The sequence below is a fragment of the Falco peregrinus genome, chromosome 7 (genome assembly GCF_023634155.1).
Source record: "Falco peregrinus isolate bFalPer1 chromosome 7, bFalPer1.pri, whole genome shotgun sequence".
NCBI lineage: Eukaryota > Metazoa > Chordata > Aves > Falconiformes > Falconidae > Falco > Falco peregrinus.
In genome coordinates, this window is record NC_073727.1 from 8,845,662 (window position 1) to 9,062,673 (window position 217,012).

General features: G+C 40.1%; 4 protein-coding genes across 27 annotated transcripts; 1 reads left to right on the forward strand and 3 right to left on the reverse strand.

Annotated features, from left to right (window-relative positions):
- Positions 1-6,212: 6,212 nt before the first annotated feature.
- On the reverse strand, positions 6,213-63,903 carry MTR (5-methyltetrahydrofolate-homocysteine methyltransferase). 15 transcript variants are annotated; one of them, XR_008748175.1, is made up of 36 exons: positions 63,388-63,519; positions 57,387-57,601; positions 54,745-54,834; positions 53,863-53,932; positions 52,660-52,752; positions 52,465-52,571; positions 51,120-51,179; positions 48,772-48,866; positions 44,774-44,874; positions 44,361-44,422; positions 43,460-43,527; positions 42,300-42,376; positions 41,060-41,172; positions 39,483-39,623; positions 38,659-38,844; positions 37,924-38,103; positions 36,797-36,913; positions 36,550-36,690; positions 33,919-34,008; positions 33,134-33,286; positions 32,424-32,531; positions 28,691-28,791; positions 27,320-27,387; positions 26,345-26,465; positions 23,324-23,405; positions 22,449-22,547; positions 21,147-21,222; positions 19,817-19,972; positions 18,922-19,118; positions 16,201-16,401; positions 14,776-14,968; positions 13,915-14,027; positions 12,934-13,782; positions 11,475-11,517; positions 8,128-8,321; positions 6,213-7,397 (listed from the first exon to the last, which is right to left on the reverse strand). XR_008748175.1 is itself a non-coding variant. In XM_055811086.1 (33 exons), the coding sequence occupies exons 1-33, from the start codon at positions 63,422-63,424 to the stop codon at positions 13,696-13,698; spliced, it is 3,798 nt and encodes a 1,265-aa protein (XP_055667061.1). In that variant the 5' UTR covers positions 63,425-63,519; the 3' UTR covers positions 12,424-13,695. The 15 variants fall into 15 exon arrangements, 2 of the variants coding, with proteins under 2 accessions (XP_055667061.1, XP_055667062.1); XR_008748179.1 differs by lacking the exon at positions 63,388-63,519 and adding an exon at positions 63,655-63,903 and having other exon boundaries at positions 6,213-8,321; XR_008748177.1 differs by lacking the exon at positions 63,388-63,519 and adding an exon at positions 63,655-63,691 and having other exon boundaries at positions 6,213-8,321; positions 57,387-57,598.
- Positions 63,904-70,307: 6,404 nt separating this feature from the next.
- ACTN2 (actinin alpha 2) lies at positions 70,308-140,107 on the reverse strand. 7 transcript variants are annotated; one of them, XM_005239136.4, is made up of 22 exons: positions 139,695-140,107; positions 115,112-115,226; positions 113,741-113,860; positions 107,549-107,635; positions 106,376-106,463; positions 104,190-104,268; positions 100,664-100,745; positions 98,444-98,529; positions 95,675-95,767; positions 94,416-94,646; positions 93,113-93,260; positions 91,384-91,534; positions 85,511-85,619; positions 84,538-84,678; positions 83,963-84,145; positions 82,686-82,820; positions 82,017-82,196; positions 81,509-81,655; positions 75,266-75,343; positions 74,060-74,125; positions 73,006-73,164; positions 70,308-71,654 (listed from the first exon to the last, which is right to left on the reverse strand). In XM_005239136.4, exons 1-22 carry the CDS (start codon positions 139,827-139,829, stop codon positions 71,496-71,498), a joined length of 2,772 nt encoding a protein of 923 aa, XP_005239193.2. In that variant the 5' UTR covers positions 139,830-140,107; the 3' UTR covers positions 70,308-71,495. The 7 variants fall into 7 exon arrangements, with proteins under 7 accessions (XP_005239193.2, XP_027644954.1, XP_005239196.2 ...); XM_027789153.2 differs by lacking the exons at positions 75,266-75,343; positions 104,190-104,268 and adding an exon at positions 102,456-102,534; XM_005239139.3 differs by lacking the exons at positions 74,060-74,125; positions 104,190-104,268 and adding an exon at positions 102,456-102,534.
- A 16,460-nt stretch (positions 140,108-156,567) lies between these two features.
- Positions 156,568-195,183, forward strand: HEATR1 (HEAT repeat containing 1). Of its 2 annotated transcripts, XM_055810263.1 has the most exons (45): positions 156,568-156,661; positions 156,847-157,025; positions 158,900-159,116; positions 159,997-160,138; positions 160,659-160,760; positions 161,644-161,784; positions 162,349-162,560; positions 163,781-163,914; positions 164,703-164,811; positions 165,150-165,260; positions 165,713-165,830; positions 167,052-167,159; positions 167,566-167,661; positions 168,663-168,751; positions 169,052-169,263; positions 169,541-169,662; positions 170,190-170,387; positions 171,999-172,182; positions 172,455-172,603; positions 174,650-174,842; positions 175,366-175,538; positions 175,898-176,065; positions 176,890-177,132; positions 177,874-178,005; positions 178,432-178,538; positions 179,592-179,735; positions 180,498-180,616; positions 180,885-181,006; positions 182,481-182,609; positions 183,924-184,154; positions 184,867-184,993; positions 186,093-186,259; positions 186,900-186,946; positions 187,772-187,895; positions 188,755-188,895; positions 189,112-189,401; positions 190,158-190,308; positions 190,822-190,980; positions 191,594-191,728; positions 191,986-192,090; positions 192,184-192,352; positions 193,060-193,214; positions 193,594-193,752; positions 194,425-194,533; positions 194,960-195,183. In XM_055810263.1, exons 2-45 carry the CDS (start codon positions 156,884-156,886, stop codon positions 195,046-195,048), a joined length of 6,474 nt encoding a protein of 2,157 aa, XP_055666238.1. In that variant the 5' UTR covers positions 156,568-156,661; positions 156,847-156,883; the 3' UTR covers positions 195,049-195,183. The 2 variants fall into 2 exon arrangements, with proteins under 2 accessions (XP_055666238.1, XP_055666239.1); XM_055810264.1 differs by lacking the exons at positions 156,568-156,661; positions 156,847-157,025; positions 158,900-159,116; ... (2 more) ...; positions 161,644-161,784; positions 162,349-162,560 and adding an exon at positions 162,676-162,987.
- A 917-nt stretch (positions 195,184-196,100) lies between these two features.
- LGALS8 (galectin 8) lies at positions 196,101-209,347 on the reverse strand. Of its 3 annotated transcripts, XM_055810271.1 has the most exons (11): positions 209,246-209,329; positions 208,833-208,985; positions 207,137-207,276; positions 205,179-205,267; positions 203,721-203,931; positions 202,987-203,103; positions 201,215-201,271; positions 201,109-201,135; positions 199,735-199,823; positions 197,743-197,908; positions 196,101-197,307 (listed from the first exon to the last, which is right to left on the reverse strand). In XM_055810271.1, the coding sequence occupies exons 3-11, from the start codon at positions 207,176-207,178 to the stop codon at positions 197,158-197,160; spliced, it is 948 nt and encodes a 315-aa protein (XP_055666246.1). In that variant the 5' UTR covers positions 207,179-207,276; positions 208,833-208,985; positions 209,246-209,329; the 3' UTR covers positions 196,101-197,157. The 3 variants fall into 3 exon arrangements, with proteins under 3 accessions (XP_055666246.1, XP_055666245.1, XP_027644924.2); XM_055810270.1 differs by lacking the exon at positions 208,833-208,985 and having other exon boundaries at positions 209,246-209,347; XM_027789123.2 differs by lacking the exons at positions 201,215-201,271; positions 208,833-208,985; positions 209,246-209,329.
- Between the last annotated feature and the right edge of the window lie 7,665 nt (positions 209,348-217,012).

Genomic DNA, 217,012 nt, shown 5'->3' on the forward strand with positions numbered 1-217,012 from the left:
GCTACGGAGCAGTGTGCTGAGTACGGGAAGGATGTAGCTGTCCTCACTGAAATATGGCTGCTGTTAACATTTCTACTTTTCTGTAGTCTCCCATGACTGCATCTAGGCAGGAATTCATTTTAGATCTTACCAAGAAGTCTTTTTTCCCCCAAAAAAAAGATTTTGCAAAACTCTCAAGACTTTTCTTTCTTCATTTACTCCTTCAAACAGTTCAGCAATTCTGAAGCCTTTAGTTTTCAGCGCTTAGAAGCAGTGGACTGTGACAAAGCTTTGAGAGCCTAAAAAAACCCTTGTTTGCACAGTACTTGCTGTTATACTTTACATCTCTCACCGGTATTTTTACTATGCTTTTAAATCTACTGCAATGCCATAACTTGAAATACAGCCCTCAGATGTCAGTGGCTCAATACTGAATAAACAAACTCAAGCAACAAGAATCAGTTTAAGTCAACTCCCCTTTCAGTCCGAGAAAACTGTACATCTGAACTGTGCACTTTTCAGCCAGATCTCAATACTACGCCTTTCAAGCAAGCATTTCTGAATAGTTTAAACATCATCAGCAAACCAGGAATATGAACACTCTCAGGGTAAGTCAGGTGTACTGTCAGGAGCATTATACCTTCTAGCTTAAAAGCTGACTGCTTCTCTTGCCCCCTCTCCCACATTCACAACCTGAATTACTGTGGACTCGGGGCTGCCATTCAGCAAACTACGTGAGCTATGCTTTAACGTGTATTTAAGCCAACGCTTGCTCCTACAAAATAAAAGCAGTCCTCGCCCCTTGCCCACCTTTCTCTTTGTATGTCTCCTGGACACTGTTCACGCACAGGAAGCCGCTGGATAGTACAACAAGACGGGGTTACTCTTCAGCGGCTCCGGCTTCCCAGGCAGGGTTAGTTTTGCAGCCGCATTGGTTGGCTGAGGCACCTCCCTGCAGCCACAGGCACCGGTGCCAGCAGGATGAGCGCTGAGGCCAGGGCCAGGGCCCGGCAGCGACAGCACCAGCTTCCAGGCACGAACAGCACCAGCAGGTCACTGGCAGGCTTCCACTTTGAACCGCCCGCTGTGCGGTAGCGCGGTCTAAACAGGCAATTGGCAAGCCTCGCAGCACCTCGTCCAAGAGCAGCTCCCTCCTTAACGTCATCATGCATTCTGCACTAAACGCATCTCATTTCAAGCGGGTAAGGACAAAGAAAAGAAAAATTCTGGAGCCAAGGGTGCAGAGACGCCTCAAGAGTTGTGCGTCCGGCGAACAGACTGTACCGACAACATTCCGGTGCTTTCAAGAGCATTACCACAATGCAGTGAAAATCAGAAAAATGGGATTAGTAGTAGTCAAACGAGTATAAATCTGAACGTGACCTGATCCAGCTCAACACCATGCTGGGTATCAGAAATGACTCAAGGCATCTTGAAACTCCTAGGAGTTTGTCTTCATCACTGAACAACAAAAATGTGGGGCAATCTTTCACATGATTCCACTAGAAAACATGGTGTGGCAGTAGGCATTTATGCGCCCAATTTTAAGAAACACAGAAAATACAAGTGATTTTAAACTGTGCAGAGAACCTTCTAAACTATTATGATAATGGCATACATGGACATCACAATATGCAATCTCAAAAAAAGAAGGTTTGAAAACAAAACCCTCAAATCCCATTTTTCAAAATAATTACTAAAATAATCTAAAGGTAAAGGGGTGCCGATAACACTGTTGAGAGGATGTCTGGGGAAGCATGTTAGAAAGATGCCTCTTTTCACAGTCTGCCTTACAGGTATCTCAAAATCTTTATGCCTAGTCAGCTAGAAGATTCCAACTTTTTATCCAGCTCCCACTTGCACGGTATGTGCATTTATTTGTCTGCTCACCCTCCGATGCTAAGCAGTTTCTCAAACGTGTACCTGACAATGTAGCACATCCCATAAATCTGCAGTGCTTTTTGCAACATCAAGGATGGCAAAGGAAACAACAGAGTTGCTGCCAGTGGAAACCAAATCTTTTTGGTTGATGGGTAAGGAATCCTCAGTAAGGACCTTGATAGTTAAGTCTTGACAAAATTATGCTGTTTGTCCCCTGTGACTGACAACTCCTGTTAATTATCTATTCCCTGTTTGGCACTTGGATCCTTTATATAATCAGATGTGGTAAGACTTAAGTTCACACTCCAGCAAAAAAGTAAATCCTCCTAATTAACATTTCTGTTGCAGGAGAGGCTGGTATTCTCTATTTCACGAGCAACAAAGAATTCAATCTCCTACAAAGTGTGTGAAGACTTACAAACTGTGCTTAGCTATACTCTAAAGGCATAGGATATAGAAGCTGTACACTCTCAAGCTGAATATAGAATCCTTACCCTTTCTAAAGAATATTCATGCTGATCAACACAAGCATTGGTAATTAACTACGCTGTGCTCCTCTAGCCATCCTCTGTGGAGCATCAGGCTGTGCCTGTAGAACAGCACACCTGCTAAATACATATTTATGGAGCAAAATCCAATCTGTGCACACACAGTACTTACCTCATCTGCTCACATAAGTACTGTCCAGTTATCTTTCTGAAAGCAGGAAGTTTTTTATGCTTGTACATCACTTTTGCATCGAGAAGTTACTTCTTAAAATTATCGTGCCTTTGGAAACATAACGTGCTCAGCTACGCTGTGTCCAGTAATCAAACATCCACTGTTCACGCGTTCTAGAATTAAAACAAAGTATGTAGCAGATTCCAAATTTTGGACCACTAGGAATGTCTCTAATAAAACACGGCCTACAGTACAGTATATCTGGCCTCTGCTGAGTAACGGGGTACCTGTGTTAAGCAATGTTTCGTGCCACTGTGAAAAGGCAGTGCTTATATTCTGTTGGCAGAGTGTATTTTAAAGGAGGCCAACTGCCTTCAAAGATGGGTCGGGTCTGCATTACAAGTTGGAGGTTCAGCCAATGTTCAAGTTTTGATTAAACTATCAAAAGATTACAGAGACTACATTATCTATGAGTATTTTATTAATGAGTCATATTAATTGGTTTTAACGGGAATACAAATTGCAGGCTGGCAAAACATACCTGAGGCGCTGTGCCACATGGCTATCCAGCTGCTGACTCCAGAATCCTGCAAGCAGCGGTGCCTCTCCACGCTGTGCTACGCTAGCTGCTTTTGCGGGCAGAACTTTCACGATTGTTGCAGCAGCTCTGTGGCAGCAGCAGGTCAGGAATCCCAAGAATCAAGAATCAAACCCACGCGGGCCATTAGAACAAAGCAATCTGCTTTTTGTGCTGGCAATTTTGTGCAGCAGCTTCAGAGCAAGTCAAAAGGGGGGTCAGATGGGAACTGGATTTCACCGATCTCCAGCCGTCAGGCGGGATAAGTCTACGTTGTAGTCCAAGCGCAGCCTGGGCTCCCCTCCCGTTCTTGGGCACACAGGCACCTGAAGCTGAGCGGGCCAGAAGCCCCGCGCATCCTGCAGGCAAGGCTGACCCCGCTCCCGCCGCCGCAGGACCGCGTGGCAAACGCTCACCAGCCCGGTGCCAGCAGCCCGGCCTTCAGGTGGCTCCGCGGTACGGCCCCGCGGGCACGGCGCACGCTGCCGCTGCCAGCCTCTCCTTCAGCAGCTGCCACGGGCTCGTACCTACCACTTGACCTGCACCTAACGTCACGCTGGTGAAAGGGCCGAGCTGCTGGGGTGTGGGTGCTGCAAACAGCGGCACCACCGCCGGCAACAGGCCTGCGCCCTCACGTCCCACTGCCCGTCCGCGACGTCCGCGCGGCTCCGCAGCACTGCTGGGAGAAGCCACCGCGCAAGCCATTCGCCACCGGCCTCCCTCCAGCCCTGATGGAGTAGCACTACTCAACACCAGGCAGGCAGGCTGCCAGCGAAGTCTTGTGGCTTTTTTTGTTGCTGGTTGGTTGGTTGGGGTTTTTTTAAATTAGTTGGAAACAGATGCACCGAGGTGCGAAGAGGCCGACTCCTGTTCATACCTCTGCCAGCAGAGCTGTTCCAAAGAATGTTTATCAATATGGTGAGCAGTCCTTTATATATTTAAAAAACTGGCTTATCATTACCGGTAGCAGACTAGAAATAATTTCTTGAAAATATTCCCCAGCAAAGACAACTGTTACAGTTTTATGTGTATTACACAGCTGCAGGTGAGGACTGTAACTGTTCATGGAAATACTAACTGGACTCAACTATTACAAACTAGCCTGGAAATTAATATCTAAAGTTATGGTTGGTTGCTGTTGGTTTTTTGTAGTATAGGGGGGGTGGGTGTATTTTTGTTTTTGTTATTTTTTTTTTAATGCAAGACTCACAACCCTTTAAACATGTAGAAGTAGAGACCCTGATGATTGCAATCTTCCAAAACATAAAATTAAATTTAAAAAAAGAAAAAAAAAAAAGAATTCTCCACCACACTATGCCAAAACTGGACCCAGAAAGCCGCCATTGTGGCTCTAAGAATTCAGCCTCTGAAAGCTGGAAAGGTAGTTGCCTGTCATGAACCCAGTGGCAGAGTACTGTTCCTTATCCAAAACATCTCCCTACTGACGTGGCTGTTTCCAGGGGACTGACAGAAGCAGATCATGCCTGGTGGACCAGTAAGGCGTACTGGGGAGAACTAGCAGATGACCAAAACGAGCATACTCAAATGAAGTGCCTGGAAGTTCAATACCAGTTTTGGCCAAATCTCACTTTTTATAATGTGGGCCTTTCATCCCTCGAAGAGCAACCTGTGGCCAGGTACCTGCTATCCTTCAGTCACAGCTGAGACAGCATCCTGAAAAGCTGCACACCTCTTCCCAAACTGCAGGAGTTACCGGCAGTGCTGCCTGCGGCTACCACAGGGCACGTGCCTTTCGATTTTGCTTATACCAAAGGTGGGGCAGGGGGGTAGTGAAAATTCTCAGCTCATACCAGCCAAGCAAACCTCGAGCACGGGCACGCTGCTTGCCACCAAGGCGAGGGAGCGAGGCCAAACACGCTGAGCAGGCAGCGTTCCCCTAGCAGCTGTAATTGCAATATTTACATAGAAACATTAAGTAACGGCTTTTGCCCAATACACATCAATGCAATAGGCATAGACTTTACAGCAAGGAAAAAAATCCTCCATCACAGATATTAAAAAGCTTGTGATGGTTGTGACGGATATATGAAGAGCTTCCTTTTCTGCCTCAAAGGGATTAGCCATACTAATCCAGTACCCACAAACCATCCTCTGGAAAACTTATTTCAGAGACAAAAACAAAACCACGTGTTTCTTCTTAGGCAAACTGTTCTGGCTTTTCAGACTTACTAATGTGAAGAGCTACATTTAAATTTAGCAGCAGTCTCATGTTTGATTTCTTCCAGTCCTATAATCATAATTAGCTTTGTAGTGATTAAAGTAATTCCTACCTGGGAAAGGGACAGAAAAACGGTCCAAGCTTTTTTAGCAAACAGCAAATAGACTGTTACAGGCTTTGGAATATTTAATTCCTTTGGAAAAAAAACACCACCTGTAATCCAGATGAACCAAGAAACATTTGCGTCCTTTTACATCCTTCACAGGCTTACTTGGACTCCTTCATTTTGCAGAGCCCTCAGCTCCTCAGCCAGGTGAGAGGAGGATACCAGCTCTGTGGGCAGATGGCTTAGAAAGACTCCCACAAACAATAAAGCTGAGTGCAGAGCACAGCCTCTTCACAACCAGTGAAATTTCCAACAGAAGATATCAAAATAATAAGTCTGACTACCAAGCTACTTGGCAAATAAGTGTGAGTGGAGGAGAACTGTAACAGTCTGGAAGCTACGTAAAAACTCCAGTGGCCAGAACAGAATCAGCAGCAGCCAAAAAAAAAAAATAAAAAAAAAAATGAATGAACCTGCCAGTTCCAAAGTAGTATACAGCCATTAAAAGTACCGTGAGAAAATGAAAAAAAAAACAAAAAAAAAAACCAAACCCTGTCAGTTTACTTATAACCAAGGCATATTTTACTGACAGATCAAGAGATCGCATGGCAAGATATTTTACGTAACCAAGAATTTCACACCATTACAGCCCTCATTTGAGTTACAAAAGCAAGAGATTTTTCTATACTTCATGCTGACATTTCTGGAAAGAAACCGTAACACAATTCTCAAATTTGTTCGGATCGATTAGCAACAGCCACACCGCAGCAGCTGCCTTGCCATTGCTGAGCACCGTGTGCACAACCAGCATGAAAGATGTGACAGTACTTGTAGAATTACATAACATGAAACACATATTTAAGGAGGAAGTTTAACTAAAAGGCAGCTCTTCTTTAAAAAAGGGCCAAATGGAACTCCAACAGTCTATAGAAAGTCAGCACAATGTATAGTCACATGACTGTCACGGACTGTAAGTCTCGAAATCTCATTAAACAGTATTTGTTTTAAAAACACAAGAGGCTTGAAACCATGAAAATATTTTCAGAGCATTTGCCAATCCTCATCAACCTTTACACCTTCCATCCTTCAGTCTGCAAAACAGAATCAATACCCACGCTGCTGGTTCTGCTCAGCGACCTCCCACAAACGTCCCCGAGATGGATGGTTACAATGGATCACCTGGACCCACCGCTGGAAAGTTCATCTGTTCCTGGCTCGATAGGCTAGCGCTTGCCATCAGGTGTTTCAGAATGAGAGCAAAAATCACTTTCACAGCCCCAGCCATCTATTTCAACAAAGCTGAGACACCAAGGGAGGTTTAACAGCACATTTTGTTAGCCCTCAACCGGTTTTGTCAGGACAACGCTGAATTTTCTTCCCAGATTATTGCATCAGGACTGATCAAAGTTGTGTTTCAGGTAAGTACAGACTTTAACAGCAGCTGGATCAGACACTGGAGCACCTGCTAAAGGCTGTTCCAGCTCGCTTTAGCTCCCAAGCAATGAATATGACAGCAGACACATATGCTAATCAAGATTTAAGAACAAAAAGTACCATAGAAACTCCTTTCCCTCCTCACTCCCTCTTCCAGCATACTTGGAGCTGTGAGGAAATGCAGGCTATTTGATTCAGTTGAGTGGTAAAAAAAAAAAATAATAAATTCATCAGTACCTGGAGACTTTTTGAGGAAAAACAAGTATTCTATAGTTCAAGAACTTGAAATGTTCATGTACAGTGTGATGCTTTAGACTTTTGAAAAAATAATCCTGGAAATGCACATCAAAATCTTCAACAAAATCCGTGGCAAACACTTCTTGCGGAATACCCAGGAATTTGGATGCAGCAGCAAGATTCAGTTGTGGGAGAAACTGACACAAAAGGAGAAGGCAAAGCATGTAGTATATTGCCTAAAATTCCATGAAGTGCTGCCGATCCAACATCTGAAAGTCTAAATCTTCACTGAGCATTAGGTGACTGCTGACTCCTGTTTTACAGCATCCTCACCTAATGTTTATCTGAAGAGACAAGATGATATCAGTAAGTACTTGTACGCTTTTACATCATATTAAGTTTTGAATCTCTTGCGTTGCTGCTTCTTACCGTATGTATTACGACAACTGAATCAAAACTTTTATTCCTTTACCTGCCCTGAGATGCGAGGAACAATATTTGGAAGAAAGTAAAATAATTAAAGTGTTTACATTTATTTCCTAAATAAAGAGTATAAACATGGTCATGTTTTTGTAAGTAGCAAACTTCCCGACTAACGAGATTGGTCTGTAAACCCTTGACCACACCCGTGTAAACCTGTTGGGTCAGGTGTTGATTAAATAAAATCTGATCTTATGGGCCTTAGAGAAACCACGTATTTCTTCATTCGGTAACAGCATTCTGAAGCAAGCCATCTATCTGGTTACAGATATGAAAGCCAAAAATATAACAGCAGATAGTTACTGCGAAGTCATTCATTATAAATGCCTGATTAAGCGAAGAAGACGTTGCCCAGTATTTAGCAAAGCATGAGACCTCACGAGTAGCGATTTCCTGAAATAAAAGCAGCTTAGTACAGACAAGATTGAGACAGCAGTTGAAAATGCATCCTGATCAACGACAGGAGCTGGAGTACACGTTGTACCAATGCATCTCTAAAGAACACTTTGCTAAATAGGTCTTTCGGCTGTACAGTGCAGCTTCTTATCTCTTACTTCCTGCACCACTGCTGCCCTAATCTACAAAGATACGTACGTATTTGTTCTCACAAGGTCACAACAGGAACAGAAGTGTGGACGGAGTCCACCAACCACAGAGAACTGACACGTTTTCAGACCTCCCTTTTGCACACCACGTCTGAACCTCAACTTAGATTTCCAAATGCTGGCCAGATTAAAAGGAATGAGGTTGTCCACTTCCTGGGAAGAGGCTATTTGGCAAGAATCTTGCTGAAATTAAACAAAAACCAAAATAAGATTTATTTTTTAATTAAAAAAAAAATCAAACATCACGCAGCACTCACAGGCCATGAGAGAACTCCGAGTTGTATCTCCACACCTGTACTGTGGAGCAGAAAGAAGGGAAAAAAGTACAGACCAAGTATATGAAAGAATAAGAGCAAAACATCCAATGGAAACTGCACTCCCACAAACAGAAAAAAAAAAAAAAGATCTTTTAAACACCTTGACTGAGGAAAAACCCCATCCATTACATCTGTGCAGCAAGTGGTATTTTACTGACTTGACTGAAGCAATTCTCAGGTCAAAATAACACTAATGTCTATGTGCAGACACAGAGCTGATGCAGAATTTGAACATCTTTGAAAGCCCTGGAAAAAGCAGGATGTTTTATTTCCATGTATCACGGTATTCTGCCAGAGTCAGGGAACACCGGTGTCAACTGAAAATTCTGTCAAAAACTTTCATCTAAGTAATGATTCCAACTCCGAAGGAGTGTTTTTTTCCCTTTTTTTCAACATCTTGTTACTTACTCCTAGTACAAGTCCACAACCTAACTATTATTTCCTCCTCCTTCCCTCACTCATAAACATGTAAATACAACTCATTAATCCCAAGTGCACATTAGATTAATGAAAGCTCCTTAAAAATTGTTCTCAAGTTGTATTTCTTATACTCTGATGGTATACATCAAGTAGAGACTACAGCTTTTATTTTCATTTACTGCAAGATTAAGAATACCTGTTTTTTTAAGACATACGTTTGCCATAACTCTTACTTAATCTTCCAGCTCCTTCTAAAGAACCGTCTGTTCTTCTGAAATTAAGTTACCCTCTGTGAGTTCCACACCACTTTAGCTTCTTTGGTTACATGTAGTAATTTCTCCAAGTAGTACAACAAGCTTACCAGTCTCCTAGCTAAATAATTTTATCACCTATTTCTAGACAGCAGTGGTAAATCCTTTTAAATCAAATGGTTAGCGTTTCAAACATAACCTGAGTTTGTAGTCAAGATAAATTTTTCATCATAAAATAATTAAGTCACCAAGTACCGAAAGAATTTTAAAAGCATTTGTTGTAAAAGCAAGGCACAGATAAATTCTCTACCTCTTAGCAATTCATACCATTAAAACACTTTGGTTGAAAATGACATTAGTTTTATATAGTTTCATTGTTACCAGCTTATTATTATTAGTGGATTTAAAATACTACACTGACAAAGGACGCAATTAATACACATTTTGGTTTTGCTGTCTGGATGAAAACAATCACGTAACTAAAGATGCAGTTAAGACACAGGGAATCGTTTAACCCATCTTGTGGCCTTCTCGGTAGCCGTTAGGAATGACTAACGCACGTAGGATAAGGCTCCTATAGGCACAGCTATCAGCACCAGTTATTACTATTGTCCAACGCACGCCAGGCAAAAATTCCTCTTCCTGGAACAGCTAACTGGTTCAGACTTTAAAAGAAACTTATTTAAAAACGTTTACAATTCCATTTTGGCAGAACCTGCCGAACCCTGACATGCAGCTGAGGGGGACTACTGGAGAGGGAATGAGGAAGAGAAGCCCGATTCAACAGGGAGAGGGGGTAGAAGAGGCCATGAGCCAAAAACGAAGATGGGGCAAGCCCGATTTTCCACAGTCCCTCCACTTATTTCACGCTCTTTCTGTGGGAAGGGAACGGCAGAGACCACCCTGGTGTGAGAACACTCCCCGTTAGCCTGGTCAGGAGCTGCAGGCACAGGCCACACCGTGCTAGGGCAGCAGGGAGGCAGGACACAGGGCTGTGCAACCTCTGCCATCGCGGCAGTTCCAGGCCAGCCAGGATAACCACCAGCTCGCTTTTGCCATCCTGGCTGAAGCCGAATCACAAACCCAAACCGCCAAGTTTGGTACTCTCCGCCGAGTTCCGCTTCACACAGCTGCTTCTACCAGGCATGCGGCATGGCCAGAAACCCCAGGGTATTCAGCCATGGCGGCATTAACCGCCCAAACACACACGCAGACTTACTGCGTCGGTTTTTCGGTTCTGCCTTTAGCTGGACGGTAAGCAAGTGGTGTTTGAAAGCATGATAAATACGTTTCTGTACTGTTCACAGTGTACTGGCACCTACAGAAGCCTGACAATCAAATGAGATGACTTTGCAGAGGGGCTGAACAGGCTCTGCCACGACAAGGCCGTGATAATCGAGGGCACAGGAATCATTTCTCCAGTGACCGAGAACACGTGCTGCTGTCCCTGTATGGAACCACCTCCTGAGCTAATTAATGAAGCTGTTTCTTTCCTTGCTCTTCAAAGTCTTAAGACACTGAACCTACTTTTTCATGGCGTGCTTAGGTAAATCAGCCAAAGACTTCGGAGCGCATTTCATGAAACCCCGTCACAGTTAACCAGTAAACCAGCCCCCTTCCAAAAAGCAAGGCCCTCAAAGGACCCTCACTATTCCCCTCAGTTTCTGGACATCAGTTGTGTTTCAAGAAGCAGAAATTAACTGAAAGGGTGTACCGAGGTTCACATTGGTGAACAAAAAAGCAGAAGATTCTCAAAAAAATGCTCAAAAACTTGCATAAAAAAATAAATGTGAGGGTTGGGTTGGTTTTGGTGTTGGGTTTTTTTGGTTTGGTTTTTTTTTTTGTGGGTTTTTGTTTGGTTGGTTGGTTGGGTTTTTTCGGGGTGGTTTGGTTTTTTTTTTTTTTTTTGAGGACTGACCTATGGTAGCACCCTCACCCCCAAAATAAACTGCACTACAATCTTCCCATGAGTATCAGCAGCACTGAAACATTCCTTATAATGAAGGGACAGGTTTAGGGATAGTAGTCACTCCTGACACTCATAAATTAAGATATATGCCTCAAAACTTTATCTCTGGCCTGCTGGCCTGACTTACAAAAAAGAAAAAAAAAATCAGTATCCAAAGTAAATTATTCACAAGAATTAAAACCAAATTGTTTACAAAGCATTCTTAATTTTTCATCATCTCTTAACATCTTGTAACTTTGTTAGAAAAGCACTGCAAAAAATCTTTTACGCATTCTGTATTTGTCAGTCCCTCCTAGGCAGTATCCATTGCATTACTTCAAAGAGGTAGATTCTTACCATGGTTTTTCAAAGTAGTTTCATGGAAGTAAAATAATCTTACCTGCTAGAACCGAGACCCTTTTCCTTCACAATTCCCCTTTGTGCTGGAGGGAATAATGAAGATTTGTCTTACTCAAAGTGTCAGTTGACAATTCCAAGCAACAAACATTGAAAGAAATTGTCCTTGGTAAAAACACCTGCATCGTAACAATGAGAACTTCTTCCAAACACATTCTCACAATGACAAGTTTTGCAAGCAAAGATGAAATTTTTTTCTCAGTGTATGATGCCATGTATGAAGGGATCAAGTAATCGCACACCATTTTAAACCCTTTGCTTGTACACAAGGTAGCACCACCACTGTCACACAGCAGCGCACCTACTGCTCTGTCAGTCTGATTCTGCCACAGCTCTACTCACTGAACTGCGTGCTGATTTCAGGAAAATAAATAAATGAACCAGGCTGTACAAGTCAAACTTTGACCTCATTCACACATCAAATTTTCAGACTAATAAGGCACTCTGCTTCTAAATATAAGAATATGGAAGAGTGCTGGAGAGAAGATATTCAAAGCATTAAATTGATTTGCAAAAGTGCAAGTACCAAACAGAAAGCAAAAAGGATTTCAATTTTTTACAGGCTACACATTCCAGGAACAAATTTTCAACTGTATTTTTGGCAGCCTCAAAGAGTGTTCTAGTGAGGAACCGTTCTAGCAACAAGAATCAGCTGATCAACAAGGACATGTCTCAAGTCCCTTGATATGGATGGGGAGGAGGACGGGGGGAGAGATCCATTTAGAAATTATTTTTGTAAGTCATTAAAGGATGAGACATTCTAAAACATTCAGTGAAGAACACACTTACTCAGCTGCTTTAAAAACCCCACAGCAGCCTTTATAATTTCAGATTCATGGTACAATGGGCATATTAATTTTGACATTATCTTTTCAGACTATTGCACACATTTTATTGTTGCCATTTAAAGGATTCTAATAGGGTAACACCACTGACAGCTTAACCTTTATTAAACTGTTGATACAAGATGATTCTTTAAGCATAAAGTCAGATGAAGACATTGCAAAAATTATACAGCTATTAATAGATTACAGATAAACTATTTAAAAGAACATTCTCTTTACAGTATTGGTCTTTTATTTACAATTAGAGACCAGAAAAATGAGGGGGTTTCTGTCACAATATTTTACTAAATTAGCATTTAAATAATACCTGAGGCACTTTTCAGAGATTATTAAAAGCTATGAACAATTAGCTCACTCAGAGTTAAAACTGAAGAGTAAGACCACGGTATTAACTGTTAACTTATGACAGTATTGGTGCTATTTGCCTTTAAAATCCAGGTACCTGGAAGCTTTAAAAGTTTGTAAAACACTGAAGACAGCTCCAAGCTTTCTGTCTATAGTAACAATAACCCTTCTCTCATATTTTTCACACACAAAAGACTGTTTAAATAGGAATTAAGCTTCACAACGTAACGGTAAGGTAGGAAATGCCATTACCCTTTATGCAGAGTAGAAACAGACTGTGGCTCACTGGAAGGAAGAGGAAGCAGGAGGTGGACAACTCCATGGGCTCAGTCATTCCATTCCATCTTCTGCCAACAATACAGCATCTCCGATACTGTTCCAACCCATTGTATTATTTTGATAGTTCTAACTACAATCATAATCACAAAGTAATTTAAAATCCCGCTACTATTCAGAGAGAACAACGTATGTTGCTATCGCATGACCTAAATGCAGAGCAGACAGATTTTAAGAAAGATCTGTTGCACTTCAGTTGTTCTTGATCACTCAGTAGAAAACTTTCACTGACTTTAGAGAAAAACCACATCGTATCTCTGCACCTAGACTTGCCAAAAAACCATGAGAATAACAGAAGTCAAATTCTGTCCTATGTATACCCATAGCCAACAGGATAGATATTCTTGCCCCTGATTTCAAAGCCTTCCTGAGGACAGGAGAGGTCTGCAGCTTCCACATCTCACCCTACATCTATAGCTGATCAGCTAGGTTATTTATGCAAGAAATAAAAATAAATAAAATAATATTGCTATGACTAAGAGATCTGCAATGCATTCACAGTCTCAAGCCAAAAGCACAGGGCAGATCTGAAATATTAAGCTCCTTGATCAAAAATCAAAACCAATCAAAGAAGCTATTGGAATGGATAGAAGAAAGCTGTTTTCAGTGGGAAGGATTTTCTTGTTCCTGCTGGCAAACAGACCATCAGAAGAAAATGTTTGCCCACAAGTGTCACATTTATTCAGTATCATATCCCAATATGGGTCCCAGCCATTTCTCCACCTCTGCCACAGACAAATTTTTTCTCAGCGCATAATCTTCAACCTGAAAAAGGACCACAAGACATGATAAAGATTTGGAAACTCCAGCTTTTACTGTTTATGAAACTTTTTGGAACATCTGCTCACAAGGTGCTTTTGACACTGTAACGCTACCACAACGGACAGTGCAAGTTACCTGATCTTTACATATCTTGCCAACAGCAAAATATTTGGATTTGGGACTGGAAAAATAGAGACCAGAAACTGCAGAAGCAGGTATCATTGCTAGTGATTCAGTTAAACCAATTCCTGGAAAACAGAATGAGAATTTTCTTATTCTCTGAAATAATAATAAGCATAAATTCAGAACCTTTTTTTGCTGGGCAGGTTCAAGCAAACTCAAAACCCAGGCAGGCTTCAGATGAACTAACCATTTTCCACTTAGTTGACTACTGAAAGAATACACATAGCTTTAAATAGATTACAGATTTCCATTACAGTATTACTGTAGAGTAACTATACAGTTTGAAGGAAAAAACCTATGACATTTTGGCAAATGAAATGGGTAAGTAGAGGTTCTGAAACACAGAAAGGTATTTTTGGAATTGTGGATGTAGCAGTGAAATGTCTGACAAGTAAAATATCAGAGGAAAATAAATGGAATGTATTCCTTTAAGAGTTACCATCTCAAGGTTTCTATGGACCAGAAAATACACTGCTGAATTGGCTTTCTTCCTGTTTATATCTGGAATGTCTTCTTGCAACCATAAGGATGCTAGAATTTTTCTCTGTGCAGCAGAGCCCTGTTTGCATGCAATCTCCTAATTATGGATACAACTCCGTCACCAAAAGCACTCATAGTATTTTGTAAATTCTTCCTCGAATGAGGCAAAATAAAAAAGGCAGTGAAAAGGGGAAGACAGCAATTCCAGAACTGCTTCGGTTCACATTTTTTTTATGTAGCTCTGCACCCACCCAATTCACTGTTTTGTTGGCATTTCAATCTTTCATTCACATAAAAACAGTTTAAGAATCTTACTAAAGCAGACAGAGGTACCTGTTGCTTCCTCAATGTTTGCAAGTTTCCACATGGTGCGTTTTTCTGTATGGTCAGGCTGGCTTGGATATCCCGGGGCAGGGCGAATTCCCTCATACTTAATTCTGCGTAGGTCAGAGAGATCTAGCTGCTCAGTACTACAGTAAGCCCAGAACTCCCTTCGAACCCTTTCATGTAGCTCCTCAGCAAATGCCTGGGAACAGAATGCAAAGATCTGTTTGTTTGGTTTTTTTTTTAATTTGTGTAGACGGATGCAATAGCTATTGATAAAGACAAACAATGATACGAGACTTTCTCCCCATTCCCATTTTAATTTTTGAGGGATTCTCTCATAGGTGAGAAATTTGATAGTGTCAAAATTCACATACAATACTTATTTTGCTAATCAAAGTATTTTCGTTTTTTCTCTTACTGGTAGACAGTGGCTTTTTTGTTGTCTTGTTTTAAAATCCTGCATACTCACAGCAGTAAAGATGTGGACAAGTAACGGGAAAAGATGAAGTTCGTTAGCCTATGGTAGTGATACATCATTATAGCGCCAAAGACTTGAGTGCCTGGGTATTTCCTCCAGGTCTACCTATGGCAGGCCACATCATTCCTGCATCCATGCTGGCATCAGATATACGCGCCACTGCTCTTTCTAGTATAGGACCTTCCCTCTAGCTGAAAGTGGGCAACAGATTTTCTTAACTGTTCTTACAGCACTATTCTGCCAGCAATGGTTGCCTTCAGGAGAAATTTCCACTTCAGTAATATCTTTAGCTGGTCTCTAATAATAATCCCTCAAGCTCTTATAGCTTGAAATACACAGCTAGAGCTAACCCCATCTGCCTTGCGCCGACGCTGCTGTAAGTTTTAACATGGTTACTTAAGTGCAAGCACGGAGGAAAGCAGATGGAGATAGAAGGGCAGGAGGGAAGAGATGGCATTTTCTAAACAACTTCAGTTAGAGCTTGAAGAGCACATCTGTCTAAGTTTAAGGCACGTTAAGTCAAAAGACTGGTACCCTGGATACATCTGCATGGTCACCGTTGAAAGCAGAAGGCACGTCTGCAGTTCAAGAATATAACTGGTGGGTCACACCTGGCTCCAAACACATTTTCATGTAGAGAAAACAAGATTTAAAGGTAATTCTTCTTGAACAGTCTTGTTTTAAAATCTACTAAATTCTACCAGTCATCGAAACCCTCAAAAATTGCTCAAAGATGCTTTTGCAGCTGGAAGATATGGACAGCAGAGTCCCCTCTGGCTCAAAGAGGACTCTCAAGACAGTTTCAGTAGAACCAGTTCACTATCACATTTAATGCAGAGCACACATCACCAGCAACGGCCTAAGTTTATGCTACAACTTGAAAGAGGAACCTGTCAAGCAAATCTAGCACAGTCAGAAAATTTGCAAGGAGACACATGATAAAAACCTCATACCTCTGCCAACCGATCACCAAGAGCCTTTACCATTATGACGTCGTATTCATCATCCTGTTTCCTAAATTCATTGCATAACTCATCTACACCAAAACAGGCCACAGCAAATAGGCCTAAGTAGTCACAAATGCCAGAATCCAGTGGTGCTATGAAGTCAGAGAGGCAGTAATATGGATCTGTGCAGGCAGAGTCCTTCTCAGCCTAAGGTAACAAAAACAATGCAATAAATCAGAACATTTTAAAACTCTATTATTAGTGTGCTATTAACCTAAATGCCATATTTTTAAGACTAAAGGGCTTAAGCGTTTCTGACAAACACCTATTATCAAACTGCAATAGCTTTCTTGTACTTGAATTAGAAGAAAAACACCTCTCTTACTCCGAGTGTTTAGATGAGTGAAGAACAAAATGTCAAAGAAGAGATGCTGTGCTGAACACATATACAGAGATATTTTGCTTCTATTTACAGCTAGTAAGCTATAACGACTTATTCTGCAGACAAATATTACAAAATAAGGAACACTCTTGTGCCAACCACTAGCTAAGAGGAGGAATTTTTCATCTCTGGCACTTACAGATTCTAAATTTGTAAGCAAAACTAATGGTTGGCAGTTCACATCCCAGTTATGCAAACTGCAGAATTCTTCAGCACCTCCCATTTTAGAATGGCTGTGAGAGTTTATAAGCGCTCTTAAGTTTCTTAACCTACAGACCATGTGCTCAGTAATCCAGACAAAACACTGCCCCAGGATGTAGGTTTACATTAGCCACACACAAATACAAAAGAACCACGTATCTATCACCACTGAAAAGTTGAATCCTAAGCAAAGTTCAAGTGGGTTTATGCAAACAGGAAATATACCGCTCACTGGGTCCCTTTTCAAAATGCAAAGAAGGGAATAGAAAGAGGTAACTGAATGCTGGCCATAGCACCTAACAAGAAGTTTTACAGTTGAGGATCTTATCAGAATATTCATTGTAGGAACATGACTGCTATTTAAAAAGTGGCACAGCTCCTATAAAGCTACCCAACTTGCAGAGAGATAAAAGTTACTTCGCGGCTATCACTTAGCTGAAGATTCCTCTCCAAGTTTCCTTACTCTATGACAATATGTTAACAATGCTTTCCACCCACTCCCAACTGCAGTTTAAAAACAAATGAGTAACACACCTCCATCCCCAAAAACCACAATAAAATGGTCCACTGTTTCTCTAGTTTCTATAACCTACTAGATTACAGAAAGTGCCATAAAGCTGAAGAAATAGCCTTTTTCCATACAGGTGAAACCTATGTCAATTTTAAGATTCTTTTGTAATGATTATAGTTAAGGAAAACGCTAAATGCATCTCCAACTTTTAGATTTACATCACATCCTTAATAGTGCCAATTTCATGGAGAGAACTCCTGTGTACTGAAAGGAACATTTTATATAAGAAACAGTAGACAATTATTCTCTTCTACTTTGCTCTGGTGAAGCCTCTGCTGAAATATTATGTACACCAGATCGAAAGAGATGCAGCTGAAATACGTGGAGTCCAGAAGAACAGTACCCACAACAGCACAGAGTTTCATGGCTTTAACCTTTGAGAAAAGCCTGAACAAATTTGGACTATACAAGATAAAGGAAAACAACAGTATTCCAATAGTAAAAACCACTACAAGACAACACCAACTGAGACATTCTCTTTGGGAGAACCCTGGGAAAAGGCCAGGAAAAAGAAACTGTAGTAAACTTGATGTATACAGGATATCAAAATGTTTGACTAGGTTGTAAAGGCCCTGGAACAGCCCTGCCTGAAGGCTTGTGAGAACAGTTTATATAAACGTCTGCCACAGATTGTCAAGACACACTAGGATCCACCTTCACGCAAAAGATAATCTGTTCCAGGAAACCTGAACAGATAAACTTGAAGCCATGTATTCCTTAGTACAGTTCTGCAATACTGGCACAGGACTGTCCTTATAGAATACTGTACTTCAGAAATTTAGGTAGTTGTTAAATTTGTTTCTGCCATGTTTGATGGCTCTGAATATGTCTACTATGAAGAAGCCAAGCCAGAAGGTAAGGAAGGAGGAGAGGCGGAGTATCTTGCAAATATTCCATCTGTCAAAATAAATACAAATCTAGTTAAGTATGATTCAAGCATGAATACTTCATGATTCTCTCAATCAGAATTAGCAGCCAACTAACCAGTTCTAAACTGCCTCTTCATACGGAGAATTCTACATCAAAATTAAGACTAACAAAACCACTTATCTCCATTGTGCTTTATTTTCCAGGTGTAAGTGTGTTTAACCTTTAACACACCCAAGCAGAACTTCTCATCTAAGGCAGAATCCAGGGATATTAGAGAAGTAAGGTTCATTAGGTTCTAGTTTAGCTCATGGGATCCATGTGATTTTATACAGCACAGTGCTTTAGGACATCTTAAATATCAAACTGAAGACAAAAATGCATGTCATTTCTGAAGATGTCAAATCTATAAAGCATTTTGTACAACTACTACAATGCAGAATACTACAAATACTACAATACAAATACCTGTGTCATCACTAACAAGATCTTGTTATTACTGGAAAAAATGGAAGGACAACTGCAAGATAGATTGCAACAACCATTTTCTGCACAGATTTTCATAGGGCACTTCTGTTACATCCTTGCAATCCAGGGGGAGAAAAAAAATATAAATCACTATTTAACAAATGTTCTGTCACCGTACCTGTTGCCTCAAACCATAAAATTTTGCTATTGGTTCCGAAGATCCTACTGCCTCTTCTACAGCATATATATGGATATCATCTTGAACACTTCGAGCTGGCCAGAACCCAACCACACCTCTGGCTTGTAATTTCTTTTGATTAATCAACATTTGCAGCAGATTTTGAGCATCATTATAAACTCTCTTTGCTTCTTCACCTATCAAAAAAACGCAACAAACCTTTAGAAAAGGCATGTTTTCACAACTGCCTAAATGGGCTTAAGAATTGCTGAAGATTAGTTAATTTTCCACATAATTCTCTGATGACTGCAACAATCTGTCAGCTACAGCAAACAGACAGACAGCAGTGTGATTATGTCTATACAGCTGTAACAACATGTATCTTTGGTGGAAGAAAAGGTTTCAGCCAGCACCATTCTAGTAGAGGCAGAAGATGCAGAACAAAATGAGCAACTGAGAACAAGTGTAAGAACATTACGACCGTGCAGCAGACCCAGACCATTGATTTCAGCTTCACCCTTGCATTTTAATCGTGTCTTTCAAGGCCTACTGTAGTTTTAAAAGGAGACAGTGCCCTCTTGCCATCTTCACCCACAATGGGGACATAGGTATATTAACTGCTTCTGCTGCCATTTTCTGTCATTGAAATACCTCCCTGTGTTTTGGCAGGTGAATTCTAAAAAAGATGATTGGGCATTTCCCCCCCACTTACTTTGCAGCCTCACATGCCAACACTTCATTCACTAAGCGTTACTTTAAACATATTATTTCAGTGACACTAGGTTTTCATGTATTTTCACTATTCGTATGTATTTTAAAACATTCAGAATCTTAATGCAGCATGGCAGGTCTGTTAGGATTATTTACATGAAGTACATGCAATTTTACTACTCACCTACAGTTTTATCACTAAAGACTTTTGGGAAACTCCGGTTGGGATACTTTCCCCTAAGTTGCCAGACATCAAAGAAAGGCTTCCAGTCAATGTATTCAACCAGCCTCTTCAGGTCATAATCTTCAAAGACTTTTGTGCCAATGAATTTTGGTTTAACTGTAGGAATCAGAAGTACAATCTGACATGATGAAAATAATTTAATATTGCTCTTATATGTGCAGCATAACTGATGCTCACCAGCCTCCACCACTGCAAATGACATCTTCGAAAGTAACTGTCCTACAAATCTCACTGTCATATCATTCCCCAAGTCATACCATACTCTACAGTTAAATGTGATAAAAAAAAGGCATATAAAATTGAAATTTGTTCTTTCATATAAATCACCACTTATTAGCTGTTGGCCTTCCAAACTTATTTCATTGGCTAACATACTGGCCAAAACAGAAGACTAAAAAAACCTGCTCAACTTATCAACACCTAACATATTTTACAGGCATATACCTTTCGTATTTACAAATCCTGCTTCCTATACACGGACATATTACATGTTATAGTAATGTAGAATAATTCCGTGAAATAATATATAATTTTAAGAACTTTTGCAACCACCACACACTTGTTCAGATGCATGTGCACAAGTTAAAAAGCAGGATGGATCTATACCATGATGTATCTACAAGCTTTGCACTTTTTCTGTCTGTGCTGTTCAGCACTTTATAACACCTATATTAAGATGAGCTACTGAAAATTAGCATCTTGTTGAGTCTTGTAAATGAAATGACAGAAAGCAGTGAAGTGTTAATGTCACCGCAGGATGCAACTTCTTGTGGAATGCTGTTTATACTTCTCGTCTCTAATTTTCTTTTTTTTAAATCAAAACAAACTGGTACAGAAGCTGATGGGGGAAGTGTAGGAAAAAGCATTAGGAGGAATTTGGTGCACATGCCATGTCACAACTTGTGTTCCCTAAATATGGTATAGTAAGCTTTGCAATATAACGAGCCAGTCTGACATTATTTTGCAAAGGCGGCATGAGGCTTATCCTTGATTATACGGCGTTACAACTAACTCACTGCTTTAGTATCTTTTTTCCAAATTTTTTTTAAACTATTAATTTATTATTTAAATATGTGAAACAAAGCTGAAACAGGACACTCAATTTTATGCAAAAAAAAAAAAAAATCTCCGCTGAGACAGACACCAATTTACGCAAGTTGTTACGCTACTATATCCTGAAGTTTAATAAAGCATATTCTAATTAAAAAATATATAAAATAAATACATATAAAATAAAGGCACAGCAACAACAAACAACATTTAAACTGACCTGGTTTATGGCCTGATAACCAGTCATTATGGAAACCTTTTCTTCTAGCTTGCTGTAGAGACAAGTATCTTCTTTCCTGTATGGACATAAAGGTGAATTTCACAGTGCCAGCCATCTTTCAGGCAGATAAACTCTTAACTGCTGACTTGGTGGTAAAGTTTTACTCAGAATAGTCCCTGGCACAAATCTGACAACAGAAAATTTCAGTTCCAACAACTCCCAGTTCACAAGTGTAAAGTAAGATTACATCACAGCCATACCATTATTTTTTCCCTGGATACTTCTAACAAAACTGGCCAACAATATCTCTAGCTCCTCTGAACTACATCAGAAGTTCCTTTATTACTTCAAAATATGTGAAAATACAGGTACAGCAAGGTATTATGCTACCGACTGCAAAAAGCTTAGAATTGCAGTTACAGCACCACCAGTGACTGCAGCATGCCTCTGGGCAAATTACTGGCTCTTCTGAAAGGCACAGGAAACCTATAGCTATTATTTCAGTAAGGCCCATGAATTCACTGGTGACCTCTGCTTAAGGAGAGTGCTGCACTCGCTGATCTCAGCTTAATGGACTGCTGCTCTGTGCAAAGACAGTCTTAAACTTGGTCAAGCCAAATGTCCTCAGGAGGCCTTTATCTTTCTTTATCAAGAGCCCAGGTAAAAGCCAGATGACTTTCAGCTTGCTTCTATGTTTATTTCCAAAGGTGGCCTCAGAGGAGTCATATGCTATTTGTTTCCTATTGTTAGTTTGCACAGTCCATCTCCACATTTCATTGCTTCCTTCTCTTCAATTTCCTTAAATGGTAGCCTCAACTCTCTACTTTGACACTGCTCAGATCTCTAACCTAAACAATATGAACACATCAGGAAAGCACGGTGGTGTAAAATACTCAGAGTGTTACTTAGTACCAGCAAAAGCAACCAGGGCCATTTTAATAACCCCAGGACAGCTCCCCATTTCCAGCTACCTCTCCAGAAAAGCACTGGTCTCCTGTAGGCTGGTTAAGTTGACATGACTGCCAGCTCCAAGGAGATGTCCTAGATAACCACTGATGGCCCATTGAGGACAATGAAGAATTTGCCAAGCATGTGTTGGACTCCTGCAGAATTTCCCCTTATAGCTTATTAAATCCAATTTCATAAGCACTTCTGGAAGCTTACTGTAAATTCTACTGCATGTTTTAAATCTGAACAAATATACCCAAAGGTCTTCATAAGGAGCTGAAAGTGAGAGTTAGTAATGAGGCAAGTACCAGGCACTTCAAACAAGAAAAGAAGCTAAATCTATCACATTTGTACCTTGAGAGACTCATAGTGTTCTTGTCTAATTTCTTCATATTCCTCTAATATTTCTTCAAAGAAATCATCCTTTACACTCTCATCTAAAAGCTGGGAGCACTGAAAAAAAGAGAAAGCACTAAATACATACTGTAACAATCTATAGGAAGGACAAAGTATGAACTTCAGACTAAGCCATCTGTCTTTCCAGACTTGCTTCCAATTACACTTGACAACACTGAACTAAGCCTTACCACTAATCTACAAACCAGATGTAAAACATATTTAAGAATACAATTATTACTGAGAGCACTGCCCTACTACACAAGTAATATTAGCAGAGAGAAGTGTGGCTCTGGAAAGACCTGAGGAGAATACTCCAAGACTTTAGAGACTGAATGGCCATAGAAACAACACACAGCTTGGCCTACTTCCATCTAGCAGATACTTGCCAGCTAAGACTACCCATTTGTCTGATAAAAAGAGCATCCATCCTGGAAAACTCCAGTCACACATTTTCTAGTACTAATGCTGCCGTATCACTAACTTCAGAAATAGATCCAGAACAGAGAGAACAGCACTTCACATCTAACCCCATCACTCTCCACTAAAAAACATCTCAAAACCAGTCAAAGACTCAGTGAATCATGTCACCCTTGCTAGAGAAACAGGCCTTTAAATAAAAGTATCCAGCAACAACAATTGACACAAGTCAGATGAGATAACCACGTGGCAGCAAAAAATAACTGAAGCAATAGTAGTTTATAAACTAGCCTCTGTTGTGCCTCCTCAGTTTTCTGCCATAACATTAAGCCTCAGAGGAAAGGATGAGAGGCACTACAGAAAAACAGGGCACGTATTCCTGCATGGATGAGAAACTATAATTTAGAACTTACAACCACAACACTCTTTGATGCATCCAGGACATGAATTACAGGTGCGCTGTATCGTGGGGCAATTTTAACAGCTGTGTGTGTTCTTCAATAAAAAAGAAAAACAGTGAACATTTCACAAATGAAACAACAAACCCCCCCCCCCAAAAAACAGACAAAACCCCCAGCAAAATCAATCTTGACTTAACGCATAGGCCAGAACTTCAAAAGAAGAAAAGTTATTCATCCATCTGCTATGCATGGATGATTGAACAGATTTTAATAAGTACATAAATACTTTCTTCAAAAGAGTATCAGAACGCTTCATAAATAATGTGCCAATCCACATTCCCCCACTGTCTTACCAGCTGACTGAAAATCAGTAACTCATTAGTTTGAGCCTCAGAAAATTTCAGTGAGAATGTTCCAAACTAAGCCTACCAAGAACTAACATTTTTTTTTTTTTAATCTTTTTTGCTCGTCTTACATTTTTCCCTCCCACATGCTAGTTTCTGGGTCTATGGATTAGCACTAACATATTTCAAGGTTCATTATTCCATTTCTGTGATGCTCTACTTCAAAGCCAAAGAACCAAGCCCTCTACTCACCTGAAGAAGGAGTTCTGCCAGTGATCAATAAGTATTACAAACTTGCACCTGCTTGGCCAGTCAAGTAATTCACACAAAAAAACCTCCCAGTTCATCCAATTATTTAGCATTTATTCATATTCCACTCCTTACTGAAATACTTCAGTGTATCATGAGGAATCACCTCTATATTATAGTACTTTGTTGATCAAATTAAAATTTGGAGTCCTAAACTGAGGCCTAAGCTACGTAATGCAGCTGACTACCCCTGTTGCTCAGAGTCCTGGCAAACAGCAAGCAAGTGCAGGAGCAAAGGCCTTGCAGGCCAAAGCTGAGTTTGCTTTCTTAAATGCTAACATCAAACACTGTTTTTTAAATTAATTTAAATGAGAGCCCAGGAAGCAATCTTCTACAGCAAAGATAAGAACTCCTTCTTCAGGTTCCGTCCAATATTTAAAGCACTTGGACATGGAGGTTACAGATGACCGTGCAAACACAGCTGTGTAACCAACTGTCCAGGATCATCCTGATTTGCTTCTAGGCAATACACTTCTGATCTTGGCAGCTCTTATTTTTTAGAGAAAAAGCACTGTATCTTCTATTTTGATATGAACAGACAAAAAAACAAACAGGGCATGGTCCCACAACTGCACTATCAACTAGTACATACTAATTTTTGTACGGTTTAAAAATAAAAAATACCACAACAAAACTGTCACCGTTATTTCTCAGCATCTGAATTTATCAAAGCTGTATAGTAAGAATTCGATCATCATAATTGCTTTAAGTTATGAAGAAACTCCATTATGTAGATTCTGTAAACAAAATCCAGCCTCTCTCTGTTTGAAACCAACCTCACCTTTCCACCCTTCCAAGTACTTATGGCCCCCTTATTCCAAATAAAAATGTCTACTTGTTACAGAGAAAAAACGCAGATGGTTCTTCATTAGTAACCTCTGACACGTACACAGCCTCTGAGAATGCACACGCAAGGTTAAACTTAAGACTGCAGAAGTAAAATTAAATACGTATTACCAAGCCAGTCTTCTATAAAGAATACCTTTACTTGACACATATTTTATAGAAACTGTATGTGCCTGGGCATATGCATAAGTATATATTTATATACAGTTCATGTGAATATGATTACTATTTATGTATACAAAAATATACATCAATTCTTCAATAATTTCCATATCCAAGGATAAAACTAGTGCCGCCTTTCTGTTGACTACATTTATCTCTGTGAATAAATTCTACAAAACTGTTCGATGCTGGTTATTTGACCTCAATTACTAGGCCACAACACCCTGTGCACAAACACTAAAAAGATCTAAAGAAAGGGCTCTCTTAAGGCCTCCACTTTGAGAATAAAGTCTTTTTTTTTTTTTCCCCTGTTTTTAAAAATTACTTTTTAAGGAAAAACCCTCCATGTTTGTTCTCAGTACCAAAGCCATAGAAAAAGAGACTCATGTGGAGAAGAAGAAAAAGGATACAGTTAACCTTGCATTACATCTACAGGACCAATAGACAGGTAGTGATCCTACTCACTGTGTCCAATTATGGGATCGTTTGCTAAGGCCCAAAATACAGCATGCAATGGTTCTGCTACAGTATGTGCTGCCCTGATAAAGCAAGCAACACTGCTAACAGCTTCCAGTTGTGCAAGAAATGACCTCTGCAGTCTTCTGAGCTGTCACCTACTCGAGTATACTGTACATAAACCAGTTAGCAAAGCATAACCTAAGGCCATTAAACATGCCCAAAATACATCTGTGGTAATGTTAATACTAGGTGTCATTCAGCTGTCAACACTGGTCTCCAGGACATCATAGCAGCTGTACTATTTCATTTGAGCATATCTGAGAGAAAAAGATCTCAACAGAAAAGCTCAGTCTATCAAAAGCAACATGGTAACTACTTGAAGGCAAGCAGCCAGAATTTATCCCCTATCAGCCTCCTTGAACAGGACTAGGGGGCTCAACCCAGTCAGCACAGTGCTGAACAACGTTCCAGGAAAATGCATTAACTTTCTTAAAGAAAACAGTCCCCTGATGTCAACGCAACCATTTCTGGTCTTGAAATCCTGCATTTTCAAAATGCTTTGTTGAATCAAAACAGGGCACAATCCCTTAGAAGAACAGTATTCTTATGCATATGCGCGTGAACTTTCAGAAGGAAATATAGTACTTCCACATAATATATACACTTGCAAAATAAATAAACATTTCATTTTTGTGAGTGTTAAGTCCATTAGCTGTTGTGTCCCAACTATTTTTTGCCTTTATATTCTATGACTTCAGATGCAAAATATAACATTCAGTCTTAAGTAAATACATACTAGCACGTACGTTGGGGGAGATGGGAAAGGGAGAGAAATAGCTATGAATTTTCTTTTTTCCCCTAGTTAACACTATTTTCATACATGTTCCCCATCTTCCCAGCTGAGGTATCTTACTTAGAAGTAGTTGCTCCTCCAATCAGCAACGGAATCTTTATTGCCAATCTCTCCATTTCCTTGGCGACAAAAATCATTTCATCCAAAGAAGGGGTGATGAGACCAGACAGACCAATTATATCTATTGCAAATTTACAAACACACATAGTCAAAAGGTTTAGCAAATCCACTCTAGAAAAACACAGAAATTATTACAGAAATGTTTATTTCATACATCAAATAGCTTCATGCATCAAGTAGAAAACAGTGAGATAAAAAGTAAAGGTAGTCGCTAGTCTAGAAGCAAGGTTTGACCTAATAAGAAAGTGAAAGCGTTCCAAGAATTAAAGTGATTCCAAATCTCCAGTTTAAGATATTTCTCAGTCTTCGCAGCTGCTGAACACCTACTGCTCTTGTTTCAGCAACAAATATACACTATTTCTGATTAGCAAGGTTCAAACCACAGAAGTTCAGCACTGAGGTGGGAAATAAAACAAAATAGTCTCTGCTCTTAGATACAGCAAATGCTTTCAAACTTTGCCACCTATGTTCCACACAATTCATCTTCTCCAAGATGCAACAGATTTTTTCAAAGCAACTGTAGCTTGTTTCAGAAAGCTCATTATTTATTAGAACAACTCATTCCTGATTTCATACTCGCTGATCTGGCAGGCTGAATGCCAAGTTCTTTTACTGATTTAAGATCAACATGAAGTTATTTAACCTTTTCAGGTTTCCACGTATCCATCTGTAAAATAAATACTAAAACATCTCTCTTGGAGTTGTCCTTTTGATACAGGTTTTCAGTTCCTCGGGCCAAGTTTCAGGGAAGTGCCAAATACTAAATAATTACTATTGTTAATGGAAAAGTTCTGATTTATTTGAAGACAGTCTGACCAAATCATACACAGCACAGGAATATAATAAGTAGCAATAAAAAATGCGAGTGGGGTTTAAAATCAAACAATTCGGGAGTACTAATGAATCTCTCTATACCTGCTTTGTTCTCAATAGCAGCTCTCAGGATCTTGTCACATGGAGTCATGACTCCTAAATCAATAACTCTGTAAAGAGAAGTGAGATGACACAAGATCCTTTTAAAAACACAGAAAATTTCTCATAAAGGGCAAATAAACTTGCTCTTAGCGTAAATTAATGACCTAAAATTTAAGTTAAAATTGAGATTCTAGCTTGTTTCTATTAAGACCCCTGTAGGGAATTTTAATTTAGGAAATACCTCTGGGTCTGGCAAAATTTTCAATGTAGCAGAGTTTCAGATGATACAGTACGTAAGAAAATTCAAGTGTAAGATGCTTTCTATTTTTTTAATTTTTTTGTGGTTGTACTGAGTCTGGCTAAGATGGAGATAAGAAGCATTGTATTCCTATTAACCCTAGCCATTGGCAAGGTTTTTATTTGTTTCACATAAGCCACCCCAACCTGCTAGCTTCATTTAGCCTCACTCATACTCATGGTGACAGAAAACACTACAGCTCAAGAAAGCCTGAAACCAATAGTCAGAATTTCAAGATATAATGAAACAGAATGTACTGCATATACACAGCACTGCTACTGGTTTCAGTCCTTTGTGTTTTAAAATAGAGATAATTTTGGCTCTTTTTAGAGCAAATTACAGCCCCAAGCCAAAAACAAAACTAAAGGAATGAACAGAGTTCCAAAGCAGATTCAGCTTTGAACAACATTTGACATTTGACAAAGAGCTCTGACAGAAACATCATCATTCCTTCCAACACTGTTGCCAACCCTGCCATGTACACAGACCTTGCAAGAGCTGACTTCTCGTGAAGTTCTATCTTTCGAAGCTCAGAAACAGGATGAGAATCTCATGTCTGTCTTAATGAAACATACACCTGCACGTTTCTAAAACTTCAGTTAAACAGCCTAAAAAAACCACACTAAAAGGTTCGTTTGAATCTTACAAGACTTCCTTCTCCCCAACACAACCCACAACGCACACATCATCTTGCCTGCTGCGATTGTCATAGGTTTTTTCAAACATTATACTTATACATTTTAGACATTATACTTAGTGTATTTAACTAATATAAAACAAATACAAAAATGGATGTTCTCATCTACATTTCAGCCGATGTTAAACTGTATCCACCTCAGACAGTGATTTATTAGAAAAAAAGTATTAAAGGAGGAGGCTACACTCCTCTTGCCTCCTCAATAGTAGCAGCTGGTGTGATTTGTGTTTTCAACCACACCTTGGGAACAGAAAACAGTTCCCAAGAAATGCCCACCTCTTATCACCACAGTTGCAGCTAGCCTAATAAATAATTAATATTAATTAGTCAGCTTTACACAGTTGTGTTCCCAGCTACCTAATGTTAGTCTGTTCACCTGAAGTTGTTGCAGCCTAGAACGACTCCCACAATGTTCTTGCCAATATCATGGACATCTCCTTTCACAGTTGCCAGTACTATTGTACCACGATAAGGATCCTGAAAGTCAACCAACACAAAAGTTAAATTACTCAGAAGCCTCGGTATGTTTGCACAGATCATTCAACAATGCAACTCTAATCCACAACTGGGACTTCTCTTGTAGTACAAGTAATTGCAAAGCATAGTAGAGGTAATATAGTCAATATTAAAAACTATTTTGAAAGATCCAGGTAATAAAAACTTGCACATTAATTGTTCTTGCAAATTGCCTCCATGTTAATCAAAAATCTGTGTTAAAAAAAACAAAATAGCAGATAAAAAATTCCAGATCTGGACAGCATTTTGTACAGTGCAATAACTGAACTCCTAAGGTATCTCTGCTCCAAATATAAACCTCACCAACATAGAGTTTAAACAGATTAAATGTTTAGAACAAAAGGGTACGAACACTCACAATAACATGCCTGTTTGTGTGTCAAGAACAATCTTTCAATGCAATGCTAAGAAGAATAAGTGGAATTAGCAAAAGCAGAAGACTCATTTTTTTATGCAATATAAATAGCAAGGGAGGCATTTCAGTGCAGTGATGAGGCTACTTCAGACTACCCAAGCTGAACAAACAGGCTGGAAAAATGATCTCCTTGAAGAAGGAAAGCTGCACTGTCACAAACTGGTCCTAGCCTAGATGGCATTCAGCACTGATAAAGGGGGCATACCAGCAGGGCAGCACTGGAACTTCCTATAACAAATCTCCACCGGGACACAGGCTCTTGTGCTACCTTTTTAGTTGCATAATCAGTGTTGTCATTTGGAGCAGCTCCAGGCTCTCACAGTGCCACGCTGAGCTGGTGCAGGATCAGATGCCAGCAGCAGACTACTTAAATGGCATAGAATTTAAATAAAGTGGAAACCTTAGCATACTCCATGTGAAACTACAGAATATTTTTCTGGACGGTATCTCATCTCCTTTGCAGATGGCAGAACTGGAGGATTAGAGCCTTCTATGAAGCACATTGTATTTCTGCACAGTATCAAGTAGCTCTCTACTTCATGAGCCTACATTGCCTTTGTAGTTACTATTTACTGGGGGGGGGGAAAAAAACTTTGTATATTACCAAGAGTGATACTAGCATTTCCCATGGTCCTGACACATCTGTTGAATAAAATTGCTGGATCCCCACCAATGCTGATGTTTACTAAAACCTATTATCACCCACTGCTCCTGTTTTACAGATGACTGGGGAACAGAAAAGGCAAAATGGAGGACTTTAAGTCAGCCACTTCAGTAAATCAGTAAAAAAAACTGCAGCTGAAAACATACTGCTGGAACGTAAGAAAAAACTGGAGAAAGAACAAAAAGTGCTGCCCACGCATATCATACCCAATAACTACTGATGATTTAACCAGTGATTGGTATTCAAGAAAAAAAATTGCATTTGCACATGAGAAGGGAAATGTGTGCTAGGCAGCAAGCAACATGGGCCACAGCACACACCATTTTAAATCAACCCTATTTAGGGCGCACTGTGATTTCAATTGTCTGGAGCAAAGAGGTCCTCAAGTTCTGGGCACACATCCAAAGGGCTGCTTTTTAAAAATCTTGATAGAGATCCACAGCCACAGCTATTTATCCTCAAATGTAACTATCGATGCCTTGCATTTCCTGGCAGTCTAAGGCTAAAACTGTCCTGGAGGTTACAGTAGCCTGGGTAACATCAGACAGATCAGACACCAGAGTCTGCAAATCATTTTCCTTCAAGTCAACATTTAATTTCAGAGATGATGCAGCTGTGTTTTCCTCTCTCACCAATTCTCTATAGAGTGACATTATTTCGAAGAGGAAGGCGCTACCATCCCTTCTTGCCCAGCAGAAGGTAGAGGAAGCAGGACAGAAGCCTGACTTTTTTCCTCCTCCTCTCCTCAGCCACACAGAATATCTCAGTCTCTCTAGAGTGCTTGCTATATTTTTAAAGAACCTCTCAAATTCTACTACACTTTTTAGCCAGAGATTTAAGTGCCAGGGGGTTCACAGTGGATCCTAATCAAGTGCTTATGGAAGCAATGGAGTAATGATTTTGACAGACTTCAAATAGCATCAGAACAAACCAGAAGGTGCCAAATACCAGCATTGTCATCTGAATTAAAATAAAAAAGAACAGCATGAGCAGGAGAGAGATGACACATAGAAAGGTGACTCATGGCAGCCAGAGAACAGATCCGCTTGAGATACTGGAGATAATACACCTTCACATCCAGGAAGAGCAGGGAGAGGAGACTAGGCACTCTCCTTCTTCCATTAAGATAAGGTTTGACTATCCAGTCATTTTTCTTTCTAAATATTTGCTATATTGCATTACATTTACGTTGGACAATCACACAACACATCCCCAGCAAATGGCAAGATACAGTATAAGAAGATTTCAAGGGAAGAATTAGGAACCATTCAAATATCCACAGAAAGGAAACCAAATGAAATACACAAATATCACAGTTTAGCAAAATTCTGCTTTTTTACCTTTTGTGTGTGTGTGTTAAATACCAGATTCTGATAATAGCTATTGTCTCTGACAACTCATGAAGACAAGGTAAGGTTCCACAGGACTGAAGAAAAGTAAATGTACATAAAACTTAATAGTCAGACAAGACAAGAGAAGAATAAAAATATCTAACAACCAAAACTGTAAGTACCTATCACATTATAAATATAGCAGGAAACAGCAGACATGAGTAATCAAAAGAGGATTTTGTCCTATTAATTTGAATTCCCTTTTCTACTGAATAGAATCCTGCCAGTGTGGAAAAAACAAGGGACATCCTGTACCCTCATTTTCCAATGCTCTTCCTATCTCATATGCCGTTAACCAAATTTGGAAGAAATTACTTCAAATATATGCACAGGTAGCTAATAAAACTATCCTCAGGCACTATCAACTGTTAGCTGTGAAAGAGGAAATGCTATAAAGGAAAGGCCCACAAGGACCTAAAAAATATTTTCAATTATATGTATTTTACATATTACATAAAAAGTAGTCTTCAGAAACTGGTGGAAAAACACACGTATGAAAAGACAACTATATTCAGATCCTTCTTTCACAGACCCTTGTCTCCTGCAGCTTGGTCATGGCTACACATGCAATGAGCATCCTATTCTACCATAACAAGAGGTCTTGAAGTCACAATTTATGAACAAAAAGGATGGAAGAATTTCGTTTGCTTGGCTAGGAGATTGATCACGGCTAGGGGGAAGGAAAGAGCTGAATAAACAGACAAATGGCAACAGGCTTTGAACATGCAAAAGGGAGTTCCAGAGTTCACTGAGGGCAGAATTAGTAGGGGAAAAAAAAAAGTAAAAATTGCCCTGAAGTTAGAAGTACCATAAATAAGTAACACTAGAATGAAATGCCTACAAAAACACAAGAAATAAGTAACACCGGTATAAAGGGCCGACAAAGGCTGATGGCATCCATCAGGAAACTTGTGACAACAGCTCAGGCACATACCAATCAGAGTTCCACAAAACCTGCACTGTATGAATTTCAGACCTACTTCAAATTATGCCAAGATTGTCAGTTTCCATGTGACTGCATCAACTCTCCAGCATGAAAGCTGAGTGTCATTAGCAAAAAATAGTTTTAATACTTATCATGGCATGCCGTGAAAGAGTTACAGCACAAAGAACTGTGTCTTGCCTTTTCCTCTATGCTGCCTTGTTGGGCTCTTCTTTCCTCTCTTTCTTTTTCCATATAGGGAATAAGATGACCCACTGCTTTCTTCATAACTCGAGCAGACTTTATAACCTGCATAAATGAAGGGGGATAGGGGTTTAGGGGGAAGGTAATAATCAACAAAAATCAGATATAGGAATAGCCTCAGATTTCCCTAGGCTTTCTTTTATACCCATTCAAACAATAAGCAAGACTTCATTTTCAAACCCAGGTCCCAGGTTTGCAGCGCGTTCTGTGGCAGCAGGCTGCTGGCCCGACGGGACCAAGGGTCTGCACGGGACACTTGCTCTCACAGTGCAGCCTCTCAGACCGCTCACACTAGAACTGCAAGTCACAAACAGGCCCAGACTTGGAAAGTACTAAATACAGCAATTTTCATTTGGATCTTTTCTCTCCTTTGCTCTTTTTCATAGGCCCAAACTTAAAACTGCTTTTCAAATAAAGCAAAAACACCCAGAAGAAAGGAATAAAAGATGTAAAAAAGATGTAAAAATACATAAAGAAAAGTCAAGTTCCAAAGGAAAGGAAAAATAGGGCTGCTTCTTAGCAGCACCTGAATTTTCATGATTAATGTGCTATATTTGAATAAACAGCCAGCATAGAATGTCTTGGCTACATTTTATAACGCTAGTTTTTTCAAAATAGGAAAATATATTAAATAATTTTCTCATTACCTGAGGCAGAAACATCTTTCCAGCACCAAAAAGATCACCAACGATTTTCATGCCATTCATCAAAGGCCCTTCAATTACATTTAGAGGTCTAGGATATTTTTTCTGATTTAATCTTGCTTCTTCTGTATCTGCAGTGACATACTTCTCAATGCCCTGGGAAAAAAAAAAAAAAAAAAAAAAAAAAAAAGAGAGAAACTTATCTTGCTAGAAATACAGTTTTTATTTAGTTGCCTTCTCCCCACAAAAAAAAAAAAAAAAAAAAAAAAAAAATCACAATGAAAGTACAAACAGGCACTTTAAATACCGCTAGTCTTTAAGGATACCTCAAACGTGTATTTAAAATAGGTAGCCTTTGCTTCTTTGGAAGCAAAACACTCTATTCTTAGGCATATAAAGCTACTCAAAGCAAGAGTCCACAGTATTAACAGGTTTGGTTTTCTTAATGACATCATAAGAAAATACAAACATTCAAAGATTGCTTCCTCAGCACAAATGCCACTCAGTGTGGCACTGTTAAAGGAACAAAAAAAACTACCCTACAAATTAAAAGCAGTATGTTTCTACCAACATAACAGAATAATATTAAGGGTCAAAGACTTCAACTTGCGAAGTTTAAAGACAAATCACTCTTTTCTTGAAGTTAATATATTATTCATTACTAATCAGTAGCTTTTAAAAGAACAGTGGTTGAAGAATTTTTAAAGCCAAAAGTTTTGCTTGAAGTCTAAGCTGAGATCATGCCTCTGAAAGCTGACAAGTAGGACAAGTTTTCTGCACAGACGCACCTTTATGAGAGCATATTCCAGCCTTTCCTCCACAGCGCTTTTCCGCCACTCATCAGTCTGTATGACTTTTCTTCCTCCCTGGGCATTTTTCTGAAAAGGAGACACAACCATAAGAGCCTGCAAGCATAAAAAGTACAACTGTGGACTTCACTTTTATAAAAGTGAGGATAATTTCAAATATGGAGCCATAAAATAATTTTAGATTATTCAAAACATTTTTCATATACATGCAAATCATATTGCAAATGCATACGATGTACCACAGACGCTTATGGCCTACATCTCAAAGAGTATATACCTCAACGAAGATCTAAACAAAACAGGTGGGGGGGTGGGGGAGGTGGAGGAAAAAGAGAGAGTTTAATAATTTTCACTCCCTTAAAAACTTTAAAATTCTTAATCTTAAGGGGTTTACTTCTGGGAAAATAATTTAAATTGATTCCTGGCCCACACACTACACTTCATTTTAAAAAATCTAATTAATTTGGCACTAATTCAGTTTCTGCTGGAATAGGTTATGTTATTCCATATCACAGATGTGCCTTCCATCAGACAGGCTACAGAACTACTGTTCTCGCGCACACAGACTGTCCCAAACCCCTGCGTATTCTCTTTGCCTCACACTCTGCTTTGCTACAAATGCAAAGGCCAAAAGGGTTTCCCAGTGCAAGAAAGCTGGTAAGGCCCCAGCCCAGGAAAGCTCACGGAAGAGCAGCCTTTCCATTACTTCAATGACCACACTTTAGGCAAGTCATTTCTTTTCCTCCCTCAGTCATTTGACATAACCTGACATCTTTCAGTCTTTATGAACCTCTTGTACTTTTGAGTGCTCATCAGCAAATTTTTAAAGATAGAGCCATGGGAAAAGCCACAGAAACAAGATTTCGCACGTGGGAAAAGAAACTAGAGCAAGTTTTCATCCATGTTTATACAGATGTTGGCTAACTTCTGTTATTCGATGAAAAGGTACCAAGTGCTCCATAACCTCTGGCCAGACACTTTAGGAAGGGAACCATTCCAACCTAAAAATAACCCACGAAGCTGTTACGGTGGGCATGCAGGGACCACAGTGGCAAACACTACATGCAGATATTTAAAACCAGGATGACTATACTGCATGCTGAGGATGAAAAAGCCTGCCATTTGAAGCACAACTCCCATTACCAGAAATGGATGAAGTTTCAGGTCGAGAATGTCTGCAGCTACATACTTTAAGGAAAATGTTTTTTAATCTCAAACTTCAAATGAAGACTGATCTCCTAAATCTGCAAGGATTAAGTTCCTCATTTTTCCCCACAGGTCTAGCATTCAAGCAACTGGCAAGATACATCACTATTACCTGTAGGAACTAGGAGGAAACTTCACTGGTTCTGTATTAGAGGTGCAATACTTGAAATGGGACACAGAACATAAAACTACCAACATGAAAAGAGAAATTCCAACAACAGGTTCTCAAAAACTTCTAGACCTAGAAAAAGTCACCATCTACTTCAATTTCTACTTTTCATGCTCCATTTAAATTCACACATTGCTTTCACAGAAACACTGCTTAAGCAATCCCTTTCTAATTCTCTTTCTTGTTTTTTTCTTTATGCAACCCTGAACACCCTAATGGTACAACTATGCTTATGCAGACAAGATCACTCCCAGCTGAATTGTTTAGATCCTAAAGAGCAACATCTAAACCAGCCTAAGCACAAGGGATAGGGACAGTCTTCCCGTAGTGGTTTTCAACATGTTGCCATTGTTCTTAAAAAGCACACACTATCGTAGGGCAAACTACAAACGAAATGAAGCTGTGGACAGAAATAATACCTCCAGCAGCTACAAAATGGGCATGCCAACCTCCCTGTATGTTAAATCTCAAGCCACCTAACACAGAAAGATTTTTGCTGTATTCTGTTCAAAGAGGATTTCTCCAGTCATCTTACGGCTAATAATCTGGAAAACTTCAGGTCTGTAATCTTTGTCTTTTATCACCACTGTCATTAGAGCATCTCAAAACCACTAAATAGCCGGTCCTCGTTCTTGAAATGAGTTACATGAACTGGAAGTCTGTGGTACAGCCAGGAACCGCAGGCAACTATTTCACCTTTTAAATACACTCCAAGCAAACCATTACCACTGCAGAGACAGGCTCCTACATTGGTCTCCTACAATGCACTTGTCAATTAAGCTCCAGCACCAAGATTTGCTTCAGTTGCGGACTGGCCGTTTCTAGTTTTTGTTTGTTTATGAAGAGGTTTTGTTTTGTTTTTTTGTTTGGGGGGGGAGTTTGGTTGGGATTTTTTGCTTCTTACTGTTTTTTGGTGTGGTTTTGTAGGGGGGTTTGTTATTTTTTTTCTTTTTAAAAGAATGCCTATGCAGCTTGGTCTCCTAAAGCACTAGGAAGATCTCTGGTTCAGGATCTTTCAAGGCACCTCTGAAACTGGAGAAGCTCAATCTATCACAGAGTTCACATTTTATTCTGTATCAATAGCTGAACCACTTGTAGTATCATTAGTAACTTCTAACACCTGAAGTTAGATTGACACATGCAGTTTATAAGCTGTTCTACCTATCATCAGCAGGGAGGTATTAAAGTTCAGATGCTAAGCTAACTCCTATTCAAAGTTTAAAACTGGAAGTTACTTGAGCATAATGTAGAAGTTTCTCTGTCGCATCAGGATCTTTGTTCCAAATTAGATTCTCACACAGCTGTAGCAATTCCTTGTGGATATCATCATACACTGGTAGATTCCCAGCATTCACAATTCCCATGTCCATACCATACTGAAAAAAAACCAAAAAACATACAGAATCGCCCAGGCAGGGCTGTCAGACACAGCACTGCACATCTGCCAAGCACAAACATATGGAAGCCAAAAGCACATCGTACCTTAATCGCATGGTAAAGGAACACCCCATGCATTGCTTCTCGAATGACATCCATCCCTCGAAAGGAGAAAGACAGATTGGAAAGACCTCCACTTATCCTGGCTCCTGGCAGTGTTTCCTATAGGAATTGAATTGCACATAGATTTTTAGAAAAGTGCTTTCCAAAAAGGAAACCTAAGCAAAGCATTCAGTCCTTAAAACCGTCGGCCCCTAAGCTGCAGTGCATTGGTTATATGCACTTTCCTCTCTTCCCTGTTCCAGATCTTTCTGGTTACTCAAATTCATAACAAGTAATTCAAATCTCTATAGAAAAAAGATACAAGTGAAAGGAAAAATCCAGCCTCGTTATGTGTAAGCCACTACCATGGTTTCCACAGTCATAGGTGCTGTTCTAAACATATCAGTCCTCCCACAGCAGCACTCCAGATTTTCCCCAAGCAGACCTACTTATAGCTCTTCCATCCCCCACTCCTCTGGAAACAGAAGCAGCCAACCCGCCTGCTTGCAAGTCTCAGGAGCAGACTGTAGCTGAGCAGCTAGCCTCAAGGGTGCAGCCTCCCTTCCAGAAGCTCTCTGGTGACAAAATAACCCAGGGGGTGTTCAAGCCCCAGACTGCTACTCACAGAGCATCTCCAAACCAACCAAGTTGCCTTCTGAAACACAACAGTGCAGCTTCCTTGGCTGTGTTCAGGTGATGCTCTTCACTGCTGTGCTTCCTTACACACATTTTGGCTAAATAAGAAGTCAGATTACTGCACAAATCCCTTCCACAGAAATGTAAATTTTACTAATTTTAAAAGGCAGTTTTCACATACCTTCAAAGAGGTCCTTTTAGCTAGAACACGAATGTGATCGTTATCTCATTTAATTATTATAGTACATTTACAGTAGAGAAAATGGATTGAAATATATGTGTAGAACTATTTCAGGTTTTTCTACTGGAAATACAGTAATATTAGGGAGTGGCTGCACTTCAGAGAAATAGTACCCTTGCTAACTGAAAATGCATATCATTTTGCAGCAGTTTGTTGTTGTTTGGGGGCTGGAGGTGTTCTTCTGTCTTGTGGTGGTTTAGGTTTTTAAGTAATCTCACAACATACTTCAAATTAAAATAAGCTTACAACTCACTTTTATGGTTTTAGTAGCATTGATAAAATTAATGGCATACAGGTTATGTTCTTCCATTCCGGTTCCTATGGTTAAAATATTAGGGTCGAATATTATATCATTTGGATTGAAGTGCACTTTTTCCACAAGGAGGTGATAAGCTCTGGAACAGACTGCAATCTTGGTTTCTGTTTCTGTTGCCTAGTGGAGAAAAAGAATTCTGACAGGAAGCTTACAAACAACATAAAAAATTAACTCCCCAGAAATCAGAACATCACGAATATTGGCAAAGGATTACCTATACGATTTTTGTATTAAAAGTATCACCGCACCTGTACCTGCAGGTTTGACTCAACTTATTAAAAACAATTCTGTTCCCCAACATTTCATCATCCAATGTGAAGTTAAATATGTGGGTTTTGACATAACTAAATTAATTCCTAGAGATTGCGCTCTCATGCAAAACTCAGCTTTTGATCTAAAAAAAAATCTATGAAGGAAGGAAGAGTTCAGCACGTCTGAATAGCATGAGACACGCTCTTGTGCTAGCAAAGCTACACTTAGAGCAGTATTTGTATTCCTCAAACATGGGATCAGCATAGGAAATGCTTATATATCAGGGTCAAAACTATTGCTAAGACTACAGACCTCTTTGCATCACCTGTGTCAATGAAACCAAACAACTTTGTCTTGTGCGAGAGTACGAAAGCCTCGCACTCCAGAGGCAAAATAGCTCTCCTTTAAAGAAACACTCACCTGTCCTGTTTCATCAAAAGCCATGACAACCACAGCTGCTCCATACAACTTAATTTTCCTTGCTTTCTCCAAAAAGTCTTCCTCGCCTTCCTTCAGACTGATGCTGTTTACAATGCACTTCCCTTGGCAACATTTCAAGCCTGCTTCAATCACTGAAAAATTTGAGGAGTCAATGCATAATGGCACCTGTAAATAACAGACAAGTCAGTCGGAGGAATACATGCAAGTTATGAATTAGAGTTCCACATGCTGTCTGCCCATTTGGACATGAAAACGCACACAACATTAATCAGCATTTACAAATAAAAAAAGTTTCCAGATGGTATTTGTAGAGTCACTTTAAATGCAAAACTCAGAGCAAATTTAACTCCAGAGCTTCTACAGCAACACCACCACATACCACATAGAGACCTCTACTTCCCCCCTTATCGTCTTGTGTTTCTGAATTAGCTACTCACTTTTAGAGAATGTAAACTGCAGAAGTATCTTTTAAAACCATCCTATATCCATAGCATTCTAAGTTTTATGGAAAGCAATACCATTGTGCACTATCAGTATACAGATTATGGCTCTCAACTGCTGCAAAAGGTACCTGCATTCAGCTTTTCTAACCAATGAAAAGGACTAGCATATATTTAGCTAAAATCAGGTAAAGAATGTTAAAAACTCTGTTTCCCCCAAAGGCCTTTCCTATTACAGTACCTCTTCCTCTTGTGGGACACCTATACTGTTTACTAAATAAATCAATATCAAAGTTTTCTGAAAGGCAATTTCCATCTCAATAAAATGTTCTTGATTGTGCTTTGGAGTGACTCAATTACAACCTTTGCAATATCAGGTTCTGAAGAAATCAAGTTACAAAATCTGGTCATTGCAGCAAGCCCATCCAGCATCCCATCATCCATATTAATGTCAAGAACCTGGGCCCCCATCTCAACCTGCGATTTGGCTACATTCAGGGCTTCCTAAAGAACAAAGCCAAAAACACAAAAGTACAATCAGTAGATAAAAGCACAGTCATTCTCAGGATAACATTTCACTTCTCTAAAATAAGCATGCAGCCAAAAACTTAAAAATGTATAAGGCATCCCATAAAAGATAAGGAAATGGTCTTGTGATGTACAACATAGAAAAACTGTTAGTACGGCACAACTGATAACTAATTTGTTCACAAAAATATGACGCCAGAGACCTAATGTGCTGGTAGTGCATGGTAAAAAGGACTTCTGACTGTACAAAATTACAGGAAATGTCTCCATGATGGTATGGAATAAGTCTTGCATCACAAGCTCTGCTGTTTTCTAACACAGAGTACTTAATTTCTGGAGGTTGTTTGACATTTTTTTCCAGCTGCAGAATAATCATCAAGCACTAAGAAGAAAATACTAGAGCTTTCTCTCTGGCCTGCGTAATTATCTGAACACCCATGTCTGTTTGCTTTCATTTTTTGTCACTCTGCAGACACAACATAAAAAAGAAAGATGTTTTTAGTTGCTCACAGTCCCTAATAAACTGTGTTTAAAGCTGTCTTTATTTAATAGGTCTAACCTGCATCATGACTTCTAAGGGCTTAAGAGTCAGACTTCCTAAAAAAAAAACACAAACAAAAAACAAACCGCCAAAAAAAAAAACCAAAACCCAAAACCACAACCATAAGGCTTTAATTTTGATTGCATCAACTGTAACAGCAGAGCGTATTCTGGGGCGGAGTCTCAGCTCTCAAGAAACATCACTTTACTTATTGTGTGAACGTTAAAGTAGCAATTTACACCAGTATAGCATGAGTCCTCCAGCCTTTTCATTTCTGTCCTACAGCTGTTTCAGGAAACCAATTAACCTTCTAAGCACCTTCTTCTATATCAACTGTCATGTAGCATGATGGAGCCAGTGATCAAAGTATTTAAAGAATAGATGCAACCATAATGCTGACCAGGATTGGAGCAGGAAGGAAAAGAGGGAGGGTTGCACAGTGCTACAATCTATCCCAAGTCAGATGTACCCCACATGTTGGAGGGGAGGATTACTCCCACTTTCCTTCCTCCATCCTCTGTAAATCCACCCCTAGATACAGCAGAGACTAGGCCACTTTCCAAACGGTCATCAGCTGTGTCATTTAATTCAAAATGGAAATTCACATTTCCTGTAACACTTGTCAAAAACAAACAAACAAAAAAACCAAAACAAAAAAGAGCCCTTGTAAAACCCTTCTCACAAATTTATCAGGAGCTGGTCAGCACAGAAACAAAGGACAGTAAGAAAGTAAATTCTCCTCGTTTTCTTACTCTTGTAACTGATGTGGAATACTGCTTTGTGCCAGCAAAACAAGCAACTATTAACACAGTTCAATACAGCAATGAAAAATATGAGCATCAGCTATAAAGATTATTGTTAAAATGTATACTTCATAGTTGCCTGCCATGATGAGTTTAGCAAACTTCCGTGATCCCGCAACGTTGCAGCGTTCGCCAATATTAACGAAGTTGGTGTATGGCCCAATCCTGAATGGCTCCAGACCTTGTAAAAACAGGAAAGAAAAAACTTCGTAAGACAGATAAAATCACTTTTCTTAACTATGAAATAGAGGTGGATCTCTCTTTAAGAATAGTGATTTCTCAGCACATCAGGATGTACCCAAATCTAATAAGTAACTAGCAAAGAAATGCAATGAAACAACTTCCAGCACATATGCCAAAGGTTTCTATCCTTCCTCAATGACAGTCAATAATTTACCTGACCCACAAAAAATCCAATGAATCTGTCCAATATAAAACAACGTGAAGCTACAATTCTTTGGGCATCTGCGTGTATGCACATACACGCCTTCTCTCAACTTCCAACTATGTTATCACATGACTCTACCACCACCACAGAAGTCATCTACTGAACTGACTGACAAACAGGGACAGCTCTTAACCACATACCCAAGTTGACAGAAACAAGCCAAGTGGAACCCTCGGGTAGCAGGCAACTCGGAGGCAAACAAACTTTACAGCAGTCCAGAATAAGCTAATGCATGAAGCTACAGGCCAACCACAATTTATTTAATTTATGCTAAATTGATCTGACTTCTAGATTACAGTACCAGAACAAAAAGAAGGTGCTGTTTTACCTGGATACGTGGCCCACAGGCTAAAGAGAAGGCCTGGCTGAGGAACACACAGATCTAGACTTTGCTAAAACAAAAGACATTTTAGACCTGGATGTATGGCTGGAACATTGTCCTAGCACAACTGGAACAACGTCTGAGGCAACACAGGGCAGCTCTCTCACAAGAGGTGAACAAGGATCTCGTTCCAGCTCTGCCATCAACCGTAATCAAATCAAATACCTGACCTTTACATGTTTGACCCTCCCCTGATGCCAAGTGAGGATAAAGATACTCACTAACCATTACAAAGTGTCTGAGACTTGCAGAGTAAAATATGCTGGCTTCCTTATGTTATACAAGATTGTAACAAAATGTTCCATTAATCCTTTGGCAAAGCAGTAAGATTTAGGTCTGGTTACACATCCATAAGATTGCTGGATTCAAGAAGAATCAGAAACTTGTAGTGCCACTCTGATCAGCAGAAAAGAGCAAATAAATTTATAAAGGAAGGTTGCATGAGTTATAAAGCTTAAACTGTTACACTCTGTTTTACCTGACAGCAGCATGTATCCTTGAGAGGGAGAAGGTGGAACGCGAGGCTTACAGAATTTCACAGCTTTGGCAATTTTCCTGAGTTACAGAAAGAAGAAAGTGAAGAGTAACGTTTTTGATTAAAATTAAACCACTCCAGACAAGACTCGAACAGAATACACCAGACATATAACTCCATCTCTCATTTAGCCTTGTAGCAGACAAGGCTAATTAGCTAATTTCACTTTGTGTGGCCAAAGGCAAAAACGTACTCCCAGAAGACCCTGCCATAGCTATTTGCAGGGAACGTACAAAGCTGAAGATATACCAAATACAGAACATGAGATACTAGGCCAATGGGATACTTGATGGACATCAGAACCACTCCTCAAACTACACTGACTCTTACCGTATTCACGATTTGCTGACCTGAACAACTGCTGATAATTACAGTAAAAAAATCCAATAAGAGACAAACATTGTTCTGGGCTGAGACACACTTCTCAGATGCCAGAATAACTCATGGTGATCACATTCACTTTCTCTTCACTCCAGTCAGGAGTGACACACGGTGTCTTCTACATGTTCACCTACTACCATTCCTTACCCATTTGTATCAGGGTAAAAATTAATCACAAGGGCCCCTTCCCTTTCAAGTCCAGGTGAAAAAAGGAGGTTTTCCCACTGACCTGCTTCCAGTCAGAAAGATATGAAATCTTCCCTCTGACTGGCCAGGGCTAGCACCAGCTGTACAGCATTCCCAGACCTGTTCAGACATTCACCACCACCACCACGTGTACACACCTTCCTTCCTTCTACCAGCAAAAGAAACCTTAAATTTCACTTTGTGGCTAGGAGTGTGAGAAAGAAAAAGAATGTACAGCATAAGGGAGCAGAGATGGGAACTCTATTCTATCCAATGATAAAGAGGGAAGAGTAATTCCAAAACACTTTCAGATGACAAACCAGCAGAAGTAAAATCTTTGAACCATGCCTCTACTCATTCTTCACAATACACAGAGCTATGAAAGCCAGATTATTTCTCCTCCACATATTGCTGCTGTTAGCATTCAAGTGATCCATCTTTTCAAGGAACTCCAAGACAAGCTATAGAATACTGCTCCACAGAAGCAGCACTGAATTTATCTCCTAGTGCACATAAAGTTGTAGCTCATGAGGTACCTGATATGTGCTGGTGTAGTACCACAGCAACCTCCAACTATGTTGACCAAACCATCCAAAGCAAAATTCTGTAAAAGGGAGAGAAAGATAATTTCATTTCAAGTTAATAAAGGTATCTTTTTTATTTATATCTATATTTTTAGATATGCATTTTTATATAGTTTTTTTCTCCATATGTTAAGCAATTCAGGGGGATCACAAGAAAAAAAGATTAAACTAAAAAAACAATCAGTACTATTTTACTATTTCTTCTCTTTAGGATTTGTTTTGAGATGTGGATACCCAAGTCTAACCAGCAACTTCAACACCTAATTTTAGGAAACTACAGTTGAAACTGGCCTGTTTTATACCAAAGCCCCAGATGAAAACTTGGATGAGTATCAAAGACTAGCCATATTGTATTATAAAAGGGAATTAACATGCAGCAGATGCTGCATTCTCGCTGATGCACTGCAGCTCCAGCCACGCAGTTCCATCTTGCACAGATCAAGTGCCATGTGGAAGGAAACCCTGCACTGGGACATCACCATCAGCGGTTCCTATACACACAACTCTAAAATCCTGCCAAGTTCACAAAAACTGCTCAGCTTTTCGAACAAGTCCCAAAAGTAGGAACACAAGAGTGCAAATGAATAACATCCACAGATCAAGCTGCAGGAAAGCTTAGTGTAGGACATGAAAGTAAGAAAGGTTTTCAGAGTTTCCCAAGCAGTTTTTCCTAACCTGTTATCTCAAATAACTATCATCCCACAAATTGTCTATAAACAATCCAAATGACATATAGAGCCATCTGAGGAAAAATAAAAACCTACACAATGTTGTAAAAAACACACATCAAATACAAGGAAAGAATTCTTGCCTACTAGTATGTCAGATGTGACACATGAGAAATATTTCATACCTTTAGATGCTGGGCAGTCACTTCTGGAGTTTCATCATAACCACCAAAGGTATTGGGAAGACCTTGAAACGTATTTTTTCTAGTATTACAATTTGTTTAAAGCCCACAAGTACAAAATTAAATTCCATAAAAGATATATTTGAAGTAGTTACACTTGTATGAGGACTAAAATGCCTCATTACCCTTGCAACCCTTACTCAATAGACTGTTAATTATGCCGGAGAGCATTCTGGGTTCACTGTCACAGAACTAACAATAGTTACTTTCAGCAGTTTAAAACATTCTTAATCTCTTTTTAATAGTAAAAACAATAATGTTTTCAGGCTAATTCAACTCTATTATTGCTAATGAGATGGAACAGTTGAGTTACGTTTCATCTGCCTGCAAGCACAGGAACATGCACACCAACACACCTGCATTGGGGTAACAGATGATGTAGGCTGTTGTACACTGTCCAACTGTTTCAATGAATGGTCGCATTTCAACTGCCCCTAAGGCACAATTTAAGCCGATACTGGAAAATAAATTTTCAAAAATTATTTTGAGATAAAAACACCGTTTACATCCAAAACGGACAAATGTTAGTGCTGGCAACTGTGAATTCCCACAATCATCTACAACAAAAGCAACGTGATTTCCAATTTCTTTAACCATCATCATCAATACAACGAGACCCTGCAAAAGGAGAACCCTCTGGTGGAAGAAAAGCACAACAGGGAGGGGGCTGGACTGAACTGAACTAGGAATAGTAAATCAAGATTTCATTTCAAAGTCCAGGAGGGAAGTGGCAGCATTTTGACAGCAACTGGCAGCAACACGACAGCTCTGTATTTTCTAGGTGAAAGAGAGAACAAGTGGAATGAGAATGACAGACTGGAAAGGAGCTTTCTGCTACAGGAAGTATGGAAAAAGTTGAAAAGGCAAGACCTGCTTCAAGCCACTAACCCAGCATTTTCTTTTCAAATTATGCATAAATTATGTCAGCCTTGGAAGAACCCAAATGCCTCCCCACGATGCCTCATGGAAGCCCTAATAAGCTTGGGCCACTGAATCTGCTACATCTTAGTAACAAGACAGCACTGCAGCAGAAGTATTTTTGCAGGAATAAGCTTCTCAAACAGTTTTACCAGTATACAAGGCACAATCGAGTTTTCCTTCATTTAATGACAGATACATAAACGTGACTTCCACTGACAATGTCTACATTAAAAGGGAATTTTGTCTTTCAGAATGTAAGAGATCTTTTACCTATGTTTCCTGATCTCTCTGCACCATTCTAGAAACCATCTTACAAGAACTGCAAAACTCAAAAGGTGCTCACAGTGCTGCTGGAAGAGGAAGATGTAAAAAAGCTAACTCCTTCCCTGGAGTAACAGTCTCGGAGAAGATGCAAGCTAATCCACTGACACAGGCACAGGCAGCAGCCACAACTCCCAACTCAGTGAGCCACAGAAGCTGCCTCAGAGGTAGCTAAGTTAATAAAGTGCACGTATGCTCACTTAGTTTCCCAGAGGTCAAAAGCAATAAAGCCCTGCACAGGACTGAGAGCACAAAATGGTTTTTTACTTTTCTCCTGTTTCCAAGGAGTAGGCAGGGGCTTGGCAACTGCACAAGCAGTAGCAGCAAATGCTGCAGCCAGATTCACTTACTGAACAGAATGACAAATCCTTGAGATCTGAGGGGCTCACAGCAACATCCAGCACCAGGGCCTCGAATATTGCACAGTCACGTACCAAGACCAAAAAACAGACAAACCCCTTCTCCCAGTCGGGGGTGGGGTGGGGGTGGTGGAGGAGGTGTGGGCATATATGTTTATTTTTTCAAACAGCCAGCTCTACCTTTGAGGTGCTTTTTCTAGTGCACCTCATACAGGCCCTTCTATTTAAAGAGAAAAAAATTTAAAAGCACCCTTTTATTCTTATTTGCCTGTTCAGTGTTTACATACATTTAAATCCTTCATACAGATCCCCTGGATACAAACAGAATGCAGAGAGTATACATCACTCAGAGAGTATACATCACTAATTACAGCAATGATGTTGTGGAATTTATTTCAAAATGGGGCTCATCCCTCAGGATTTTCAAAGCAAAGCAAGGTAAGGATACTTAACAAGACTGTCTTTATCAAATACAGATGAATGCAATGCATTTCCTGCTGTTCAGTCATTCGATTTACAAGCTGCCAGTTTGCACTCCCCACATCCTCTTTTTAAGCTCTCTCCTACATTAAGCAGCTCCATCTCTCCCTTCCACATTTAATATCAGTCTGTCTCTGGTTCTCGGTACAAACTCACCTACCACTCTACCTCGTCTTACCAGAGAGATACTGTAAAAGCAGCCAACACACTCAGCAAACACTTCTTGATATTCTCACTTGACTTACTAGGTACTGGCCTTGCAGATTGCCTGAATGATTACCCACTACGGGGGCTGCTGACAAATACATCTACAAGCACACCACCATCCAAGCACTACCTGTTTCAAAACCTCCCAGCCAAACTAAGCACAGACATGCGCATTCATGCCAGTATCATTTCCCCACAGCACATGAAAGAAAACTTTTGAGAAAAGCAGAACATTAACCATGCCTTAAAAGCCAGCAGCCTTGAACCAGATCACTGGTACGCAATCACTGCTACCCTAGTATAATAACCTTCACACCCTCATCTTAAATATCACCTCCCTCCTTTGCTCATTTCTTTGCAGCTGTCACACATCAGTTCCTGTGAAAAGCCAAGGCTGCAGGGTGCCCCTGGGACCAGAACAAACATCCCTAAACTTGGCGTTATTTCTTCTTAATGGTACCACAGTAGAAACAATCACAGGATTCAAAATAACATGAAGGGAACTCATGCCACATCTAAGCACCCTTCATAGCAAACCGCTTGTCACACATCATTCAGCACTTACTAAGCACAGTTCACAAGTTTCTCAGCTACTAGCTGTATCAGCTGGACAAAAAGCACACACTTTTTAGGGGGGGGGCTCCAAACCAAACTGACTTAAGGACAACACATCACCTTAAACAGGACATACAAAACCCAAATGGAAACATGAACACATACAATGTGATCTCTAGGATACTGCTATTAACCAGCCTCTTCACAACCCTAAAGCCACTCTGTACCAACTTGGCAACAGAAACAACATTAAATGCAATCTGCTCCCACAACTAAAACCCTTCTACCACAGTGCTGCAGAGTAGCCTTCACACAAATGAGAAACAGGGCTTTAATCAGACTCATAAGAGAGCTTTTATGAAAAATGGTTTAATAAGTTCTTGGTTTCTGCTCCAGTGACCTCTCCTCTTCAGAGGTGAGAGAATTATGAGCAAAATTATCTGAGACAGACTCATGCCAAATATGGATCACTAGGCTGTGATGCTGAGAGGAGTCATCAACCACCACCCTGTTCCAAGAGGCTCCATATGTTACTTCTGGAGCACCGTCTGGTCTGGGAAAGTGGAGCCTCAAGGGCAGTCAGGAAAGCTGTGAATGCAGTCTTCTGCTTTTGTATTACGGGGATGACAGATTGCGCATTTTAGCTGGAATTTTGTTGTAAAAACAAACAATGGCTCATCACAATGTGCATGGTGTGCACTAATAACAGTGAATTACATGGTTTAGTTACAATATTCTAGGACAAAAACATCAATTTCTGGTGTAAATTTTTATGTGACGAACCAACGTGAAAGAAGAAATGGTAAAGAGAAGGCAAAGAGAAGGCAAGGAAGAGACAGAATAGGGGAAGTGGGAACAGTTTTCAAACTAACACGCAAAACCTTGCACAATGACCAAAATCTGCTATATTATGCATTTTCACAGATCTTAATCTCACACTTATTTAGTATTTTCTGCCTGAACAGAAAAGTATGCGAGTAAATGGAGGCATCAGGAGCTTATAAAACAATCACAGCCTGGAGAAAAACACTCAGGGAACGTATATATTTTTGTAAGAGTTCACACACACAGTTCAGTAAAAAGAACACAGGAATGAAATCTGATTTACTCTTTCAAGCCACCCTGAAACATCCTGAGCTGGCACTGCTTCCCTCTAAGAAAGGGATGTAAGATCTGTTCATACCAGGAATTAGCTCCTTGCACAATCTGGGACAGTAGGAGATGGCAAACTACAGCTTCAGAATCATTATTTTTTAATGCTTTGATCTACTTGTGATTTCAGCGGCTGTTGCAACACAAAACTCCAGATTATTTAAAGCAATGTTTTAAAAATACAGCATTCTTTGGAAACAATTTCTGCTAAGGGAACGACAGCAGAACACATTAGCAATACACATGATTAAATATTATCACAGTTAGTATAGCTTCCACTTAGCTGGAAGCAAGGTGTTAAAACAGAAAAGAATCACAATCTACAGATAATTTATTAAGAGAAAGATATATGTCCTTACCAAAGTGGCTTACTGTGGGAAACACTAATGACAAATGCCTCTCCTGTCTGGCCTGAGAGGGTACGCCCACTCTTATCCACAATGGTTCCAGAAACCTAAATATCAATTGAATACAGAGAAAGGAGAAGAATTAAATTCACAATAAAAACAAGAATTTAAATGGCTGAACTGCTAAAAGTCAAAACAGGAGGACCTATGCTCCACTCAAACTGATAAAGTACAACCTTAACAAAAATTAAACCTTTTCCTCCCTGCAGACATTTAAATACCCAGCTAGGGGAAAGGCAAACCTTTGACTAGTCTTACTGGTCTTCCTTCTCTCTCTCTCTCCCCCCACCTCAGAGAGAGAAACTGGAAAAGGAAAAAAAAAAAAAAAAAAAAAAAAAAGGAATAGCAAAAACTACCATGAACCATTCAGCAGCAAGGTAGCATTAGTACCATGGTATCATTCTGTTAATGGCCCCTGAACCAACCTGCCATAGTCATCTGTTTGGGCAGCTATCGGCAGTCACAGCTCCTCTCCTCTCCTCATCCTCCCTGCCTCCCCCTTCATGTTATTTCAGGTCTCAGGACTGCTATTAGGTTGTTTGGTGGCGAGGTGAGAGGGGGGCAGATGGCCTTAAAAACAAGTTACTCATTTTGCCGCAAGGGAACATCAGATGTTGCAACTTCATAGTGGAGACAGAAGTCTTAACCATATATAATCATACCTCTGTACCTATATGTGTGTGTGTATATCTACATAGAGATGTGCAAACAATAAAGTCCTGACCCCAACAACAACTACAAAGTTGAGAATTCAGGAGGCATTTGAATAAGCCAGGAGAGCCTTCTCAAGTCTACAAATCTTTTTTTCCAGAAGATGCATTGAGTTTAGAAGGCTTCATGCAAAGGTAAATCCATTATGTACCCCAAAACATGCTTTAATAGTGATGCTACTTTCCTTCAAACTACTCGGTCAAGGGAGGTGACCAGCAGAATCCTAGAAGGAGCTGTGTGAAGGGTTGTACTTCTCAAAATAACTGAGCTGAAAAAGGAGCAGAGGATGAGGCAACCAAGCTCACTGACCACTCTGTTCAGCACAACGAAGACACAAAAGTGAACTCTATGTAATGAGAAAACTCTCAGTGCTGACCTGAATGATAAAAAAAGCAGAAACTCATTGCTGATCAAGTACAAAGCTGCGAACACAGGAAAAATTCTACATAATGACACCTCCAAACTAGTCTTTACTGCTCAAGAAACTAATCTGAGCTACAAAAGAAAGTTTTATGAATGCAATTTCAAAGCTCACCACCAGTAAACTAGTAAATCAGGAACAACAAAGAAAGAAATGGACAAAGCAGAGAACATCACTAGACTATCATACGAATCCCTGGTGTCTGCACTTTGACTGCTGTATCCTATTCTAATTCCCGTCTGACTTGAGGAAGTGGAAAACAAAAAAGTGACAAGAATAATAAATTAATGGTATGGAGCAGCTAAACAGACAAGGACTCTTTAGGACAAAAAAAAGATGACTAAAGGAGGCTCTTACAAAGGACTATAAATGCCATGACTATGCAGCAAGGGGAACATGGAACAGCTGCTCACTGTCACTTTCAGAAGATAAATGGCAAGACACAAAAGTTATCGGGTTGAACATCCAAAAGCAAGCAAACTTTCAAACAGCCATTCATAAGCTGCAAACATTACTGACATATTATTTTGTGGATGCCTGGGTCCCATACAGGTTTGAACAGAGGTTCAAGGAAGGAGTAAATACATTTAATAAAAGGGTACGAACAGATGCAAACTGCGAATCAGAAAGCCTGAGCCACAAACTGCAGAAAGCTAGAGGAATACATCAGAACTTTCAAACAAGCTGATTTTTTTCCATATTCCTTGCTATGCATTCATGACTACCTGCTGTCAGAAAAAGACATGTCAGAGAAAGAATATGGAGTTACACAGACCTTTCTGACTTCAAATGGCCACTCATATGCTACTTGAAAATATGGCAGTATTTGCTTAATTTCATCCTTGAAGCACTGGGTTCATAATACCCTTAAGACAGCAAGCCTGAAAAAAAATCATCATCAAACCTTTTCCTGTAGAAACGCACAAAACAAATATGCACTGGAATGAAGTCATTCCTTAGTTTTCAGATTGATAAGCTCAACAGAGCTACCCAAGGCTGTCATAAAGCTCTTCACATCAGTTTTTCCTTTCCCAATTATGTCAAAAAGGTATATTTCCAAGACACTTACTTCCTTCATTTCAAAACACTTCAATCAACCACCATCTCAGCCAGTTCACAAATCATGCTTAAGTACATGTAAAATATTAAATAGGTAATATATACTTACAAATATGGGTCGGGAAGCATATTCTTTTTCAAACAATGTCTGGAGTGCAAAAAGAGCTGCCTGTGGAAGAATAAGTTGCAAAATATTAATGGACATTTCAGGACTTCTTCAGTTTGTTGCCTTTTTTGGTTTGTGTGCATTTGCTTTTTGGTTTTTTAAATATTTTTAATGGCTATTTATGCAACTTGCTACCTCATATGCCTGCGAGAACCCACTATACTCAAGAGGTTTTACCCTTGCCCCTAACATCTTCCAAATGTTCCAAAACACATTTTGGTAACAAGTAGAAAGGAAGTACCATGGGATAACCAAATAAGACCAAGACTAGTCTGAAATCCAAATCACATTGGTGTGTACTTCTCCCTCACATCTCCAGCACAATCCCCCACCACCAAACACGGTTGTATGTACTATTCTCAGTACATACACATTTGCTGCCCTTGAACCTGTTTAGACATGCAGTTTGCAAAGGATTCTAACAGCCTCTAATTTTAACAGTAAGGACTGCAGTGACCCCTTAGAAGGTTCTGAAAATTTCCCATCTCTTTAGGGTAAGAAAGTTGCATGAGAACATGAGCTCAGCACCTATGTTTAACCTACAGGATCCTAGCCAAACCTCCATGATGACTGGTCAATCTACAAAGGGCAACTCATGCCACTGTACACGTTAATCAGCCTATGGCAAAAGCTTAACAAAAAGCTGTGTGCATACCCAGCCAGACCTTCCCACGTAAAATTGCAAGACAGTTTTAAGTGCCTTAACAACTCCACCACCTGCACTAAGCAGTTATTAGATAAAGAAGGAGGTGTCAAAATCATGTAAACTACGGCTATTTCAACATTTTATTCCTCCTCTTTCACCCTTCTAATCCTCTACTCCCAACTGTTCTTTTTTAAAGCTGATGGCAGTGTCAGAGTTCCTAAAAAAACAACATTTTAACAGAACTGTCTCACAAGCCTTCCCATGCCCACAATCGGATACACTGGACAATCCCACTCCAGTGTGCCTCTCTTTAGGCAGACATGTTATGCTGAAAAATACAAACATCAGATGCATTTGGACATGTTTTGCAACACTGCAGAGCTTCTGGGAACAGAAGGACAGCCGGCACAGTCAGAAAGATGCTAAGGGCACATATTAAAAGGCAAAGGAAAAGCGCTGGAAAAGGCTGATTAAAAAAAACATCTCCTTACATTCTACCTCTTTGCTATCAACTGAAGAGTCTTTTCATGTATTTAGTAAGCAGCAGCTGATAGTTCTTACAAGTACTATGTTGAATTTCCTTAGACAGTACACCAAATACTTACAATACTAACATGGGTTTTTTTTCCCCAGGAGTCTTACCTTGGCATTGGCTGTATCAAATACAGTTTCCACTAACAAGATATCAACTCCTCCATCCAAAAGTCCTTTGGCTTGTTCCTTATACGCTTCAACCAGTTCATCAAAAGCTGTAAAACAGCAATGATGTTAATTTCACCTGGCAGTATTTCTTTCAAGACCATCACCTAAGTTAAATAACTTGATGGTTATAATTACTTATGTTCCTGTAATCTGGTCTCTCCACAGATGGTGACACAGAGAGTGTCCTGTTTGTTGGACCCATGGCTCCAGCAACATATCTCCTAATTCCTAAACAAGACACAGAAAAACAAAAAAAAAGAAAAAAATTACCTCTGGTTTTACAATGGCAGCCAAGTTAATATATAAATCCTCCATGAACACCAAGGAATGCACATAAAGAACTATAAAACACTAAACTCCTGTCTCAAGTCAAAAGTTTGATCAGCACAGTATTATCCAGCACAGCTGACTTTTTTGGTTTAATCCTATCCAATGAGACATTCAGTGTATCCACACAAGACAGAACAACATCTATGAAAAAGGCAATTGGCTCAACTGTTTTTTCTTCTAAGTATCATTTGTTTCTGACACAGGAAGCTTCATTCAATTATCTTAAATGGGCAGCATAGAACTATCCTGGCATTTTTCACTAGATAACCTGATTTAAATATTCTGGTATGTGTTCATAAAAAAAAAAAACTCACTTTTTTTAAAGTGTATTTCAAATCTTATATATTTTTATTGCGGACTATGAATCCCATCAGTGAGGTGTTATTGGGACAGCAGCAGCAGCACTGTTAGCTTGAAACACAGTTTGACGGCAGAATACAAAAGGAAATTACCTGTCTTTGAAAGACAGCATTGTCTACAGCAGTGTAAATGAGCTATAACCCTCTCACATAAAGTCCAGAAGGTAAAAGGCTGCACATTTGCAGATGGTCACATGCTAAACACACTCCAGTTGCTGCTGAGTGAAGTCAAACCACAAGACTTATAATACTAGGAGTAACTGGTAATCCACATTTGCCTAGAATCAGCTATCCTAATTCTGTACTACAAAGATTGTGCCATACAAACCTAAGTAACTTACAACAGTTCCTGCTGAAACTGTCTTCTCTAACACACATGTGGAAGATGTGTACCACCTGCAGCCTAAAACAGGCAGGCCCTGGACTGCAATCCTGCAGAACACACCCCAGATCCTGCAATCATGCTGAAATTAGTGTGATAGGAATACAGATGTGAAACTGATACTGTACCTAAAATGAAGCGCGTGCACATCTGCAAGTTAAGTCCCTGTGATGTAAATCATCAAGCTATCCTCTAGTTACAACATTTCAAAGATCGCAGCAAGTCAAACCCGCAAATGAATAAGAAATTAAAATTAACATTGCTTACCTGTCTGAGCAGTGACATCATCTGCTGCTTTTCTGGCCACACATGCAGAGGCTCTGTTTAACCGATACGCCTAGAACAATTACAGAAAATTACTGAATAACCTTTAGTTCAGTACAGCATAACTCATCCTCAAAGAAACACAACCCTTCCATTCAGTGCCTCGCAGTACACTCTGAAGGCTCCCTAAGCCATACAAGCATTATTACAAAACTCCAAAAGGAACAGCTCTATACATGTCAGCAACAGTTATATAGCAGGTCTCATCCCACGTACGCCCCAGCCTACAGCTACTATATCATAAAACTTCATTCTTTAAGGTACTAATTAAATCCTGCTGAAGTCAACAAAAGCTAAAGAACAAGACTTTCAGGACAAAACTAACCAACTTTTAAATTCACTTTTTATTCAAGTAGTGTATTTTCAAGTATTTTTTTCACATATTTCTCAAATTCTCTGAATAACAAATAAACCAGAATTGGTATGACATATCCAAGCTTGAAAGGACTTCTACATACACCGGCACAAACAACACACAAATAACATCCAGGAAAAAAGCAGTTCCACTGTGACATTTGGCAAGTTAGAAGGACTGAAGCAAAATATACCTGTGCACAGAACTGAGACATTCTGTGAATGCTCAACCAAAACCCAGAACAAATTATTACTGCCTGTGCCTTCATCAACAAGAGGCACAGTGACTGTCACACACAGCAAGCACAAGTCCACAGCGTGGAAATGTGCCACAACCCCATCACGTGGCTCAAAAGGCAGCATGCAGTCAATAAACACAGTACCAAAGGACTCCGGGACTAAGCTAATCTTGGCTGCTAAGACAAAAATCTTGATTAATATTTTAAAGTGTAGATAGTTTAGCATTCTTACCAAATGCTCAAGGCCATAGTCAGCTTGTGCAACTCTGGTGCTGCTGAAAGTGTTAGTTTCAATGATGTCAGCACCTGACAGCAAGTACTCCTGCAAGACGTGAAAGAAAAAAAACAAACAACAGCAAGACCTCCAAGACAGAGATATGGAACAAAAGCAATCCAAATACTTTGTTTCATTCAGTTGACAAAAAGTCACAAATCATCGCCTAATTCAAAGCAGATGCAACTCTGAAGGCCTTACTCAAAGGCACAGGGCCAAAGCAATAGAAGTGTTCCATGTAACCAGTTTTCAGAGTTTCATATTCAGCCACACTTTCTACCAACAGGTGACATTTATATGTAGGCCACTCGGTCCAGCATTTGGAGCACATTCTAGATTTCTCCACAGGGACATGGTTGGACATAGTCCAATTGCCATCAGCAAGTGAGGGCTGCTGTGGGCAGACTCAGAAAAGGTACCAGTTAAACAAAAGCAGAGGTTAGAAAAAACAAACATTCTGAGTGGATCTGTACAGCATAAGAACATACTGGGACAGAATACAAGATTAGGAGAATTATATTTTGCGCAGATCACATTTAAAGTTTAACTAATAGCCCAGAGTCTGAAAACAGCTAAGTCTTCTGCTCCATTTTGGTTGTCTAATGCCCACTGAAGTAAGCTCAAATCAATGCAAGCTGAAATATTTTTGTGGATTCCAGACTGCATTTTTATAACCTCTATCAGTAGCCCTCTTCCCTCCTTAACTCCTCTTTTTGATCAGGTTAACCCTTAGATGACCCCTGTATATACAAGGAAAATAAGACATTTGATGTGCTAATAAGTGAAATATACTGATGTGGCCATCAAACAAATCGCTCAGATTTTCCTGTAAGAAGCAGATGAGCTCAGCAGGTTCAACAGGGCAAATAAAGCCTTGATCCAAATGACAGCAGAAAGGAATTAAATTTGCTTTAAAACATCCTTTGCCACAAACTAATATGCTTTCTCTCAGCGCCTCCTGGATACATATAGAAATACCTACAAATAGCTATAAGAAAATACACAAATTCTTACATGTACACTCATAACCAAGTAATTAAGTTTCCAAAAATCATCTAAAGAAACACGTTAAATGCGTACAGTTTCGTACTAGCTTTTGTTTATTTCAGACCTGTCATTGTAGCAAAAGCTCTTCAACTTTACTGTCTACCATCACAGAAGTAAATAACACGCTCAAAGCGGGAAGATCATTTTTGCCTTTGAAAATACATCACCTCTTACCACTGAATCTGACTTTGCCAGGCAAGGTACAGCTAACATTTACTTTTCAAGTTACTGATATCTGTGAGGTCTGACTCACTGGGCCATTGAAAAAAAAAAAAAAAAACCCCACACACCACCACCCAACCATACATATACTGGGATTTCAGTTACTTAGTAGAAATATTTTCATCTATTATTTCAAGTTCTGCCCAATTCTCAGAAGAAATGACCACTGGTAGCTATAAAATATGAAGCCACCACCAATGGCTCAGAAAGCACCAGACCCAAAAGCTGTTGCAGGCACAGGGACCACCACAGACTTGTTCTTTTCTTACACTTTTCCTAGAGCACTCACAACTGGCCGTTGGAGCAGTGACAGCAGGGTACTTGGTTTGATGCAATGCATTCATTCTCTCATCGCTATTGGTCTGTTAAATTTGCAAAATTCAACTGTTAAACCAGCTTACCCAATTAAAACCACAAGCTACTATCAATTCCAAGGTTCATGACCACTACAGATCAGTTGACAGGCTAGGGACTAAACTCAATCTACAAGTATTTCTTAAAATTTTTATAGGTCAAAGACTCTGACTCTTTTCAACTCGTCCATTGCTCTTAAAAGCCAAAGAACAACAGTTAGAATGTAAATATAAAAATACAGATTACATATCAAATTTAACAAACATAAGCCAAGTATAATTCTAATAAATAAAATGCAGAACATTTTAATAAATATTGGAAAAAACCAGAACAAACGTGAGATTTCAACTGGTTGCAATGCTATTCAAATGTTACAATTATTACAGTAAGACCTACACCTACATACACCTGCAACTCAAAAAAGGCAAGACTTAGGAAGTTAGTTTTTGAAGTCTAATTGAAGAGGAAAATAATAAAATCTATTTGTAAATTCCTAATGATTGACCCCAGACTGTTTTATTCTCTGGACCACACATCAATATTCTAGGGGAAAAGCAAGAATATGGAAGCACATACATTCATTAACTATGGAGAGGCCTGCTTCAGGCTGCCCCACTTAACCGCTCTTTAATACACAGTTACAGAAATATGCATCTAGAATTCAAGTTATATCCTACTTAGATGCATTTCAAGTGCTGGTTGAGGCAGAGAAACTGAAAGAAAAATGAAATAAATCATAATCTACAATAACAGAAATGCGTCAGGGATTAAGTCAAAAAAGGATTTAAAAACAACACTGCCTGGGTAACATCAAGAACCAAGACGTGAATGCTGTGCTCACACAACCAGAACAGTCAAATCTGCTCATTCTTTTTTGCATGGTTACCTAGCACTAGCCTGTGGCATGGAAAAGGGGAGCACAGAGGCCAAATTCTCCTTCCTTCTCTTGTCAGGAGACAGAAATCAGAACCACCTACCTTGTGTATGTCACAGATTATATCAGGTTGAGTTATACTGAGAAGGTCATTATTGCCTTTCAAAGGCCTGGAATGATCTTTAAACTCATGCCCTCGGAAATCCTCTTCTGAAAGGGCACGTTGCTGGATCATGGTACCCATGCCTCCATCCAAAATCATTATCCGCTCCTGCAGAACAGATTCAATTTCATCTTCCACACTTTTCTGGGGATCTGCTGTAAGAAAATAATTCCAATATTTAAGCAGCTTTGAAATTCCCTATTGATACACCTGTGCAACCTGAGCTCTTCCCGTTTAAGAAACATAAAATAACTAATCCTTTACTGAAATCAAACAGTAACTGGTTTACTTCAGCTACAGCTCCAGTCACCCGATATCAGGTTAACAGCTGCATCTATCTAAATAGAAATAGACTCGATTGGTCCTTTATCTAAGTACAGTCAGCTGCTGGGAAAAAAAAAACATCAAAAGTTCACAAGGGCATACATCAAATTCTCTATGCAAACTAGTCCCCAACACTGAAAAGCGTGGCAATTTCCACCACAGCAACATTTGAACAGCAATGCAAAGCTACCTCCTGGCACCAGACACCATACTGGAAGCGGTACACAAGCTCAAACAAGAAACTAGTGAGCTTCATTCAAAAAGAAAAAAGATTATTTTTTTAATTGCTACTTTAATTACCTATACCATAATGACAGAGAAAGAGAAATAAACTGAGCAAGCAAAAGCAGTTCAACTGAGTCACAAATTCACCTCTTTCTAGTATAACAGTAGTAAATAACAAATTTGCACTTCTCCTAGTGAGCAAACACCAAGATACACCACCAGAAAATCACCAGGTTTTACTTTCTTTTGCACAAACACAGCAAGATCTTCTGCTCTGCAACAATTCCAGAAGAAAACAAATCAGGCAAATGAGGTGCTAATTTGAAGATAGTGGACAGAGTAAATCTAACAATGACTGAAACGGAAAAATGTAGAAATCTCAGAGCTATCATTTGGAATAAAGATGCAGTATTGTAATGCTTTAAGATCCAAAAGGAAGCCCATCCCAAACACCCAAGTCAAAACTATAATCTGAGACACTGAAAAAAAACCCAAAAAAACCACTCACAAAAGCCTACTTTTCCTCTTCAGAATGTACACAGAATCATCGCAGAACAAAGACACACTTATAAACATATAGGAAACAGCCTCTTTACCAAAAACCCAATTTACAAGAGTGGGGACCTCACTTATCTTTCACAACCATGGAGATGAAACAATGTGTTATTCTTCACATCTCTCATTCGTTCATCTTGGGCTTACTCACTTTTGAGTAAACACCTGTTTTGCATCTTGGTTATGCACTATCCTCAAAACAGTTGTAAAAACAAATTCTAAGCACAAGAACATCCTTACATCTCATTACAGCTTACACACAGCAGTACCTGCTAACTGATTTGACTTTTTTCCTTCTGCATTCTTACAATGCAACTTCTATTTTGACATCAGTACTGCTAAAAAAAGAGTATGCTGGAAAGAATGTGAGGCAAAGAGTAAGTATTACAAGATTACAATTATACCAATACTCCAGGAAAATGGCTCTAAATCAGACGTAGTCTCAGCAAGAAGAGAATCCAAACAAAATCTGCTCTATAACAAGCATGAAGCATTTGAAGGGAGATTAAAAAAAAAAAAAAAAAAAGCAAGTCACCCTCCTTTCAGGTTGAAAGTTGGCAGGCTCAGCAGGTTCTTATACAAGAGCTTAAGCCTACTCACACCGAACCATCAAATTATTCATGAAAATAAAATCAGTCCTTGAGCTAAAGGCTTTCAGAAGCAAGACCCAAAAAACTGTATCTGAAAGTACGTCTGCAATGCAGACTCCCATGAAGCATAACTCGTGCTCTGCAAGAACTACAACCCAAGGAGACATGCAAATTAGAGCTTGCTTTTGCTTTAATATAGCCTCCCTAAATCGACCCCCCCGACCCAAGAGCTGCACCCCAGACAGCTGAACCTGGCCATCAGAGTCCTCCCAGAACCAGTCCTCCTTTCTGCAGGCCCCTTTTACCTACATGCTTCCCATCTTCTCACACACACTGCGAAGCAAAGATCTATAGTTTGGTTTTAAACCCTGAACCTCACACAGCCTGTTTCACTTTCTCTACAGCTTGCCTTGCTGAACCAGATGCTACCTCACTGCATGGTTTTCTGCTCATAGGAGCACAGATTTCCTCGGCTCCCAGCTCTGCAAGAGCTTTATTCTGAAGAACCTTTCAAAACCTGTGCTTTTTTAGCAGCATCTCAAAAAGCTGCAGGAAATAAGGTGGGAATCATGAAGGTAGCCATCAATGCCAGAGGTACACAGACTCTATGTTTTACAAATGAGTGGCATAATGGCTCCAAGCTCACCAAAACCCAATTTACCTGTCCTTGCTATGGATAACACTTGACTCCTTCCATTACAAGCCTGCACTTCTTGAAGCTGTGTTCTGGCACACTGATGATGCAATTTTCAAGTTGGAAACAAAGTCTGCAAGCAGGTCCAAAAAGACCACAGATATCAGCAAGGATTGATTCATGAAACTGTGCTAGAAAGTGCTGAACTCTGCCCTTTGAAGAAAAGCAGGGAGGAGGCTCAGAGTCAGCTGTGCTAAATAAGTACCATCATCTTAATTCAGCATTCAACTCACATAATCCTCCTCTCCACCACAGACAGGGAGCACAAGTTTGTTACAGAATAAATGAAAAAATGTTTGGAGAAGTTCCTAGCAGGGAAAAATCAGGTCAGTCTTGTGGTTTTTTGTTTGGGTTTGGGGTTTTTTTGTTTGTTTGTTTGTTTACAGACCCTGTTCCTACCTCTGCTCAGCCAGAAGTTGATTAAAAATTTGTTTCATAAGGATCGCTGGTGAGCTTTGGGAAATGGATTCCCTCTGCCATTCAAAAGTATCCAGGAGAAAAACCGCCTATAGTACCTAGCTGTAACAGAAACAGTAGCAAGCCAGCAGTGGTAACAAGACCAAGAACCAATTACCTTGGTTTTACACACTACTGAAAGTGAAAATACAAAGCACGTTGCCACAGAACGTTCTAGGGCTTGAACTACTTTAGCAGACCATACCAAGACAGAACAGAAGAGACCCAAGAGCACTGGCTTAAAAGTCAGTGGGATACAGAACACATAATAAAACTACCCTAATACCCTGCTTCACTTCCCCAAACACTCCAGCTTAAGATCACGTGAACAAGGGAATTACTAGTCTGGAAAGGAGAAATGGTATTAGCTGCAACAACTTTTACCCCTTGTAGATGTTTCCAAGTAAGTTTGTGTAACACACAAGGTGTCCCTCTGGTACAGTTGTTGTCTCCTACAGTCATTCTACTGCTAACAATTATAAACTTTGCCCAGATGTAACCTTCCATTTTCATAATGTGACAGCTCAGAGGATAAGGCAAGATGATGTTCTTTCATCTCCCTATCCCAACCCAACCAGCATACAGACCATGTGGGCAGAATTGAAGGGATAAATGCATGTTCTCCACACGAAACCAGACTTCAAAGCTTGCAAATTGCTTAAAAGCACATTTTTCTGATGCCTGTAATGTATCTCAAAAGGTGTTTTTTTATTATTTATGCACTTCTATGAAAGATTTATTCTTAGTATAAAATAAGTCTGGTATACAAGTACTTAGAAGGGACTAAAGGATTATAAGTTGCTTCCAAAGCTTTTGATAAAGGATCAACCCAGCTGCGACAGTATTATAGTATTTTCATCATGGTAATGTGAAAGAACACAAATTGAAGGAGATACAGGCACTTACAGTACCCCCTATTTCCGAAGCTGACCACATCCTGTCCTGACAGGCAGCAGGGCTGCTGCACATCCTAATTCAGCAAGCCAGCATTGTCCTGCACCAACTCCAAGCAAAAGTTTCTTCAGCATTCAAAAAATTACTGCGCAGCACACAGCAATTACAATTGTAGCCAGAAAGGATGCTCCTATCCCATGCCACAGACAGCTCATGACAACCTTAGCGTTACTTCTGTTTAATTAATTGCATCTTCTTCAACCGGATGCCCTCTGGCAACATGAAGAGTTTCATGAACTGCAGCAACAGATGGTGGACAGATCCTCTACAACAGCGGGCAGCAGCACCCTATTGCTAGGTTATTTTTTACCCTGCCTATTCAAAGAGAGAAGCATTGGATCTTACCACTTCACCTTGAGTACCTATGTGCACCTTGCTGACATTTTCCATGTCAGAACTTGTCTTAAGAACCATTCAGGTCTTGCATAACAGACACTTGTGTAGTCAATGCACTTATAAAGCTAGCTTGAAAGGCAAATGACAACCACAAAAGGCACTGAAGTCTCAGAATAACAGAGAAGTCCTGTTAGTTACGCCCACTGTCTCTAAACATGCAAATCCCAGGCTCAAAAGGCTTCCCGTGTCACAACCACAGCTGTCCATCTCCCAACATTAAACTGTTCCCAACAGATTATTAGATATTCATCACAGGCAGGAACCACCGGCAAACACACCAGCCTCCAGACCAGCACGGTCTCACTTTGTGGCATGCCCTGCCACTGAAAGACTAAGGAGAAGCACTTCACTCAGCTTCCCAACAGCCTGCTCCTGAATGCAAGTCCTTTGCATCACTGCCCCATGCACACACCACCATTTATTGCCTTCTGCCTGTTCAACAAGGCTCCAAACACGCCCCTGGCATGCAATTTTTGCTTTCATCTAAGCAAAACTTTTCTCCAACTGCCACCACTTCTCAAGCTGCTGCTGGAACACCCTCCCATATATCCCATTTCAGTCAAACCCGGTGGGTTCTGCAGCAGCAAGACAGTCACCAGCCACAGCTTGACCACAAATGGCACAGGAGAAAGGGCAGGGCAAGTCAATGTCATCTTTGCCAGAGGAACCTGAAAAAAACCTCAGACCACAGAAGCTGATTATAGAGTTGGCGCCGCACACAGCTGTGCAGCAAGGACGACTGCAGGCCTGTTTAACAAGCCAAGCGATGCAAGCCCAGGCTGAAGCACAGCCTCAGCAGCTAGCATTGCCCGAGGAATATTAAAAAGGAAAGTGCTTGGGATCTCTGCAGGTAGCGGCACCACTAAAAGCAGACGTTGACAAAAACCCCTTTTTAAACGACGATTCCAACCGGCAGCTATTTTTACACCTCCTCCCCTCCCAAGGGCTTCTGTGTAACCTGTAACATGGCACCTACTGGCTTGCGGCCGCGGAGCAGCTGGGGCGCACCGGTCGCTACCACCAAGCTGCAGCCTCTCAAGCGTTTATTTAATTTATTTTTCTGGCACTGACCCCTCTGGGTCAGATGGGCTAGTGCGGGTGTCCCACCGCCCTCCGCACCCCTTCTAGCTTGAGCGAAGCCCGGGTCTGCTGCAACATCGGCACCGCTACCGGCGCCGCCACGGTTCCACCGGCGCCGAGCCGCCAGCCGCGGCTTTTACAAAAGCTACAACGCTGCGAGTAACTAACGCGCCCCGGCAGCACCGCCTCAGGGGGCGACCGCCCGCCTCAGGGGGGGAGAGAGACCGCCCGCCTCAGGGGGGGAGAGAGACCGCCCGCCTCAGGGGGGGGAGACCGCCCGCCTCAGGGGGAGACCGCCCAGGTGCGGCGGCACCAGGTGAGGGGAGGGCGAGCCCGCCGCTTGACATAGCAGGGCCACAGCGCCCGCCGGCCAGCCCCCTCACACGGCGCCACGCAGCCGCCGCTGGCGGGAGCGGGGAAGGGGAAAGCGGCTCTGTCCCTCCCGGCCCGGTCCGGCCCGTCGCCGCCGGGGGCCGCAGGTGGGACCGGCCCCGCTCGCTGCCACGGCGGCGGCACGTGGCGGGCGCCGAGCGCCGGGCCCCGGTGGGGACACGCGCACACATGTCCCCCCGGCACCCGGTGCGCGCGCACACGCATCCCCACACACACGCACCGCCGCCGCCGCCGCCGCCACCCCCCCCCCCCCCGCAGCGCACGCAGCCGTTACCCAGCGGGTGGGCGCCCGCCGGCCCCGTGGGCGCCATGCTGCCGAGCCGTCCCCGCCCCGCGCCGCGCCGTTGGTGCCGGCGGGGGCAGCGGGCGGCGGTCGGGGGGAGCGGGGGGCGTGTATCCCCCGCCGCCTGTCACACACAGGCGCTGGCTCGGGGCTGCCCCCTCCCAGCCGGCTCCTGGGGCCCGCTGCGGGGCCGCCCGGCCGCTGCGCGGGAGACCCTGGCGCTGGGTCGGCAGCCGCCGTGAGAGGCCGAGCGCTCACCGTGCTCCTGCGGCGGTGCCATGCTCTTCCCCTGGCAGCCTGGGGACGGCAGCTCTTGGCGGCTGCATGAGGAGAGCAGAGCCCGCCGAGCTGCCGCCCCTACCGCTGAGTGCCCGTGGCTGGCGTTGCCCCACGTCGTGACTGGGAGGCGGTTTGGCCACCGGGCAGGGCGAGAGGGGAATGAGTCTGTGAAAAGCCGACAACGCTTGCATTTGCGGTTGAGACAACTTGGTGCTGAGAGGGAGCAGATGTAAATCAGCCTTACAAAGACTGGAAATCAGATTTGCCAGTCTTGTATGGATGGATGTGACAGGCGTGTAAGCCTGAAAACACATTTATATTATAGGAATCAAGCAAATGAAGGCACAGTTTGGCAGTCAAACAAAACGAGTAAAGCGTGCCTTATTTTGACACAAGAATTCCACTTCTGATGACACAAATCCTTTCAAGTTCTTACCTGAGGTCTAAAAACGTTAAAAGACATACCCACCGGTTACAGCTGCAGAGGAGCCCCGCTGCGTGCAGCGAATGCTGGCCTGCCCTGGGTCGGAACAGCTGAGGGGAATAACCTGCGCTCATCTGCAGTGCTACCAATTCAGCTGCCACTAATAAATATGGACAGCATTGTCATTTAAACTTAGTTCAGTGTTGAAAATACAAAAAAAAGAAGTAAGTCTGTAAAATGCGTTATTGACCAGCTTTTCCTGTGCGCCGTGGGTGGTTCGATAACAAGCAAGCAAAGCCAGTGCTGCAGGGGAAGAGGCAGAGGCCGCTGGTTCTGTGCCAACAGAAATGAACTGAGTTTGTTTTCCTCCTTCTGGCACCTGAGCCTCAGCCCCGTGCAGCAACGGTAAAGCCTTTTGTCGGCGAAGAGTATGGGTTACTACATTTACGGTGCTTAATAACAGCTTGTGCATTTTCGCTGGAAAATTTTTAGGGGACTCAAAATGAGTTAAAAGCCATTAGCGCAGATGATTCCTGGAGGCTAAACGTTCACTCTTGAATTTTCTTTTGAGGCACAAAAACAGTTGGTTACAAACCCTTTGAGCCCAATGCGATCTAGGAACCTTTATAATCAACTGTCACTTTGGTCAATGGTGACGCAAGTACATATAAAAACGTAGCTTTATGTTTAAATGATGTATATGGCTAATTCAACTTCAGAAGGAATACAGGCACCCTACAAATCAGCAGACAGTAGCCCAACTTCACTTGTAAGGGGCTATGCTGAAGTGTTGAGTGCCAGGAGGTGTCGCTGCAGAGCAGACCGTGTCCCTCAGCAAACCGCTGCAGCGGTCAGCCCAAGCTCCCACTGCAAAAACATGTCCCAAAATTCCGGTGTAACGTGCGATGGTCTGGAAACCCAGGAACTCTGAAAGCTAAATAACAGAAGTGGAATACACTAAACAGAAGCAAAAGTTAGGTACTCCCAGAGTGTGCTTAATTTTATACCTTTTATACATAATTTGCATATATTATAATGATGGGCAACGCTTTGAGAACTGTTCATTAAGAGATGTTAGGGGTATATTTCTGTGCTTGACTTTTGAACAACTTACAACCTTTTTGTCATGCCATATAACACTATGAAAATTTTCTCTGGCAGCAATTTGGGTTAAAAAGCTCACTCTCTCCGCAGTTGTTTTGTGGCAACAGATCTTTGTACCATAGCTCAGCACGTCCTTGCGTGTGCTAGTGCAGTTGTTTGTGTAACTGCGTCTAAGTAGGTCAGTGAGAAAGGAAAAAAAAAAAAAAAAGAAAAAAAGAGCTGAAAATGTGAAGGTTCTTTTCAGGATCATTTCACGTATTCCCATTTATACTGCAATTTCACAACCCATCTGAGCCCGTTTGACTGTGAGGTGCTGTGAAAAGTCAGCCCCAAATTCTACCCTGTGCCATCCTCGTATTTTGATGCCTTTCCTGGTGCAGGTGCTAACCTTTGAACACAGTTCTTCCTTAAAGGTCAATTTTCAGTGTGAACAGGTCTCTGATCCAGTTTGTCTGCAGCTGAACTGTCTCCAGAGCTGACACAGGAGCAGCAGCAAGACGAGGGCAGTAGCCACCCAGCTGCAGACTCTGTTTAATCTATTTAAGAAACTGGAGTTGTACAGGCTGCATGAACACAACTGAGGCAAGACACGCTTCAGAGGGTGAAGGGGAGTGGATGATCAAACCAGATCATCCAGCAAAGGAGTATCAACACAGAAGTTCAGCCTTATTTATGTTTTTCAATGTTAGAGGATCTCAGGTCCCTTTTCTTGGTTTAGTTTCAATGATGACAGTACTGTGCCATGCTGAATCCCAGTGGCATGTGCCAGTCCTGAGGCTGCCACACACCTGCAGTAACCAAGATTTTTTAACTGTTTCTTTGAGAAGCTCTAATACACGGTGTATTTGCAGGAAACCTTCACGGACTTGCAGTGACCATGCCCTTAAGCTTGAAAAGTGGTGTGTTGTGGGTTTTTTTGTCTTATTCTTACTTTACTAAATTAAGCTGTCAAAATACTGTTCACTTTCAAACATTTAGAGTAACACCAAGAGTAGCTTGGAGTTGCTGGAGCAATGGAGTAGAGGATGGGAGGACACAAAGGTGCCATTATTCCCATGTCTGAGAAACCTGACCTTAATACTGCTGGGAATTAGTCCTACTTAAATATCAGTTGCAAAACATAGTATCGGTCATGCAAGTATTGATCATCATGGTGAGAATCCTTGTTTCTGGAGGTGGTTGTAAGTGGTGCTTCAGTGAAGCTAGCATCTTCCTAATTGCAACAGGATTAAACTATAAATCCAAATTGATACCCATAGCAAAAAAAAAAAAATAATCTTGAAGTCAGATTGAGTTTTGCTATTTCAAGTATATTTGAAGGTATTTTTCAAACTGCTGCTTTCCCCAGCTCCTCCCACACCCAGCTAAACTCTCACAGATCTTTCAAAACCAGGTAGTGTTTGAAGCAAACAAAGCCATCTTCATATTTTGATTTTTTTTTTCCAGTGAACCAGTGCCAAGGGTCTGGTTCACCAGTTCACCACGTCACTTGCCCACCCATGTAGTCCAATGGTATACTCACCTTATGCATGTATAAGATCAAACACATTGATCTAGCACACTCTTTTACCTTTTGGGTATGTGTTTTAGATACCTCCATAATATTAATTACAAAAACATGCCTTTCATTCCCATATTATCTGCCTTTATTCCTAAGGATGCAGTTCCAAATGGGCTACTCACATAATAATCCTTATTTAAACAAGAACAGTGGGATTATTCATGTTACTAAAGGACAGTCCTATTTCAGAGGATTATATCCAAGTGAAGCATTCACAGCGAAAACTGCAAAACAGATTAATCTGATTTCAGAGCACAGCTCTTGGCACTCTGTAAGATTACCTACCACTTGTGCTATTCTGCTACAGCTGGATTATTGCCCCATTTCGGATGACTAAATTACATTACTTGGGGTTTTTACTTTCAGAATTTCCTCTGTGCTTAAGAATTACATTTTTTTATTTAATAACTAATTTTCTAGCCCCATAACTTAGAGGGTGAATTTTTGTGATCCAAATATAAATTATTTGTTCCATTTAAGTCAAATTATTCTCTTAACATTTCTATTCTGGGATCAAAATATTATCAGAAACCAAAAGAAAGCTGATTCTTTCAAGATCAATTGTAAGCCCACTCCAAATGCCAAAATAGCCTATTAAACATATGCGGCTTAGAGGAATATCAACAGATTTACTCTACTTACCATAGAACGATTTCGGACTTTAAAAAAAGCCTGAAATATCCATCATAGTGAAAATAAACACAGTAAAGCGAACAGGATATAACCTTTTGCATCTCTTTAGACAATTTGTGTCGATCAAAACGTGTATAAATGCCTAGAAGGGCTGAAATGCAGGCATGAAGAGGACTGGGAATTCAACAGCGGGTGTAGTATTACAGCTTATCAGTACTGCTGCACAAGGCAAAGTGTCACCTGTTTTCAGTTTATTACAGGCTTCATATGAGTATGAAATTTTACAGCATTTTTAAAATCTTCAGTATGCATCTTTCAGGCATCAACATCAAATTCATAGAAGAGAGAGGAAGAACCACTGCAGGCTTACCAGCTGCCCTGTGACAGCTTGGGAACTGGTGGGAAAAGGGCCAGGTCACATGCAGCTAAATGTGTGCACCAAGGAAAACCTGCTCAACATTGAGCTTAGAGAGTTAGGAAACATTTTGCTGTGGATGTGCGTGAGATAATCAGCTTCTTTCTCTCCGTTAACACAGCCGAGTGAAGTCTGAGCTGCCACTGCCCCTGCCCAGGGCAGTATGGCATCTGCTCTGGATCAGTCCGGACTTGATTATGGAAACAGGTTTCTTGAAGGTACTTCCTGCTCTCCTACTTGCTGGCAGAGCTTCTTGCCTGTGTTGCCAGATGTCCACAAGCTGAGGGGCTAGAGCAAGCCATTTATAAAGTTCTCCATTCAATAGACAGTGCCTCGAAAAATCAGTCGAAGCTGCAGGGCTCACCCCATGCAGGAGAACTGGAAGGTCCTGGTGACAGAGTAGGCACAAAAGCGACGGCAACGCAGGCAGGAGCAGGAACCTCACTGGCAAGGAGGCAGACCTGCAGTACCCAAACAAGAGCAGCAGGTCCGGTAATGCTGCCAAGTTCAGTTCACAGTCCAGTGATGAAAATACAAGCCACTAGGAGCAGCTGTGATCCATGCCTTTTGTGGCCAGTAGGTAAGAAAAGAAGTGCTAGGTGTGAAGCAAGGAGGTATGAAGGTAGCACGGAGCTGGCAACAATTTTCTGCCTGCATCAGCACCTTTCTGAAGATCACTGACTGAAAATGATTACTAGAAAATCGAGATTATCTCGGCAGGAAGATTTTCAAAGAACTGTTGTATCCGTGTAAACTCGTGGAAGACATCTGCACTACAGTCATTAAAGCAACTTAAAACCTTACTGACTTTTTTAAATTTTAATTTATTCTATAACCTTCATTCACATGGCCATCAAAATAATGCTGTACCTTGACCCGTTGACCCTTGATTTGGCCCCTGTGATCGGTACTTTCATCGCCTTGCGCTCCGTTACCATGCTTTTTTTAAGTAAAGTTAATTTGCTGCTATAATTGCATAGACATAAAACGTCACTGCATTGTTCACTGCACTGTGAACAGAGCAGTTCTACAGAAAACCACAAATGCCACCTACTAAAAATGGAGCCTTCGAGGAAAAGGAAATTTCTCTGTTAAACCCATTGCTCTGGAACTTGACCACAGAATATTTTAAAGAACCTTGAATTTTACCCTCTTCAGGGTAAAATAACATAGCTTACTTATTCAATCTGGTTACCCTAAAAATAGTTGATGCTGGGAGAAATAACTTTATGATACACCCTTTTGTTATGTGAAAGACGTATTATTAAAACTAATAAATACAGTATAACATTTTTAGGCAAGTACAGATGGGGCAGTTAATCCCTGCAGCAATCTGCCACTGGTTTTGTTCATTCTACAGAAATTAGAAACCTGATATGGGAATGAAAAAATTACTTCTAAAAGTCTTTTTCTCTTGCTGCTGATACTGTTATCTCTCACACGTTTTAATCAACAGAACATTTAGCTAAAGGAGTAGTTTATGAGTCTCTTCCATACTATAAAAAATGGAAGACTATCACAGTATAGAAATCAGCAGGTAGAGAACATGAATGACACCTGACAGAGGTGTCAGATATATGCTGTCTCTGTGCCAATTTTTAGCATAATCCTGACTGTAGCACTGAGATTTTGCTTTTGTGCCACGTTTGGAAGCTCAATGTTTTATTCTAGTTGCATTAAACTGTGACAATGAGAGATACAGAGATTTATTTTTTAATAAGATTCAGCCTGCCCAGCAGTCATTTAGCTGGAAATGCCGTTGCTGTAAGGCAGAGCTTCCCGACTTTGTACGAGCACTGTCATCACAAAAAGAGATGGCACTGCACCGTGGCAGTAGCAGCAGTGGCAGTAGCAGCTTCTGGCTGTGTGCAAGGCTGCACAGGCACTGTAGGAGATGTGATTTTAGCCCTAGGATTTCTCTGAAGTTCTCTACTGGCCTTTGTACACAAGGTGGAGGAGGAAGAGGTATTTGGTCATTGCCTATCTCCTCTCTGGGATTGTTTGGAAATTGCTCCCACCACATGCACTTTACCTGCAGGAGACCTGCTTTAGGATTGAAATCACACACAGATTTTTAATGTTTCCCATTCGTAGATTTCAAAGCAAAGGCCAGTGAAAGCATCATTGCATACTTAGCAGCTCCTTTTTTGCACATGAAGAAAAAAAGAGATACAGAAAAGCTAAGGCGAATATCTTCAAAAGCATTAGTGCCTAAGTCTCACTGAAATCAAAGCTACAGCTCTAGCAACCTATGGACATTTGTGCTCAGGTGACTAAATGGAAACTGTCCCACTCATTCTGAGCTCCATCTCACTTCATGAAGCCATACCTGTCCTTTCAGCATGTAGCGACTGTTGTTCATGCAAACACAGTGTATAGAAATCCATGACATACTTTTTTTAACTTTTGGCAGACTGAAACCTCCTTTAATGTTCAGAAATGTTTCCCGTTCTTAGATGGAACCACCAGATGACTGCCAATGACAGAGCCTCATAAGGTTTTGAAAAGCAGACTTTATTTAATAGGCACATCATTGCTTTAATAGCACTGGGCTGCACAGCTCACTTCACCATTTGTAAATGGTTTTGTTTGATTACATTGCATTTCCACAGCGTCAGTAGGATTCAAGTAAAAAAGTGACTGCTTTTACTTCTCTATCATTTCTCAAGATGGAAAAAAACCCCACCCAAAACAGTAAATGACGAGCGCACAGGAGCATAATACAGACAGAACTGCCTGCGATCCAGAAGTCAAGACATACTGAAATTTGAGCACTGAACAGTTAAAGCTGGAAGACAACCACACTACCTTTGCTCAGACAGGATGTTGCATTATGCAGGACAGAGATGAATGTTGCCCACTAACACAAGACACTGGCTTTCTTATACTAAGAAACAAAGACTGTCCAGCACAGACAAGAATGAGGGTTTCAAAACAAAACAGCTCACATGAAATTAGCTTCCTTATTATTTCTGATTATAAAAGTTGTACTCCCTCAGCTGTAAAAGTTAAAGGCCTAAAAGTACTGCTTACAGAAATCTAAACCCGCAATTTAATCAGCTTTTCAGCTTCTCCCCCCTATATTACAACTCTTTGTGATAAGACAAAGCCATCTTTAAGAGACAAAAGCATAGCATTCTGAATTATTTTCATAATTAAGTAGTTTACTTGGTTGGTATATTTCTTCCGTTAAAAACTGCATTTTAATATTTTATTCCACTGGTAGAAGTGTACAAAATCAGAAATCATTAGAGGAAAATAATATTGCTCTATGAAAGAAAAAAGCAGGACTTCTAACAAAGTTTTATGAACATCGTAGAAGAAGCGCATGTGGCATTGAAACATTTTGAAAATAGAGAAATATTTTGTGAGTTTCAATGTTCTTAGGTTTTACGTTCTATTTCCTGAATGGATATTTCCAAATCTAATATCTTGTGATTTTTTTTTAGTATCTTCTCTAGTGTTCTATAGGACAGACAACCTAAAACCAACAATGCAGAAATCTAGCGTGCTGCACACTATAATATACACTAGTTACTTCCGCTACTAGCACTTTACACTGATGGTACCTACTGTATTTGTAAAACTCATTTTTAAATCAGCTTGTCAAAGCTTTCGAGAAGCAATCTGGGCAGTAAAGTGGGTATTTTTAGTGTCTACCATGAATACGGCCAATTACAGAATCAGAGGTCGCTTTCTCCATACAGTGCTGATGAAAAAGAGGTGTAATCCAGAGCCCCGGGAACAGAACCTGGGCCGGTGTACGGAGGCATTCTCTTGATGCAGTACTGAGCCTGCTCAGGAGGCAGCTCGCGACGTAATTCATCTGCCAGGATGTAAGGCTGGGAGAGGGGAAAGGATTGACAAATTCAGTATGTACTCTTCAAAGACACAAAATAAGTTTATTTTCTGTAGCTGTGCCTAATAAACTTGTACATCCTGCCTGTTTTTCTAAGACCATTTTTTTTCCCTGGTAAATTCCATCCCTGATGTTGAGCTGAAGGGGATAATTCCACCAACAAACTGATTAGGGCAAAATCCAGTCTCAGGATATGTGGCAGCGCGTGTTAGCTACCGAGCACTGTACCGGCTGCTGCCGATACAGCTCATCCATGGATAGTTCAGTCAGCATCTCTAGTGCACTGCTGCCCCTTCTGCAGTGGCGGGACAGACACATTTTCAGTTACACCCTGTTAGTTTCAAGGTCCTAATACAGTTGTAATGAAAGATGCATTATTGCTCTGAATGGTTTGCATTTATGATATGAAGGATAGCCTCTGTTAACAGACTTGCCATTATTTAAAATAGCAAAGTAATGAAAACCATTTTTTCCTGAGACCCTGGCTTCCATGTTCCACATTAATTCCTACTGAAAACATGTCTGGAATTCAAAATGTGGTCCACAGTAACTGAGATCACAAAATCCATGCAAACAGCCGTAACAAGACTATCAATAGAGCAAGCCTGGGCAAATAGACGTGCACTGCTGTGATCCCTCCTGTCTCTGTAGCACAGGACTGATTTCCTGGCAGCACCGTGTGTGGCCCTGACTACTCCAGAAGCTCTTGTGTTGCCATTATCCTCCCTTGCATCTTCATTCACCACTCCTTCACCAGTGGATCTGGCTGTGGGGAGGAAAGTATGCCAAATTCAGGAGCTTCCTCCACAAACCCAGTAACTACAGGAGGCCTTCGCCTCCTGCTCCTCCTAGGATAGGGGTACACCACATTGCACACATCACCCTGTTGAATGAGCTGTCAGATCACAACATGGCTCATAATTAGGTGAAGTCTTGTGCAAGTCACCCAGGCTATGGTCCAGAGGGCCAAACTCTGCGTTCAAACATCCAGACAACAGCATGAAAGGCAGAACGAGTTTCCCTCTAATCCAGGCTGTTGTGTGGAAATAAACTGATGTACAATATATCCATTATACAGACAAACTGTCTAAGTCATGCTGAAGACGTCTAATTTTATGTCGGCTCTTTGTGACAGGAGGCCAAGCCTTGAATTCTGCACCCATTTCAGCTAAGAGTCTTGGTTCCAAACAAGAAAAAGCAAGTGCGTTCTCTGAAGTCTGAGAAACTGAAAACAAAGCTTCGCTATTACTGAAAGGCTTGTACAAGCCTTTCAGCCAAGAAGGGCTAAATAGGAGAGCTACTGAGTCCTTACAGCCAGCAGCAGGATGACTGACCTTATCTGAAGCCAGGATTCTGAAGGAAGCTATCACTTGCTCAGCTGTGTCTGTGTCTGCCGTTTCTCTGGTCATGAAGTCAATGAAGGACTGGAAAGTGACGGTTCCTTGCCCATTGGGATCAACCAGAGACATGATTCGGGCAAACTCAGCTTCACCCTTTCACAGAATCCAAAACAAAAAAAAAATGGTCACCGTAATATCAGTTGCCAACAGCCTGTATCTCATAAATCAGTAGGTACCAGTGCTTACAAAGTCTTTAAAGCATCTTCCTGATTTAGGAAAGTAAATGTCAGTCAATGAAATCTGGGATCTGAAATGCCCACCCCTCTTTTCTAAAAAGGACTCAATGCTTTTGAAAAATATATTCTTTGTCCTAAGTACATAGTGTGTACCTTTCAGTTAACTTTCTGCAACTTCTCCCCCCTTCCACCTTCCCTCAATGCCTGTTTAACTTGTTTTAACACTCCATTTTCCACCCCATCCTAAAACCGTTGTCATTTAGGTACCGCACAGGGAGGTGAAACAATAGCCCAAGAAGCAGTGTGCTTGCAGAGCCACTGAAGTAAGTAGTAAGGGAAACGATTCTGAAATGCCAAATACAGGACAGTTCAACTAAGACTAATGATTTTTTCCACTAAAAAGGGAGAATTTGGGGGAAAATGTTTAGAACAAATAAGTGAAGGAAAGAAACTGCAACCACCAAAGCTAGTTTATGAGAATCAAACAGCATCAAATTCATTCTTCCTCATGCAGATAAAAAAGGAGAAAGAAAAAATGATTTAGTAACTGTTAATTTCAACTTTTAACATTTTCTTAATTCAAAGAGCAATGCAGTAGACCATAGAATATGGTTTTCAGGTGTCTAGTTTTACTGTTAACTTCCTTTTTAACCATTCAAAAATAGAGAAAAAGCAAAGAAACAAGAAACTAGTATCTCTAGTGCAAATTGTATCATTAGTATTCTGTCAGTTTAAATAAGCTTTAGTATTGCTGTGGTTAATATTACAATCTGTGAGCAGAATCAGTTGCCATTGTTTCTTAAAATTCATACCAAATCATAACCCATTGAAATTAAGCAAGCTCTGAAATCATCGTGGTCCATCAATCCGTTCTTCCTCTATTGACCAAAATAACATAAGGAATATAGAAGGGAAGGTTTGAAGAATCCAGGGTCGTTTCCAGAGCGATGACAAGTTTAGACCATTGGCATATTGGATCCAGGGTATGAACAGTATCCATTGATATTGCCCAAGCAGGTTACCAGAATCACCATCAGTTTTAAAGAAGGAAGAAGTAACTAACATATTACCACACAGGGAACAGACATTTTCACCACAAAAAGTAACATCAGCAAAGGTCAGGGGATAGATAAGGGAGGAGGTGAACGGGACAAGAATACAGAGAAGACAAAGAGAAAGGCAAGGAGAAAAGTTTGTTACTAAACCAGTCAAACTCAGGAGATGCTCCAGCTGCCTCCTTGATATGAAGTGTCTTTGAAAGGTTCTGCATAGAATGCTGTAGTGACTAGGAGTATGGTTAAAAACATTCTGAAAATAGTGTATCACTGACTATTTCAAATACTCCACTCCAGGGCTAAGGTAGGTATGTTATCAGAGCCGTCTGCTGACATATGGGAAGTAAGTACAGGGATTTTCCTTCTGACTGCAGGCTACCGAGACTTGGACTACAGCAGAGGTGTGTGTGCTGTCTTAAAGGATGAGACTTGCAAGACTTAGGAGGAGGTCAACTGAAGACCTTTTATAAAAGGAGGCTGCTCATTTTCCAGTCCATAACATATCTGTGGCATTCCTGACTCAAAGCTGAGCAAACATTAAATGGCATGATAGTAAGAAGGTAAATATTTTTTTCCTCTCCGTTGTGATATAATGTAGCAGTTTGGAGAGTATTGTGTCTTCCTAAATCAGAAGATAGCAGTAAAGAGCTCGTACTAAATCTGAGGAAAGGAAAATTAGCAAAAGTCAGAGTGCCAGAAGCATAGGAGCTCTCGATAGTTATCTAGCACAGTCCAAATTAAATATCTCAAATAAGTAAAAGAAACAACCTGAAGAATCTTTGAAAAATTCATAGAAAAATATGGCTCCTAGTGATGCTGACAGTCCATCTAATTCAGTTGTCTTCCCCAAAGCAGAATATTTTCAAAGCATTATGACCAATACATCGGAGTTTAAACCCACAGCCTCTTTGGCTATTATTATATTGGCCTATTTGAAAACAGAAAAATATCAGTTTCGTCTACCTGCAGGTCATTTCCAACCTGTCCTAGACTGATGAGGCAGGCTTTAAATTCATCAGAATGTAGATTGTCAGATTCATCCTATCATCCCATCACAGGTCATGCATTTGGGAAGGTGAAAGAAAAAAAAAAAATCACAGATCAGGTTAGTTGGTTAGTAAAGAATATTCTGCTCATGTAGTAATAACCATGTTTTCACAGAAGTTCATGGAAACATAATGTCAACATACTGCAATGAATCACCTAAAAAGTGTTTTTCCAGTTTCATGCTGTAGGTTTTTTCCTAGTGGAAAAGGGTCCTTACTTCAACTACAGAGTTAAACTGTGCTTCCTCTACAGGTGCTTTTTAAACGTTTTTGATGATAAGGCAGTTTTGATTCTATCGATCTGCCATTTGCTTCCTTCATTTTCTATTGTCATACAGTGTATGTGAGAGGCAGTAGAAAGATCACTGAACCTGGGCAAAACATTTTTCCCCCACTCAACTACTGTTATTTCACTCTTGATTTGATGATATTACTTAACAACTGAACATGCATATCTCAAAAGAGAGTAGAAGTACAACATAAATTTATAACTGACCTAACTTGCTTCCCATTATCTGTCTCCTTCAACAACCTACACAGTAAGGTTTTGCTTTGAAAACTGACTTTAAAAAGAATCCATTGAATTCCAGGTTAAATGGCTCTTAGTAACACCACATCAAACAGGATCATTGTTTTGAAGCAATACTTTTTTCCATTTTGCAGGTCAAGAAATTCACACTAATTTCTTAGCAGCCAACTGGCCTGTCTTTCTCTTCCTGTTCATACAAAATGTGTCTACCAGAGCTGTGCTTCAGATTGAGTTAACATGAACACAATTAAAGAGATGTTCTAAGATGAAAAAATATTACCCTTATTGATTTTACAGGCTGACAGTTTGGAGAAGACCCAGGGGTTTCCATCTGCTACGTATTTGCCTGCTAGATTAATCATTTATTTTTTAAATGTCTATATAGTTATGCATAACTAAAAGTACTGGAGGTTTAACAAATGCACTGGGTTTACTTAATATACTAATAGGATAAAGTGGTGCTTTATTAAGTTAATAATGCCAAGCATTTTTGACATATCATGCTGTTATATTGACTCCCTCTGCATCAACCTCCACCAGCTCCATAAAGGAAAGATGAAAAATAACAGTGGGAAGTCAATGACAAGAGATAAAGTAAAGCTGCAAATCTGGAGCAGCATTTAGTTAAAAGCCATAATCACAGCAAAGCTTTTTTCCTTTAATATTTCCATTTTATGGGATAATTCCTGCTATAAAGCATTCAAAATGGTTTATTTTATCATTCTGAAAATGTTAATGTGGGCTGGCTTGAAACTCTCGTCCTAGAGACAGGCTGTGGCTGGGCACACCAGGAATGAAGTCAGCTCGTTCTACCTTATTTCTAAAGCCAAAAATATTACTGTGAAGCTGCAAACAAAATGGTACAAAAATGGGAGCTAAGAGCCAAATTCTGTCCCTCCACTTCCTCTACCAGTTGTGGGCAGAGCACTATCAGCTACTTGACTACACCAGAGGTGGGTGTGCACTATGTGCAGGAGCTCCCTAACCAGACACACACGGCAGCAGCAGTGGTGCAACAGATAGAGAAGGGCAGACAAGAGCGAGAGAGGCCAGCACTTCTACCGAGAAACCAGTTTCTTTAGGAGAGGAGTGCAATGGTTGTGCTGGAGCTCACAACCATCATCTGGTTAAGCGGGACTCCCCAGTAAGGGTCATTCACATTCTCACAGCAAATTTTTTTAATCTGCATCATATATGGCCTAAAAAGGCGTCTTTGCCTTTGCAGTATATCAGAGTTTCACGGGATGCAATGGTATTTTGCAATCAATGCATAGATCGAGCCCATGCAAGGGCTTTCTCTTTGGGAAATGTTTCTTTGTATTTATTTTTATTGTTTGCAGACCAACATTAAGCACTGAAATTAGTTTTTTAAAGCATATAAATAACTTTGCATTGTTCATCTTTTCCTACCAATACAAAATAAAACACTGAAATCCCCCTTCATGTTTCATTATTAGTCCCCAGAAATCTTTTCCTTCTCTTTTGTGATTTACATGTGGCCTTATAAAACAAGTGAGCTTCTGAGTTGCAGTAATCCATTCTTGAATAGGTCCTTCAGTTTCCTGAATGCGAATTGACCTGCATAAGACTGATCATGTGGTTCCTTTAATAGGGAATTGTTTTTCTGTTAGTAAAATATAGGGTGGCATGATGCTATCGTTCTACATGCACAGCTCCTACTTAAAATCTATAGTCTGCACAAAAATCAATACCAGAATATATTAACATCCATTAGGATATTAGATGCAGAGCAGCCGCATATATTTTATCACATACTTTGCAATCTTAGTTAGGACTTAGTAAATATACTAAATCTGAAAAAGGATTCCCTACATAAAAAGGCTCAAAACCAGTGACTAACAACATATCTGTGTTGGTGTCCCAGTTTGCCTGCATACCATAATTCAGCTATGCACCATTTTGAACACTTCTAAACTCCTTCTGTGATTCAGACATTGTGTCCCACTTTCACCTTTTTTTCCTCTATGCAGTCACATTAAGAAAGGAAGGAAAACCAGCGTTGCTGAAGAATTATATTTAAACCTACAGCTAGACTGTGCCTTCAGGCAAAGCCTCCAGCAAGTAGTAGTGGGTAAGCAGCAGCATCCTCAGGAATAACCTCTGGGTACCAGTGTGTGTACATGCCTGTTGGAAACACAAGAGCCTAGAGGGCTGCCCCCTTGACCCAAGGGAGATGGCATATTTACCACTTGCCTTTAACAAGGACGACTTGTAATACTTTCTGTGCTAGCATGTCTTTGCTGGTGGATGCACTGAAAGAAACACAACTCTTTCTGTCCTTGTAATTCTTACATGGATGATGCCCACTTACTCACTGCAGTTGGAGAAAACGAGGCATGTAGCCCCCCCCCCCAAAAAAAAAAATCCTTGTAAAATACCAAATAGTTCTCTTTCAGATATTCGAGATGTAGAAGCCATTTATAACAATTCACCCAATAATTTAACTCCTTTCAAAGGACTAACAACTGCAGAATTAAGCCCTATAATGGATTATGAACTGTAAGATTTTCAATTTTTTATATATTCTTCCTGGGGAGAAAGATGGGGGTTCCTTCCTCTGATTTAAAAGTGAAGCAAGTTGTTTCTAGAAGCACTCTATAAAAAGTTGTTAGGTTTATGTGTACCAAAGAAGATTTTTTAAAATGGGGAAGGGAGCTACTCTGCATATTAGCACTTTGCCAACATCCTCAACACACATTACTAGTCAAACATTAAGATAAGTCTTAAACTGGAGAAATGCCACAGAAGTCAGAGCTGTAGCATGCATAAATGAATCAGTTGTGCTTAGGTATTTAAAGCCTACTTGTCAGGGACAGTATTAATTTTGGGGATCTTTTCCGGCTATACATCATTGTGAATAGCAGTCCAATTCTTTTAAACTATGACAGGCATTCAGAACTGCTGCTAAGCGCAACAAAATTATTATATGTGGCAACATTATATATATGGGTAATTCTGTCTGACGTAGAGAAGCATTTTTCATATTAGTGCTTACATTCAGATGATCCAGTTTCATTTTCATTTCTGTTTAAGGTAATCAAGGCCATGAAAGAATCCATTACTGCCTTCTCTATCTAAATTCCAAATTTAGAGTCCTTGTTATTCTGTGCACTCTGAAGTAACTCTGAAGCACCCCAGGTTTCCTTCATTCACCAATACTAAATATTCAAGTGTGCAAGGACATAAGAAGGATATAAAAATGAAAAAAAAAAGAAGCCTGCCTCTCTCAAACATGTTTGTTCAACATCTCCTTCTAGCCTGTGTAGATTGAGTTGCATCTTCCCACTAAATTACAGTGTAATTTAATCAGTATAACCTTCTCTTTCATCAGTGTTTCTAAGACCTTTCCCCTGCAGAAAGCCTGGCTTGATGGCTGAGTGGGTTTAGATCTTAACTTCTTCCTTTCTTTAACTTGCATTATGCTACTAAGAACATAATTGTTGCATGGTGTCGGTGCAAAAGTCCTCCACAGACCTATTTCCTATGTCTGATGCTAGGGGAAGGAGTATACTCTAAGAGGGCATCTGCAAAATGGTTCTTCCCTTAACATGATCCTTCCAGGCTTCTTCAAAGCCTTTGGATTACATCTGTCATGGAGGAAGGCAAGGTCTGCAGCTAAAGCAGCCCAGGCCCAGGTTGTTGAGGCCATAGAAGCTGGTAACGTACCTGTCTCCTTCCGCTTCTGACCCAGCCACTCAGGCTCCCTGCCACAGAAGCCAGGGCAGAAGGGACACTGCCTGAAGCAAGGAGACAGCCAAGGACAGGCAAGGATCTAGGAGCTGGGAAGCACTTCCGTGTTGTGCATCATTGTCACAGCCCAGCTCCAACCTGCCTGCAGCTGCCTGAAACGACCGCCCTCTTCCAGGCCGTACAGCCTTTCCTAAAGCCTTGCTCTATTGTATCCTTTGGCATCTCCTAAGTTTTACTGTATCTGCAAAGTCTAAAGGTCTGTAACAATAGGGCCGGTTGATGTTGCTGCCACTTGGTTGATTTAGCTTCTCCGTGCAAGAATTTCTGAGGCACCAAGAGGTGGCCGTGGTATCTCCTCAGCCACTGAACCAGCCTTGCCATGAGCATGGCAGAGAAACTCAGCTATGAGCTACAAAGATACAGGGACACTAGAAATGGCCAGGTAGTGTAAGTTATACTAGGATTCAGTCACCTTGCTTCCTTGTCTTTAGGGAGCTGTCAAATCTTTGTGCAAAATGCGTGGTTTCCCTTAATAGGGTCTCTCAAATATTGGTGTGTAATTTATCCAAGCCTGAACTCTGTCTGTTCTTAATAGCTCTAATTGCTCAGTTATCTGCTTCAGTGCCTCGAGAAAGGAATTTAGTATGCTACTTTCTTCCACCCCAGGAAATTTATCTCTGCTTCTGTGATGTTACCTTATGCTTCCTTAGAAAATACAGAAAGGAATTATGCTGCACTACAATCACATTAAGATATTCCACAAAATCTGTTCCCAGTTCCTGTGTAGCTAACATTTCCCATGTTTGTGTGCTACTTCAGAAAGCAGAGGTTTGGCAATTCTGCTTTTCTTTCTAACCAATTAAAGACATTCTAAAAAATATTTAGCAAAATATGACTGTCAGCATCCAATGCGCATCAACCACCAATCCAGGTATGGGTAACCATTTTGAGTAGAGCTGGACAAAGAGGATGTCAGTGAACAGAAAGAGGCATTTTGCTATAGCCTGAAATGATGTGAGGGAGCCGATTCATGTGATAACAGAGTGTAGGTCGGGGGGTTAAGGACAGTCCTCTAACTACAGGAATCTGTACTGGGGAAAAGACAACAGCCTGGTGCTGCATTATGGTAATCTTTTTCCAGCATTTGAAATGTGAACTTGGTTTTGAAGGTAGGTTCATGTGAGCACAGAGCCAGCAGAGTTAACTCATGTACAGATTTTTCTCCAGCTGGGAACGTCAGATCCCTGTCTGCATGTGTTTTGCTGTTGTGTCTATTAACAGCTGCCTTTTTAACCCTCTGTCCATGAATACTGTGTAACTCACAGGACTGAGTTAAATTTCTTCACAATAGTGGTTTTATTCCTACTTTTTTCCTCATCCATGATTAGGTAACTGAAAAAACCAGCCTCTTATTTCCCATATACAGCCAGAAAAATAAAGGATTTTCCTTGACAGCTATCAGTGCCTCAATTATATTCCCTACAAATCTACTTCTAGGAGGATATGTTGGGATTCAAAGTAAAATAAACTTTAATCTAGATTACAGCTAAATTTAATGAGATGGAAGCTGCTGGCAAGTACACAGAACATGCTGGACTGCCTTAAAATAAAGGGGCACATTATTTTCCAAAACACACGGATTTATCCAGTTCTGCCTATTATTTGAACAAATGCTCAACCATATTAGCAGAACTGTAATTCTGCATTACATTTGAAGAGTAAAAATGAACCTTTAACATATCTGTACAACGGTATAATTTCATAAGGCTGTAAATTCTTTGTTAACTGATCTTTTGCTGTTTTAAAAAGAGCCCATTGCTACTGCATTTGCAGTTTTTTAAAAGGCTCACGTTTGGAATGAAAAGCAACTTGTTGGGAACAATAAATATTGCTAGTTGAGAAAAAGCAGGAGTACTGTACCCTGTCAAAATGATTGAATGATGCTCTGAAGTCATTCATTTGTTCCTGGGTGATACCCTTGGCATCTCTTGTCAGGATCTGAGTCTCAACCTCATTGATAGTTCGAGCAATGGTGGTAAGTAGGAGCTCCCATCCAACACGGATGTGCTATGAGAGAGAAAATACTGATTTATTAAAGAATCAAACATATTCTTCTTAGAGTATAAAAAGTACAGTAAGCAAAAAATGAGCTCTAAATATTTATGCGATACCTTTTTCCATACCGCTAACTCTATATTATGACCAAATATCATTAAAAATAAAAATGGCCTTCAGGAAAATATGTAACTGGTTTCTAAATGGATACTTCCTCACTAAAAGTAAAAAGTGAAAATAAAACAAGTCTTATGAGATTATCAGAAAGTCTGGCAAATTCCATCCTCTGTTGCAGGCTCTTCAGATCAGGGGAGGAGGTTATATGGCAGAAGAGGACGGAATAATCTAAGAGCTACAAGGAGTAAATGGCTACCTCCATAGTATAGTTGGTGTGCTTGTTGTCAAACACCAGGGCTTCTTGTATAAGCTGATGATCTCCTTCCAGTTTGTCAATGTTGTGCTTATAGTTAATGATATTGTGCTCATATTGCTTCAGCTGATTCATCTGGTCCTCCAAAGGCCCTGTCATTTCAATAGAGCTGCGGGCAATTTCCTGTCAACAGAAACAAAGACACACACCCCGCCCCACAAAATTTAAGCTTCAGATTTGCTAATTTGACCAACTTTCATATAAATATGTAATATTTTCATACTAAGAAGCAACAGCAATGAAACCTTCATACAGTGGAGACAAGAAATTTCACTGTTGAAAACACATTTCGAAAGAAATGGGGCACGTTTATTTCTGGAATTAGTATTAAGATCACAGTGATCCTGGTATCTTTCCTTTACAGAAAGCAGAAGCTAAACAGCAATTGTTTAGTGAGTGATTTTTCAAAGCTACATCTCCCGCTCACCATCAATGTACCACTTGTACAAGCTTCCACAGTTTTAAACATAATCTTAACAAGTGCTAAATACTTCAGGATCAAAAAACTGGTGAACTATCATGGAGACTGCTGTTGTCTTGTATATAAAGCAGAAATAAAAAAATCATAAACCACTTTGTTTGTCAGCTTCTGCATGAGGGTCTGACACTCACCTCCATCTTGGTCTGGATCCATGGCCCAATGACATTGGCCTGAGCAGCAAACTGGCGACGCAGGCGCTCGTTGGCATGCTGGCGGGCTAGTTCCTCCTGCAAGGATTGATCCCTCTGAGGCACCAGCTGCTTCACCTGTTACAGTGGGAAAGCACTAAGTGTGAGCAGGCACAACTGAATACTTTAAAAACAAATGGAACTAATAAGTCCACAGTTACTCATTTTTCTTATTGGTCTGAAGGCTGATATCAGAAGGGCAAGCCAGAAACACGACCACTGTTTTAATTACTAATTCTGTGCTAACATAAGAAATTGCTAACAAGGTCTTGGGCAGCCTGACCAGAGAAACTGATAAGGAGAAAGAAGAAATTCTCACCTCTGGCTGGATTCAAGTTCACGACAATTATTTAACCTTGAACTGATATTAGAGCAGTTACTTTGTTTTTCTTTTGAAACAGCTGGTTTTTCAATCTCTAAGTAATTGTTCTAAGAACAGTCAGTGCAAAACATTTTATTCGAGCACAGCTATTATGATAGGATAACATGAGACATATCCTGTCCATCAGGTATATCTGAAGGCCTCTAATACATTGCAAATGCTTTTTTTGGCTTATACGTCTGGATTGCCTTGGGAGATTCTGAATTTAGGCCTTATTACTTGGTTTTTACAACCCATTGAGGGTGTGTTCTTGTCCACGGAAGTTTAGGTATTTGGTAAATTCATACATTCTACACAATCATTTCCCTTCAGCATATTATCTGTCTTGGTCACTAACAAAATAAAGTTTGTGCGATAGCTCTAGGAGCCTCCCTTTAATCCCTCCTCAGTAATTTTTTAAGGTAATTGCCAATTTCAGTCTAATTGGACAGGACACTAATGATCCTAAAGGTGCTCATTTTTTACATTTGTGAAAAGTAGAAGCTGTGTAGAAGAGATGCATGAACTTCAGTTTATACTGAGAGAAAGAATAAAATAATTTTCTCTTCTTTTAACAGGACCCCCTGGCCCATCTGCTGGCCAGCCACCAGCTTGCACTAGCCCCAACACCTGCTTCTCTTGCCCCCCTAGAAAGGACATAGGTAATATTGAGCGATGGGAGCAAGGGATATTCTGAAGCAAGCCTAGCAAACGTAAGGGAGAGCATAAGGTACTGTAGAAAGTTCATTCTGGCATCTGATATTCTAGAGTAATCTCCAGATTTATTATAAAGTTCTCTGAATATTCTTAGTATTCCTACACTAGAATACTATGTTATTTATGAATTTAGCATGCTTACCTTTTCCCACTTGCTACGAATCTCTTCCACAGTAACAGTACTGTAAGGATTGCTTGCGCTTATTCTCATGCTGTAACTCTGAATAACTTTTTCAACTTCGTTCTGGATTGACAGGATGGCCTGTCTTTCACCATCTGCCTCTGGCAAAGTAGCTTTAAACTGATCATGTGCAGAGATTAAACTCTAAAATCAGAAACAGAGAGGAAAAGCATGAAAACTTTAATGTTTCTTCCAACATCTGGAAGATCTGCTGTAAATAAGCACAGCTCTTCTCTCACCCTCTCAAACACCCTGTTTACATATATCTGTAGATACAGGAAATCATACGTGTAGATACATTCATGAAACAGCCCTCATTCACTTTATCAGGACCATCGCTTCTTCCATGATCTCTGGAATATGCTTTCATATCAATGAAGAGCCCTATTTATAATAGAGCAGACATTGCCTAACACAAAGAAAATGTCAGACAGGTAAGGTTTCTTTTTCTTACAGATGTTTTACTCACCAGGAAGGAAAAGCTTCCTTTCTTATTTTCCCTATGACTGTAAGTCAAAACATAGACAACCACTTACCTGAATTTCCTCTATGCTGTGGACAATAAACATGTCCTGTAGGTCTTCCATAGCGCCTTCCATCCAGTTGTTGAAAGGAGCAGCTCTTTTGGCAAACTCCAGGTGAAGCTGATCAATTGTTTCAAGCAATTTCTCCGTCCTCTGTACAGGTTGGGAAAGGTACAGTCCTTTGTTACTAGGGCAAGACCTAACTCCGCACACATACCCTGCCATGCACAAAGTCATGCCTGATCTTTACAAAAGCAATTGATTGTATTGTCAACTGATCTCACCACCTGCTTTAAGGATTCTGACTCAAGGCCATAGGACTCATTGCAGTAAAGATACTCTTCTATCCAACATGTTGAAAGGGGTGTGTGCCTTTGAAGGCTAATAGGTGAAATTACTTTTTCACTACTGATATTTTAAGTATTTTTGTTACTGTAATCTATCTGCAAATCAAAATCTGCTAATCTTACTTTAGTCATTTCTTGTAAATACAAAAAGGAGGAGTTAGGCATATGTTTTCCACCTTGTCATATGTGTGTGACTTCTTTTTTTCTTAAGGAACAAGGGTTTGGGAAGTATCTCACTGCGTTGGAATACTCACTACCAAAAAATTAACCCAGTGCTAGCCATTATCCTGTAGCACACTTGATTAAACTCAGACAAGTATGAAAAGGTAAACACCTAAGGGCTTTTGTTATCCTTGCTGAACATCAAATTCCCAAAAAGTGGGGCTATAAACAGCATGCCATTTGTTGCTGCTTTAGGACTGTCCTTGGCAGCTGAGTACTGTCAAGTCTGCTCTGAGCAATTCAATCTGTTTGCAGATAAAACCACACCGAAATGAAATGGAGATCTGAGGAAAGGGGTTATTGCTGTTCAGATTCCAAAGTGGGTGCTCGACTGCACTGTTTCCAGATCTGAAACAAATGGTTCGTTCCCCGCTCCCTGCCTCAGCTGAGCTGCTGATCAGTGTTATATGCTTTACCTCCAGTGCCTCTCTCCTTTTCTGAGTAAGTGTTCCCAGGCTGTCCCATTGGTCACATATCTTTTGGCATCTATCATTGACACTTGCAGCATCATGGTAGTCCAGTTCACTAAGAGTGAAGATAAAAATCTGTGTGACTGTCTGAAAGACAGGAGCAGTTGCATTGTCTACACTCTTCCACTGGCCCTCAGTAATTCCGCTCTCCCCCCCCCCCACCCCCCTCTTTTTTTTTGCCCCCAGTATTTCTCCTCCAGGTAAGCAAGTGTTGCAGTATAGACATGTGTAATCTAGACATTCAGCATTTCAAGAAGCACAGCGCTGGAACAGGATCGACCTCCTCTGTTGTGAGAAAAATCAAGTACCCACTTGTAACGTGCAGGTATTTAAGACAATTAAGGTATCTAACCATCTTTGTCTCAGCTATGCCTGTGGCACAAGCAATTTGATTTCCCGAAGACCAGAACGCTTTGGTCTGGGGCTTTATCAAGTTTCTGAAGATTGTTACAGTTTTAAATTAATTGGCCTGAAATACACATTTCCTTTTAAATAATGCAATGATCCTTTCCAGCCTCATACACTTTGAAATTATTTAACTGAGAAACAGACCTCAGGTTGCACTCAAAACATGATCTCTCTCTCACAGGCCTGGCAATACTAATAGGGGCTGCTCAGATCTGGGGCACAGAGAACAGTTTTCATCTTCCTCTCCAGCAACCCATCACAGAGCTCCACCCTAGAACTGGCTGGTTCAGGGAACAGGATTCTCCAGGCCCACGTATGCCACCAGCATGAATCGGTTCACCCACAAAGGGTGCAGCAGCTAGCACTGCTTTTGCACCTGCTTAGTAGTCTTATATTACCTTGACCGAAAGGAACTTACTATTCTGCCTAAGACTGGAATAACTTTTCAAGGCTCTATCCTGAGATTCTGAACTGAGCCTGTCTCAAATAGAATTTTTGATCTCGATGGCAGACAATCTCCTTGCCTCTCCTGCAGCCATCGTGACCATAGTAAAATACATGTGTTTGGCACTTTGGAAGTTCACTTCTACTGATTAATCATCACCCACTGAACTTAGCTCTTTGCTGCTCCTTGAGGACACTTTGCCCAGTACTGAACATTGCTGAGACTATTATGTGACAGTATGGCGACATGAAGCTAAGATTTACTTTAAGGCTTGAACAAGACATTAAATGCAGATCAAATTTGTTCCCTTCTTTTGAGCATTTTTCTCTAGGCAGTTGGAGAGAGGCATGTACAAATCACTCTGCCAGTAACTTAGAGATTCACAGAGGACAAGATGAGAACAGAGGTAGCCTTCCTCTAGGAAGCCACACACTAGGCCAGGGGCAGCATTCATGCTTCCTCCTCTAAGTCCAGTCAGAGCAATCTGGTTCAGCATAAAGCTGAGATGTTTAGAAGAGGCTTCAAGTGTGCTGCAATCAAGCAACTGTTGAAAGTGAAGGATAATAAACCAAGTAACAATAAAATGCTATAACAATTTTAAAATATAATAGAAACAACTCAAAACTGTAAAAGTAGAACTGTAATACATAAAGAGAAAGCTGCCAACAAGTCATACTATACAAGGGCTCCATAACTTGAAAACACGCTTCCTTCCTTTGGAGCGAGCCTTTTTGTTAGTCTTCAAGGGATGCAACAAAGCATGGTGTTTTGGGTGAAACAGGCTGAGATATATTTTACTGCCATGGCTGGAAGTTGTTTTTTTTCATTATAGCATATTGAGATTATTGGATAACGTTCCTGTGTGACCTGTGAGTTCACTAAGTGGATGAGATATGAAGATTTGTATTGTGGTCTCTTTTCACATACCAAATCTAATATACCAGAATATGGACAGGGTATTTTTTCAGATACTCCAGGTCACATCCCTGAAAGTACTGCAAATTTTATTTTTGTTTCAACGGATCACTTATATCCCCTTTTGTCAATTAGAATAAGGGCAGGTGCCCTTCCATGAAAGTGAGGGACTGATTGTACTAGCTCTGGTCAAAGTCCCGGAAGGTAATGTGCAACGTTCCTCCACCAGCTCTGCCAGGGAGGTTCAGTCATTCCCCATAATATCTCTGCTATCCTATTTCTTCCAAGGGATATGTGCTGTGGACAAATAGGTAGGAGAATAATATTACCAAAACAACTTTTAAAAAGGGCACTCCTGTGTGGGTCAAAAATCCCAAGTTAGATTACCACTTGGCATCAAACAGTGTAGCTCCACTGCCTCTCCACGCCTGTTGTAGTTTACTTCAAGTGACTGTATTGTATGTGTCAAAGAACGTTTTTCTGCTTAAAGCAGGAGTAGAGGAAGGAGTAACTCATAGGAGATTATTTACTTGAAATAAAACACAGGTTTACATTCTTTGTCCTATTAATTTTTTGTATCTCTCTCAACACTGAAGCTGTGAAGAGACTAGATTTCACATTTTGTAAGAAGAAATTTTGCTTATCGTGTATACACAAAGTACTGCTGCATGTGTATTACAGAGCTAAGAGAACAATCATTTCTATTTGGTTATTTGAAATCTGCAGCCTTTGGAATTTAAAAATCATTAAACCATTCCTATTGATCTTAGAAGTAATTCAATCTTATCTGTAAAGAATTACAAATTTAGTCAGATTTTGTCCTGATCCTGAGAAGCACTTAAGTATAAGCTCACTTTAGGAATAGTGATAGTGTCACAAAAATAACCTGCTGAGCAACATGCTTTAGCACTGCTTCAGAACCAGGCTCATGTTAATCATGCACGTAAGCACAATTTGAGCCCAGGTTTCCAGAAGCAAAAAGACTCTCCAGTGTTACAGAGAGCGGTCTTCTTGGCTGAAAACAAGATGCTATACTGGAAGTGATGGATATGCAAGAAACTACATTCAAAAAAAATTATCTTGGTGATTGAAAACATTGAAATGAGCACACAAGATCATAAATGAATATGACATTTCATAGTACAGCTCACTCAAATTCTGTTTAGCATTTGCTATGTCATAAATGGCAAATCCCTTTTTAGAAATGCCTGACTTTTTCCAGCTTTGTATATAGCCCCATCCAAGCCTTGGCATGCCTCATTGCTGAGGAATTGTCTAAGTCTACACAGGCTGGAACACAACAATCTTATAGCAGCATCCTGGCTGGAATCACCTGCGTGCACACACACACTCAAATCCTTTTATCTGAACAGCACCAACCCACAGGCTTGTAGCAACTGTACCCTTAAGCACACAGTGAGTGGACTGAGCTGCTGTAACACAAAATCCCAGAACAGGCAGGAAAATAACTAGTAGAGTTCAAGGTCACACAGCAATTGTTCTTTGAAACAGCAACACTAGGCAGCCAAGAGATTGACTAAAACAAAACATGGAGGTGTACCGACTTGGAATTTAGACACAGATGATTATGATTTCTGTAAAGGCCTGATCCAGTAAGGAAAGAAAACAAGAAAAAAACCCCCCACGTTGACTTCAATAGGTTTTGTATCAGGTGCCAATGCACATTTCTTAGCATTCAAACATTAGTCAATCCTTTAAAAATATGAATGGAGAAAGAAATTAGCGTTTTTCTCTAGAATTTCATTGTTTGAGGAATTATGTATAAATAATTAAAATCAATATTTAAATAGAAGCTGCTTATTTGCTTGCAGGTAATAATAAAACCTGGCCTTTATGACCTTTCATTCAGTGTTCTCCAAGGGCACCAAGCCTAACTGAGCTGCTGAATCTCAGTGAAAAATCAGGCACCGATAGCCCCATTGTGTGGAGAGGCAGTGAAGTCAAAGGTGCTGAAAACCTATTGCTTTTAGAGATGCACCTTTGCAGCCCAGGCCACAAATAACTTGTTTAACTTCACACAGCAAATTACTGAAACATCTGAGAAGAGACAATCCTAAAATAGACAGGATACAGCGTTCACTGGCCTCACTGGAGGTAAAGGACACAGGGTTCAAAACGCTGGTAAGCAGATGCTGTGCTATGTATACGACATTCCCAAAATTTCTCATCGCTTGTAAAGCTGAAGCTGAATTAACAATGATTACATGTTTCAGAAACTTTCTTTAGTATAGAGAGGAACAAATAACTTCACAACAGAGATCAAGGCATACCAGAAGGTATTTCATAAGCTCACGTACTCAGTGATATCTCCATTCTCTGTGTTTTTCGGATTTTTTTCACACTAACCAAACCCCAGTACTTACTCTGTCCACTGTGCTTTACTTTTCCTCCTTTAAATAAATTTGAAAAATAAGGTTTTTCTTCTAAATTCTTATTATATTATAATTATTAAATGAATATGATTTATAATTAAATTATAAATTGTATAATTGAATTATACAATTACTGTAAGTGCTGCTGCTATCAGGTATGAACTACATTTTTAGACAACTCTCTGAATTTTCAATTGTTAATGGATGTGGAGCTGTTTATGAGTCATGGTCCTTCACCAAATGAAAAGAAGGCACGGTTTTAACACTTGATTTTTGAGTAGTAACTGGTTTGCCTATTCAAGAAAGTAAGAAACCGAAGCTTGGAGAGCTGAAGCCAAGGGCAGGAATCTGAGAATTTTGATCTTGGCTCCTGTTTTGATGACTACCACACATTTGTTCCTGTTGGCTTTACAGATTTATAGTGTGGGTAAGCAATGAATTGAAGTATGTGCCAAATCGCTCAGATCAGTAGCACCACTGTTTTACAGTACAAAACCACTGCAATTTAACTGCATAAGATTATAAACTCAAACGTGCTTAGCTTGGTGTACACACCGAGACAACTTTACCAGAATAGGGACATCAGTACGTAACACTAGTCCTGTCAGCAGGGGCAGAGCTTTGCTGACAAAACTGTGCTTCACATAGGTGAATTAACAACCTTCCCGCAAACAAAAGCCAGCTCCACCGATACAGACAGAGTTTAGCCAGAGTAACCGTATCAACAGTCAGGACTTCTGCCGCCATTAAGGGTGTCTTGTCAGTCAGGGACCTTGACTTTTTGCATCCCTGACCTATGCAGCTGATGTCGACAATACAGATGTAGCCTAAAGGTGTTGTAGAATTGTTCTCAGCTTTGGTTGGGTTTTCTCTGGGTGTAGGGTGCTAAGTGACCAAGTGATGGTTCTGTGGCTAAGCTGATGGAACTGTGGGTTAAACTCCCGCTCTCCTATAGGACAGCTTGCATGCTTGATTGCTTGTGTGACCCTGAGCATGCCATTTAGTTTCCATATGCCCCACTGCCCTTCCTGTAAAATGCAGACAATATTTTTTTTTTATTAGCAAATATTATATATTATATATATTAGCAAATATATATAAAATAGCAAATATTAGATGAAGAGTTTGTGAAAATAAGTATACTATAGACAACTAAATCTTCAGAAAAGTCAGTCCACTGCCCACTACTACAGAGATAATTTAGGGATGTGAAGCTTTTTGAAAAGATCAATATGTTTGTGGGAAAATACTTGATTTTAAAGTGAAGATGCTTGATCTGTAAATTGTGTAAGTGAATTTTCTAAGTTCAACAACTCATAGCCAGTACCTATCAGCAGACCATATGAACTGAGAAATAAACACCTCCAGGATTCCCATCAACACACAATGGACTCATCAGTAGAGCTAATGCTGAAAGATTACTGTCAAGTCGATTTTAAAATGTGAGTTTTCAAATAATTTTGGTCAGTTCAATATCCATATTTGGTTGGGGGTAAGGGGGAGATGAGGGAAAGGTCTCAGTGACCAGCTCAGATAATATACTTATGAAGCTATCTCTGGAATGCTTACGTTGGTACCTATGACACTATCAAATTCATTGGAAAGAGTTTATCGCAAAGTTAAATGTCAGCAGCTGCAAGCCTTTAAATGGAACATACTTCAGCTCCTGGGCAATGGCAGCGATCTGTTCCACCCTGTCCTGGTGAGCAGCCAAATCGCTCTCAAAAGCTTCATGTTTCCTTAACATGGCGCGGACTTCTGTCAGAGAAGCAGATTCATAGTCCTTCTGAAGTAAGATCTGCTCTTTGCCTGAAAGAGGAAATTAAAATAGTCATTTTTTACTCATTTATTGGTTAGAACAACTGCAAATTTAATCAACATTTTGAACTGAGGCACGGTGGTGAAAATCGCATGTATGAGATGAAGTCCTGCCTGCATTGAAATCAGTAGCAAATTGTCAGCAAAACAGTATTAATTAGAAATTTATATTTTTAAAGACCTCTCAGTAATTCCTTGATTTTTGCATAGGCTGTTCATACTGGTCTAAAATAGCAAGTATTGCATTGCTTGAGAAACTGGCATAAAAATGGTATAATGGTAAAAAATAGGGCTGTAAGCTATTGTGATAAGTCTGTCATAGAGTAGACATGAAACCAGAAATTGCACTGCTATGCTCAGCTTCACTCTTACTAATGATCTGTTATTCTTTTTCATGTTCTGCCTTCAATTCATTATTCATTTCAGCACTTAAAAAAAAAAAAAAAACAACAAAAACCTGAGTTGGGTGGCTGCCTTTTGTATCACACACTGCATTTTAAGTGGAAAATGCCAACCTATTTACAAAAAGGTAGAAAAGCAAAGAGGAAATCAGAACCCGAAATATTACTCCTCAGTAGCTCCTGCGTTGGGACAACTGAACGTACACAGACAGCCCCTACCACTGCAGCTCACCACATAGCATTATACAGCTCTGTGAATTCTAGAGCCAGAAGGGACCATTGTTCCACTTGCTACCAGCTTATGTGAAGTTTTTCCCTGCATAATAGCCATAACATGTCACCATGAGTAGTTTATATTCGGAAAATAGGCTCTCAGGGGCTGATAAACACTGTAGTTTCACTTCCAGTACCTGCTTGGCAGCCATCTACAGCCTTGTATGCTTCCAGCAACTGTGTTACGGGATGGATTCTGGTTTACTTTCACAGTATGAAAAGATTCTAGCTGGAAAAAGCCAGGAGCATGGCAGAAACAAGAAGACTATTGTCAGGGCAAACAATAGGGTGATAGGGCAGATTCGTGTTTAACGGTCCCCAACAAAACTGCATGCCAGTTTATGGTCCTATAGCTGTTACAACTACTTGTAAAGTTAGGCTGCCATTACAAAACAGAACTGTAAATGGGGAGTAATCCAGGGTATGGAGCAAAGAAGAAATGAGTCCGTTATCACGGCATTTATGTGGACTATTCAAAACCTCATGATGACCAAATGATAATCAACTCAGAATAACTCTTAATAATTTCATACTTAACCAGTGGTGTCACTGCTCCTGGTTGAATTGCTGGTGTACAAATATATAGGAATCTATTAGCAGTAATGACCTCTATTCAAACACTGAATATTCCCATGAAGTTTGACTCACTACCTCAAGAGTATGATATTTACAGTTACATTTAATTAGCAACATGCCTACAAGTTATAGTAACATTGCCTATATTAGCAACATTGCCTATAGTCAACAGAACCTGCAATTTTATGTGTCATTATTTTAGGTTTGTAAAACTGTCCAAACTACTTCTGAGCGAGCTTATGGCTGGCAAATATCCAGCACTGACAATTCAACTTTAAACATTAAAACATGAAAAATGTTAAAAGCCATCTCTGCTCACCATATGCCCACTGCTCATGAGTGGAAGCCTTCTGCCTAAATTTCTCAGCCAAGTGTTCAAGCCTCTCCAGTCTTCGAATTTCATTCAGCAGCCACTCTTCATAGCCTTTCTCAGCTTGTTCAAGTCTCTGCCAAGCGCCGGCAATATCCTGTGAAGAGAATACATAGGAGAGAGCAATGAAACTATAATCTCCTTTTATTCAAATTTGCAGATTTCTGATTCATTCGGAATTTTGCTCCAAAAAGAAGTTTTTATGCTCCAATTTTGTAAAATCACAGAATCACAGAAAATGTCGGACAGCTCAGGAAGTCTTGTAGCCCAGACTTCTGCTTCCAATAGCACGCCCTGTTCAGGTGGGTTCATAAAGGAACCCTTACACAAATGGCTTCCAAGCATAGCTACACATTCAGTGTCTTCACAATATATTGCTTTTACCTCCCATTTTATAATGTGCGTGTTCTTTTATGACATACCTATCTGTTATCAGAATAAAAGTGCTTTGCTCTCAGAAGTTGACAATAGCAAAATAATAAGTATCAAGAGGATTCGGTGCATGTTTTATCTGGAATACAAATGAATTTCACTTGCTGTGGTGCACAAAGTTTTGTGAGCTTCCTCAGAAGCTCAAAGGCATCATTAGGAAAATGAAGTAACAGGGCCCTTATCTTCTGCGTGTGAGGAGCAGACAATAGCTCTTTTCAGACAGGGCAATCATCTGTTTATCAAATCCGGGCAACCAAAATACAATGACAGAACAGAGTTCAGAAACAGGTTTGCTATATTTCACAGGAAATATTTTGACCCACAGTTAACTCACAATACTTATCAGCAGGTAAGAATTCTTGGTACTGACTATTCTTATCTTCACAGACACAAGAAAAAGGAAAATTTAATTTGAAAAAGTAGAAAAAGCAAAAACACATATTGAGCAATATCTGTTTCTGCAAATCTGATGACCAAAATGTCAGAGAAACCACTGTGAGTTTTGCTTAAATAAATAACAATTAGCCTCACTGACAAAGAAGTATTGATAATGCTCCCAAAGGAAGCTCTGTATCATCTGTATTGTCTGCAAACAATTTGCTCTTGGGGAAAGCCTTCAAGGAGGCAGGAGCATGCTTAAGAGAAAGCAAGATTCTAGAATGAAAGAGAATGTGTAAAAACAGTGGTTTGGTATTGACAGAGTGCAACAAACAGAAGTTTCTGAGGATGACTTCAAATGACGTTTCAATCTTTCACATTAACACTTTTGTGAGAACATTGATAAAACGGAGAACAGAATATTGATGTCTCCTTTACTTACTGAAACCATTTTGCCCTCTGATGGCATGAAAGCTGGTCGATTGCTGATTCTCAGTTTTGTCTGCAGGGTGTTGAAATTGATCTCCAGTTGACATTTCTCTTGGACTTTAGGAGGTTTGTGTTTGCGGCGGTAGTCCCGGAAATCCTCTAACTTCTTCTGCATAGCCTGCATTGTTTTTTCTGGGGTCCTGTTTTCCAGCCAAGGAATCGTCCGGCGAATCCATTCTAAAAGCTTTCAAACCAATGCAAACAATTGCAATAAAGGCAATGAAAAAGCAACCAAAAAAAAAAGATCATATTGAATGCACAAACCCTAATTAAGTTTGCTCCATTTTAATATTACTGACTTCAGCTGGTATCAGTACCTTAATGGCAAGTAAGCACAAGATTTTCAAAGCTGAACAGTATTTTTTCAACTAATTTGCCCAGATATTCTAGGCATTTCTAGAAATACCCTGATTTTCAGGAAGATGAGCACACCTGTAAGGTGTCTCTAGCTAATTACTAAAAACCTGAGTTACCCCAAAATCACTTGCCACTTTCAAAAGTATTGGTCTTGATGTCTCAAGCAGTCATAGTTATGAGATCAGGACACATACCAGCCAAGTCACTCGGGTCATGTAAAAACCTTCACTCAGAAGTCTGTCACTGCCAACGTAGCACTGTCTTTGTGTCTATTATCTCAGTATGTTTTTGCAGCTTATGTGTTAAAGACAAGGCGGCTTTCACTTGTGCACTACACATCGGGAGTCCTGACAACAAATTTCCCATTGACCAGGAAAAGACAGGAGGAGCGCAATGTGCCCCCCTCTTCATTCATTTGCTGCCTGTGTTCACAGGTGCACTGCAAACACCCTGGCAGACCCTGTCCAGGTCTGCTTTGCCGTACACAAAGCAGCCAACAGGCTTGCCTGGAGTGACAGGATCCTGTATGCTCCACATTTGGTCAAGGATGGCTGTGTTTGGAGATTACAGAGACAGCAAGCTTGGTCTTGAGGCAGACCAGTGACAGTCCTCAAAACAACGTTTCTGGCACATTAACGAGACTTGGTGACTTGCTGGAGGTCACACGGGAAGTCTGTGGCAAAGGAGTCACCTGAACCTTGAGCTCTTGGGCAATTCGGCTTTCTACCCTGCGACTGTGAGATTTACCCTCCTAGTGTCTTCACTTTGCTGTCTTGCAGAGAGTCCATGACTCTTTCAGATTTCAGCATCTCATGAACATAACTGTCACCACAATACAGATGCAGCTGTCTTTACCTCACTTGCTAGTCTCTCATACTCTTCCATCAACCTCTCATTTTCTTGATTCACAGCAAGCACCTTACAGATCCGGTTAGCTGCAGTCTCAGCCTGTAAAACACAGCAAATAAACAGGACATATTCGTAAACACATTCTGAGACAGGTACAGGCTTGGAGAAAGAGAATGTGTCTGCTGCAAATACAAATCACGTTGTTTTATAATTGTTGATTTGTGCTCCTAGGTTACTTATATATTTACCCTCCTTCTGCAGTCACGGATTCCAATGGCCTGAATAAGGCACAGATCAGCACAGAAGTCACCTTGTTGCAGTGAAGCTTTATTTTACAAAGGGGAATTTCACACTGCCATTGTAGTTTTCCAATAAAACTTTGGTTTTCAAAGACATCTTAGGCCATTCTTAAAGTTAACCTACTAGATTATTTTTTTTAATCACACCAAAAAAGTATTAGATTTGTTAGCCACACTGGAAATACACTGCATGTGATGCAGGAGTCCCAAACCACTCTGTATCTACACATCATATGCATATATACCCTTGAGAATACATGCAACTCAACCACTGACAGCAAATCTTTTCATGCCTCCAGCCAAATTTCTTTGTGAAGGCACTTTATAGCTCTACCGTATTTAAAATTTACATTAGTAGTCTGACGTCACAGATCTTTACTTTCATACAAATGTGAGTCTGGAGTATACCCAATCACGTAAATATCTGTGTAGACTTCTATGTTATAGAGTATTTGGAATCCCCCTTTTGCATGAATAGCCAAACCTTCATACCCAAAAGCAAGAGGGTGCAACAGCACAGCTGTGCGGTGACACAGCGGAGGGGGCCTACCAGACAGGAAGGGAAATAAAATCCTGAGGATGGAGAACTATCAACTACTTTAAGGGTTCTTTATTATTTTTTTTCATGTGAGTTGGCATTTGTAGGCTAGAAATGTATGAAGCAGAACAGTGGAAAATGACATGCTTGTAAGTGAGAATCCCATCCTGTATGACAGATTTGCTGCTGATGTTCTTGCCTTTTATACTAGTACTTTGATCCACAAATAATGCTGTTTGCTTCAGCAGGAACTGGGCACAAATAATGTGTTGGATGTCTTCTGTGCCTTTCTGCATTTTTCGGCATCTTTGCCAATCCAGCCCTAAATTACTACTCAGCATAAGTCTAAAATAGTCTCCATCTCCAAAAGTCAAACTTTCTTTTATGCAGAAAATGCATAAGATGTTGATGTAGCAACAAGCAATAACTGCACTTCACAGTATATTCAAATAGTTTTTCTGAAATAATCTTTACAAACACCAAATAAAGACCCAAAATTAGAAACAGGAATGTCCATTGGAGTTCAAGTTGCTACACAACATTTAACTAAAACAGGTTCAAGTGTTGGTTAAAAATGAGTATTAGTGCTCAAGTAATATTTGCAATTGTTAATTAAAACCACAAAGTACTAAATCAGTTTTTTTTAATAAACTAGTGGAAATGTGAAACAACCAATCAAAAACACAGCAACCTGAAGGGACAGTTGATTTATACCTGCTCTGCTCCAGCAAAAGCATGGTAGAAGCAGGACACATATGTCATGATAGCTCTCTCATCAGGTTTGGGAGTGTTCACAATATCTACAAGAGGCGGGGAAAAATTAAAAGAAAAAAACAAAACAAAACAAAAAGAGTCGAGGAGTAGCAAACAGGATGAATAAATAAAAGCACAACGTAATGTCATTCTGATTGTTCTCTTGTCCATAGTCCTGTAGTCTAGAAACTCTACAAAGCTGTAATAAATTTAGTGTTAGATTGATGGGTGCTGACAGAAAAAAACGTAAGCTAGAAATTCAACATAAGCTCTTATAAAAAGGTGGAATTTTTTTAATAAGCTTGATTCTGCAATATTGTCACAGGGGGAGCAACCTTAATTTTACTAGGACTATCTGCTTAAAAACTGGCACACATATGTTTGGTGACTTAGAATGTTTTTTTGACTAAGACACAGGAAAGTCAGACTGCATTTTGATCTGGGGAGATGTTCTCTGGAAGTTGCATGTGGGTTAGTTATAACTTTAGCATTATATATCAGTATTCTTTATATTACTAATACCTGAAGTATGTCCAGCTCTGAACTGCTTTTTACATTTTTCCTTCTTTTCATTAGGACATGATTCCAGAGTTCTTCTGAGATGTCTGTGTGTGTTTCTGTGTCTGTTTTGCATAGCAGCAACATTTTATGTTGCTGTTTGTACTTACCATTAAGCATTTAACATTTTAAAAACAATCCTGAAAGCACAAGAGAAGGGTTTATTTTCTGAGCGTCTGATATGATGACTTTGACATCTGTAGCAGGAATAATATCCAGCAGGGAGAAAAGAGATGGCAGTCTCCTGATGAAATTGGTTTTTCACTATGAGCTTATTTTCATCTTGCATTTTTAAAGGTGCTTCAAACAAATGCACACAAGTTCAATTAAAGAGAATAATGTCCTCTATCCCATTCAGTAACCAGCTGTCAAAAACCTACTGGATATTATTAGTAAATATACAGAATGATGAGACAGGAAGGTTTGTTTCTATGGAACAAATGGATAGACTACTACTGGCTCTACCGAGACAGTGGCTCACAGAGAAAATCAAGCAACAGAAAATGAGCTCAGCTCTAAGATGCTGTCCTAGTAACTAGTGAGGAAAAGATCAGAAGAGGAAAAACTGCTGAAAGAAACAAGACAGAAGGTGAAGGATGAGATCTGATCCTTCTTCTACAGTCTCACCTTCTGAGCACCAGCAAATGCATGGTAGTAACAGGAAACATAAGTCATAATGGCTCTTTCATCAGGTCTGGCAGTGTTTACTACATCTGTGTAGAGAGAAGAGGGTTAACTGCTCAGCAAATCTCACAAGGTACTTCCATCAGGTTATACTGATGATGCCACCTCAGTGTTGTAAGGTTTCAAAATAAATACACCATTATTCAGGTTGCACCTGTTTACTGGTACCAGTGCAAAGCTACCTAAGCTTTAGGAAGCTTTCCAGTAAATGCAAAGTATGTAATTCTCCCTGAAATGGCAAAACACATGAAGGCTGAGACTGTACAGAAGGGTATTGCAGCTTCTGGTTTGTGGAAACTTTGTAGCAGATGGCATGGCTGGCAGATCTTCTGGGTTCAGCTTCACTGTCGCTCCAAAGCAAATTCATCTAAATCACTAGAATCAACCCAGAGTTAAACACAGCCACTGACAGTCTCGCAAAGCAGGCATGCTTACAGTGTATGGGCATACAGGGTCCCCGTGACTGACAGGGTATTGACATACATTGGAAACCTGTAGAACTCCTGCAGTCCAGAAATACATTTTGTGCTAAGAAAAGCTTGGGTAGTAACAGTTTTGCAATCCTCGTGCCAGTCTGTCTTTTTGTTAATAGCACAAATCACAGGAGAGTTTGGCTTGGCTGGCTGATAGCTTTGTCTCTATTACAGCAGGAAAGAGTGAAAATATAAAGGAGGTGCAATCAAGGTATGGGTACATTGGTAAAAATGGACCTTTTCAAAACTTAACAGAGAAAGGCAGAAAAAGGTGGTTTCACACCAATTAGGGCTGAGTGATGAATGATGCTACTGCAAGCTACAAGGTTCCTGCCAATCTATGGAGCAGGAAGATAGCGGTGTGAAAAGACCCAGGAATGAGGTGACAACTTCTAACATTAACAGTGAGATTTCTAAGTTCAGGACCAACGTATTTACTGATTTTACATCTACTTCACACAGCTGTGGACAAAACTTTGCAAAGTTTCCACAGAGAACACAGTGGAAATCAAGAGAGTAAACAGTGATGATCAATACTTGGAAGGCATTAGAAGAAGCACGATTTCATTTACCCCTCCCCCGCCAAGAAGGAGAATGGTAAGATAAGGGCTAGAATGTGCAGAAAATGCAGTGAGGCAAAAAAAAAAAATATTCTTACATTGTATGTGAATAGAAAAAAATTAGGAAAGGAGAGTGATAGTAGGAGCTGTTCAATGGTAAGGAGGTAGAACTTCTGTTTGCTGCTTGCAGAGAATTTCAGAGCAAAATAACTAAGCGGTACATGAAAGGGGAATTACAATTCAAAAGGCAAAACCAATTTCTTTTTGAAGCATGAAGGTGAAACCAAGTAACCTCTTCAAGGAAGAGGTTACAACCTGGATTTTCCAAATCATCCCGTATTGACCTAACTTTCCTACCAAAGGCTTCAAGAGGAGCAGACACGGTCAGTTTCAGTGTTCTGGGTGATTCCCATCTTAGCACCACTCTACTGACATGCCACCAGAGCAGAGTCTGCATACTTGCAGAAGAATGCTTTAAACTAGTGTAGGCAAATTCCAGTATTTTGGCACCATTTTTTGTCTGGAGTACAAGAGTCTGGTTATTGAGAAGAAATTCAGGAACTTTAACAAATATTTTGTTGTTATTTGTCAACAAAAGAAACCAAACATGAAGCTACTTGTTAAAACTACCACTGCAAATGTTTACAAATGACAAAAACCAAGGCTTCTCTCAACCTCACTTTCTTTCATAGGAGGCATGTTGTTAGTATATTTTGAAAGTTCTGTACTTCTATTTCTATTTCTGCCCCTCTCACTTAAACATTTTAAGAAAGTGAATAAGCTTCCAGCTGCTAACAGTTGTTTTTTCCCTTTACTAGACTCAGATTTTAATTTCTTAAATGCAAGGATTATCTTTTGATCCTGCATTTCACCTCAATTATCACAGTGGGGCCATGTGCTGAGCTTACATTCCAAAGTAGTATAATAAATACAAACAATAACAAACAAGGAATGAAGTGAGTGAAACTATTCAATACAAGGGGAGCAAGAAGGAAGACATTCGAAAACAAAGCAGGTTGCTCCATTATGATTCATGTGAATGGAATGTTGAAAATTTGCTAGATACAAAACAAAAGAAGTTTGTGTCCTGCTTATGAGTGACACAAACTTCAGTAAGATGTAACTCTCACCTTCTGCATCCAGCATCTTAGGGATATCCAAATGTTTTTCAGCAATTTCCATGGCAAGGTTGATATTTCCTATGGGGTCATCCTGCATTAAACAAGAAAGTATGAGTCAAAGACAGAAGTTTTTCCTTGAAGCAAGACTACAGCAGGTATACTACAACTTACTGTTTTCCCAAACTGTAAACTGGACCCACAACTGTTCAAAACACAGTCTAGGTATATGAACTTTTGGTCTATCTACTGCTATATGTACATTACATGTTGCTATACTTATACATTAATAAGCTATTATGTACCACTAGGAGTGCTGCAAATATATTCTGGAGGGGAACATAGATAGTGTATACTCACAGTTCTGAGCTAATTCTGAATGAAGTACAGCAGTAATACATACAGCCAAGGCCACTGGCCCAGCAGGCTATACTAAACTGTTCATCACAAAGTTAGTCCTGCACGTTTTATACCTACTATACATTATATTACAATGATATAAATTCTATTGAGTTCCCTGTTGGTCAGGTGCGTGCATAAGAAGAAGCAAGCACAGACAGAAGAACAGTTCCCCAGAAGGAGCAAAACTTCCCAGTTTTGGCTTGGACAGACAAAACTGTAAAGCCTCTATAAAATTAATTTTAGAGCTGTGGAAATTCCAGAACTTCATCTGGTTTGAGATTTTGATTTTGGTTTTTTGAAGGAAAGAGAAAGGAAGCAGTGAGCACAGTTCAGATAAACAGCATACATGTGACGTCTTACGCTACAGATAGCTATTACGGACAATGCAGGAGTGTGTCACATTAGGGCTGCTCTTAAGAGCAGCCTTCTGTATCAGCGTGGAGAGAAACCCCCCTCTGTGAAATGGCAGTTCATGCCATTAATGCCGTCATTATTTTCACGTATTCATAAACTGCTAAATGATCATAGCCACTCTGAACAATGCCAATAGCTACAGAGATAGGCTGGGAAAACAGGACACAGAAGAGCAAAGTTAGAGATGCTGGAGAGCACTGAAAAAATGTTAACAGGCATTCTGGATGGAATTTCCAGGGCTTCCATGTGAATACAAGCATCTCCTATTAAGTGATCTAGTCTCAAGCACACTTCTTTTGTTACTTTGAAATGAACTTAGTAAGATTACTTACTATGGAATTACAACAATTATTTGAGTTTCACAGAAATCTGTTCCTCATCCACATATATATGCCAGGTATCATGAATAGTAGTGCCATGACAGATCTTTCTATAAACATATCATACTAGATAGCCTTTCCTTTAAAAGCTGCATGACCAATAAAATGAGTTATGAAGAACAGTTTACATTTTTAAACATTTTTAAATATTTTGAGTATAACAGAATACAAAGTCCCCAATCATAAGTTCTCACTCTATCATCATTTAGCAGTTTTGTGCAGCATTGACATTAAGAGAAACTTAAAATGTGGACAATATTTAAACCCCATGAACATATTTTTGCTATTACACAAGACACTGTGTGTAATACATTTACTGAATGTGTATACAAAAACTCTTACTGGAATTAAATGGGACAAAAATACACTAAATCTAAGCGAGACCTATTGACTAGGTTAAAACACTTCGCTTAGGGATGAGTGATGAGCACCTCCTATTTGGTGTGCTTGATACTAAGTCCATGACTAATTAGTGCTCCACTGGCAAAGGATTTATTTAAAATCACAGCAACTTCTGAATAATTGGAGTTCTCCATCACTCATGCTTTAAAAAAAACAAACCTAGAAGCCACAGTAACTAAAAATCTCTGCTACAGCTAGAGAAATACCTCATCTAACTTGTCATAGTCAAGAAGATCAGGCCTGTGTCTATGGATAAGGGCGTTGAAAGCAAGGCCATCCTTCCAGCTACAAGTTCACACAAAGCACGTTGGTGAGAAGAGGAAAAGACAGCATGCAGGAGATAAGAAGCCAAGAAACAAGACACCAAGACAGCTGTTAATGTAACCAAAATGAGCAGTCAATCAAACACAGCCAGGTCAGAAAAGCAAGATCTATTTTAGTTTTTTTCTGCATGTGCTTTACGTGCCACAGCTCAGCCTGTTTGAAACCTGACCTGTTCTTATTTTGGAAACCTCTAAGAGGGAAATAGTAGTGCTGAGGCAGATCTGCTTATGTTCTGTTCCCTTTCCTTAGCACTCACATATAGCATGGTCAGACTGTGAAGTTCTTTAGTACTATGCACCACTTTTCAAAGCACAAACTCGATCAAAGTAACTTCTGTTTGTGCCATGCTTAAGCACATGTACACAGAGACAGGTAGCTTAGTCATTCCACGAATGTGTTTATCCTTAGGAAAGACTGTATATAGAATTAGAGAACGCGTTGGCATTGATGGGTAATATTTTGCCCTTTGTTTCAGACCTGCAGTTGTCTTAACAACTGCCTAAATTAAAATCCTATGTGTTTACGAGTAAGTCAATTTAATTTTTATCACTGCATACCTTGGGGACCCCAGCATAAATTTAACATATATGTAAAGCAGACTAAGCTTTCAAATACTTTCATTTCATTCATTTATTTTTTCCCTCATCAAAGACTTTCTGATAACAGTTGATTCCATTACTAAAATCAATTTGGAATGGAAGGGCATGGAATGGAAAATACAGTCCATGATTTACCAGTCTCTCTCATCAACGAAAAGTTGCACTCATCAAATTAATACCGTGATTAAGTTTTCTGTTTCACTGGTGTTTACGTGAGACCTCAAGATGCATTCATTGCATAGAGCAGGAAATGGTATGTATGTATAGAGCGCTAACATGAAACAACATTCTACTTTCTTTCCAGGTTTTATTCTTCAGTAATGATATCCTGAAATTTTGACATTATTACTTGCTCCTCATTCCTCACTTTCAAACCAAAGTGGCTGGCATCCTTTAGAAAACGTGCATTTTGCCAAGAGTAGCACACTGTAATAAAATAGTTTCGTAATCCCCATGAGGTACTATCCAAGGAAGTCAGGGTACCAGTTTTGTTTCCACTTGTCTGGAGGTATAGGTAGAAGTATAATCTAAGAATTGGTGAATATTTTCTATGTAAGACTAGTAACTTATTGCATACTCCCGGTTACCACGGGCAGTGTTTGTTCTAAGGAATCTTAGGATTAATCATCACATTGTTTACTGCTCAGCAAACTATGGTCATTTAGACCAAATACAAAACAGGATGGTCTGTACAATACTGTCAGTGGTGAATGGAGAATTCCGATGTATCTGATTTAATATCCATATTGGGCAGTGTAAAAGACTTCATCAACTGCCTGGCAGCTGAGAACTAGATTATTCGCAATTAATTGCCGAAGTTGTTGTAATGGGAAGGAGAAAGGACACAGGACAGTCATGAGGTCCTTTCCTCCATATCACTTTTTTTTGGAGGGAGCTTAGAAAGCCAGTCAGAATTAGTATGCACTCCTCAGCTTGTCTTTTAGAAAACATGCTAAGCAAACCAGAAGTGAGCCAAATCATTGCAGGACAGCATGCTGTACCACCCAGACTGATGACCTTATTTAGCTTGGAGTAGTCAATAAGATCAGGTCGGTGTCTGTGGATAAGTGCACATAATCCAAGGCCATCTTTCCAGCTTTACAACAAAAAATAGAAGGGAAAAAAAATAGTTAATAAAGTCATGGTATTTTACAGTTTGATCCTTGCTCAAGGCTTACAATGAAGCAGGAAATCTCTTGTCAAATTCTGACACTTGCGTTCTGCCAGCTCTCATCTCTCTGAGCTTTCCCATTACTGTGCTCTTCTCCCTGTAGTTCGTATCTTTACTCTAGAGTCCACACACACTTCAGGACTTCATAATACTTTCTAGGCAGTGTACATGACATGCAGCAGTCCCTGATTTCAGTTGCTTAATTTGTGCAGAATGTTACAGGGTAGCTCAGAGTACACATTCATCAATGAAAGTGCATAATCTCCTATTACACTTACAGTATGATTGCGAAAAAATAAAAGAGAGAGCAAACCTGCAATTACTTGAATTTGCTGAAGGAATTGGCTTTTCTGTGTCAGTTATTTGAGACAGTCTTAATGGCACAACCATGTTGTGCTTACAGAAGTAAGAAGTCATAAATCAGCTTGGTTTATTTAAACCACTTCACACATATGACAGTTTTGATCTGAGTTTGCACTTCTGTGTCACTTCAGGCCCACTACCTTTCAAGGCAAGATCAGCCAATGAACGGAGCTACAAATAACATCTATTTGGAACGACGATGAGAGGTTCCTTTCCGCCAGAAGCAATTATTCTGAAATATACTTTTGTAAACACTTTATGCAATCACTGGGATTGTGGGTCTGAGGTCTTATTCTGTGCAGTGGTTGTGTGATACTAAGCATGCTAATTCTGTTACAATCCCTTTCACTGAGATGCCTGGGTAGTCCTTCAAATAACAGAATTATCGCTAATAAAAATGTAATATAATTAAGGAGAATATACATACATTGGCATATAAAATTGGCATATAAAACTGGCATATAAAATTGGCATATAAAATCATCTAGAACATAAAACTGAATCAAAATGAGCACCAACATAAAAAAAGCGTTTTTTTCCAAAAGGTATGGGCTAAAATGGTCTGGAGAGCCTACTGTAAAGTAGTACTGTAAGAGCCGATCAACTCAAACATTAATCAAGGTACTTCCATTCAAGATGTTTCCCCACACCATGTATCAGACCAGCATATGTATGTGTACACACTAAGATTCTGATACTGTAATTTACAGTATACCATGCATTCATATCAAGGTCTACTGAAATATATCTCTATATATACAAGGAAAATAACACGTTACAAATTTCAGAACTCTTAAAGACAATAGGGGGACTAAATCAAACAAATGGTTTTTATCTGTGAATGCATGTTGAACCATATCTTCTCTATCACCACATGTGCTTTAGGTGCTGCACATTAAGAAGGAATTCAAAACACCAAAACACTGTAATACAGAGCTCCTGGTGTAAGTACTCCAAGGATTTCAGGGAAGGCGAGATCACATGGTTAGAAAGTGCAAATGGCAAGTCATGTGGGTTTATGAGGTGGGTCACCAACAGAGCTACAGGAACTAGCCCACTCAAATCCCCAAAAAACCAGGCAGCCTGTGTATGGCCTGGAACTCCCGTTCTAACCTTTAATGAAAACACAGCACCGCAAGGCTGGAGCTTCACTAAATTTTCCGACTTACATAATGATCCCAATTCTGAAAACAAACGTGTTTAAAGTGCTGCTGTTATGTACCGAGTGTGGTTTTGGCTCCCTATTTATAGCTATGTCACAAAATAATAACACCTGATTCACCATAATGAGATCTTTGCATGCTCAAAACATGGGTAATTTTGCCAGGAACAGTCTATAGCTCAGCCGCTCTCATTCGAACAGTCATTTGCCAAGGGACTGTGCTGCACTACTAGGTATTCCTATATACCAAGGACCTCTAATAATGTAATATGGTCATTTTGTATCAAGTAGGGATTATTTTTTTTAAATGGTAACTATGGAAGTCATGGTAAATAATGCAAAACGCTAATGAAAATAAGACTCTGAGGACAGAGCATGAGAATTTGAAAAAAGTCTAGTTAACAGTGAAGAGTTAAATTCACATGAAGATGTACCTACACAACTGTGGGAAAAATTTGACCTAAAATATTTTAGACTGCTTCTATCCTTGAAATAATGTAAGTTTACCTAAGATGGAAGTTCTGAATGTTCACATTTCTGTAAGGAGCAGTTTTCCTTTGACACCACAGCAGCAGCCCTTCTTTGGCAGAGGTCTCTGTAAAAGACAGAAGGCATTAAAAAAAGGAAAAATCTAAAAAGTGCTCAAGTAATTTATTTCTTGTCATCTTAAATGCTGTTCAGCTACCCAAACCTGGCTGGCATAAACATTTCATCCTAAAATATATTCATACAAATGAACTAATGGGGCTCCATTAGGACATGGAGGTCAGCTCGCCTGAAACAACTCAGACTGGAATCTCTGCCTGCACAGTAATTCTGGGATAATTAGAAGTTTAAGAAATTATACTGGTTGGACAGCAGAATGTACATTTGGGGAAAACCACCTGATACAAATATATTAGAACTAGACATAAAAGATTGTGTTGGTGCCTACATGAAATACGCTTGCAGTATCAGTCCATTTGCTTATGGGGAGGTGTAAGTGCTGAAGAAATACCCTCATTATCTGAACCCTATGAGCATCCGAATGCGTAAATAAAGGACAGAAAAGATCAAATATACCGTTAGGTCCACATTTAAACACAAATTATGGGCAGGACAGCATGCAGAGCTTGAATTGACTCCACTTTTGTTGAAAACTGAGATCTGTTTCTATGATTCTAGACTTTTCACAGCACAGATTTGATTTAAAGAGTACTGTAACTACAACGCACTTTTTGGAGCTGGTTACCAAGTGAAAGATAACAAGAAAAAAAATGAAGTAGTGGGGGAAAAAGAAGTGACAGAAAGAAGAGGGATATAATCAGATAATATTTGCAAAGAATGTGGGAAAAGGACAGGATTAAAAAAGTATGTTGGAACAAGGACCAAAGTACAGGGCACGGCACAGTTTCAGGCTACCGAATCTCAGAAACACAGGCATGTTTCTATCGCTATAACTGAGAGACACTCCCAGAACTTCTGCATTTAGAAAGCTGGCTCGATGTCTCTGTCAGGGTAAGAAGAGGTATTACTTTTTCCCTCCAGAAATTGATTTTGTCACCAGGTAGGGAACTTGTAGTATCATTTTCTGTGAAAAAATACTTATTTTTAAAACACTCATCTCACTTGTGCACAACTCCTATAAAAATGTCCTTAAAAAAATTTCCTAATTATTTAACATAGTTGCATTACTATTACCTTCCACTGAAATATCCTGAATAGCAAAGCGAAGGATGATAGTCCAGATCATACCCAGTGTCATCTTCACATTGCCGTCAACAATTTCTAAGGTGAAAAGAGAGACAGTAGTAGTATTTATAATGTGCTTTCCATTTTCTCTTATTTTAATCATATATTTCTACAAATAATATATTGTTAATACATTCATACATTTATTATATTTCTACTGTAATTCTTTATCTACACAGAGTTCACCTGGGTTCATTTTTCAACAAACTCATGCTTGTGCTACCCTGGCAGTAGGAGTGAAGATTACTGAGGTTAAGGTCACTTCAGCCCTTCCACGCCAAAAGGCTTCTCTCCAGGCAGTTGTAACTGTCTCAAATCTTTACCTTTTAGGCTGATTTTTTTGGACAGAGCCTGAGGGGAAATACTTTAAAGTTTGAACAATATCAGCCTTACTGTTTTCAAATACAAAGGAACTGGAAAAAAATATGGTCTTACCCTACACTTTAAGAAACTACAGGATATTAACAGTGTTATTTTTTAATAAAATGGTACTCAGAAATTCCTCTATACTATTTAGACCTTTTTGACAATTTTACCTGTAGCGCCAGCACAGACTAGATATGTAGAACAGCTCAAGAGACACAGCACCTCCCGAGACTAAGCCACGTAGCCTGCTGCCAAGCAGTTCTCAAACGTGGCCGTGAGGCTGTAAAGTTTTACAGCTCTGATGCCTACGCACAGTTATGCATCTTTAATATAAAATGGGACTTTTTTTCCCTCTGGGGTTTCAATTTGTTTCGGCTGCTTGAGTCTACCTACAGCACAGGGTGGTAGGAAGGTGCTTTCCCGGCTCACACATACATGGGAGTCCCTTCCACAAGCCAAGTCAGAATCCAGTGCTCCTACACTGTAATACGAACAGTGATACCACTTAAACTTCTGGACAGCAAAAAAAAGTATTGCGAGACCACTTAAGGGTGGTGATAATGTTGAAAATTGTGACGAGAGACTCAGAGGAACATAGCAAGTCTGTAAGGAGGGTCCAGCGCTTGAAGGGGAGGAGGTGGGACAATGAGAGAGGGCCACTGCAGACTGCTTTTCCAGTGGCCTCACACCAAAGGAGCAGTGGAGCAGGGAAGGCACCAGCTGCTCCCCTACTTGAAAGTCACCTCCAGCCTTCCTCAAAAAGTGGAGCAGCTGTGGCTGCCCGGGGGCCCACTGGTGTGCTGGGGTGGAGCAGGAGGAACTTGCAGCAGAAGGAATTTCCTTCATTTAACATCAAGTGCCAGAAGAGGTGCCAACAGAAAACACAGTCACTCTGCTGCTTAGAGGTTGCCAGAATCCAGGGGCAACTTTTACGGAACAAAGCAGCTGCTAGCTCCAAGACTTGAGATACATGTTAAATTGTAGTAGTATGTGACACAAGCTGTCATTTGAACCTATGGAATTAACAAATGTGATAGAGGAGATGTCACCCATCACTAGTCCACACTTCCTTTGCTAGTGCAATAATCCAAGTTCATATATGAATGACTATTTTTCTGCTTTCCCCTTTGGGTTCTACACCAATTTTCCAGAATTCTTACCTCACTTTGCCTGCCTTCCATGAATTATTACTATCTTATTGGCCTTGAAAGACTTCAAGTCTCTTCAAATCTCAAAAGTAAACTCTTTCAGCCAAAAAAGAACAAATGGCAATTAAGGCATGTAGCTACCTTCTCCTCTGTCAAGTATTTCACTGTATTTTGATCAGATGTCTGATATGTACATACGGTAAAGAAGAATTTCTTCAAATGCAAATTAAATGAATTTAAATACTCAGGAGGCATTGCTGATTGTCAGGCAATCAATTCCTGGATTTGCATAATCACTACATCGTTATTTTGATTTACATATCTGTAAGTACATACAGACAGAATGAAAGAGCAAGAGAGGGAATTTTCTGTGTTGTGCCTCAGGAGAGTTTTTAAGCTATTTGCCAGCTTTGGTTTCTGATTATCTACTGCTAGCATAAAATACAAAAAAAAAAAGACATATATAAAAGACAAGAAAAAAATATATAAACAGAAGGAAAACAAAGCTGTTAAATGTTGAAAGGTATCAGTGATGAAAAAACTACTGATTCATTCCTATCATTTTCCTCTACAGGACAATAGAAGACTTCATTATTTTCTTCACACTGCCTGTTTGCTCTGGGAGGAATATAGTTCCTACACCTATAGTTCCTACATATGCAAAGCTACAGCTCTCTGGGGAAAAAAAGTCTTGCTGACCTATGAGAACAGGAAAGGAGAGATGGGAAAGGGAAGGGGAAAAAATAAAAACTGCCTAGGGGAAAAGCTAAGCAAAACAGCGTGGCAAGTTCTCAAACGTTTTAGTTTCTTTTTTTTTATTCTGCTTTGGATTTTTTTATTTATTCTAACCTTCTTGTAGCAGATTCATAGATCATTTGGTCTTTAATATTTCTTCCCCTCCCCAGAAAAGCAATACAGAAGTGTTTCCTATTAACAGGATAGTTATCTTCTGTGGTTTTCTGTACCTCGGCTCATTTCATTAGGGATGCAATTACCTTGCAAATGGAGTTATTGCACTTATTTAAAACTTAAGGGAAAGCTTCTAACTCCTGGACTGTGAATGGCTCATAAGGACTACTTTCACAGCTTTTGCTTTACCTTCGTGATTCTCTAGTCTCATTTCATCACCAATGGAGAGAAAGACTCTTCTACAAGACAGATCAGAGTAGGTAAATTTGGTTTTGGCTCAGCATCGCAGCTAAAGGTGATCACCTCTCTCTTCCAGCTCCACAGACAGCCCAAGGAAGTCATCCTCAGAACAATAATGATGGCTTTAAAGAATATCCCTGGCCCCTTAAAAGTATTAAATTGAACTTTGTGCTGATGTCTCACAGGAATCACAGTTTAATCTTTGTTTTGAGGCCCCATTTAAAATGCCAGTTGGTCCCCTCGGGCCTACATGCTCTTCACCACTCAGCATGTCAGCTAATAAAACATGATCCTCAGCAGACTTCAATACAAAACTTTCATGCTTTGGAAATTAAAAAGTATTCCAAGCATCCATGTAACTCAGAGAATGACAAAACAGATGGGTGCAGACAAGCCCATACGCCCCATGCTCACATACAGGGGCAGTGAGTTAAGGGGTTAAGGACTTTGAAAACAATACAAGCTTAAGGAGCCTGTGCTCTGCCTCCTTGCTGGCATTCATTCCATCTTCATGCTATGACTGCCCAGTCAACAACGCTGAAAAATGCAACAAAAGAAATAAAAGAGGTGAAGTGTGGTTTAAAAGCAGATCAGATTACTGATCCAGTCTCCAGCATAGCTACAGAAACAGTTGTCAGCCCAAGTGATAGGGTAGGGCTGTGAAGTGTGGGAGCAAGTATGCAGGACGAGGGGGACACCACGGCTCTTTAAACACGTCCTGGTGCCAGAGGTCCCACACTGTGAAATGATACCCAGTCAGATGTGATGTTGCATTGCTACATCAGCACGGCACTGTGCCTTAGATAACAAATTTAGCAGACGGGATGTGGTAAACTTAACAGGGCACTAAGCACGTCTGGGCCAGAGCTGCCTTTGTGTTCAGCCTGTTTAGAGTAGGAGTGGAAGGCACACAAATCTATCTGCTCCTGCCCACATGTGTGTAATCTAATGTGTGCTAGTAGCCATAGCTGACATACTGCAATGTCTTACAATGACAGGCTCCTCTCTGCATCTAAGCTACGACTGTAGCAGTGGATTTCTCTCCTGTGCTTCCATCCAAGAATTTAAAACTTTATTTTTAATGCTAATGAATGAATTTTTGCTTTTAAGTCCTCCATTTGACAGATCAAGAATTCCAGAAACAGCAATAAAACCCTGCAGCACAGCCAAGAACATCACCTTAATCTGGCTTACTAACTATGGCCTGCTGTTACATGCAGGAAGAAATACTGAGTTCATGGACAGACATCACCTTGCAACAACTGGCTGAGAAGCTGGAAGAGGTCCCTTCCTCTTGATTCAGCCTCCCTCCCAGAGGGAATTACCTATTATCACAGAACATCTAAACTCCTGCAAGTTGCTGCCAAGGAGAACAGCAGGGTTAGTTGAAATGGTTTTAGAGCTATCCCAGGTGCTTTGCCTTCAGGTGATACAGAAAGTGCTCAAGCACTGCTCCAGTCTGAGCACCCTGGCAGGAACCAGTGCAATAAGCAGGGCAAAATGAGGGAGATGGGAATGCAGAGAGCTGGCCAGCTCCTTTCAGGGGCAGGTATGAGCTGATGAATGGTGGTTTAAATACTCCAGCCTTGCTTGAAGAACCTGGGTGTGCAAACATTAGTGCATTGTGCAAACTGTGATCACAGAGAATGACCCCCCCATCTCACAAGACATGCCTTTTGCTACACTCTTATTTTCACCGGGAGGCCTCAGAGTCCCAGCATGACATGACAGAAACTACCATTCATTTGCTCCACACTCTGTACTCTCAGTATTTCTGCACCACCTATCATACAGGCTTCTGTATTCTTAATTTTCATTGCCACACATAAATTGTCTCTTCAGTACCCTCTGCTGTCTGCTCAATGCCATGATGCTCTCAGAATAACCTTAACTGCAGAGGTTTAAGGTAGCGGCATATTTTTCCAGCCCGCTTCATTTAATTGAGCAAAGGGCCCAGCTGCCCCTGACTGCCCGTACAACTGACAGGGGGAACTAGGCACCTCTGAAATACAGTGGAGCTCTTTTGAGATCTGAAGTAGCTTTAGGAATTGCCCGTTTCTCCACACTGATGGTATAGTCCCCCCAAAAGGTCTCTGTTACATGCCTAAAGATAGATGGTGTGGATTTGGACTCAGATGGCCCACCCAGTTCAGTCTCAAATGAATAAAAGGTGAGTTAAAACAAATGCTCTGCCCAGAGAACACTCAATTCTTGGGATTTTGGAGTGCTAGATCTAGAAATCAAATACATTTGGTGAATTATACTTGAGGAACCAAGCAGGTTAGGTCAAACTTATGGAATCAATGAATGCTGATAGATCTCTCCATTATTTCTACAGATGCCCCTACCCCACCTAATGCATTTTCCTGGTCCAGCCCAATTACAGTAAGCTCCCTGAGGTTAAGGTTTGGAAGCCAGAATAAGGATATATATAAGCCTGGGGAAATCAGAAAACAGGAAGAGAAGGCTCATAAACCCATCTAAAAAGTCCTAGCAGTGTGAGTAGAATATAGCTAGTGCTTCTCACCATAATATTGAGGTTACAGCCAGAGTTTTGCTATAAGGACATGTTAAAGGCTGCCCCCAGCATGGACAGCACATCACTGAGGCTATGAAATCAAAAGTAGTTGGGTATCATGCTAGCCACATCGCTCCTTTGCGTAGTAACAGCTGTGCAAAGCCTTATGCAAATATGTCCATGGAGCATCTAGTTCTAGACAGACCTTTGTCCTTCTTAAAAAATTGAATCTCACAGGAGGCACAGGTTCACTTGCAGTGAGAGCCTGCCTTCTTTTGCCCAGTTTACATCAGCATTTAGCTAGCCAACTGCGTGTGCGTATTTAACTAACCAAACAGCAGAACAATAACAAAGTTATTGCTTTAGTAAATAACATCCCACCCCACTTTCTTCATATGTTCAGTCTCTCCTGAGCTACCGTAATTTCTTTTGATCACTCCCTTAACTCTACATCTGAATTTTAGAAACACAGCTGCCATCCACAGCCAGTCTCATAATAAAATAGGAATAGATCCCAGCCACCTGGCAGTGATGTCAGCCTTTGTCTTGTCTGAATAACATCTCCTGAAGATAAAAAAAAGATCCCAGACTGGATAAAGCACACCCTAGAATCCAACCTGATTTCTAAAGGACTTATTTTTAATAATGTATAGGAAAAACATAACACTGAAGGAAGAAGTCATTATCTGAACACCCACTGAAACACAGACAATTCAATTTAACCTTGGAGATAAACTAATCTTACAGCCCATTTATACCCCAATCCCTCCCCACATGCCCACCAATTTCCACCTCCCATGTTTTCACAGATATAGGTCAGCAATCTATATTGAGGGATTTTTGAGGCACCCATATATAGAGAACAGCCTGTGTTACTTGGCCAAGGGTCTCTGGCAGACGTTTTTGCAGTGTGAATGCCTAGGATCTAAGTAAGGTTCATTGTCAAGCTCTGTCACATACCTTCTGCACCAATTGACACAAGTTTCACTCCTTTGCTGGCAATATAATCCAGAGCTTTGTTGACATTCGCAATTTTATGGAAGCGCATCTTCCCTCTGTCTGGTTTCGGTAGTCTTTCTCCTGCAGAATAATAAATTTAACATGGTTATTGTTACCTATGCCTGTGATAGAACTCAAGAGTGAATGTGCCCTGAACACTGTCTAAAAGTTAGCAGTTATTTTAACAAGGATTTTTCTGAAAGAATGTCAAATAGCTTTGAACAAAACACTGAAGAGAAAATACAAAAATTGAAACATCTGACTTAGATCTTCCTGATACAGCAGTAAAACCAGATTAAAATTTTTATGTTTGCCCTAAACGTCTGGAAGATATGTAGAGTGCTTCCTCCTGCTCAACTTCTGGTTCATTGCTGCTGTCTGTGGTACAGTAGCTGAATGTTAAGAAGGCAGGATGTTCCCAGAGCTCATCACCCTTACCTGCCTGACTGTAAGAGGCTGGACTCTATCCAGCAGATTAGCCCGAGCATCCTTCCACACCTGACCAAGAACAATGGCTTTCCACAACCTCATCCAGTACAGCAGAGCAGCAGATTTCAGAGCATAGGCTGATGTGTTTGAATGAATTTATCTTTTCAATTGATCACAATAATTTCTGAAAATATGACTCTCCATTTCATGAAGAGTGATCATTTGAAGACCTTCTTTCCCCACTGAGATTTCCAGCAAAAATTTAAATTGTCTTAAAAATCGTCTTGCCCTTTTTCACCTTTATTGTGTGTCTGTAACTTGAGCTATTCCCTTCTAATTCAGGGGCATTCTAAGTATACCTTGGCAACTGCGCCTCTGAATAACACGTAAAACAGGTGACATAATGAGTTTACATCAGTTAGTCAAAAAGAGTTCTTGGATCTTCCACTTTTCTGAAAAATAAGAAATATTTCTTGTGACTAAATATTGATCTAGTTTTGCTTTAGGCACTCACTTTTGAAAGCATTGCTTGCTCCAATAAAGCAATTTTAAAAAACCCAAACTTTTAGTATAAAAGTGGAGTAGAATTAATTTGTAAACTAAGTGTAAAGCCTTTTTAATTGTTAGGGATTAAGACAGGTCCTCAATGTATTTGGTTTGTCCAACAACACTGTGATGCCAGTGATCCATTGATACCACTGTGGTATCCGGGAACACAAGCACAAAACAGAAGATTTTGGAGCTTTTTTTCCCTCTCTTTTGTTTTACAGTGTGTTTTATCTCTCACTTTTCAGCTTACTTAGAGTTTGTATTCTCTGTTTTGAATTGTTAACAATTTTTGTTCTTTTAAGTGTGTTTCATTTAGTGTGCTGTAAATAAAGAGCAAACTTTATTTTAGCCAACCTGAGATAACTTCCAAGAGGAGCATCAGTTTGAGGCCGTTCCTGAAGTCCTCCTCAATGTTCTCAATCTGTGTGCCTGCTTTCCTCAGGTGGGAATTGCACCAGGCTGTAAACGTCTGTAATAGTAATTTTTAAAAAAAGAACACTTATCAACAAAGCATTTTCCAAAACAACTGCTAAGCCATCTAAGTAAACACTGCATCTGAGATTTTCACTACTGCCTTAGAAATTTGGATGTCCAACTCCCATTAATTTTATACATGTTGCTGAGTTCAATATTCTTATCCCAGGTGTTCGTGAAGATGCAAAGCATTGCTTGATTAGAAGCAATATTTTGCTAGACTCTGCTCATAAATGCATCCCAAAAAAAGATCTAAACATAAAGGTAAAATTTGCCTAATAGTTATTACTATATTTAACATTTTATGAGTACATAATTTTATGTTGGGACTCACCTGTTAGACATTCTTCCTGAAAAAATTGACACGATGTAAAGGAAGCTGTGTGACAGTAAATGTAGGCAATATCAAGCAAAAACTTCTACTACTGGAATTCATGCCATGATAAACAGTTCTTACACAGATTATCTATGCCAGGGACAAGGAACATGCATTTCTCACAGGCAGGAGGTTGTGAGAACACTCTTTAGGATGAAGTAACTGAAGAGACTTCACACAGCAAGGATACTAGCAAAATGGCATCTGCTCCTACTTGTAACTACAGTGAGAAACAACACCTTTTGAAAACATGGACAATTACAATGGATTTTGAAAGTTTACAATAATTCAAGTGCAGAGGTTTCACACTCAGCCCCTGCAGACATGGCCTGCCTTACCAAGGGTGTTATTTTTAAACTGTATTGTATAATTTCCAGAAAACTACCACAACTTCATGAAACACACAAATGCAGGTACTTAAGTTTGGAGGACAAAAATAGTCACAAAAGCAACCATGAGATTTCTCTCTCCATGGAGAACAACCAAGTCTGCTTTTACTTGCAGACATAAAAAGCAGAACTATGTTGATCTACAGAGGTCACACACACATTACCTTTTGTATGAATGAAATCAAAACACCAGCTACTATAAAATTTAGTAGTGAAAATTAGTTTGTTTTCAAATATTCATTACTTCTCAGCCTTCTGACAAATTCTCCTTGCCTTTCAGTGTCTGTTACGATATATAAAGCAAGTTTGTATTTACTAAGTATTTCAGCAGGTATAACTCTAGGTATAACAAGCCCATACATTTTGGTAAGTTAGATTTCACCTACCTAAAAATGTCACATATCTAGAATTCTTCTTTTGCTATTTCAAATTAACATAGTTGTAAAAACATCTGAAGTAAATAATTTAAAAAATAAAATATACCCTAAATCCCCATTGTTAATATGATATTTCCTTTGGGCTTTTTTTTTTTTTTCTTGCCTGTTTTTTCAGACTATTTGATTTTGGATCTCTCAGAAACAGAATAAGAAAGGCTAGTAGATGAAGGTGAAAACTTTCCCTGGACTGAATCTTGTAAACTCTATACAGAGTTCATACCTTAAGAGCATATAGATTGAATTTTCAAAAATGGTTTATTCTCAAAAATACAACTTTCTGTTAATGAATTACATTTTGATTGTTGTTGTGTTTGACTGAATTTATGGGAAGAATTTATGTGCAGCTTGCTGGGCTCTTTTCTCAGAGCTCCTGCCGTGACAAGGAACAGTTTGCTAAAATTTAGTGTTTCCTCCTACCCAATTGAAAGGAAGAAGGAGGAAGTGCGATGGGTATGGGGGAGCTGTACAGTGAATTCCCTAATTCTAGATATCCAGGGAAAGGGGGAGAGAGAAGATAGAATTCAAAGTGGTTCTGGGCAGGGTCCTGTTGACCTGCAGAGGATGAGTTGCAGGCAGAGGCAGAAGTAAGTCATCCTGTGTGCAGATGGAGGTAAGTCTGGCTGCAGCTGAAGCATCTCTGCAAATACATCTATTTTAATAAAGGGATGTTAGCTTGAAAAGCACTCAGGAAGATGAATCATTCCTGATTTTAAGGTAACTAGCTTTACTGAGCTCATGGGAGACCTGAAACAAGAGTGTATCGAGCATCATAACATAGATACTAGGCACCTCTGCCCTCAGGGCTCAACATGATGGAGTCTTAGGATGGTATTTGGTTTGGATCATTATAGGGTTAGGATCTAGTTTATAAGGCTAATTTGTCTGCCTCAAGCAGTATCTGTTTTAGTGACAAGTATCTAAAAAGGCTTAGCACCACATTAAGTCATTTGCAAATACTAAAAATTCTAACAAGCATCCTTGGAAGGAGCAATATTATGGTAATACAGGGAAAAAAACAGCTGAAAGCACTCAAGGATAAATATGCAATAAATATGAGAAAGCTGAACCACTAAATGAACAAGCCTTTCATGAATTAAGGTAAGTGATGGACATGTGCTTATCTGCAGATGTTATTGCAGATTGTAGAATTGTTCCAAGCATACCATGCTCAAGTCAGGGAGGAATTTGGAGAAAAACCTCAGCCATTTCCATCTCTTCTTTTAAACATTTATGGTGAACGTTTTGACCTTGTACTACTCCAATAAATGAGTTTTCCCCATTTTTTCATGTAATTAAGAGTTCAATGGCAACAACCCCACCAGTTGAGTAGTTTTAAAATACGAATCTGATTCCTACTGTGAAGAAAGCTATTTCTCAATTAGTTTCTTAAGAAGAAACGGAACCTGTAATTTCTTAGCTCATATATGCGTATATAAATATATATATATAAAAGCAAATTAGAATTTTGTCTACCTCTAATCTCACTGTGGTCCTCTACTTCGCCTCTACAACAGCTGATTCATCTTACCAGATGCCACTGATGCAAAGCATAAGTTTTATCCAAAGATCTCAGTGTTTTCAAATAATTTAAATAGTTTCGCTTGAATACAGACATTTTCACAGAACTGAATTTGCTGAGACACAAACTGTCTTCTCAGTCTTGTTCATTTTATGAAGACACTAAGCAGCCAACATTGCTATGATATAAACAAGGAAAAGATGCTACAACTGCTGAGTCAAGCTGTTTTCAATAAATAGTTTGATGACAGTCATTCCTTTCATGGACTTCTTTTTATATCTGTAGGTTATATAAGATTCTTCCCAGTAGAACTGGAGTTTGTCATTGACATTGTAGCATTCTGAAGGATAAACTTGGAGTTACCTGCAAAGCCTCCATTCAGGAGATAACATGTTCTGCCGAAGCACTCCACTGTGTGTAGATTCTTTGTTTACACTATCTATATCTAGATAATTTAGATTCTCTTCTATATGTAGAATAAGATATTTAGATCTTTTATCTAAACTGCAGTTTCTCAGAGCTTTCAGTTTTACCAGTGCACCAGGTCATGAAATGGTGCTATCCCCTCGTGGAAGTTGTCTTGCGTCATGGAACGTGTTGAGCAGACTCTCGGCATATGGCTTCATAGCTTGGTGCCTCCCAAACAGGCTTAATTTCCTAGGACTAAACATGGTTATAGGAATGCTACTTAAGGAAGTGTTTATCATGTTTCAGAGATGCAATCCATAAGTGACTGTATTAAAGCTTTTGCAAAACTTAACTTGCAAATTTTAAGTTTCCACAATCCATATTTTATTTAACCCTCATCCTTCTACTCTTATTGTGATACCACTTGTTCTCACTACTTTGGCTTTAACAGTTCTATTCATAGTTATTAAGAAACAATTCAAAGCACGTTTAAGTCCTGGAGATCAAGATACAGCCAGCATATAGTACCCTGCAAATTTGTAATCCACTGGGATTTAAAAGCTATTAAATGACTTAGACAAAGCAAATTCCTTTTTCTGCTGAGCTGTACTGTACATTTCAGAGTATCAGATTGCCCACAGAAACAAGGCAGGACTGAAGGCACCAAGCTGAATACTTGGGGATATAAACAAGTGCCTAGAAAGCAAGACATTTCTTTTTAGCATTTTTTTACAATAGGTGGCTCTGCAAATTTAATAAATAAATAAATAACATTTCTCCTTTCCAGTGTTGTTACTACAAAAGAAACTTTGCTGACATTCTTAGATGAGAGACCACAGAAGAGGGGATGCAGGGCAGGAAGCCAAACAGTTTGCAGTCTCACAGGTCAGTGTTCTCTTAATGCACTGTTAATTGCCTCCTGCTGTCACAGGTCTATTCTGGAAAAGCTAACTCCAGAAAAGGGAGCACAGCTGATGTTCTGTGCCCACTTAGCCTTACTGTGAAGACTGCTAATAGCATATTCTCTGTAATTTGGATTGATAGATCTGTGAGGACAAAGTGTGTACCTGGGGGAAAACAAAGCCTTACCTGGTAATTTATTCAGGTCACTTAATTTTGCAAGCCCTTGATAAGTGGAATTGCAACCAAGGGGCAGAAAAAAGAAAACCAATTATCAATCAACTGAAGTTAATGCTGAAAAATAAGAGTATGCCTGCTCTGTGCAAGTATTTTTACACATCCGCAATGAAGGACATGCTTGGATGCAAAAAGTGGTATCTCTGAGAGCTCAGTTTTTCCCAAACTCCTGAGAAAGCTCACATGTTCTTGTTATGGAAGTGTAATGATAAATTGCTTTTGATAGTGTTTCAAAGCCAGAAAACAAGATGCTATAATAACAAGCTTCATACATGTATATGATAATGGGGATACAGAGAACTGGGAAAGCACCAGGTACCATCCTCTCCAATACCGTTATTCATCAGTGGGTCACAAGACTTGTTCCACCTGCTGAAGATACAGGGTAAATTTCTAGCTTGGCACCCACAGTGAGTCCAAAATGTACATCAGCAAAACAGCAGCATAACTCACATGGGGACAGGTACAGGAGAGCTACTCCACAAGTTCAGGAAGATTTATTTATTTGTGCTCAGACTTGAAATTGGGAAGTGGGTCAAGCCCAATAAAGGACTGGAGACTCATATTCTATTTAGTATGTATTTCTCACAACAAAAGTTGACACTGCCTTTCACTGTCTCCAACTCAAATCAACTTCTGTCAACTATATTTACAAGTTTTAAAAAACAATACTGATTTCAAAAGGCATGTGACTGCTTGTCTGTACCCCTACCAGAAAGGCTACTGGGCCACATGAATCATTTGGGTTTTGAGTTTCTAGCCTTTCTGTAACATATACATAAGACAATATAGATAAAATCCGATTTTAACCTATGAGTTACAAAACATATTGCATGAATAGAAAATTTAGTATTTCCTGTGTCTATTAAGTAAAGCAGAATCACAACTCATTTTAACTGGACCTTAAATTCTAATACCCAAGCAGGAGAACATACCTGAAGAAAATTAACTTCAAGTATAAACAATCAATACATTTATTTACATACATATGTTATCCTTAATTATCTCAGTCTGATAGAGTTGTTTGTTAAAACTCTGCTTTATAGTGCTTCTTCTAAAGTATTTTTCCTCTCTGCTTGTGCTAGCTGAGGGTCTTCATTACTTCAAGGCTAAATGGGATGCAGTGATTCACTCTGTAGTTATACAGGACATTACTGGGCTCTGAGCACATGGCAAGGGTGTTACAGAAGGAGCTCTGCCAGAACATTCTCACTAGGCCAGACCGAGGCTTCCTCTTGAAGAATTTCCCATCTGTCAGTTATCCAAATTTTAAAATATAAGTTGTGAACCTGCAACGTGATCTCCTAGCTCCTGTGTCCACACAGTGTTCTGCCTGCAGAATCAGGGCTTTTCTCTGGGCTGGGGATACAGTCTGCGTTGACCCTCATTCTCTTAACTATTTAATTCTGCTCCCAAAAGAAGGGACATGAAGGTGAAACACAAAAGAAAATTGCTCAGACTTTATAAACTAGCTTGATGTGAACCAATGACTACACATGACATCTTTCAGATGCTCCTAGAACATCTAGATCAGCTGCGCTTTTAGTATATTAGATGCATGAGTATAGTTTTAGGAATTAAAAATAAATCAAATCTTACATCTTACTTGTTGGTTTGAATTATTATTACTTTCCCCTTGCTCTTATTTCCCCTTGCAGTAGAAGCCTAAATGAATTGGTACACGTTAGTAAAATAACTAGAGTATCTCTAACAGGAGCGGTGGATCACCAGTGCAGCTTGATTATGCCAGATCCCTTGGTAGGCAAAGTGGGATTTTAACACTAAACACACAAGAGCACAGCAACAGCTCAAATGAAGCACAGAGAAAGTATAGTGACGGATGCCATGAAGGCTAAGGTTGGGGAAATGTTGAGTATGTTCCAAAAGGCCATTAAAAGGAAACCCGCAAATCACAGGCAGTATGTCAAGTCAAATTCCTGGGAACAACAGAAAGGATAGCATAGAATCGTCTCACAAAGGAGGTTAGAAGCTCCATCACAAGGTCCCCAAATCCAAAGTTGGGGAGAGCCCTCCCTGCTCCAGCACATCCATCTATATAGCTCAACAGATGGTGTCAAAGATGATATGCTAGCGTACTGCTCTAGTAGCTAAGGGAACTTCACCCCAGTTCCTTAATGTTACCATTCACAGGAGACATTGTCAAAGGGGTGCGTTCACCACCCAGAACATTGCACATCTTGCTAGCATTCTGCATTTCGCTTGCATGGAAGAGCCTGGGGAGACCTCAGTCCTTACAGAGCAGGTGGCCTAATCCCATGTGAGTCTAAGGTTTCCTGTAAAACATGCAACTCCCTCCCAGCACTGAATGATTGCATGTCTGTTTTACAGGATTCACTATTAACAACAACAACTAAAAAAACAAAAACAAAAACCCACCAACAAATCAGAGCCTGTAACTATCGCTTCAAGAATAATTTGGCAAGGCTGAACCCCAAGAAATGTCCGGAAAATGTTTGAGCCTTTTGTTACAAAGTGAATGACATTAGCTCTTTCTTTCTGAGGAGAAACCAGAGAAAGGTTATGTCTTCCCATTCATCTAAAATGGAAGAAAAAATCAGGAGGCAGCAAGATGTATGGGAAATTCAGCATGGCTCACTTCCATGGCTCCTCTTCTCAGCCTTTTTTTTTCTTAAGGGAAGAACACGAAGGAAAGGAAGGAAGATAAGATGTTTCACAAGGTCTTTGGAGGGGCTAACACAATTCAAATATTTCAAGGTCTATTAGGAGCAGGCCGATAATATCTTTATTGGATCACCTGATATAGTTGGAAAAGAGAAGTTTTCAGGCATCTAAGCCCATCTATACATGTGAGCGAGAAGCATCAGTCTTAAGCACGAAAATATAGGTAAGTCTTCACACTGCTCAGGACTCTGATGGACCTTTGGTATGATGCTACAACAGCTCTGTTCCCTGAAGGAAGCTCCTTCCTTTTTTATTACTGTTCATTACCCATTTATGAAAGTTTTACAGCAGCAAGCATCTGTATGATCCACATACGTGACTTCTCAAAATACATGCAGTCCCATAGGATTGTCTGCTTATGTATTTTTATCAGTTTAAAATAATTCTGCCTATTTTAAACTTGTTTTCAATCTGAAACATTGATATTTTAGAAAAACATGCAATGTTTAAAATTCCATTTGAGACTAAAAAGTGTACAGGATCTGTAGGACAAATCTACTCTCCTTTTCTGGATTTTCAAGAATCACTCAAACAAGAGAACCCTGCTCAGAAAAATAACACAGAAATAAAAGAGAATGAAATTAAAATCTTTAGTAAAAGAATGGGCATGGGTTTACCTTGTATTATAAAAACTCAAGATATCTTTACCCATTTCTACAATACAACTACAACCTATTCAGTTTGTTAGGGTGAAGATTCTAGAAAGACAAAGGAACTGTCAGGAAAAAAGCCCATCACCCTACTGTCTACTTCTGGTGTGTTCTTTTAATTCTGAATATGTTTTAACACATTCCTATCACTAAGCAGACCAGAGTGGTCTGTGGTAAATTTACATGTGGTAAATTTAATAATAAATTTATTTTTAAAAGAGAAACACACTCTTACGGGTGATAAAAGGTTTGGCATATTTTATTTATGCAGAAGTGGGAAACTTCCCTAGGCAAGTAGCATCAAGCTGCGCAGAATCCAATCTTATATTTAAAAATTTAAACTTCCAAGGACAAGCAAGCAAAAACTTGTGTTATACTGCCTTTCTAAGCCTGCATTTAGGTACATGCATGTCCACCTCTCATGATTTTGCCTGTCTAAACTCTAGCCATTCGTCCTAATTCCACTAGCTAAACTAGAGTATTTTAAAGGTCCCCCCACCAGGACTCTGCAGAAACAGATCTCTTTTATGTCACATAACTAAGCTGGTTGCAACAGCAGAGAGCTATTCATCCAAGAGCAAAACTAAACACAAAACCCTATGAAAAAAATTTGAAAAAAAAAAGCGTTTAGCATGTCAGAGAGTTTATTCTACTAATGGTGAGTAATGGCTCACTATTAAGTCCAAAGACTTATGAAGTATACTTCTGTAGGAATCTGGCCTCAAGTGTTTCCTATACTACACTTTATTTACTCATTTAGATGGCAGAATAAAGTCTATGCTTATAACATTTGAAAATGACAGCAAAATGATGGGCCTGTATGCATGTTTCATGACAGAGCTACAGTTCAAACAAATCTTGATGAATGAGTGAAATGACTTGAAGAAGGCTGGATGCAGGTTAGCAAGAAGTCTGAAGTACTGCCCCACTCCAGAAATAAATAATGGCAAAAACATAGGATGGAGAACTACTGGCAAGGCAGTAGTACTGAAGAAGAGAATCTGGGAATAACAGTGGATCACAACCTAACCTGATTTTAAAATGTTGCGCTGTTATAAAAGGCAAATACAGTACTGGACTGTCTAAGCAGAAGAATGGTGTATCAGTATCTGAAGTATTTCTTCCAGTCTCCTTAGTGCTAGAAAGGGATTAGCTGTAATATTGTCCCCTCTTTTGGGCACAAAATTCAGGAATAATATAGACCAGTTAGAGAGAATCCATGAAACAGCCATGAAAAGAACAAAATTCTAGAAAATTTCATCTATGAAAAATATAGAACCATTGGACAGGTTTAATCATGAGAAGTCTGAAAAGAAAGTAATAATTGTCTCAACCATTTAAGAAGTCACAACAGAGAGAAGAATAAATCAGTTCTCTGTGCTCACTGAAGACAGAGCTTAAGGTAGATAGTCATGAGCTTGAACAGTGAGGGAGATTTAGATTGATTTGTAACTTTAGAAGCAGTGAAGTATTGGAAGAGATTGGCTGGGTCAATGTGCAATCCTTCTTCTTGGACATCATCAAACACAAGTTAGATAAATGTGTCAAGAACGCCATGAGCATATTTGCTTCTGCATGAATGTAGGGGAATGGACTAAGTGCTTTCCCAGGTTCTTCCAGTCACACTTTCTATGATGTTCATGGAAGACTCCCGTCCTCAATGACATCTACACTGCAGTCTTGCAAAGGGAGAATAAGCAAGAAAACTCTTTTTCCTTCCAGATTCTGTGTCCAAGAAGCTCTAAAACTTTGGTAAATATGTTAGCCAAAGAGTACAAAATAAGAAGTCATTCAGCAGAAACAACTCCTTTTTAGGAATCCAAGCACTTGGCATGCAGCAGATAGCTGTAAATTTTGTTTCTGTCAGTGTGTTCTTTCTGCAACCATCTCCATTTCCCCCTCCTGCTTTCATGACTCCCTAATTTCCCTTAGCAAAAAGAAATTTAATATTGAAGGAAAGGATATTGGAGAAAAAGAAAGCAGAAGGGTGAAGACAGAATAATAAAGAAACAAAGTTGAAGAAATGTAATGGGATTGAGGGAAAGAAGATTCAAGTCAATAGAAGAGTGTTCACAGAAAGTTAAACATAAACAAAATTAAATAGATAGTGGATTCTATGATCTGTTCTATGAATACATACACTTCCTGAGGTCTGTATTATGACCCTGGAGAAGAGATCATGACACTTGTGTCTTCTCCCCAACTTTGTGACAGCCTTTAAGTCATTTAAGACAGGAATTTAAAAAATGCTTTTATTGTCCTAAATGTTGAGCATTTTGTGACCCATGATTCCTCTTACAGGACTATAAACCTTTAACAACGATGGGAGTAGATATTAGCCACAGCTGAGTACTTTTAAGTGTCACACCTCTGCATTCAAGGATAATGAGAATAATAAACCCTCCATATCCCACAGCACTATTGTGGGGGGAAATTCACCATTGCTTTTGTGGTGCTCAAACACTACCCTGAAAAAAAACCCAATAAAGAAGTATTAGCAAGAAAGATTTGAAAATTGACAAAACCATGAATATCTTTCAAATAATAACTGTAAAACTAATACAATCGAGAACCTACTGTGAACAGCTGGAAAGCAACACATAACAGCTACCAACATCTTCAGCATCTGTTCTCAGTCATCCAAAGTTAATTCTATGTTTAAAAATCAAAGCTAGCTGTTTAGCATAAACTAGTTACCTACTACTGTAAATCTAGTTGGATGCTGGTTACCCTTCCCTCCTTAAACTCAGTGAATTATGTGCCAGCCACTTCAGTCCGGAGAAAGAAGTCACTCAGGGAACTATTAAGAATAGCAATGACTGTGAATAACCCCACAGATGCAACCTGAGAAAGCATTTTCACATACAGAAATTGTTACAGCTTTCACCTCTAGGATGAAAAGTCACTGTCCCTACGTCTCACTAATAAGGTCAGTTTTGGGCACCTCCAATGAAGCTGCCATTTCTGGTGGTTTAAGTGATGGGGACATCTGTCCCCCTGGGAGCTAAACTGAGAGTACAACTCACCTCATAGACATTACCAAACAGCCTGCGTTAGCAACCTTGTCACTTATTCACCTGGCCTGGGTTCAAAACATTGACCTAAAAGTGAAAGGTTCCCCCCAGCCACGCATTCCCAACCAATAAATTAAAAGTCCATCTTCAGTACAAGGTTATCTTTCATCATGAGCTGGGGGGTAGGAGCTGTTAGAATATTCCACTCAGAAGGCTTCGCAAAACTGAGACTTTTAATTAATATTGTCACCACCTTGCTAAGCAGTGACAAAGGTCAGGGTTTTGCAAGTCAGCTTTCTCTTGGACATGAATGACTATTTTTGCAATATAGTTTGTTCATTCACATCATATGCATGAATCCTTGAAAAAAAGGTTGTCACAAACAGCGTCCAGGCAATACTCTGAGAACCTTTTGTCCAAATGCCAATGTCCAGCAGCCCTGAATAATTAATTCTAGATAGCTGGAGTAATGGGGAGCAATCCCTTGCTGGTTGCAGTGATCTTACCTCTTCATCTTCTTCCATCCTACTTCAATAACAATATGCCTGACATCATTTACAGATATACACTACCTTTCTGATGACGCTTTTCCTTTTATGTAAAACAACAGGTATGTTAATACCTTGTCATAACAGAATTAATACCTCTGAATTTTTATTGAATGCATTATGCAATGCATTAAAATGCTCAAGGTACAAAAATAGCACTACAGAATGGTAAATAAATGATATAATCTGTGAATAAACATAAAGTTCACAAACTACTAACAAATTTCTGAGTTATAATAACTCCCATATTAAATTGCTTTCTCTAACAAGAGTGAAAAGACAGACAGTGAATAGACTCAACATCTGAGTCCTTGCTCTTCCACCACTTTTTGTACAACTCCTTTCAAAGAGTAAAACCTCTTAACGCATCTTTACCTCACAGTAGAGGTGAGATGTAAATACGCCCTGTGGACTGAGAGTTCAAAATGCAGGTTCACAAGGGCTCTGTTCATCTCTCAGATTGAGTGACTGCAGTATGTTACAGTCTCGGGTATGTTTTGCAAAATTAAAATACTGTAGCAAGTGAAAGAACTTCTATTTCACATGCCTCCAAAAACAATTATAGGTGAAAAAGTATCTGTGGATCAAGCATATTCAGAACACAGTTCTTAAATGGGAGTAAAGTTTTAAAAACAAAAACAAATGGAAAAAAAGGGCTAAAGGAATAATAGAAATGCAAAGTTTTGAATCATCTTTTTTTGGCCAATGGCTTTTGTTTTCCTTTCTTTTCAGATATTGTTCTCGTATTTCCCTTGAAGGAAGAGCTCATGGACAGGTCGATCTCTTTCAATAGGCCATATTGTTTCTAGCATTCAATAATTTAACAATGAACAGTTCATGATAGATTTTTTTTCTTTTAACGTGCAACACTTCCAATTTTGCCCTTCAAAATGTCTCCTACTGAAATCTGCAGAAACACAGAACCATCGCCCCCAAGGACCTGTGCCTTTTTGATAGAGACACAGCACTCCCCCGCAGCATGACTGGGAGTGTGCAGGATCCACTCCGAACCTCTGAGGACTGCCAGCTATGTGCATGGCACAACAGTATTCTCCTCTAATAGAGTAACCTAACTTTAGAGCATGCTAACCAAATCTTCTCTGTTCCAATACACTGCACTTTGCAGAGCTTGAATTTACACTATAAAAAACAAGTAATTCTGACATTGCAGCCTAAAGTGGTATGGCTATAGCAACTAGTATCTCACACAGCATTCCTGATTCCTTTACACCACAGAACTTTACAGTGCATACCTACTAATAAATCAGTTCACACCCAGTTGGCAGAGCATTAAAATAGATTTGCCATGACACTGCACAAAGTTGAGTGCAGCAAAGAAACATACGTTTTTATAAAAGCTTTAATGGACTCCATCAGTCATGCAATAAAGACTGCATCTTTGCATTTATATAGAAATACATATTTATATCTCAAAGTGCTGTCCAAAAGATACCTCTCCCCAGCCTATCAGGTAGGACACTAGGGACCTAAGCAGAGAGGCTTAAGCATGAAGTGTATAGGTTCTGTTAGAAACTCCAGTGTACTGATGCATGTTCCCAAACATATCTCTTCCATGCATCCTCTCTTTCTTCCTCTCTCTAAGTTTTTAGATACAGATCTTGGGTGACCAAAATTAAGACAACTCCTGATACTTTGGAAGCCATATTCAATTAATGGAACAGTGAGCTATTGGCATTCTGGTGCTCTCTGGATCACTTTTGAGCAGAGTGATATTTGGGAGGTCTCAGTGTAAACAATAGTATAGACAAAGAGCCATATTTAAGGCACATTTTTTTGATCTAACTACTGAATAACAGAAGCACAAGGAAAAGAGTATTTAGTATGTTATGGGACCAAAAGATCCAACGAAAAGTTGAACTGTTATAGTGAAAAGAAATTCACTCTTTCCTACATGACTCAGAAGGAGTTCATTCTGAAACACCACCTCCCATGCTCAGCATTTCTATCAACAAACTAGAAGGCATCTTCAGAAACGGATTCACAGTAAAAATGCCAACAGGTCTGGAGGGAACAGTTTCAGCAATGGTTTGAGACCAGCCATTTTCCTGGTTTTTCTCTCCCTCTATATTCTTTTCCTACTGGCCACTTCTTCGTTATTATGGAACAAAAGTATAATATCTGTTATATTTGCTTCTTCCTGTGGAGAGTTAAAAATGAAGTACAGGTAATGCAAAAAAGGGTCTTGAATACCGTGGTGGATCTGCAAGGGACAGATCTGCAAGTGTGCTTTAAAGGTGAAGTCTGTGCCCTTTATACTGCCCGGGGCTTTCTCTCAAGTATGTTAAACAAAGAACACGAATTGCCACTACCCTATGAGTGCCAAACAAACCTTCTTATCAAAAGATCTCATCTCCCATTCTCCTTTCCAGTCTTGGGTCCTTCTCCCACCAGCTGTACCCTACAGTGCTTCTCCTGGTTTCCCAAGAGCTTCTGAACTACCACAGATAGTGCTGGCTAACATTTTTTTGTTTCAGCAGATGCATATTTAAATGACCAAATACTATTTAGGATGAGATGAAAGAAGCATTGACACATTGTAGTATGGAAGGAACTAAAGGTATGCCCTCTGGAAATAGAAGGATTAATTAAAGTAGGCTAATCCAGGATTTAGTTGACTGGATTTCTAAATGTCTTTCCCTCGCTTTCTCTGTTGATTTTCTTCACCATGCTATCTTTATCCAGTAATTATATACTACATTGCCAGGTGAGTAAGTAAATCCATTTTAAATTGGTCAATACAGTCAATCAGAGCGGAATAAAAGTATGTTCCTATCCAATTTATCAACGTTCTTTAAAACACTTCCCTAATGAGGAAAGCATGTCTCCTGGCTGAGAAAGCTAAACCAGATTCTGAGAGGTTGGGTTTTTTTTTCAGTTCCACACATACATCTTTAAGTCCCTGATACCAATAAATGATGGGAAAAGTATGTCAATAGTCAGGCTCCAAGATATTACACAGTAAATGTTGTCTATGTGGAACAGTTGAAGATCACCGAATTCAGTTTCATTTATAATCTGAACTAAGTTTTCAGTTGAAAGTCTTATGAGAAGAAAAAAGATTATTAAAAAAAAAAAGAAAAAAAAGAAAAAAAAGAAAACCCTCATGCATTAATTCCCAATTATGGCATATTAGCCAGGTTCCTCAATGCAATATTTCTCACTATACAAAGCATATCATCTGTCTGTGCTAATTTCTTTACTATTTTCAATGTTGATTTAAAAAAATATTCAATTGTGATTTCATGTTAGTTTTAAGAATCTGTTTTTTAAACAATTTGGTAACTGCTGCTGTTAAAGATACTACTTAAACATATTGGGTTGATTAAGCTCTAATGTGTTTTTTTTATGAAGCATTAGCTATAGAGTAACATTTTCTAATTTAAAGTATCCCGTAAGCCAGCAGACTTTCAGAAAAATTCCAGAGGTCCTAAATAATTTTTTAAAATGACAGTCAGCTTCCTAAAATAGTGAGCTTTTCTTTAAAACAGAACAAAAAGCAAAACATTACTTGGGATCTTTGGATGGCCTGATTATATATGAATATGAAATTTAACTAAGTAACCTGTTCTCAAGCACTTAACTAAGAATAGATGGGTAAATAACAATGATGGCTGTAACTGCTGAAAGCATAAACACCTGTGGTTTAGACAGTACAGTGTCTGTGATAAGCAAACTGCTTTGTCAATTAAACACACAGTTCTTTTTTTATAGCATATCTGTTCTGAACAGGAGCCATGCTGGGATTTGGGCTAAATCAAGGAAATTAAGGTCAGAGACAAAAAGGAAATGAAGCAAACTTCAGGCTCATGTATGGTGTTTTGTCTTTTAATATTAATGCCAGATGGATGATAAGTACATTATACATAATATGTACATGCACAGATATAGCTGCTTGTGTGGCTGCACTGCAAACTGCATTACTGAAATGACTTGGGATTAAGAAGTGGTAAGAGCAGGGAGGGTTGCTTCAAATTTCATCAGTTACCTGGTATATAGCAGAAGATACTGTACCAACAAATGAAGGGGACTGGAAGTCTATGGATAGAAGAGTCGAAGGTGGTCAGCTGCTCTGCCAAAGAAAACGTACAGTGGAACTACACTCCAGAGCCCAGCTGGAGATGAACTTGGACTACGGAGGTCTGCCATAGCCTAAAGAAACTCCTCTAGATGAAATAATACCCCAGAGCTACACACTCTCTTTCTTTTCTTTTTTTTTTCGTTTTTTTTTTTTTTTAATTTGTATTTAGTGCAGCTGGGTACCAGATTTCTTCCTACTGAAGAGTGCGATGTCTTAAGTCTTGCAAGCAGTGAAAAAGCTACACTGGTGCCAAGATTAAATATAAAACAGAGTTTAAAAAAATATATCACTTAATACTAGATGGTTAAGCCTTTCTGTGAGTGCCAAAATAGCAGGCTGATTTTCGGAGGTGCAAAATAGACAGAAGTTCCTCCTGACGTCAGTGGAAATGCCTGGGTGTTCAACACCTATAAAAAATATGAGTGTTTCCTTAGATGCTTAAGGAATAATCACAGATGCTAATTTTAGACTAGGGTAGTCACTTTCCGCAGACTCCTGCTATGGTAGCAGGAGTGAGAAGGCTTTTCTAGGGGGCAGTTCAGAGCAGAAGCCATTTGCTCTAAATTAGGTTCTTCTAGTTATGAAAGTAATGTGCAGCTGGACGGATTTTGCTTACAGGTGTTTGAAGAGAAATAAGAACAAGCACCAGATTTCAAGTTGAGGAGATTCTGACAGTTAAGAGCAGTTGGAAGGAAGCATTTGAAGTAAATGGAAAATTTTATTCATATCAAGTACAGTAAACACTTAGCACTTTCATCTGTAAAGCCAGAACATAGGTATTACAACCACTGTTTTGGAGATGAAGACATGGACAAAGTGACACGTCCTTGTAACTCAAAAACAGGGAAAACTGGGATCAGACTTAGAAGCAGCAGTGCCCATTCTTGCACTTAGGACATAAATTCAGGACTAATTTTCTCACCTGTGTGCACACACAGAAATTTAAGGTCCAAATATAGAAACTAACTAAACATTAGCCAGACAACTGTCAGCTTCTGCTTCACCCTGGACAGGCCTTCTGACAGCTGAAGTGTATTTCTACAAGCTACCATTTCTAGTGGGACACTTTCCTAAAAGCGGAACACTCCATTTCAAAGATTTCTACCTCTACCTCTGCAGATGTTCTGTTCCTGCAGAGCAGGAACACCTGCCCTGTAATCCTTCTTGATCTGTATTGAAGAGTAACTTGTACTGCCGGCAGGAAGAGCTACTACAGAATATGTAAAGAAACAGTCAGAGGGTGGTCGTAACATTGTGTTTGCTGGTTAAATGATGTGGAAAGAGCTAACTTTTATCTTTAAATACATGACCAGTTTTATCAGGTAGAAAAAGAGCATTGTATAGCACCTGTATAGTTATGATCAGCTTTTTATATCAAGTCTCTCACCATGAGGCATATTTAAAACCAATAAATCCAGTGGTACTATGAGAACAAATGTCACACATCCTTATCACAGCATTTCATGAAATTATGTTCTTCAAACACTGAAGACTTGAAAATCACTCCAAACTACTAGGTATGAAATGTAATTTAGGAGGAAATGGAATGCTTGATGTGAATACATTCTGCTTCTGGTATCAGCTGAGAGTAAAGAATATATATCCATGAAAGACATATTCAGAGTCAGCAACTTTTCATTGCTCACAGTAAAGGAATACCACATCAGTTACACATTGTTTATCCCAACAATTAGGGCTCAGAAGAAATTATGCTTGGCAGTAAAGCCATCCAAAACAACTCAACTTTGCCAACGGTGTAAGCACTTTTATATTTGTTTGCTTGCATGGATATAAAATAACATGCAGGAGGAATGTCTTTTGACTTGGGACAAAGCTAAGCAGCACAAATTCCCATCTAGTTCTATTTCACTGACATGCTTCTTCCTGAACCATGTCCACCTACATTCCAGGTACAAATACAATGCATCCTTCTATAAGCAGGCTCTGCAGTACAACTTCTAAAATACTACCAATATCTATATAGTATTCACCATTCACAACTAAAGAAAATCCTAATGCTCAGTCTCACTGAAATTAATTCAGTAGAATTGTACAGTGCAAAACAGAAATTAGCACCTAAACTAAACATCATTAAATGGATCAGAATTTATGCAGCGGTGATTAAATTTATGTTAGGCATTTGGTATCCAAATTTTCCATTATAATGATGAAACTCCTTTTGTCTTACTTGTAAGAGGATGGAAGGGCTTTGTTGGAAGATTTTGAACTGTGTTACCCCATTGGCAAGAAGTGGTCATAATTCAGTTTACAGAGCTGTCTTATTTTGATTTGGAAATTGGTGATGTAATCATGATATTTTTTTACTGGGATTCATTAGTTTATGGGATATACCTCAACCCTGCTTTTGCTTGCACTGGGCTACAAATTGTGTGAGTGTGAATTCCCTATTTACTGCAGTCTCAGGGCTGAGGACCCTCAGTGCTCTTTCAAGTAGAAAACTTTGATGCCTCTCTCTTCAGCTCTCCAGTGACCCATCACAGATCCATGGCAAGATGCAGACCTCCCACCCCCAACAGATTATAGCAATGTCCACTGCTTAACACACAGCTTTTCTCTAGCTCTTAAGCACCTTGGTTACAGCTTATGGAAACCCACTTAGATCCATACTTTCTTCCAATCCTTATTGTCTTACTAATTGGATCAGCAGACATTTTACTATATGAATTTCAGGGGAGGCTGTGGTGTGTATCTGTGAACACAGGTAGGAGGTAGCCTTAGCTTCCCATTATGAAATGATTCACATAATTTCTTTTCATAGCTATACAGTTCCATTGCTGGCAGATATTTGGAGGTGAGTGGCAATTAAGAGCTGAATTAGGACTGCAGGAATTATCCATTTGACAACACTACCAAAAGCACACAGAGCCTGGAATGGGTCAACATTGAAAGGGCTGTTTGAGTTTAAATAGAAAATATAATATTGAGTAATGTATTGATTTCTCGCACTTGATATTGATAAATAAAACCTTCCCATTTGAAAAAACTACCTCCATAAACATTTCTAGTTAAGTGATTTTCATAATAGCTTTCTGTGAATTTTCCTTCATACACCAGCACCACAGTATTCAGTGCTCTCTTTAGCTGCACACCTTACTGACAGCTTCCAAGACAGAATATGAAGCACACTAAGAAAATATGGTTGTTCCACTGTCCTTTCAGCATGCTCCTCTCAAGCACCATTCCACACAAGCAACATCAGCAAGAAGAATTTAACGTGTTACTATTTTAACAAGCACTAATCTCCAAGAGGCCAATTGTACAGAACAAGCCATAAACACATCCCATATTCCTACACAGAGTGTCTCTACCATCATGGCATCTCTAGGATGAGAGAAACTGCAACTCCATGTCCGTTGCATCAGTGTCTAATATTTAGGGCAGTTATGGTATACACTGAAATATCAAGACATGCTGTGGCAGAAAATAATGAAGTCTGTCCATTGAATACCAAGTTCTGGGTCAGACCCTATATGGGACCATCTACCACTGGGGAGGTCACTTAAAGAGCACCCAGGATTTAAAAGGAAATGAGATGTTTTATGTTTGAGTTTTAATACTAGAGGTTTTGGCATCCACTGTTTGAAAATTCTTGATGCATCTGGAGGAGAAGCATTTGGCCTTGGAGTGCTGAAACTTCATGCTACCACAGGCACACTGCATCTATAGTGGCATATATAATTTGGCAACACATTCTTCTATAGAAGACAGTCACAGTATTGGCTGAATACTAGGAAAAAAAAAGTCTAAAAAGGTGAAATTGTTTTTTGAACTATTGGTAGCAATAGAAAATCCTTATTTCAGCCTACAGAGTTCCCAAGACACTTATGTCATCCTAATTCTGTGCATGAAAGGTAGAGGCAGAGAACTGCAGTGTAGGATTCAGTATAGCAAAATATTTTTCCACTGATTAACATTCTGATTTCAAATCAGAAGGATGTTCTTCCTAACAAATCAAATCCCTTCCTGAAATTAGTCCTAAAGCTACTCAAGCCAGTACACCCATCCTTACAAGAAATATCCAACTGTTAATGGGTAAATACTAGGAATAAGTAACGAGAAGGCTGATACTTTCTTAGAAAGGGGTGTACCTTCTGCATCTATGACACCCCCTACATTCACTGCTGGCTCTCATCCAGACCCTGTTCATATTGCTTAGTTGCAGAGGGGAATCTCTGTGCCTTCTCAACAATCCCACTAGTATTCCACGTGGGTAATAAGTGTCACCTCATTAAAAACTCTCAAGAGATGGATGGTATCTCTACGCACTATGGGAGCTTACTTAACTCCAAGGCTGATTATTCAAGGAAATAATTTTGCACAGTCTAAAAAAAAAAAACACCCAAGCACTGCTGCCAACCCCGCACCAGCCCCCCCCCCCCAAAAAAAACAACACCAAAAAAACAAAACCCCAAACACAAAACACCACCCAACTTTGATTATTTCCATATAATCTCAGTAAGAGTGAGACATAGGCTGGAATGCCCTGTCCACACTGTAGATATTGCTATATTCTCCATCACAATGATTTCAATCCAGAGCCTGTAAATCCATGAGGAGTGGTTTTACAGTACTGAATTTTGCTGGCGGCTCCCAGACCCTCCTGCCAGTGTTCTTGTGCCTTACATCTCTTTTTCATTCATTCAGGCTTGATTATTTCTCTCCTCCTCTTCCTGGTTGAAGAATGAAGCTGTTTCCTTCTACTACTTCATCCATCTTCTCACTCACTCACTGTTTCCAGGAAGAGATTTCTGATATCGATTCCATCAACAGAAGACCATAGAAACTTCAGAGTGAATTCGGGACACTGACTGTAACTTTATTTATAGACACTGAAGTCAGACAGCACACAAGGTCAATTTCTCTTTTAGGCTGCAATGAACCTCTCAAATCTGCTGAACATAATGAAGGTGCAGCAACACTTGAAAAAGAAGAATGTTGCCCACAATTTGTAGTCCTGGTAGCTTCTTCCAAACAATTTGCCATACACGTGACTTTCAAATGATTTTTTTTTTTATTTGCAAGGATAATAGGAGTTGTATTACCAGCCAAAGGAGGCAATGCAGGTCAGCCTTATAGGTCAGACTGAAAGTGCAATCTGGTATGTACTTCTGAAGACTGGAAAGACACGGCTTCTTTCCTAAAGAACCTTTTCCAAAGTCCTCACTAATGCACAGCATTCAGTGTCATCAAGAAGATTTGCATTCACAAAGAGTGCAATATCAAGATAAAGAAATATTCAGAGTCTTCTTTTTTATTTTACACCAGTGTAAAAAAACATCAAAATGGTCAGAAATTGCATTGACACTTAAATTAAAACCCTTCTGCACTAACAAAGTGCTCGTATCAGGGCCATGCAGCAATCTAGAATAAGACCATTTGTCTACAATAATATCAGTAAGGCAAGGAGCATGTTTCCAGTTCTTTCCTTACGTCTATTAGTGCAACAGTGTCAGATATATCCGAATAACTGAAGAAGACCCATATGAAATATGTGGAGCCAGTTTAGTGCTTTACAGTACAATACAACTGTCCTGAAGAAGGGATAACACCTGTTTCACAACCTTCAGATGGTTATACTGAAGGCTTAAGACTTCCTTGAAAAACTAACAAACCACATTTCACGTCAAAGTTTAAAAAAGCACACTCCTATAATAAATTATTTATAGAAAAAAATACAAATTATAAAGAGCACCATTTAACACACAGCTCACTGAGTGATATTGGCAGTTCAAATGCACTGCAAACAATACGTTTGCATTTTGAGCTAGCGTCATTGTGCTTTGTTTCCTAAGCTGCAGGGACACTTCATTTTTCTACTTTCTTCTTATTTATATTGAGATACAGGCTAGTGAAAACTAAAAGATTTTTTATGTTTGTTGAACTTCTTTTTTGGAACTTAAAAAATAAATTTATCATGGAGAAAAGAGAAATCAGGTTTTAAGTCTTCCACTATGAACGAGAATGATTTTTACGTCCAGCAGGGTAGGGACTGAAAGACAGCTAATCACTAGCCTGATGTACCATAAAACCAACCACTTCTATCAGTTGTTACAAGTATCGCTGCTATCCTCTTCTGAGGCGAGCTGACCTTGCCCAAGATTACAAAGCAGAGTGAAGAAGAGAATCCCACCCCTCTGGCCAGACTTTTTGATTTCCAATACTTTTATATTTCAGTGTATATATTATACTTCAGTGTAGTACTGAAGAAACCAGGGACCACTTTCATAGATCTTTCAACTGCTGTTTAAGCACACGTGGCCAGTGGAAGTGTACTGAGGAAATGAGCAGATTTCAGAAGTTTCCGATCTACATGTTTCAAAACACAGCAAGGCTGTGGTTCTCTAATTATTTCCTACTGAAGACAGCATGTCCATGCAAAATACAATTTTTTTTACTATTTAGTCTTTTTTTTAAAGTTGCTGCCTGAAATTTCCAACCATATGATCCTTTTTAAGTTTTTACCAGTAGTGTCTAATGCAGCAAATGATAAAATTGTTGTGTTTTCTTGACTTGACACAGGACAAACGTTATCCCAAGTAAAACATTTAAATTGTTGCTCACATTCAGAGAGACAGAGCTAAGCTACAACTCAGCTTCCTTTCCTGTAGTGTGCTTCATTTTTATTCTGACACCTGCAACCACCAAGGAGCCTGGATTACAGCAGACCATAATACTCTATGAACCATGGTTATAATTAGGCGTCACATCCATTGTAATCCTATGGACGTCATCATGTGCTACCAGCATCTGTTGACAGATCTCATACCAGGCATATCACTGAAATGGCAAGTCTGGAGAGCACAGCCCACAATAGAAACAATGGCATTTATTTTTGGTTTGTTCCAAGACTGTCTAATACAAAATATATGCTGCCAACTGCCAGGGCTCCACTGAGATCACTTTTCAATATCATATTGCCAGTTAGAACAAAGATCTGTGCCCGTGTATCTGCAATCTTCTCCTAATAATTAAGGAAATAAAGAAAGCACTTTCTGCAACTCTCTTAGCAACAATTAAAGAAAGATAGAAGCCTTGACATTTTATGAAGTTTATCAGGCCCTTTATCATGACAGTACTTATTTTTCACGTAATAAAAAGCTCTCACTCTTTTCCAAGACAAGGAATGAGGATGCCCTCTCCTAAATTTGATTTAATTGCGGTATCAGTTTAATATTAAAGCTAAGCCCTGGGAATTGGCAACATAAAGTAGCAAAGCTACAATCTCTCTACTCTACATAAGTAAAGCAGAGTCTGCTTTGACTTCTCAGTGTGGAAGCCTGACTTTCTGCTGAAGGGCCGTCTGTTTGGAGGAATGGAAACAAAAAATTTGCTATGGGGTCTTATACTGACTACTCACCACTCTTCTGTTTAAAGTCAAGACATTTACTGTAAACGTAAGAAAGCCTACAGAACTCAAACTCCATTTTTTATCATTTATCTGCACTGTAAGAAAACTGCATCAGAGTGCTGACTACCTAGTAACCTGTCCATTATTTCTTTATTTTAAAAACAGAATTCTCTGAAATGCTGGACGATTGAATCCTAACCAGATGTAACCACGACCTGTTATGGCTGAGCAGTTTCAAATCACTAAAGCACTTAAGCACCAAGATAATTTCCATTCTCAGTGTAAGACATAATAGTTCACCATCTAAAGAGTGTCACATTAAAACAAATGTCAGTGTTGATGTGTACAGCTTAATAATTGGTTAGGAGTTGCAGGAGCTGGCAGATCAAGAAAAATGAACTTCTAACTTAGCCCAGAACTGCTCCCCCGATACTCATACAGCAGGATCCTGTACAAGCTGATCCAGGATCAACAGGTGTGCATGTACAAAAATGAATAATACCAGCTAAAGCTCACAGAAGAAGGTAGGCTACAAGTAAAAACTGAGAGGAAAATATCGGTTCTACTCATTTTAATAGAAAAGCAAACCCATTGGCCCCAACAATTCAATAGCTCTTACTTTTATAGCTATACTTTTATAGTATAGCTTTTATAGAAGCTGTGACTGTAACAGTGGGCCAGGCTGTCATCAGATATAAATTGGCAACTTCAGTTTTTGAAGTGAGCTGTTCATCTACAGCAAAAAGCATATTCAACTTCATTGCCTAGAGCACTGTTTCTCCCTCTCTCCCTCCCCTCCTCCCTTTTTCTTTTCATTCTTGTAACCAGCAGATAACCTTTTAATCCCAGATCTGTCAGCTGTGACTTCAACATCACCTTTTACATTAGGAAGTAACAAATCCTTTACAATGTTTCATCTCTCTTTTCCATATGCTGCTTAAAACTCAGTTTTAAGTTAGAAATTAGAAATCGCAAATATTACTGAAGTACCAAACCATTGATAAGACTGCTGATGGGATTATAATTTCTGCCTATGTTCAGAAAAAGAGTATGGGCAGTACTTGATGGTTTTCTTACACCTAAAAGGCACAAACCATTTCCTCTACAATGGTATATTCCAAGGAATTTGCAGATGCATTTTTTCCCAGACAGCAAACTGGCATGTGGGAACTTAATCATGAATTATAGTTTTCCAGATCTAGCCTGGATACATTTCTAGGCAGTATTTTCCTTGTCAGATCATTCACTCAGAATGAAGAGTAAATTCTCATAAGAGCTGACTCACAAGATCACAATTTCAAAAGTGATTTCTCAGTCTGCTCTCAGAAATATTGCACACTTTTTTGCACACCAGTTTTGAAGCATCTCATTCATCTCCCTGTTTAGAATTGCAATTTATTGTTTTTGAAAAGCAATCAGGTACAACATTCATTCAGGAACCACTTATCTGAAAAAAAGACCCAGGATGTGAAGTTAAAAATTAGTGAAATACTAATATATAAATCTAGAGGTACTGACAGGGTATTTCCAGTGCAATATAAAAAGAAACTCCTGATGCTCATAAGTTAGTTTCGCCTTACACAGGTTTCACTTAAGAGTCCAAAAAGTCAATGCTTTATCCTCAACATATGGCATAGCTAATATATATTATATAATGTGATGTATAATTGTAACATAATGTAAAAAAATGTTAAGTATATTCTCTTAAGAAATTAGAACCTCTTACTGCACAGCCCTGGCAATTCCAGATACAGTGTGGCAGTAAGAGAAGACATCGTTCCACACAGAAGCACAGACACACATTATTTCCAGACCTTTCTTTGCTGTTTCTCCCATGCTGGGTCCAGGAGCAGGTCCCTGTCCCATTCTTCTTCTTGGGTCATGTACTCATCCTCTTCATAGTTGTAGGTGTACTGCATGTTTGTTTCTATCTGGTTCATGCTATTCATGCTACCCGCAGATCAGCTTTAGCTGCTGTGGCTTCTACTATGTTTTAAGTTTAGTTTATGTGCTGGTGGGTTGTAGGTAGCAGTATCTTTTTACTTTCTTTGGTTGTTGTTTTTTTTCTTTTCCCAAGGTGACACGGAGTGATAAGTCTTGCTGAGAGCAGAGGTTGAAACTGTCAGATAGGTGCTGACCTGTGGTGACCTTCCTTCCCTCTCTCTCTCCTGCCCTCCTTCCCTCTCTCTCCCTACTGCTGCTGCTGCTGTAGGTCCCAGCGGCTGACCCTGCGGAGAAGCCCAGCGCGGCTCATTGCTGCGGCTTATTATCCCCGCCGGGCTGTCACGTGGCGCTGCGGCGGCCCCAGCCCCGCTTCCCCCGCGGCCCCTGCCCCGCTGCCGCCGCCCTTAGCCCCGCTGCCAGAGGCGCCAGCCCCCGCTGCCCCCAGCCCCGCTGCCGCTGCCCCCAGCCCCGCTGCCCCCAGCCCCAGCCCCGCTGCCCCCCAGCCCCGCGGCCGGCGGCCCCTGCCCCGCGGCCCCAGCCCCATGGCCAGGCACCCTCCGCCGGCCGGGGCAGCGGCGGGGCGGACCCGGGGCGCTGCACCCGCCGCTCCCGCACAGGGCAGCGGGGCTGCCTGCGGCGGTAAGGCTGACCCCGGGAATACACCTCCCGTAAGCTCTCTGGGCAAAAAGTCGGCTGCTCGTCTGTCTGTCTCTTCTTCCAATTTGATAAAATACCTGTCTTTTTTTCTTTTTTTTTTTTCTCCCTACTGACATATATTTCTACTTCTCAAGACCCATCTATGATTACTAATGCAGTGTGACACTGTTTATCATTAGTCTGAAGTCTGCGTGGACCCTTGAGTCACTCCACATTTCCCTTTTTGGATTAAAGATCACAAGAGCCAGTGCAGACAAGGATGCCCAAGAAATGAAACAAGTTCCAGTGGAGATCAGGTCTGGAGTTAAACCAGAAAGCACAACTTAGAAAAGCAACATACACCTTTTTCATCCAGGAAACACAGTACATAGAATCATAGAATGGGTTGGGTTGGAAGAGACCTTAAAGATCAGAAGTCTGTGGAACCAATAACTTCTTATATGTGTGACAGGAACCATTCACCCATGCTTCCACAGGGTAAAAGCTGAAAAGATAGCACTGAGCTCAAGCATCCTGGCAAGCACGTCCCGTATCTCCCCTGTCATATCATTTCAGTTGCCCTAGCGACAATGTTTCTTCTGGGAATCGGCAAGTTTAGTACGTTGTTCATGTAGCCTGTCATTAATGCCTGCACCTATCACCAGCCAAGGTCATCTTCTCTAGCAGTGTCCACACTGGATGCAATTTGAACCTTACTTAGATGAAGAAAATGCTCACCAAAGCTGAGCTTTTGGAAGCCATAAAAGACAAATACATAAGGGAGAAATCTGTTCACTAAAGGCAGCCATAGGTTTCTATGCCAATGTGAATGAATAACCAGAATAATTAACAGTTAGACAGCATAAGTCCTCCACTGTATTGCTAACTAAAGCTCTGCTTTCTGCCAAGTCACCTTCTACCCCGGAAGTCCATGCAATTTAGAAGAACATGCATACATGTACAGCTAATACCTACCCATCAGCTCAAAAAAACTTTGTAAATGCAACACTAATGTTGCAAATGGAATTTAGAAGAGGACTGCCAACATGTTCCACGCAGTCAAAGCAACCTGAACTTTCAAAGGTGATGTTCATACTGTAAGATGAACAGTATGAAAATCAAATTCCAAATCTAAGCAGCAAAGTCAGAAGGCAAAAGCACGTGCTTTTCACCTGCTCATTGCAAATATTCTCAAGGCTGCTACATTTCCATCTATATAATGAAGCAAACATTGATGAATGCTATGCCTAGACTTTTTTGTTCACGTGCAGATGAGCATTCTCTTAGGATACTCATACACACTTTCAATTACAAAACAAAATATTTCATGTATGTACACATTGTGTGTATGCTGGTGTAATTTGTGTGGTTTATTTTTATGGCTGGGTAGTCACCCGTGATTTGTGATACATGTCCAATTTCAATCACCCAAATGACTAATCAAGCTTTTGAAATCAGTAAAACCATTTCTTCTTATTCACGACCCACAGCACAGGAGAAGTTTCCAGAGGAAAAGGAGGAAGAAGTCAGAAAAATCCCAGAAGTATACACATAAAGCTTTGATGCTCCTGCGCAAAGAGCTTTCCTGCACTGACAAGACCCAAGACCTTTTACGCACTACCTCATTAGAGGTGAACCATTGCAACCAGCTTCACACCTTTCCTCCACACTGTCTTGTCTGGGGATCTCCATGGATGCAGTCAGAGGGTACCGCACGCTCCCAGCTGCACGGTACAGGTGAGCCTCACCAGTACTGGTGGCTTCATACAGGGATGTACTAGTTAAAAGCCACATTTTAGTTGTTGGCCCTCATCCTATAACACAGGCCAGAATGCCTGTGTCATGAAATAAAAACCTGAGGTATTATGATGACAAAGAAATCCGATCACCGATCACACTGTAGATTAGGACTGGTGTCAGATTTCTGGAAATCCAAGGGAAATCTACCCAGATTTTCTAGAATTCTGAAAGAAGGTTATTTTTTCATAAAATAACTGGATTTGCTCAAAACTTAGCTAGCCACTGCTGCAAAGGTACTGTTCATTTTTTCATGTTTACTTCGTACATAGGTAAACTTAGTACTTTCATAACAAAACAAACAAAACAAAAATCTCATAATTGTTCCAAGGAACCAATAGCTAGAAAGATGGTATCTCTCAGCTAGTTTGAGACATTAAAAAAATTCAAGTTAATTCCAAACAGGAATAAACCCACATTTTTCTATAAGGGGCAAGTCCTTCAAAACACACCTTGGGTCGGTTTTGTTAGCCCATTTTGGATGAATAATTTTTTTCCGAATGAAAAAGCTGATTTTTTCATTCTGAAAGTGTCAAAATAGGGGGCTTCAACTTCATTAGTGTGCATTTTGAGAGAGTTGGGCTTTTTACCTATGAAACAGGAAGCTAAATGGAATATCCTTGTTTTAAAAAAACTGCCTATCTTGATGGACTCTGACCTGTTCTAGATTCTCTAAATAACTGCTTACTGCCCCTTAATCAGGCAGCAGAGGAGATATTTATAGATGGAGCTTTAGGAGGAGTATCTGGTATTTTGTTTACTACTTTAATTTAATTTTATAAACAAACTGTGTGGATGGAAGTGAGAAGCATATGAATGGAGGTCTGTAGTGGAAAGAGCCAAAATGGAACTCTGACACCAAACTTGAAGTGGAAGGGGAGGCACTTCTTCCAGCTCACCTAGAGAAAGGAAAGCTATGCCCAGCAAAGTAGTATGAATAAAGTAGTGTGCTTCAATCAGCTTATTCCTTCATCAGAGGCAGGTAGGACTATCCCCACTAAAGCTGGCACAGTCCTAGAGCCACATTGTGTGCCTAAGGAGAAAGAAAATCAAATCAAAACAGAAATAAGCCAGCTGAACAGGAAAGAAAGGACAGAAGTCCCAAGTTAAGAAAGAGGAAGAAACACAGTGAACCACATAGATACAGAATTTTAAGCTGACATGGCAAGATACCCAAAAGCCAGCAGGTACATTTAGGGCAGAAATGACACAGATTGCTTGTAATGTGGTAAGATTAAAAAAAATACTCATGGTTGCCAAACAGATTAGAAGAAATAAGGTGGCACAGGGAGATCAGAAATGGAGATGGCAGAGCTGAACTGCTTTTATCTTTTATTTGGCAAAAGGTGTGCAGTTGTCATTCACACTAACATAAATGCTAGTAAGGGTGTACCCAGGAGAATGCCTTTACCCCAGGAGAAAACTGTGGCAACAAAATATTATTTCCCATGCACGAGGAGCACAAAGAAGGCCAGAACTTTCCTAACAGGAGCAGCAGGTCTGCGAGTGAACTCAAGTCAGTATTTCTTACCACAGTTCCAACTTATGAAGGATCTTTGAATCTAATACCACCTAAGTGAAAGCCTCCTGGCAGACTTTGCATTAGGCTCCTTGAGAATCAAAGGGCTTTTCTAACTAAAGGAAGCACAGTTTTCACCTTCTGTGTCAACCTTTTTTTTAATGAAATGGAAATTGTTTCACACAGTTTATATTTAACATCCATTGGCTCCCCAAAAGCCATCATATCATTCTCTGAAGAACTCACTCCTCTGTATTTTCACTGTTCACCAGACTTTCAATCCCTTCAACCTGATGTTTATTCTTCCCTCACATAATCTTAAAATGAGAATAAAACACCAACTTTTTAATAAAACTTTAAAAATGCTGAACACTGCAACAATGATTCCCCAGATCATTCTTTTATTTGAACCTACTGTGATTTAGAATAAGAAATTAGTCAGATTTCTCTGTGTACTTAATCACCTGTGAAACAATCAACCAATGTGAAAATGTTCACCGTTAGTTTTCTGCTATACAAAATTCTGTGTAAGACCAAAATAGTCACATATGCCAAAACTGTCTCAGAAAGGCCACAGGAAGATGAAGAACCTTTATGAGAGCTCAATAAGTCAGTAAGTCTTTAAGCAATTATCTTTTCAGGGGCAGAGCCTGTTTCTTTGTGAAAAAAGAAGAGTACGAAGGTTTCTCAAGAAAGAAGTTGAAGAAAGATAAAAGAAACTACATTCAGAGTGATCATTCTCTTGTGTAAACTGTTAACAGAATCTTAGATGAGGGATCAAAAAGCCCTTTGATTTTCAAAGCATGTTATAGCTGTTGCTTAAAATGCACTTCTGCTTGTAGCAAATATCAACTAGTTTAAAGCTTAACTAACAAAAAATTGTATTATTTAAAGAAGATATTGACAATTTAGATTGGGCCAATATGTTGGATTCTGTAAAAATCACACAAAAATTTCCTGAACAAAGTTAAGCTGAAAGGTGGGGTGTGTTATGAAATGCATTTATTTTTTTAACTAGAGTTGGAGATAAGTAACACCTTTTTTTTTTCAATACAATAAACATATCCCATGTTATTTGATGTAAGAAACACACTATTTCATAAGTTGAGAAAAAAACTGAGGAATTAAATCCAATAAGTAGAGATCATGTGAAAAAATATTACACTCGCTTCATATTCCTGAAATGAACACATAAAGAAGGAAGGCCTAAAAAGAGCAGAGAAGAGAGCATACATCTGGGAACCAAAATTCTGATTTTATCTAAGCATATTAGTTAGCCCTCCCACATCTAGCACCAAGAGGCTCAAACTTTGGTTCTGAAAAATGCCCACGCTACTCATGTGTGGTGATACTAACCGGAAGCTAAGTATATGTTATAATTATTGTTAATTTAAGTATATTATTTCAAATGTCAGGTTTGGAAATAAAAATGGAGAAAGAGCTGCAAAAATGCATTGCTGGCTTCATAGTAACAACTGACGTTGTCAGCAGATCCCGAAGCGTTTCATCGGCTATATATAGCAACAACTTACTCTGTCCCTGAAATTCAGCCATGGATGAAGTGTAGCAAGAAACATTTATAGGCCAGACAAATACTACCAAAGCATAGCTTGGGCTTCAGGAGTATGGAGAAAATGCTGACTGCACTGAGATCACTGGCTTTTGCCAACCTTTTGTGTGGAAGGAAAATCACGGGGCTGAGACATCGGGTGATCCATACCAGCTTAAGATGCCCTATGTGACCTTGAGCAAGTCAATTCAGATAAAATTTTCCCAAAAAGCTAAGTGTCGGCACATTAGACTACTCTCACTGAGCAAAAAAGAAACAAGCTGCTTGTGATACACTCTCAGCAATGCTTCCTTTGGCCCTTCATGTCCACCTAGAACACAAATTCTCTGGAACAGAGGCTTTTTCTGTCTAAAAGCCCTGAGGAGCCTACAGAAAAATTACGTGTGCTTTACCTACCATACACCCTTCACCTGCATGTTTGTCTCTCGGGTCTGTGTGCAGCCTGCATCCAAAAATGCCTAGCACTATTCAAGTACGTCAGGCTTGCTCAGGCATTCAGGGTCCCTTACACTCTGGAGGGGGTGCCCCTACTGCTTGCAGGGCCACACTTGGAGCCTTGGAGCCTATACAGCAGATGCTCCTGGTTTCCAGAAAAGCTTCAAGGCAGGTATTAGTAAGAACCATTCAACATCTGGTCCCTGCCACAGTATCACCAGGCAGTACTGCGATACATAATAACAATCACAAACTGCAATGTGAGTGCTGAAAGATGTAACGTAGCAGAGGGCAAACCCTCTACTGAAGGCGACTGCCAGGCAGCACTACAAAAGCACAAGCACTACACTACTTTCATGAATGAGAAGAGCCCTCAGACCTCGCATTCTGACACATTCCTATTAAATATTTCAGAAGAAACCATGACACCTGAACTCCCTTATCCCTTGAGCTAGCCTCTCGAGGGTGTCTTTTTTGCTTAATGGTTCCTGTCTGGGTAGATGCAACTCCCATTAGATCATGAACTAAACAGTACCAGAAGCTTCAATAGATGCTTTGCACAGATTAAAAATGTAACATCAAAGGAAAAACTGGGAAATGCCTATGGTAATTTATATACAACACTGCAGTCAGTCTGTTAACACACTGAAGTTGTAGAACGATATACAGACAGTTACAATGTAATACACACAGTAACAGGTGGGGAACCTACAAATAGTGCTGGCATAAGATTGGAAAAAATGGTGAGACAGATCCAGGATTATAAAAATGGTTCAGTGATGAGAATGCAAGGGGCAGGACTAGGGGTATAGCATGGCCTGTTACAAACCTTCTGAAGAAACCTTCACACCATCATGTGTTCCCAGAATCCTGGCTGTGTTCCTGTTTTATGTTGGCTTAGCCTTACTGCACAAAGATACTAAGCAAGGAAGAAATTGTGCAGCTAGGGCAATGTGAAAGCCTGCAACTGACTATAGAATTTGTACTTCATGAACATAACCAGTTAAAAAAACCCCTCAGTGAGCCAGCCTGTGACCCATAGCTGATTTACCTGAGACTATTTTTCTAGAAAAGCACAACATTGTTCAGCAATAGTTTTGGTTACACTGAGAAAAGAGAACAGAGGCGTGTGCAGGTGAGATAAGGAATGCATAGACAACATGCCTTTATTTATCTAGAAACAAACATCATCAACTAAGTCAGAGTTTCCAGACAATAATTATCTAAGAGGCACAGATGAGACCTGTCAGGTTTTAAATCACTGAGGTATGAGGTAGAGATTACGGGCACAGGATATGGGCACTGGATATCAGACGCTGCATTTGTACAGATTGACTGAATGACCTTAGACAAGTTGCAGTTTCAATGCCCTCATTTCTCTTTCCAGATACACCAATGTAATTTCACTAACATCAATTAAATTAAAGTTACACACTCCAGAAGGCAACCTGGTTGAACAAATTGCCAGTCTCAAACTGAATACTAGCTACTTACTATTCATTCCACAGGAGCGATACAAAGATTAGTAAAAAGGAAAAATTCATCACTGTACAAGGGAGCATGAGGTACAACCTGAATTACTGCCAAACAGGGATAACATGTTCTTTTTGCAACATGTACAGTGCAAGTTTTCCTTTTTCAGCACTGTTGTCCTTACATACTGCCCAACAAAGCTTTACTCTGACACAGCTGTATTAAGAATCAGTAGTGAGAAAACGAGCAATGTTCCTGCCATGCCTGACACAAAAGCAGCAAGGCCTGAATTTTCCAGTTCCTGTTCTGAAGTCAATTGTTCCCTGTCCAACTATGATCTGTCTCACTAACTTTGGCCATATTCTCATCTCAGGTAACAGTTTTGTACAACATACTTTCCAGTATGAGACTGGTTGCTCTTGAGATCTACCAGCAATAACCTACTCGTGGTGAAGGCCCTTGAATATTCTCAGTCCCTTTAAATGCGGACAAATCCTTTGTTTCCTAATTGGCTCACCTCTCTCCCTTCATAAATCCAGTTTAGCATAAGCAAAGCAGGAGGGGAGAGTATTTGCATGTTTCTCCACTTTGAAACCAGTTTGTCTATAGGATAAATGCAGTGGAGTTGTACTAATGGGCAGACTAGATTTCTGTTGTGTCCTATAGTTGAATCTGGAATAGCTGTAATCTTCCAGAATTTCATAACTGAATCAAATTCAAGGTGTTTTTTTTTCAAGCCAGATGCTGTTCTAGGTATTTTTCCAGTTCATATGGACAATAGTCAGCAACTAGGACAAAGGTAAACCTACTTATATGCTGGTAAGGCTCCACATGTATTTATAGCAAACTTCAGAATTCATTTTTCAGTTGAGATAGTCTGAACACATCTTCCCCTGGAGTCTTTTCCTATGATAAAAGCATTCATCAGAAAGCTTACTTTTCAGTTCAAGTGGATGGATTCAAATGTATCTTGGACTTCTCTAGAGGTGACTACTCAGTTAAAAATGCACTTCTAGAACACTAGAACACCACTGTGGCCCATGGCTCAGCAATCCCTCTTATATCTCCTTCATAGGTAACCCTGGCACAGAGATGATCCATGGAAAATTAGACTGATTAGGCCCTAAATTTGTAGGGCCTGATTTTTCACTCTTGAAATACCAGTGGTGGAAGTCAGGAGGGTCATAAACTGCACTTTCAATTGCAGGAATGTTTAGAACAATGCATGATGGAAATACCAGACAAATATAGGATTCTGTTGGGCTTATATATTCAAACCACCAGGCCTATTCAGTGAGCAAAAAGACAGTATGCGAATGTACTCTGTAAAGTACTTTAGGGAAAAGACAAATTCCATAGTACCAGCATTCATTATCTTAAAACTATCCACTGGAAGGGGAAATGGAACTACGGGCAGTTTAGAGCATGCGGCTCAGTTTTCTTTCTGTAGACCAGAAATAAAACTAATGCTGTAAATATAAGGAAGTATATGAAAATCAAATACCCAATAGATTTTGAATACTTGAAGACAACTACAAATACTGTGATGACCAGAAATGAAAATCATAAATTATGTATTTGCGAATGTGCTTTAATCGAGTGCAACAGACCTTCACTGAATGAAAAAAAGAAATCATAATGCTGTAGAGCACTGCTTACGCAATACACTGAACAAAGCAGGATTTCTGGAGAAAAAGTAGTTTGTGACCCTGCAACTAAAATCTGCATTGTGATACATACAAAGCAGCTGAATTTTAAGATTGCTTGGAAAACTTAACTCTGGCGCAGTCTACCATTAATTGACTTGTGATCTTGATGTTCTTTTAAGATATGTGCTCTACAACTAACCATAAATACATTATGAATTATGCAATTATAAATGAGTTCTGAATTAGAAGACAGTTCATACAAAATGTTAAGGAAAGAACTAAAGGTTTCCAGTGCAGATTAACAGTTACATAACCACCACAGCTTCTGCTCAAGAAAGAACATCGTATTTTGCATCTCAGATCTGTCTGTTGTATTTCACACAAAAGAGTCTTGAAATGTGTTACAGTGACACAGACAGACTAGGCACATTTTAAAGATTAAGTAAGTCATACATTTTTAAAAATGTTTTGTTCCCCCTTCACCACACTGTTAAGAATTAGCAGGTATTGCAAACCAATGGGAGCCTACCACAAGTAAAGTGAGAAAGATTTTGAAGCGTAACCTCTCCTGTGCAGTATCTGAGAGCATTGCAGCAGGAACTGCTTCATCTCTGGCCACCAGGCTTATTTCAAAGTGTATTAGCATCACTGGCAGAATCACCAGATCCTTAGCACCACACACTCCCTTCACTACTTGTTCAGGCCAAGCTGCCTTCCTACCCACTACACTAAGTGCCTGTCAAGCCTTCTGCAGAAATAGCACCCTCCTCTGAGTGTGGCTGAGGAATTGCCTCTGATATCACTGGTCCTCTAAATCTCTCTCAAGTAGTTTCTCTGCAGAGAACTCTCTGAAGTTACTGGCATACACAATACATGCAGAATGACAGAGAGTAAGAAATACAGTGGATAAAACACTGACAATATACTTTTGTCAGTAAGAGTTATTAGCTGTTAACAAGAACATTTCCAGTTGTCAAGACTATTTTATGAAAGGCAGCACAGCACCTTATCATCTCGAGACAGCAGGGCCACTATTTTAACTCTGAAAATATGGCACCTCTAGTAAATCACCAAATCTGGAGATCTAGGTTTATCATTAAAACTCAGTTGCATGCCCTCATCATCTAAATCAAACACACTATTTCTTCTAATAACAGGTTTTTTCCCCAAGAATTCCCAAGATATATAAAAGCATGAACAGTTTCCAATGCACAATGAAAGCAAGTACAAAAGCCAAACATTTTCTAAAATGCACTGAAATGTAGAGAAAGGTTTGGTGGATTTTTGTAATTGCAGCTACTTCGTATAATTCAGTATCACAGAACTGCACTTTCTGACTTTCTAATACTTTCCAAATATTATAGTATTAATATCTCTCACATATATATTTATATGCATATGTACATACACTAAAAAATGCTCAGACGTTCCCAGTGTTCCCAGTGCCTCTGTGCCAGGCATTACATGAATGCGTAACTCATTCCTACACAAAAATATGTAAAATAAATAAATTTTAGAAAGTGGATGAATAAAAATATGTAACCAAATATAATTGCACAGCAAAACCAGCAGATATATATGCTCCTCTCTGCTACTGAATGTGGATCATACTGTTTTCAGGCATTGTCATATGAAGTTGTGAGCTAATTCAAGTTCAAACCATGTGTTCAGCAGGCCTGCGGACTGGCAGTGACTAGGGCAAATGAAGAAATGAAAGCAGCACTGGCTTCAATAGGCAGCCTGGGAAAAGGCTGAAGTTTGTATTTAGTGCATCAAGATAGGAATGACACTACTTCTCCTTCAGGGAAGGAGCTGTGATTAATCTCAGCATTTAAAACAAACAAACAAACAAAAAAAAAAAAGGCGAATGGCTGGCTGACAAGCAAATAGAGGTTTGAACAGCTGCAGATCAGGAATGGGTAGTTGCACCATAAGAGATCTACTCCTGTTCCAATGCTGTCAGTTGCTTGAATAACAGGCAGTTGAGGGAGGCAATAGTGAGAGTGTACTGCAGTAAAAAAAACATGTTCCATATTGATCACTTCCGCCTTCTCCCCATCCTTCAGTTTATTGTCTCTTTTACTGTTTACAGCCCTGCTATGAAAGACAGGACATGTCTAGTGCCCAGTACACAACACTCTCCTTGTTGCTTATTACATGCAAGTCCCTAACGGCCACATTGCCACACTCTGATTATCAAGTTCTCCCAATGCATTAAACAATGTGACTCACAACTACCACACAGTAGATCCATGACACCTACTCTCTCAGACTGTCTGGCACAGGTATCTTTTCATAATAATAAACATCTAACCTATACACACATGAATATCATATTTCCCAATCTAATAAATATCAAATCATGACAAAGGATTATCACAATCACAGAAATCATGACAGACTTTTTCAGTGTATTTTCCTATTTTTCATTGCAACAATTGTGCAGTCCTTAAAATCCAACTTTCTAGCTGACTTTTTACACAATAAACAAACAAAAAAAATCACAATTCATCAAGTAGCTCAGCACTGAAAGGACTGCTTTTTCCTTCCGTTTTTCACCATATCCATTTGTCTTTCTTACTCTCCCTGATGCTTTTGGGGCAAACTAGACCTTCCTCAAATGGATACAAATGGAATTATAAGGAGGACTATTCCCTACCCTTTTCAAGCCAGTGCTTTCTCTGCATGTGCCTAGCTGAAGCCGATTTGTTTATCTGGGGGTTATTTCTCCTTATCTAGAATATATAAAAGTCTCCTTTACAAGAATTTTGATTCAAAAGTCCTCAATTTATATTACCGTATCAGAAAGCCTTTAATACAGTAGAAGTCCAAAAATAGCTTCCCACCACCCCATCCAGAGGGTTCCTATTTATTATTAGATCTGGAATGCAGCTACACATGAGAATTTATGGCTGAGGGAAGCTGCAACAGATTTCCCAAGAGAAGACAGGGAAACACGATACTGCCTGCCACAGTGGTCAGGGAGTCGATGATGTGCTTGATACACTGCCTAGCAAGGAAGCTTATTCCAGCCCTTCAGTTCAACTGAAGAATTGTTCTCCCTTCAGTCCTGTTCCAGTAATGAGAACTGCAATTCTGCATAACCCCAACCACCATCAAATTATGCTTGATTGTCTCTGCCCTCAGTTACATCAGCTGTGCACTCATACAACTTCACTGACCCCATCAGAATTACTCTGGAGTTTCACTAATGTAAGCATAAAAAGATCAAGCCCTTAGGGAAGGAAAGGTACACAAGGAAAACAAATCTTAACTCTCTCATTTTACATATTTGTGTTGCTACATGATACAATGTCTCAAATCTCTTTGCTTCTAACAAAAGCTTAGCCAAGGGAATAATGGCCTCAAGGCCTTATCCATGTATACACTGCAGAAATGTACTGTCTCATCATTTCACAATGTCCTGAGGTGAAGGGTGACTGCTGCATTGTCACTGGGAGCAGAAAGAACTGAAAACAGAGAAAAATACATTACTGCAGCCTTAAAGTACACAATAAAGCACTGTTCTTCCTGATAATTACAGTAACTCTATAAATTCAGACACTACAGATGTATTTTTATAAATTATACACTTCCAATAGGGAGAAGATATGTACACAAATTAAGAACAAGACACAGATTAGCTCGGAGCAGCAGATTTAACTGCACAGCTTCCAAAAGTACAAAACTTTGGCATGCCTCCTACAACCAACAGCAAAACGAAACACACCCCTTGACAATAAGATTACCTTGGTTTACAAGATGTTCAAGCCACTGCTCCAGAACACAGCTCAGTTTACAGGTCAGTTAGTATACATATACCCACATTAAACACACGTAACTGTTAACACCTACTTTTGCTTCAAAAGTTAAGAGAACTTGATACACTCTAAGGAAGTTACAGTCTTCTTTGCATATCCTAGAAAGTTTTTAATATTACTTCATTACGGTGCAATCATCATATTTTAGATGTCAGGCATTGTCACGTTCCCTATTAGAAATGGCAATGGGAAAATATCAGGGAGCATACCAAGATTACTAGCAAGTGACGGTTAAGCACATGGAAGGTTGATCTCTTCCAACTCCTTCAGAACTGTTTTAGCAATCCAAAATCATCATGGCTCACTAGATTACAAGAGGTGGTACAAGAAGGAAAAAGAAGTGTCATCCTAGCAAATGAATTAATAAGCTTTTGAGCATACTTAGGAGTACTAAATACAAACACAGTCTAACTTTTTATGTAAACAGTAAATTGTATAGGTAGTACTCAATTCCTTAATCTTCATTTTGATATATTACAACTGAATGCTACTGAACACACTCCTTTTACGTATCAAAAGTGATTCCCTTTTTCCCTTTGAATGAAATTCCTCCCCATGCATTGCCTACACATGAAACCAAACAAGAAGATGCATTCTGCAAGAGCATCTAATGGGAATTTGGTCTACAAGATCTAGTCTGTGTAAGATCTCTGAAATGCACACAGTGTGACAAGGGTTCCTCAGCACTACTTCATTCCACAAATTTCCTCCAACTGGGTTGCATTACTTACTAAGGTAGATATAGCTCTCTATATGCACAGCTGGTGAAGTGAATTGGAAGGAAAGGAATATAAAGGCTAGATCTTAATCTGTATAAAGACATCAATTATATTTGCTCCAGCAGTAGCATAAATCTACCCAGATGTAAAGAACATTAAGTTTATTAGCATTTGCATTTCTCAATTTTTTTCAAACACACCAATGTTTACAAGTGAATAGGCTTACAGAAAATGCTTGAAGCAGATCACTTTTTCCCAAACAAAAATTAGCACATGACAATCTATATTCTAAGACTTCAAGATTTTTTAACAGACAATCTAATCAGTCAAACACAGTGATCACAGCTGTAGTATGGCTAGGAGAATTCCATCCATACAGACTACCTATGTGATAATGCAGGCACGGAGAAGCTAAAAGGACCAATTGAAACAGGCTTGGGTTTAAGTTCAGAAAGGTATGTCTCTGTAGTCCAGTATGGAGCAAATCTCTGTGATATTCAGGCTTCACCACTGGGAAAGTACAACACCAACTAAGCATATTCTCTAAAAGATTTTCTGGTTTTATATTTTTCCTAGGAAACACTTTTTTAGAATTAAATCAAGAACAAGTATTTTTCCCTCTGCAGAAGGTATCTCTGTTCCTCAACCTCCAAAGGGAATCCCAGCTTTACTCTGAAACCAAACAAGGATGGAACAGAAAGCACAGAGGTATAAAACCTGCCTTACAGCTCTCCATGGGAAAGAATAGAGCGGGATAGCGGTACTGGAAAAGCTGAACATATGTCAGTGTTTACAACTTCTATTTTATCTTTCTGACTATAGTATTCAAATAATGAATCACATTGCTAAAAAATTACTACTTTTCTCTTTTAGAAACAGCTTTCTGTCCTTTGCAAAGTCTACATATTTTAATGTTTGGTATTTTTAGACATGGAAACATGCATATTTATGCAGGTATAAACCATACCAAAAATAAGGCCACATAAGGTTTCATAAAGGAAGAAGATGCACAAAAGCCACAGGGCATGTGAAAAAGTGCAATAAACTGGCCTCTTGGTTTGCACCACCCCTAGACAGCTCATTTGTTAAATGATCAGAATCTCAGTGTGAGAACAATCAGAAAAATAACAGCAAACCTGTTAAATCAGTAATATCCTCCAAATGCCACTGTTGTAACTGCAGTGGTAGTGACCCTCAACAGCTCAGCCATGGCTGTCATTACACCCAGGTAACACCTGTCACAAGTAACACAATACATGCTCCCTGACAAGGCACCAGCAAATATTATCAGACACAATGTCAGACATCCAACTTCATTTTCACTCTCTGCTCCCTCTCTACAAAGGTTTAACTTAATGCAAAGCCTTGTTGAAATCAGTGGATACTCCTAATGGATAAAATTAAGCATTTAAACAATTCTCTGCAACCCTAAACTTCTATCAGCTTTTTGTATTGCTGTTATATGCTAAATGATTGCCAAATAAGGCAGCTTTACTATGTGAACAGATTTGTTATTTCTGCCATGGACTACACAGATTCTCAAAAACACATGGAAGTAATTGTACAGATCTGGTGCTGGAATTGTTGTATTTGGCATCATTTTGTCCATCCACTGGCATCAACTGAAATTAGTTTTATTTCTGCTTTTTTTTTTTTTTTTTTTTTTTTTCCTCCAGGCTTCTCCTGGTTTCTCAAGCCACGCTGCCTTTCTGGCTTTGTGCACCAACTTCCAAGCACAGAACCCTGCAGCCTTGTATACAAGCTGGTGGGAGACGTTGTAGTTTTTAACACTAGGAATTTCTTTTCAACCTGATGGCAACCAAACTATGGATGAGAAGCCTGAGTGAAGCTGTGGAATTTCCATCCTTGGAGATACTCCAAATGCAACTGGACCAAAACTGAGCAACTGGCTCCAAGCTGGCCCTGCTCTGGGGCGAAATCAGACAGCTTTTAGGGGACTCTTCCAGCCTACTTCTGTGGGTCTGCAGCTGGGACCTAGCCCCTGCACACTACAGTAGCTTTCATGACCTTTTGCACTCAGGGGAATCCTGCACTTCCCTGAGCGTTACTCACTCCAGATATGGAAAAAGCCTGAGGTGGAGCTGTTACAGATTTGCTAAAATTATTTTAATAGAAATATAGAGGAATAAGAAATATATTCTAATGAAACTAGTAGTTGCACAACAAAAGCTGCTATGAAATCCTCTGTACAGCCCTGTACCAAGGCTAAGAACTTATATTTACTCAAAGAATGTAGGTATAGTAATTAGGTCATGTAACCATAGTTTGAAAGAAATAATTAATGAAATAACTGATGAAAGAAGGAGTCTGTTTCTCTTTCTTTAACTTTCTCTAACAAGGAGCCTGTTTATAAGTTATCTAGAGGGAGCGACTAAAAGAAACAAGCAGAAGAAACAGATGGTCAACAAGGACATAAATTAGCTCAGACCGATAAGAACACTGCAGACTTGCACGACCATCACATACCAGGCAAAAGGTGAAAAGTACACCATGAGGAAGACCTACGGCCTTCCTCCCAAAGACCCCTACCCACAAGTCTTGGAAGAATATGCGCAAGCGCGAAGGACTGATAAGCTAATTAACATACGAAGCGAGAGTATGTGAATGATTTTTGGGAAATACTATGTTTATGCATGAATATTTAATGAATATGTATGAGTAAGTTCTAGATGAGGTGTATGATTTTGAAGCTTGGTGTGCGTTGATCGTGAGAGGACTCACTCACGCAGCCGGCCGTCAATAAAGAAGTGTCTGCTTATCTACATCACATTGGTGTTGAAAAGTTTTTCATTCCGAGATTTCAGTAACAGAGCTACTCCTGTTGCACGCACCCTCACTACTGAGACGCTGCTGAGGGGATGGCCCCCCACTGCTGGGCTCAGCACAAGGCCAGCAGCACGCCTGGCCACAGACACCTCACGGAGGCTTCTCCATCCACCCGCCCGTGCTGCGGGCCAAGACCCACCGGCTGCGCGCCCGTCCCGCTCTCCCCCGCCTCACAGGCCCGGACGACGCCTCCACACCGGGGCCGCGCTCGGAGGCGCGAAACTGGCGCCAAGCGGCGGCGGGCGGCGCAGGCTCCGTGCGGCTGAGGCGGGGCGGCGGGGCCGCAGCTTCCCGTTCCGCCCGGGCCGCCGCTTCCGGGTGAGCGGCGCGGCGGCTCACGTGGGGCCCGGCGGGCAGCGGAGCGGAGCTAGGTCGGTGGCGGGGACCGGGAGCGGGACCGGGAAGGGGCTCGTCTCCCCGCCTGCCGCCGTCCCTCTTCTCCCCCGCCCCCCCACCGGGCGTGCGCGGCCCTGAGGGGCGCTGGCGGGGGGAGGGGCGGCGTCTGCCTCCACGCAGCTGCGTTACCCGCGGGCCTGCTTTGGGTTTCTTCCATTAGGTTTCTCTGAAGGCCTCTTTGGTTGGGAGACGAAGCCATGACGTCCCTGGCGGAGCAGCTGAAGCGGCTGGCGCTTCCCCAGACTGACCCCAGCCTCCTGAACCGCACCGAAGTAGCGTCGCTGCTGTTCACCTGCAAGGAGGCTGCTGGTATTGACAGGGACACGTTTTTTGCAATCGGTGAGTTGGGGTGGTTTAAGTCCCGGTGATTTAACGAATTGTCTGTCAAAAAAAAAAGCCTGGGAAAGGCAAACCCGTATTCAAAAGAGGCCAGAAGGATAATTCAAGAACCTATGGGTTAATCAGCATCGCTCCAGTCTATGGGAAGAGCATGGAGCCGGTCTTCTTGGAGCACGTTTCTGGGTGCGTGATGGGTAAGGTGACTGGGAAGAGTTGGGGGCCCCAAGGTGGCCGAGGGCTGGAGAATTTGCCCTGTAAGGAGAGGTTGGTGGGGCTGGTCTCATTCAGCCTGGAGAAGAGAAGGCCCTGGGGGGGTCTGACAGCAGCCCGCCAGCACCTGTGAGGAGGTTTCAGGAAGACAGGTCGGCTGGAGGACAGGAGGCAATGGGCATAAGTTGAAACAACAGAGGCTCAAACTGGATATAAGGAAGAGCTTTTCTCACTGTGAAGACAGTCAAGCAGTTCAACAGGTTGTCCAGAGAGGTTGTGCTCTTCGTGCTTTTGAAAGCCCCAACTGGATAATGCCTTGAGCAACTTGAGCTGATTTCAGGGCACACTCTGCTTTTGCAGGGCCTTGGACTAGAGAGCTGCCCAAGGTCCCTTCCAACCTGAATTCTGTGATTTCATCAAAACATGCTGACACCCTGCTCTTTGGTTACGCTATGGCCACAAATAGTGTAAGGTGGCAGAAGCCATTGCTGTGTTTGCATGCTTCAGATCCTTTGTGCTTACTTCTTTCCATTTTTGTTTGGAACTTTACCCAGGAATGTGATGCTTCGTGAATGAGAAGGCTGTTTTCTAAAACCAGAAAAATTAATATAATATACCTATGTTAAGTAACAAGGTTGTAGATTTATATGTCTTTGATGCAACATAGAGTATTTTTTCGTTTCTTAAATAGCTGCTATAGAACTGCTACATCAAATAGTTTATTTTTGCCATATTTCAGCCAACCACCTAGTGTCTTCATTTCAGCTGAAACAGTCTTCTTTGTGATTAGCCATTAATATTTACAAGCTTTTGTGAAATAAAGGATTCATTTATCCAGTGGTGTACGTAGAATATTGTATTTTAATTTATTTAAAGAGGTACCTTTGCTTGCTTCATCCATATAAAATCGCAATAAATTTGGCTGGAGGGGACCTCTCACAGTTGTTTGGTACTAGCCCAACTGACCACAGGGCTAGTTAGTCCAGGTTGCTCAGGCCTGTGTTTGGCTGAGTTTGAGGATGAATGGTCTCTGATCCAATATTGGGCCTCTGATTTAGTGTTTGACCACCCCCATGTTTAAAAAAAAAGAAATAATAATCAATCCGTACATTGCCTTCGAGTTTCATATGTTCTTACTTATATCTGTGGCCTCCCATCCTCCTATTGTACATCTGTGAGAAGAGGCTGGCTCCATATTCTTGATAACCTATGCTATGTCCCATCAAGTAGTTGCAGACAGCAGGAAGATTTCCTGTTGATTCTTCTCCAGGCTGAACAAGCCCAATTCCTCCATACAGTTTCCTTTTATATTATTTACCAGTCCCCTGACCATCTTAGTGCTCCTGTGCTGGACTCACACCAATTTGGCAATGTTTTTCTTCTGCTCATGAGCTCAAAATTATACACATTGCTCCAGATGCAATCTCGCAAATGGCAGGGATGGTTCACCTCCCGCAGCCAGCTGGATACACTCTAATTTATAAGTGTAGCAAAAGTTTTGGTCTTAATATTTTTAGTAAGATTTACTGGTTGGTTTGGTTTTCATAGTGAGTGTAACGTATACCAGTATAGCAAGGAAGCTGAGTATGCCATTGAGAAAGTAGGTGGGTAGGACTGGTGAATAAAACGTGCGTTTAAAGCTTTCTTCCATTTTTTTTCCACAGGATGTACTGGCTTAGAAGAACTGATGGGGATTGATCCTTCATTTGAAGTGTTCCAGTCCAGTTTGTTTAGTTCCACGTCCAAAGGCCTGGAGCGCAGTGTTCAGTCTAAAGCAGTAAATCAGCAACTGGATAAGAATATTTCATTGTTCCTAATTCACCTGTCCCCTTACTTTATGCTTAAGCCAGCCCAGAAGTGCCTTGAATGGCTGATCCACAGGTAATCCACTGAATATTTTATATGTCAATAGATAAGACTACTAGAAATGCCAGATATTTTTTCACCATTGAGAAAAATTCTAAATAATTTTACTTGTTTTCTAAAAACGCAGGTTAAATTGTTAAAAATACTCACTTGGGCTTAGTCTTTATGGGGCCAGATGCTCTTCTTTGCCAATTAGATTTTTGTCTTTTGATAAATTTCTGTGAAAGTTTTGATCTGTCATGATAGTCTATATAAAAGCAATAAATGCTTTGCCTAGCTTTCACCAAATTTGCCCAACTCTAGCCATCTTACAGAGGACCTAGAGAGGCATTTTATGTCGTACACTTTTGGAAATGGGCTGTGTAAAATAGCTGATTTTCAGTATTAACTGTGAACCATGAATATGATGCCCTTGTATTATAACATGAGCTAAGTAGTCTTATTTCAAGATTATGTAGGAAGGTATGAAGAAAAAACATATCAAGTATTTTGTGAAGTGATGTTGTATTTGTTTAAACTAATCTACCCAGATGCAGAAAGTGTAATACTTCATGTCATGAAAGAGTGGGTGATTTTGTTGCTACAGCCTTTGAAACACGGTTTTATATATATGATATAATATATATATTATACTGAAATTCATACTTAAATCCTATAGGGATCTAAAATTACTGAAAGGGAGGAAAAAATTGCTAGCACTGTTTCTTTCCTTTAGTGCATACAGGCTAGCAGCCATCTAGGGATTCTGGACTGTAGGTGGACCATGTGTCTGAGTAATTATGACTTCATCTTGCTTAAAAACAAGTAAACCAGATGTTTTGAGAAGAAAGTGACTGGGTCGGGTTTTTTTGGATTTCCATATGATTTTTAACTGTGTATATGTGTTTTTCCTTAGATTTCACATCCATCTCTACAATCAAGATAGTTTGATTGGTTGTGTTCTGCCATATCATGAGACTAATCTATTTGTGAGAGTTATTCAGCTTTTAAATATAAAAAGCCCAACTCATAAATGGCATTGGATGGATCCAATAAGGGTAAAGTATTTAACAGATGCAAGCTGAGAGAAGCATGAGGGACTTTATTAATAATGTCTTGACTCTGTTACTAGGTTTATGAATATGGACCACCTGTTCATGTGGTTAGTTGTAGAACTGTACTGAAAGATTTAATTGCAAGGATGGAGCCTGGATGCCCACCTGTTGTTTCTGCTATCTTTCTTTATAAATATAAAGTTAATTATAAAAAGCTTTGATTTTGTTTTGGCAAAGTTGAAGTATGGTTTTAAGGTGCAAGTACTTGCTACTGCTAGGAAGATATGTCAATTACTACAATATATGTTTATTTGAATATAGTTCATATGTAATGCTTTTCATTATCTGTCTTAATGCAGATACAAAAAATTCCAGAGTGGTGTGTGGGTTTCCATTTACTTATTTGATTTTAAGTGGTGTTAACTGATCGGTAGGATTAATTTAGAGTTTATATTAATTTTTACTTTGGGTGCTTCACTTTACCCTTGAGTGTGCTCATTTTTCTTTTTTTCACCATTTAAAGAAACCTGGAGTCCCACTGGCAAGGGGTACTGTCATTACACACTGCTACAAAGACCTGGATTTCATGGATTTCATCTGCAGGCTGGTAGCACAATCTGTGAAGGTTGTTAATTTATTCTAGAAAATTACTTGTTTGGTTTTCCCCATCTCTGTATAGTATTATGCTATTTACTAATATGTTGACTTACATATCAAATAGTAAAAGGAGTCATTAGTACACAATATGAAAATTTCTTGTTATTTGTATAGACGACAGTCTATCAGAAATTCTTGTAAGGAAGTGGCTGAGAACCAATGAGCCATGACAAAACAATTTGGCAATAGTGTATTGCTTCAAAGTACTTATTTGTCTTCATTTCTTTTATAAAGTCATTTGTGCTATTCGCTTGTAACTGTGCTTTGAATTTGGGTATCTCTTTTGGGGGTTGTTGTGGGTGTTTTAAATGTACATTTTCAAGTATTAATGAGAATGTAAAACTGAGAATATTAGAAGGTGAGCAGATTTATTTGTTTTTCAGTTAATGTCAAACAGAACTAGTTTTATAGTCTCAGAAGGGTAAGATGTACGACAGTTCCAGTTACGTAGAGAACTAGAACGCACTTACTGTCGAAACTCAGCAAAGCACGCACAGTAACAGGGTTTGTTCACAGATGTAGTAGGGCGGTGATATACCAGTCAGCTTCATGGTAGTCCAGTTCTCAGTCTTGAGCATGACACCAAAATCACAAGTTATTTAGGTTACCTTATTATGACTAACTGTAGTGGCTGAGGATTAGCACTTATTTCCTTCTACCATGTCTGCAAGGAGGAGCAGTAACCTCTGGTGAGGGTTATTGCTGGGAGGAGGTGATGACTTAAGTTGTGCCAGCAGGAGCTGGTAGAGCTTTACACGCTGGAGTTCTGAGATTTTGCTGGGTGGGAGGGAAGCCGTATGTGTGTTTGCACTTGTCCTGATGTCTGAACAACTGATTTTTCTGTGGTCCAGGTCTTTTCAGAGTATCCTGGCAGCTCGGCTCAGTTGAGAGTTCTTCTTGTGTTTTATGCCTCCACCATTGTGTCAGCTCTTGCAGCCGCAGAGAAGATAACAGACACTATAGTTTCTAAGCTGCTTCCTTACATCCAAAAGGTGTGTGAGGCTTGTGTTTTCATTCCTGTGTGAAGTGTACTGTGTTCTGCTGACATGTGCCTGCAGGTAACATTTAAGAGGGATATTCTATGTGAAATGTATCGTACCGCTCTTAGCCTGCTTTGAAACATTAGGCAGAGAAGATCCATGAATAATAATTTTTTTCACACCTCAGATGAGCACTTTTAAGTACTCTTCCTACGCGACATGAGGAATGGAGCTGTGAGAAACGAATACATAGTTTAAATGAACCTCTTTGCCTTAGAGACTTACTGTGCTAAACAGTGAGGAAATGGAGTCAGGGTGGACAGCCTGCTTTTTCCTCCAGCACTGTTGCTTTGTTAACAAACAGGGCAGCAGTTAATGGGTATGTCTTCTGTATGTGTGCACCCTGCGTGACAGTTTTTTCTTCTTGAAAGTTGCGTGTGTAGATCCCTTAAAAGTTCATACATGGGGAAGATAGTGTGATTCCATGGGTGTCAGGGTGAAAATTATTTTTATGGTAATGTACTATTTTTTTTTAATTTGTATGTATTAAAAATCCACCTTGATCTGTTTTCCTAGGGCTTGAAATCCTCTGTACAGGATTACAGAGCTGCAACATACATGATAATCTGCCAGATGACAGTAAAAGTGACAGTGGAGACTTCCTTGGTGCATTCCTTGATGCTGCAGATAAGCAAGACATTATCTAAAGTGCCCTCATTAATCAGGGATGGGGTGGCCTGCTTGAACCTACTTCTACAAACTCAGAAAGGAGACAAACTTGGGAAAAAGTAAGTGTACTTTAATTGAGTTTTCCCACTTTTTAAAAGATCAGACTGCACTTCAGTAATTTGAATTTTTTTATCCTCCTCATTAAAGGGACTCTTTCCTTTCAGAAATTTTGGTAGTTGACATTTCGAGGGGCTTGGAAGTTTGTTTGACTGACTTTGAAAATTTGTATGCTTGCTGCAGCTAAGGAGTCTCAGTGGTGTGACTCTGTCATCTTTTGGTCCCTCTCCTGCCACTTCCCTCAGTAAAGGATTGCTGTCAATGCGCAAGACTGAACCCTGCCAGTAAGAGGTTTTCTTGAAAGTGGGAATCCTGGAAGAGAAGCCAGCATAATAGTGGTAGTGCAAATCTGAAGTTGTTTGAATAGCTTGGAAAAAAGAAGTTCTTTCCCTTCAGGGCTTTGAGTTCCTACAGTTTGACACCTGAAGTGTAAGTGCTTCTATACCACCACTTCTTTGGTCCCACAAGTCAGGTTCTCTTCTGGAGGTACATGTAGTATTTCATTCCCATCAGTCTGTCTGCCCTGCCCTCTTACAGTTAGCTGGTGCTGTTAATGTGCACTTGAACACAGTGATGGAAGTCCTGCATGCTACAGGGCGTTTGACTGCTGGCAGAGAGGTTAGCATGCGTATTCCAACAGAATTAAATCTTTACAGGAATAAGTACAGTGATTACCTGCCAGGTACTTGAACACGGTCATAGTAGAGGAAAATGGGTTAAAAGCTGAGGTGTGAGGAACTAAAGGAGAGACGTGCTTGATGCTTTATGCAGCATCCAGATAGGTGGGTAGAAGAGGAGACAAGATGAGATAAACATTTTATGAACAGGAAGGGAAATTGCTTCTGCTCTCTTTGAGGATCTCCTGTCATTGATCTATTGCTTCTTCTCCCTTCCTTTGGTGCTGCTGGGTAGTAGATAGGCTGCCTGCAACGTGAGGATATCAAGTATTTTTTCTTGTACTACCACCTTCACAAAAACATAAGTATGTGCTGCTGTGCTCAACATGACTAGCATATCCTGTTTTCTTCTTGGATATTAAATGCACCAGTAAACCTCTGGGAATAAGGAAGTGGATCCCTATGAATCTTTTCAGTATTTGTTTATGATGAGGCTGTTACTCGTTGCTGTAAACTGAATCCTTAGGAAGTCTGCATGGTTTGAAGGTGTTGGTAGCCCAGATGAGCATACATTTATTAATTTATTTCTCTTTTCCATTGTGCAGGCCATTTAATTATCTTTGCAAAATCCCAGAAATGGTAACACTTTTGCAAGGCCTTTCAGAAAACTATGATATCTCTCCTCTTCTGCGCTACCTGTTGCCTCACCTTGTTTGCACTGTCATGAAAAGTGATACAGGTAAGTTAGCACATACATTTTTACAATTTTGTTGAGGCTTAAGGACAGATGGCTGTGTCATTTTAGTTACTTCTGCCATTAAAACTGCGCCAATACATGTGAAGACCTGATTAAGCTTTTGTGTGTGTGTTGCTTTTTGTTTTCCCAGGCCCTGCAGAGGAGACTGCTTTAGGCATTGTAATATCTGTATTTGCAGTATTTCAGCAATAACTTAGTTTTGATATATGAAATTTCTGACTTTTAGAGATGTATTGTAGTACTGAAAAAATAATTTTTAGGTACATTATATGTACTCCATAGTTTTAAGTAGTGGAGATCTGTGTTTACCTGATGAATTAAACATGCCTGGGGACAGTCTGGGACAGCAAGGCTGCCTGGCCTGCAGTAGTAGCCTGTGTCTGCACTAATAAATTTGTTTGCACTGTGGACTTGTAACTGCCAAATCATGACTGGGAAAGCTCTTGTGTTGAAAAGGTCTGGCTAGATTCATGCCAGGGAGTGCTGCAGGGAGCTGCTGGCACAGGTTGTGGTAGCAGGTCTGGAATGTTCCAAAGCATACGTTAATTTATTGGTAGCAATACAGCCTGTGGCATTTTAATTACATTGGTATAAAGCATTGCTAGCAGCTCATGGAGAGTAAGTGGTAATAATCAATTAACATTGTGGTCTTCAAGCTGTGTGCTTGGTTCACCAGATGATGATGTCTGTACAAGCTATTATATTTAATCAGTATGAAGGGGTTATTCTCAAACTACTGTTCATCTTTTATGGTTACATATTGTCCTTAGAGGAAGAAGAAGAATCTGAAGAGATAGAGAATCCAATTTACATCAGCCATCTTGAAGCTATTCTTCAGAGTATACCGCTGGAAAAGGATTTAGATCACCTGTTGGCTTCGTGAGTTAACTTCGATTATTTTTCTTCTGCAGTACTACAGTCGTTTCTGATTTAATAACAATTAATTCCTGACAATGGCATTAGCGTTATATGAGCACGTTCTCCTGAGTTCGTAAGTTAACGCCAAACTGGATTTTGAAACTGAAACATTCAGTAATCCTGAAGAGCCATACTTTTAGCACTTGTGAGACAGAGTGAAACTTCAAGCCAAGAGCAAATCTGTACTTGCAAGAAGTAATGCATATTAATCCTAACCTGTTTAGCAATGCACTTTGGCACATTAATGAAAACTGCACTATTCAAAACATGGTGGCTTTTTCTTTTGTTTTTAATTTTAGCAAGTTTCTTGAAGAGTATATCTCCTGTGGCACAGAGATTGAATCTAATCCCACGAAAATGGCTGCACTCAATCAAAAGTTGCTTCCTCTTATCAGACTTCTTGAGAGAAAGTAAGTTCTATTTTTTCTATTACAGACCTGCAGTCTGTAGAGTGGTCATGTCAGCTATGATCTTGGCTTGCTGGGTGTAGTAAGCACAATATTCTTGCCCAGATAAATACAGCAAAAATAACTGACTCCTAATCTTTGTCCAAATTTTATTTTACTGATCTGTCCTTACCTATTTTGTTATCAGTGTAGTACATGGAAACAGACCTACTGGCTTTGTACAGCTGTTTGCTGTGTAGCATGACCCTTTCTGCTAGTTACTTATCCTAGTAGTCACAATATCGTTCATCCGTGTTCAGGCATAATGCTTGATTGCCTTGCAAAGCTACTTAAAATAATCAGGTTCAGATGAGTATGTGTGCATTCAGCTTCCTTGTATTTCCCTGTATTTCTCTAGTATACCTGTTCTCTCGTAATACTCTGTGGAACATGTTGGGGGTTTCATCTGTTGGCAGGTATCCTAAAGCCTTAGACTCTGTGTTGGAGAAGCATCTGGAAGACTGCACAGATGAGGCTGACCAAAATATTTTTCACCAATTTATTTCGCTTTCATTAAGCTGTGGCAAATACAAGGTAGGTAGGAGTTCAGTTTGTGATCCTAGCTCTTGCTTGGTTGTACTGTCAGAAGGCTGGTATTTTGGCAAAGTTCTGTTCTCTTTTCCTCTTTCTAAACAAAATCTCTACCATTCCCACCAAAAAAAAAAAGCAAACAAAGAAACAGCTTTCTTAAATGTGATTTGGGGAGGGGGGGCTTGATCAAAACTGGTAAAATAAAAGCTGTCAGAGCTTTTAAGGTCACGTTCATCACAGTCAGTCATGAGTGTGAGCTTTTTTTCCATGGTTAAAATGTATACGTTTCCACCTGCCCCAATTGCTATCAATAATTTTTTTCCTTAGGAACATGGCCACTGCATACACTGTAGTGGTCAATAGTGACAACACGGTGGCACTCAGCAAGGCATCATTGTACTTAAAGGTTTTGTCAGTCAGATGTGTCTGTTTTGGGAAAGCTGACAAACAACTTTATCACTGTTGAGAGAAGGTGGTTTGGTCCTTTTTTTGCATTGATTTTATGAATATTTACAGTCAGTAACATGGAAGAGTAGAGTGACTACAGAGTTCTTCCCTGTGCCATTTCTGAAGAGCAGTTGAAACTCAGCCTAACACAGATAACCATGAGTGCAACAGATCTGTCCAAGGAATGTATTATTAAGAAATGGTTAGTATCATGCTGTTGTTTGCAATGATTTAAAGACTGAAAGCACTTAAAAAAAGATGATAAACTACATAAAGAAGTGCTTCGTGTATTTTTGTACTGATTTAATGAAGGCACAGATTCTGTGATGGAATAACAAGTGGATTAACAGAAAAAGAAGGCATGCAGAACAAAGCCGTGTGACTCTCTTCTAGCCTTTAAGGTTCCTGAGATAAGTGCATGCAATTGGACTGGCAGGGATGCCTTTTTCACAGTTTATCTGTGCTCTGTCACACTGACTTTGTCACTAGAGCTTTCTCAGAATCCTTAGATAAGTGTAGTGCATTTCTAGGACAAAACGGTGTCTGTGGCTTACTGTACTTTTCAAGCTATATTCCAAAAACTGTCTGCCAAAGCAAAGACAACCAAATTTGAAACAGTTATACATCATTGCTCTGTATCTGATACTTTTGGGGTCTAAATTATTCATGTTTTCTTCTGGTACAAAAAACTGCTGAAAGAATTTCTCCTGTTATCCTGGTATGTACTTAAAGTGTTTTTTAACATGCAGTGGGTCACTCTGAAATCTGTTATTTCAGTTTCTGGAAGACTCTGATACCTCCCTTCTGCTTAGTTTGAATCATCCTCAGCCAGCTGTGCGGGTCCTGGCTCTTCAGCACTTGAAAGATGTTATTGAAACATCAAAGGTTTGTGTCCTGAATCTCTCACTTACAGAACTGACAAAACATACAATGTCTTCAAAAAGCTGTTTGCCAGGCATACCGGTTGAAGATGAGTGGTACATTAAACTATTCTTATGTCATTGTCACTGGTTTCTCAGGGTGTTTTCAGTAGGCTTCTGTCACCATTTTCCTGTATTCTGGAGTCTGGATGTAGTTCTTGTTTATTAAGCTGCTTGTATTCTAAAATAATGGATAATTCTGGTTTTCTTTCTTTTGTTGGTTAAAGTTAGTTTGCCTTTGAGGTTTAATTTCATTGACGTTACCACTATTCTTCTACTAGGATTCAGATATTTCATTAAAGTCTGTAAATCATGCTACCAACACATTTTTTTTTTTTTCCTTTGGCTCTTTTTATCCTTTATTTTTTCAGGAAGGCTTTGATCAGTCCTTCATAGAAGAAGCAATTTTTGGTCGGCTCAAGGATGACAACAGAGATGTTGTAATGTCTGCTCTCAGTTCTTTGGAGGTAAGTGTCTATTTTTTGATGTGTCAGGTGAGATTTTAGAATATGTGTGTCTGGAATGTATTCTTTGTAATTGCCCTTCTACTCATGTCCTTCCTGTACAGCTTTTGTCCTTTAGCAGGATTAAACAGCACAAAGTTAAGAGGCTTGTGGTTTTTACCACCTCACAATTCCCCCCAAATTTCTGCTTCCTGATCTTTCCCAAAGTGTTTGCACGTAACCTGAATATTGATATCTTTTTATGTAGCTACTAAAGTATATTTTAATCTTTGATTATTATTTGAAGTGTGATTCCTGCTTATCCTGTACATTTTTCTATAAAAATGCAAGCCATGTTACCTGCCTTTTGGATAGAAAATGGTGCAGTGACAAGTCGTTACGCTAGTGAGAAGTGCTCAGTTGAGTTTTTCCGTATGAGAGTCATTTGGTCAGTTGATAGCGGCAAAGTCCTAAACTCCAGCTCAGGTTTACTGGATAAGGCTCTGGTATGCATTGTACTGATTGTTTCCAGCTAGAGTAACAGTCTGTCTTTATTGCTTCTGCTGAGTAGTGGTGGAGAATATTAGTAGTGGTAGTAAAATTGGTCTTGTGTGTTCGTTCATTCTCAATCACTAAAAAACAGGAATAGAAGCACGTGAGTGCTTCATTAGACTGCAGTATCTTTTGTTAATGTTCCTTGTATTTTTGTCATACAGGTGGTATGTAAAGTAAAAGCATTCTTGTTTAATTAGAAAGCATTTTTCTCATTGTTTATCAATTTTACAAATCATTTCTGCATTCAATAAATTCTCCGTACTTCAGCATTTCAAGAGGGCATGGTGGGCAGCCTTGTAACTTCTGTTCACCCTGATAATATCTTCATTACATCATCATCAATAGGAATGCAATTAGTGATGTTTGGTCTCTGTTTCCACTCGGTATAGCAGAAGCTTTTTCCATTATGATATGGTAAATTATTTTGTATCTTATTATACTTTCGTTCCTTTTTCTTGATTACTTTCTAGATTTTCAGGAAACACATCAATCCGGAAGTAATAGTATCAAGTCTTTTGAATATCTTCCAGAGAGCTGATCTTTCAAAGGATGGAAAGTGGTATGTTTGTGCCTTTTTTCAGTCTGCATTCTTGCTGTATAAATTAAATTTTTAAAAAGTAACTCTAAAGAATACTTTTAAACTTTTTCACATCAATTACTTTTTTTTTTTTACACCATATCTGTACTAAGCTACAAAAGAAATGTTGAATTATTTGCATACCACTTCCCATGAATTCCTTGATTTGTTCTCACTGCTATTTGGATTCAGAAAATTGCCATGAAAAACGGAAAACAAATCAAAGAAATGTTGCTGGTATGATTGAGCCGTGGGTTTTCAACATGACTTGTTCTCCTTTAGGTACAAGGCTCTGGAGCGAGCAATAAAAATTTTAGTAAAAGAAGAAATTTTGAAGGAGAAAAAAGAACTACTAGATGAAGCAGTAATGCAGTTGTTACCATTTATGGTAATCACTAATGCGAATTCAAAATCTTCAGATTGGAAAATGGCTGTTTGTCTGTCAGAGTCTGATCTCTGCTCCTTACACCCTTTACTGAAAGGCTGGCCAGAAGGTAAAGCATTAATTTTAACTAATTTGGTAAAAGAAAAATTGTAATAATTTAGGATGTTGTTCTTACTGAACCTAAACACTTACTGAAGGAGAGTAGCTGTCATTAACAAGCTATTATGCTCTAAGTGTGCATGGAGTTCTTTAAAAAATTCTTTGAAAAGATGAAGAAATTGTGTAGTATGTTTCTGACTGTTTCTAAATATTATCGAGCCACCAGTGTTTTAATATGTGATTTGTATACCTAGATTGTCTGATAATTATTTTTTCCCTTGGTATAGCTCTTGAAGAGGCAATTAAATCTAGCAAGTCTGCAGAGCTGATAGGAGTGGCCAGCGAGAAAATGATTCTGCTGTTTTCTGAAAACATGACTTCAGGGGATCCTTCCTTACTATCGCAAATGGTATGCATACCATGTTACCCTAACCTTAAGAGACATTACTTTCCAGGTGGTCACTGTAGTAGAGCAAATGTGATATAGAAGTTTGCATGTGCTATTCTTAGCATTAGTATGTATTATTAAGCTACTAAGCAAATATATATATATATATATATATATATATATATATATATATATGTAGAATAGCAAACTCTGATACAATCTAGATGAAACCTTAACATAAGGAAAAGAAACAGTAAAGCTATTAACTATTTGGACAGATGGTCAGTATAACTAAATTCCAGGAATTTTTATTTTCCTGGAAAAAAGTTCTGGGCAATAAACAAGTCTACCTGTGCATAGTTCCTAGAAATAAATGTTTGTGCATTCCCAGGTTCCAAAGCATACCATTGCAGCAGACAATAACTTGTTACTAATGACAGAAGGTAACAGTGATTTAATTGAACATGTGTATGAAAAATGGTGTAAACTCATAGTGAAGTCCCATGTCTTACAGACTTTGTTATTTTCCCTTCACTCCCTTTTCTAAGGTTGATGATCTGATACTTGTTGCTGAGACGGAATCTGACAGTGTGAGGCAGAAAGTAACTACTCATTTAATTGGTTCAGTGCTTGTTCAGTGCTGCTGTAATACACAGATGAAGGAAAGTTATTTTTCAGTGGCTATCAGAGTCTTCTGTTTCTTGGATAAGAAAATAAAAAGCCTCAGTGCTTGTGATCCTGCAGAGGTAAGATGTAAAGAGTTTGGAGAGGGCATTTTCTATGTAATGGAGAAATTTATTTTTTTTTTATTGGAGGACAAGAACTTCAGAAACCTTGAGAAGGACTGAAAATGTCACCTTCATTTCTTTTCAGAGCAAACCCACACACTTGGCAGCAGTACTAGAAGCTGCCATAAAGAATTGCTCTTACATTTTACCACTCTAGTGAGTCTGCATTAAAAATTTAAGAACTCCAGAGCTTTAGGCTGGCATCCCACCAACAGGTTCAATGTTTCAGTGCTGTGGGCTTGGCATAAAGTTTGGGGCGTTTTCCATTGTTTGGCTTAGGAATACCAGGGCTTTTAGTCATTGAGTAAAGGTTTTGCTGGCTTGTTCAATAGGAGAAGGAAGGAAATGCAGCCAAGTATGAAAAAGAGCTTGTGCTAGGAGCGGTTCCAGAGGAGGGCTGTGAAAATGGTGAGAGAGCTGGAACACTTCTCCTGTGAAGAGAGGCTTAGTTGGGATTGTTCAGCCTGGAGGAGGAAAGACTCCACAGAGACCTTTTTGCAGCCTTCCAACTTAAAGGGGGCATATAAGAAAGATGGAGAGAGACTTTTTACCAGGGTCTGGAGTGACAGGACAAGGGCAGATGGTTTTAAACAGAAAGAGGGTGGATTTAGGTTGGATGTAAGGAAGAAATTCTTTATTATGAGGTCGTGAGGCACAGGAACAGGTTGGCCTGAGAAGTTGTATATGCCCTATCCCTAGAATTATTCATGGTCAGATTAAGTGGGGCTTTGAGAAATCTGATTTAGTGATAGATATCCCTGCCCATGGCAGGGGGGTTGGACTAGATGATCTTTAAAGATCCCTTCCAACCCAAACCATTCTGTGATTCTACGAATTGCAACCTCAGGCAAGTCCTTGCAACAATATTGAAAGTGTTGTTCCTGAATTTGTTGGGTTTTGGTTATTTGTGCAGCTCCATAAGCACTTGTATTGACACTTGTTGAGGGGTAACATGCAGGTGGAAGGAGGAGCCAGTAGAGGGGCAGGAACAACGTTCAGGAAGCATATTTCTGCATCTTTCTACTACCTTTTTTTGCTTTATTTTTATGCAGACTGCTTACTGGGGTTTTCTTGATTGATTTTGTTGAAATAGTTTGCTTTTTTTTTGTCAGAAACCTTCATAAGCAGGGCTGTGCTTCTGTACCTCCTCACAGACACATAGCGATACATGGTAATTAGTTATTCCGACCTCAGATTATTCCATTAAAGAGTTTTTATATATACAAATATCTGAAAGATATGAATTATGTTGCTGGAACAGCTAGATGAGAGGGTTAAACAGAATGTCCACAAAATGCTGTAACTCCTAATCCCTTTGAAAAGATATTTTAGAGATTGGTCGTTAACTATTCTGTTACCTCGACTTAGGTACACTGTTAATTAAGGTAGTAAGGGCTGGCATAGGTTTTAAAACTGCAGATGCAAGCTTAAACGTGAAATCAGACATGTAATTCATAAGAATACCTCTTCTGAGGTTGGGAATTAAATATTGCTAAATTTTAGTGCTAGATTTCTGTCTTCTGTTGGATGAAATTATGACGCTATACATAAATGAATTTTCATTTATAGGAAACTCCCCTAAAATGGTCTGTTGAAACAATAGAGGAAACTTTGGTGCCTAAGGACCTGTTAATTGCGTATATAGAAAAGCTCAGTAGTGATCAGACTGCTCATGCAGAGGAGTCAGCTATGTTCCTGTTCTTGCTGAAAAACTTCATTAATGGCCTAAAGCCTCCTCTCTCCTTTTCAAAAGGTAGGTGGTTTTTTGACTGTCTTTTATATCAGCGGAGTGAAGAAGGAAGGTTAATTTTTTTTTTGTCTTCAAAAGTTGTTGGCAACAAGCAAGCCTTGCTTCCCTGACCACTTTCCTTTGTTGTTATACAGGTCTGCAAAGATTACTTACTTGTGAACATGAAATCAGCCAAATGTATTGTCTTCTTTTAACTAGAGATGTTTGTTTTCTCTTGGTTTTTGAAGGTGTTGATATGCATCCACTGTGTCTTATTTATAACCTGTATTTTTTAGAGGAAACTTGGTGGAATCCTGAATCTCTGAATCAAGATAGCCAAGACTACCTGCACCTCCTTTTGGGGCTATTTGACCTACTTGTCTGTGGAGCTAGTGAGGGAAGCAATGCTGTTCAATACAGAGCACTGATGAATCTCTTACTAAAGGTATTATTTTTGCTTTTCTTACTTGGAATTACTAGTCATCAACTATTATGCAGTTACATTATTCTAAGGAAAACTGAGAAAAATGGAGAATTAATCATGCAGCGCCACTTGTGGCACGCTAGTACTGTTAGCAGATGGAAGGCTAAGCTTCACCTGATTAGTTAACCCTTATTAAATGTAATAGTAGAAAACTAAAGTGAAAAAAGAATAAATGGACCAGTTGAAGCAAAAGTGAAAATATAACACTGATTTACAGTACAAGGTCAAGAGCTTGAAGTTTGAGCTAAAAGTTTTAATCCTGTCTGGGAGCAAAGCAAACAGTTGCTCTGTAAAAGTTGTAAGTTTTTAAATACAAAAATTGAAAGGAAAACTTCCAGAGGACACTGCATGTTTCCTTATAACATCATCTCATGTTTTCTCACCCATTTTTTTGAAGAGAATAAGGGATTTTGGTGGTGTGGATTGTAGTAGGGAGTAATTAATAACTGTACATTCTGAGGAAAAGAGAAGCAAGTAATTGACACAAGGCTGCTGTTACTGGAATTTGATGCTGTTTCAGCAAGAACAGCACATGACAAGCATAGACAAAGGAAAGAATAGCAGAAATTTCATAACAAAACTTTTCTGAAGTTATTTCTTGTATATAAATCTGTTTCATTATCAGTCACTCTGAGATCTGGTGAAATTGTACTGATACTGAGCTATTAAATACATCGATTTAGTGCCTGGCTAGTTAAAAGTTGTCAGCAGGGAAGAAAGGATGTTATTTTGGTGGGATTTTTGACTGAGCAAGGTGGGTCATACTGCACAGAGAAGGTCAGATGAGGGACTACAGAAGGTTGGTAGTGTCCTAGGACCTAGTGAAGGCAACAGCTGCAGTAAAAATTTGCTTCTTTCACTTGTGGAATTCTGCTGTCTCCGATTGTGAGGGTATTAACTTGAAAGGCACAAGACAGTTATTTTTGCCCACTCTAGAACAGTTAATACAACTAGAATCTAGATCTTGGTGGACTTGTGGAAAAGAGAACAGGCAAGCGTATGTCAGAAGCTGTATGGGTTTTTCTGGCAAGCTGCGTTCAGTCTGCGAGATGTTGAGTGGGCACTTGTGTATGATGAATGAGGAGCTCTTTGGATTCCAGAGAGCATCTTGCAGACAGAAAGCATGCTAGCTAGTGCCAGACCATGTAGTGAGCAAGAACTTAAAAGTGATTTGGGATACTATTAGAAGACAGTGTAAGTGCTTCAAAATCAGAAGCTATCCTCACTAAATTTTGGCAGAAAGGTCTTGAAACAAAGTTAAGGTAATTGGATGTAGATGTGTGGAAAAACTGAACTGAATCCTCTTGGAGCAGCTATTACTATTGGGGGTGGTCTGACCTGCATCTGCGATGGTCAGTGATGTGCTTATGATTCAAAGTTTGTTAATTTTGGTCCACGCTCTGTTACTGTAAAGCCTATAAAACCAATGCAGGACAAATTGGAAGAATGGAGTTTAGCGTGAAGAGACCACGCAGAAAGCTGTGCTGTAGAAGGAAATCAGATGCCTAGCCATCCTGAGATGCTTGTTTATAGACTTCTGAAAATCACTTTGTGTGACTGATGAAAAAGTCAGGGATTACTTAGAGCACTTTTAATATTACGATTACTGCTGTACAAGACAGAAAAATAGAAGTTCTTTATTTTGTATATAACAGTTTCCTTGCACGTTTGACATAATATACAAATATTCATATGGATGTGCTTTCAGTCTCTTATGATCTAAAAAAAATTCCCTTGTATTTACATACCTACAGACTACAAATTATCTGTTAAACTAAGCAATCCAGCCATTAAGAAACATGTAGACTTGTATACACGTGCAAGTACTGTTTACACAAAAGCATCATCTCTTAACTTTTTCTTCCCAAAGGACACTGTTGCTGACTCTTTAGTTCTCTTTCTGTGTACTCCTTTGATTTGGGTGGTTGATCAGATGTTGTGAGTAGTAGTTTGCCAAATTAAGTTGTTAAACAAGTGCTTTTCTCTTTTTGTTTTGTTAAATTTAAGGTACATCTAAAAGATTCAGAGTTTCTCTTCAAATTCCTTTCCATTTTATGGACTTACAGTTATAACCTTTCAAATCATCTGAACTATGAAGTCAATGCAATGCTACAGACTCAAGCTCTATATATTGGCTATGCACTGCTTGAATCACAGACATATCAAAAAAAGAAACAGCTGCTATCACCATCATCTCCAGGTAAAGTAAAACAGTATTTGTCTCTCATCTTACGATGTAATCACAGCGGATTTTGGTTTTGTGCAATTTTTACTATGTTTTATACCATGAAGGGTATCTATAGTTATTCATGTTCAGCTACACTAGGCTGAGACAGCTTTCTCTGTTGCTGATTCACTGCTGCAGTTATTAGCCCAAGCTTGGAAGTAGGCGAAACCAATTTTTTTTAAATTTTAGAAGTGTTAAACACTGCTATACTGAAGAGGTCAGTTACAGCACCTTGCGTTCTGTGCAGTGTAAGGGTGTGACAGCCAGTAACAATATGAACTCTCTGAGCTTAAACACAAATATAAAGACTGTGATGAAGAACTTCAGAGTCGTGGATCTCTGAGATTCATGTTGGTTTTGTGTAGTTTAAAGGTTTACAGTGGAAAGAGTTTAATTCCAAAGTAGTGATGCCTCTTCAGGGACAGATACAGTAAAATTCTGACCACTCACTTTATACTGTTGTCTTTTCCTCCTTCCTTCCCTCACTCTTTTGCAGTGGTGATATCTTTGCTAATTAACTTGGGTAGTCCTGTGAGTGAAGTTCGAAGGGCTGCTCTCAACTGCCTTCATTCCTTGAGAGGTGTAAAGGAGTCTCTATTTCATCCTGTTCTTCAGCATCTGGAGCAAAAGACAGAAGAGATCATATCTGACCGTACATACATAACACAGGTATTTTTTACATGAAGATGTATATTAATACAAGTTTTGTCTGCTGCTGTGAGCTCTCATCTTTTCTAAAAGAAATCAAGTTAATTGGGAAAGTTCATTGTCTTTGTATACTATAGTAGACTGATTTTTTTTTTGTAGTTTTTTAAAGGACTATAAAAACATTCAAGTGGTTTATCACACAAATAATTGAGACTATCAGTCAAATCAGAAGTATTTTTTTTTGCAGCTGAACGTTATTTTACAGCTAAGAATTCTGTTTGTATCTAGGTTGCATTATTATGAAAGCATTGAATAAGCATTGTTCTAAGGTATTTTTATTGCAGAGAAGGAACTTAATTTTAACTTTGTTAATGAACTAGATTATGGAAACTCTATTTGAGGAGCTTGAGACACAGCCAAAACAGAAATCCCAGAAGAAAAAATTGTTGGAGGCTTTGGAAAACATACTTGACGGTGTACAGAACCCTATTTTCCCATCATATATTGCAAGAAACTTAATGAAAATTCTTCATGAAGTCCATGGTGAGGTAAGTGCTGCCTTTCTAGTTGTTGTATGGGTTCTGCACTTGTTTGAAATGCTGAAAACAAATTTCGTTTCATAATAATGTTGTTAAATAACTTCATAATGTATTAAGACTATTAGGCATTAAGTTGACACCTCTAATAATACGCAGTAGTGCTGCAAGGTATGATTTAGTGAAACATAAAATATTTGCATGCTCCATCCAGGAATGTAAGGGCTATAAAACTTTGCACTGGAGTTCTTAAGGAAACTCTTATGTTACTGAAAAATACCGTTTCAGAAAAAGGTTCTTCCAGAGGAAATTTATTACCTTGGTTAGATACCAGTGTATGTAGAGTTTTCTGTACAGAACTGTAATGTATTTGTATATATTAACCTTCTCTTATCTAGTTTATTCAGAATTCTCTAAGTTCTGGAAAAATATGAGTTCAGTGTTCAAAAACTGAATGATTATGAATTTTTATGCTCTGTTCAGTTGCACGTGTCTTGAAAGGGTTGTGAACTGCATAGAGGATGACTGTTCTTGCCTCATTGGGGTTTTGTAAGAGACAGCAGTCATAAATAGGTGAAGAAAATTGCCTTTTCTCTGTACTTTAAAAATATGAACTACTACTCTGCGAAGGAGAAGAGCAAAGTAGCAGATGAGCATGTACTCGTCATAATCTCCAAAACATTCTTGTATTTTTCCTCTTGAATAACTGTTGCATAAAATACTGTATGCAGCGTGTTACCAGAGAGGGGATGTAGCAGTAAAATGAAGCTGTGCGATTGGAAGTTTGTTAAAAAGAGGACAGATAAAAACTTCTGTTATGAATTTCCTGTTTGCAGATGATTCTTTCTCACCTCTTGCCTGCACTAGACCGGTTGCTAGAGAAGGTCTTTAAGAAACCTGAGGCAATGTTGAAAGATGAAGTTGTTCTCCTGCATCTCATCCTTGGAAAATTTAATGAATATTCAGCACCTCTTTTGTGCAAAAATCAGCAGAGTCTGGATTTATTTATCAAAAGCATGCATGCTGCCAAGAAAATCTATGAAGAAATTCCATCATTTCAGATCACAGCACTTGGGCAGGTATGACTTTATGAAAGATCTTTATTTTTATGCTTAAAGTAAATAACATTGTTTAGGAATGGATTTACAAGGACTCTGTGTGAAGGTGTCCCTAGCTTTTGACCTGTCTTTCTTCTAGTACAAGTTTTCAAGGTCTCCATAGTGTCCTTGAAACATCTAAACAGGCTGCAAAACTTTCTTAAACTTACCAGAAGGAAAAATTGCTGCATGCTTTATGTTTGCATTTTGACAAGTATAGAATCGAAATACTGTACAGCTGAACACCTGTATCATTGCCTGTAGATACTACTGTTTGACTGTCCTCAGCTTTTGTCAGTCAGGCAGGAGCTTTACTCCTTGTTTTTCATCTGAGGAAAAATTGTCAAGAAAATACAGTAGATGAGAAGTAGTCTCATTTGAAGGAGGCTACAAATCAGGCCTTCTATTAGCCAGGTATTAGTGTATATTTACCAAAGGCTGGCAACAGCAAGTTTGTTCCCCCCACCAGGCAAGCTGTGTGAAAAATTTCAGGTATCAGTATGTCTGATGGGTATTTCACAAATACATGTTTTGCATCTAACAATTCCTGGATATGTACAAAGACATAGTTAATATCCAGGCTTTCATGATACATATTCAAACTAACATGCATCTGTGATTGGGTGTCATACGTAATCTGACATACCTAAGTTCCATAGCTTGTGATTTTGTTACCCTCTTACATTAAACGTCTCTGCATTTTTTCTTTTTTCCCTTTTGTAGATTACTAAACCATTCTTTGCAGCTGCATCAGATGGGATGGTGCAACAGAAGCTATTGAAAGTATTGTTTGACTTACTGTTAAACTGTAAGAACCCACTTTGTGCCCAGACAATTAGCAGTGTGTTTAAAGGGGTAAGTGGCAAACTCCAGGACACAGAAATACATTCAAACCTGTTGTGGTGGTTCTGTGTTGCTACATTCAGTAATATTCAGTAATGTTCTTTGTTTATATCATTCATAACATGAAAGGAATTGGAAACTACTTTTCACAGAATACACTTGTGTTAACGGCATGAAAAATTTGTTAAATGACCGCTTTTAGAAGGTATTTCTTTAAAAGCCATGCATCAGTCATTTACTGTGCTACTGGAGTGAATTCAGCAGAAGTCACTTCTTTCTGCTGCACTGATTTTCATTTTCAGGATATGACTTGAATATGTGAATTATATACTCATATGTGCATGAAAGGGATCTTTTTTACAAAAAAAAAGAGGGGGGCATAGATGTGCGGTATGACACAATGTTCATTGGTACTTGCATTACTGTTCTTTGTTTCAGATTTCAGTGTGTGCTGAGCAAATTGTCAATGAACTGGAACCTCCTGAGAAAACCAAAAGTCTGGCCACTGTTCAGCAAACTAGAAGGCAGAAAATGCAGCAACAGAGGTAAAATAACTATTAAGCCAAAAATATTATCTGTCCAATTTGAAAATACCACTTGTTTTACTGTGTTGCATAGTTTGTATTGAAAGCATAAGCATGTATTTCTTCTTTTCCCCTGCACAGTAAAATAACTCAGAGCTACTTTTGGCAGGAGAACACCAACTCATGTTGCTGTTGGAGAACTGATGCAACTACAGTCAAAATTTAAAAAAAAAAAAATCCAGTAGTTTTAATGTTGACATTTGCTCTTATAGAATTTAGCTGGACATAGTTGAACAAGACTAATTTTTGTAGGTATTAATCTTGATTAGTAATAAAGATGTATGGAAAAATTACATATACGTGACTGAAGCCTACAGATGCTCATCAAAATGTTACTGTTAGTTGACTGAAAAACAGTATTTTTGCTCAGTTGAAATGTTAATATAACCATTAATTTTTAGATCTCTTTGTCTTGTTTCTTCTCTCCATTCTTACAAGGAAGGATCTGTTCTGCCCACTGTACTTCTCCTTTAAGCATCAGCTGTCAGCCATTGTTGAAACAGGATACTGAGTTGGTTTTCTTGGTTTGACCTACAGTACCTGTTCTTATTTTCCTTCGCTTGACGGTTTTTAACAATCATAACCCGTTAGACTGATCCATCTGTAAACTGTCAGAGTTTATAAACACATGCTTGCACACACCCCCATTGCCTGCACGGTCAGTGGTTAGGCACCTAGTAGTTCTGAAGAGGCAAGCAAATCAGCCTTTGGACAGTGACTTGGTAATAGATATTCCTTTTTTTCCACAGAAGTCTGCTTCATTGTGTAGAATTTTTGTATACTCAGAAGGCGTGCTATACTTGTTTGTTTTTTCAAGTTTGGTCTGGATTTTCTGTTGGTTGTTTAAAAAGTGTTGCTGCTTCAACCAAAAGCCACCTCTCATTGCCACCTCTCCCAGGAGAAGCGGTAAAGGATATCACGGTGTGAAAGAAAATGTGATTGTTTTTGCAGTCTGAAACACTGTACTATTTTCTTTGCAAATGTATATCCTGATTGTTTACCTTATCATTTTAGAAAGCCTCAAGATGCAGAATTGGCACCGGAAACAAGCCACTTCAGCTGGCAGAGGGTTATGCTTATTCTGGAGTTACTGCAGCATAAGAAGAAACTTAGACGTCCGCAGGCATTGGTACCTGCGCTTTTTAACCTGCTAAGCCGGTAATCGTGCCTCCATAACACACGAGTCCTTCAGCATCCTCTTCTGCAGCAGACACTGTCAAATGTTAAACTATGGGCTACTTTCTCTCTGCTTTGTTGCCATGTTTGTAGCTTAGCTTGCCTTTTTTATTTGAATTTCTTTTAGGTAAACCAGATGAGGGGAATGTGAAGTTGTTGTGACCTTTTTACCCTTTAAACAATGTGATGGGCTTAAGATTTTTACCTGATGCATAGCTTCTTAGGTTTCTCAAGTGGACGGCTTGGGATTGCTGAGAAGGGTGACACCTGTGCTAAAACTGGCACAATTGACAGGACTTTTGTCTTCTGCAGAGCTATTATTATAATACTTTTAAGATTTAAAATTCCTCCCAAAACATTGTGGATCAGCCTTCATCCAGTACAACTTAAGAAAACTATGGCTTTTCCTGCCAGCCCTGTCTCCAGGCACTTAGGAAAGTTTACACGTAGATTGGGTATTTATCTTTTTTCCTTATAACTTGCCTTCACATAGACTGGCAATCATATTTCAGGAAATCATCTTATACTCTCGACAGTGGGTTGATAAATGTCTTTTATTAGACCAGCTGATGTATTTGAAAGCAACAAAGAAGAGGCATGTTTTGGCAAACACTTTTTAGATGCCTCAGCTTAGAGCTTCTGTAGAATAAAGATTGCAGTTTCTTATTTCTATCTTAATATGTGGTTTGATCACTTATTTTTTGTCTCCTGTTTCAATTTCTGATTTTTTTCCTGAATGTATAGATGTCTGGAGCCTATGGAATCAGAAGAAGAAAATATGGAATATACAAAGCAGCTAATCCTCAGCTGCCTGCTGAACATCTGTCAGAAATTGTCTTCAGATGGTAGCAAGATCCCAGCAGGTAAAAGTTGCCAGGCTCATTTCTTGGTACTTGTCTCACCAGTACAGCGTTAAAATAATGGCCTCTTAACTTTTTCCTTCTCTCAGTTTATGTAGTATTGTTGAGGAGAGAGAGATTCTTCTATAGGGTATATAAGTTTGCCTTCTTAATAGTTTTTTGTAGGTCCCTTAGGTGTGGATTGCAAATTGAAACCAGTGTTTGAGTGTACCGTTTATTCCTACAAGGTTAACCATGAAAGTGTTAATGAGTGAATATTTTTTACTTGCAGATACCCTTGACAAAGAAAAATTCAACGTGGAAGTGATCGTTCAGTGCATCAGAGTTTCTAAAATGCCCCAGACACACCACCATGCACTGCTGCTCCTTGGTGCTGTTGCTGGCATGTTTCCCGTAAGTACTACCTGAAATTTATGTTGGCTCTTCTCTTCAGGTTCCAAATATTGGGTAGAGTGAGGAACATGTATAGAGCTGTTCTATTGGGAGGAACTTTCTGACAGGAGCAAGAGGCAAAATTTACAGGCTCCCTGTCCTTTTAGGGCTTTCTATTCCATTTAAATTTAAAACAAACCTCTGTCTTGATGCTTTGGCCACTTGTCATTTATGAATTTCAGTGAAGCACATTAGAAATGGAAGAAGCTTTCTGACAGCAGCCCTGCTTCACCTTCCCGCTGTGGTCAAAGTTCTTGTGCATTGTTTCTTCTTTCCCCTGCTTTTTTATAGGAAGAGTCTAGCCCAACAGCACATGTACAAGATAAGTACTTGTGAGAATACAACGCTGAGAAATGTAGTTGTAGTTGGTGGTAAAACTAGGTTGACCTGATTTTAATTGACCGAAAAACAGGCCTTTTCTTTTATGGGTTGAAATTTGAACACTCACTCTTCTAAGTAAGATTCTTTGCTTTGAAACTATAAAAGCAGCAAAATGTGTCCAGACCTATCAAACTCATTTTGCATCTTTATCTTTACCTCACTACTTTCTCCACACATTTGGAAAGATACCGTTTTCCCCAAAACGTAAAACTAATGTTTTTGACAAGTGTGTGGAGGATTTGGCTTTTTTATTGTTGGGGTGGTGGTTCTTTGTTGCCATCTTACTGCCATCGCCTGCTATAGAACCAAGCTTTTATTCTACAGTAGTATTGGCTCTTAGAAGATTTTCAAGGTCAGAATACAAGGAGCTATCTTGTATGAATCTCACTTTTAAATCTAAAACACTCCTTCAGTTCACTAAAACCGAATGAAAAACGTGCCCATAACTTCTTGCTCTAAGTTCTGGCAATATCTCGGAAACTTAAGTCTCGAGTTAGGTGACACCTCTAATCCAGCTCTCTTAAAATCAATTACTGTGATTACAGTCTAGCCTAAAAAAAAAAGCCAAAAATTAAAATGAGCATGGCTGGTTTTCATTGTATGGTTGTAGATATCACGGATGTTTTACAGGTGTAAAAAGAGTGGGTGGGCAAGATACTAAAATCACTGGAACCTGTGCCACACTTACATTTGTGCTTCTGCAAGTCTCCCCACAGCTGCGTTTGCTTGTCATAACTACCATGGCACTGAGTGGAAGATCACTAGGTGTTGGATCAGACTAAACTCGCAATTTCCACTCTTTAATTATTTGCTTAGAAGTGTATCTTGATTTCTAAATAATATTTAGAACTCTTTAACAGTCGCATGTAAATAGCTTTAAGGGACACTATACATTTAAAATTAGTTTAGTGGAAATTCTGGAAGATTCTAATGATTGCCATTTTCTTCTATAGGAATCTACTGGCATTTATGGGAAGGAGAAATGCCTTAAGGTATTATACGCAGAGCAGCACAGTTCAAAAAATCAACTAATCTCATCTGTCTTTTTTTCCAGGATAAAGTTCTCCATAACATTATGCCCATTTTTACATTCATGGGAGCAAATGTCTTGCGTCTGGATGATTCTTACACATTCCAAGTAATTAATAAGACAGTTCAGATGGTTATTCCTGCTCTTATACAGGTAAATTTGTCCACTTAATGAAAGGAGTAGAAAAAAGTGAACAATAAGATTACTAATTGAGGAGATGGTTTAGAGTATCAGTGGTAGAATAAACTGTAGCCTATTCTAGGATTATTTTTAGATCTATACTAGATTATATATAATAACTACGTTAACAGACGGACCTCCTCTGACCACCTCTTAAGGGTATCAGACTACTGCTTTTAATCTTACGAGCTCCTGCACTTTATAAATGGTTTACCCAAAACAGTGTCACAACTGTACCTAAAGAGGACCTGAAACATAGTTCAGGTGTTTCATCATAAAGATGGCAGGCAAGTTCAGCAGAGAGGAACCACTGGAAGTAACGAGAAGGTGATTAATCCTATAATAATACGTCATGGTCATATCAATAGTAGACATGGTCTAAAGCAAGTGGAAAGGTAAAATATTTGACAAATGCTTTTATTCTTCCAGCTGGTGTTTGTGTGGGTTTTCTTCTTTTTGTGTGAACACCTTAGATAAATGATTATAAATCAGAAACACATCAATGTTTTTCAAAGGGGACATTTTTTCTTCGGTCAGGTTTTATTTGCACCTAATAAATGTTAATTCTAGAGTCATTCATAGGGTTAAACATGAAAAATGCCATATAAATTTTGTATGTGAAAATGAACTGGGAAGAAAATGTCATCTTCTAACAGCAGGCTGGGGATTTCCTGGGGTTTTTTTAATATGCATACACATTTTGCATCCCCTTGCAGATCTCTGCTAGAGAAAGCAAGTTGCTGTGTCTCTTTTTCTTTGTTGTTGTTGTTTATTTATTTTCTATTTAAAACCCTTCATAGCAGCCATCACAAGTTTCTGCGACAAATTATTTATGGCACACACAATTGTTACGTGTGGGGAGAACCTAATGTTACTTACTTGAGATCATGTAGCCTACTTCTATTATTTTTAGTACGCCTTTGAATCCAAGAGCCTAACTTACTAGGCTTGCAGGCAAAGTTTTCAGAAGCGTGTGGCATTGCTTTCCCTTGAAAATGTCCTGCTTGTTTTAGCTGATGCCAAGTAACTTTTTTTTTTCTTTTTTTTTTTTTTTTTTTCATTTTTCCCTTTTTTTTCTGTTTGGTTTTTGGTTTTATTTGAAACATTTTCCTTAAACACTAAAAAAGAACTGTGTGATTGAAACCTGTTTACCTGCAGCTCAAGATTATGCTTTTAGTAATGCTGTTGTCAGGCACACGGTGCTTTCTCTCATTTTCTGAATTTACAATAAAGAACTTGCACGTGTCTGCACTAACTGCTTGAACTGTTGTACCTGCTTTTACATAGGCTGAAGACAGTGATTTGACAGAGCCCTCTGGAAGTGTGGGAGAGGTGGTGGTAAAGATCATCCGTGTGTTTGTGGATGCCTTGCCCCATGTGCCGGAGCACCGACGCCTGCCGATCCTGGCCCAGCTGATCACTACAGTGGGAGGAGACAAGTTCCTCTGGGTTCTCCTGGTGCTGCTGTTTGAGCAGTATGTGACCAAAACCGTGACTGCAACGTCAAGCACAGACAAGGTTAGAAGATTACTGGGGTCAACTTTTTCTCAAGAAGCTGATCTCCCCCTTTCAGTTCACGGTGCAAGACAAGCCCCTAGGTTATGCTAAAGTAACTAACTCTGAGCTTGTGCTATAGCAGAACCTGATGGTGATGTTGACGATGATTTGTGTTGCAGATACAATATTGTTTTGTCCTGGAGCCTGAATAATAAATCAGATCATATGGTACAGCAATCCTTGACCTGGAAAGCTGTTAATCTAATTATGAAGTGCTTCAGTATTTTTAAAGTTGGGATTTTTTTCTTTTTATGTTTGTGAAACATGCTACTGGTCTTCCTGTACAGACCACTGTAAAAACACTATTATATTTTTGTGTTGGCAGGCCCTCAGATTAGGTAAAAGCATAATTTATGGGGAAACCTAAAAGAATTATTAAAGGAATATTGATGAGACTGGATCTTTTCATCAATATCCCTTTAATAATTCTTTTAGTTTTCCCCCAAAAATGTTATAAATTCCCCATTGCTGTAGCAATTTAATTGCTTGCTACACCCTCTGGAACAATGTTCCCTCCAACAGCTTGCTGCTGTTATCCTTGACGTTAATCCTGGAGTATCCAGCTCACCGTGGCATTTGCACAAACTCAGGAGGTTTTGAGTCTTTTTATCATTGTTAGTAGTATTTTTTTTTTTAATCCTTGAATTATTTTTTTGTTCTAAACCATAAACAGGATGCTGTCCTGGAAGCAGACACTGAATTTTGGATTTCTATCTGTTGCGAATTTAATGTACGTTCTCAGTTCCAGAGCATGATGAAAATAATCCAGTACTTGACAGAGCTACCAGAGAACAAAGAAGGTAACCACCAAACAGAGCCAGCAAATGCATGTAAACCTTCCTATTACAGGGGACAAGGAGTAACGGTTTTAAACTAAAAGAGGGTGGATTCAGACTAGATATAAGGAAGAAATTTTTTACCATGAAACACTGGAGCAGGTTGCCCAGAGGAGTGGAAGATGCCCCATCCCTGGAAACATCCAAGGCCAGGCTGGATGGGGCTCTGAGCAACCTGATCTAGTTGAAGATGTCCCTGCTCTTTGCAGGGGGTTGGACTAGATGACCTTCCTTTAAAGGTCCTTTCCAACCCAAACTATTTTATGATTCTAGTAGTCCTCTAGACAGAAGATTAAGTGATAACAGAATTATTCTAATTACTTTTTTTTGTAATAAAATGGCTAAGATATGATTACTTTTTTTAATCCTTTTAATTATAGATTAACTTGAGCCCTTAGAGTCAAACAGTAGTCCTCATTTAGAAGGTACAGTAAATCATTTAGTTGAAATAAAATGTTATTATTCCTAGCAGACAAGATCATAGGGACTACCAGTCATTTTGTTTGGGGGTTTTTTTCAAGGTTTTATTTCTTTCTAGTACAATATAGTGGAGCAATAATTAAACAATATGTTTTAATGCTTTTCTAGTCTGTTATTTCAAAGAGCATTGGGGAAGGTGGGTGAGGGTTGTTTCCTTTAAAGTTATGCTGTGCTCTTTTTGTTGTTTGAATACATTTTCTCAGCCAGGAAGGACCAGTTATTGACACTGAAAGCGGTTTTCCCAAATATGTGACACACTGTATGTGGCCCTGCCTTAAAAGTTTCTCATGTTTGTAGCCAGTATACCACTTTAGCACCAAGAAAAAAGAAGATTCTTCATGTAAAAATGATCAGGTGGAACGGCAGAGAAATGGCACTACTTCTTGAGAGGCTGTTGAAATGAAAAGTTTATCTCCTGTGGTATTTCAGAACATCTTTTTTTAGAACTTTGACATGATTGTGAATACAGCAGAATTGCTATCATTTATAGGCATCTGACTGTAGTTTTACTTCATTTCTGTAATCAGAACTCAAATTACTTTTTCTCTTGGCTGCAAATTTGTTTTGTGAATGTTTTCAACAGATGATCCTGGGCCGAAAAAGTCAAGAACATGCAACACACAGCTAAAAAATCAAGATGGACAGCTCTTTAATGTGGAGTCTCACTCAGACAAACAACTTCGGCATTTCAAATTCTTGTCAGTCTCCTTCATGTCACAACTTTTATCCTCTCAGAGTTTTGTGAAAAAGGTAATAACGGCAGATCGCTTTTAAACATGTTAAGTAATCGTGCCATACTGTAATAGATGAGGTTTAATTTGCTTTTATTATGGCTTTATATTCAAAGGGGATGAAAGAATACACTGTCCAGTCTATCTTGCTGACACCTTTATTAACACAGTTTCAAAACCTCCTGGTGATGTAAATTATTTTTTAATAAGGCTTTTCCAGATAGACTTCCTTTGTGTGATTGATGAATAGGTAGCAAAGTGAATTTCCTGCCCCAGTGGATTCCCACTGGCTTTATGGAGTCTGGGATTTCACTTGCGGTCTGTATAACTCCAAGTTTTGTGTGAGGTTCATACTGTTAACTTTGAGAAGACAAAGTAAATGTTACAAATTTTAGGGTGCAGCTCTAGCTGGAAGTACTTCCCATTTTTTTAACTGAACATCATCCACCAGCGTGAAATGTGTTTGCTACTATGACTGCATTACCTAAGAAGATTCTCAGATTTTCTTCTAGAATGACAGCTGAAGTGCAGATGTGGGGAACTCGTAATTAACCATGTTACTGGACATTTCATTCAGAACACATTTGTATACTGGGATATTAACTTAATGAGGGGATGTGAGTTTCACACAACATTTTCATTCTTCCTTTTTAAATCAGATAGTTGAATGTGAAGAAACAGAAGAGCTGCAGACATTGGAACAGAGGTATGTTTTAAATCTGCTCCACTCCTCCTATTTCTAGCTGTTACTGCAACCTGGGAATATTTTGTAATCGTAGTCCCATCAGAATACTTTTTTCCCCAAGGATACTTTTAATACTATCCTTGGCAACAAGCAGTATTTATTATATGCAAGTTATTTGTGGTTTGGTTTGGGTTTTTTTTAACATGCTGTGGAGTTTTTTATTTCTGAAAGATTGTTCTGCCCAATATCCAGTCTTTTTGTATTTCTGATGGTGCTTATTTACATACTTGGCTGTAACTATTATGCTATTGATAATGGAGTCTCTAAAAGATTTCCAATTTTTTGGCAAAACAGATCACTTCATTCATAGGGGAAAAAATGTTTTTCACAGGTGCCCCTATATTGGTGTAAGAAAATTACAGATCACAGTTGTAGTCTTTGAGCTGTAACAGCCAGTGATGCAAAATGGAGTGTTTCTTTTGCAGAGGTTTAACTTCCGTGTTTGTTCTAAGTGAAAAAGGGTGTAGGATTTATTTTAAATGCTGTGTTCCTTAAATGCTCATTTTTAAATGTCTGTACCTTCCCAGATTGTTCTTGTTTTAAAGTAAAGATCTTCAGAACTACTGTTGTATGTAGATGCTAATTTGGGGGTACTAGGTAGACTTCTTTAATGTGTACATGATTGTCCTTGTTGCTTTTTGTTAATATGTGGATATGACCTGCTAGTGTCTCCATTAAGTGTTTCATTTTCATTTATTCTTGCTGTTTCATGAAATCTTGTGCTTTCCAGTAATAACTTCTTCAGTGTCCTTGTTACTTACTAAAAGATGCTTCCTTTCCATCTAGGCTATTAGAAGAAGTTCTTCGCTATATAAACACTGTGGCATCTTCAGTGGAAGGAAACGTGGACAAGCCAACAGCCAAATTTTGGAGGGTTCTTCTCAACAAGTCCTATGATATGCTGGATAAAGTATGTCTCAGTAGCCCTCTCTTAGCAGTGGGACATTTCTGCTTTTGCTTATTAGTATGATTATAACCTTTGTAGGATTCTTGTTGGATTAGTACTCATCTTTATTGGATGTTCTGTACCCGGTGCATCAATTTTTAAACTCATCTAACAACTTCAGTAACTGCAGCTAACAGCTTAGACAGAACAACCAGAAAAAGAAATCAGGAACACTTATTTCCACTAGTTAGTATTCCACTAGCTGGAAGCAGTCGTGTCACTGTCTGGTGGAGAAGAATGGCTTTTGGCAGCACTTCTCACTGGTAACTCGTAAAATCATTTAACTAATGCTCATGGAACCGTTGTGTATTTCCACATGGAATCTAAATGGAGAAAAAAATCCTTATGCTTTTCTTTCTAACCTTTTTTCTGATCAGAGGGATATTTGTAGAGTTGGACTGGCTGTCTCATTGCATGCTGTGGAGCATACGTCTTTTCACAGCTTGGATTTTTTTTTTTTTTTTTTTTTGCCTGTGAAGCATATTCCAGTTTTCATGATGTATGTGCACAGGGCACCTCCAGAAGTATTTGAGGGTAAGGAGGGATAGCTCACCAGCGTAGACAGAAGGAATTGCTGAGGAAGGCTCGGTGCTAGTGGATAATAGCTGGTTAGCAGCCGGTGAACGTACATTAGTCCTGTAACTTGAACCTGCTTTGTTCTTTTGCTTGCCTCAGATACAGCATGGCTAGGCTGTCTTCTCTTCTTTGATCCTGAAACCCATGTGGGAGGTTGAAGAGAGTTTGCCTGTCTTATTTGGAGGCTACAACGTCACAGTGCATGGAAGAGTGTTTATGGTATTGTTTCCTTTGTGCTTTCTTGTAGGTTAATGCTTTATTGCCGACAGAAACCTTCATCCCTGTAATTAGGGGACTAATGACAAATCAGCTCCCCTCTGTGAGGCGTAAGGCAATGGACCTTTTGAACAATAAGGTGCAGCAGCGCACAAAGTGGCAGAAGAGCCAGGTGAGGCGAAGTGGGTCAATCTGGTTCCTTTAGCAGAAGTTCCCAGAGAGAGGTTGATGTAGAAGTGGTTTGCTAGATGTGAAGATGTCAAGTGTCAGTGCCAGGTCTGGCAGGCAGCTCTTGAGCAGTGAGACGTAGGCTACCTGCCTATACTTAGCTTGCAGGTTCTGAGCTTCTGATTCTATGCCTGATGTGTGTGTTCTCTCGTCCTCTTAGATCCTGCAGCTCCTAGAGCTAGTTCCTGAGCTCATTGCTATTGTGCAGTGTAGAAGAAAGGAGGAAGAGGAGGAGCAAGCCATCAACAGGCAGACTGCTTTGTTCAGCCTCAAGCTGCTCTGCAAAGGTTTTGGCACAGAAAACCCAGTGCCGTTTATACCTGTTCTGAAAGCTGCCATCGATCTGATTTCTTCAGAGAAGGGGGAAAAGAATGTGATGGGAAGTGCTTTGCTCTGTATAGCTGAGGTCACCTGTACGCTGAAAGCCCAAGCAATACCTCAGCTTCCCAGGTACTGTCGGGTTCTCTTTAACAGAACCAGCTGCAGCAGGAAGTAGTTATACTAAAATGCATGACTGAAGCAACGCTGATGAAGGCCCAGTGGCAGTCTGCCCATGTGTGTTTTGTATAGAAAATAATAAAGGTATTCGTGGTGCTTGGAGGTGCTTCCTGGCCATAGAACTAAGCAGCTAATGGGGAAACTGTAAGAGTTTTGTAACCAGTTGAGTTCCTTACGGAATGTGCTATGTGAACAGAGAAGCAGTCTTCATGGCTTTAGAAAAGTCAGAACATATTCTGTATTTTTACTGTAGAACAGATCGCATTTAAAAACATGAGAACGAGTACAGTTGGAAACCCTGCATGTTAAATTATTTTAATCTCCCTACTCAAGGAGAATTCAAGTCTGTTTTCTCTCATTTACAAATGTAAGTTTCTTAGTGTCATTGAATCTTTAAACTAAAGATGGGGCTTTGAGCAATGTGGTTTAGGGAAAGATATCTCTGCCTATTGCAGGGTGGTTGGACTAGATGATCATTAAAGATCCCTTCTGACCCAAACCATTCTATGATTCTGTGATTCTAAACCTAATATCCTTCATTAGCTTCAAAAAAAACGAAATACAGCAGAAGAGCTCAGAATTCAAATACATGTGTAAAAATTCATGTGAAAATTGTCGCTGCAGGCTTAGCAGATGGATTTATGGAATTGGAGATGAGTCTCCAAATGGCCAGTGGTTTCATCTTTACTTATGCTTGGTTATTCACAGGCTGATGCCAGCGCTGTTGAAGACTTTGAAAAACAAGAAGGAGCTAATCTCCAATGAGATTTACCTGCTGAGTGCTGTCACTGCTCTGCTGAAGGTTGCAGAAACATTACCACACTTCCTTAGTCCTTATCTTTTGGATTGCTTGCTGCAGGTGAGCTGTCTGATTCCTACGCGTATGTAAAGGGGGACAGGATCTGGCCAGTTCCTAGAAGAAGCTACAGAGATGGCTTTTTATCTCTCTGAAACTGAAGTAGGAGTGTGTGCCAGCTGTGTGGAAGGTTGTAACATTACTCCTCTACTCACCTTCTTATGCAGACAACTAAGATACAGAGTATAAGAGCGTCTCCTACTCCTCCCTCTGATAGGTTGTAGTTTGCCTTTTTGGAAAGGGAGATGAATCCTGAAGGATCTTACTGTAATTCCATGATCTCATCCAATGTATCTACCAGTTCTAGTCAGGGTAATTCTGAGCCCCTGCCACTGACGTGCATTTTTTCAGTGTTTGTCTTCTGAAGACAGCGAAGCTCTGTACACAGGTGTCTGAATGTAAGGTGCTCCACGTGGTGTGAACAGCAGAATTCCTGTCTGACACTTGCAACAGACACTGACTGTAAGTTCTTGAGCTGTTTTAAGTATGCCAAACTTTTGTTGGATTTCCTGATAGGTTGTCCACTTGGAAAAGATTGTGGCCAAGTTTGGTCCTTCTTCCCAGTTAAGCTTACGCATAACATCACTGAAAACCATCCTAGCTACAAGGCTTGCTCCCCGAATACTCTTGCCTGCAGTTACAAAGTGTTACAGTGAAGTGGCAAATACCCGGAAGGTAAGTATTTTTTTCATTCTTTTCCATTGTAATTGAAAAGAAAGAGAAAAAAGAAGAATAAGCAGCGTAAAATTTGGTTCAACTATCCCGGCTGTGTCCCCTCCCAGCCTGTTGCCCATCACCAGCCTACTCCCTGGGGCAGCAGAGTGAGAAACAAAAAGTCTTAGCACTGTTCAGCAATAGCTAAAACATCGGCGTGTTGTCAGCGTTGGTTTGGTCACAGATTTAAAAGACTGCACCACATGAGCAGCTGTGGAGAAAATGTAACTCCATCACAGCCAAACCTGGCACAGTCTTTTTATTATCTCTGTTTTCTTTTGTACCACAGTGGCGATTCAGTGCGGTTAGACCTGTCAGAAATGCCCCAGTTTAATGTCCTTAGCATGTTAGATGATAAATGCGTGAGAAATTATAAAGGCCTTGATCTATCTGCTAGAATTCTCAGGAATCCTATTAACTTGAGTCCCCTGAAAGTACAGGAAAAAGTTGATTTATCAACAGTATTTTAATGAGTAAATGTGTGCAGTGCAAAAATCCCGTTCCCTTGTTACGTTTCTGGATTACTGTTCAGTATCACTGTTGCCTTTGCATTGCTTTGCATTTGTTTTGGCAGAACTGCCTGCGTCCCCTGATGAACATTTTGAAGGAACACATTGTCACTATGGAGAAGGAGCACCTGATCTCCCATCAGGCTGAGCTGACGGCATTTTTCATGAAAGCCCTGGACTTCCGAACAGAGCATGCTCAGGTGGCTTGTTTAGGGGGATGAACAGCAGCAACTCAACCTCTACACACTGATTCTATCAGTCGTTTTAAAAAAGTATTAGTAGTTCCCGTTACATAATGTGCTCTAAAATTCTGGATATGAAATGCTCTGTTCTGGGATTGTTCTTGGAGTAGAAAACATTATGGTTGGGTATTTAGTCTGAAACAGAGTTAAAATGTGCTTTGAAAGCTCAAATTCTTACATTTCAAACTTGCAATTATGTTTTCTAATTTTTCTAGGATGATTTAGAGGAAGTTGGTAAGACAGAGGCTTACATTATTGATTGTCTAATAAGTATGGTTATGAAACTTTCTGAGGCTTCTTTCAGACCCCTCTTCTTCAAGGTAGGAAGTTTGAATGTAAAGCATCTGCATTAGCATGCTTGCATTTTCCAGTGCACAGACACAGGAAAGCGCTAATCTGCCTTTCACTTTCAGCTCTTTGATTGGTCCAAAACAGAGTCTACCCTAACAGACAGGCTGCTGACCTTCCACCGAATAGCAGATTGCATTGCAGACAAGCTCAAGGGTCTCTTCACCCTGTTTGCTGGTCACTTAGTGAAGCCATTTGCTGAGACACTGAACCAGGTCAACATTTCTAAAACTGGTAAGTTTTCAGTTCCTACATAGAGGGAAGCATTGGCAGGCTAACTAATTGCTGAAACAGGTTAATGGTAATTGCTGAAAGTTTCGTCTTACAGGATTTACTTCACAGCACATAGCTCTCATTTCTCTCTTTCTTCTTTCTCTCATAAATAAGGCATCTTTCTTATTCTGATGGAACCAAAGGACGTTTTTCATCCATGGGCTCTGGGCTGCCAGTACAAAGTTTTGACCACATGAAAATTTTCAGTGTCAGTCCCAGTGAGTTCCATGAGAATGAAATTGTGTGGAAAGAGGGTGACTTGTTTCTGTTTGGGGTTGGCTTTTGTGGTTACTTTTCATTCATTGGCTTCTCATATGATATATTCAGACTCCTCTGCTTTCTTGGCCAAAACAGGTATTACGTTTTTGTCATACCTGAAGAAATTCTCTGTATCCACAGGTATGGCCAAGCACTTCCCCTATGGCCTGTGGCTGTTCTCTTTTATGTCCAGCTGACTGTGAACGTCAGCGCCAGACCTGCCTAGGGCATCAGCTAAAAGCCTGATAACATATTGCATCCACTTTATTGTTCCGAGTGACCAGTACATAATTGCTTTGTAGTACATCTTTTAGCTGTATTCACAAACTAACAATGTTTCTGTCATGTGGGGGTGTCTTCTGTTCTCATTTTTTTGATGATTTTTTTTCTTCTCCTTGATTGATATGTAGATGAAGCTTTCTTTGACTCTGAGAACAGCACAGAAAAGAGCTGTCTACTGTTGCAGTTCACCATCGACTGTCTGCACAAGCTCTTCCTCTTTGACACCCAGAAGTTCCTGAGTAAGGAAAGAGCAGAAACCTTGATGATGCCTCTGGTTGATCAGGTATTGACAAACACACAAAAAACAATTAATAGGTGATTATTTTTTTCCCCCATCCGAAAGATTTTTTTTTTTTTTTTTACCTATCAGGCCTCAGTCCTCTCCCTGAACAAAAAGGGAACAATTCATTGTCTTTGGGCTGGAGACAGTATTAACTGCTTTGCTAAGGCTCTAAATTACTAATTCTTTTTATCCTCTTTCTAAACATCTTCACTCCTTTCCATAAGGTCTGTACATGTTGTTGCACTTGCGCAGAGCAGCGTGCTCCTGCTGATGCTCTTTGACATAACTCTTGAGTACCTGAAAGCTGAAGCTGGAAGAAATGCTTTTGGCTGGGTTTGTCTGAGCCTGCATCTCTTTGACAAGCTTTTTACTTCCACAGCTAGAAAATACGCTTGGAGGAGACGAGAAGTTCCAGGAAAGAGTGACAGCACACCTGATACCCTGCATAGCTCAGTTTTCAGTGGCAATGGCAGATGATTCTCTTTGGAAACCGCTGAACTACCAGATCCTGCTGAAAACGAGGCACACGTCTGCTAAGGTTGGGGGCTGTCAGCATTTGAACTGGTTTTCTTTGTTGTGTTAGAAAATGGGAACAGCACCCCAAAAACCAGAAGTGGATTAGCCAAGTCATTGCTAAAATACTAACCTAAATTAAAATATTGATACTGTACTACTCCCAAGTTGTAAGGGGGATGTATGTACAACGTGGCCTTCTGCTCTTACTGTAAGCAGTCGGTATTCCACGTGGATGTCTTCCATACTGTATGGTCTGGGGTTTTGTAAAGATTTGGTAGCTGTTGGAATAAGAGCTAACCTGGTTGAAGAAAGGGACACTTCCGAGGGGAAACTGGAAGTTCTTTATTTATCAACATTCAGACCTGTTTATTATATAGAGTTTTGTCAAGACTCTCCTACTTGTGAGGTTGTATTTATTCAGGGGGAATACTCGGGTTTTCATTGTACTGAGCTACGTCCTTCTGCTACAGCGGAACAGGGTGTTACTGTAACAGGGAGCTGAAGACCGTTACATGAAGTAACTTCCAATGACATACCTACTTCTTGCAACCTGTTTTTCCTTTGACATTACCTTAACCCAGGTGTTGAGATACAAATCCAGCAGGGAAAGCTAGTTTCCAACTGATACGGAAAGAAGGGATGGGGAGGAGAAAACAGGGAACTGTACTGTAGCGTTTATATTGTTTTGTTTTAGGTCCGATTTGCTGCCCTGCTTGCTTTGGTAGAAGTCGCAAAAAGACTGAAGGAGAACTACCTGGTCCTGCTACCAGAATCTGTTCCGTTCTTAGCTGAGCTCATGGAAGGTAATGTTCTAAAGCAGCATTAGTGAAGGCAGACAACTGGCCTATGCCCAAGAAAGAATAAGGGCCACTTATTTATAAAATTCAGACAGCATGATTCCTGTAATTGCTATAAATCTTATGAATTGGTGTACGGTAGCTTAAACTGTGCAGGATGCAAACTGAAATGGATTGTATCCAACACTATCCTAAAGTACAGTTAAATCATGGTAGTTTCTTCAGTCTTGCAGCCTGTGCCCATCTCCCCAGCTGCATGTTTTAGATTGGTGTTATAGTAGAAATAATACGAGTCAGTGCCAAAATATTTTTGAGTAATTATTTCATACCTGGTGTTTGAAGATAGTTCTAACCTTGACGAATGATGAAGCCATCCTAAGGTAGTTTTGTAATCACGGTTCTACTTAATTCCTGCTTAATTTCTTTTCCTAGATGAGTGTGAAGAAGTGGAACAGCAGTGTCAGAAGACAATTCAACAACTGGAAGTCATTTTGGGAGAACCGCTCCAAAGCTACTTCTAAGTTTTATCCCCTTTGTTTTTAAATTTTGTCTGAGTTATGTTAATGTGACAGTTTGCCTATAACATTTACATGTGTGAGGCTAATTTTTATCAGAGATGAGATCTTAACTTTTTAATAAAATACTGTAAGAAGGTGGCTTTATAATTTCTGGATGGTCTGGGGACTCTTCATACAACTTTTTCTTAACAGTGGAAAACTGCTGTAAGCAACTTCCGGCAGCTGGGCCCAACCAGTGTGACAGCAGGTAAGACCTGCTCAGCTGATGCAGTTACTGCTCCTGTGGAGGGGCTGCCATGTGGCAGTGCAGGCATGGTGCTCACTGCCCCCGTGCGCTGCAGCCCTGAGAATGTGCTTTTCTGACATTTTTAGGGAAGCAAAAAGTAAACCCACTGAGAAGTTAGTTACAAGAAACTAGGATTCATGTGGAGGCTGAAGCTGGTTTTTAGTCTTTAAAGATTGCTACTAATTACCATCTTACTCCCCTGAAGATAAGAATAAATTGCTTGCTCTGTTAATGAATTTACCAAAAAATTCACCACCTATTTTGCACGAGGAGGTGCCAGTTCATTACACTGCGAGTAAGAAAGGCACTCCGACTGTACAGTTTAAAATGCAACTGGTTAGAACTAACACTATAAAGACGATGATCTTGCATCCCATCGTGTGCTGGGAACAGGCTTGGACCTGCCAGGCAGATCCCATCCACAGGGATGTTTACCCCATCGTGGTCATTTGTGCTCTTACAGGCTTTTCTTAAAACAACTATTAATGATGTCTGCTGTCAATCAAAAAGGATCTGCACAGAACTGCTGCTGACCTCTTCAGTCAAGGCAAGAATACACAAGTGGGCTGTTGGCATCAGCCAGCTACATTCATCCTGCAACCCAGGGGGAGGTGCTGGGCTGTGGACCGCTAACGCCTCGATGCAGAAACGGTCCTCCAGTCAGAATCACTGTGCCACCTTGGAGATACTGGTAAGGTAATAAGCAAAACAAGGCAAAATACAGACCTAAAAGGAATCATAGCTACTTAGCCACGCTTGGAGAAAAAAGCAGAGTTCACAAATGTATTTATTTATGCTTTTTTATACATTAAATCTGGTAGTTCATCTTAAACAGTCATTGTTGAAAGTGTTTCACTCTTTTAGCAGCAGTTAAGATAAACAGGAACGTCCCTTAGGCATGTATTGACAGCCAGTAGCAACTTATTTTTTTTTTTAAGTATAAAAATTAAGACTGACATTTGTACAGAAAACTGATTGAATAGGAACAGTCGGTCTCTGATAGATACTACTTCAATACAAGACTGAAAAAGGATTCATTCTCTATTCAACTGACGACTTGCACCCCTGCCTGGAGTACTTGGGTTCCTTTTAGAAAAAATGAAAACCACCACCATCTGCTCGGGTTAGGAGCCATTTCAGAGCAACCAAGCTTCCAAAAGTTCACACTTGTTTCACTTTGGAAAACTGAAAGCTAGGAGTGGTGCTCTATGTTTCATTCAAGCCACTTACAAGCAGGAGGTGACAGCCGTGAGTGTCAGAGAAGGTACTACTGCAGCAGCAGGCTAAGAAGTAAGATCACATTCCTCCTTGCCTTTTGCTGTAACTAATGAGTCAACAGTTTGCTTCATCCATCCTCAGTAAAAAGCTTACAGTTGCTAATATAAACTAAATAGAAGAGTATATTTCATAACTATTTAAAATGAATTACCCAGGGCCCTTTTCAGGCCGATAACCGTATCTTTGGATCCTATTTCAGTCTCCTTTCTACTTCACAATATTGAATGTACGCTATCAAGGAAAGCCGAGTAGTAGTTTAACTTAAACATACTGAGTGCAATTGTTAGACACAGTACAATGCAGCATTTTCATATTGCTAGGTTCAGTAATATGGGAGATTTATCTGAGCAAACGCTTATTTAGGTTGCCAGGATACTGTAAAGTAGAGGAGGGTTGAATCTCGCAGCTACAGGTCTGGTGAGCGCCCAGCTCCGAGAGGCAGACACAAGCCTAGATAGGTAAAAGGCAGGCTCAGCACCTCTTTGTACCTGACAAGGAGGCCCTCTCATTAGAAAAGGTTTAATTCCTTTAGTACTAATTGAAAAGAACTACCAGCTCCTCACATCTAACAACTTCATATCTCCCGCGATTTCCACTTCATTTATCTTTTCAAGTTGTTTAAAACGATGCTTGTACTCCAGCGTGTGAACACCATTAACAGCAACTTTGAACTGGTGGGCATCACAGAAAATGATCAGCTGAAAATCAAGAAGAGCAACAGTTCAGTTTTAAGCTCAGGTAAGACATGAAAAACCACCTGGTGATTAGGCCTAGACTTGGGCAAGCCCTGCTCCTATTACAATGACCATTTCAGGCAAAAGAAACTTTTTCAAACGTGGAACTTCAACAAAAATCATAGAATTACTCAAGTTGGAAAGGACCCATAAAGATCATCAAGTCCAACTCAATTAAAATTTGTTTTGAGCACAATTCTTGCAACTATTTAAAAGCTCATTAAAACCAAGTCAAATCTCTGCTCCCTACGGTCCCACTTAGGATAATATTCTTGAGACACTGAAATGTAGGAATGGCGGTTTTATTTAAATCTGTGTTAGTGACATGACCTTTAAGCACCACTGCTAACGCTTTTGGCAGAACTTCCAGTTCGATGCTATGCTGTAGATAAGTCTTACCTCAAAGTACATCCCTGGACTGAAAGGAAAGGTGGCAACTTCCTTTTCTTCTTCCCCCCAGCTGTCATGAAGATAGGAGTTTCTTACAAAAACTTTATTTTTCATTCGGGGATTCAGATGCAATGCGATGTCCTTCGAGCCACTTGATTTCAGATTTATCACAAAGCTGGAAGATATTTTTTTTAAAGTTTACCAAGGGTTTATAAACACGGTGCAGCAGTCCGTGCTATTTACCGAGGCCTTTGCCAATACCTAGAACTGTCCTGGAGCCAGGGCCGTGGTTCACCTGAAGAACCAAGCAGGCAGTTAGCGCGCGTTTGCGTCCTTCACACAGAAACCTTTGCTGGAGGCAGCAGACGTAGGACGCGACCCTGCTACATCGCTCACAGCTTTCTGTTCACGTCTCGGCGAGGAGGTAGCCAGCCAAGTCAGCCACGTGCTGCTCCTCTGCAGCACCAGGAAGCAGCATTTTCACGGAAACACGGTGCTGCTTGCTCACTGTCTTTTACCTCCGAGAGCTGTGTTTTACCTGAAGACATTATATTCTTTCTGCTAACAAACAGATTAGACTAAGGAAAACTTTGAGGAGTCTCTCTGTGTCTAATATTGGTGGGACACCACACATACAAAATGGTACTTTATAGGCAGCGCAGCTCTGCCCAGGCAGAAGGAACACTCTGCCATCTCAGACGTGTTCACAACACAGGCTTCCCAAAGGGGAGCTGTGGAGAAGAGCGATCGGAGCAAAGCCATCCAAATTCAAATGAACACTTCAACCTGTGGCAAAGACCTCACTGCATTTGAAGAAGAAATATTCCTCCCCCAAATCAGAGCCAGCTGTCAGGTTATTGCTCTCCTTTGAGAAGCCTAGAACTGCTCAGTCCAGATAGGAAACGGAGCAACGGCCTCACTTCCAAGCTGTGGAGTCCTCTTTTTCACTGAGAAAAAGGAGCATCCACAACTGTGAACTGAGTGAAAGACATTAAATAACTTACAACTACAAAAATCTATACGTTTAGAAGTACAAACACAAAAAGCAGACAACACACAATGCTTTAACAACCAAAAGCTTCTTCATGCTTATAAGCAGTACATCCAGCACTTGAGACGTGCTAATAAGCTTTTCAAGCCAAGAAAAGGATATCAAATGCTATTCTCTAAGTATTAATTATCCTGTCGAATTTCAAGTCCATTCAAACCTTGTCGACGAGATTTCTAGACCTTGGGTTCCCACATTAATACAAACTCGGAGTGCTGTTCAGCTGCAGGAGTGCAATGCATACACACGTGCTTCTCATCATTTGCACTAACTGCTTCATTTCTAGGCATGTTTCTGCAGAGCCCAAACCCTTCGAGCAAAGGGCATGCTGAAGCACAAACATTTCCTCCGCTCCATTTTGACTATCTTGCGCTCCCCCCTTCCCCTTTAAATCATGTTGGGCAAATGTCTTCTTTGCAACCTATTGTTCCTAATTTGCTACCAAAATTATAGCTCATACTCCCCTACCGGCTTTCACCACTCAGTTGTCAGGCACTTTCGTGCTTACACAGTCTCCAAGGAGGCCATCCAAGAACGATTCAGAGAAATGTTGTAACATGCAGATTTGTGCACACTAGCAACTCATCTCACTCCTTTTCTATCTACTTCTGCCAGTTCCCTTACTCTTGGATCTCTTTAGAATAAAAGCTGTCTTCGTACAGCATGTGTGCTCACATGCCTTGCACAGCGGAAACCCCGAGCAGACAGTCTCATGAACAACGCAGATTTAGCAGGTAAGACACTCAGGTTTCTACCTTTGCTTTTTACAATGGAGCTGCTCTTTTAAGTCTCTCTCTGAAGCAGGATCCTGCAGGTCCCCAAGAAAACTGCACTGTAGTTTCACATGATTCCAGATGCAAAGTTGCAAGTAAGGATATACTGAGCCAATGGAAAAGCCTACTCATTCGCAAGAGTAGCTGAGTTAAATAGTAGTAAAATGCCGTAACACTTACCTCTTTGGGTTTTTATTCACTTCTCCTTTAATGGCAACTGTGCATCCCGGACGAAGCGCAGTATCAAGTTTCCCAACGTAAGGAACTCCCTGGAAGTACATCACCAGTAAAGATTTTGACTGTGACTTACTTGTTTCAACATACAAGCTGAGCTTTGCCATGACAGGAAGAAATCTGGCCCACAATTGCAAATCTGCACTTCTAGCTGAAGTTATTCCTACCAACGTGTTCTGGCATAGTAATATTATAGTGGAAAAGTTACACAGAGATAAACATATCAAATTGCTGGGGTTTGTCTTTGGAATACCACCTTGATTAATAAAATAAACATTATTTACAACTACTTCTGCCACCACTAATGGTGGAAGGTGCGGGAGAAGGAAAAAAAGAAAACAAAACAAGCACAAAACTCTCTGCAGTAATTCAAACCTGTGACACCCTGACCTCTCCTCTCTGAAAGCTTCAGTTATGCTTTAGAGAGTAAGACTCATGCTAGTGTGAGAAGTAGGGTCATTGAGACTCTGTCCTGCCACCAGTTCATAATGAGAGATACTGCAAGTATTTTATTTGCCTTTTTTTTGTTTTCATTGTGTTAGAAGTTCCGTTCATTTGTTGAAGTCCACCACTTGACAGTGACAATACTGCACATTATGTGGTTTTGAAAAGAAGACTGAAGGCAGCAGGCTGTCAAGCGACAAGGCAACTAAAATCATGGCACTCACAGCGACTTCGCCTTCTCCACAATTTCTACTTGTATATATTCCTGGCTTCCAACCCCTTTCCAGTGTGAGCATGGGACTTACTCCAGTCCAGATACTGTTCACCTGTACAGCCCTTTGCAAAAAGATAAGCACTCTATCTGTGCTACATGCTAGCTGGGTGCAAGTTCCAACCCTAAGGTGTGATGCTCGCAGCAGCCACGTGATGTGCACACAGGGTAAGCATGGATCTGTCAGCAAGAGGAAGACGTAGCCAGACAGGTTCTGAGATACACACGTTAACATAAGGCCACTTGGCATAGACTGCAGAATACTTCTGTTTCGCAGGCGGAGAAAACTAAGCATGCTTGTTCAGAAAATGTTTTTAGTGTCATTTGGTATATCAGGTACCTCCCTTTTTATTTCTCTGTTTATGGCTGTGGATGCTGTGTTTATCTTTCGGGTTTTCTACATGATTTAACAAATAGGCTCACATTTACTAGCAGCAGAAAAGAGGACTACTCTCTACAAAACCTCACTGATGATCAACCCAGAAGATTCTAAGTTTCCTTGTTCTACATGTGTTTCTTCATGAATGACTGAGATGGTTTTATTTCCCCCCCCTTTTTTTTTTTTCACTCTTCACATTTGCCACAAGTCTACACAAGACACTTACGAATTGTGAACCATCTGGCATTTCCCCCTACAAGAGAAAACAAACAACATTAACTAGCTTATCAGGCAACAGGGAGATTCATTCAACCTTTTACAACCATACATACATTTTCTGTGTTTATCTTTGTTACTCCTAGAGATGATGGCTGAGAGCCTTGTAAAGACTGCAGAAAGAGAAATTTAGATGTCACTGCATACATCATAGAACTTTTAACATAAAGTTGGTTTAGAACTGTAAAGGATTTCTTCTGCTTTGAAGAGTGAACTGTTAACGTGGAACTTGAGGGCTATGGTAAAGAAAAGATAGCCAAACCCCTGCAAACCAGGGAGAAGTCCTGAAGCCAAATTAAGATTTCTAAAGACCATCTCATTCAGTTTGAAACTTTATTTAACAGTCATAGCACTGTTAACCCCTTAGAATCTGTACCCACTGAGCTTTCCTCACTGGGGCAGGAATACCAGGCCAGGTCCACGCAAGGGGCCTTGAGATTCTAAGCAGCCTCCTACATCCCTGCCCCTTCCCATGGGAAGGACAGCTGAGCAACACGGCCGTGCAGAGATACAGTTCCAGCCTAGGCCTGGCAGCTTGTTTCTTTCAATACAAGCCTCCATTTTCCTCCTCAGAAGAGTATATTAGAAGCAAAGACAGAAAGGAAACAATCACCTTTCTCCTTCCTTTCTTCCCCAAAAGGATACAGCATGAGCAACCACAGATTAAAGCAACTCTGTTTCATTTTGTGATTGGGACAGAAACCAACCTACAGCACCTGCTTGCCCCCAGGCTCTTCTCCCAGCCGGTCCTCTAGGACCAGGACTGAGACAGCTTTGCAGTAATGTCATTCTGGCAACATGCCCAAGGCCAAGTGACGAGGCCCACAGATGTCTGTACATGGACTTTGCAAATGATCGATGAATAGACGTATCTATCATGTTCAGACTCCTTTTCCATTCTGGCCCAAATCTCCACCTTCTATCAGCACGATTATTAGCCTGCTGACCCGAGTTAGACCTGACATTTTGGCAGCAAGAGATCCAAGCTTTGCCCACAGCGTAATGAGGATGGGGCAGAAGAGACCCAGAATATTACACAGGAGTAGGTAGGCTGCTCTAGTGAGTGGCAGGAAGAAAGGGAAAAGGCATTCACCTTCTGTACCTCCCTGAAATTTATCACCATCTTTTTCTGTTCTACAAGTCTCACACTTCCAGAGCAGAAGGATCTCTGCTTCTGCACGGGGGAAAGTGTTCGACTCCTCCCTGTTAGTTTACTTTCTCTAGCAGAGCTGGCAGCTGAAAGGAAGCACAGCACTGCCTTCACTTTAAATTCACTGCAGTTTGGTCCAAGCCACAAAGTCTTTGGAGAAGGACACTCCTTCTCACCCCCCAGAAATAAACGTACACTCCTCTCATCCCTTCATTCAGCAATTCAGTCATTTTAGCAGGAGAACCAGGGTTACGTACACAGGCAGTTCCAGCTGTGGCTGAACTCGGCATCTGGAAGCCAAGCAACAAGTTACAGCTATGGCTGAACTTGTCACTTAAAAGCACTAAATACTGTGAGTTCATTTTGGTGCTCCTGCAATACCTGAAAAGTCTAATCCACTCCTAGACCCAGTATCAAATCAGTTCTTACACCATCTGCCCTGTTAACTTTGAAAGCTGTAAACTTTGCCACCCTTTTGCCCCTAACCTCAAGGCTAAAACGGGAAGACAGAGATCCTTACATAAGACTCACATGTTGAAATGTGGGGGGAAAAAAAAGTCTTGGTAGCGATGTCAGACTGTGTAGCTGCTTTTCCTTACTTCCTTTTCACCACAAATCCTACTCTGTAGTTTAGCAAGACAGAGAAAAGGAATCAAACAATTTGTCTATATAACTTACATTAGAAACAAAATCTATAGTTTTGATCTGCACTCTGCCATATATTCCAAGAGTATCTATTCTTTCAAGGCTAATTCTGTGGTTGTAGAGCAGCAAGTGCTTCTTGTTTACAGTCACCTAAGGAGACAGAAAACAAAACAGGAAAACTGTATTAAATGTACATCACACCAGCCATGTGTCAGCCATATACATGTAACTCTGTCTACTGGTCTGGTACAGAAGCATGGAACATCCTAGAAATCTCAGAGCAACCAAGTTCAGCTGATCCACAATTCAGTCTTTCTTTCCATCACAGTGTAGGCGAATAAATCTCCTTCACAAAAATTTGCATTTCAAAACCCTTTTGTTTCTACACCTGATCATTTACCAATGTGGTGTTACCAATCTACTAGAATCTCTTATTTCAGTCTAACAGAGCAGGACAAACACACCTCACGCGCTCAGCTTTATCCTAAGGTTAGCCCTGCTCACGTACGAAGGAACTGGGTGGAGTAGCCGCTAGCCACAGCAGGAAGTTACCTGCCTACTCACCCAACTTACGAGGAAGGCAATATCAACTTCAAGGTCTGATTTACTTAGCACCTCTTTAAAAGAAAAACTCCTAAACTTTTCTGCAGTTAGACTATACCTAGGTAACAGAAACCAAGGCTTCCAACTATTTATTGTAAGTATACAAAATACCTCTCTTGTTGGCCTGACAACTGGCTATGGCTGAAGAATCAACCCAGACTCACCTGGAATTTATCCTTTAAAATCATGATGACAATCTCAAACGGCTTCCCTTTTTGAAAGGGCATCTCGTAAGTGATCTCTTCCCAGCCCCATTTTTCGCTCTCCAGTGTGTTGCAAACAATGCAGCCAGACCTTTTGAAGCGGGGGTTGAAATGAAATGCCACATCGGCTCGAGGCTTTACACTGCTGCCACACTGTAAGTCCACCTGGAACCTAATCATAAAAGTAAGACAAACCACATTCAGCTCAGTCTGTCAAGGAGTCACCTCAATTAGCGGAGTCTGCTACATTTGTGTTTTACTGTGGATCCTCAGAACAGGCAGACACAATTAATATTCCTGGAGAAGGAGAAAAAAACTCAAAATGTATTTGCCCACTCCTACACATTTGTGAAAGGTTCTCCCATGATTAATTGCAATGAATTTAAATATTTATGATTTATTTAATGGTCATCATATCACGCAAGCTGCTCATATACTGTGTTACCTTGTAGTATAGTCTGTTTTAGCTTTGTAATTATATTGTTTGTTTCAGTGTAATCACGAAAAGGTTGCTAATCAACCCTGGTTATGTAATTTTATGCCAAGAGGAAAAGAGTAGTTTAAAACTTAAGGTCACTGAGGAGAACATTGTACAGGCAACTAACGAAACAAACTTAAACTCTCCTTGGGCTCTCCATATAAGGGAACTAAATTAAGGTTCAGTGATCGGTCAGCTGTAACTACAGGGTCCACAATTGTTTGAGACCCCTTAGAAGACTCAGAGATACCTGTAAGGAGCATGTGCAATGCTTAATTATCATAGTACCACCTGTTAAATTAATACATATGATTCTTCTGAGAAATGTAATGCATAATGCTAAGTGTGGCCTGTGTAATTGTGTTTGAAACGCGGCATACACCTTAGGCGAAACGATCCCCCGTGCATCCAGCACTGCAGTAAAGAATGCCTGCTTCCCAATGCTACATTGGTGTTAAGAGGCTTTCTTATTCCTGATTTCGGTGACAACTGTGTCCACCACCTACCCCCCTATCACCTTCTGTAGAATAACCAGAAGAACCTTGGGCAAAGTCAGGGAACAGAACCCCCGTACCCAGCACGTGTACCAGTTCACCCCTCCTTAGCCCAGTTTAAGTTCATTCCTTCACACAACACATTCAGCTATCAGTACTGTTAGTCTCAGATAACCTCTTGAGGCAGGTTATATGCTATGACAGGGGGAAAAATGGCCAAAGCAGGCAAACAGAAGAGAGAATCAGTAGGAAGCAAAAAATCACTTCATTCTCCACTTCTCGTCACAAAGTTTTCATTGACTAATTAACACTGTACTCACTCTGACACTATCACAAGGGTTTAGATCAAGCCTTTGTGTGCCACTATAAAGGACCCCTGGAAACATTTTATGCATTACATTGTTGTTTACATGGTGACACTGCAGAAAGTGACACCATAGCCACTACCTGTCTGCATCATCAGGAACAGTCCCATGTATCACAATCAACTCTCCAGGAGTAAGGCCACCAAGTATGGTCCCAACATATGGAATGATCTAGAAGAGGGAGGCGAAAAGAAAAAAAAGAAAAAAAAAAAGATTCAAATAACGATTTGTGATGGAGGCAAAAAAGCCCACAATAATTTTAAAAATACTATTCTAATACTTAAATTATATGGCACACATTAAAAGAAACACAGCTAGCATCTCATTTAAGAGAAACAGTAGAAAAGGACTAAATACCCACCACAATGGGAAGGAAAAACCCAGCATCTTTTCACCTGTGAAAACCAAGCTTCTCAGGTCAAACTAAAACTAAAATTTCCAGCCTCCATGATAACATTTTGTTGCCTCACTTTCTAATAGAGTATAAAAAGGATTAATTTCAAATTGGGTCATTGCCAAGGGCTGACTATTATCAGCCCTTTGGAACCATTCACTGAAACAGTGAAATCTTCATAGCCTGCCCTCTTCCATCCCTACTAGGTTCATCTTGTGGTAGCACACAGGTGATAGAGTCACAGAAGGGCTGAGGTTGGAAGGCACCTCTGCTATCTCTGGCCCAATGCCTTGACCAGAGCAAGGTCAGATAGAGCAGGTTGCTCATGGCCTTGCCTGGAGGCTGTCCTGAGGTCATCAGCACAATCTTTCCCAACTCTGCCTCCACATTCTAATCCCAAGTACTCACTCTTATTCCTACTTTAGGCTCTTGACCCCTAAGCCCTAGTTTACCCCTTTATAGTCTCCAGCCTGGTCTTGCCACCCATCATACTCCTCAGTCCCCTTGCAGCCACCTGATTTTGCTCCACTCTTACTCTCTCCCTCTCACATTATTTATTCTAAACATGTCCTAATCCCTCTCCTCACACCTCCTTCCCCACTAAAATCTCCATGTACCAACTTTCATCCTCCCTTTACTTTTGCAGTTCTGTCCTTCCACCTTCTAGTTCATCTCCACACAGCTTGCTTTCCTTCCTCTCCCAGCTGAGTTCTTGTGAAAAAGATTGAAGCTATTCCCCCATCATCCCTACCTCTATCCTGTTTGCAAGCAGTGAACATACAGGGGGACTGAATAATCAGATTCACTGAGGGCCCAGGTGTGTATCACTGCAAAGCTGCAATAGATAAGGAAGTTGTGCAGATCTCACTACTGTATACACCACGTAGATACTCTACAGAATTTATTATTTTTAAAGAGTTCTAGCACACAATGTTAAAAATATTTTCCTGCAGGCTCAAAGGAACTACCTTTTCAAAGCCACAACAAAAAACACAGCTCCAACCCATCCCTTCAGCTACTGTTCCAGATCATGAGAATATTAAGAGCTCTTCAAAGAAAGTCTCTGGACCCTAAGCTAGGCAAACAACATTCCATCAAATCCACTCTGCAATTGCTGAGAGCTCAAGTCTTCCTTACAAAACAGGATTCATTGTAAGACAAGTTACCAACTATCAAAAAACATTTCAGGTTCAATTGTTCAGACTGAAATTACAAGCACCACAAAAAAAAAAAAAAAAACCCAAAAAAAACACAAACCACAAGGGCTGCCAGGCGCCACCCATGTTTACAGAGAATTAGAAGTGAAAAGGCTGCTTATCATATTTTCACTTTTGATCCAAAACAGTCTGCAAAAATGCCAGACATCTGCAGAAACTGTGTAGGAAAAAGGATTACCCCCAAGGCCAACAGAACTTCCTTCCTGTTCTGGAAGTCCTGTGCATTAAGCATCGGGTTTGCTTCCAGCACAATATCTAAACACCATCAGCTCCTAGTGTCACCTGCGACATTCTCCCTCAAACACCTGAGCGATGCAGAGCGCTCTCAGTAACACCCCTCACCGTGCAAAACAGTACGAGTACTAACTATGGACATAAACAGCAAAGTTCAATTGCCCAAGGGAGTTGTTGATATGACAGGGGAGTTACCGGGTTACTGATTGTCTTCTGTGGTCCATCCAAGGACATCATCTTCCCTCCTCCAGTTTTTAAGTTTGTCGGTTCTGTGTGACCACTGCTGGAGCGTACTTAAAGGACTCACTGGTCAGGCAGCACCAAAGGAGGGATCCCTTCAAAAAAACAAAACTTCTAATTAGAAAAAAACCCAAAGTGAAGTGAAACCCTCCAGGTCGTAACTTTAAAAAACACAAGAAATGATGCAAACATCTGTCGGAGAAATCTGCTGTAGTTTTGAAATACAAAAATTAAAGGCTTGCTTAAAGCAATTAGGTGCCACTCTAACAAGGGACAGTGCACACAGGTACACAATGTCATCAGCAGCTTCCTGAGATTATGTATACTGAGACAGAATCCCACCTAAACATCATCATTGTACAGGGGAACGCTGATAACTCAGCGCCCCTCAGCTGGGTCCTAATAGCTCTCCATTAGCAGCTGACCCCTGCCTGCAGACAGGGCAAAGATACACGGTACAAAAGCATATTTCCACGACAACCAACCAACCATTTCTGCTTCCTTTAACACCCCTTGTGCTATCCCCAGATTTCCCAAAGCTGAGAAGCCTTAGGGGCTGAACTTGCTTTTTCTAGTTTTGCTTTACGTAACGTTAAGAGACACTAAGCAAAGACGCAGCAGGGAAGCAAAGGGTGTTTTAGGTTTCTTCCTCCAACACACACAATCCCTAACTCCACAAATAACTACAGGGGTTTGTAAAACTTGCATTAAATGCACGGCATTAATAAGAAATGAAACAACAGCTTGTGAGTATATCCAGCTACACTATAATTTCTCTAGCAAATCTCCTAACGAAGCGACCAAAATTCAAGGCCCAACTGAAACTACTAAGTAATTATTTCTTGCACATTCTGGAGAAGTAACTTAAGGTAGCCTGCAAACTGTGTGCTAATGATAGGCAGACCCATTCCACAGAGCCCTGGAGTTTTCTGCAGTGATTCAACAGCAGAGCGGCCCATTGCACTACCTGGTTTATCTTGTGGGAGATTTGGGCCAGAAGGGTATTAATTCTCCTACTTAAGACCAGTGTCTAGGACACAATTTGGAGAACATCAGGTGCCTGCACTGCCCGTTTCATCTTCTCATAGGACACCACCATCAACTCACAACAGAAACGTGCAAAGGCAGGCAAATCTCATTGTTTTCATTTTCACTAGGACGAAATCAAGACCAAAGCAACCAATCCTGCCTTTAGCACCAGCAAGTCCAACAGCAGAGCCAAAAAATGAAACCCAGACCTACAAGCCCGCATCCAGCAGCCTGCTAACTGAGCTTCCCTGGGTGTGCCAACAGCAATCTCAATCCTGCTGAAAGAGGATGCGGGAACAGAACTGGCTGTTAAAGTCTTGGCAGACCAGGCAGCACTATGGCAAAGTGATGGGTTGAGGGTATTTTTTGGTTATTAGTTTCTTACTGAGAAGGTCACGGGAACAAGGAAAAGCTGCTGTTCAGGCTCAGATTGACAGCACAGGGGATGGGCACGCAACTGCAAGGCTCCCCAGCAACCTTCTGTCATAACCATTACACCAAACCCTAAGTCTCCAAGATTGTAAGTTAAGGGTTCCTGACTCCGCTTTTAGAACAGGAAAAGCACACAGGCTTTCCCGTTATCACCCACACAGCAAGGAAACTGAAAACTGAAATAACGAACCAGGAAAACAGAAAGGTCAACCGCCAGTTACCACGCTGTCCCCAGAGATGCGGCACGGTCTTTCACGAGGGTAACCTCCGCATCGAGCCGCGATTTTACACCCAGGCAAACAGGACTTGTGCGAAGAGAACAAGCGAGGTACTTTCTGGATACCTGCAAGCAATTAAAACACGAAACACCAGCAGCGTCCCCCCGGCTCTAAACCCAGCACGGCAACACCCCAGAAGGACGCGGGACTAGTGTCACCGAGCGCCCTCGGCCACCTCAGCGCGCCCCGAGGAAGCCCCGGCCCCACCGAGCGGCTCCTCCAGCCGGGCCCGCCTCGGCGCAGCCCCCGACGGGCAGCCGCACGCAGCGAGGGTTATGGCTGCTGTTACCAACAGGACGTTCCCCCTCTCGTCTGCGCAACGTACCGTGGCTAGCAGCGCCCGCAGCCCCGCGGGCTCCCGCCCGCCGCCATGGCCCCGCCGCGCGCCGCCGGCCCCGCTCCGCGCCCGGCCCGGCCCCGCCCAGCCACTTCCGGCCGCCCCCGACGTCAGCGCCTGCCCCCGGCCGGGGCGGCCCGGGGGTCTGCGGCCTCGGGGCCTGCGCTGCTCCTCGGCCTGCTCCTGAGCCGTGCCCAGAGCCGGGGCCGGCCCGGGGGCGCCCCTCGCCCCCTGAGCCGGTCCGGGGGCACCGCTGGGCTCAGCCTGAGCTGTCACAGGCCCCTGACCCCCTGCTCCGGCAAGTGCCCTGTGGGCTCGGACCTACGAGGGCGAAAGTACCAGCTCAGCCGTGAAGTTAACTCAGCACCTCAACGCTACCACAAGCTTCCCCTGCGAACCCACCGCTTCCCCCGTGCTCCGTGTTCCCTCTGTCGGTCCCTTGTTCCAGCCTCACCCCATGTCCTCCAAGCAAGGCACCTGCAACCAGACCGAAACACGGCTTTGGTAGCCAACTGTGTCATGTGTTGCTCCAGGACTGTGGATTCCCTGAAACCTGGAAACCTTACGCTCATCCCCAATCCTACACCTACCACCCGAAGGCTGTGCTGTCACCCTCCTGTTCCCTCACAGGCTTTCTAACCATGGGTTTGACTGTTTCCGTCTAGTAAGCAGATAGCACAATGAGGTCCCGAGTAGTTTTACAGCTCGTGGTGTGTAGCAACAAGCTACTTAGAGAAGCACTGCTTAAAGCTTCCCCTGTCTATATGCTGGATGGGGGAAAGAGGAGCCAGAAATAAAGGTTGCAATAGAAAAGGCCGCCCAAATTAAATTGCCATATCCTATTCAATTACAGGCATTCAGTATTTCTTTGCCTCGCAGGAAGCAGTGTATGTGGCTATCACAAAGTTCGAATGGTGTTCAGCCACTCCCGTCACAAAGATCGTTTCAGTATCTTAGCTAGATAATAGCCCGTCTTCTGTCCTGCAATTAACTAGCACAAAAAAACTCCATACCAAATCGTATCTACTTGCTAGAGTTCTGCTCACAGTTGTAGGGTTGCTGCTTTAAAGGGTACACCAGCTTAACTGTGTCAGATCGGAAGGATTCATTCACAGAAAGGCATAATAACATTTCTTCCGAGGAGAACTACAGAAATGAGCTATGTAGATTAAACAGCACCAAAGCAGGTCACTTGGGGAAAGATACCTTAGAATAGTTTTGAGAGAAGACCGAGAACTATTGTCTGTAGTCGGGTGATAGCAAAAAGCTATTCAGTTGTCCTACAAAATTCCACAGCACTTTTTAAAAAAGAAAATAAAGGTTCTAGAGCCTGAACTACCACTTAGTTTTCCTTTGAAGCTATTGTTCTAGGCATATTTTATTTTTAAAGAGTAGAAAATTTTAATAAAAGTAGACTGACAGAAGTACATGAAATGCCTTCACTTCTCAGTGTCAGAAAACAAACTTTCAAACCTGCTTTTGAGGTTAAGTCAAACAACAGGGACAGAAAATACGCTGAAGGGCTGGAATAAAAAAAGTCGTGATGCTGAAAGGAGGAGCAATAAGTGGAAGTGTTTCTAGAAGAACCACAGAATATAAAGTTTTACTACGTGACTACTTCTGGCTCAGAGCTCTTCTACTTCTGGGAAGGAACAAACCAAAGGAAATACAGTGATTTAAAGTACGCACCAGTTCTTTACTGAAGCGGAACAGCTGCTTGATTGACATGCTGATCACCTCTTTGAAGGCTGAGTCACAGGCAGTTTATGACATTTACAGGAAAATCCCTATTTCAGCTCCCAAACTTAATGCACCACTGACAATGAGTCACTTGGGTTACAGCTTGAGCGGCCTTGCACTACTCTGCAGTTGTTTCGCTCAGACTGTCGTTTTGCTGCTGATTTCGTGACTGCTATTTTTAGCGCCATTTACTAACAGCAGTCATGACGACAGATAGCAAAGCCTTCCCCTATTTCCATGGTCCAAGCCCTAATTCAGGCTTTTGCTTTTAAAGCTACAATTGGAGGGGCACACAAGCGTTGCCAGGACTGTGCATTATCCTGTTCAGCAGAATTTTGCTTGCTGGAGAAACAGGAGTGCTTTGTCAACAGAGAGGCAGACAATTTCAGCTGAAGCAAACTCAGCAGCTATTCTTGGCCAGAAGGTAGCATTTGAGGGAGGACTCTGTTACTCTGAAGAAATTTTACCTGCCTTTCCTGCCCCAACTACAAGAACTGGGAGAGGAACATAACTACAGGACACTGGCAGCGCACGTCTGCAACTGTATCCGACCAGCCGTTACGAACTTCCCACTTATTTTCAGTGATAATTATTTGATTTCCAAATCTCACGTATTCCTTCTTGGGTACTAAGAACTGCTTTGATTCATCTCATTAAAGACTGAAACACGTTCTTTTACAGATTTAGCTTTCCGTTCCCTTCTCCCCTTTGGAGCCTCTGGGGACTTAACACTTGAGCAGCAGTGTCAGACCACAACCCACAAATTAGGACAGACTGATTGTGTCTAGCATGATTTTACACAGGGCTTCTGGATCTCTGTGACTGAATCTAAAAGCGACAACAAATTTTTAGTTTAAATAAATATTGCGCTTGCTGAGTCTGCTGTGAGCAAAACTGAATTTGATATAATTTGTTACAATCACCTGTATAACTGTAACATGCTTCACTGTAGGCTTTTGACAGCAACACAGGCGATGTTAGTAACAGTTAAAGCCCACCCACAAACCTGGGAAAATTGAACCAAACTGATGACCAGGCACTTTTTTTAACCGCTTCTCACATATTCAGTCAGGTAGCTTAACAAACACCACTTCACTAGCTAGAAAAAGAAGAGTACGACCCCTCCTGTCATTTCTTGGTAAAGGAGCTGCTGTGTTTGCTCCTTTCTTCCCGCAGCAAACACCGCATCTCACATCTGCACTTCTTCAAAGCGGAGGCGGGTACCTTCCCTGCTGGGCAGCGGGGCTGCATCCAACCTGCACCAGACCCAGCCACATTACAAGGTGCTCGGTCCTTTGCAAGTCACTCCAGCAGCAATCTGGCTCTGCTAGCTGCCTTAGATACCTCCTGCTACCCAGTTCCTTCCACTTCCCAGCAGAGTGCCATAAAATACATGATTACATGGTATCCTACTTCCCCAAAAGAAACTTCTTAAGCAGATCCCCTGTACTTGCTTCCCAGTCCACAACCTGTACCTCTCAGGGCAGCAAGTCATCCCCCAAAGTTAGGGTAACAACGTAAGCAGTCATACCTACTCGGCCCAATATTTTATACATGGTTCCAATTATAAAATTTCCACCAATTAGTGGTGAGCTACTTAGAGAAGTCCCTAGACTTGGCACAAATAAACACATTTCAAAACCTCTCATGGGTCCCTTTTTATTCAGCTTTCCTCCTCTCCACAATTCAAAACACCATTCCTTCCTTTATGTAAGAGGCTGCTTTTCCTTTTTAGCCCTCTCCACTTTCTGTAATAGGTTACTTGCAGTTTCTCCATGATCAGATCTGCTTATTTACTTTTCTTCCTAGCCTATGTAGCAAGGCCCAAAGTTTTGCTGACTTCAGTCAAGGGGCAGGGTTGACCGCCCTGCCGGCTACATTTGTCCTTTTTCTGATGCATACAGTACCATAACAGCTTCCTACGTACTGCTGTTCTTTTGAGGTTGGTATAAGACATCTTTGGTTTGGTAGAGACTAAACTGGCTGCACCTCATCAAGTCAAAGGGTTGGGTACCCACGATGGCTACAGATAGTGCCCATCATGAGCTGCCCAGAGGAGCAGAATGAGAGCAAAGGCAAGCACACAGTACCACACACCCAGCTTCTGACCATCAGCCATTTAGGAATTTGAGTCAGAGGTTACAATTGCATCATCTTACTAAATGAGCACACCCTGGAATCTGCACAATTCATTTTTAGGTTAATGACACCACTTCTGGACCTCCACAACACTATCCATAGCAGCATGGAGTGTATTTTAATGAATCATTGTCTAAATATCCTGCAAGGAAAATTCTGTCCAGAACTAGAAGCTTCTCCCTACTGTACATACTGTTTATATGGTAATACACCACTACGACCATTCAATGCTAATAACCTCAGTGGTTCTCTGTAGGTTGTCTCATCAAGAGTCCTTAACAGACTGGTAACAGATCAAAATTATGGGTTACGACACATTTGCCTCACCCAAAGCTGATGGATACACACATTATCTAGCTTTGCAGCGAGGCAACCGAAGTAAGCTACTGGTCCCCATTAACTGCCCAGTGGAAGTTACTCTCAGCTCATCTCTTGTACTGTTGTGTGGTACCAGAATAAATGTAATTTCTTCTCCTAGTTAATACAGAACCACAGGCCACAGGGGTAAAGCCTCTAGCACACTGTACTGCTCAGCAGAAATTTTATGTGCAAGGACTTCATGTAATCTCAAAACCCTGACATTGCTGTGTTCTCCATAGCTTTCGTGAAGCTGTTGATGCAGTACAGCATTTTCTGATGGAAATTATTCCCCTAGCTGCTCTGAAAGGCTTTAGATTCAAAGTGGACATGAGTCACCGCTTCTTGGTACACTGACATTAGCATTTCAGTTGACAGCCCAGCTGGTTCAGCTGTTATTAGTTACAAGTTGATCAGTGGCCCTCCCTAACCTTCTCTAATGTGTCAATACTTGGCTTCAGTGATCATCCAGAACATCCAGCCTAACTCAACCCTAAATGCACAAATCTTACAAATCACAGGGAAGAAAAATTGTTGGGGTTTTTTTTTTTTTGAATGGGCTTACCCATTCAAAAGCTTAAAATTCTACTGCTACTTCAGAAACTAGCAAGCAATCTTTTTTTGTTGTTGCAATGCCTGCTTTTTTAAGCAAAATATTGGAAGAGAAGGCTAAGAACAAACAGGACACAGATCAGGTATGTGGGCCAAAGGACAAACGAGTTACAGAGAAGTCGCTGGTCATTTTAAAAACCAGTTGTAGGCCACATAACCATTACAACATACTCACCCCTTCTTTTTTAAACCAGTGACAAACGCCACAGGATTCGGGAAGTAGTCAGGATCACTTCTTCATTTGCATTGCAATAGCTACTAAAGCAAACCTCTGCTTATGCCTGCCCTGTCTGCCCACCACCACCCCAAAAAAAAAAAACCAAAAAACAAAAGTGCCATGGTCTACACAAACATAGTGCCTTACTCTCTACGTACCCTAGGGAGACAAAAACCAAGAAACATCACACATCTGTGCAAAACAAAGACCTGTGCGATGTTCTCCCAGCCGGAGGCTGTGACCAAACCCAAGCTCCCTAGGACTACACCTTCACGCCTCGGCTACACCATCCTCCTCCCTGCAGCTGCCTTTGGATCTCCTGGTGGGTCTTCGTGCTTCCAGATGGGCTTTTTGGCTGCATTTTCAAGGGAGAAATGAGAGGGCTGCAGTATCACCTCTCACCACGCGATGGTAGGTGTCCTCTGGTGGTTAGAGGGGAACAGGCTTTTAATAGACCTTTGAGTCGGTGAACGCCTCAGCTTCAGAGAGAGGCAACAGCAAATTAGGACAAAAAAAAAATCTAAAAATTTATGTGATTGTGAATGAACTGCAGCACGGGAGGAGTAGGGAAAGCTCACATATATTGGGCACGAACATGAAAAAAAATTCCTCAGAGTCAAGATACTCTTGCTAGGGTGAGGCACCGAGTGTCCCTTTCTTACTCGTATCCTGGCTCTTCCTGTTAAAAAAATTTTTAGTTGTGCAAATGTGTTTTATGTCATCAACAACATGAAACCCTGGTTATTTTTGGAAACAAAAAGCATTCCCCAACTAAAAAGAGTAATTTTGATGCAAACTTGTAATAAAAAAAAGCACCTTTGTGTGGATGTGTAAAGTTGCATACCTATCTCATGCCACACACAGACACACAGAACACATTTATTATCCAAGTTCCTAACGAATTTGGCCTTGTTTCTGGAATTTTCTCAAAAGAAGATAAAAGGTGCAGCTGTAAGTAACTAAGATTTTCAGTCAAGGAAACCATTTCTGTACATACATCAAAGGAAAGAGAAAGTTAACACCATAGACATTACTTCTCACCCATTATTTCTGACAGAAGCTACTTCTTTCTCTTCTGTTCTCCAGTCTCAATCCTTATCTTTATAGCACTGTGAAGGCCGGTAAACAAGGCCTCAACAAACCCAACACACCAATAATCTTTCGTGTCAGAGTGCAAAAAGGCCGAAGCCACCATGACTGATCCCATCCTAACAAGACTTGCACTGCTCTTTCTTTCTCACACTTCGAGATTCTCATGCGACTCTCATTACCACAGAAACAAATAATCATTTACCCCACAACCTGCCTTTGAAATCAAGAATCACTGTTTTACAAAGGTAAAATACAGAGATCAAACCAACTAGTAAGTCAGTAAGTCTGCCCAGCTGCTGGACTGCCACCCCTACAGAGGGTACAGGCAAGCCTTCCCCAAGCCTGTCAACTCCTCTTTGCCATCAGTTTCTTGTAAAAAAAGAGTCAATCCCATTCTTGGCCAAGGTACAGGCAAACAAGGACTATAGATTCCACCTGTAATATAGTCTAGAATATATATATAAATAATTTTTTATTAGTGCTGCTCATATTCAGCCTGCCTGATCAGTAGATCCATGCCTTCCCTACCCTGCTAAGGCCAACCACTGACCACAGCCACGCCATCAGGGCGACCTGAGCTCAGGGGCTAGGAAAAGCACTTTTCTGTCCACACAGGCAACAAGCCCAGGTCCATTTTTAATGGCTCTCGGCCCTACTGTCCAAAACTGACCCAAAACTTAAGGCTTCCAAGATATATTGCCATTAGTTATGAATAACTGATTGCTTTTACTTCATGGACAGAACAACATGATATACTGCAAAAATTACAGAAGTCGGGTCCTCTCTACATTATTATAAATGCCATGCACTTTGTTTGGCCTTGTTTAAACAATACTGCTGACAAATAATTTCCAACTACGTCTGACCACAAGTCAGCAGTGTTAGCCTAACTTAAACCACCATAAAGCAGAATTTACATTTTTTTTCCACATGCTAACAGCCTGATTTGGAACCGTGGGAGGCAGTCAGTTTGAGACAGTGAAAAATACACAGTCTCTTGCACGAAGTACCATGCAGACTGAGCTGCACCTCTCTACTATTCCGTAGTGATTCAGGAAGTATGGTTTACAGTTTCTGTACAACTTGCTTCCAAGCAAGCACCTGGGGCCATGCTGACTACCCTATCCTTTAGAGTAGGCTTCCAAAGGACAACCCCAAACCCATCCTGCATCCCTCTCCCCAAAGGGAAGCGCAATGCAGCGCATAAGGCAACTGGACACCGTCACCATTTCGTGGGGACGCCCCATAGCTGACCTCACAGCAAAACTGGAGCCTCCTGAGCACAGGGCTGTAACTTTGCTGTTGAACAATTAGGCTCACCGTGTCTTAGGTAAAGCTCCAGGAATGAAAGAATATAGTGGTTTGGACGTCTCCATAGAAGCTAAAAATGAGAGGGAAGGGCCGCTGATTATCCTGCAGGCACAGAGATGGCAGCCAAAGAACATGAAATCCCTGAAGGGAGAGTGGGTCCTGTATGGGAATACGAGAAACAAAACTGGTAGCCTAGCACAGCTAGATTCTCTAACCTTCATTATCAGATTGGTTATTAATTCAGGAAGACTTCACCCAGTGTAGGCTGCATACCTCTCTATAGTTAG

Excerpts from the sequence above, each read along its gene's own strand:
- MTR (XM_055811086.1), bottom strand. The coding sequence starts at position 63,424 with ATGGCGCCCACGGGGCCGGCGGGCGCCCACCCGCTGG. Across the intron at positions 57,602-63,387 it reads GGCGGGCGCCCACCCGCTGG|CAGATCCCCAGAAAAGTGTG; the intron begins GTAACGGCTGCG and ends ATTTTCTTACAG. Across the intron at positions 38,104-38,658 it reads CTTTTGATGAAACAGGACAG|GCAACAGAAACAGAAACCAA; the intron begins GTGAGTGTTTCT and ends TTTCTCCACTAG.
- ACTN2 (XM_005239136.4), bottom strand. The coding sequence starts at position 139,829 with ATGAATAGCATGAACCAGATAGAAACAAACATGCAGTACACCTACAAC. Across the intron at positions 104,269-106,375 it reads ATTCAGAACTTCCATCTTAG|CTGGAAAGATGGCCTTGGAT; the intron begins GTAAACTTACAT and ends TTTGTTGTAAAG. Across the intron at positions 95,768-98,443 it reads CATTTGCTGGTGCTCAGAAG|GCTGAGACTGCAGCTAACCG; the intron begins GTGAGACTGTAG and ends TGTGTTTTACAG.
- HEATR1 (XM_055810263.1), top strand. The coding sequence starts at position 156,884 with ATGACGTCCCTGGCGGAGCAGCTGAAGCGGCTGGCGCTTCCCCAGACT. Across the intron at positions 172,183-172,454 it reads TCCTCTCTCCTTTTCAAAAG|AGGAAACTTGGTGGAATCCT; the intron begins GTAGGTGGTTTT and ends TGTATTTTTTAG. Across the intron at positions 180,617-180,884 it reads TGGTAGCAAGATCCCAGCAG|ATACCCTTGACAAAGAAAAA; the intron begins GTAAAAGTTGCC and ends TTTTACTTGCAG.
- LGALS8 (XM_055810270.1), bottom strand. The coding sequence starts at position 207,178 with ATGATGTCCTTGGATGGACCACAGAAGACAATCAGTAACCCG. Across the intron at positions 205,268-207,136 it reads AGAAGACAATCAGTAACCCG|ATCATTCCATATGTTGGGAC; the intron begins GTAACTCCCCTG and ends TCCCTCTTCTAG. Across the intron at positions 203,932-205,178 it reads GTTCCTGATGATGCAGACAG|GTTCCAGGTGGACTTACAGT; the intron begins GTAGTGGCTATG and ends TTTTATGATTAG.